The sequence below is a fragment of the Vidua chalybeata genome, chromosome 24, assembly GCF_026979565.1.
Source record: "Vidua chalybeata isolate OUT-0048 chromosome 24, bVidCha1 merged haplotype, whole genome shotgun sequence".
In the NCBI taxonomy this organism is placed as follows: domain Eukaryota; kingdom Metazoa; phylum Chordata; class Aves; order Passeriformes; family Viduidae; genus Vidua; species Vidua chalybeata.
The window spans coordinates 5,295,757-5,564,517 of NC_071553.1; the positions used below are offsets into that span (position 1 = coordinate 5,295,757).

Genomic DNA, 268,761 nt, shown 5'->3' on the forward strand with positions numbered 1-268,761 from the left:
GCCTTGATGTCACTGTACAAACCACAGAGAGCATGGAGCCCGACCTGGCCCCACACGCAGCTGCTCTTCCTGGTCCCCTGCAGTGGTGGGGCTTCCTCTGCTCCAGCTCCTGCACAACTTTTGGGACAGTGGTGACCCCTGAGTAGAGCTAGAGTCCCCCTGAGAGGCCGCATGCTGCACCCCACGTCTGTGCCACAGGGCAGCGATGGGGCAGGATGAATCCCCACTCCCAGGCTGCAGGGAGCGTGCTCTGAGGCTTTTTTGTAGCCCAAGGAAACTGGAAATGGTTGAAGTACCTTTAATGCATTCTCCCCACGCCTTGGAGGGGTCCTGAGAGGGGAGAAGGTCTCTTCAGCAGAGCCCAAAATTACCCAGAGGGTCAGGAAGCACAAGTGCAGGAAGGCACAGGTGTGCACGGAGGGGACGGTGCTTTGGATGGTGCAATGCCCCTGTGCAGATTTACCTGCGAGAGCGTCCAGAGCTCCCGAACTGAGAGCCCAGACCACCGGCATCCCCCCTGACTCCTCCTTATCCCAGCCAGACCTACCCACTTCCCGTGCAGCCCCAGGGCGAGCGGGGCCGCTCCTCTTTATTCTCTTTATTGCCCCCCCGGCTGCCCCATCTCCCAGCTGCTGCCATAATCGCTGTTTACGGGGCCGCGTGTGTGCTCGGGGCAAACAGCCGCGTTATTGCCGCGGCACCCGCCCCACAGAGGAGCCGGGGCTGCCGGCCCTGCCCCGCCACTCGGTCCCCACTCGGAGCCCGCTCCAGCCCCTGGTCGCTGCTCCCACACTCCGTCCCCACTGCATCAGGTGGCTCCCGGTTGTCCCCGTGCCGCTGCGAGGGGACCGTGGTGTCACCTGCATTCCGGGGCAGCCCTGGAGCCTGCAAAGTTGGCTCCATCCGGCAGCACAGGGCTGGGTGTCTGCTCCACGCTGATGGCACCGGGGGTCCAGGAGCCATCCCTTTGCTGAGCACAGAGACCTTGGTGGCCACCTGGCATCTTCCAAAGTTTGCTTTGCACCTGTGGTGGCAGGAGGTGACGTGGTCTATCTCTGGGCTGCCACAGCCCTGCTTCTGTGGCCTGGCCGTGCCCGGGAGGGCAGCTGGGGGAGGCAGATGAAGACACCGGCGTGAGCCCAGCCCCTGGAGCACCGGCTCCCCACCATTCCCACCCCGGCTCCCCCCCCCAGCACCCCCAGGTTCGATGCCACCCCGGGTGACGCAGGGGAACTCGTGGGACACGCAGCCAGGCAGGGAGCAGCGGATCCACCGCCGTGTTTGCTGTTCCCTTCCCAAAGCCCTCCTCTTTTCTTCCTCCGGTGGCATTAAACTCCTGCTTTTGTCTCTTGGGATTAAAAGCCTGGAAATGGTTGCGGGTCGCCTGGCGGTGCCAGGAAGAGAGGGCTCAGAGCAGCGCGGGCACACCCCGCTCGCCGCCGGGTGAGGAAAGGTCACGGCTCCCCCACACCTCCACCGGAGATTTGGGGTGCAGAAGAGGGGAAGGATCCCAGCCTGGGCTCTCCATGCAGCTGCTGCATCAGCGCACGAACCCTAAATCCCATCCAGCACGAGTGAACCCCCCAAAATAACCCACGCAGGCACCGTACTTGTTTGGTCACTGTCACCTGCTCGTGCCACCGGCACGCGGGGCAGCGGGGCAGGGGCTCAGCACCCCCTGCCCGTGCCGGGGCCGCTCGGCAGCAGCAGTTCCCAGGCACACACGGGCAGCCAGGTGAGACGGGCCGGGCCCGGTGCCAGCAGACGGGATGTTGTCTTTTCACACAGCCCCGGTGCGGGGCCGAGCGGCAGCGGAACCCTCCGTGGCTTTGGTTCCCACACTGGGTGCCATTGAGAAATGCAAATTCATTCTTCTGCTGCCGGTTCTCCCCACATGCAAAACGATCCTCGGGCATAACGGCCCCACGGAGCGACGGCCCGGAGAGCGTGGGAGCCGCTGGGCAGGGAAACACCCCGGGTGGGACAGGGTGGCACGGGCAGCTCTGGGGTTAGGGCACCACACGGTGCCCCCGGAGCGAGGAACGCTCTGGTGGTGATTTCCCCTTGGGTTCTGCATTGTCCATCGCAGGAGAACTGCAGAAGGTTCTGCCCCAGAGGACAAACCCCTAAAAGTAACCCCAAGCCCCACAGCATGGCTGGGCTCAGCTCAAAGAGCTGGTGGGGCTGGAGGGACTGCATGGTGAGGGGGGCTCAGCAGGGACCAGACACCCCTCTCCCATCACTCCGGAGCCGGGTTTGCAGGGCCAGGCGAGCAGGGGGAGGAGCGCTCCCCTGTGCACAGAGGGCAGGGACCCCACATCCCCTATGGGGCCGTGGGTCTGGGGTGCAGGACGGGGCCGGGGACACGGAGCTGCCCGCAGAGCCAGCCGTGACTCAGCGGTGACTCACCGAGCCCCGGAGGAAACGCTCCCGTGAGCATCGCCCGGCTCCGGCACCTCGTCCTGGGGGCTCAGCAAGGAGCCAGGACCCCATGACCAGGGGAGTCGTGTAGGGAAAACGGGGTGTGGGAGGTGGGGCAGGACCCCAAACGAGGTCCCGTGTCCTATCTTCCCCCACTGTGCAGTCATTGGGTTGGCCACAGAGCCTGGAGGAATTTTCCCTGGCAAACTCCTGGGGGCAGCTCCTGGGTATCCCCAGCCCTGTCAGCCTTCCTGACACCAACACCGCAGCTCCCGGAGCCAGGTCTGGGGAGGAGGGAGCTGTGACGGGCACCAGGAGCTGGGCAGGGGGGCCCCAGCACCTGTCAAAGCCTTGCTGGACACAGGCAGCATTCCTTGTGGCATCCCTGGTTTCACAGGGCAGGATATGAAAGCAGAAAGTGATTAATGCTCTGTGAGGGAGCAGAGACAGAGCTCTGGCCCTGGTGTGGGACGTGACCCGAAATGGCTCCATGTTCCCCTCAAAGGGCTGTTCTGGCCCCAAGCCCAGCTCTCCCAATCCCAACTTCTCATCCCAGTGCTGGCTCGGGCACCAGCAGAGCAAGGACATCACTTCTCTCCTCAGCAGTGGATTTTGAGCGCAGCAAAATGTTTGTTCTGTCAACACGTGCCTAATCCCCAACCAAAAGCCGATGAAAACGCCATGGGGGGGAAGGATGGGAATGAGCTGCCCTTTGAGACAAAGCCCCGGTGGTGACAGCCACAGCCCCAGTGGGGGAACTGGGATCCTCCCCTGGCTCTCCAGTCCTGGGGTACCCTGTACCAGGCAGGGCAGGGGAAACGCTCTCCATGGGGGCAGGGATGGTCCCAGCTGCAGCTGCAGCTCTGCCACAAACCCGAGCAGGATCCTGAGCTCCACGGAGGAAGTGCAGAAAATATCCTTGCTCTGCAGGCATTGCCCGGCCTCAGTGACCAGTCCTGGCTCCTTTCCCCCTCAAAATGTAGCCAGCAGTGTCCCCACACCAGCCCAGGCTTGTCTCTGTCCCTGCTGACCCAGCACCTGCTGTGACACCATCAACAGGCTCACCAGCGTCACAAATGGGCTCACCTGAGGATTAGCATTTCCAGATGACCCATAAAACCCTTTTCCTTGTGGGATGAAACAACACTTTGTCCTGCAAGGCTCGTTTCCAGCCTGGCTGGGGCTGGGCTGAGCAAGCAGAGCTGCCCCAGTGCCCACCTCGGGTGGTCCCAGCAGGGACTCACTCCCAGCACCCAGAGGCATCAGCCCTGCACCCTTCACCCACAAGAAAAAAAAAAAAAAGGGAAAAAACAGGGTACATTTAGCAGTTTCCATTTGTTTGCTCTTTAAATAATTGTTTCCTTATCACTATTGATTTAGATCCCTTTAAAATTCTGACAAACCTGCTTCTCAGGCACCCTCAGCTGCTTCCTCCCAGCCTGCTCCCCATGGGCAAGGCAGAGCAGCCAGGCTCATCCTAAGGAGAGTTCCCTGCTTGGGGAGGCACCTGCAGGGCAGCGAGCCCCCACTCACCCCTCCTTCCCAAGATGGACAAACCAAAGCTGTAGTTTGGGAATTTCTCCTCTCCCCATCCCACTGCGGAGCAGACACAGGGACTTTGGGGCTGCTGCCAGGCTCGGGGGGCTCAGGGGGGACACCCCCAAGGGCACAGTGGCCATGATTGCCCAACCCCCTGGGTGCAGAATCCAGCTCTGGCCATGAGCAGCCCCAGTCAGGGCAGCACAGTGACTGCTGCAGTGGAGGCAGGACAGGACGGGTTTAAGTGTCCCTCAAGCACAGCCAGGATGTCCCTGAGGCCTCGCTGGGGACAGGGACCCTCTCTGCTGCCCAGTGCAGCAGTGTCAGTCCTCAGGTGCCTCTCACTGTCACCTACCAGAGGGTTCATGGCCCTGCTGGGCTCACAGGGGTTCGAGGGGCTCTTCCCAGGGTCCCCCCAATGCCACCCGGGGGCTGGGGCTGCAGTGCCACAGGCTGGCGTCACAGCCCAGCCTGCAGCTGTCAATGAATTGAGGAAACACGGCCACAGCAAACAGCGAGGAGGGAAAATGCTGCTGATTAGATAAGGAGTGTGAGCTCTTGCAGTGCTTCCCCCTGGATGCCGATGCTGCACGGATCTGCTGAGCCCAGCTGCTGCACACCAGAGGTGCAGAGAGACCCAGGAGAGGCTGAAAGCTCCGTCCTGTGGGATGGCTTTCCTAGAAAAGGGCCTGGAAAAAGGGTCTTACCCCAGCTCCAAGGTTTGGGGGTCCCTCTCTCCCTCCCACAGGGCTGTGCACCACCCTGGGGCCACAGCAGAGCAGCCAGACCCCCTTTTGTCCCCAGCACATGTCACCCTTCAAAATGGGACACCTGGGGCCTCCAGGTGTGCAGACCCTTCCTCATTCCCAACCCAGAGGGGTGTGCCCATGCTGTCCCTGCCCAGCAGCTCCTGCCTGGCTCTGCAGCACTGCCCCAGTCCCACAGTGCTGGTGACAGGCCGAGTGACATGTGCCACCCCACTGCCCAGCCAAGCCCGGCCAAGACAGCAGCAGCTCTGGGAGGGGGACATGGCTCTTTCCCGCCCAGCCACTGTCACCAGCAGGACTCGAAGCCTGGAAAAGCCACATCCAGCAGCTCCAAAGGGTTTTGTGGACGAGGAACAACCTCAGCTCCCTCTGCTGGCACCTGCCCCAGGCTGGGCCTGTGGCCAGCAAACCCTGTTTGAACACCTCGGCTGGGAGCCCCCGGGTCCAGGTCACCCCCAGCCCAGCCCCTGTTCCCAACACCGTCCCCTGGCAGCACACGGAGCTGTAATTCCCATGGTATCCCCACCCCAGAGCACGGCTGACCCACCTCACAGGACTCTGCACCCCTCACCCTCAGTGTCAAGTGGTGAAAAACAAACATTTCTCCCCCTGCTTTAAGTTTCTGTGAAGGCGTCGCTCCTGCAGGGAAGAGATAACCAAAATATGGGAATACAATGAGCGAAGAGGCAGCTCTGGAGCCAGCCCAGCTGCAGCTGCTCTGCAGAGCCGAGCCCACAGCCTTGCATGGGGCAAACAGGGCTGGTCCGTGCCCACGCGTGCCATCTGCCTCCCTGCTGGGCCCTGCTGAGAGCTTTTACTACTTGGCTGTTTTATCAATGGGGTAGGAAATGTTTGAGATTAGATTTCCTTAATTAATTCCTGTGTAACTAGGAATTTTCCAACGAACACACAGGCGGAGAGAGCAGGTTGTGGAGAGTTTCCAGAAAGATCCCAGTGATCCTGCTCCTCCCCCATGGACCCCTGGCAGCATCCCACCACTGGCCTGGCCTCATTTCCCCCTTGGCCCATTAACATTCCCCTGTGCCTCCCAAGGGATCTGCAGAGATGCACGAGCAGAGCACTGCACACCACGAGCTGCTGCTGCTGCAGAATGTAGCAGGTAGAGGAGGAAAAATAAACAAAAATCACAAAAACCCTCTCTGTCACCGTTCCAGGTGCTGCTCCTGGTGCTGCAGGTGCCCATTGGAGCCCTTGAGGTCACGCCTGCAGATATGAGGACGTGTGGTGGTGTTGGGGAGGTTTTGGAGCAGATCTTGCTCTTCCCTCCAGCCTGAGGGGTATGAGTACCCAACAAGGCACAGGGCATGGGCCCGAGCAGTCCTGGGTGCTGAGCACATCCTCATCCCTGTAATCCATCACAAAAATCTGGGAACACCCTCCCTCCCACTGCCATTGCTTTGGGAACCAAAAAAAACTGCATAAAACCAGAATTAATTTTGCAACTTTTAATGGACGACGATCTGGTTCCCCTAAAAAAAAATAAACAAGCAGCAAAAGCAGCACCCAAGGAGCTCCCATGTGCCTGTGGCTGCCTTTTGCCTTGGCCTCCTGCCCGCCCAGCTCCGCTCCCGGGATCGCGGGATGACCTCCACCACGGCAATCCCGCCGGGTATTTGCCTGCTCAGGAGATACCATTAAAGGTGTGATGGGATTATCCTGTGCTGGCAACCTCTGACAGGTTGCAACCCTAAAGACAAACAGATTCTTTCGAGCAAATAAGGAGTAAATGCAAAGCTGGGCAGTGAGCAGGGCGGGCAATGCTCCCCTGCCCAAACACAGCAGCCTTGGGACACCCATGAGCACCCCGAGCTCGAGGGGCGCGTTCCACTTGGGGCACAAAACAAACACCCCCAGGCACAGGTAGCAGGATGTCTGCTCCCAGTCAGGCTTTCAGTCAAGCTTAACCGGCACATGAAAGCTCCAGGCATTTATTCAAATGATAAAAGCAAAGCCAGCACACACACAGTGAGGTTTCTCGTGGGGATTAGTAACAAACTCCCAGGTAAGCAAAGGAACGGCCTCAGCTGAGCTGCTCCGTGGTGCAGTTTATCCAAATAATGCTTGGGCTGGGTGTCCTGAGCAGCAAGGCCTCACCTGGGAACTCAGATCCACCTTGGACAACTGGGCAGGTGAGAAAAGTGAGACCTTCCTGTGCCCCCATCCCGATACACAGAGCCAGCTATTTTCTTAGGGATTGTGAGAAAATAAAACCCAAACCAATCTTCCTCCCTGCAAGCTCCCACTCGTGCCTTCCCGAGCCACTCAGGAGCTGGAAGGTCTGGTCCCTCAGGACTGGGCTGTTTGAAGTGAGAAGCATCACCCCATCCTGCACCAGGCTCCGAGGGAAGGGCTGGGATGTGGATCAGCCACACCAGGAGCACCCGGGGACGCAGCTGTGGCATCGCTGTGTGCCGGTGCCCCTCGTATGGAGATCCCTCAGACCACCCCACTCCTCCTCAGGAGCTGTCCTGGAGAAGTGGCCTGACCTTGACACAAGGGAATCTGGAGTCCCCTCCCTCCCCCTGCCTCACAAGCACCCCCAGAGTGTCTCCCCACCCTCATCCCCACCCAGGGGTTCCACAGGTGGTTTGACAACGTCAGTATGCACTGAATTGGGTCTGGTTTCACAGCAATTTGGACTAAATTAGGGCTGGAGCTGGGTTTAAGGGTGTTGTGCCTGAGTGTCTGGAAACACTCCAGGAATGGAGCAAACCAGGTACATTTAACTACAAAGTGACAGATTCAGAAGTTTTGCAGCTTCAATAAAACTCTCAACAGCTACAGAGCTTTTTTTTTTTTTTCTCTGTTAATTTAATCATACAAATATTCATTTATACATTAAGGAAAAAGCTTCCTTTCTTTTCACCCCCACTGTGCTATCATAGGACTTCTCCCAGACTCAGAGAGGCAACACACCATCCCGTGCTACACATGCACTGCCCCGGCGAGCACAGACAGGCTGGGAACCACCCACGCACTCACACACGGAAAAAATTAAACACAACAGAAACCCAGACGTGGGACAGCGTGCATTTCCACCCACACCACTGCTCTCCGACTGCACGGCTCTGCCCCAGCTCCCAAACCTTGGCGGGGTTCGAATCCAGCACTCCTGAGGTGTGGGCAGAAGATTCCCACTCTCTCACCCCCTCCCATGGCACTGCCACTTCGGGGCCAGTCCCAGGGACATCCTGCTCCAGTTTGCCAAGGCTGGGAGGTGACACTGCTTGGGCTGTGTTAGTGACAGGGTCCAAGTGGCTCTTGCTTACCACAGGGACCCACTTAGAGGCCATCAGAGATGTTCTACATTACCCTTTCCCTTAGGGGAGCTGATACAAACTGCAGTGTCACGAGGTCACCTGGGCAGAACTTTATCAAATTCATCTCAATCTCCCCATTCAAAGTTGGACAGCTGAAGCACGAGCAATCTGAGGGCCAGCTGCAACACGAAACTCCAAGAAATCAGGAGATAAAACCACCTTTGGCCTCAGTGAAACAGCTTTTACTTGAGGAAAAACACAGAGATAGAGCAACCCGTTTGAAACATCCTTCCAGTGCCACAGCAGGGGCCACAACCCTGGCCCCAAAGAGCCAGTGCTCCGTGGATCCCTCAGTGCCTGGGCAGAGCAGGATGTGAGCAGCAAGAGCTGCAGATCTCAGAGCCCTGCCTTTCCTCACACCCTGCAACGTGTGACCCTTGTGACCAGGACACCACGGACTGCAAACGCGTGTGCCTTCGGAGTGGGAAAGCACAGGGCTACTCGGGGCGCATGCAGGTTTTGGTTTTTCAAGACAAGGGAAATAAATTCAGCCTTAGGAGGAGCACAGGAACACGAGTGTGGCAGCCAGGGGACACGGGAGGAGCACACGTGCCTGGGAGCAGAAAGCCAGCGTGGGGGGATCCAAGTGCAAGGCTCTCCCAGGTGCCTCTGCTGACACCAGGCAAAGGTCAGAGCACCAGCTCTAACTCTCAGGCTCAGACCTTGATTTCCCCTCCCTTCCACTATGCAGCTGACACAAGGAGCTAATAAAGATAAGGAATCACCTCGTCACTCGAACCAAGAGCTGTCTCCAGGGGTTCAGTGCCCTCAGAAGGGGAGCAGCGGCGCTGCAGGTGCGATGTTCATTTCCTCAGAGGGGCCTGTGGGCCACCTGTGAGGAAAGGAGGGAGTGAGCAAAGATTCCACATGCCCACACCACACTCTGGGGCTGCAGATCACCCCCCAGATCAATGCTCAGATCTAATACTCAGAACTAATCCAAGGCAAACTGTTGTTACAGCACAAGAACTAAACCTTCCAAGAAGCAGCACCTTCAGCAGGTTCACTCCAATCCCAACACCGGCCCAGATCCAGGGCACAGCCAGGTGCCCACCAGACTGCAAGTGTCAGTTCAAATCCTGTGGTGCCACTTCTATACAGGCAGTTTCTGATCTTATACTTGTTCCTCCCAGCTAACAGATTTCTGAAGGGAGATTTCAGCTAATGGTAATCTGTAACAACTGAACCTCTGAAATATGAACAAAATCCATCGCCCAATCCTTCCTCTGCTGGACACAAGGAACTCCCACTGGCCCCACGAGGTCCATCCATATGCACCCAGGTACCAGTCCTTGGTAGCTGCAATGAAAGATTCCCCCATTCAAAACCAGCCACAAAAACAAAAGCAGCCAAGAGCAGCGAGGGCAAAGCCATGCAGTGTGCAGCTCTGACACGGGGAAAAGCCTTCACTGGAAAGATTGGAAGAAAGGGAGCTTTGCATATTCCTGTATCTTTGGCAGATGGCTGTTCCAGCCTGGTTCATTTGGGCAGGACAGTGCTGCAGGGCTTACTCCTCTGTTTGTGGGGTCAGCACTCCAGAATAAATTCACCACAGTGCCTGAGACCGAGCTGCATCCCCTCACACTGCACTACAAAGTCCAGAACGGGAGGAAAACATGCTGGAGGAACAGCAGAGCAGCCCAAATCTTTTGCAATCCCTCCCCTAACGTGAGCCCACTCGGAGCCTCAATGCAGCCCCGAGCCCAGATGACAAAGGCAGAAGAAGAGGAGGTGACAGTGGGACCCAGCTGGTGGTGTCAACTCCTGCTCTGTGCTCCAGAACACATGGATCAGCCTCTAAGCTACACCTCAGCACAGGAGAAACAAATGCAAACTTATGCTCTGAAAGAGAGAGGGGAGACTCCAAAAGAAAAGGACAGGATGTCTGTGAAGCTTTGCAACTACCAGCAGGTGAATTACAGCTACAGAGATTCCTCTTGGCACACAGCTCCAGGCACAGCTACTACACACGAGAGTGAACAAAAAGAGATTTTAAACTGCTAACCACACAGGACAGCTCAGGAACTTGAATAAATCAGTTTCTTATCAACATGGGTGTGTATCTGTGTACTTCATGTACAAGAGGGAAGGGAGATGAGCCCTCCATGTTATCCCAGAAGTCCCAGTGTCTCCCTCTCCAACTCTGATACTGAGACCTGTCCATAACGTGGCTCCCAACGACACGCAGGACAACTTAAAAACAACACCCAAACCAAAAGGAAAAGAGGAAGTAAAAGGTTAAAAAGTCGGTAACTAAAACCAGCAGATGCTGTTAAAAATGCAGTGCTGGGTGCAAACCCAACCTGGCATTAAAAAAGCCTGACAGAAGCAGTCCCTGCACAAACCCCAGCGGGTGCTGAGCCAGTCCCGTTCGGCAGCAAACCAGGACATTCTGGGAAAATGCACGCTGTCCCTTAGGAAAAAAAAAAACCCAAAAAAATAGAACAAGAAACAAACAGAAATTAAACATTTGCTCAAACTACAACCGCTCTGTAGGCAAAATATTCTTCTTTAAAGATGGCTTTTAAATTTTCATTTTTAAACTTCTTTTTAAGCTACCTAATTACGTGTGAAGATGATTTCTAAAAACCCATAGTGTTGGTGTCTCTTCTTCCTCATAGCATTTACACCACTCTGAAATCCAGCAGTCACACATGCATACTCAGGGTTTGGATTTTCCTCTGGAAACAGCTAGTCTTAAGTTACTGGGCTTTTGTTTTCTTCTTTTCCAGAACACGGAGGCAGAGAAGGGGGGTCCACGCTGTGTCTGTCTGCCACATGAATCCCCCTCCCTTCCCCCAAAAGTCACCTTTTTCTTAAATTCTCCTCTTGTCGATACCCGTTTTGTGTTTTTGTGTTTTAAGACTGTCCGAAGTGATAAGGACCGTGGAAACCCTGAAAGAAAGTTGGAGACATAATCAATTTTCAACAGGCAAGAAACAAAACGCTCAGTGCTCAGCTCCAAAGAGTGCCCAGCCCAGCCCAGGGCTTCCCACCAACCCCACCGTGGCTCCAAGGACACTCTGAACGTTCCAGGGTTGGCTTCCCCAGAGAGGGCAGATGCCACCACTTACCTCTGTCAGATGTTTTTTAGGCCAAGGCCATAAAATAACTTGTGTTTTCTACATCAGAATTCCCTATAGATGCTACAACACCTGCAGGCCCAGCCCCTACAGCTCCCCAGTCTGTCCCATGTGAGTTTGTGGGGCTGTAACTGGGTGAGAGGCTATGCCAGAAAGAAACCCAAGAAAAAAATTCCACATTCCCACAAGTGCCATGTGTGCCTTCTCAAGGTGACAATGCACATTTGCCTCCAGTGAAATCAACCAGAGCATTTACCAAAACCCCCAAAATGCTTCCTAGAGAATCCATTTCCCTCCTTTACATCCTGAAGTGAGTCACCTAAATGTCAGATGTAGTCACAGGTCTCAAATTAACAGGAACTCCTTTTGTAATTTCTATTGTCCAGATCAGTTATCCGGGGTTTCATCAGGAAGCAGAAGAAAGACCAACAACCAGCAAGGGATGCCACAGCTCACAGGAGATGAAGTTTGTCAGTGAAGAAGGTACAACCCCCACACAAACCCAGACACACACTGAGGTCAGGAGGGAGATGAGGGAGAAAAACTTGTATCTCATGGCAGAGTTGGAAGACCATTATGCAAATGCTTCTAAACTAAACACAGTCCAGCTCTTCCTAGCACACTCTGGGTAAGTGAGAGCCCAAACCATTTTTGTTCTGGCTGAACAGGAAGTTCTGACTTTAGTTTTCACCACTCTGCCTTTAACAGGGCAAATTTCCTAGGAAATACCATTTTCTTCGTGTTCTACAACTTCAAAACCCCCTCACTGCAAGAGCCAGGGCCCTGGAGCCATGAGTAGGAACACAGATCGTGTAAAGAATCAACGTCACTGGCAAACCCCAGGCTGCAGAGCTTTGCTGCACATCTGACTAGGAAGGAAGTGCCATGAACAGTCTGTAATCTTGCTACAGCTGGAGAGAAAAAGTTCATTCTTGGGGATATAATCAGGTGGTAAATACAAGCAAATGGCAAAATGAAGAAGCTCTCAGCAGCTCTCAGAATCCAACCAAGAGGAGGATCAGCAGACAATTAACCAGGACATCTCCTGAACTGCGTGGGAAGTATGAAAGACTAGCAATGTGGAAATTGCTGTTTGCAGACAGAAATACACGCAAGTGATGGAAAAACAAACACGCTTCTACCCCAGGAATATGCTGCAGTGCCAGTTTGTAAAGCTTTTCAAAAGAGAATAGCCAGCAGGTTCCAGCATGATAGTTCACCTGAGGAAGGAGATGCTCCCATTAAAATCCAGAAACGGAGAAATCCAACATTTCCAAAAATACACTCACTGAAACAGGGGGAAGGGGAGGAGCACGACAGAAACATTAAGATGGTGTGAGCAGGTGCACAAGAAAAGGACCCAGAGGAAAAGCAACGTATAAAAGGATCCCAAGCAGTCTCACCTCACAGGGATTAAGCTATTGTACTTAGCACTCTGCAGAAGGAAAACAGGATTTGCTGCCGATTACTTGTACTGACACATTTGCCAGAATTTGCTTCATCTTTGAGCTACCTGCACAAGGCTTTGTTTGAGGCACTGCCTGGCGAGCTCAGGAGGGGTTTAACCACACCCTGCCCCTCTGCTGGGACCACCCTGGGAGTCCCTTACCCTGTGTCACCTCACAGGAGATGCCAGAGGCAAAACAAACTTGCTTGCTTTAATTTGGGGGTTCCACAAGCATCCCCCTGTGGTATAAGAACTGCCAGTCACCCTCAGTCTGACATCAGAGCAGCTCATTTGTGCTTTTGGATGCACAGACCCTGTGAAGTCACCACGAGCTGGTTTGCAGGGAAGCCCTCTGGATCTCCACACAGTGGCTTCTGGAGCACCACATTTAAAGCTACACAATTATGCAAACTGTGTCAGTTAAACCCAGAATTTTGCTCAGCACAAGAGATTCCTCAGCATGTACAGCTCTGCACCACCTGCCACCCTGCACTGAACATCTGACACCCTGGAATGAGCTCCCCTGGCAATGCCACGACCATGGTCAGCTCCTCCTGACGCAAGGAATTTCACCATGGAAAAGCCCCAAATCTTTCCTTTTGGAATTGCCACTCTTCACTGCATTTCACCTACCCAAGATTCATTACTGAACATGAGAACTTGGAGAAATTGAACCCCACTTGCATCTTTAAGGCGAGTGAGAGCTGCTTTAATGCAGACCTGTGCAGGTGACTCCACCTCCCCTGTCCCATGACATTTAGTCACCATGCACAGTGTAAGGATTTGATACCAGAAAACTTCAATTACTGCTGCAATGCAAATACCAAACCCTTGTATGACATTTTCAAGCCTAATTATTCCCTCTATGCAACATTTTACATCATAAACATGCAAAAATAATTCTGCAGACAATTGCAGTTTTTCGGAGTTGTTTCAATGGAAGGATTATTCCCAGTATTTTTGGTGCCTTCCCGTCTAGCCTCCAAGTGGGATCACTGTCTTTATGAAAAGCTCAGCTGCAGCTTTGCAGACTCAGTTTCAGTTCTTCTAGAATGTTCCCCAGAAGTAACTGCTCGCTTGCTGGTGGGAGCACTGGCTCTTGACACAGACCAGTGTGTGACAACACAGGACTGTGATTTTCCAAGTAAAGACTCTGCATGACAACTACTGGCATAAATTATCATTTGACTCGTGCCTCTAGAAGGGAAGTGAGATGTGAAGACTGAGCTCTGTAAACCGAGGTACCTGTGCTGAGAACAAAGCGAGGATTAAGTGAATCTTTCATAAACCATCACACACAGGCTTTCAGACAGCTCTTTATTTCACCTCTGTGACTGAGTCACCAGCAATGCAGGTACACTTCCAGGGACAGGAGGTGGATGCACAGCAATACAGGAGTCTCCCCGTGGACACTGACAGTGGCCCCAGCCCACGCTGCCAGCCCCCATCCCCTCGGGCCGCTCCTACCCCACACCTCGCTTATGTAAACTGAGCACAAACAGAGAACAAAGCATCCAGCACTTGTGTTTTATTCCATGCATGCTGTGCAAACATGGCGTGGCTGGGAGACCACCAGGAAGTTCAGGACCTTCTGGGAGCAGGCGCTGGCAGGGCTGGTTCAGGTGCCCGTGGGTGAGGAGGTGGCAGGGCTCAGGTACCTGACTGAGCTCCCATGCACAACTCCCCAATGTGCTGCTGGGCCAGGATAAACAACAGGCAACTCTGCTGGGCTGCAATGGAGCAAAGTTGGGCTAAAACCAGATTATCTGGCACTTCCCACAGTCAGGAAGGAGGTGGATTTCATGGATGAGCTGACATGCAGCACCCAAACCACCAATCTCTCACTAGAGAGGCAAACCAGCTCATGCCAGCCCAGCCCAGGCTGCAGTGCTGTGAGAGCTCCAAGTCCAACCTTCTCCCACAGTGTCTAAATGGATGTAACCACACGGTGACCAGCCCAGTGTGAAGCCCAGACACCAGGATGGGAGGAGCTTCTCCTCCTCCATGGATGCAAACATTCTTGGGGCATCATCCTCATGCATGAAGACAGTTTTATGCCCAGTTTCCAGTAAAAGTATTTCTGTCTATAGTTTACAGAGGTACTCCAAAAATCTGCAAATTGGAGGCCCAGGTTTGGGACAAGCATGGCTTTAGAAGCAGCAACAACATTTAAGCTCCAAGGACAAAGGATTGGTTTCCCCTTATGTACAGAAAGATGCCAAGTAGCTCAACTCCACACAGAACAGAGGGAGATGGGGAGCATAAACACAGCAGGAAAAAAGGAGCTCAGATTTTAAAGCTGTGAACTCCAAATACGTTTTTATTTCACCGGGCTTTGAAGAGCAGCACAAGCAATGACCAGGACAGCCAGGCACCATTTGCTTTGGTGGGGATGATGCTCAGTGTCCTGTCCGGGCAAATCTTGTCAGAATCACAACCTCCAGGTGCAGTTTTCTGCATGACATAGAGAGAAGTGATTCCTCAATTCATCTGGGCAGCAGGTTTAGATACAGATCTGTGGATTTTATACAGATTTAAAATTTTATATATTTTAAGTACAATCTAAGTGTCAGGATATGGCTATTCATTTCTGATCTTCTCAAACATGGAAACGTGTACGTTTCTTTCCTCAGTTAAGCAATTAAACTCTAATTGCCAGGCACTGTAAGACTGGATCTTGGGCTTTTAATGGAAAAGCCAGTCACAAGAGAGCAGCAGTGACCGTGCAGGGCTGCTATGAGACAGGAGTAAATAGGAGAAAGCTGTAGCTACCTCAGATCTCTGGGGAATCCAGAGAAAGCGACTGCCAGAGAATAAAGTATCTGTGCATGGGGATTTCTGGGCATCCTATCCTGCACTCAGGCACATCTTTACATCTAAGAACATGCAAAAACTCCACTGGGAACAGATTTAACAACAACATGCTTCAAGCAAAGCCCTGGCAGGCCCTGGCCTGCAGCCTCCCCACAGTGTGTGTGGAAGGTGGGCAGGGGGCCCCAGGGAGGTGGGTGCCATAGCAGGAATAAAGGGCACACAGCTTGTTCCAACCATGCCACAGCTTTCATCTTACCCACTTGCAGGGAATTCTGTGTCTGGTTTTGTTTGTTTTTCCCTAGGACACCCAAACCACACACTCTGCTGCTGTATAAAAGCATTTTGAATGTTTCCAGGTGTGAAATGCTGCTGTACTTGTCTAACCCAGCAGCAGATGGCACGTCGGTGTTGCCACAACCCTGACTCCAATGGGGAGCTCTAGAGGACAAGTCACACCTGCTCAGTGCACCAGGGGGAGAACTAATTCCGACAAGGTCTGGCAGCTTCGAGGATGTTTTACACCTGCAGATGCCAGAAACTGCTCGTTTTATCTCAAAGATTTCATGGTCTCATGCACTGCATGACTGGGTGTCCCCAGTGTCTGTCAGCAGAGGAAGCCTCCACAGTCAGCTGGGAAATATTTAAGGGCTTATTTTACTTCTAAATACAGGACACAGGCTCTTCTCAACATTTTAACTAAACCTGAACCATCTCCTTTGCTCACCAAACGGCCTGTCAAACATGACTGGGGATTCCCTCCCTCGCCCAGGAACATGAGAGGAGAAAAATATCAGAGATCCTGCTCAAGATAAATAAAATCCAGGAATTCTTGGAGTCTGTGCCACTGCCTAACCAACCCACAGTGCTCTCCTGTCTGCTCTAGAACCTGAAATAAAGCCTTTCACATCAGTATTCAGTCACAAGGCAGCAACTCCCAATGCAGTAGTTTTCCTTCTCGTCTGCAGCAGCAGAGTACAGGTCAGATCCCCTGGGGATGTGGAGAAGATGGGCCAGGTAGAGCTTTTCCCAACAGGAATTGGAGCTCCATCTGTTCCTCAGGTAATTCAATACTCCTGACATCACCTCTAATAACCCCTTTTCTGCTCCAGCAGCATCCCCGCTGGGTACACCATGCACACAAAGGGAAAAAACCAAACAAAACTGCATCTTCTTTTCCCAGAGGCCTGGTCAGGGAATGGGGAGAATGTTCACCTGACCATTTCAAACCAGACCAGGTGTCTGGGATGTCCAACTCCCTCAAACTTGTTTACTACAGAACCAGTATTGTACCGACATGAATACTGGGTCTGTGGTAGAAAACGTCCTGCCCTGGGCAGGATGGGCAAGGCTGGAACAGGACTCAGATCTCCAGACCTACCAGAACAGCCTCCAAAGGATAAAATAATTTGTCTTTGTATGCCACAAACAAAAAGAACTGCAGTAGAGAGAAAAACCACCCAAACATAAAGAAGCTTTTCCATATCCCTCACCCCCAACCAAAAAAAGGACTATAAAGTTGTCCCTTCTGAAGCCAGCAAACAAAATGTCTGCTTTCATCTCAGACAATCCACCTCAAATCCACCCAAGAATATTCTGTAAATACAAAAAGAAACAAACAACCCCAAAACAAAACAACCCAAAACAAGGAAAAAGGGGAGGAAAGGTCACCTGCCCTATGTTTGGGGTTAGATTATAACTGCCCCTGTTTCCTCAGAGCATGGAGCTCTGGGTTACCAGCTAAACCAGCTCACTTCAACCTTGTGACACCTCTCAGGTGGTGCTTCACTCTGCTGCTGGCTTCTCTCCCACAGCACAGCTGCTCCTTGCCAGGGGCTCTGGTTCCTCACACCCACGTTCTCTGAAGCCAGTCCCAGCCCGGCCCCTTGGGGAGCACCACGACCCCAGCACGCAGCCACTACAGCAGCAACTTCCAGCACTGCCACTTCAGGTGGTGTTTCACTGACAGGCCATCACTTCCCAAGCCATCCACTCCACTGTTATGAGCAGGGCCTGGCAGCAGGAGCCAGCCCAGAGATGGTGTCTCTGTTTGGGACCACTAAGGGGGGCAGTCAGGCCACAGAAAATGCACAGCCCTGGGGTAAAGGTCACTAAAACAAGATCCACTGGCACAGGACAGGCAGTTCATCCAGGGAGGAACTAAAGTGCTGTAGGTGAACTAACATTAGGGCTTTATTAAGTCATTCAGCAACCAAGTGTTATTGTCCTACACAGCCTGCTCAAAGTACAGTAAAGCATTTTTAAAGGATTTAAAAAATCAAACTAGTTTGACATACGACAGTACACACCTACACATACTGCTGCATTAACAGGTGGATTCTGAATTGTAAATAATCCTGCAATTTTTCACACACAAGCAAATAAAAACAGTCAAAATATCACTCAGACTCGTATAGCATCCACCAAGCAAGCTTTTGAGAGAGATTTAAAGTAAAGGTAATTTAAAAGTCACCTACAATTATGAACAAGACAAGGACACAGACAGGAACGGTCCTTTGATTGACTGTTCCTGCAGGCAGCTTCTGCAATTGAATGGTGTGCTCTGTAGTCTCCCCACACCAGCTAAAAAGAAGTTATCTGGCTAATCTGAAGTTTGAGGGTGTGGTTACTTGTTCTCTGTTCAAAATTATGTCAAACTCAGGACACATCTAGAGAGATATTTTGACTTATTTGCACACGCAACTGGAGCAGGCTCCAGCCACTTGCGGTTACAGCACCCAAACAAGGTTATATAAATTTTAAGAAGGACTTGAAGCAAAAACAAAAAGGTGGATCTGGTAGAGTCTATCAGAGGCAAAAAATATTTTAATATAACATGAGGACTTGGCAGAGTCAGACAGTCAAATTCAGAACCTTCCTTAGCAGGTCTGGCAGAAGCAGAAGGAAAGGGCTTTGCAGTTTGGAAGGAAGAGCAATTACACACCTGCCAGGCTCCTCCCCTACCCGTTCTCCTGCTCGCCCAGGGCACCTACCTTACTGTACGTCACTACCGACAAGTTGTTCGAATGACTGCTGGGGGAGAGATTTACAGAGTTTTGTGACAGTCCATTCTGATCTTGTTCGATTTGGTCAGGAGCAGGCCCCCATGTGTTTTTGCTGATTGTGCCTAGCTCGGAACCCCCAGGGTCTTTTAGGTTGTTTTCATCTGGTTGCCTGTTCTTCTGTGGAGAGGCGAATGGGTTAAAGTTTCCTTCTACCTTGCGATGCGGCTGCGTGTTGAACTCTGTTTCAAAGGATGACAGCTGCTGTGTGACACCCAGAAGTCCTCCAACTTCCACGCTGAGGATCACCCAGATGACATCTGTGGAAAGATACACATTTGGGTTGTCACTAGATGGGAGTTTATGAAGAAGGGTCAGAAGGAGCAAATGAATTCCATCCTTTACACTAGCAAGAAAAAGACTAATTGCTTAAAGCACACCTTTACAAAGCCTCAGCAGTACTGGTTCCAGTGCCCCCAGTTTAACAGGTCTGGGATCAGCAGTTTGAATTTTAGGAGCCAACTGAGGACAGTGAGATTCTACCTTAGGGGCACATGACTTGCTTAGGGAATTCCACACCCTACTATGGCCAGGACCCCCAGTACACACCACTAATCCTCCCTGTACACAACTCCCCTCACTGAAAACTGTACACACCGCCCCACTGACCCCTGCATACAGACACTACTGACCCCCCTGAACACACAAGTACCACTGACCCCCGTACTCACCCACGCCCACCAGTGATCCCCCCACGCCCCAAACTCGTCCCCGCTCTGGCGCGGCCCCGCAGCGCCCTCTGCCGCTCTCTCACGGCCTTGCAGCCCAGGTGCCACCCGGGGCTGGCGTCACCGGGCCCCCGCCCCAAAACGGGACGAACGTCCGGGCCCCGGGATCGCCGGGTCGGACCTCGGGGCAGCCCCCAGCAAAGCCACCAACTGGGCTGCAGGGCAGGAGTCCTTCGGACTCAGAGCTTGGCGGCCAAAGGGTGTTCTGACAAAGTGACAACTTCTGGCAATGCAGGGACATCTCCCATTGTTCAGAGCTGGGAACCCTCTGGAAACGCCTCGGCTTTGTGAGAATTCAGGACCAACAACACAAACTGGGCAGGCTGTCCCACCTGCATGGAGATATCCCTGTCCATCCCTCAGGGACACACCATGTCCCCTCCAGACAGTGAGGAGCTGTGTGGCAGTGCCAGCGCTGCCAGCAGCCCCCTCCTTCTGGGCACTGGTATTTTTGCCTCCATGTGCCAACACCTCTCACTCAAACCCTGAAACTTGGGATACTCCCAGCTGCCAACAGAGACACAAAGATGTTTTCAGTGTAAACTAAAGCTGGCAGAAAAGGGAGGGAAAGCTGCAGTGAAGGCAGATGTTTGAGGCCCAGGCTGAAGTACCAGGCAAAATAGCCAAATGTGTTCTTTAAACAGAGAAATAGCTCACAGGGGATGGACTAAATCACTGCATTAAACCCTGGGCATTAACTTCTCACATGAGGTTTCCACTACTATTTTATGCTCATATGCAGTTCACAATGTTAAGCAATGGAAAACTGGGAAAGAATCTCAACAAAGACCAACGGGGAAAGAGTCTCCACGAGCGCTCTGCACATCCCTTTGTTTTCCAGAGTTTTATGTAATCTGTAATTTGTTCCAGTGCTTAGAAAACACTGACCAAGACAACAAAGCAGCTCCCTTTTGATGTTTTCCTCCACTCTGTGTTCTGTATGTAAGCCCAGGGCTGGCAGACCTCTGCCCTCTGCTCCATTTTGTGCCCGCGTGTCCCCAGTGGGGCTGTGGGCTGGGAAGGAAGGGGCTGCTCACCTCCGTAGTAGAGTCCCGTGGCAGTGCACATCCGCCACTGTCCCTGATACATTCCGGCGGTGCTGGGGCTGCACATCTGCACGCTGACATCAGCCATCTCCTGCGGCTCCAGGGACCTCACCATCACCATGTTCACGTGGCCAAACTGGTCTCCACCGACATACTTCAGGCAAACCCCTGGGGGCCACGCCTCTGTCCCTGGGATTAGACAGGAGAGGGAATTACTGACAGCACACCAGGAAAAGCTTTGTCTGTTTGTGTAAGACTGGTTGAAACATGCTTGTTAAAACAGTTGTGCAATTGTTGGATGGTCAAAGGAAACCAAGATACACAGGACACAGCAGCAGTGGATACTGAGGAAGCCTGGTTTTCAGAGCAGGCTTATCTGGTGCATTTAGGGACCAGCAGAACAATTCCTATTTGAGTAACCTCTATGTCTTTGTTACACAAAAAAATTGTCAAAGTTACAGTGTAACAGCTTAAAAAAAAAATAAAATAGAACTTAACCTATACACACCTCCCTTTCCCCAGGGCCAGAGGCAGACAAAGGCAGGGCTGTGTTGTGTGCCCCTACTTCTGCCTCCCTCCATGAAGCTCCTGAACCGCGCCACATCAAATACCTGTTATTTATACAAAGTGTTGGTAACATGTCCTTTCAGGGATTCATTTCTTTCTAAGCCTGTTAGGAGTCTCAAGAGGAACTCATATTTTGAGCTATAACTGAAGTGCCAGCACTATTTCCTAAACGGATTCATTTCTCTCCTTGCACCAATCTTTTTCTCGGGCTTGTGCAAGGGTGGCAAGAAGGGTTGTGAACACACAATTTATCTGTGGAGAGCCATGTTTAGACTGCAGACACTGGGACTGACAGCATGACCTGGCAATCAGAGAGACAGAAAACAGCTCCTGCTGCCAAAGATAACAAGCACTGGGGCAGACAGAAAGAAAAAGCGCTTCTGAGACTCATGAAAAATCAGTTTAGCACAATTTTCTTTCGCTGCCTCCCCAGTCACATCACATGACTAAGCCAAGGACTGAGAACACCTCCTGCTCAGCTGAGGCTGACGGAAATGGCTACGGAAAGCCTGAACCACCACGAAGCTTGGAACTGCTCCGTCTGGTCCGAGGCGAGCGCGCTGGAGGCTGCTCTGACCTCACGTTACCTCAAGGAGCATCCTTTGCAACAGCTTGCCTGCTAATTTAATCCCTGTGGGTACTCCAGTGAAGACACGGCAAGGAATGGTTTTCTTGTCGAGTCCTTATTTTGGAATTCACAACCTCTCAGAGACAGCAGGATGTGCACGAGTGCAGCGGGATGTTCAGTGTGGGGGATGTACCAGTACAGCTGGAAAGGTGCTGAGAGAGCAGGGCTCTGAAAGAGGAGCTGGGTGTCTGGCTGACCTCAGCCTGGGGCATGGGGCACTTGAGCATGAAGCCTCATCTGCAGAGGTTGGCAGCCCAGCAACATGGTTTAGTTTAAATTATTTATGTGATTTTTATCAGGTTTAATGGCTTTAGGCTTGCAAGGTGCCTAGAACACTGCAACTGATAAGCCTCATAAAATGAAATTATGATTATGTCATTCTATTTCAGTACACTCATCTCTCAGGAGATGATAAATTGCAGAGAGTGTCCTGCAGAGCCAGCAGCAGCTGGGGGCAGAGTGGGGAGAGGAAGCCAGGCTGTTAAATCCTGCTGCTCTTTCAGCAATGGTTCTACTACACAAACTGCTCTTCTGGCAGACAAGGCAGCACTGTCCTGCAGGTACCAGAGCAGGGCATTGTTTTTTACTGACACATATGAGAACCTGGCTGAACTGAGCTCACAGCTCACACGCCTCAAACTGACAATCTCTGAGCTCTGCCTGTCACAGTCATCAGACCTGCAACGCTCCAGTGACACACGCCTCAGGTATTTTGTGTTCTAGAACTGAAGTCATGTAATCAAGGACTCCTGTAGAGCTGTTAAAAACCTTGGCTCTACTTCAGTTATCTGCCTAACAAGTAGCTATTATCTGGAAACACTACAGCCCTTTGATACTATACCTTAATTAAACCAAAGAATGGTTTTCAAATGCTGCAGTCCTCCTCACACTGCACAGTCATAACCAGCATGTGAAGCTGCACTTCACCAACACTCGGCAGCGTGGTACCAAGCCCTGGCCTCCAGCACCACTTTTAGGGCACAGACACACAGTCTGAAAAGCCAGGTTCAAACCACACAGAAGCCATAACATGTTGGCCTTGCCAGGAAATCCTAAATCAAGATGAGCTCCTGCCCCTCATTTTAGAAGGCCCAGGATTTCAGGTGAAACATTCCAAGAACAATGAAACATTCCCTGAACTAGGATGCTAAATTAAGGCTGAATTTGCATCCAGGAAATGGCACATCAGAGGAACAAGGAAGGGAGGAGTCAGAAGGGCCCAAGATAGAGGTGTAGTCATAACACACACAAATCGAGACACTAAGAGTGAAGAAACAAGATCTATCACACTTACTGGATTTGTAAGAGCTGTATTTGGGACAGTTATAAAAAAATTGCCAGTCAACTTTTCACAGTAGTGGAGTTCAAGCAGGTTCCATGTGTCACCCTTTCATTGTACTTTCAAACAGAAGGAGGCAGAAAAAGTACCCTGAAATATTAAATCCTTCCTCTACAACACATTCTCTACAAATCAGTGTTTTTAAACATGCTAATGAAATACTCTTAGATTTTTAGTGTGGTTTTAGTGTGGATATTCTAAGTAGTGCAGCTACTCACAAGCAGAAATACTGAGAGAGCTGAACCTGACTCGTGATGACTCCCAGCATCACACCTCGGTGTGAGATTGTTCTCCCCCACACAAGTACAAGCAGGTCAATTAAATTCAGACACACAGTTTTAAATGTTCATGCAACATCCCATCACTGCACAGCTTGAGGACAAGGGATTCCTTCACGTCCATGGATCTCATTTTCCTCTCTGACTGCATCCCACTAGGCCAAGCAGTGGGAATGCACTTTGCCCAGCCTCACTTCCTGGATCCCAGTCACTGCTTTGACTTATTTCAAACTGGAATGTGGTCTCTCCAGCCCTGCATCCTCTCAGAACATGAAAAGGCAATTCTGCCCGAAGTGGACCTGCCACATGACCCTCGTGTCACTGCCTCATTTGTCTACAAGTGTCCTAGAGTTTGTGTGGTGGCACAAGGAACAAGACTGGTGACCTGACTGAGCTGCACATTCCACCACAAAATGTTTGTGCCAACCCAAGAAGGGGAACGTGCAGGGGCTGGCAGCACCTCAGGGTGGCTCCAGCCCAGGTGAGTGCACACAAGCTTCCTGCCTCAGGCCAGCATCCCTCCCACTGGATCCCAGCACCTGCTGCGTGGGGTTTGCTGCAGCCCAAAGGCCTCACCTGTATTCTGTATCCTCCACGTTTTTGTAAACTGGGTATCAGGAGGGATGGACTCTCCTTCACCTATGGTGACATCTTCCACAAACGACATGGAGGGGACATTGATATTTGGACTCTCAAAATCATAGTAGGCTCCAATGGCAGCTTGTAGATTCCTGAAAAGGAAAAAAGCACATTACAACCCAAAGTAGAGGTGGGTCAGGCCCTTTGCACAGGTCATATGTTATCCTAAACTGCTCAGCAAAAATATCCAGACTGTAATAACTCTGCTGCTCATGTGTTTTTTTAAAAGCTTTTACCTCTATCGCATATGGATTCTCCAAGATAACAGAGCACAAAATACAGCACTTTTTCTTTTCACTGGTTTAGATCAATTTTCTACTCTGCTTCTATTTTCCCTGGAAATCTTGGAACTTAGAAGTTTTGGAGGCTTCTACTCCAACAGTTCTTTATGAAACTTGCTGAACAGTCCAGGAGACACCAAGAGAAGAGCTATGCCTCAGGAGGCAGACACTGGACAGTTTCTTCACACCAGCCTTGTTACCCCAGCTAATTTCAAAAGGACCAACCAAACCTCTCCATTTTATTTTGGCACACAAGGTCCAAAAGGAGCACAAGAGGAACAAAACACGAAGAATACTCTTCTGATAACTCTCAGGGCCAAAGGGCACCAGTAGCTACAGATAATAACTCCAGCCTTGCTGGAGTTTTTGAAACACACCATCAGGTACAAGCTGTTTATTCATCAAAAAAGTGCCTGTTCAGCTCTGGGTAGTCACAACATGCAGGAACTTAAAAACCACCTGAGTCAAAAGTTCTCACTGAATAAAGATAAATGACAGTGCAAGCCTGTAATATATTGAGGACATTCAGAAAGCCACAATGCTATTGATTCCTGAGCCATGGTGTAGCTACAACTCATGATAATTAATGTGAGAAGAAGAACAGTCAGGCAGGAAGAGGATTCATGAGCCTTAGCTCAGTTCCACGATATACTATTAAGTCATTATGTAAGTGTTTGGCAAGTCATGTAATTCCTCTGTTTATACATGTCTGAGAGGTTATGGCCCTGATTTACATGTTGTGAGTGGGTGCTGTGAGAATGGAGATGAGTAAAATCTCCCCAAACCCGATGGGCATAACAACTGCTTTTTTTATTCATGACTGCAGAAATCTGTGTTGCTTTTTCGAGCAGGATAGAAAAAAAACAAAACCAAGACTTCAGGAACTGGGAACCACCACCTAAAACCAAAGCCCTGCAGAAGCTGCTCTGTGTGGGCACAGTGACATATTGAGGGGTTGGGTAGTTGTGGGGTGTCATGTGTCCGAGTCAGACAGCCAAGGTGAAAGCAAGAGAAACATTTGCAGCGTGACCCTGAGCAAGAGCAAACACAGGGCTTTGCGGGGCTGCTTGCCAGCTGGAAAGAGGCTTGAAACAGTGAGTAAAGAAACTGCCTCCTGTTCAATTCCTACAGTGTTCATGGCAAAAAACATTCAAATCAGACATTCTGGATAAAATCTGAACTGCATGGGAGCAGTGTCATGTTCTCCTCACAGAAAACTCGGGGAACCCAAAGTGCAGCAGCTGACTGGGGGAAAACAGCAGGGGGGTAGAGCTTCACTGGGGCACTGGGAGAGAACTCAAAGAGCCCCATCGGTTTTGCAATCAATCCATCCATCACAGCACCAGCAGCCAGCAGATAATCGCTGTGTGAGTCACAGGAGTTCCTGACATTCTGCTAAGGAGGCACTGGAGGAATGTCCTGCACAACATGGCCACGGGGATCGATCAGCAATTCAGCAAGCCCAGTGTCACAGCCAGACCTCTGCCATCCGTGCCGAGCGGACTTTGGTCCAACACAGGAGCCACCGGTCCCGTGCCGTGGCCAGAACTCTGAATTCCAGAGCAGAAACCATTATTCAGCCTGAGGCGTTTTCTACTTAGGAGTGTCAGGGCTCTATTTAATCCCGCCAGCTCAGTCAAATGCTGCAGGAAAGGGCCATGTCATATTAGCCAGTAAACAGAGACAAATGCTCAGTTTTACGTCACCAACCGCCTGTTGCTTATACACTGCACAAGATTTACATAACTCACACCAGGGCTGTGCCAAGAGACTCCTGCTCGCTCACCCAGCTAACACCATGAGCTGGAGCTTAGTTTGCACTAGGATTTCTTCCTGTAGTACAGCAATCCAAGGCAAAAGGTATTGTAGGAGATACAAAAGACAGCAATGCAGCTCTTTCTCTTCCTAATCCACTACTACATAACTACATTTTCAGATGGACCACAACACCTTGTGAGCAATCGTTCTGGAATCAGTTGTACTGACATTTTATTGACACTGAGAGGAAAAAATGAAAGCTCTGAGGGGGCAGATTTCTACTGCAACTCTTTGCAAGGCAGCCTGGCTGTGTTTGTTTGCTGGGCTGCAAACAGGCCTCAGAAGGTAGTGGGCTATTTGTGCACATAGGCCTGGGGCCAGCACTCCCCATCCCGGGGTCATATTTCAGTGCGCTTTGCCATTGGGAAACAACAACACTCCTCTGCAACATCGAGTTAAAAACTAACTAAAGAACAACACATGCTAGACACAGATTTGCCCCGTTTGTAATCAAATATTCCCAAACCCACCTCCCCACTCCCACCGTATGATCTGTGTGACGGGGGATATTTGGGGTGAGCCCTTCTATGTGTTTCAACTCCTCTCGGACTTCCTAGTAAAGAACTAAAAAGAAGCTTCCAGAAACTGAAGAGAAATTCACAGTGGCAAAAGCCAAAGTCAGGATGACAAAGCAAATCTGCCTTGAGTTCATGTTCTTTGACACAGACAACCCCAGGAGACAGGGAGAGAGTGGCGGTGGCTGCGCTCTGTGCCAGAGGCACCCCCAGCTCACACCTTGCACAACCACTGGCTGTGTCCCACTCCTCCCCCCAGGACACAGTGCTCCCCTCCTCCCGGGCCCAAAACCCCCGAGATCAGTTGCAGAGCAGCACTCTGGGGAAAATGCCACTTGCAGAGGTGAACTCCCTGCAGTCTGGTGATGTGCAGGCAGCTGAACCCAAGCAGCGCACCCTGCACTCGCCCTTCTGCCACAGGCACAGCATGAGCGCAGCCCACAACCAAGTGTGACCCTAATGACAGAGATGCATTAGGGCAAACACACTCAAAGCCTTGAAATTAGTCTATTTAAAAATACATACTTGGGGTTTTTTTTTGGTCTTTGTCCAGCTGTAACTGCATAGCCCCAGCTGCAGACACTGCAGGGACAGACACGAGGGTCAGCCCTCAGAGGGTCCAGTTATTATCTAAAGGCTTCTGCTCACACATCCCTGCCTGCTTGATTTCACTTCTCAGTGTGACTCACACCACACTACTTACTACCCTCTGCTCTCTGTCATATGAGATAAATTACTATTATAAACCAAACAACTCTGCAAATCCAGCCAGTGTAATTGACATGATTGAGCTCTCCTAATTACAGGGGTGGCCATGCAGCTCTTTCTTCACAGGCCCCTGCAGGTCTCAGGCCCTCCTTACCTTCCCAAAATTAAGCAATTTTTCCATTTTTAGAGCAGTCCTGGACCGCAGCAGTTTGTAGCCCTGCCACACTTACAGAGCAGGTCTGACAGGATCCAAGTCCCAGGAAAAGCCTGCAGTCACAAGTCACCCCAGTGATGGGGTGAGCCCAGGACCCAGCACCGTGCTCAATTTTAGCCCTAAGAGCCAGGTTCCAGAATGAGAGAGGGGAGTAGGAAGTAAGTACAGGTTGTAGCTCCACATTATCAACCAAATCCACTCTAACTCTGGGTATCCCTCTCCTTCCTCTCCAAGGGTATCCTATAACTCTTGCGTGTCAAGTGCTTTTCCCACACAACACCAAAGTGTTCCTTTCCAGATCAATCCTTCTGCTCTGCTGCTTCATTTCAAGCCTCAGGAGCTAAATTACAATATTCAAGTTAAAATCTTCTCTGCTAATAGCTCTGATGACATCCCTTAACAACTCTTAAGTGATAGCTAAGAGGTGGTTCCTCTCGAGCCCTTCTTTCCCTTCCCTGTTTTTTCCAGACAGCCTTTTGTTATGTTAAACTAATATACTTAGCCATTAATTAATTAAAGTAATTCAGTGTTCAAAATTAAGAGAAACTCTTCCAAATGAGTTCACAAACTCGAGGCCTCCTTACACAACCTCCCTGTTCTGCAAACAACCAACAGCATACAGGTAAATGGAAATTGTCTTTTAATTAATTGTATCAAGACTTTCTTAGGAGACTGAAGACACTGAAGCACAGAGGCTGCAAAGCAGAGCATGGGCCCAAAACTCTTCTGCTTCTCAGAATATGGAGAATTCTTTCAGCATAGAGAAGTTCAGTATCTTGAAAGAAAAGCAGTACAAGCTGGTGCTTCAAACATAAATGACAAGGGACATTAGGATTTGAACTATGAATGTTACAGGAATCTGCAAGCTTTCATATATTGTCAAATTACTTGATGAGAGAGCCAAAGAAAAAGATGTAATTTTTTTAAAGAACAGATTTTTGGGGGGTAAAAATTCAAATCAAATCACAGCTTCGGCTCAAAATCCAGCCTGCAAGTTTCCCTCTCTCTGGCTCCTGCCCATGGCCACAGCACAGCACCCACCATGGCCCGCTCCTGGGGAGCACTGCAGGGCTCTGCTTGTCCCGAGCTGTTGGAGAACACGACAGACAGAATGCCCCCTGCAATGGCACCTTCCATTTGGAATTCCAGATGGGAGGCAGCCCTCAGGCCATGCAGAGACAGCCAGCAATATTTCTTATGTAACAACGGGCTTGGTCATTGGAAGGAAGCTGCCAAGGTGTGTCCCCGTGGAGGGCGAGAGGAGCCAGGCAGGCGCCCTCAGCACTCACAGGGTGCAGAGTTTTGTCATGAGCTGAGCAACTCAGGTAACACCTCCTGGAAATATGCAATGTACATGCTGGGCAGTGCTAAACAATAAAATCTCCAGCACAGAACATGTGATGTAGGACACCTCGGACTCCTCCTGTAACTCAAGTCTCCACCTTCACAGAGCTCCTCTCGCTCTCCAAATGCAGCCTGTAACCAGGCACCACAGCATCCCAGAAGGTGTCTATTGTTAAAAACCAAAAATAAACAGGGCAGCAGATGGACAGTTTCTCATTCCCAAATAATGGAACTTCTCTACATGATATGGGGGGAGAGACTAAAAATGCATATGGGAGACATCCAAGTGAGGCAATCTCTTTCATCCCTTTGTTTCCACAATCTAGTTGGATGTTCCTCACCCCAGCTCTTGGGGACCGGGATTGTTGATAATCCAGGCTGGGACATCTCCAACAGCTTCTATCGCTCCTGAAGCAGGAGATGCCTCTCTCCAAGCCTTGGAGAAGGCCGAAGGGGGTGGGGGAAGAGGCATGCACATCATGCTGCAGGGAAGCACTTCTACCTGGAGCTTTCAATTCAACTGTTCAATAGGGATGACACATGGCAATTAAGTGCAAAGTCTCAAGATGTTTTAAAGGGCTGGAATTTTAATGAGTGAATATCTCAGCAAACAGAATTTCAGAAAGCAAAATCTCTGTGTCAGTTTTCTTCGTTCTTGACCCCTCTTACACTAAAGTGACACTAAATCCTATGTATGAAGTTGGGAAACTATATTGGAAGATGTTTGATGATGGAAAAGGATCACTGAGGGAAGCTGAAAGCTTTAAGCTGAATTTACACAGCTGGGTGTGGGGGGGGAAGATCTGACTAATTTAAAGCTTATGTATTTTTTTCACATGAAGACACAGAAAAACATTGCATTGTCTTAGTTGACATACATGTGGAGTGTTCTAGGAAGAAGACAGAAACCTGTGGTGACAGAAGCAATCCTGTGTCTGCAGGGCAGCATGAGGAGAGAAACTGAGAGCCCACAGGAGAGGCACAGTGTCCTCAGAGCACCAAACCATCAAAGGAACTCACTTTCCCTGAGCAGCTTTAACGTGCACAGAACCACCAACAGCAGCTGCTGAAACCTTCCCGAGATACCTGCACAGGGCTGAGCACATCACCCGAGCACAGCAAAAGCACCTGAGCACAACCTCTTGCCAACAGCAGCACCACCACAATCATGGTGCTACAAGCAGGAGTGCCCAGAACTATCCCCAGCAGCTGAGCCCTCCCAAAGCAGTTGGTCCCAGCGGCTTTAAGAGGGGGGTAAAATATCCCGAGAATGTCCCAGCAGGAGCTGCCACTGAAAACAGGCAACAGCTCTTCCCAGTGGAAAGTCATTGAGAGCTGCCAGTACACAGGAGATTCTGTAACTGCCAATTCCTCAGTACAAACTATGTTACCAATCTATAATTGTCTGATGAAAAGTGGAAGGGGATTAAGCTACAGAAACTGTCAGAGAACAAGTTGGGGCATGTAAGGCAGAGTCCAGCTGGACCAAAATTATATTGTACCCAATTCCCAATTCTGCTACAGTTACCTGTGTATGCTGTCATGCCACAGGCACCAAATTTTTCAATGCTTTGTACCTTGGAGCAGAATTATAGTATGTTCCACAGTTGTAAATACAATTTCTTCAGAGTCTAAATTTCATTCAAAATAATCAGGTCAAACACTTGAGTTGCTCTGGAGAAGAGGTGTGGGTTTGGGATTTTTTTATGCACTAGATAAAAGCTTCTAAGAAAATATTTTTAAATTGTTTAATTCTGTAATGTTGCTATTTTTAGTAGCATTAGGAGACAGCTGCGGACACAGGCAGCAGTCTGGGATGGTTCACAGGCACTAAGAGACATCCACTGTGTTTCAAGTGAACCACAACAGACCAAACAGTTTAAAACCTCTTTTCCCTCCCCAACCCAAGGGTGTAAATGACCCTGCACCTGCCACAGAGCTCCCCAGACTGTCTTGACATCCTGGTGACAGCACCTCAGCAACCACCAGATCTGCTTCTGGGGTGCCTCTTCTGCCTGTGAGGACAGTCACCAACTGGGTTAGAGTAAGATGGACATCAAGTCCAAAGCCTCGGCTTTCTTCTTCCCTACTAATGCTTATCAACACCCCATCGATGTTTTGAGGCAACCCTTCTCACCAGATCTGGCCCGGCTGGTCACCATAAACAAATATTAACCCAACCAGAGTCACACCAAGACACAGATTGCTCGACAAACGTGTACTGAGTCACAGAGAGAACACGGGACTCTGGTCTCTGTCACCTGATAACGATGACGGGAACTCCCACCCGCTGCTGTCCCTGCCCCATGGATGCTGGGTGAGGAATGAAAACCCACAGGCATCCCCAGGGAAGGATGATTTCTTTGCAGAATCAGGTCTCAGTTTCCTGCCTCGTCCTTGACATGAGGATTCCCCACCAAAGGGAAGGGGTGTCAAAACTCAGCTCAAGGTCTATACAGAGCAGTGAGGAAGTTTTCCTCATGTTTGTCAGAATGTGGATTCAATCTGAAGAGCAGCCCAAACATCTGTTCTCAGAGGACACGTGCATGCTGCAGGTGTCTGCAAACACCTGAAGTTAAAAATCAGGAGCAATGCTGGTGTGAGCCACTTTGGAAACAAATCCCATGTGAGTGAATCCCCTTGACCCAGTCTGTTCTGTTAAATTCTGAGTGTCCTGACTTACACAAATATACCTCAAGTATTCCTCTGAGTAGCACCTACACTTTGTATAAGTCATGAGAAAAGCAATTAAACCCCTATTAGCTAAATCACGGCTTTAGACTCCCAATTAAGTACATCCACTTCGGGGCAATACAGGCATTTCACTGGATATAAAGAATTTGAACAGCCCACCCACAGGGATGGAAATGTGAATCTAAAAGGCAATTGTAGCACAGAGCTGCCTCATACCTGACATGAGAGAGAACAAGGCTTTACTGCAGATTTCTGCAGTATTTTCAGAGATAAATTTATCTTCATGCAAAACATCACCTAGGGAGTACTAGTTAAACCATGAGACAGCTACAAATTTTCCTAAATGGATGAAAAAAACCACAAGGCTCTCTAGAAGACATCTGACAACCTTACAAATAATGACCTTTTTCACCTAAAGCTGGATCCAAAAAGCTTTGTTACAATAATGCCTTTTTTCCCACCCACACAAGGGAAACCATCATTACCTGACACACTTCAATTAAATATCACACCTACTGCTCTGATAAAAATTCAGCTTTCTAAACAAGAGCTAAAAAGAGAATGTAAAGAAATATTACATGTAAATTACTGAAATATACATTAGTTCTTCCAAACTGGGGAATCTCTGAGCCAGCTACACCAAAATATGGATTTTAAATCCACCACCATTAGCTACTTCAAACCAATTCACTTTCTCATGGAATTAAAGCAGGTCCAAGCCTCTCACCCACAAAGCTGGCACACAGTCCAATTAAAAGAAAATAATTCCTTTTTCTTGTCCCAATACAATTTCCACACCAGCTTTAGAGGAATCCAATGAGTTTTATGGAGTTCCAGGAGCTCCCTGTGAAGGCAAGCCAAGGCCAAAAGGGTTCAGACCCGCTCCTGCCCATCTCACAGATCACTGTGGAGCTGCAGGCAACACGTGGGACTTCACAGCACCACAAAAAACCCTCCTGTGAGCCCCCTCCCTCCCACCTGTGGTGGGGCCCGACGTCTGGAGGGGAGGGAGCAGAGCCAAGGTAACCCAGGGGGGATTTGATTTGATCCTGGATGCAACAGTAGCAAAATGCCCTCCTCACTCCACCGCCCAGGGTTTCCTCCCCAGGAAGAAACGTTTTCTGCATCAAAACAGTTCATTTTTCGTTCTGCTTTTTGAACAAAGAAGTTCACTTTTGGTTTTAGGCTGAAAGTGAAAGCTCAGCCTCTCCCTCTGCAGCCTCTCTGAATGGAAAATAAATAAGTAAATAGTAAAGCAGGCTGGTGTGTGCTGCTGCTAGGGAATGTACAGCCAGGATCTCGGGAATCGGATTTATGCAGCAAGAAGGCAAGAAGTCAGCACAGAAAACAGACATAAGTCTAGGAAAGTGTTTTATAAATACCAGGGAAAGACAAAGGGTTTAACCTGTATTTCCTGCAGATCAAGGAACAGCCTCCGAAACTCTGGATGCATATGTTCAACCCAAAGCATTTTTGCAGCAGTTAATAAAGCCAGCTGGCAGTTCCTTAGCACTGCCCAAGCCTGACAGAGGTCTGAAGGGGCACTGAGCATTCCTGGGAACTGGAGAAGTGGACACAGACTTTTAGAAGCTACTTCCAGGTATTCCTCCCCAGTCAGCCACTAATTTTCCCCCCTAGATTGGCCAAACAAGCTATTTAAAAACAATTCCTTTGTTCCAGCAGCACTGCTAATTCACTCTAAGTCCTCTGACCACAATTACTAATGATGCTGTTGGAAATGGTCTTTCAAAGCACATTAAGCTCTGAGTGTTCCCTATAGTACATGAAAGACACAAAGTGGGGAAGGAACTGCAGGTCTGGAGCTGACAATTATTGCCAAAGAGCAGCCTTCACACCTGGGAACAAGTTCTAGTGAAACTATTTATCTCTTTGTTAATTAACTCACACGTGGGACATTGCTACAGAGAACCTGGAATACCCAAAACGTGCCCTTCTGTCACCCCACCATGAGCTCCCTCACCATTTCCTGCAGGTGAACATCAACCCTGATGCAGAAGGAAGGGATCATCCCTGAAAGAACGTTCCACGACTTTAACACCTGGAAAAGTGATCTGATAGTCTCATCAAGACAAATTATTTGCAGGACATGCTGGTGCCAGAAAGACTTTAACACTTGGAAAAGTGATCTGATAGTCTCATCAAGACAAGTTATTTGCAGGTGCCAGAAGGTTCTGACCCTAATCCCAGGCCACACAAGGCAAACCTGGTAGGGCACCTGAATCACCTGGGCAGTGTGGATTGCACAGGGCCCCTCAACGGCACGGGAAAAGCACTTCCAGAACAGGAACACGTGTCCTGATTGTCCCTGCTGAGGGACAGCAGGGTTAGTGCAGGGTCAGCCCAGCAGGGCCAACGACCCCGTGGCCATCTAGGAAGGGGTGGGAGCTGGGCAGTGGGACAGGCACGGGGCACAGCTGGCAACGGGACACACCAGCACAAGGAACAGCACCGAGCTGGGGGACAAGGAGCAGCCCCTGAGAACGGGCACTCACCTGGGCTCTGAGCCCTCAGAGCAGTCCCAGCCCGTGTTTGTTTGCACACACATCTCCCCACCCCAACAGTCACATGCCCATCCAGCCACAAGACTTATCAAACTTCATTAAAAAAAAAAAGTGAAAACTGATGTTTTCAGAACCAAACTACTGGAAAGTTTTCCTCTATGTTAGGAAATTAAGGCTATTTCAAACGCTTCAGATCTTCTTCAATTAAAACTAACATTTGAAAAAGCCCTCGGTTCTGAGGCTGGATTTGAAATGCTGTTATTTCAACCAAGAATTCAATACTCCTGAATGAAAAACAGCTGCTTCAGCACAAACCAGGAACACTCTGGCTACACGGAGCATCTTCAGGAGTAACTTTCAGGGAATTCTGTTCCCTGCTCTGCCCAGGATTACAGTGCAGTGTCAGTTTTAGTCATATCACCAACACATGGATGAGGTGGAGAAGCATCTTCTGCTGGGAACCAACCATTTCTTCCAAGCAAACTCCTGAACTCCTCGAGACCTTCTTTCACATTGTGTCAGCTTACAAAACACAAGCAATTGCTATTCCCCTACTCCTTCTGCAGATGCTTATTTGCCACTAAAATTCGATATGGGGCTGTAGGAGGAAGGAAAACCAAAACCAAAAAGCCGACAAAGTTGTCTTCCCACTGTTTATAAGCTCAACAATTCCACACAAGTTTCCCCCCAACTGTTGATATCCTGACCTCCCCCTGGATTTCAGTTTTCAAAGCTGAGGTTTCTGGGTTTGATGGTCTACCTCAAAGCAGAGCTTAGCTAAGTGATCTCTGTTCACCGTGTCTGAAACACACAGCACTCGTTTGCTGCCCTGTAGAGCTTTTAGGTCAGCACGCTTTGGAGATGGGCTGAGAGGTGCAAGGGCTCAAAACGAGCCAAACCGCACGAGTCACAGAGCAGCTGCTCCACAACATCCTTGTTACAGTTCCTGGGCTCACTGCACCAGAACACTCCTAGCTGCTGTTTTTCACCCTTTTGTACTGAATATCTCCCCTGTTTTTCTCGAGCTACAGCTTCGCTGATAACCCGTGCCTGCTTCTTCCCTGGGCAGTGACACAGAGCCTTTATCAAGACAAACACACGCCCGAGAGTCGGAAGATTTAGAGAGACCCTCAGTCCACAGGCAGACGCCGAGTTTTCCCCAAACACCCCGGTAACTCTCACACGTGCACCGCGGCCGCTTCCAGGGTCCTACAGCGCCTTTCTGCCACAATTTCCCTTTCTCTGAAGCTGCCTCCAAGTCGGGGCGCCACGGCCCGTCCCCGAACGCAGTCCCTGCCCGCGCCTCACTCGCCCCGTGTATCTGTTCGCCGCTCCAACAGCTCCGCGGCCCTTGCGCCGGCAAACCCGCACCCCGGGCTGGGGCCGAGAGTCAGCCCCGTCCGCCCCGGCCCCGTCCCGCTCTCCCACCGCCATGGGAGCCGCCTCCGGCCCGGGCAGGGGACAGAGGGCCCGGCACAAACACCGCCCGTTCCCCGCCACCCCGCCAGGGCCCGGGGCCCTGGGGCGACCGGGCCGGGGCCGCGGCCCCTCGAGCCCCTCGAGCCCCCTCAGGCCGTCCCGCCCGCCGCCCCCCCGCCGGCCCCGGGCCCGCACCAGTTGGTCATGTCGAGGAAGAAGGCGCAGCCGGCGGGGCTGAGCTGGAAGCCGAGCAGGCGCTGGAACTCGCCGATCAGCACGTCCTTGTCGGTGGTGCCGAGGCAGCTGAACTTCTGCATGAGCTCCGCGTCCAGGTCCACGTCCATGCCCTCCATGGCCGGGGGGTCCCGGGGGCTCCGCGGCCGGGCCGGGGCCGCCTCAGCGCCGCGCGCGCGCGGGGGGGGGGGGGGGCGCGCGGGGGCGGGCGGCGGGGGGGGGGGGCGGGGCGGGGCGGGAGCGGGTGCGCGCGCCGCCGCCGCCGCCGGCACCGCGCCTGCGCCGCCCCGCCCCGCGGCGCGCGGCGCGCGACGTCACCCCCGGCCGGCGTCGCCCCACGCGCGGCGCGGGGCGGGGCCGCGTGCCCGCGTGGGGTGGGGAGGAGGGAGGGAGGGAGCGCGGCGAGGGCGAGGGGGGCGTGGCCGCGCATGCAAATGAGCGCCGCGCGTGACTCGGGGGCTCCCGCGCGGCGCTCCGCTGCGTCACCGGGGGGCGTGGCTGCCGCTCGTCCCCGCCCACATTCGCGCGCTGCCATCCATATATGGGGGCGAGAGCGCGTGTTTGTGTATGCAAATGAGTTGCCGAGACGTCACGCGGCGCCATGCAAATGAGAGGCGCAAGGCTCGACGGGAGCACCTTCTGTGTTATTTTTTTTTTTTCCGCCTAAAAATGATGTTTTTCCTGCAGTTCTCGACCGCGCGGGGCTGCTCCGTGCGCGGCTGGCGATCGGAACCACCGGGTGTGTGAACGCGGAGAACAAGGAGAACAGGCTTTGGCAGCGCCGGGGAGGCGCTGCCGCGGCCGTGGGCGGGTGACGGCGGCGTGGGCGGGCGCGGGATGGCTCCACCTGCCGGGCGGCGAGAACCACGCAGCGGCGCCCGCCCGCTGTCACTTCCGGGCGCTACGGCAGCCGGCGGGGGTCAAGCGGCGGGCGGCGGCGCCGTGTGAGCGCGTCACTGCGCGTGTGCGCCACTTCCGGCTGGCGGCGGCGGGAGCGCCATGCCCAAGTGGGTGCGGGAGGGCCGGGCCGGGGCTCCCCGGGGCTCCCGGGCGGGGTCCCCGGGCGGGGGTCGCTGCTTCTGGAGGGTCCTGGTGCTCCCCGCGAGCCCAGGCCCGGGAGGGGCGCGGATGAGCCGGCGGGCCGAGCCCCGGCGCACTGCGGGGTCGTTCCCGGGGCTCCGGTAACGCTCGCAGCGCAGAGGGGGCTCTCGGTAACCAGGCTTTTTTCCCCGGCAGGTTTTACTGTGATTACTGTGACACGTACCTCACCCATGACTCGGTGAGTACCGAAGCTTCGGCTTCAATTCTTTCGCGCGTCAGGAGCGTGAGAATAAAAGCTGCCTCGGCGAAAAGCAGGTCCTGTGAGAGGCAGCGGTGCTCCTTTGTGGTTTCGCCTTCCGTGCAAAAAGGAGGGAGGACGTGCCAGGCCCTGGTGTTCTCCAGCGGGGCCGTGGCAGGGTCAGAGAAGGCAGCTGGGGGGTCCTCAGGGCAGCCTTTGGAGAGCCGACACTTACTGTGCTGATAAAAATGTATATAAAAGTTTTGCTCGTCATGAATGAGCACAGAAACAAACCTGCTTTATGCTAAATGAGCCACGTTTAAAATCATAACAAACACTGGTAAGCTGAGGGTTTCTGTGACCCTTCCCAGCCCTCCGTGAGAAAAACCCACTGCAGTGGGCGGAAGCACAAGGAGAACGTGAAGGACTATTACCAGAAATGGATGGAGGAGCAAGCCCAGAGCCTGATTGACAAAACAAGTAAGGCAAATCTTTCTGTGACCCCGGCTGCCTCCCCCTTCCTTTCCTCCAGCTGCTCTTCCCTGCTTCCACCTTGACTTTTCCTCACTTCCCTGGGGAGTCTTTGCTCAGTGAGTCGTGAATAAAAACTTGGGAGTGTGGATCTTGAGTCCCTCAGGTTTTGGGCTGTCCTGGGGGAGCCTGAGAGCTCTGCCTACCACACAAGAGCTGAGGTTCCCTCGCAGGGCTGGTGGCAGTGGCTCCATGTCACTGTTCATGAGGGCTGTCAGTGCCACTGCCCTCAGTGATGTCCTGCAGGGCCACGTTACAAACTTGTGCTGCTTGGCAGTGGCACATTTTTGCTAAGAGCATGGATAAGGATTCCAAAAGAAATGGAATGGACGTAAAAATGTGTGGATTGTTGCATTTTTCACATGCTGGGGCTGCCTGCCCTCAGTTCCCAAGTGATGTTTTTTTTTTCTGGCACTTAAAGGCTTAACTGAAGTGTGGCATTGTTTTCTCTGTCACTTCAAGAGGTCCTTTTTCTCTTTCCTCCATGAAAGAAGCACGAACACCAGATTGGCTTTATGGCAGCACTCCTTGGCTCGTGGGGTATCTCAGGTTGGACAGGACCCCTCAGGATCACTGATCCCACTCCCAGCTCCGTGCAGGAGTGCCTGAGACCAAACCACGTGGCCAGCAGCATCACCCAGCTGCTCCCTGAGCTCTGACAGACCCAGAGCCGTGCTCACTCCCCTGGGGAGTGTTCAGTGCCCAACCACCTCTGCGTGAAGAGTTTTCCTAAAGCACCCAGTCCAGATTTCCCCTAACTCATCCTCACTCTGTTTCCCTTTGTTTTCCTTGCGATGCTTCCAACTTCCCCATCTCTTGCCTTCCTTCCAGTCAATACCAGTGGAATTCCTCCCCTCCCTTGCCCCCTCCCCAGCCCTGGCCCCGTTGCCATTCCAGCACAGCATGTCCCGGTGGAACGCTGCGGATCCCGCGACGTGGTTGATTTTTTTTTTTTTTTTTTTTTTCCCCCCCCTCCCCACCTCCCTCCCGCCCTGCCCAGGGGTGTGACATCCACGCAGGAGCTCTCTAGTCCCAGCTGTAACAATAATTGTCTCCAGGAGTCTCAGGTGCTCCCCAGGTGCCAGGGATGTGTCCGGCGTGGGGACGGCAGCGCACGCAGCATGACGTGACCGCGGGGCATGACACGGACGAGTGACCCGGCGCTTCCTCGGCCTAGTAACTGGTGTTTTTTTTTTCCCTGGGATTCTTTCTTTCCTTTTTTTTTTTTTCTTTTCCCCCCCAATGTAGCGGCTGCATTCCAGCAAGGGAAAATTCCACCGACGCCGTTCTCGGCACCACCTCCGGCCGGAGCCATGATTCCACCTCCTCCCAGCATCCGTAAGTTTGGGACACTTTGGGACTGGGGTCACGGCCCTCTGGAGCTGTATTTTTTGTGTCCTCAGCTTGGAAAGAAAAGGCCTTTTAGCTTGAAGCCGAGCCACCTTGAGCTTGTGCTCTCAGGGTGTGAGGATATTTTGTGTACGAGCAGTTCAGTCCTTACTGTGCCCGATTTCTGGGATGCTGAGTGCACCAGAAGCAGTGACAACCCCTCATCCCATGGGGGCTCCCGTGGAGGTGGCTCTGGTAGAACTGCACAGTGGGTTGATTTGGGTTGGTTTTTCAAAGTAGAAATCACTTTGGTAACCAACCTTTTGCCCTTGAGCTGGTGAAGGGCGCAGAGCCCTCCCTGCCCCAAGCCCTGCTGTTGGGACTGGCAGCTCCCTGTGCTGGGTGTGCACAGCTGGAGTTGCCAGCCAGCATATTCCTCCTCTGGTCACTTCCTAGCACCTGGAACCAGGGCTGGAACAGAGGCAGATGTAGAGCCACTGAGGCATTAGTTACTGCCATGTGCTGTGAGTAGCTGCAGGGTTTTTTTGGTGAGTGCCAGTGTGTAACTGTTGTGTCTGTCCAGCTGGCCCCCCCCGGCCCGGCATGATGCCAGCCCCACACATGGGGGGGCCCCCGATGATGCCAATGATGGGCCCACCCCCCCCGGGAATGATGCCAGTTGGGCCTGGTAAGTCTGGGATGGGGTAACTCTGCCACGTGGGGGCTGGCTGGGAGGGTCTGGGTGATGTCTCCTGTCCCACCATCTGTTGGGCACGCTCTGCTCACGCCTGTGTCACTGCTACCCCTGCATGGGGACACTACAAAAATTTTACAGCCACTCATTAAACCCCTTTGCTTCTCGTTGAGAGTCACCAGCCCCCTGTGCAGCTGGAATTATGGCTCTGGGAAGTCGTAGCTGTTCTCCCTCTGCTCTGAGCAGTAATTGTTCAGCAGTTTGGTGCCTCCAGGTCTCAGGTCTTGCACAAGAGGTGCATTTTTTGCACTAAATGATTTTTAGTGTTTAAAGCGTCTCAGGGGAGCGTGTTCCAGAGAAACAATGGGCCTGGAAAAGGCTTTATCAGAACTGTAAACTAAAATGTCTTTGATCCATTCCACTCCTGAGCTTCCTGGCATTTGAAGAATTCTCAAGGGATATCTTATTGGAACAGTTCCCAGAACAAATCTATGGGAACACATGCACACGTGCACTGAAAGTAGTGAAGTGTCTTTGTAATTATTGTCTTGCATTTGAAAGTGTTCTTTAAGTGTTTTTAAAGGCTCAAGATTAATGCACAATCTGTGACATTCGGCAGCCTGGCGAAAATAAATGGCAAAGTGGGATGGAAACCATTATTTCAGGGCTGTGCAGTAGAGCCCCTGCTTTTCCCTGGCAGAGGTGCTCGGTGCTTGTTTGTGAGCACATGGGATGGTTTTGCAGCATTTTTCTCCAAATCAACACTTTTCCAGATCAGTAATTAAGGTGGTGTGCCTCTTGGGAATAAGTTGTGAGTGAATATTGTCAGGATGGGTGCATAACCCAGGAGCTCCTCCTCTGCTGCTGGCTGAGCTCCTTCAGGGAACGGAATCCATCTCGGCAGCTGCCAGGTCAGAGCTTACAGACCTGGAACATGGGAGTTCCCTGGAGCAGGGTGGAGAGCCTGCCCACTGCACAGTGTGAAATTTCCCCCCTCTGAGGGTGGTGAAGCAGATGTTGCTGTGAAGAGAAGCTGTGGCTGCCCCATGATCCCTGGAAGTGTCCAAGGCTGGGTTGGATAGGGCTTGGAGCGACTTTGGGATAGTGGAAAGTGTCCCTGCCCCTGGCAGAGGAGTGGAAATAAATCTTTAAGGTCCATCCCAACCCATGTTCTACCATGGCTGGGCAGGGGGTGCTCCCAGGAGCTGTTCTCTAACCTGTCTTTCCCCTGGCAGCTCCTGGGATGAGGCCGCCCATGGGAGGACACATGCCAATGATGCCAGGGCCCCCAATGATGAGGCCCCCCTCCAGACCCATGATGGTGCCAACCAGGCCAGGAATGACCCGTCCAGACAGATAAAGATGGAGATGGAGCTGCCTTTTCATATTAGGATCTTCCCTTTGATAAACACCACAGATCTGTGTCCCTGGGGCTTTGTACTCGGTGTGTGGAGGGATTCTGCCGTAACCTCAGCGTACGAATGGACACACCCTGCACTGACTTGTACGAGGTCTGGCTTTTTGGGTGTCTCTTCAATTGTATTATTATTTTTTCCCCTCCCATTGAATGATAAAAACAAGAATAAAGCATTGATGTTGTTTCTGTATGGACTCAGAGCCTTCTTCTGAACTCTCTCCTGGAGAAGAAGATAAGGGTGGGGGGAGCAGTGCTGGGCTGTGAGGGAAGTTCAGGGCTGATGGGGGAACCCCTGGGAAGGGGATCCTGGAGGATCCTGGGGCAGCTCCAGGGTGGTCTGGGGAGGGAGATCCCGGGTTGGTTCTGGAGTGGGGACCGGAGGGGAGTTCAGGGTGGTCGCTGGAGGATCCCGGGGTGGGTTCCTGGGGCTCCTGGGTTGGTCCTTGAGTGGGCGTCCGGAGGGGTCCCTGCATGTCCGGGGGCTCACTGTGGCCGCCCCCTCCGCGCACACGCCCGGAGCGCGGCTGGGGCGGGCGGTGCGGGCAGGGGCCGGGCAGGGGCCGGCCGGGGGCGGTGCGGGCAGGGGCCGGGCAGGGGCCGGCCGGGGGCGGTGCGGGCAGGGGCCGGCCGGGGGCGGTGCGGGCCGGGGCGGGCGGTGCGGGCAGGGGCCGGGCAGGGGCGGTGCGGGCAGGGGCCGGGCAGGGGCCGGCCGGGGGCGGTGCGGGCCGGGGCGGGCGGTGCGGGCAGGGGCCGGGCAGGGGCGGGCCGGTGCGGGAAGGGGCCGGCCGGGGGCGGGCGGTGCGGGGCGGAGCGGGCGGTGCGCGATGGGGTCCCGCCGCCCGCGGGCCTGACCCGCCGGCCCGGCATGGCGGGCATCATCAAGAAGCAGATCCTGAAGCACCTCTCCCGGTGAGGCGCCCGCTCCTCTTCCTCCTTCTCCTCCTCATCCTGCTCGTTCTCCTCCTCCTCCTCCTCCCGGGGGGCTGCGGGGGGCGAGGGCCCGGGCCTGGCGGTTTGGGGAGCTGCCGGGCCCGCGGGGGCTGAGGGCCCGTTCGGGTGTGGAGCCGCCGGGCCGGAGGGGGTGTCCGAGGCTCTGGGGGTGTCCGAGGGTGTGGGCACTGTGGTGTCCGGGGGCAGCGGGCCCAGCCTGCCCGGAGTGCCGCCCCTCCCCGGGGTCAGAGCCCTCCGAGCCCGGCTTTGTGCCGGTGTCGGTGCCCAGCGCGGCCCGGCGGTGCCGGCCCTGGGCCGCGGCAGTGGAAGTTCGGGAGGCGAGAGGGGAACGCGAGCAGCCCCGGGGTGACACCGGCTCTCGGGGGGGTGTTGGCGTTGTACTCCGTCGTTTTCAGTGAAGTTCATCCGAGGGGCGCTGGGGAAAAGCGGGTGCTCCCGGCGTGAGGCTCTGCCGGGAAATGCAGCTGCGGCCGCGGCTGCTCGGGGCGGGCCCTGGGCACATAGCGGTGCCTCAGTTTCCCTTCACGGCGAGAAAAGAGCTGTGTGTATTATCCCATTGGCTGCGGGCACGACCTCGCTCTGCATCGCTGCGGGATCAGAGGAGCGTGAACAGAAAGGTGCCGTGCCTGTGAGGGTGCAGGTGAGGCCACAGCTCTGCACAGCGCTTGTCCTCTGTGCCTTCTGAGCCGGTCCTGCTGCTGGACACGCTCAGGTGCACAGTGAGGGGCCTGAAGTGACCTGTGTGGGCTGCGTGGGCTCAGTGCTGCTGTGATGCACGAATCCCTCTGAGGTGGATGCTGGGGGTGTCTGGAGCCCCAGACCATCCCCACACCCCCTGAGTGGGCAGTGCAGGGTCTGGCTTGGCGTCACCAATTGCTCCATGCCCCGGCTCTCTCGGCACTGTCCCGAAGGAGTGATGGAGCTGCTGCTGGGGCTGCTCTGGGTGCTGGTTTAAATGGATTTCTGACGTCCCAAGCTTCCGAGCTTTCTGTCTTCTTCACCTCACACAGGTGTGTTGTGGTCAGTGCAGATTCAGCCTCCTGGTGCAGAGGCACTGAAGTATTTTATAGCACGGAGAGGTGGGTGAGAGCAGTTCTTGATAGAAGGTAAAACAGAGCTGGGTGTTATCCTGGGTGCTGTTCTCATGGACAATTCTCTTTCTTTACATAAATAATTTTCTGTAAAGCACCAGTTTTGCTGGTGCTTTTGCTTAATTTTGTATATCGGTCTCTCCTTACCACTGCTACAGCGTATTCTTACCCAAAGTGCCCCTTTTTTTCCCTCTGATTGGGCCAGTTCTTAGTCTTAACCTGTGTATCCTTTGGGCGGTTCCAAGGAGAACAAGGAGTCCCAAAACATTCAGCATCTCTGCCTGATTTCCTGCTAGCTGGACTTTGTTGTTTGGGTGATTGATCTGATTCTGCCCCTCACTTGAACAAGGATTGTGGATCTTTGCAGAAATGCAATTTGAACCCAGTTTAATGGTGTATAAAAAAGATTTTTTTTTTTTTTTTTGGTTTCAGTTTTGTTTCCTCCAAATACCTCATCTTCACCCTCCCTTTGGGTTTTCTTTCAGCCACGCTCGTTTGCCTGGAAGATTTTTGCTACTGAATCATTAATCTGCCTTTATATTCTGCTCACATTTGCATATGAAACAATTCCTTGTTCTTTTTGTTGTGTCTCCACTCGGAGTCCTTTTTGCACGGGGGTGTGTTTTTTGTCACTCTTCTACGTGGAAATTTGCAAGAAAGCGGTCAGGAGAGGCAGCTGGATCAGGGAAATGTGAATGAGGTGTTTCACCTGACTGTTCCTGTGATCCCACATCACGTGAATGATGGTGGTCACGGCAGGGATCGGTACAGCCGGGCTTTACCCAGTTGTGAAGGTATTTGAGAAGGCTCAGCCTTGTGTTGTGCTTCAGCAGCTTAAATTCCTAGAGCAGGAGAACCTAAAAACTTGCGGAGCTTTCGCCATCTGTGCCTTTCACTCCTTTGTCCTATATTTAGCTTGGAGAAAAGCAAACAGATTAGGTGGTTTCAGTTCTTGCTGCTTCCAGGCAGGCACAGGGCTGCAGTACTGGGGAGTGGTTGGAGCCCAACATCAGGGACTCCCCAAGAGCTGCCCGGGCATCAGCTGCTGGCTCTGAGCATGGTTGTGCTCCCCAGCCTGTAATTATCCATGGAAGCACATCTAATGCTTTAAAATAAAATCAGTGAGCTGCCTTTACCTCTTCCTGGCCTTATTGGAAAGGAGCTTCTTCTCGTTGTCATTTTTTGGTTTCAACCAGTGTTGGCGTAGCCGCAGCAGATCCGTGTTCTCAGGGTGTGACAAAGGCCCTGTTTATCCACAAGCCCAACTTCGTGTGCCGCTTTGGGATTTGAGTTCTCAGCACTGCAGTGGGAATCCTTGCCAAAATGGCTTTTATTTCATTTCCTTGGAGAGGTTTATCCCCTGCTGCCTGTAACAGCTGCTTCGTGACGATTTGGGACACGTGTTGAAGCTTGTGAGCTTGTGGAGTAACAGGCACACCAGACATGGCTTCCAGAGGAAATGCAACGTGCAGTCCTGCTGGGAAGAAATAAAAGCTGGTGTCAGCAGAGGAGCAGCTGGACTGGGGTTTGGGAGCAGGTCTGAACACAGGAGGAGGAGACCACAAATGTGTCTTACTGTGACAGGGACCCCAGAGAACTGCAGCTGAGGAGTAACTGTGGGAACCTCTGAGAGTAGGGTGAAAAGGGAGCAAAGGAGAAATGAGAGAGGAGTTAACAACAGCAGAGGTGTTACCAGAGAGGAAAACCTGTGTGGAAAAACAAGACCTGTTTGCAGAGGAGAGTGCCGAGCATGTGTCGCTGGTGCAGGCAGATGTGTAACAGATGTGCAGCACAGAAATGAGTGGATAGCAGATTGTGGATTTGGCAAACTGTCCTCAGCACAGGATGGAGCCACCTTTTCAGGTAAGTGAGATAGGATTTAGAAACAAAATTTAAAATACTGTTAGAGAACAGAGCAGGGGAGCAGCATGTGCAGGGTGCAGCACTGAGGTGCTTATCGGGACAGGTCAGGTACTCAGCCAGGAGAAACAGCACCATGTAGCTCCTCATAAATGGTGCTGCACCTCACTGGAGGAATGGAGGAGTGCCTCTCCATTCCAGGAATTAGACCTTGCATCCCTTTTTCCAGGTGAGGTTGCCTTGACTCCTGCCCTCTGTCATTTGCAGGGTGAGTGAAGAGACCAGGGAGGCTCATGGTGTAGCTGTAGTTTGTTCTAGACCCATTTGGCAGCGGGGACACGTGGGTGTGGCACCGTGTGCTGAGCTGGGAGCGCGTGGGCTCCTGGGGGCTGTTGTTTCCTAGCTTGGATGTGAGCATCTCAGAATCCCTTCCTGGCCCTGAAGATGCCTTTGGCATTACCCCTTCCACGCAGTTGTGCTGTTTCTGTGCCAACACAAGGAGCTGAGAGCTGGCTCCCCGACCCAGCACTGCGCTGTGTGCGAGCCCTGCCTGTTCTGCAGCTGGCCTTGGGGCTGTCTGGGGCTCTTTGCTCAGGTCTGTGACTCCCCCCTGTCCATCCCCACCATCAGACACCTGCACTCAGGCTGAGGCAGGGCAGAGAAAGGCCTTTACAGGTGTGGTCATCCTGCCAGGGGGTGAGAGTCTCCCTGGGGTCAGGATGGCAGGAATTGGATGTGCTATCTCAAGAGGACCCATCCCTCTCCTCAGAAAAGGTGGGCAGATGAGATAGAGCATTTCTCCCCCCAGGAAGATGGGATTTGTTCTGTGCCATTCAGGAATCGTTGGGATGGGCTCTGTGGCTTGCACCAGGCAAGTCAGGCCATGTCACCAGCTCTGCCTTTGCCCAGCACAGGAGTGTGGGGAATTCCCTGAGTCTAAAGAAAGCTTCCCTCCCTCAGCTTAGATGTCTTGCTCAAATGCTGCAGTCTGGGCGCTGCTATAAGAGAACAGACCCTGAATTCCTGCTCTCTTTGCCTCTCCCTTGCCCTGAAGTGTTTTGCAGCATCGCTGCGTGCTCGAGCACTGCGCTGCAGCTGTGCCCTTGCTGCAGTCACAGGGTGGCACATGCAGCTTGTGAGGGCTGTGGGACACCCTTGGAGTCAGGAAAAACTACCACCAATAAGAGAGATTTCCTTACTACCAACCCTCCAGGCTTTTCCCAGTTTCCTGACCTTGATTATAAATTACCTGGAAGCAATTTAGCAAGCATGGTGGGTAAGGAGGAAAGCAAAGAAACCGCATCTGGGACTGGCCTGAAGAAGCTACAGAATCTCAAGTGATTTAGGCAGCAAAACCTCTGACCAGCTTTGCAATTCTGGCTTTAACTGCTTGAATATCTTCCTTTGGCGATCAGGGAAATGTCTGTGATGATCTCTAAGATGATCATTTGCCTAAAATAGCTGTTGCAGCAATGGGAAGTACATGAAACCACAGAGCTGCCAGCTGTTAAATGCTGATAGAAACCATTGCTTTTCCATCTGCACAGCGTCCTGTTCCTGCAGTTCAGCACGTGCTTTTAGTCCAGGTGATGGTTCCTTTGGTGCCCCAGTGCCCAGGCTGGATCCAGAGCATGAAGCAGTTTGTGGCAGGACTTTATGAGGCAGTTTATGAGGAAGGAGCTCTGCCAGGTCCCAGCAGCTGCTGCTGGTGCAGCACCAAACACGTGGTGATGAGCTTGTCTCTTAAGTTCCTAAATGCTGTGCCCAGCAAAGCATGTAAGGCTGGATGTAAACCCTTTACTCAGTGTTTGAATTTGGAAAGATCTTGTTTTCCCAGTACACTTTGATGGCTTCTTTTACTCTTAAAAATTCGAATATAGCAGAATTATTGATGGCAAGGCAGAACCCCAAGCTATTATGGCTAAAGTAACACACATCTGCCTTTTCTTTGTTCAAGACAGGGTGGGAAAAAGGAGTGGGCCCAGACAGGACATGGCATTTTCCCTTCACAGAGTCTGAAGTCTTCCCTTGCAAAGTCATGGTGGCTGTGCTGCACTTTGCTGGGAGAACCAAGCGATCAGTTTTATGGAGCTGCTGGGTGCAAAGTGTTTCCAACCACTTCTCCTTGGCTCCAGACACGTGTGTGCCATTTCTGGAATGCTAAATAGACTCCTGTTGCAGCAGAGGCAAATTACACTTGAGTAGCTCAGGAGGAAAATGTGGCCAGAGCTCCTTCATTTCAGCTCTGGGCTTGCAGAGCCCTGCACTGACCCTGTGGAACCTCTCCAGAGTCCTTCAGCCTCACTGATGGAAAGTTGTTTCTTATTTCTCCTGGACTCCCTGAGCCCTTGCTCCCCTGCAGCTGCTCAGTTGAGTCAGAATTAGGTAATAACTGTTTTGTTTCTGCACACTGAAGACTAAAATGATTTCAGCATGAAGAAGTGGAGTTTTGGACTAGTGCTTGTATTTATTAGGTTTCTTTCTAGTTTTCTTTCCTCTGTTATTTGCTTGAGGATTAGACTTGGGAAATTCCCTGGCGAGTGCCGAGGGTTTGCATTCCGGATTTGTTGAGAGCATGGGGCAGCTGGCATTTAAACTTTACTGAGTGTCCAGGCGAGGAGCTGGAAATAGCAACGGGAAGGTGGAGTTCAGCCCCTGGCAGAGACCCGGCCTCTTCTCCTCTCAGCTGAGTTCCTGGTTTGCTTTCCAGGGCTCCCAGCACCCAGTGAGGTGCTGGTGGGTGTGGAGCAAGGCGTCTCAGCGTTCAGAATGCTTTAGAGAAATATTTGTTGAGACAAGAAAGTGCCCTTGGTGCCAAGGGAGGCTGCAGCCTTCGGGGAGGAGCGAGCTGGAATTCTGCTCTGTGTCATGGTTCTGTCTCATCTGCTTGGAAATGCTGATTTTTCTCCCGACGAGTTTAACTCTGAATTGAATTCTTAAGCCTTCCCTAGGCCTCGTTGTAACACAGAGGTAACACAGAGCCAAGACAACTGATGACTTATCAGGATGTTTTGTGTTTGGCTTCGGGTGGCTGAGAGGCCCAGCCTTTCACTCAGTGCAGTTGAAGCCTGGAAAAACAGAAAGCTGATAATGGAAAGCCACCAGCAGTGGCACGAGTGTACAGGGACACCAGATGTGCCTAAATCCACCCTGATAAGGAGCATGGGATGGGCGGGCACCTCGTTATGTGGAAACTGTTTGCCCTGTAACCCAAGCAGGGTGAATTTCTCAGGTCCACTGTCCACTTGGGAAGGAGTTACTGCCTCCCAGGATATCTGGGGTACACAGGGCTGTGCACAGGTGATGAGATAATTGTAAATGTGCTGCTTTCTGTCTTAACAATTGGGCTGTTTGGTGTTGATGGGATTCCCTTAAACTCTAAATGGCTTTGTGCAAAGAGGGTGTGATACCAACTCCATCTCATGCTGCAATAATTAGTCCCATCCTCTGCTAATTCAGTGAGTTTCTCTTCCTCCTGTGCAAGTCTGCAGAGCAGCTCTGTGCCCACTCTCAGACAGAGTGGTCCCTGCTAAAATGGCTTTTCTTCCTGAAAAAGCTTTTAGTTCTTCCCGTGTGTCTTTGAGGCAGCTATTTTTTCCCTTTCTACAGAAGTTTTGATCACTTGCCCAGTTTTATTTCCTCCAAAATTATTTTTAAGTTCATCCTCAGTCATGTGTGCTGCACTTAAAGTTTCTGCTGCTGCCTTCCTTGAGAGCAGCCCTGATTTGGAAAGTCACTGACCTTTCCTTTTAGCAGTTGTGAACCTTTTGTTCTAGTAAACATTCTATATTGCTTCTGAGATAAGAGGTTTTAATTTGAGGTGAAATGTCATATCACAGAGATTTTTGGATTGCAGAAGATATTCATTCCCAAGGAAGATGGAAATCCCACTAAATGCTTTGTCTGAAACCAGACCAGGCAACACTTGAAAAGACTTTTGGGAAGGAGCAAATCTGTGTTGGTCAGAATACAGTTGTTGGGTTTTTTTCCCCCATGTCCAATTCCTGTCATAATTGATTACATTATATATTTGTATTCCAAATCAAAGCAGAAAATCCTCATCTCTTCCCTTGCTGTGACCCTTGTGGAGGCAGAACCCCCAGTGGTTCCTGGGCTGGTTCCCCACTGATCAGTTCCTCTTTTCTGCCTTACCTGTGTTTGGAGGGACTTTCCAGCTGCTCCCTGCAGCTGTGGCTGGTGTCACAAGCCATGCACTTCTTTCTGCCAAGAGATTTTGCTTGCCATTAAGCAAAATCAAGGTCACTGATGTACAGCTAATTAGTTCTCCCACAAAATAGCCATAGTGACAAAGGTATTAATAGAAATGCTCGTGTGGAGCTGGGGGTGGTGGCTGTGTACAGCAGCCAGTGATGGCTGCAGGACTGCAGGGAGAGGGCTGAGGCAGAAACTGAGTATTTGAGAAGAAGGTTCCTGATCCATGTGGCAGCAGGGTGATGAGACAGGGATCTGAGGAGAAGTTTTATGATTTCAGATGTCTTCTGACATTATCTGCCCATGCATTTGCTCAGTTGGAGACAGTGTGGCGAGACAGCTACAAATGTGAACATAAATTTATTTATGATTCTAGCCTGGCTTTGGGCCAGCGGTCAGATTTACCCAAATTCCTCTTGCAATCAGTGAGTTTGTGGCCTCTGGATATGCAGGCTGAGGAATTGGGCAGTTGTTTTCAGTAGTGACATCATGTTTTGATATATAGTCAAGCTGATGATTGAGCAAATAGATTTTCAGGGTTGACTTTTGTCAGGGTAATCCCAGCAGGCTCAAAAGGAGTGCTGCCCTGTGAGTTTACTGGCTCAGAGCTCTGCTTGACTTCTGATGGAGCTGCAAAAAAAAAAAAAAAAAAAGTGCAAATATGCTCTGGTGTCATTTTCCCAATAGCCACCATTTTCATTCAGTTTTCCCTAAGCCAGCAGCCTGTGCTGCCAAGGAGGTTGCTGTGGGTGAGTGTGAATGGAGGGAGCCTGCCAGCAAACATCTGACACGTTCTGCTCTCACTGCTTTTCCTCCCCTGGCACTGACCAAAGCAGAGACCTGGCACCTGTGAGCTCTGTGTTCTCAGGAGCTCTCACCTGAGGCCTCCTGTAAGCCCTGTGTGACATGTGGGTGGTGAAGTGCCTCAAGTGTGGAGATTATTCCAGTGGAAAGTCTGGGATTCCTGTACAGGGCAGCAGCTGAAAGCAAGGTTTGACAATGGGCAACATACCCTGAGAAATGTGGGCCCTGGTTTAAAAGAAAGAATCTGTTTCCATTTGAGATTTATTTTTTTCCCCAGAATCTCCAGCTTCTGTTGTCCCATCATGGGTGAGGTCTGTAAGCTCTGCTTTGGGGGTGGAATGGCACATTTTGGTGCATGGAATGCCTCATGAAAAGATTCTTTATTGGAGCCTGGTAGCACTGGAGGTGGGCTTGGTACCTGCTCAGCAGGATCTCTGCAGCCTTTCCCTGGAGATGGTGATAAAGAGTTGCTTGGTTTGGCTGGATCAAGTTTCATACCTTACTCTAGACTGTGTCCTGTTTCACAGCTTTAGTTCTTCCACAGTGTGCTGGTATTTTTGATACACCTACACACTAAAGGAAAGTGATGCCCTGGTTCAGACATGTGCTTGTGTTGCCTATAATCAAAAGAAAAAAAAAAAAACTTGTATTAGAATAGTAAAGTAAAAAACAGACCTTTATTTGGAAGCTTCCAGGTATTCTGGTGGTGCTGGGAACACCCAGAATTGAATTTCTGCAATTTCATAATGCTAATTAATTAGGATATCTAACAGGTACATCCTGTAGGAGATTCTGTTGCCCCAGTAACCTACCCCTGGGTCAGCCCTTTGGAGTTGGTCCAAGGGGTTCTCTACCCCACTTCTTATTATGCTTTATTGTAGGTCCCCTCCTTGGAATAAGACTAAATAATATTTCAGGAATGTGTTTAGAAGGTCAGCTTATTGTTCTAAAATCTAGGGGGAAAGGATAGGAAAACTACTGGAGCTACAGCCATGCATTAGCAATCCACAAAGCTACAAATACATGAAAAATATATAAAAAGTTTAAGCATCATCCCCCCCCTTCCTTTTAGAAACTTGACAATATAGAATTATAGGCAACACTTGTACTTTTCCTCTGCATTAGCAGCTGAAAGCAGCTTCCCCTCTGAGCTCTCTTATCCTGGGATGAGGCTCCCAGCCCAAGGATGATCCTTCAGTGCAGGTGTGAGAAAGCTCAGCCAGTGGGGGCTGATCACTGCCCACACCAGCTTTTGAGCTTAAGTGCTGGGTATTACCTACCTGTCCGTGTTGTGTTTGGTTTATTCTTAGCATCCAATCCCAGGCAGACACGGTGACATCAGCTTTCAGCAGAGCTGGATCTCTGACACAACACAAGGGCGCTCCTGGGTTGCCTCTGCAGGTGTTTGCTCTAATTTTCAGCCGTGTCTGGGTTTGTGGGTGCTCACAGCAGGACTCCAGGCCCAAATCAAATGGATTCTCAGTGCTCCCTGCCAGTGGAGCAGCTGCTGGAACACAGTCTGCAATTTTCAGTTTCTTGGTGCTGATGCCGAGAAGCCGGGTTAACCTCAGCCACCTCCCTGGGCGTGTTCAAACAAGAAGCCTTTGGTTAAAGGGAGTGACGAGTTTGAAGGGAATGTGCAGCCTGGCAGGTGGTGTAAACTTGGTGTGAGCTGTCAGCGTGTCCCTTGGGCTCAGGGCAGGGTGGGGACAGCAGGGCACAGGAGCTGTCTGCAGGGGAAGAGCAGCAGTGGGCAAAGTCACAGCTGAGTGCTGCCCTCCCCTTCCAGCACTGCTACATCAAAAGCACAGGGTTGACACCAACATCTCAACACATCTGTCAGACTTTCTCTTCCAACAAATGTTTGCTTTGGAAAGGCCCTTTTGCCCCTGGAAGCCCTGGGCTGATGGCTCAGCTGCTGCTCCAGTGCCTCAGCCAGGTTTGTGCTACACCCCGAGCTCCTACCGCGGCTGCAGCAGCTGCATCCTGGCAGTGTGGCTCTGGTTCCTCCTCTCCTGCTGGAGCTGTGGCTGTTGCAGAAGCCCCTCGTGCCTCTCCCAGAGCAGTGCCCACACTGTGGGTGCAGGGGCAGAGAGGGAATGGGAGCCTGCTCCTGCTTAGGCTGACAATAGGGGCTTTCTTTCCATCCCGCCTTCTGCAGCACTGTACAGAATGACAATTAGCATTGGCATGGAGGAATGTGTGAAATAAGCCCTGGATTCAGTGGTGGGAAAGTTGTCTGGCAGGAACTCTTCAAGTTTGAATCCAGTGATGTCAGAGTGCGGCCCCCTGCTCCCGTGGGGGCAGCTCCTGCACAGGAGAGAGGTTTGATGGAGGCAGGAGGGGATCTGCTGCCACAGAGGGGTTCTCTGACGTGGAGAAGTGTGGCTAACACTTGTACAGCCTCTGTGATCTGCTGCCCTCTGAACTGGCTCCGCTGGTTCCTTAGGGGCCACTCTGGTTTTGATGAAGTCAGAGGCTTTTTCACAGCAGGATCCTCTGCTCTTGAGCAGTCCTGCTGCTAGTGTTTCATCCGTGACACTGGAATCTCGGGCACGGGAGGGATGTGAAGGGCTGCACACAGGGGAGGTGAAACACTGGCAGCCCTGGGGAGGAGGAATTTCAAGCAGAGAAAAGAGAAGAGGGAGCTGGGGCAGTCTCTGGGAGGGGAGCTGCTGTTTGGCCCTGCAATGGTGGTGTTAAAAAGAGACAGCTACAAAAGTCGTTCATCAATGACCTTTTGCTTTCCTGGGTGAAAAGAATCTAGAGAATTAAACCTTCCCCTGCTGACATGGCAATTCTGGGGGGAGTAAAACTGCTGAGCTGTTGAAGTTTGGCTTTGGTTTTCTTTGGTTTTGTCCTAGGGCAGTTTTGCTGGTTTCCATGATCCAGAGCTTTAGAAGGAAATTTTCAGTTTCTCAAACCTGAATTTAGTTTAAAACAAAAAAATATCCTCCAAATGTCAAAGTGTAGAAATGTTTTGTTTTTTTCTGGAGCAACCAACTTGTCTTGGGTTTAAAAATGTCAGAAAGGGTTTAACAAAACACCAAACAAACTCTGGTATTAAAATAGCTCTGAAATGCTTCTACAGTCTCAGCAGCTTTGCTGGGGGCTGTTTGTGAGTTTCCTCTTTCTTCCCTTGTAGGTTTACCAAGAATCTCTCTCCAGACAAAATCAACCTGAGCACGCTGAAAGGTCAGGGGCAGCTGACCAACCTGGAGCTGGATGAGGAGGTGCTGCAGAATGTGCTGGAACTGCCCACCTGGCTCGCCATCACCCGGGTCTACTGCAACAAGGCCTCCATCAGGGTGAGCAGAGGCAACTTCAGATGGATGAAGTTATCCATTTACAGGCAGAATTGCTGAGGCTGTGCATGGTCTTGCACTTTACACACTGAACTCTTACAAATTCTTCCTCCTTGTGCTTTTTTAGAGAAAAAAAAAAAGTGGTTTTTTAGTTGTTATAAGCTGCCAGGTTGTTTAATTGCACGTGGTACCAACCACTGTTGCATTACATGAACTCAGAAGTTTTAAGGACATCAAAGAGACTTTCTATAAAAGAAATATGATTCTACTCTGCTAAGTGACAGTAAAAATGAGCTTGTCTTACTCATCTGATGTGCTCTGTTTTTAGAGTCAGATCTGCTCAGTTTAGTAACAAACATTTGTTCTCCCTCCTACAAGAACTGCAGAGTGAACGTTGCTGTATGAAAATAAAATGGAGCTTTTTGGTTTGTGCACAGTCTTCAAAAGAGTTGTGTGACTTCCAATAGCAGCAGCAGTTAGTTGTAAACTCTTAAAGGCCAGGAATGTTCCCCACAGCAGAATTTGACCTGCAGAATATCTGTTACTCCTGATGATATATGAGACCCAAAAGCTCAGCTGGGTTTGTAGATCTCATGTCTGGAATGTCTTTTCCCTTGTCTGTGTCTCTGTTTGACCTCGATACAGTGAGACATTGAAGATATTTCTCAGAGAAATGGGGCTCAAAGTTTGGGCTGAGAAGGTTTCCTGCAATTTCTGAAACTTTCCAATGCAAAGATCACTCTGATAACCTCAACTTTATTATTTCAGATCCAGTGGACAAAGCTGAAAACACACCCAATCTGCCTGGTAATGTTGCCTCTCTTGTCTTCTTTCCCTCCTTTCTCCATTTTCCTTCCTTCTTCTTTTCTTTCTTTTCTTCCTCACTCTTTTTAATCTCTTCTGCTTGAGAAAAATTCTGGAGAGGGAAGCCATCAAGTGCTCAAATTTTCCTCCAGGCCCTTAGCACATAGTGCCAGGAGTACCCTCCTGTGAGTCCCTCATTTCACTGCAGGATGGAGCCAGGTGGGCTCTCAGGGAAGTCCAGGGCAGCCCTGTGCCTGTTTTTTGTTGGTTGTTCTCCCACTCCTGGGGTTTCAGGTTACCCACTGACACTGATGGTGTGAGGGCTTTAACACATGAGACTCTTGGAGCGTTGAGATTCCAGAGTTGGTTGTCCCTGCCCTGGAATCCCACCCCGGGGCTGGTGGGCTGGGCTTGAGGCTTGGTGTGGTGTTCATGGCTCCCACGTTGTGTCTCTGCAGTACCTGGACAAGGTGGAGGTGGAGATGAGGACGTGTGAGGAGCCTCGGCCGCCCAATGGACAGTCCCCCATCGCCCTTGCTGCCGGACAGAGGTCAGACCCTGAGCCCTGCAGCTTCTCCCTGCCCTCCTGCTGGGGTGTGGGGGCTGCTGTTCTCCTTGATTCACCACTGGCCTCCCTGCTCTCGGGTTTAAGTGCCTTTGGTGTTGCTTATAAACCTCTCTGCGTGAGCCTTGCCTCTGCCAGGCCTCTCGTCGTGACATGGGGGGATCTTCTCTTTGCAGTGAATATGGCTTTGCTGAGAAGGTCGTGGAGGGGATGTTTATTGTTGTTAATTCCATCACCATCAAGATTCACTCCAAGGCCTTTCACGCTTCTTTTGAGCTGTGGCAGCTCCAGGGCTACAGTGTCAACCCCAACTGGCAGCAGAGTGACCTGCGCCTCACCCGCATCACGGACCCGCAGAGGGGAGAGGTGAGGCCTTGGTTTTCTACTGGGATCACAGAAGAAAAGTGTGATGAATTATTTTTCCTTGTTCCATTTCATGTCTGCTGAGTGTTTTTGGTTTTTTTTTTTTTTTTTTAAATCCTCGAAGTTGTGAAAATCTCAGCATTTTTTTCCTGGTTTTCTCCTTCTGGGCAGGTTCTGACGTTCAAGGAGCTCACCTGGCAGACCCTGCGGATAGAGGCAGATGCCACGGAAAATGGTGATCAGGATCCTATCACCACTCCTCTGAGACTCATCACCAACCAGGGCAGGATCCAGATCTCTCTCAAGAGAAGGGTGAGAGTTTCCTCCATGCTTTGCAGGATGTGGTCTCACTGCCTGGTGCAGAGATGATGAATATTTCTTCCCACAGTCCTCAACAGCCCTTCTCTCCCTTCAGAAATGTTGAGCCCAAATTGATGTATCTCTCCATGTTTTCTGTCAGAGACAGCTGTGTTCTTACCAAATGTCAAAGCAGTTTTTTTCCCAGGGGGGGACCTCATGGATGGAGTGAATTTTTCAATCTGTTCAAACACCCTAAGGAGAGCTGTCATCTCCTTACTGGGAGCTGAAAGCCTGGCAGCCTGATTTTTAGCTGTCAGTGGAAATGTGATGATTAAAAAAAAAAAAAAAAAGAATTAAACAGTGAGCAATTTGCCTCCTAAAGAGGAGGTGGCTTTGACTGCTATCCATCTGAGAGGAGGTGCTGTGGATATGCACCAGATAACATCTCTCAGAGGAGTTTCACAGCAGCCTCCCTTCTTTCTGCCTTTGTGTTTTAGAAAGGCTCTATGTCTGTGGAGGCAGTTTTTGAAGTCCCTAACTCCTTCCTTGGTGTTTCAGACCAAAGATTGCAACGTGGTGGCCTCCAAGCTGATGTTTCTGCTGGATGACCTGCTCTGGGTGCTGACAGACTCTCAGCTGAAGGCAATGATGAAATATGCTGAGTCTCTGAGTGAAGCCATGGAGAAATCTGCTCAGCAGAGGAAAAGCCTGGCACCAGAGTCTGTGCAGGTGAGCGAGTTTGGATGTTGGTCTGCCAGGGAAAAGGGCAGTTTCTGTTTGTGTGGCATCTGGGCCATATTCACAGCATTTTCCTTGATGGGAACTCGGGTCAGTGTCATGTGGACTATGGGCTGCTGTGGGGTAATGAGGTGACCAAATGAGTGGGATTCATTGCCAATAAAATATTGAATAATAAATGATAATAATGAATAATGAATTTCCAAGTCAAGGATGAGGGAAGAGGAATATTTCTGCTGGAGTTAGAAGCTCCAGGGAAGCAGGGATGCACATACAGTGCAGTGAGGTTGCACAGGAGGGATGGGGAATACTTGGCTCTTTTTGCCCAGGAATCTTAAAACATCTTCCAAGAGAAGTGCATGCAGCTGGCAGAGCCACAGGCAAAGGGTTTTGTTCATGAGAGCACAGCAGAGGATCCAGATCCTGGGAGCCCCAGTTCAATCCTATAAACTGATGCCTTAGAGGCTGGAAGATTTCCATGAGTTGGTTGCTTGCATTATAACCTCTGTGTTTTCCCTCTCTCCGAGTTCTCACTGAGCTTGCCCCTCTCCCACAGATCACTCCCCCTGCTCCCAGTGCCCAGCAGTCCTGGGCTCAGCCCTTTGGAGCCGGCCCCAACGCCAGCAGCATCGGGCAGTACTTCGACAAGCACGACATGAAGGAATCCTCCTACCACCTGCTCATCTCCCGCCTGGACCTGCACATCTGCGACGACAGCCACGCCCGGGAGTCAGGTCAGGAGGAAGGAAAACAGCAGCAGGGGGAGAAACAGCAGCTGAGGCAGTGATTTTTTGGCTGGAAGAGGGTTGGGAAGGCACTGGGGTTTTGCAGTTTGGGATTTGAGTTTCCAGGCCTGGTTCTTACCATATAAACCGTTGATTCGGGTGTTCTTCTCCTTGCCTAGGACAAGATTTTGGTGCAGATTCCTAAAGATGGTACCCTAATCCTGGCTGTGGTGTCAGTTAATCAGCGGGGGCAATCAGAGCAATGTGGTTCTGAATTCTCCTGGATCAGGGCTCAGATTGCAGAGCTGACCATGGGTTCCTCTGCTCTGTTCCTCACAGGTGCTCTGAAGCACGGGATGCTGGGTGGAGCCATCCAGCTGACCTTCAGGAGGATGGCTTTTGATTATTATCCTTTCCACAGGGCAGGTAGGGAGCCTGTGGGCTCACAGCCTGAGGAGGGGGGGTAAAAAAGGAGTTTAAAGAACTCTTCTATGATTGTAGGCTGGACTAGAAGAAAGAAGCCACATTTTTACAGCCAGGCTGTTTGCTTTTCTGCAGGAGATGCCTGCAAGCACTGGGTGAGGTACAGTGAAGCAATGGAGACTCGGGGACAGTGGGCAAAGAAGTTGGTCAGTGAATTTCAAAGCAAGATGGAGAAGCTTTATGAAGAAACAGACCCTGTGTTTGCCAGGACTCCACTTTCTCCTTTCAAAAGGAAACCAGGTAAAGGTATTTGATAAAACCAGTGAAGCAGGAGGTGGTACCAATTTTGCCTCATCCAGCAAAATCTTCAGTTGCCTGTCCTCAGCTGAGCAGGCTGATTTGTTGGTGTGGGAATGTGTAGCACTCTAAAAATCATGAATGTAATGGCAAAGGAAAGTGGCTGGGAGAGCACTGCAGCAAGGATGGACAGGCTGCAGTGGATTATTGTTGGGTTTCTCTGTAAGATACAAGGATGAAATTACATACTTAAGACTTGACTTAGGAATGTGTTCTCTTGCCACAGAACAGACTCACCTTTCACAGTGTTCTTCCTTCAAAAGTCCTGAATGTTTCTCCTGCCCAGCTGTGTTCATCCATTTCTAATTCTGGAGCTGTTAGTTCTGCACAGTAAGCACAGAGGTGTTGGTACTGATGGTGCAAAGAAGGTGACTAAAACCCTGTCTGTCCCCACAGACCCTCCCCAGAGTCCCCAGAAGAGCCCCCCAGAGAAGGGCCGGGCTCCCCCCACGAGTCTCCCGCGGCTGCGGCACCCGCCCTGGCACCGGCTGCGCTCCAGCTGCGTGGTGGTGCGGGTGGATGACCTGGATGTGCACCAGGTAGGGACCTCAGCACTGTCTGCAGATGGCAGTGGCACTTCTAAAAAGGAAATTATGTGATTTGATATGTGATTCAATATACGATTAAAAGAATCATGCAAATCCTACGACATCCGAAACGCTGCCCGGAGAACCTAAATGCTGTTATGATGTTGTCTGTAAAACTTTAAAGCCAAGAGTGAACTGCTGATAGTTCTCATGCTCAGAGGGAACTGCATAACCATGGGTTTCTGCCCTCTGTTCCTATCTAAGCTTACACCAAGCATTAGGCAGGCCCAGTGTAAAACGTTTCATGCCTTTGAGAAGTCAGTGAGGACATGGATTTTTGACAGAGGAGGCGTAAGTCACACCTTAGGTTTTCTGCCCTGGATCAGGCCCTGTATCCATGTGCCCTGTATCCATCCAAGAGCTGGTTTTGCTCTTTGCAGCACCAGATACTATGATGGACTTGCCAACGTGCTGCTGATCTTGCAGACAGCTGTAACAGATTTCTGTTCTGTTTGCTCATGTCACCTAATTCTGCTTGTCACAGCTCTTACTGGCAGTGACAGGAGGCACAAAGAACTAAATTCCCTCAAAGGAGGGGAGTTGGCAATATCAGCAGGTAGAAGAAAATTATGTTTTTGCTTAAAAGCAGTGTATGTTTGATGTGTAAATGAGGCAGATTGAATACAGGCAACTGTGAGGTCACCGGGGCACTTGGGTTTGCCAAGTCTGAGTTCTGCACCACTGCATTTCGTTCTGTTTTCAGGTCTCTACAGCTGGGCAGCAAAGTAAGAAACCCTCCACCTTGCTTTCCTGTAGCAGAAAAATCTTCAAACTCCCTGACCAGGTCTCTGCAATCCATATTGAATTCACAGAATATTACTTCCCAGACAATCAGGACTTTCCAGGTAATACATCAAGGTTAGCACCTTCTTTCACAAGTTTCTTAAAGAGTCATCAATGGTCTGGATGTGTTAACCCTGTTAGATATCCTCTGTCCATTGTTGTTTAGTTTCCTGATGTTTGCCATCCTAATATTTTTTTTTTTTTTGCCTGTGGGGAGGTGGGATGGAGTTTGTGCACCCTGTGGAAGCAGAGCTGTGCTTGCAGGAAGGAATTGCAGCAGCTGCTGTTTGCCCGGTTCCTGGGGTTCAGCCTTACTGAGAACCCTGGAGCAGGGCCATGGGGTGCTCTGGGTGCTGTCCCAATGGGTCACCTCATTCCTCTGGGTGCACCACAGCTGCTCCCCATCCCAGATGTGTCTCCCAGGGGTGGTGAAACCCCTGCACTGGTGCTGTCAGTGCAGCTTCTGCACTGAGCTGCAGAGCACCCCAGGGGCCTTTCCTGCTATCGTTAATCTGTTTCCTCCTAGTTCCATGCCCAAACCTGTACATGCAGCTGAACGGCCTGATGCTCACCCTGGACACACCAAGTGTGCTCTGGATAAACCTCTTCTGCCTGGATCTGTGTCGCAGCCTGGAGCAGTTCAAAGCCATCTACAAGCTGGAGGACTCAGGCAAGCGGGATGAGCACGTGGATGTCCGGCTGGATGGCTTCAGGCTGAAGGTACCAATCTTCTCCTTCCTTTCCCAGTGGTCAGTGTTCTCTCTGTGAAAGGAACATGAGACCAGGACATGGCTGGAGTGCATAACGAGGAGACAAACCCGCTGTCTTCTTCTGATTTCGCTCTGTCTGCTACTTGTGTTGGTTTGGTTTGGTCTGTGGGCAGTAAAGCTGGTGCTGGAGTTCTCATCCAGAATAAACCTCTGCTATTCCTTTCTCACCTTTCCTCCCCCTGCAGCTCAGCATCCCCGTGGATAAGAAAGTCACGGACCACCGGGACCGGCCGCGGGCCCTGTGTGTTTGCATGTCAGAGGTGACAGCCACCAACACCCGCCACACTCCCTCCTGCAGCTGCCAGGACCTCCAGAGCCTCTTCCGTAAATTCGCGGGGTCGGAGTTCTTCCACTCCAGCTACGCCGAGTTCCCCCGGGCGCAGGGCAGATTCGGCCTCCTGCACACCCTGTTCCTGCGCCACGCCTACCAGGTGGATGACAGGCCACAGAAGCACCCAGGCTTTCCCCAGCTGCCTCACAAAACCTCTGCCTCTGAGGATCTGTGGTCTGTGAATTTCAATGAGCTCTCCCTGGGCTTTGAGGGGGCCGAAAGCTCCAAGGGCAGAGCCCTTAGCTTTATTGACCCTTTTCCCCTTTCCATATGGGCCTGCCTGCCCAAGAGGTGGGGGCAAGCTCAGATAGCTAAACGACAGGAACTGGCCACCTCTGAGGTGAAAATCAAGCCTTCTGCCAGCTTTAGCAACCACTCCAAGAACGAGAACCTCTCCAGAGAACACGGTGTTTGTCAAAGATCAAAGACTGACCAGGATCTGAAGAATATCTATAGGGCTCCAGACACGATGGATGTCTTGGGAGAATCTGACTGTGAAGTTGATGATGGAGTAGACAGTAAAGAGCTGGAAGCCTCTGCTGATATCCACGTGCTCATGTCCTCCTCTGTCCATGTCAAAGTTCGGCTCAACCACTACCAGTACTTGGTGCTGCTCAGGATGAAGGAAGTTCTGCAAACACTACAGGAGCAGCTGGCTCAAGATACCCAGGAAATGACTGGGTCTCCTTTAGATCCCATGTCTGCTTGTGTGGGAGTTATGTTCCACAGTGCTGAGGTGGCCCTGCTCATGACCCCTGCTCCAGGGTCTGTGGTGGAACCCAGGTCCCTGGACTCGGACACAACCAGCCTGATCGAGTCCGAGCTCTCACCCTCAGACAGCAAGGAGGGGCTGGCAGCTGAAGAGAAGGAGCTGAAATCAGAGAGCAGTTCGGAGAAGGGCTTAGGCAGCACCTCAGAGCTCCCAGAGGACAGTGGGATCCAGGACACTGGTGCCAGTGTCCAGCTGGAGAGGCTCCCGAGGTCCGCGAGCGACGGAGCCCTGACTGCAGCTCCCCGCGGTAAGGGCGCAGAGGAGAAAGGCTTGATAGAGGAAGCACACGAAGCTGTGGAAGCCCTGGTTGCAGAAAGACCAGCAGAGACCAGCAGCCACCCTCAGAGCCCCCCTGCTCTCCCTTCCAGCCCAGCCTCGGACACGCAGCCCTCGGGCAGAGGCGGCGCCGCCCTCAATGGCCAGGCAGAGCTCATCCCGCTGCGGAACATCGAGGTGGAGCTCTCCAGTGCACTGCACATCACCAAGGACGCCACGAAGGAAGCTCTGCACGCCACCATGGACCTCACCAAGGAGGCCATGTCCCTCACCAAGGACGCCCTGAGCCTGAGCAGGGACAAGATGACCTCCACCATGCAGAGGATGCTGTCCCTGCCCCCGGCCAGGTGAGCAGCCCAGGCTCCTGAACTGCAGGAGGGGGAGACAGAGCTACTCCCTTTCTGTCCATTGTGTCTGGACTGGAGATGGGTTAAGTGTTCATCTCTTGGGGCTGTTCTGAGGATGCTGAAGTCTGACTTGCAAATGGTCAGAGACCAGCCCAACACTCAGATTCTATCTGCAGGCTCAGCTGCCTGCCTTTATCACTGGTTTCTGTTGGGTTTTTCTGTAGGGATTCTGTGCCCAAAGCAGAGGAGGGAGCAGTGACCCCAGGCGGGGCGGGCAGCGGCCGGATGCGTTTCTTCTCCATGAAGAGGACCTCATCCCAGCATTCCTTTGACACCACATCCGTGGATGGGAGTGGCCCCGAGGACGGGCTGTCCGTGGACAGTGATGGCAGCGATGGCTTCGTGATGCTCACAGACTCTGGTAAAGCCCTTGGCTTTTGCTCTCCCCACCCTCATCTCACAGGGGTGATGCTTTGTGCCACAGGCAGCTCATCCTGTGTTCCTATGGAATCACTTTTGCTGCTCCTTGTTTTTGAAGGTCTTAAGGAGTTGCCTCACAGTGGCCCTGCCTTTTCTTTGAGATGAGGAGGGTAGATCAGTGTGGGGTGACCCTGCACGTCCCAGTGGTGTCCTGAGGGCTGTAGGGGCTGTGACGTGCTGGTGGTGGGTGGTACAGAGCATTTAGGAAGGGCTGGTTGGATACTGGGTACTCTGGACATCTTTCATTTCAACCCTGTGTTGCTCAAGCTCATGTGAGAAGCTGGAGAGAGATGGATCTCCAGAGGATGGTACCTCCAGAGAGGCCAGAGATTCAGGCAGATGCTGATGTCAGGACTTGCAGAAAAAGAAATGGAATTGAGTTGTTGTTACTTCCATTTCAGAACCCAGCCTGGACCCTCTTCCTTCAGGGCAGCTTCCCCAGGCCCACAATGACACGGGCAGCAGAAGCAGCCTGGTGGCAGAGGATGAGGGTGCAGTGTCCCCCGAGGTGAACAGCTCCTCGTCCCAGAGTGAAGACCCCAGTCTGCAGCTGGTCAGTGCCTGGCACCGGGATTCTGTCCCTGAGGGGCTCTGGAAGTGTTTGCTGTAACCAATGAGCTCTTGGTGGTCGTTTCAGGTGTCTGTCCTCGTGCTGAAGATGAATGATGTGAACTGTGCAATAGAAGTACAAGGAGATGATTTGTCTGTGGCTTTACAAGTGATGAACGTGGTTCCAGAGCAGCTGAACAACGTTGGCATGTGGCAGTTCCTGCGTGGCTACGTGGGTAAGATGCTGCTCTGGGACCCAGCTGCATTGTTAGAACTGGCTTTCATACCAGACTCCCTCAGGGAATATTCCATTAACTGGGGCCTCAGTGTTTGGGGCGGTTAGGATTGAACACAGCTCATGTGTGAGGGTTCAGATCTGGCATCTGAAAGATGTTTCCCAAGTGCCTACACAGTCAGGCTCTGTGGTGCCTAGTAATCATTGATTGGGATTCTTTAAATTGCTGAGGATGCATGAAATGAATTAAAAGAGTGAATAAAGCTGTCTAGGGAAACCATGAAGTTATTCCTGATCTGAGAAAAATGCTTTTGGGTCTACAGTACTTCCCCTAAATTTGAATTAAAAAAAAAACAAAAACAAACCAAACCTTAAAACAATCAACTATATCCCCCCAACACCCCAAAAAATGTAACCCTAACAAAACCAAAAGCAGCTCCAAACCTGAAATGGAAGTGTGAGCAGTTCCCAGGCTGTTGATCCTGCCTTTCCCTGTCTTGCCAGTGGCCACGGTGGAGCCAAGGGATGAGGAAAAGCTGGTCAGCTCTGGAAAGTGAACCAGGGCAGTGGGTCAGCTGTGGAGGCAGAGTTGGGACTCTGTGGAGGGCAGCTGGGACAGTTCTGGGGGGGCAGAGTTGGGGCAGCTCTGGAGAGTGAGTGGGGCACTGGGCCAGGTCCTGCACATGCAAAACAGGGGCCAGTTTTAAATTGTGGTGAGAGAGGGATGTGCCTGGCACCTCCAATGGTCCAGCTCCAGTGCCAGTTCAGTGATGTGGGCTTAGTCCTTTGAAACTGGGATTTCTCATGTGAGGGGTGATATCAGACCGAGGTCACTTGGCTGCTTTTGGACTGAAATGGGCTTTCCACGGTGCCCTTTCTGAGCTGATATCCGATCACTGGCCCCGTTGTGCAGCGAGATCTCTCTGCCCCAGCTCTAGGAGAGCCAGGTGTGGAGAAGGCTGCGAGCCCCGAGCCCAGGCAGCCCCATCCCGAGGTGTGCCTGCGCCTGGAGTCGGGGCCGAGCGCGGCCGCCCGCTCGCCGCTGGCCGAGCGCAACGGCTTCCTGCAGGTGCTGCTCCACAGCCACTCCAGCGAGCTCTGCACGTCCTGCCTCACCAGCCTGGGACCCTTCCTCGAGGATGAAATCATCCCAGAGGTCATCCCCATGGAGATAGAGGTGGTGGATGCCAAAATCACGTTGAAGGTGAGAGGTTCCCCCCAGGGCAGAGCTCACTTGCAGGATTGCACTAGGGAAGGGACGCTGTGGGAATGCTGGGGGCCTCTGTAGAGCTTCTCTTCTCCTGAGACTGTTTGGTTTTGCTTCTAAAAGCTGCCCTAGGGATGAACAAAGAACATAAGGGAAGTGTGTGCCTGTATACCCTGTACATAAAGCCAGGCCTTTCCCTAGGGTGGAGGCACTCCCGTGAGTCTGGCGGTGCTGCTGGTCAGGAACGCTGCTCCTGAGGAGGCTGCAGGCAAGGGAAGTCCTTTCAGGAGCTGTCCCAGCTGCTCATCCCTTCTCTGCTTCATGTTCCTCCAGGATGACAGCCCCCCAGTGTACCCCACCTCCCCTGGCCCTGTCCCCATCACCTTGGCAATGGATCACATCGTGGTGAGGCGCAGGGATGACGGTGTCTTCTATCTCTCAGGTGAGTTACAAACTGGTTTTATTGTCCCTCTGCACCCCCAGGCTGTGCTGGGGGAGACTGGGATGTGATGGTTGCTGCTGGGAAGGATGGGCTCTGAGGTGGGAGCAGTCCCTGTGTGTGTTCCCTGCTGTGGGAGCAGTCCCTGCCTCTGTTCCCTGCTGTGAGAATTTGTGTCTGGTGTTTCCTTAAGCACGCACAGACAGGCTCCATTATCACCTTTTAGTTTCTCCATTTTAAAAGGGGAAAGAGAATTTTATTTCCCTGTGTAACAAGAGGGTGGAGAAAAAAAAAAAAAAAAGAAGGAAAGAAATTAGTTAAAGTTATTTTTTTCTTCTGAGAGCCCTGTTGTGTGAATGTCCATACCTGAGTGGGCTCTGTTGCTTTCCAGCTTCCCAGGGAAAGGACTCAGTGAAGCAGGAAAAACCTGTGTCAGTCCCTGAGGAGCAGAAGGCCCCAGCAGAGTCTGTCTCACCAGCCCCAGCAGCAGGAGCACGTGGGCTGCAGGTGAGTCACTGCTGCCTGGGCAACAGAGAGCTGGAAATTCTCTTTTGCCTTCCTGTGTTTGCAGTCCTGGGCAGGTGTGGTGAGCTGCAGGAAGAGAGTGCCCCGAAGAGCAGCGTGTGCCTCCTCCCATGAGTGTTTTGAGGAGTGAGGGCACCTTGCCCAGCATGAACTCACTTGTTCCCTTTCAGAATCTGCTTGTGGATTGTTTTCTGATTGGCTCCATCTTCCCCCTGTGTCCAGTTCCTTGTTAGAAAAGCAGGAATCGAGAGGTTCCCAAAAAGAGAAGTTGTGTCAGTGTGGTTGTGTCTCACTGTGTAATTCACCCCAAAAGCTCCTGCTTTGGTTTTCCTTGGAGCAGCTCACTGTGTACCTTGAAGACTCCTGCCTTGTTCTCTGCTTGTCTCTTGTAGCTCAAGCAAGTGCCAGAGTTGCAGAGGGAGCTCCAGACCATGAAACTGGCCCTGGCAGAAGCCAACATGGACAAGGCTCGCCTTCTGCAGGAGATCAGGAAGTACAACCCCCTGTTCCAGCTCTGACCCTGCCAGGGACAGGGGACCAGCACCAGCAGGGCAGGTTTGGTCATTTCACTGCCAAACGGGTCCAACTCCAGCACTGAAACCAGCTGTGACTGCAGAGACTGGGCAGAGGGAGGGAGGGAGGGGCCTGGCTGGGACAAATGGGAGGAATGAGGAGGAGTTTGCTCTGTTCTGGCCTGGGAGTGCTGCACTGAGCCAGGGCATGGTCAGCCCATGAACACCAGGTCAGATGCAGGGCGGACACCCCATGTCTCCTCATCTGTGGGTGGCTTTCAGCCTCCAGCTTTTGTGGTGACACCTGGAGATGGTCCATGCTGGGGTTTCTGCTGCTTTCACCTTTCCTTGTTGTGTTCTTGCCCAGCTGTGCTCGCCAGGGGCCACGGCAGGAGCAGGGCAGTCACTCCAGCACCTGGGCAGTGACAGGACAGGGGTGGCAGAAAGGTCAGGGCTCTGCTGGGAGAGCAGGGCTGCTGTCACTGGAAACAGGGATGGGATTCCCACTGTGGAGCAAGGGCACACAGCTCACTATTCCCACAAGAACAGGGTCAAGATAGTACAGAAATTCCTTCAGATTCCCTTTCCCACCAGTAATTCCTTGTGTAGAGATGGATGCAGTGTATGAGACTTAGTCCAGTTCATTCCCACTTGATCCCACAATGTTTGGCTTTATTGGTGCAGGAATTAATTCCTTACAAGGCACTGTTTAAACTTTACTATCAAAGAATGGGGTGAGGGAAGTTGGTTCAGTCTCAGCAGGGGATGAGGGGATGACCTGGGTGTTTTTTGGGATGCACCTTTTCCTCAGAGCTTTGTGTGCCCGAGTTCCCCAGTGGGGAGGAGGAGGAGCAGCCGTGGCTGCTGAGGAAGGAGCTGTGGGGTTTTCAGCACTGGCTGGAATCTTTCAGCAGGGCTGAGGGGCTGCCTGGGATGGGACCCCAGAACCACGTGCCAGCCCTGATCCCAAAAGGAAGACACTGGAACACACCCGTGTGGAGCAGCTCCCTGTGAGCACTGCTGGGATCTGCCCAGAGCAGAAGCTGGATTTTGTTTCACCAAACCTTTGTGCTGCTCCCTCTGCCTGTGGGGAGCAAGAGCTCTGAGAACTGCTTGCCTGAGGTGGAATGCCACAGCATTCCTGCTTTTTCTTCATTAATTGCTTGGAAATGGGAGGTTTCTCTCTTCTGCTTTTTCAAATTTTCATGACATTTTGTGTGAGTATGGGAAGGGAATGCCAAGGGTTTGCCCAGCCTGTGGGGTCCCACAGCTCCTCCCACGTGTGCAGGCTGAGCACAGCTGGGGCCAGGTTGTTTACAGCAAATTCCTTGCTCCAGCCACTTCAGTCAGTGGGTTTTGTTGAAGGATTCAAGCATTTCCTTTGCTTTGAAGACCCAGTAAAAAGGAGTGTAACCCAAAACCAACACGTGTGGGAGGACAAAACCTCCTGGGTCCCCACAGATTGTAAATATCAAAGTTTACTTTGTGGAGCCTCTTATTTAAGGATTCTTCCTCTGTCCCAGGGAGTCCTGCCTGGCACAGGTGCCATGGGAGAGCACGTGGCCTCAGCACCTCTCACAGGGTCAGGAGCAGCTCCCAGGGCCCCTGGAAGGGGACAGGGGGAATGTGCAAGTCTGAACTTGAATTGGAATTTTAGGCAGTATTGCAACTTTGCTGCAGTTTGTTTCCACTGATGCATTTATTGGTTCTATGAACCACGAGCAGAATTAAACTCATTAACCTCCTTCCAGGCTCTGGCCTCTTTTCCTGCTTTTCCCTCCCCTCCCCTTCCCAACGCTGCTGTTTTTTGGGCAGCTCCTGGATTTGGAAGCACAGCTGAACCCTGATTTCAGGTGTTCCAGCTCCCAGCACATGTTCCCAGGGAACCAGCCCTGCCCCAGGCTGGGAGCAGCTCTGGGAGCACCTTGGGTCACACAAAGAGCAGATCCCAGTCAGGTTATGAACACGAGAATAAGTTTAATGCACTAAAAAAAGCCACACATCTGGGCACAGATGGCACATCTGGGCCAGCAGGAAATGCTCTGCAGCCCCTGGATGTTCCTCTCCCTGCTGAGACCCCAAAGTCCAGGCCAAGGGGGCACCCAGGCTCTGCCCAGGAACATCCTTGAGGTCCCACAGGCCACCCCAAAGGGGCCTTATGGAAGAGTCCACGTGGGAAGGTCCTACAGGAAGCTCATCTCAGCCTCTCTCAGTGGAAAATGATCTTTTTGTACTTGGAGTTGGGGATTTGCCCCCGTGCCTTGAGCCTCCGGACGGCCTCCCTCATGTGCTTGGGCTGCAGGGGGGGCAGCTCCCCCCACTTGTCACACACGTCCAGAGCTGGACAGACAGACACAGAGGTCAGGGCAGGGGCCAGCTGAGCTCTGCCCAGCCCCTGCAGTGCAGTTTGAAAGGAACAGGAACTGTTTGTGTTCGGGGTTTGCAGCTCAGAGCCAGGAGTGCACCTGCTCCTCCTCCCTGACAGGAGGCCCAGGGCAGCAACCAGGACAAAAAAAGCTTCTGAACCACTCGGGCACTGTGGAGATGCTGGGTCCAGGGGATGGGTGAGCTCAGAGCCTCTGCTCTGTGAGTCCCCAGCAGCTGAGCAGGAACAGCTGCCTCAGCTCCCTGTCCAAAGTGATCCGAGCTCATCCCAAGGAGGAAGAGTGGGGCAGGTTTAGAGGCTGAAGGAGCCCCTCTGTCCCTGCAGCACTAATGGCATCCCCGTCCTGCCTTGCTCTGGGCTGAGGGACAGAGCTGCCAGCCCAGCCCCTCTGCCCGAGGAGAAGCAGCAGCACTGGGGGGGATCAGAGGGGCTGTGGCAGCTTCACCAGGCCCTGCTGTGAGCCAGAGCTGCTGCTGGAAGGGAGAACCATGGAAAACCTGTTCCACGCCCTGCTCCAAGCAGGGAATTGAGCCCGGCTTGTTTCACTTGTCGCTCAGCAGGTGCCACTCACCTTCCTCCACCACCTCCCCTACAAACACCTTGGAGATGCCCGACATGGCGATGACGACGTTCTGGGACACCGAGGTGCCGGTGATGGACTGGATGAGCTGGGACAGGAGGGGACAGTGAGAGCCCCAGCCAGCCCCGCGGGGCGCTGCAGCACCAGCTCCGCCTGCGGCGATGGGAGCCGGAGCCCCGCGGGACCGGCCCTGCCGGAGCCCCCCCGGGACCGGCCCTGCCGGAGCCCCCCCGGGACCGGCCCTGCCGGAGCCCCCCCGGGACCGGCCCTGCCGGAGCCCCGCGGGCAGCGCGGCCCCGCCGGGGCTCTCGCCGCTCTCGTACCCGTTTGATGGCGGCCTTGGGGAAGGCGGAGCGCCGGTACATCTCGTAGCGGTTCAGCTGCTCCTCGGAGAAGGAGGACACCAGGATCCTGCGGGGCGCACAGCGATCGTGCCCAGCCCTGCGGAGGCGCTCCCGCGGTACCGGCCCAGGAGCGGGGGAGGGGGATCTGGAGGGGGCTGCGGCACCGCGGCCACGATTCCCGGACTCGCAGGCACTCACTGCATCTTCTGGATCTCGTCCTCGTCCACTTTCTGCTTCTTCTCCTTCCGCTCCTTCAGCTCCAGCTTCACCTTCCTGGCCGCACACGCCTGCAGCCCCGAGTCCTCCGCGTCCGCCGCCTCCCCCTCCGCGCCCCTCACCTGGGCGAGAGGGCAGCGCTCGCTCTGCGGCCCCGCGGCCCGGCCCGGCCCCGCTCCCGCTCCCGCTCCCGCCTCACCTCCCCGTCCGCCACCTCCGCCTTGAGCTCGCCGCCGCCGCCAGCCTCCCCCACCTCGCCTTCTCCCGCTCCCTCTGCGGCTGCCGCTTCCCCCGCGGCCGCCGCCCCATCGCCGGCGGCGGGCGGGGAGGAGCCCGCGGGTGGCGGCTCCGGCGCGGCGGCACCGAGCGCGTCCCGGGCCGGGTCCGCCATGGCCGCGCCCGCGGCGCCTCCTGATGACGAAACACTACGGGCGCCGCGAGGGGCGGAGCCTGTCGCCACGGGAACGGTGACTCGTGGCGTTTCGTGATGACGCACATTTACCAGCGACGCTGGGATCGGTGGCGTCTGTAGCCATGGCAACGCAGATGCGACGGCGCGTCCTGATGACGATATTTGTGAGCGCCGCGCCGGAGGGCGGTGCCTGTTACCATGGCAACAGCGACTCGGCAGCGCAGCCTAATGACGTGATCCACGGGCGCCGCGATGGAGGCGGGGCATGTCGCCATGCCAACGGCGCGCCGCGGCGCCTCCTGATAACGCAGGCTACGGGTGCCGCTAGGGGATGCGCGGGGCCGGGCTTGTCGCCATGGCAGCGGGGCTGCGGACGGGGCCGGTGCGGGCCTCGCCCCCGGGCCCTGCGCGCTCGGACCGACCGGCCCCGCTCTGAGCCGCCCTCCCCACGGCCGGAGCCTGCCGGGACACGGCGTTAGAGCGGCCCCGCTGCCCGGGCCCCGCAGGGAAAACCTCCCGAGACCCGCCCAAAACGAGCGCGGCTGAGGGACCACGGGCAGCGCGCGGGGGCGTGGCCTTTACAACGCCCCGCCCCGTGCACCGCCCTCCCGCTCAGACCCCGCCCATGCACCGCCCGCCAGACCCCGCCCTCTCAGGCCCCGCCCCCCGGGCCCCGCCGCGGCCCCGCCCCGGAAGTCGCGCGGGCGCCCGGGCCGCGCCGGCCATGGGGAAGGAGCAGGAGCTGCTGGAGGCCGCTCGCACCGGGAACCTCCCGGCCGTGGAGAAGCTGCTCTCGGGGAAGCGCCTCAGCTCCGGCTTCGGCGGCTCCGGTGGTGGCGGCGGCGGCAGCGGCGGCTCCGCGGGGGGAGGCGGTGGCGGGAGCGGCGGGAGCGTCGGTGTGGGGCACCCGCTGTCCAGCCTGCTCAGGTGAGCGCGGCCCCGGGCGCGGGCGGGACGGCTCTGAGGCGAGGCGGGGGCTCCGGCCATCCGGCAGCTGGCTGCGGGCCGGCAGAGCGGCGGGAGCTGCGGGACGCGTGTGTGGGGCTGGGGGGCAGCTGCCGGCTTTGGATGCGCTCGTGGGGTGCAGCCGCGGGACAAAGGGATGCCGGGCGATCCTGGGAGGCCGGGGCTCCGTCCCGCGGCGGGGGGGGGGCCGGAGCTGGAGGCTCCCCGGGTGGGACGGGACATTGCAGCGGGCTGTGAGGGCCGTGTCACCCTGAGCGCTCGGTGGGACCGGAGATGCGAGGGGGCCGTGCTGCGGCGGAGCGGGGCTGTGTGCTGCTGTGCCCTCGGCGGGCTGGCAGCGGAGAGGGGAGCGACTTTCTGCCTGTCTGGAGCGGGCAGTGCCAGCGCTGGGCGCTGCCCGCGGGCAGCCTGTCCCCCTGGCATCGCCTGCTGCGGACTGGCGGCCCTGGGGAGCTCTGGTGTGTCCGGAGGGCTCCATGGCCGGGGCGGGTTCCCTGCGGGATGGCTTTCCCGGCGCAGCCCGGTGTCGGGCGAGGTGTCCGGGCCCTGCGCTGGCGTTGTCGCGGCTGGCGGTGACACTCTGCCGGGTCTGGGGTCGGCTCGTCCTCAGCCCCGTGCTGTGGAATTTGCTGCTTGAAGCTCTTGGACCTTTGTTAGGTTTTTTTTTCCTCTTCCTCGTGTTTTGGCATCGCCTCTCACTGCTGCAGCTGCAGCTTTGGGCTACTTTGGGAATGCTCCTGGTCCCTGAGCAATTGGTTTGTACTGGGAGGTGTGGAGGAGGTTTGTGTCCGGTGCCAAGTGATACTGTTGCTATGCAACCTGGCTGTTCAGAGGGATGTGACTTTCCCCTTTTTGGCCAAATTTGATCTGGTTTTCCTTTCACATGACCCAGCTGGATACCTGCAGGTTGTGCTGGTGGCAGAAGCCTGCAGACATGCGAGAGCTCACCCTGCCCTGGGGCACACGTTTGCCTTTCTGAAACGTAAATCTACCCTTGGGTCGAGCTTTGCTCTTCTCCTTTGATACATTAAACAGTCTGAGCCCTTGTTTGAGTGGGATGAATGTGCCCACAGGGGGCTCAGATCAGTGCAGTTGAACACCCTGTAAGCTGAACCAGATCCGACACTGCCTGGCAGCACCTGGGCACGCTGGGGCCTTTTCCCTGCCTTTCCCTGGGACAGTGCCCGTGGTGCCACGGTCCTGGAGCAGTCCCATGGTGCCAGAGTGAGCCGGGGCATCCCTTTGGCTCTGACCTGTTACTGTTTCTCACATGTGAACGCTGCTTGGTGCACAGACTGAAGGAGGGTGCCTGCCACAGCTGTCACTTGTATTCCACGTTCCCTGCCATGGCTGTTGGCTGTCCCTGCTGGTGACACTGGACCTACCCCTCTCCCCTGCCTGAGTCCCAGCCCCTTTCTCCCTGCACAGCTGGGATTTGTGCCTGTGACACCAGTTCCTGGTCTGGCTGCACGCTGTGGGGCTTGGCAAGGTGTCCCGTGTGCCACCTGCTGCCATTTGGGAGCTTTGTGACTGCTTCCCACCTCCTGACCACTTGTCGGGCTCGGGCTCTGTGTTGCTGACTCCTCCAGGTGAAGTTTTGATGAGAGGCAGCTGCTGAGTGTCCCTGCAAGGAGAGTGCAGGAGACAGGCTGGGACAGGCTGCAGGGACCAGACAGATGAATTTTAGGGTGGGGAAAACCTCACCTTTTCCAATGCTAGAACATGGGAACTGTTCTGATGTAGGATTTTGCCCTCCTTGGTTGTGGGGAGAAGCCTGCCCTCAGTCAGGCCTGCGTGCTCTGTATTTTCCCTTCCTCGGGCAGCCTCTGACCCTGCTCAGGCTGATCCCTGCTCCTGCCAAGGCTCCTCGTGTCTGTCAGGATCTCTCCTGACACAGGAACTCCTGAGCTGCTCTCCACCCCCAGAGCCCATTCCCAGAACAGGATCATAAACACTCTGCTGGGCTGGCACCTTTGTTCTTTTCTCCACCCGATTTCAGGACCCTATTTTAGTTTCTATTTAATTCCCATTGTTTGGATAACCTGTTCCCAAAGCTCTTCTCTCCTGAGGTGCCTGTCGCAGCTCTTTATGTCAGTTCTGCATTTCAGGTGTCTCAAAGATACAGTTTTGGATGGGGTACAAACCAGGCATTCCCTGGAATTCCCACATTACACCTGGTATGTGCTGAGATGGCACCTGCTCTGAGCTGGCACTCACTGCTTTGGGCCATTTCTCTTCCAAAGAGAGCAAGTGCTGCTCCATGAAGTGGTAGAAGATGGCCCTGGCAGTAAATTCCTTGGAATGTGGTGTTTTATTAGGTAACCTGAACTGCCATTGGTCTGTTATCAGTTAAATGTGAACTTTGTCACAGTCTGGGCTGTGCTGCTCCTTCCCAGGCCGAGCAGGGCCTGCTGGGTGTGGAGGCAGCACGGATTCCAATCACCTATAGCTGCAGGTGAGCAGGAAACAGAATGGGATGGAGTGGGATAAGCCACAGGAGGAGGAACTTCAAAGACTTTTTAAGTCTCTCGAGGGGTGAATGTGCCAGGGTGTAACAGTCAGGGCACTGGGCAGGAGAGTAAATCCCAGTGTGAAGCTGATGGGAATGGGGAATGCTGACAGCGAGCTGGGGAAATGAGGAGGATGCAGGAGGGGGAAATGGGAGTGTGGATTTGCCAGAGCAGATGGTGGGCTCACAAAGAGGTGATGGCTGCCAGGGTTTGGGAGGCTCGGCTCCCTGCCGGCGTCCACGCGGCCCCTGGGATCTGCCAGGGCCTGGGGAGCTGCTGCAGGCCTGGCCCAGCAGTCAGGAGCAGATCCTGGCTCCTTGGCCAGGCTCGGCTTCTCCACTTCCAGCCATGGACCACGGCACAGGCAGGAGCAGCACGTGAGGAGCCAGAGAGAAAACCCACTCTGTGCATGCACAGCTTGAGGCTTATGAGCAACAGCAAGTCCAGAAATCAGAGATGGTCTGTGAATCCTTGAGGTTCCTTGGGGTTATGAGCCACTTCTGCATCGAGGTTGCAGAATTTGATGTATTGTATTTTTTTTTTTTTTTTTAGTGGTTCACTGTGAAGTTAGGGGCGGGAAACAACAGAACAGTCTGTGGCTGAGCTATCAGGCTGCATTCAGGAGGTTTTGCCAGGAGCAATGAGGGATGGGTTGTGTTAAAGCCAAAGCTGCAGAAGCGGCTTTTTATTTCCATCTATTGCTGTGAAAAGTCTGGATCTGTGTTGCCAGAGGGGGAAGCTGGGGCTGCTGCTGAGCCCCAGATGGGATATGCAGTCCCCAGGGAGTGTATCAGGGAGACGCTTCTGCTGGGAATGAGGAGTTTGGGTGCACATCTGTTGTGGGAAGGGTCGAGTGCTGCTCCACAGAAGCCACAGCCCTTGCTCCAGCCCATTTTCAGCCGTTGCTGCTGGTGAGGGGGTCTGGTTGGTTTAAAGAGTGATGTGGTGGGATGGCAGAGCACTTGAGGTGGCTTCCAACAGTCCAAGTGTGGTTAGGAGTCAGAAAAATGCGTTATTTTTTTTAAAAAAGTGGGGTTTGGTATTTGTTCTGGTGTGGCTGATGGGTCAGAGCAGGGATCTGATGGTGCCCTGTGTACTCCTGGGGAAGGCTCTGACTGTGCCTCTGCTGCCATTCCCTGGGGAAGGGACACGGTGCCGTCGGCAGGGAAGGGGGGGACTGCCTGTCCGAGGTCAGGCTCAGGCTGTCTGTCCCTCCAGGTGTCCCCAGGCCTTGTGGGTAAGCACCGAGTCCTGCAGTGGCAGGAGACAGCGGCAGGAGCAGCAGGGGGGCTCCAAGGTCCAGCTAACCCAGGCTTGTGCAAGCAAAGTGCTCCCCTCTCTTGCCCTTCCCCATCACAACGGAGCTGCTCCTGCTGCATTCCCACAGAACAGGGCAATGCTGGGTCCTCTCCTCATCCTGCTGCTGTGATTAATCATCTCACCCACTTTAAACCTTCTCCTCTCCACACCCTCCCGTGCACAGGGCGCCGTGGGACTGATCCCTCTTTAATTACACACCTGAGCACAGGGATTGCTGAAGGTGCTTGTGCCACAGGCACAGGTGTGCACGGCACTCGGCTGGGAATTGTTTCCTAAGTACTTCTTTAAGATTTCAAAGGCTGCAGTTACTGGCTGTGACTCTGCAGTGTTTTGTCTCTGTGTGATCTTGTGATGCAGTTTTGGAAAGTTTTTGTTTGCTTGCTCTGGTCGGTGCAGGGCTGGGTCAGGAGCACTGGGCTCTCCTTGCTCAGTGGCACTTGCCCAAGCCAGTGGGCAAAGCAGGACTTGTGGTTTCACAGCACCTGGGGCTTTCTTGGACACATGGGAGTTGATGGGTGGGTGGGTTCCTTCCTGTGAAACCCCCTTGAGATGGCCCTGTCTCGCTCCCTTCCCAGTGGGCAGCTCCAGGTTTCCAGGGTTTAGTTGGCAGAGAGGGGGGTTGGAAGTGGAGAGCTCTGCACAGGTGGGTGTTGGGGGAATTGCTGCAGCTGGCAGGTCTAACAAACTCCTGTCTCCTGAGGCTGCACAGTTCCTGGATACAGCAGGAGGGAAAGGCAGGCAGAGCAGTGTCTCCCCTTCCCTTCTGCTCCCTGTGTTGTGCCCCAGCAGTGGGTGTTGGTGAAGAGGAGCTGCTCCACTCAGTGCCACAGGTCCCCTCCAGCTGTGGAAGGCCCTTTGGCAGGGAGCAGAACTTTCTGGAGATGAATGGCTGGAACAGTATTTGGTGTATTGGGAGCAGCTGAGCCAAGAAACAGGGTTCATCCAGCTGGATTTTTGTGAGATAACGCATCATTTCAGTGAGACTGGAGGACAACAAACAGGATAGAAAAGACATGGGTGAAAGGTGTGACACAGAGTACAGGTAATGCAGTGGAAAACGCACCCATATCATGCCAGACCAGAAGGAAAGCCCCTCTCAGCCACCCTGGGACAAAGGACAGGCAGTTCCTGGAGGCTGAGCCCCTCCTGTGGCAGTGCCCGAGGGCCTGCCAGGCTGACTCTCAGCAGAGAACATGTGCTGACACCTCCACTCCGTGTGAGCTCATCGCCTTTCCCGGCTGTGCCATCCACTCCTGCTCTGTTCACTCCTCAGATGCAGCTGTGGAGTGCTGTAGTGCTCTGGCTGTGGAATCCTTTCAAGGTGAAGCATCCTCAGGATGAGAAGGTGCCTCTGAACAAGGGTGATGGCTCTTTCCTCTTGTCACTGCAGCACAAGCTCTGCCCGATGCTGAGCTGGCACTGTCACTGTCCCAAAGAGCTCACTCCAGAGTAGAGCTTAGTCATGGAAATGAGATAAATCCTATTTCACAGAAACTGGTAAAAATAAAACTATTGAGGATTGATTTGTTTCTATAGCAACCGACTGGCGAAGTGAACACAGCTGCTGTCTGCAGGAGGGAGGAAAACAGAGCTGGAAATGTCGGTGCACCTGGGCTGGCTGTCGGCAGCAGAGAGCCTGGGGGCTGGGGAGGGGGCAAAGGCTCCAATAAAGACAGGGCAGGAAGGTGTCAGCTGCCTTTGGAATGAAATTTGAGCTGGAGTGTGTGAAATGTGCCCTCTTCTACACAAAACCTGGAGAGCCTCGGAGCTCTTTATGTCCTGCTTCCAGAAAGTTGCACTCCTGCACCCTCATGGGTGGGGGAATGCCCTGCCCTGGCTCAGGCAGGGCATTCGTGGTACCTGGGTGTCCATCACACCACAGCCTGAATCCAAAATTACTTTGTCCTGGTGCTGTAACTCAATGAGAAATACTGACCTTTGAGAAGTTTGGATGAATCAGATTGGAGTTAAACTTTTTCCATTGCCCTTTAACTGAATTTGGAGCTGGATGCTCAGCAGGGATTCCTGCAGGTGTTTGTATCCTGGAAGAAAATCCAGTTGGGCCTCCAAGACTGCTGGATAAGGGGCTTAAGTTTCAAACTATTTCTGTCTCAGCAGTGTGTAGATTTGTGTGGTTTTTACTTTTTCCTAAGCCAAGGATTTTAGCTGGCTCTGGCACACGCAGGATGTTGAGATGGCTGCTCCCCCAGGGTTAGAGAGGGTGAGCTGTTTAAATGTCTGGGAGGCTGCAGGATGCAAAGTGCTGGGACTCTGTGTTTAGGGACATGCTTGGCTTGCTGTCATGTGGCTGTTGAGGGTTCCAGGTGAAAATCAGGGTGTACCTCTGGCATAGCAGGATGCTGAGGGAATTACAGGAGGAGGAGTGTGTGTGCATGGCTTTACTGGACACTCTGCAGGAGCCCGAGTTATTCAGCTGGAGGAAAGTTGAGCTGGACTTGGTGTTTAGGTTTGGTAAGCCCAGGTACATTCACACTCCTCCCTTGTTATTTTAATACATGGTTTCTTTTAAAGGGAAATTAGAGTTAAAAATAAACCTCAAGCTTTTTCCCGTTCAAAGGAAGTGTCTGTAGTGCCATGTACTGAGGATAGTCCTCAGTACACGAGAACAAAACCCTGAGTGCCATAAATATGATGTAAATACATTATCTCATTAGATTTTTATCTAATCCCATTGCCTGCTGTTGTGCAGACTTCTGAGGTGAGCAAGGCTGAAGATGTCATAGGTGGTCTTTCAAATCTAATATTGAAGTGGGCTGGAAATTAGGTGAATCAACTTTTGCCTCATCCTAATTAAGACACTGAGAAATCCGCTCAAGTTTGGCATTACAAAGTGCCTGATTTTAGAACAGAATCCGATTCCAGAGGCTGGGTGCCTGCTGAGGTTTGAAGCACCCCCATGTACAGACCCAGGTGGGCTCCACAGGCTCTTCCTCACTGCTCTCAGTTTCAGGAATCAGCACAATTCTTTTAGGAATCAGGAACAGGATTAGGATAAAGCCTTAAGCTCTGAAGACTTCAAAGCTTTGCATCGTCATCTTGGTTCTGTTACAAGGACAGTGAAATCCATCAGATGACTTAAATAGGAGACTGTGTCCTCTGGACTTGTGTTGGTTTTTTCCTAGTGCTTCTTTCCAGTGATTTCTTAAGCCATGGTTTCTCACTGCACGGTGGGGACTCTGTCAAGAGTTCACTGCCCTGTAAGAGAAGTTTGACCTCAGTTCATCCTGTGATCCCCATGGATGACTTGTGGCTATCCTGGAGTGTTGTTAGTAACCACCTTTGCATGATTTTCAGTCACTGCATTGCCCCCGTACTCCTTTCACAGCTCCTTTCAGCCTGGTGCAGGCTGTGAAGCTGTGTCTGAGCTCCTGTGGCTCATCTACTCTGGGTCAGAACAGCTGAAAATGGAACTTGGAGGATGCGTGGAATTCGTGCTGGATTTGGCATTTTGGAAATATTTCCTCTAATCTCAACAGAAATTATTTCACAGAAGGAGTGAAACAGGATGTGACCTTGACATTCCTTTTCACTGGAAATAAAGACTAAAGAGAATTGGTTTAAAAGCTCTGAGGATCCTGGTTGTTATATGGGTGTGAGTTGTTACAGCTGAGATATAATTATTTGCTGGGACAGTCACAGTAACCCTGAAATTGTTTGAAGTCCTGGAGAATTTTATCCTGCATATATTTAGGAGTCTGACTGGCATATGTACATTCCTTCTGTACATTAAAAATGTCAGGCTGGGAAAGGCTCTGCTGCTGAAAGCAGCTTCTGGCTGGGAGAGCTGTACTGAACAGAGAAAAGGCTCAGAGCTGGGTCTGTTATTCTTGAAGAGAAGTGTGCAGAAATATTTCAAGGGGCTTGGAACATCTTATGTTGTATATGTTCCCCCAAGAACGAAGGGGTTTTTTTTTCTGGTGAGGAAAAGCTGTTTGAGGCTGTCATTGTAGGCAGAGTCAGAGCTGGCATTTGGGTGAAACCAGAACTGGAAGCTGCAGATCCACCATGAAATATGTGGGAACATCTTTCTTTGCTGCCTGTTCCATTACTGGTTCAGTTTTCCAGCATTAGGGGTGGGTGCAGCTGCCCCTGGTGGCTCTTGGGGTGGGGTCCCTGCCCTTCCCCAGGGCTCTCAGAGCAGGGCAGGACTCTCAGCTCCATCCCTCTGTTTGACTGCCTGGCTCATGCCCTCAGCTCTCAGCACTCGTGTTTTTCAGCTCTAACCTTATCTCTGTACAGATAATGCAGACAAGTAATGACAACTCCTAGCAGCTATCTTGGGATTTGGGAATAATTTCCTGCTTTGGCCATTCACTCCTGATCCTGCTCTCTAACAGACTGGATTTCAAGGATGCTTCTGGAGTAAAAGGATGTCCTTTCTGATTTCCATCCTTCTTTTGCTGAGCTTTTCCTTAGGCACTGTTGTCCAAGTCAGTGCTTTCTCTGCTTGTGTAGCATTGACACGACAAGCAGAGCTGACGGCAGAGCTCTGTGGCTGCTCAGGTGTGTCCCCCGTGTTCCCATCTGAGCCACCATGGGGTCACTTCTCTGTTTGCCCTCCTGCTCTTGCTGCCTTTGCTCTCTCCTTTCCCTGTCACTTGCTCTTTGGGCACCCAGTTAAAAAGCTCATCAAGACGGAATGTCTCTGGAGCCCGTGGTGTGTCGGTGCCTTGTTTGTGTCCTGCACTGTTGCCAGTTAATCTCTCCTCCCCGTGTCTTTCTTTAGCCCTCAGGGTCTCCTAGTTAAGCTGGAGCTGGGATTGATACAGGCTTAAATGGAGCCATGTGGGTGAGTGGCTGGGCTGCTGCTGTGGGCTGTGTCCAAGGGTAAAGCGTGCTCCAAACGCTCCAGTGGAAGCTTTGTTGTGGCTCTGAATTCTCCAGTCCGATCTCCCCTTCCTCGAGGGCCTTGCCTCTCATCCTGTCATTCTGCTGTTTGCTATCACAGCAACTCATTTCCTTTTCACTCCAGCACCGTGTTTCTCCTGCCTGTCCTGATGTCCTGGGCTGCAGCCCAGGGATCCCTCCCAGCATCCTGGGGTTCTCCCTGTGTGCACAGAATTGAGCACTGCTGTGCCAGCACCGATTCAGAATCCTGTCACTGATCTGGGCAATGTCACAGGGGAGGGGGGATGTGGTGCCAATCTCTGTCTCACTGCTTTCAGTCTCCCTAAGGCAAAAGTGCACTCTGCGTGCAGTTGTTGGTACAAAATAATTGCATTTGCTTTTTTAATTGCTGTAGGGAAGGGGTAATTCGGTCCCTGAATCTCTGTCTCTGCTTGACTTGGCCTATTTACCTGCTTTTCATCTGCCCCAGGTCAGACACGTCATGGTTCAGTGTTCAGGCATCAGGGCTGGGCAGCAGCCAGGCTGAGAGGGGTGTGAGCAGGATTTGGGAAGGGGTGAGCAGCAGCCAGGCTGAGGGGGGTGTGAGCAGGATTTGGGAAGGGGTGAGCAGCAGCCAGGCTGAGGGGGGTGTGAGCAGGATTTGGGAAGGGGTGAGCAGCAGCCAGGCTGAGGGGGGTGTGAGCAGGATTTGGGAAGGGGTGGGCAGCAGCCAAGCTGAGGGGGATGTGGGTGACATGGCACAAAGTGAAGGGCCAGAGCCCAGGAAGAAGCCATGGTGGCCCAGAGGAACATTGGAGCATGGCTGGCTGGGCAGAGCACGCAGACCTTGGGAAGTCTTTTAGTGCTGAGATGGGGAGAGCATGGGGTGGTTTATTGTCTCTCTGTAGAGAGGTCTGACTTCACTAGGAGGAGGGTGTCCATGTTTAAATAAAGTATCCACATCCCCTTCTAAGTGCAAGGTGCTAGAAATCCCAAATTCCCGCTGAGATGTGTATTGGATCAGATCTCTGTGGGTGCTGGAAACAAACATTAACTTTGAGGTGTGTTGACGTTGTCTGACAGTGAGCAGAGGGTGACACGTTTTCTGCCATCCCAAAACCTTTAATTGACACATCCATCCCATACAAGGGCGCAGGCAGGCAGGGGAGGGCGTGTGCTCTGCCACAATTTTTTCTGCACAAGTTCCTTTTGATGACATTTTTACTCCAAGCTCAGGGCTGTGTGCCTGTCAGAAGGGAACAGTGCAGATGGACATGTTGGGCTCCAGACACGATGCTCCATTGCTGTTGGCTGACTGACATGTCCTGTGGGATTCTGCAGCTTGTTAAATCATCTCACAAAGGAGAAGGGGGAGGGAAAGCCTGGTGCGAGGTTGCCAGCTGTAGCCAGCTCAGTGCTGCAGCATCAGCTGCTTGGTGGTTTTGATCAGGAATTTGTGGCTGCCCAGGGTTTCCTTCTATTTCTCTGGAGCTGCTCAATGAAGGGAAGGCCAAGGAAAGTCTGGCACCTTTCTAAGGAATTGTGTTTCAGTGGAACCCAGCAACCTGCACCGTCTACATGTGTCTTGCTAATTTTCCCTGCATTTTATTTATTTTTTAATATTGTATTTTCTTCCATGTAGTGCATTTTCTCCAGTGCTGTGGGAGCAGAGCTGAGCTGCAAATGGAGAGTGAGGAATGTTTACCTGAGCAGTGCTCTGGTTCCTGTTTGCAGTTCCGGGATATTGGTTTATGGCTTTGATAATGCTGCTCAGTTCACTGAATTTCTGCAGGAATGTTTTGGTTCCTTTTGCTCCTATTCCTCAAAGCCCCATCTAGTCAGATGCAAAAGAAGAGAACGGGCCACAAAATCAGCACTCAGTAAACCTCAGTGAGAGGTTTGTCAGCATTTGGCAAATGTTGTCAAATCTCTGTCCTCTTTTAGGGGTTGCTTTCCTGCCTTGAACCCAGGCTTCATGTCAAACCCTCCCATCTCCATGCTGGGTGCTTTCCTTCCCATTTTCCCTGCTCTTCCCCTGCCATCATGCTGCCTTTGGCCAGGGTGTGGACAGGGGGGATGCTCCTGCTGCCACACACATCAGACCCCAGAGCTCCTGGACCCCTCCCAAAGACCCTGCTTGGCTTTCTCTGACCCAATGGCTGACCCTTTTTGCACTTCTCCCAGCCAAGCTTGTTTGGCCCTGGCCCTGAGGTCAGAGCCAGTGTTGGAGCCTGTGTTGTGGGGCTGCTCCTGCTCTGTGGCCTGTCATCAGCTGGGAATGCTCCTTAATGGGAGTAGGTTGCAGAGTGCCTGTAATGCTTTTAACAATAAAGAGCAGCATATGCACTCAAACCAGACCTATATTTTTCCTGTCCTGCAGCTCTTTATTTGCCTCTGCTCAGAGGGATTGTCTGATGTAGCACACGCTCCATGCCTGACCCGGCCTTTCTGTCCCCACTGCCACCCCCACCATACATTAAGTTGAAATAAATGCATTTTCACTGCCAGGAGCCATCCATAAGGCTAGGGCTTGCCTCTTCCTAATGGGGGGTTTTAGCTTGGATGGACACATTTCTATGAGTGATGAACCCTGTCTGGTTCCTTTCTAGTGTGAGCTGCAAGCCCAGGAGTTAAATGTGTGGTTGTCATGGGTCTGTGCCAACCCAAAACAGCCTCCCCTGGAAATGAGGAGTGGGAGATGGTAGACTGGTTCTGAGGGAAGCAGATGAGCTCACCTTCTGCCTCTCAGTTCCTGAACTGATCCTTCACAGGCTGCTGTCACTTCACAAACCCATGCAGGTTTCCTGCTCCTGGCCACCTGCTGTACCTGAGGAACAAAAGGCTTTGCTCCTTTCCAGGGGAGAAGGGATCATTTGGCCATCAGAGGATTGGTTGCTGCACAGTGTTGCTCCACTGGTGGAAGTGCTGGTTTCTCACAGCACTCTGTTGACCTTACACTGGCTGAACTGTCTGCAGGTGTTGGGCAATGAGGCTGGAGGTGTTGGCAGTTGTTGAGAGCTGTTGCTTCACTCAGAATGAGCCGAAGTGGGAACCTTGAGGTCTGGCTCTGTGCAGAGGTCCAGGCTCTGACTGCTGCAGTGTGTCAGTCAAAGTGGGCTGAACCTGAGGATTTTCACTGGAATCCCCTGGTCAGTGGCTCTGCTGGAAGTGGGTCTGCCAGGCTCAGCAGCTCTCCTTCTGGCTGTTGTGTTGTGCCATGTCAGCTGGATCACTTCTATGTGTCCTGCCTTTATGATGTTCTCTGCTTTTCCCTGTCCGTTCTGGCATCTTGTACTTGAGCTCACGACCCTTCGACTTTGAGGAAAATCTACTCACTTTTCTTATAGCAAATTAAAATCTGGGCCAAGAAGTTGAGGAGTGCAGGAGCAGAAGCTCATGGTTTGGCTTCCTCTGCAGCCCCTCCAGTAGCTGGAGTCTGACCAGCTGTTCTCCTTGGGCTTTCTCAAAACCTGCCAGGAGGGGCTGAGAGTCCCTTGCCCCAGCAATACACTACTTTAATCTCCTCCAGCCTTGCATCAGCCATTTGTTTATAAAAGTTGTAGTATTTGGTGGTTGGGGTGCATGAGAAAAGGGGTCCCACTCTGTTGGAGTCCCACCATGCCAAACCCTGCCCGCTGGCGAGGTGGCTGCAGCAGTGCCTTCCTCACCTTCAGAAAAACATAAGCAGCTTCCTAATCCTGAGGCCTTGCCCAAAGCCCTTGGGTTGTTTGTGTTCCCTCTGTAAGCAGGAAATACCAAGCGAGGGTCGCAGGAATGCAGTGGTTGTGTGGATGTGGAGAGCTGGGATGTGTGACTGACCTGCTGTGGTGGCCTCTGGGCAATGGACTCGAGGGAATCGGCCTCCAGCCCTCATTGCCCTCCTGACACTTTGTCTCTAAGGCTTTGAGTGAAGTACACAAACATCTGGGGCCAGTGCTTTTAAACTTCCTGGTGCCTTTGGGCCAAGCCACTTGTGTTTGCTCGTGTTCCATGTTGCTTTTTGGTTTTGGTGTTGGGTGTGTAAATACAGGGGGTCCTACAACCTCTGCTCTGCACAAGCACCCTGAGCTCTCCTGGTGCTTCCTTGACCCATGTTAGTGAGACCAGAAACCAGCCCCAAAGGTTCATCATTTGAGCTGAAAACACCACGTTGTTCTCTAGGCTTGGCCCTGCTTTAGCTCCTTGCCTGAGGTGGTTTTGTGAGAAAAGTTACTACTGCAGTTGGGAAGAAAGAAGTGGAAAAGCAAGAGGACAAATGTGGTCCTGTTTAAAGGTACTTTGGGATTTTACTGTGACCTAAAGCATGTGCTTTATTCAGCAGTTTTCACAAGCAGGAAGTTTTATTTAAGGCCTTGCTGAATCATAGAGCAAGGGAAAACTGAGCACAAGAAATAGTTTAAATGGAGCAGATTTTGCTGTTTTCAGAGCTTTCCTGATGTCCTCAATGTTCAGTCTTGGTTGTCTTAAGCAGATGTCATCAGGAGCATCTTCAGATGCTGCCCTGGTGCAGCAAAGGGCAGGTGAGACCTGGGTAATCCTTTGAGAACAGAGGCCACAGGGTAAAAGTAACCCCCCTCTTTGATGTGAAGGGGTTTTGTGGAATTGAGGGAGAAAAGCAATCAAAAAGCAGCAGTGGTCAAATTGGTTACAGACCTTTACTGGGGACTGTATTTACAGCATTCTCCTGCCTGTGCTGCGACTGGGGGTTCTGTTAAGAAATCAAAAACAGCCCAAAGTCACAGAGAGTTCTGGGCTCTGTGTTCTGCTTTTCCCAGAACCCTGTTCCATACCTCAGGAGAATTGTATGGCCTTTCTGGCAGAGCTGAAGAGGAAGAGGAGGGAAGGGAGTGATGTGCTTCGCTGCAGTCCCCACATCTAAATATAAATAGTTCTCCTCTTGCATCCTTCCAGTCTGATCTTATGGGTGATTTGACCTTTCTTTGATAAAAGCTTTCTTTATTTGCAGGAATAAAAAGGCAAAGGGGAGGAGAGGACATAGCAGATGTGGGTTTTTTAAATATCTTTAGATCCTGGCAGTTGGTTTCTGCAGCACCCAGCTCTCACTGCTGGGCCAGCTCCCTCCTGGGCTCCAGCTTTTCTCCTCCTCTGAGCTCCTTGAAAAAACTTTGCATTTTACTCTAAAGCATTGACCTGGAGATTTCTGAGGAAGTGTTTCATCATGGGGACACCACGCTCCAATGGGGACAGATGCCCCAGGCTCTGGTCCCCAGCCCTGCCCACTGCACCACTGACCCTGGTTTTCCTCATTTCATAACTTCAGCTGAAAGAAACATTTGTGTTAATTGCTGCTGGCTTTTCATGTGTTCACCCTCAAGCAGTTTGAGCTCAGCTTCCAAACAGGGCTCAGTTTAATGTGTAAAACCACAGGACGCTGGCACTGCCCAGGTTACAGCCCAAGCAAAGGCAGCACAGGTGCAATGTTAGAACTGCTCTAGACTGCACACAAGGCTTTCTGGCATTAGTTCTAACCATTAATTGCCATGTTAAATCCAACAATAAATCATTTGGGCAACCACACTGCAGGAGCCCACTGCCAGGAACAAACCAGGGCTGAGTGCTGCTCAGTCCCCTTCATGCTACAGGACTGCAGGCTGGATCAGGCAGGGCACTCCCACACTCTCTGAGTGGGGGTTTTTGGTGTCTCACTCACCTTCTGGGTGTAGTTTAAGCCAACCTGTGAACAATGTTGTCAGTGCTGGAGGTGCACTGCATGTGTGTATTGATCTGCATGTGTGTATCCTCCTGGAACACGGGATGGTGTGTGGCATGCAGGATGCCTCAGGATAAGCCTCTGATCCTTTGCAAATTGGATTTTGTGGCTCACTTGCCTGTCCTCTTGGATAAAGTTTCCCCTTAGCTGCCTCTCCTCTAGCAGAGCTTGTGTCCTTCTCCAGACTGCAAAGCCTTTTATAATGCTCTGCAGATCAGGAGTCACTTGGAAGGGACAGGGACAGACTTTCCATTTCCCACTGGAACGTGCTCCAGAGTGAGCCTGCTGCTTCGTTCCCTTCTGGAGTTCACTCGGTCTGCAGGAGATTCCCGTTGGTTTGGTGCCTTTCCTGCTGGGTGGCACTGAGGTGCTCCTGGCTAGCAACCCCCCAGTGATGGCTGCTGTTTTAGAAAGCCTCTGGGCCACGTGTGTCGTTGTGATTCCATGCTGGGGAGGAAATGGATTGCTCAGAGAAGGCCAGCTTCAAACAGAGCCACAGCTGGCTGATTTTAAACCATTTCAGCTGGGAATCAGAGGGTGCTGTTGTGTTTTACCCCCAAAGAAAACAAAGCAGGAAAATGCACCACGTTAGCATAAGTGGGATTTTCAGGGCTTGTAACACGCCCCTTGTAATTCCTAAAAGGATAGTGTGTAAAACAGGCCAGCAGACACAGATGATGGGTTGTACTGGAGAGGACCATCATCAGGAACGTTGAACAGGTCCAGTTTGCTTATAAGAATGAACTGGTTTGAGTTTCATGCCCGTTTCATGCCCTGGTGAGGGACAGCAGTCACCACACTCCTTCCACAGCGAGCTCAGGAGCAGCATTGGCCCCTTCCTTGTGCCATTCTGTGCTGATGTGAGCAGGATGCCCTGCAGGGGCTGGGGAAGAGTAATCCTTGCCAGGGTTAATACTTAAATCTGTGCTACTTTTGAGCAGGAGAGGGACGTTAATGCTCTCAGAAGTGCTGGGAGACCACCTACTCTTTGGTACAGACTGCCAACAGCTGACAGATGGAAGTGATTTTGGGACAGTGAGAAGTCAGTGTGGAATCACAGTGGTGTCCAAGAGCAGACTCTGTATCCCACAGTCTTTGACTTCCACCCACCCCTTGTGACTCTTGCTGTGGAGAAGGACAATTTCCCAGAGCCATCAGAATTCTTCTGTGGGGTGTGAATTAGCAGTGGGTCAATGGTTTGCTGTCTCTTGTGGTTCAGTCTAATAGACACACGTTCCTCTGAAGATGCTTTTTGGCAAGCCTGTGTATGGCTGAAAGATGTGAGGTAGCTCTGATTGGAGAGCAGGAGGGTGAGGTGAAGCAGAGCAGTGATTCCATGTGCTGACCCCTGTGCTCTGTGTGACTGCCCCTGCACACAGCTGTCCAGTACCCACCTTGGTTTGAGAGCTGTGCTGGCCCTGCCCTTGCCCTGTCCCTGTTTGCTGTTTGCCTAAGTGTTCCCTGTTTTCTGTCTTGCAGCATCTGGAGGGGGCCAAACGTGAACTGCGTTGACAGTACTGGATACACCCCGCTGCACCACGCTGCTTTGAATGGCCATAAGTGAGTCCTGTTCCCATGCCTGGGGTCGCAGGGGGGGATGCTTTGTGCTTCCCTGGCCACCCTTGTGTGGTTCATTGACCAGCTGAGGCACTGGTGCAGCACTACTCCATCTTCAGGGGAAGTGGAGAATGTCAGTGCTTTGGCTCATGTGTGATGTCACATCTCCAGACGCTGAGGTTTTCAACCACCCTTTTATTTCTAAGCAATTTGGATAAGGTGTAACGCCGTGTGAAAGGGGCTCCCATGGTGACAGTCCCTGCAGTCTGCCTGGTGTGCAGGGTGGTCTGAGCCTGCACCACTTTACAGTTGCCTCGTGTGCATATCACATTTTTAAGTAATTTTAATGTGGTAGATCTGGTGTTTCTCATTGCTGCCTGAGATATTGAGAAATCAAATAGAGTTAAAATCTCTATTCACCCTTATTGTGCTAGTGCAATTCACTTTGCAGCAGAGGCTTGTGGCTGACTTCAGCCCCTGTCAGCTCCATTAGTATGGAGTTAATGTGGATCTTCCCTGAGCTCATCTCGGCATTATTTATTTCTTTTTCTTTTCATTTGGCAGCATTTAATAGGAGCACTTAAAAATCACATTTCAAGAGACTCTCTGAAACACTCCTGTTCAGATTAACTTCTTGTTCAGTACTTGCTGCAGAATGTGAGCTGTGAAACAAGGACTGAATGTCTCACAGAAGTTCCTGTCTCCTGCAGGGATGTTGTGGAAGTTCTGCTGAGGAACGACGCGCTCACCAACGTGGCAGATTGTAAGGGCTGTTACCCCCTGCACTTGGCAGCCTGGAAGGGAGATGCTGACATAGTGAAGCTCCTCATCCACCAGGGCCCTTCGCACACCAAAGTGAATGAGCAGGTCTGCCTGATTTTCTCTAATGTATCATTGAATCACTTCCCTGGCATGGAGAGAGACTCCTTCAGCTGACTCCTGACCCTTCCCAAACCAGTAGCAATGTTGCAAGGTCCTACTTGCTGGTGGGATAAGAGGGGCACTGCCTAAAGCAATACATTCAGTTCTGAGTTAGTGGGAGGATGAAAAGGTATTTAAGTTTCATAGACAGACACATAAATGTGAGAACTGCTCAACACTTAGGAAGTGGTCTCCTGCTTCTGGGCTTTTAAAACTAACCCACAGTTTTCCTTTCAGCTGCTGGATAGCTGAGCAGGTTTCTAGTTCTGCAGAGGATCCATTGGCTCCCTCTTTTAGGAACTAATCCAAGCAGCTTTGTTCAGTCTCTTTGGCCGTGCTCTCTTAGCTGCTCTCCTGGCTTGTCTCTGGCACTTGCTCCAGTTCACTAATTTGTAAGTTCTAAGATAATTTTAACACTACTTGCCCCCAGATAAATCCCTAGCTTAATCTTAAAGAATTATTTTGGTCTGGGGTGCAGAGGGAGTGAGGGGTACGAGACAGCTGTGTCCAGTGCAGAGGGCTGGCTCCTGTGGAACTGCCCCTGGACATCAGAGGTATCTTAAATTCCAGGGAACTTCTGAAATGCTGCTGCTGGAAGGCCCAAATATTCCTGTTGTTGCAGAGTTTTGTTTAAAGGAACTCATGAATGAGGCCAGCCGAGTGCTGTGATTGAGCTGCCCTCCCTGAGTGAGTCTAGCACAGAGTGACAGGCCCAAACCAGGCTAAAGCTGCAATGGGCTGTGCTTGTCCTGTCCCTAAGGCAGAAACATCTGATGACCCTGTGAATCAACTCCTAAACCACTCAGGTGTTCTTTCAGGAGGAAAGGAATAAACTAAACTAGGTTTGCCTGCAGGTTAAACCTGGACATTCATTCCAGAGGTAATTCCCAGGTGGGTCAGACACCCCTGGCCTGCGTTCAGCTCACAGTCAAGGTGAGCAGCTGCAGAGTCCCTTCTGTTGATTTGCTCCATGGTAGTTTTTCAGAAGCTGGGGAGCAAACTCCTTCCAGAGGCAGGTTTAGGAGTCCCAGTCCTTCTTTGTGGGGACCCAAGTGCCACACTGAAGTTTCCTAGGTAAATTGATGCACCAGGCTGCCCCAGGGATAACTGCTGCTAAAACATCATGGAATGAAAAACCTGGTTGTAGTGCAACTCTCTATCATTCCTCCACTGAGCAGGAACAACGAGGAACGTGTGTTCTGATGACTCTGGTGACAGTTCTCCAGTTTGGGGCTGTGGTTAAGCATGTCTCCAGGCACAGCTGCAGGCACTCAGTCTGATTACATGGGCTTGAGTGCAGGTTCAATCAATCTGACAAGAATTGAGTGAGAGCCCGTAGTGTAAATGTTCTGCTCTGCGTAGGGCATCTAGAGGGGTGATCTTTGCAAAAGATCCAGAGCTTAGTATGATCCTTGCAGGTAATGTTTCATTAATGTCTGTTTAGTAGGAACCCTGTTAAATGAGAGAAGTCAGCTGAGGAACCTGTGCTTGGAGCCTGGCCCAGGTTACAGCAATCCCAGCTGGAATGGCTTCTGCTGGCCATGGCTCTGACTGGAACAAGAATCTGTGTCCTGGCATTCCACCCCTCGGAGTCACCCATTGCTTTGTTGCTGTATCTCACCCATTTCATTATCACATTTTTTTCTTTTTCCTCTTCCTTTTTGTAGAATGCTCTTGAGATCAAAGAACTCAAAAAGTACGGCCCCTTTGACCCATATATCAATGCCAAGGTGTGTACTTTGCTGTCAGCATTTCACTGCATCATCACTCCAAGCTGCACTCGCGTGCTTCCAGGTGCAATAATACCTGTTCACTTCGCAGCTGCTTGGGGGAAAGGAAAATGGGACCATTGATTTACTGTGGGTTTCTCTCTTCAAAGCAGTTATAGAAACATAATTAAAGGAAAGCTTTTCCTTACTTTCCTGGGGGCTCCTTCCTTGCTTAGCCTTGTAGGACTCGCAGTGATGGTCAGTTTGCTTGATTGGGCTGGATGACTTCCCAAAGGTAATGTTACTTCAATTAAATGTTCTAGGTTTTGTTTCATGTGCTGATGTTGCTGATAAATGCAAAGAGAAAGAATTTTTTTTCCCTGCTTAACCATGGTTGCATTTTCTCTGTGGGCTGTTTCGAGTGAATTTTGATGCCTTTTCTCCTACCAAATGCATAATGCTCTGTGTGTTGTTTGAATGGACAGTTAATTCCTGTGGTGGTGGTGGTGGGGAGAAGGGAGGGCAGTGATGTTCCTGCCTCCCTTCCCAAGTCCTCCATGTCCTGCTTATTACATCAGTCTCTCTTTTGGTGTTCAGTCTGTGGTGTCATTTGACCCTTCAGCCCTGGTCTCCTGTTCCTGTTTTCTGGCCTGTTTTGCTCCTCTCTACTTTTTAGTTGTTTTGAGCTACAAAAGGCACAACATCAGCTTGTGCAATGTGCTGAGACTGAGCTGCTGAAGAAGCTTCCTATCCAGTATTAGGAAGTTGAAGATCAAATTCCTGGTGGTGTTTTCTCAGACACCATTTTTCAGTTTTATTTCTAGTGAATCTACAAGCCAGGGGTGGCAAACAACCTGTTGCTCTATCCTGAGACACCTCTGCCATGAGCCACCATGCCACAGCTGCTTCCAGCCAGTGATTTTGGATCCAGCCATCCATGGCAGGTTTCTGTCTGTCAGGGTTTCCCTCTGCTTGGTCTGCAGGACTTTAGAAACACGCAGCCAGAGCTCCGTGCTTGCTGGGAGTTAGGTGTGGTTTTGCAGAGCCCTGTTTCAGGGTCACTGGTGCCCACCCTCTGAGCACAAATGCCTTTCCATGAAGCTCATCCAAATCAGGGATTTTTGCAAAAACCCAGATAGGAATGTTATGCCTTTATGTATTCTGTGGAAACATCATAGTTGAGCAGTTCAGTTGCCTGAAATGAGCTTCCTAAAACATTGTCAATAACCAAGTAAGATCTTACACACTCCAGTATTGGGATGTTGAATGAAGGAGTGTTAATTTGGGTTTTATACTGTGGAGAAGTGCGTTATTTAAAACCTCAGTTCAGTGTTCACAATGGCTGAGGTGCTCTCTAGAGCAAGACCGATTTTGGGAATCTTTGCTTTGGTTTTAAAGAGAGAGGGATGATCTACACACAGTTGTTGGGCTCATCACAAGTTCTGAGCAGCTTTGCACCAGTTCCTGGCCAGGTGTGATGAAGAGCATGTGGAGTTGTAGCTGTCACACAGACTGGGTTTTCTCAGGAGCAGCCAAAGAGCAGATTGTGAGTAGGGCAGGGCTCTGTGGGACACTCAGACACTGACAAAAATCCTACCAAGGAATCTTAGAAATAGGGTGGGTGGGACTGAAGCGCTGTGTAGCCACTTTCCCCAACCCTGGGGTAGGATCAAGTCTCCTTACACCATTCCTGACCAGGGTTTGCCCACCAGTTTCTCAAAACCTCAGAGAGGGACAGCCCTGTGGCCTTTCTTTGGCAGTTTATTCAACCCTTCAGATGTTTGCAGGTCAGAAAACTTTCCCTTATTCAAACCAAGTCTCCCTGTGCTCAGTCAGAGCTGCCTCACACTGTGTTGGGAGCAGGGGGTGCAGAACAGACACAGCACTTGAAGGGGCTGTGGATTCTCCACTTGAGCATGGGATGAGGAGCAACAGGGCTGTGTGTGGAGAGTGCTATCACATTACCAGGGCTTGAAACCTGTGCTGGAGCCTATGAGAAAGCAGAGCCATCCCTGCTCGTGTCCTGTCTGTGCTGTGCAGGCAGGCATTGCCCCCAGCTCCTCTCTTCCAGCTGAGAGCTGGGGGGATGCAAGGATTCCTGCAGGAATGCAGCCCCTCAGCCCTCCTGAGTGCTCTATTTTTCTTAGTTCTGAAATTTGAAGCCATGTGCCTTCTGGCGGCTGGAATGGAATTTTCCTTTTCCATCTCTGATACATCTGTAGGTCTGAGCACTCCTGCTTGCTGCTCTGGTTTGTGCCTGGAGAGGTGATGCAGGAAGGGAGCAAACTCCCTTGCCTGGAAGAGCTGTAGTAGTTTTGGCTGCTCAAAACTCTCCCAAAATGGAGGCAGTAAAGACTCAGGCAATAGTGGGAGTTTCCACTGCACAGTCTGGAATTGGGAGAGACTTGCTGTGATGATTCAGGGGAGTTTTATTGCCTGTGATCTCTGCTGCAGGAGGAAAGTCTGGGGATTTTGCCTCGAGCATTGGAGCCCCAATCTGCTTGGGGAAAACTGGACTGAATTGCAGGGAAGATGAGGGAAGTCTCCAACAATTATGTTTTTTAACGATGTTGTGTTCCCATTTCTGAGCCCTAAGGCAGGTGCTTGGAGCTGCTGCATGCTTTCAAGCCCCCTGAGGCATACGTACCCTGTGCTAGGGAGAGGGGGACAGTCCTGGCCAAGGAAATCCCCAGCAGCCAGGGCTGGCATGGCACGAGCAGCGTGTGCCCCCACAGCTCTGGGGCAGGGACCCACTGCCCAGAGGGGCTGGGGTCATCCAGTCTTTCCACAAAGCCTGGCAGTGAGGATCCCTTGTGCCACAGGGCAGGCTGAGAGCCTGGGCCCGGCTGTCGTGGGCTCCCTGATCCCTGCACTCCCAACCCTGTCAAGCAGGAATAAAGGGATTTGCCAACCCTGAAAATGCCCGAGAGCAGCAGTGTGAGCTGACGGGCAGGTGTGAGCTCTGATGTTCTCTACTCTGTCCCCTCTCACTCCATTTGTATATTTTTTGTGCAGACTTCTGTATCCTGCAGTACCCTCTGTCCACGTGTATGTGCCTCCCCCCAGGATGGAGCCTGTTTGACTTGGACCTTCTGTGCTGGCAGTGATGCTTTGCCCCCTCCTCCTGCATGTGCCTGATTCTGCTCCTTCCCTTCGCTGCCATACAAACTGCAGCTGCTGGAGCCTCTCCCAGCTCCTGCTCCCTTTCCTGCTTTGCCTGTGGCTGAGAAGTGATGCAAAAGCCAGATACAAACAACTGGGGGATTGACAGGACTCCTGTGAGCCTGAGAGTGACTGAACACCTCAACAGGATCCGAGTGCTCGTGCAGCCTCACGAGTTTGTGACACGGTGCAAAATACTGAGCAGTGTCCCGAGGCGTGCGTGTGCTCTCACAGCAGGCAGGGATCAAATTCCCTTCTGCAGTGGTGCTGCTGCCTCCAGCAGGACAAGAACATTCTGTTTATTTTATTGGAAATGTTGTGAAAATGACAAATTCAACCACAGTTCTTTCAGTTGAAGTGTGTAACTCTTTGTATTAAACTTTTTTGGGGGTTATATTGTCAGATTGTTGTTTCTAAAGTGCTTAAACCAGAATCCCTTTGTGGATGACACACAGTAGTAAAACTAGAAACTTGAGAGGAACTTAATTTGAGAAAAGGCTCTGTTAGATCTGGCCATGTTCCTATTTTGCACCTACACGTGAGGTGTTGGATTGCTCATCTTTGGGCTTTGCATTGCTGGTTCTTGGCCTGGCTGCTGCTGCACGCTCTGGTTTGGGTCTGGCTTCCAGCTGGAGGTGCTCCCTTGTCACTGAGGCATTGCTTCCCTCAGCTGACCCGAGCCCTGGCTTGTTCCTGCAGTGGTGGAATTGCACGGCTCTCTGGTTCACAAACTGCATGGGGCTGGGTGCACCCTGTCTCTAAACAGCCAGAATTGCAGAGGTGGAATGACTGTTATAACCAGGATAAGTAGGATTTGAAACAATTGAAGTTTAAATCTAAGATGATGATGATGAAGCTCCAGCAAATGGAATTCACACAACAGGTTGCCTGCCTTATATCCAACCTTTTATTTTTGTGGCACCCTGAAGTGTGGGATGCTGCCAAGATACCAGACTAACTTTCCCAGGTGCCAGCAGCATTGATGGGAACGTGCATACAGCTGAACATCCCTTAAACTTTAGCATGGCCCTGGATTGTGCCCCTGGTGCTTGGAAAGCAGGCTGGTCCATCTCTACTCCCTCTTTCCCACAGCTGAAGTGCATTGTTCTGGACATCCCTGAAGCTGTGGCTGGGCTGGCCGATCAATGAGCTTGTGAGGGGATACTAAACAGCCAGGGAGATGGTGAAACATTGCTCAGACTGGGCTCTCTGCTTCCCCACTGCTTTTTTTTTTTTTTTTTCTTTTTTTTGTCTTTGTTTTGGATTTAAGCGTTGGAGCGAGGCGCGGGGCGGGCGCTGCCCCGGCCCTGACGCGCTGCCACTTGTGCCCCGCAGAACAACGACAACGAGACGGCGCTGCACTGCGCGGCCCAGCACGGCCACACCGAGGTGGTGAAGGTGCTGCTGGAGGAGCTCACCGACCCCACCATGCGCAACAACAAGTTCGAGACCCCCCTGGACCTGGCGGCGCTCTATGGGAGGCTGGAAGTGGTCAAGATGCTCTTGAACGCCCACCCCAACCTGCTGAGCTGCAACACTAAGAAACACACTCCGCTGCACCTGGCAGCCAGGAACGGTCACAAAGCGGTGGTCCACGTCCTCCTGGATGCTGGCATGGACAGCAACTACCAGGTATCTGGTGTGTCTGAGTGGGGCTGGGCTGGTGGCTGGGGATTGGAGAGCTCCACCAATCCTCCTCGCAGAGGGAGCACTCGCAGCAGCTGAGGAGAGCTTTGTGTTCTGCTGGGCTGTCTGTGCAGCTCTGGGTTGCTCAGGGAGGCTGCCCGGAGGGACTCGGCTGCTGTGCATGCCTCACGCCTGCACGGGGGCCAGGCAAAGCCCCAGACACGGAGTGAGGGAGAGAAACACCCTGTGGCCAAAGCTGTTCTGCCCTGCAGTGCTGTGAGCTCTTGATAGGCAAATGCGTCTCTTCCTATCAAGCCACTTGTGAATGTGCTGTTTTCACAGCAATGGCTTGTATGTGGGTCTTGTTTTTCCTTGTCAGGACATGACCTCTTGCCAAGCTGTAGAAGGCCCTTGCTTGGTCTCTCTGATGGAGCCATCCCCATTTTTCCATCCCACATCCTCAGCATTGTAATAACGTTGATAGTCCGTCCTCAGCCGTAGGTAGTGCTGCCCACACCTCGTGTACAACGCCGTGTATTTATTGCTTCTGTAACCCTCTAAGCCATGCCTCCCTCACCATTCCCTGCTGTCTGGCTTCATGCTATGTTTCCATTTAATTTGCAGACTGAGAAAGGCAGTGCTTTGCACGAAGCTGCTTTGTTTGGCAAGACAGATGTGGTACAAATATTGCTGGCTGCAGGTGAGAGAATGTTCCCCCTTTGAAGCACTAATGTGGTGATCCCTTCACCCAGAGCTTGAGGAAATCCCTTTCTAGTGTAGAAGGTTTCTCCATTCAGCTGTCAGAGCTCCTTGGAGCAGGATATAGGAGAGATTGGCTCTTGGAGTTTGGCTTTAGATTTGTCTCTAGAGTGCCTTTTAGCTCCCCCCAGTGCTGATCACAAATGTGACTTGATGAAATACACGAACCTGCACACAGTTAGACAATATTCTTGCTTTTGCCCTCTGTACCCCTGTGGCCACAGGTATTGATGTGAACATAAAGGATAACAGAGGCCTGACTGCTCTGGACATTGTGAGGGAGCTTCCTTCCCAGAAAAGCCAGCACATAGCAGCTCTCATTGAAGGTGGGTAATGCAGCTCTGCCTCTGGGGAGGAGGGGAAAGTCTGGGGTGCTGATTCTGCCAGGGCAGGTACAGGGTGTGCTTTTCTAGACCTGGAGAGTGCTGAAATCAAAGCAGTTTCAGGCTGTGTTGGAAGAATCGGTGCTGAAATGCTGGGGTGAGCTTCTCCAGACTAAATGTTTGGAGGAGGACTTGGGGGGATTTAGGGAGGATTAGCCCTTTGCTGAGAGAGTGTGGCGTAACTTTTATAGTTTAAATGGGCTTAATTTGGCTTTGTTTAGCTCACTTTAGAAGTTAATTAAAATTAAGGATAGCCTAAATCTGCTTGCAGAATGCAAAGTAACAGCTTTAGAAATGGTTGTGGTGTAACTCCCCTTTACGTGTCTGTGTGGGCAAATCGCTGTCCACAGATCTCGCATCCTCTCCTCGCCTCATTGTGAGGCTTGGGCGTGGAATTTGCAGATGAGATTTACAGAAAAGGCCTTGATTACTTGTGTTTTATAAAGGAGCTTGGTCCATTGTGTCTGTCCAAATTCGGGAATGAAATGTGACATCTTGGCTAAATTCATACCTTGTAATTACACTGTCTGCATTTCCTCTCAGCTGTGGGGAGGATCAGAAGCATTTGGAGCTGGGGTGTGTTATTCATGCTGAGCATTTGGGAGCTTTGCAGGTTCAAAGCACTTCTCAGACTTTTAACTAAGCTGTGTTTGTGAGGCTGGAATGTTTGAGCTTTATTCTGAAACTGAAGACAAAGATGGGCTTTAAAACTTAAGGTGTTGCAGATAAAGGCTGTTAGTTTTCCCCAGGAGGGAGCTGCTGTTGGATGTTACATCAGCTGAATGTTTCTGGCTTTGCCTGTGGTTGGGGGCTGCAGCTGGAATTGGTTTCTCTTGTTATGACTCTGTTCAGTGATGGAGTTTGTGTCTACAACACGAATTTGCTCTGTGGCTCTGTGTCCGTGCATCAGCTTTGCAGCTTTTTGATTAAAGACTCTGAAAGTTCAAAGGACCATCCCTACCCTTGTGCCTGTGATTAAAGAGGCTGCCTGCTCCTATTTTGGGATCTGAGCTGCAAGTTTTAATAATGTTATTTTTTTTTTTTGGACACTTAATAAGCTGACAGTTGGCCTTCCACCCACGAGGGAGGAAGCGCCATGTGCTGAGGGGGACAGAAAGCCAGATTGACGTGAGCTGACCCTGTCCCCCAACCCCCTTGCAGATTACACCGTTGGGAAGAAAAGTGCCAAAGCTGTGGAGAAATCTGCTCCAGCCCCGCTCGCTCCAGCCACCGATCCCTCGGGCCGGACATCTCAGGGTGGGCATCACCAGCATTCCTCTCCCTGCCAGCACCGAGGTCAGGAGATCCAGGGACAATCCCCTCTCTCCCTTCCCCCTGCAGGTGATGTGGACAAAGCTGTCACAGAGCTGATCATCGACTTCGATGTGAACCCCGAAGAGGAGAGCCCCTATGAAGCTTTGTACAACGCCACGTCCTGCCACTCCCTGGACAGCCTGGCCAGCGGGAGGTCGTCCGACCGCGAATCTGTGAATAAAGAAGCTGAACCGAGTGGCCTCAAAGCAGCTGGAGTCAGGCCTGTACGTAGCTCACCCCTGCTTGCCCTAGAGGCACAGGGGGCTGACCTGCAGGGTCATGTTTTGCAGCAGGCTGCCCAAGCTTGAGGAAATCTTTAAATCCTCTCCTGACATTGATGAGAGCAGGCAGGTGTCTCTCCTTCCCTACCTTGTTCACAGGGGTTGCCTAAAAGCAGCTGCTTCTTCATTTCACCTTGTGTTGCATCCTTCTGTTTTCTGGCAGTGAATCTTGGTCTGTCAGGAGATTACATTTTGCAGAAGGGCTGACTTCTTGTCCTGAAAAAAGTTCTGGAAACTCATGTGGAGCATCTTCTCATGCCTCACTGCTTTACCACAGCTATGGCTCACAGGAAATTATCTGTAATAACCTGTTGCAAACTAGTTGGCAGCAGAAGGGGTTTTTTTTTGTGTATTACTTGCAGAGCTCTGTAGAGGGTACTCCAGGCTTTACAAAGCTGCACAGAGCTCCTGGAACTGTCCCCAGAGAAGTCTTCCTCACCTTCTGTCAGCTGCATCTGCTGCACTGGTAGCAGTCAGCAGGAAGGCTGCTGTGGGGCAGATGGGACACAGGCCCTGCAGTGCTGGGTCAGCTTCAGGCTCTGTGTTCTGGTTGGTTTTCCAAAGCCTGCTCTGTAGAGGTGTTTTTGGACAAAAGGCAGAGCAGCAGTGAACAATTAAACTGCTGGGGGCACAGTAACCAACCATGGTTCCCCTCTGTGCAAAGAGATGCAGCCTTTGGCTTGTGCTGAGAGCAAGCAGAACAGAAATGACACATAAGCTTTGGATGATGGACATTTTGGCCAGATCTCTCTGGTGTGCAGTACCAGGCAGTCCTGTTACTGATCAGATCTTGTCGTTGTCCTGTGCTGATGGTGTCTGGTGTGAAATGAGCTCAGTTCTGTCACAAGTAAGGAAAGACAAGAGCTGAACTGCAGTGAAAAGAAAGCAGGAAGAGGGACTTGCTCCTGTAGCTGGCTGGAGTTTGAGCAGTGCAGCTCTGCTGCTCCCTTTGCCATTAGATGGAGCTGTGGCTGGGCAGGAGGTGGCCCCAGGACCGGGCAGCAGCTCCAGCTGCCCTGTTGCAATCCCAGGATACTGGAGGAGAGCAGTGCAGCGTAGTTTCTTGATCCCTAGAGTTTTCCACTATAAAAGGTGCCTCTGGCATCAGTTTCACTAAGCCACAAGCCCTTTCTTCTGATCAGCTCATTGCTCACTGTCCTGTGTAATGCTGTGGAGATGCTGGTTTGGGTCTGAGTGAGACCAGTGGGACCAGATCGGTGTCCTGAGAAAGAGGAGGAGGAAAGGCAGCAGCCATTGCCCAGCTCTGTGCTGTCAGGGCTGAACTTCTCCTTCACCCAGATTAATTTGAAGAGGTTCTTGCTTCATCCACAGGAGTGGGGACATAGAACCTGGTGGGGGCAGAAGGGATGAGCTGACAGTGTCTGTCTCACCTGCAGAGAGAACGTCCTCCCCCGCCAGCCAAGCCCCCGCCTGATGAAGAGGAGGAGCAGAATGTGGAGAAAAAGACAGGCCACAGTGCTCCCTGTGAGGTACATGGGGCTTGCTCTGGGGTGTTTCATGGGAGAGTGGTTTGAACGTCAGTTTTAATAGTTTGGGAGGAGCCAAGGGTGCTGTTACCTCCTGTGCTTGTTGGGCTGTGAATGTGAAGTATTCCCTCACTCAGCATTGCTGCTGTCCCTTACCATGGGAACTTCCTTTGTCCGGTTCTTCCAGGGCACCTCAGAGTTGACCTTCAGCCTTACTTTCCTATTCTTGGCTGAGAATTCCCTTAGGAAGAGATTTTTCTGACCCACGTTGCGATGTGGACCATTGCCCACTAGCAATGATCCCACCACAGGCATCTTCAGTTGGACTGAAACACAGAGGGGCTGTGAGTTCCTGCTTCCTCTGAGCTCCCAGCTGTGGAGGAGCTGCATGGGCTTGTGGGTCCCACTGACATGAGCAGGGATCAGGGGCTTGAATTCAGCTGAGGATCTGGCCCAGCGTGTGTTAAAGCTGCCTTCTGCAGGGGTCAGTGCATGTGAGCTGCTTTCTGATGGAACTCAAGCTCTCCCATTTAGTATTTGCTGCTGGGGCTTCCTGTTGCTCATCTTATTCACCTGCCTGTGAACCTCAGATGTAAGGAATCTCCTTATATCAGGGAGACACGGCTGTGGGAAACCACAAGTGTGCCTTGGCAGCTTCTGCTGACACCCAAGAAAACCTTCAAAGCAAATCCAAATCCTGTGGATTTCTGTGCTCTCCCAAAGGCAGTGGGTTGTGTGTGAAGCTTGTGGAGCGTGTGCCACCTCTGCTGTCAGAGCAGGCTCTGGTTCTGCAGGTGCTTTCTTTGAGGGTGCTGATCTGCTGGAGCTCTGCGAGGCATAAATGAGCTGTGTTTTCTGGAGAGTGCCAAATCCACGTGAGACACGGGTGAACGGGACCTGCTGTAGTAGAACTGACTGCAGAGAGCTGTGTGTGAACAGGGAAACTGGGATGTGACACTGTGGACTGATCAAATGCAGGGGGTGGTAGCCAGTCCTGTGCCTGGCTCTGGCAGAGGAGAGCTGGGCAGCAGGTCATGGAATAATTGGGAAGCAGAACTTGTTTATGACAATAAACACGTGGGAGGGAAATGTGCCCTGACCATTCCTGCTGAGCTTTCTTGCCATGTTTAATTACCAGACACCTGCTGTGTTGTCCTGCCTTTAATGGCTTTGGAAGCACAGTCCATTAAAGGGAATCTTGCTGGCAAATGGCACAGTGACTCACTGGGGAGACCTTGTTTTGTGACCAACTTCAGTGACAAAACTTAGAGGCAGCATGTGGCTGCCTGGAAATGACCTTTTGGACATACTGATGAGGAGTTTGGGGCTGATCCTTTTACTTTGCTTGTTCCTCCTGGCCTGCTCTGCTTTTCTGACTCTTGCCCATCTTTTATCACCTCAGAGCATGCTCTCCCTGGGCCAGGCAGGTGTGCACATGCTCCAGGAATGCAGTAAATGTTCTGCTGCAGCATCCCAATCTGCCACCCTCTAGCCCTACTCTCCCACTGGAGCCAGGACACTTAGTCATTGAGTATTCTGGGGTTGGGCCAAACTCTAGTTTTCCAAAGTAGTCTTTTTATTCCTTGCCAGGCTGGGGTTATCAGTCAAAACAGATGAGCATAAACAAGAAATTTCACTTTCATCACGGAAAAGCATTGGTACAAACAGGCAAAGGGGCTGATTGTTTGGAGGTGCTTGAGTGGTGCCTTTCACTATCTGCAGAAACCTTCTGGATTTGGAGCTGAGTAAGAGTCTGCACTGTCAAATTAAACTTCAGTTCCAGCTGTTTACTGCTTGTCTCCGGAAGGGAAGTGCAGATCAAGGACAAGGCGCCACGTTGGCTCCAGGAGTTTGGTCTGCAGCTCTGGGGAGGCAGAAGAGAGGAAGAGATGAGTTACCCTTTAAAAAGTCTTTCAAAGTCTTCTGCTGTGGATTAAGTACACCTTAAAGAACATCCTCATTATTCACAGCATCTTATTTTTGGGCTTTGCTAGCAATGAACATTTATACATTCAAACAACACGGCTGAAGAACTAAAAGCTGAATTGGGAGAAAGCTTTACTTGCTGGTGTTGCTCCTGGTCACAAAGCCCACAGAGCAAGCAGGGTTCTCTAGCAATGGTCTTCATTTTGAGTGAATTTGAACCTGGAACACTGTTTAGAGCTTGGAAGGATGAGAGATGGAGAAAGTCAAGTGTCACCAGGCCTGTGAAAGTTTGCAGAGTAGAAGCTGGGAACTGTGTGCTGCTGGAGAGCTTCTGCCTTTGGTGCATTTAAAGAGGACAGCACAGGAATTATCATCCACAGGAATGTCAGGAGAGCACCAGAGCCTGGCTGAAGGTCCAGGCTGCTGCTGTGCTAACAGGCTGCTGCTGGGTAGGATTTTTACAAGATCACTGGCAAGAACCTCTTACCTGCTGTTCTGGTCTGACGGTTTTGTGCCACCATCTGGTCAGAATTTTTCCCTAATTTGCTCATTATGAGCTCCTTCACCTGGAAAGGAGCAGGTCTGCCTGGCAGCTCCTGCTCAAAGCAGGTAGAATAAATAAATATTTCCCATGCTGGACATGGCCTGTTTCTTCCCATTGGGAAAGTCACATTAAAAGCCAGGTGGGTTCATACAGAACAGCACATGGATGTCAGAATCCTCTGTGCTGCTGACTCTTGGGTGCCTCTCCAAGACTCCTTTAAGCTTCCAGAGCTCCTGGCTGGGTTGCAGTCAGGTAGGCACCACTTTGTCCTTGGAGCAGCTCTGGTGCTTCCACTTTGGGGAGAAGCAGGAGGTGGGCTGTGCTCTGCTGGTGAGGCAGTAGCAGGTCCAGGGGTCTGAGCAGTAGGAGCCCTCACTGGGGGCACATTTTGTTCAGACCCGTTGTTCCTTGTCCTGGCAGCAGGTAGGGATTGTTTGCTTTCTGCCTTGGGTTTGTCCCGCTGTGGTTGGGGATAGTCACACATTGGGTCACAGAATGGTTTGGGCTGGAAGGGACCTTAAAAATCATCCAGTCCCAAACCCTTGCCATGGGCTGGGACACCTTCCACTTGACCAGGTTGCTCCAAGCCCTGTGCATCCTCGCCTTGAACACTTCCAGGGCATTCACAATTTTCTCTCACTCCATGCCCCTCTACAACTCTCTTGGAGCACCTTAGGGTGCATTCCTGGGTCTTGTTGAGCTCCTGGGACAGGGTTGCATCAACTTGCCAGGATCTGGCCAGGAGATGGTGCTGAAAGGCAGCTGACTGTGCTGGCAGGGTGCCCTGGTGGCCAGTTTAGCCCCTTCAGCACCAGGATGGCACAGGAGGGTATCCAGTGCCCGTCATCCTTGGCATTGATGCAGACCGACACGTGTGAGAGTGGAGCATGACTTGTCTGGATCCTGCACCAAAACCTCACCCCTGCACATGGCTGGTGGCTTTCCAGAACAGCTCAGGGAGAGTCTGCCAGAGTTACAAACCAGCTCTAAGTAGAGGCTTTGGGGATTTAAATGAGCACAATCACTGCTGCACATCCTGAAGTTAAACTGAGTTCATACAGTTGCTGCCTGAGGACTCTTTAGTTCTGAATATGCCATAGGTCAGAAATGCAGATGGGAGATGCCTGAGAGGGTGGCAGGGATTTGGGCTTTTGTTCTTTTCAGCCCTGTCCTAATAGGGCCAGCAGCTAAAAAGTGAATGACTGTGCAAATTCCAATAGCAACAGCGAGTCTGAGATGGGATGAACAGGAATAACGGTCTCAGCTCTTTTCCCCCTCCAGGCTGTCTGCAGCCCTTGCACAGTTGGTCAGTGCTGGAAAGCTGTCAGCAGCCTGAAATACTAAAAATTAAAGGGGTTTGGGTGGGGTTTGTTTGAGGGGGTTAAAAAAACCTAAAGTGGAGTATTACATTTTGGCTCACACTCTGCAACCGTGAAGGTGTTGCCTCTGCCAATTCTTTGCTTAACCCATGGCATAGAGGCTGTGGGGTTTATGGGGACAAAGCATTGCTTTGCAGAGCACCACATTGTGCTGTTCTTCATTAGGCCTCTGCTGCCCGGGGGAAAAGCAGGGGAAGTGGAGCTGAGGAAGAGGAACACCCCTACGAGCTGTTGCTTACAGCAGAAACTAAAAAGCCGGTTGCAGTGGACAGGAAGACAAAAGGTGAGTGACCATCCAAAAAGCAGAGCTGTTTGCTTGCATGTGCTTCAGGAAGATATGGGGGCAGAGGGCAAGTGGAACAATGAAAGTCTCTGCTGGGTGGGGGCTGCAGGGTGATTGTTGTGTTTCCTGGTAATTTCTCTGTAAAGGAGAGCTCTGAGCGTTCCTGTACACAGTGTACACAGAGGAAGGGCAGCTCCACTGTAGGACAGTTCAGAGATTGCAAGGATCTGCTCTGAGACCTCAGAAATGCCCAAATCTCATGCCTAGCCAAGCAAAGGCAGAGGGTGAGAGGCTGGAGGCTGTGCCTCTGCCAGGGAAGATGAGCAACACGAGTGTTCCAGTGAGCCGTGTTCTCCATCCAGCTGGCGCTGCAGGTTTCTGCTATCCTGCTGTAAAATCAACATCCTGCTCTGTGTTAGAGCTAATTTGAGAACTAAGAGAGAGGAAAACAAAAATGTGTAGATCAAGAACTAGAACAGTCTGAGAGCATGGGGTACACAGGTTGATATTGAGGCAGTTTCTCCTTCCCGTGAAGGACCTTTGAGCTTTACAGAGCATCTGGGAACACCTTGTCTCTTGTGTTTGGCTGTTGTTGGCTTTTTGGCTTTCCTTCAACAATAACAACAAAAGATTTGTTTAGAGGGAAAAGATTTCCGCTTTATTCAGAAGTCCCGAGCAGGAATTCGGGTGGATTTAGTTTGGATTCTCACACTGGGACCCCTCTCCCTCTGAGGATGGACAGGGCTAACAAGGACTTGAGGTGATGCCTCATTGACTGCTTTGTCAGACCTGCAGCTTTTTTCCCCTCCTTGCAGCACGATAAGCTATCATTGCTCGGGTCCTGCTGCTCTCCTGGCTGCTCCAGGGTGGCACAAGAGGTCATTGTGTTCCCACCAGCACTTTCCAAAGCCCCTCACTGCCAGAGGCAAGTTTTGAGAGCTTTTCAGGTTGGTGCTTTGCAGTCTGGGCCAGGAACAGTCCTTGGGCAACAGCCACTGAGCGAGGCCTCTCAGGCTTTCATCAGTGGGCAGCTATTGCTGGTTATTCAGGCATGAGCTATTCCAATGCTCCACTCCTTCCCCTGGCTGCTGTGTCCAGGCTTGATTGGTAAGAGTGGAGGTATGTCCTAATTATGTGTCAGCTTAAAACCACAGAGTAATGCAGGTGCCTGTTCTTGATGCAGATCTCTTCCCCTGAACACCTGAAGACAGGAGAGGTTGCAGGAAGATCTTTATGGATGTTTTTATGGATCCAGAGCAGAGTCCCATCTTTTGATGTACAGTTGGAAAGATCAAAGCTGTGACTTCATGGTTTGCACTCCATGGAAAGTGTTGGTAACAAGCCTGGAGCTCTTCCCACTGTTACAGTGGGAGAAATCCAAGGATGCAGTTGAGATTTTCCTCATCTTCCCTGACTTTCCCATTCTTTAAATGCAGTCAGCACTGTGGCTGATGGTGGGGGGGAAGATAAATTTAAGGAGTGGCAGAATTAAACAAGAGTTGAGGAAGAGACTGAAGCCTTGCTTGGGGTGTTGGAGAATTTTCCCACCTCTAGGTCAGAAGAGTCCTGGAGCATCAAAGGCAGCAGCTCAATCCCAAGACATGGAACAGGCTGAAGCATGGCTTTGAACTGCTCCTTGGCTCTCAGTCTGAGGGTCTGGCCTTCTGGATGAGTTCTGGAGCAGCCTTTGGTCAGGAGAAGGAGGGCTTGAGCTCTTGTGGCTGTTGAAAGGGCGTTTCAGGGCAGCAGAAAGGCTGAATTTCAGGCACGTGGGTTTAATGGTGCCTTTCATCTGTGATAGCTGCCTTTGTTCCTCTGGCTGCCAGTTGTCCTGTGTCCAGCCAGCAGATGAATGTGGCATTATCCACTGGCTTTGGTGGCCTTTGTGTGTGTTAGAGCAGCTCACTGTCACATGCTGGAGCACTGGGAGAAGTTGGCCTCATGTTTTGGGCAGAGTATCAGAAGTGGTTTAAGCCAAATGCTCTCCCATCCACTTTGGTGTGCAGTCACATGCGTGAAGTCGGGGCACTCGGGCCCTGTAACGGAGTGTGGAAATAAGGCAAAAGAGGAGGAATGTGTGTGGAGTGACCAGGAGGAGGCTTCTCAGCTCCTGCCTCCAGAGAGACCTAATGGAGAGTGAAAAAACTTGAATTTTGACCCGTTTGGCTTCTCAGGAGTCACACCCAGGTGTTGTCAGCAGTGACCAGCTGCAGGTAGGACTGACTTGGTGCCTTCTGGTAGTTATTACAAACTGATATTTGTTGAGGTTGTTCTGTGCTGCTTCCATAGGAGGTCCAGCTTGAAGTCCCCACTTTGCCCTTCCTCTTGTTAGAGATTTTCTTTGTGGTTATACTGGTTCATCCAGCACAGTGCTGCTAACCAGAGAGCTGGAATGAGCCAGCAATAAAGTCAGAACACGCTGCAGAGAGATTGAAAGAAACTCTCTTCTGAGATCCAGAATATGGCTGCTGAAGCAGCAGGGTGGACAGTGCTGTAGGGGTTCTGTGGGGACACTTGGTTATTGCAGGCAAAGGTTTGGGGACAGCTCTTGGTTTGCTGTGAGAGGAAGGACAATAGAAACCCACAGCCTACGTGTCCTCGTGGACAGAGGACAGACCTCTGTCCCATATCCCGGGCCCAAGCCTGTGTTTCTGCTGTCACAGTGTTGTGCAGAATCACATTAATGATCTCTCTAAGCAGGGCAGTATCTCATTGCCCTTTCTGAAGAGGGGGGTACAAAAGAGCACAAATTCAGGTGGATAAACTCTGCCTGGAATGACTGAGCTTGGTGAGGTTACACAGGAGCGTGCCATCCTCAGCTGGGCTCCACTGGCTGGTAGCTGGCTGTGGAATGGGCCTGTGTTTCAGTTCTGTCATAGGTCAAGGATATTTTTGCACCCCTCAAGGGCAGCTTCTTCCTCTGGCCTTCTGTTTTACAGGAGGGAGATTCGCCTGCTCCTCACTTGACAAATTCTGGCATGGTGTAACACAGGCAGCCTTTTCCATGTGCAGATCAGAGGCTGCTCTGTGCCCTCAGTAATTTTAAGGTTGGGGAGCTTGAGCAGGCAGCAGCTGCAGGAACAGCTTCATTCTCCTAATCCAGAGTTGAGACAAATCCTGCTGTGGATACAGAGGGAAAGAAATCCAGTGGAGAGAGGGTGGTTACAGCTTAGCATGGAGTGTTTAGGAAGGTGCTTCATATCTGGAGTCCTCAGGCTGCTGGCAGGGAAGCTCTTACTGGAATTCTCCCTGGGATGCAGACAGTCTGCACCCAGGAAGGGCTCCTGATCCCAGGAAGGGTTTGGGAGCAGCCTCTCCTGTGGGTGAGACCTGCATCAGGCCCTGGTTGAAAAAGGCAGGATCTGTCAAATGATCTGTGCTGGAGGGTAAAATCAGTGAAGGGAGTGAAATCCATGAAGGGAGCTGGGCAGAAGTCTCTGTGCTAGGGACCCTTTCTGAGTGTAACTCACATGAAACTGGAGGAGGATGATTCTTTCAGATCCCCTAAAAGCAGAGGCCTGGAGAGCCCTGCATGTTCCTGCTCCATGCACCTCAGTGACAAAAAGACTGAGATGACTTTCTACATTTGTTCTTCTGTCCGCAGCTTTCGGGGCAGGCTCTGAAATGTCTCCTTCAAGATGTTTCTCACAACTTCTGAGCAAGTGCTGTTGCCCTTGCTCCATTCCTTCCTTGCCTGGCAGCTGCCCCGTGTTTCAGAGTCCCTCTTCAGCTTGCAGATGAGTGGGTGGCTGGGATTCCTGTCCAACAGGAGCCCTTTTGTGAGGTGCTGGAGCTGGATTTGGAGCACTTTGTTCTGGCTGGACTCAAGTGTTACAGCACGTGGCACAAACCTTGGCCAGCCACCTCTCTGCCTTCAGCAGAAATGTCAGTAAAGGTTCAGCTGGGGCATGGAGGAGATGGTTTCCAAGGAAGGGAAGAGGTTGGAAAGAAAAACTGCAAAAGTTTTTCTTTCCCCACAGGTTTATGTGACTGTCCCATCACTCCTGTCTTGCTCACCTCTCTGTGGCTTTGCATTAGTACCAGTCTGTCCTGTGAATGCAGCACATCTGATCTCCTCTGAGGTTTGTCCTCTGAGGTTTCTCTCCAGCACTGGAGCTTCAGAGCTTTATGCAAAGTAACTGGCTTTAGTCTGGCCTTGTAATCTGGGGTGCTGCTGCTGATCCCTCTTAGCCAGCATTGGGACCTGCCTTCCCCTTGGCAGCTCCAGTCACAGAACTGGTGGTTTATGTGCCTGTGCAAGAGAGTCAACAACTACTTCACTGTCCTGGAATCTCTAACTCATAGGATCCAGGATGAGATAATCCCTCGCATCACTTGATCCCACTGAGGGCTGTGGCTGCTCCTGGCCTTCCTGTGCCTGCGAGAGGGACTCACCATGCTCATCAGGCATGGGGTACCTGGGACCCCCCCACAAAGGCAAATGACTAATTCAGCCCTTTCCTGCCCAGTTCTGGTGAGGACAGACCACAAAGCCCAATGGGTATTGGTGTTTGAAAATCCCCTGGTCAGGCATGGTGCTGGAAAGGTGCTGGGAGCTGAGCTGGGCTCTCTGCTGCTGCTAACAGGCTACTTTTAGTTAGAGTAGAACTCAATGTTTTGCTCACAGAAAGGAGGGTTCCTTTGCCTTGGCTTCCCAGAGCTGCTGTCTGCAAAGCAAGTGATTTCCTCTTCAGATCCAAACATCCTCCCTGCACTTCAGAGCCTCGTTATCGGAGCGTTTCGCTGTATTGTTCCCTTGCAGCATCAATTTTTAGTCCTCAGACTGAAGAGTTTCTTCAGCACTAAATGGAAGCAGTTAAAATTCACAAGCAGTGCTGAGAGGGTGAAGGAATCCTAGGAAACCAAAGTTAGACTTGTTGGCTTGACCAAAGTTTTGCTTCTGCAGCTGAAATGCTCGTTCAGCTGTGACAAAGGTGAGTGCGTGTGTGTGTGTGTGTGTGTGCACGCTCAGCACTTGGGATCAGTCAATTCTTCATGGTTTATGCAGGACCCTGGTACCTGATATTAAGGTTGCTGGGGCAGGAGTAGCTGGGAACCAGTGTCACGTTTCTGGGGCAGCTGGTGCTCCACCAGCTCTGACCACTCTGTGCTCAGTTCATTGCAAAAGAGACTTTTTCCTCAAGCTTTTTTTCTTGCATAAACTGTTTATTTCTCTCCCCTGAGCAGGGAGGAGAGGTTAAACTCGGAAGCCACTAGGGAGGGAAGCAGTGGGTTTTTTTGGGAGCGGATTTTGGAACTCACAGGTCGATTACAGTCCAGGCGTTTTCCCACCCTGCAGCCCGTGCCAAGAGCCGGGCGCGCGGCTCTAAATAACGCTTTGGCCTTTATGGAAACAGATCAGATGTTCCAGGAGCCTCCGTCTCTGCTGCTCCCACCTCGCTTGCTCTCTCTGCAGGATATAGTTAGCACTTCTCCTGGCCTTATATAGCAAGGCCTGATAGTTAGTGTTAACAGGAATAAAAAACACGGAGAGCTGCCAGATTGCGTAAATCGGGCCAGTGTTTGGAATTTCATAAATGCCACGACTTTGGGTACAAGTTGAGCACGCGGAACAATACGGAACTGTTCTCTCTTTAGATCTCTCCCTCCCTTTCTGAGGGAGAGCAGGGAGAGAGCTGGAATTTTGCTGCTGCTTCTTCCATGTTTTTAATTTCCCCCCTCCTCTCTGCTTTCATCTCCTTGAAGACCACAGGAGGAGCAGCGGCGGCCGCAGCCAGGACTCTGCTGAGAGCCAGGACATCCAGGTGCCAGAGCAGTTTTCAGGGTTGCTCCACGGCTCTTCTCCAATCTGTGAAATAAGCGAGGACCCTTTCAGGCTCACTTCCTCCGCGGAGAAGGGGGACACGGAAGGCACGAGCCAGCCCGCTGCTATGCAGCTGGAGGATGCCGAGCTAGCCTCATCAGGACCAGCACGGAGCAGCTCCCCGGACCCCACGCAGACGGCGGTGTACGCCACGGTGCAGCACGTCAGCCGGGCGGATCCCGCAGCCGTGGTCACGCCCCACGTGCCGCAGCACCCCGGGAGTGCTGAGCCAGAGGGGGACAGAGCTGTGGGCAGAGCCCACCCGGGCAGCAAGCCCAAAGCCGAGCTCAAACTCAGCCGCAGCTTGTCCAAGTCGGACTCTGACCTGCTGACCTGCTCCCCGACGGAGGACGATGCCATGGGGAGCCGGAGCGAATCGCTCTCCAACTGCAGCACCGGGAAGAAGCGGCTGGAGAAGTCCCCATCCTTCGCTTCGGAGTGGGATGAGGTAAGGCTGAGCTTGCTAAAGAGCCTCTGTGCCAGGAATGACTGTGCAGCAGGAGCTCCCCTCTGCCATGCTGCCCTCAGGGGTCCTGGGTGGGTTCCATTGCTTCCGCTAACTCTCACAAGGCATTAACAGGCGTATGCTCACTTGGGAGTCTGCAAGGTGTTAAATGCCAAAAGATAAAGTTCATTGGAGTGGGGGAGTAGCAGAATTGCAAGCAGTTTCAAAGTTTTTTGCTCAAATACAGGGCTTGGTTTCTTGTAGGCAAGCCAGATATGTTTTCACATCCCCAAAATGAGAAAGACTTGATAACAATGCCCTTCACCAACTTTTCTCCTGATTTCCTCCTTCCAGTTCTTCCCTGTTGACTATCCCAATGTCTTGGAAGTGTTGTGTTGCTGGGTCCCTGCTGCTGGGGAGTGTGAGCAGTGCCCAGGGGTTCATGGGGATGGGAGGAAGACAGTAATTAGGCTGGTTTGTGTATTTAATAGCTCCTGCTCTCCTCCTCACACGCTTATTTCAGCGGCTGGTTAGCAGTTACTTTATTATCATATCGGACGCCCACGGACAGTTAAATATTTCATGCTCAGAAAGTTGGCCCTGGAGAGCCACTGGGGCAAGATTAAGTGTCCCTCTGAAATTCAGCACCGCAGCATTACTGAAACATTCTTTGGGGATGATTCTGTGCTGGGAGAACTGGGGCTGCAGAAGAGATAAGCTCGGATGAACCACTCTTTGTACTCTGAAAAGGAACTAAAAGCCCTGGCGTGGTGCTGGGGGTGTGGAGCCGCGTGTGCCGGGCGTGGAAGCCCGGGGGAGGGTTGTGCCCCTGCACTGGCTGATGCTCAGCTGCCTCTCCAACCCTGACTCGGAGAGAAAATTATCATCTGGGGAAGAGGGAGGTATTTAGAGATGCTAAACGCAACGTGAGAATCCATCCCTCAGTCCGTTCTCTCCCTCCCCCTCACTCCCTGCCGGGTCTCAGGGTTGCCAAATAGATATTTTCCTCTGCAGCTGCTTGGGCTGGAGAGGCTTTGCTGTTAATTGCCCAGGTCAGCTGTACCATGGCTTAGGGAAAGGCTCTGCAGCAGAAGGTTCTTTGGAAGGGCTGGATAATTCCCTGTGCTTTTATCTGAGCTCTTTGCAGCAGACACTGAAAGGGCAGAAGCCTTTGGCACGACTGCATTGGTAGCAGAGGTCAAGTGCTGGGCTGCCTGCACTGCCTCTGCTTCCTCTGCTCAGATGAACCCTCAGAGCTGCTTCCTCCTGCCTGTAAACAAATCCCTCATTTCCCCTGAGGTAGCCGGACAAGCCCCAGGAGAGGAATCTGCTTTTCCTTCCTCTCATGTTTTAGGTGAGGAAATCGCAAAAAGAATGTGAAAAATTCACATCTGTCTGCAACGGGGCAGGTCTCACTTTTTTAAAAGTCTGGCTGGTCGTAATGGCAACAGTGAGATTTAAACATAAATGTAATTCTATGGTTGTGTGTTGAATTTGTTCCCTGGATGGGATAATGAATTGGATGCAACTTGCAGCCTCTGCATTTATCAGGGCAATATAAACCTTGTTGAGCCACCCCTGTTAGCAATGGTTTGGCTTTCCCTCTGTGCTGAGGGGAAACAATGGAAGATTTATATTATTCTATTAATTTTAATGGCCTTTATGCAGGTGACTGAGGAGGGAAGTGATCCATGAGCAGCTCTCTGTGGCTCCCAGCTGTACCCAGCAAGCTGAGGACTCTGCCTGCTGGCCTGGCCAGCAGTAGGTGTGTTTGTGCAGGGCACAGGGCCTTGGGGAGGGATCTGTGGTGTCCTGGACAGATGAGATCTGCAGCAGAGCCTGAGCTGACCCTGCTCTGGGCTGTGGTGGCTGCCTGGGGACAGCAGAAAATCTGCTGCTTGTGAGCAAAGGGTCACGTCCTTGCCCTGGCCGAGCGCTGCCAATGCCCTTTGTTGGAAGTGGAAGGTGGTGCTGGCTTTGCCAAAAGGGTGGGATGGGGAAGGAGTGATTCACTTGGCAAAGCTCGTCCCTGTTCCAGTTGCAGCTCCCCTGCTCCAAGGAGCTGGCCCAGAGTGCTGCTTTGTGCTCTGTGCTGTCCAGGAGCCTGCTCAGCCCATGTCCCATCTGCTCCTGACCCCTGCTCCCTGCTGGGAGTGGGAATGCACACGTGCTGCCCCTGCAGCTGCTGTCAGGTGGGACTTCTGTGTGAGCAAGGCAGAGAAACTCTTACACCCAACATCCACGTATTGCCCGGGGAGGTGAGGAGGGAAAATGCTCAGTCCTGCTCTGGTGGGAAGCAGGGTGGGGGCAAGGAGGCATGTGAGGGGATAGAGCTCTGTCAGCATAAGTATTTGAATCCTTCCAAACCTGTCTGTGGGCTGAAGTGATGGATTTGGTTCTCATGAATATTGAGCAGGCAGGGATGAGTGGGGCAGGAGCAGCTCACAGGGGGTTTGGTACAGAACAACCTGTGTTTGCAGCTCTGAGGGAGGGGGGCTCTGGCCCCCAGCCCCTCTGCCAGCCCCCCTTTCAGGGCAGATTAACCTGCTTCTGCTCTGCCTTCCTGCTCTGTAGAGCAGCTCCAGACCTGCCCTTCAGCCTGGTTCATGCTCCAGGCTCTGAACAGGGATGTCTGCAGTCAAGGCCTGGGGCTGCTCTTCTGCCTGGTAGGTGCTGGTAAGAAAAACAATATTTTAAATGATCAGGGGCAAAGAACAAGGAATGCTGCTGGGAATTACCCTCACACCTGGCTCCTGACATCCCTTAAAATCCCGTGACATCCTCCACTTCCAGCTGCCTGCTGTCAAGTCATCTGTTCCAATGCTGAATTTGAATTTTGGAGGTTCCGGTACCCATCTCACAAAATGAGGTTGTAGTTCTGTATTCTGACCTAAGTCCTCCTAGGAAGAGATTAAACATCCTTCAAAAAAAAATTTAGGGAACTGAATAAAGCATGCACATTGCTTTAGGATTTTTTAGAAATAAGGAGGTGCACAGTCCACCACTTTTTTTTTTCTCCCAAGTGAATTAGTTGAAGAACTAATGAATATTCTGTAGCTAATTATGGCACTGGACATTTCATCTCTGATGACTAACTGCAGTGGTGCTCCTTGTCTCCTGTGAAAGGAATGCTTTGCATCTGCAGTAACCATGGATGTGGTGTTTCACCCGTTCCTGACCCATTTTGGGGCTGTTGATGTCCCCTAAGGATGGATGCCAGGAGCAGATGGCACATCTGTGGTGCCTTCCACCTCAGGCTTGGAGCTGGGAAGCAACTTGATGGAGGTTGTGGGTGCTGTGGGTGGGTGCCTTTAAACCTGGTCTGGACTGTTGGGTGCTGCAGTACCCTGTGGAATCTGTGTCTTAATTACAGACTCACTGTGGAGGATTAACAACATTTACATTGAAATGTGAAACTTTCTGGAAAGCTTTTGATGCAAAACCTGCCACTGCCTTAAAACACCCAGGAGTTGAAATTCAGAGCTGCTAGCCAGCACAGTTGAAAGAAAATGCAAATACTCCCCTTGTTACTCAGGAAGAGCTGCTGGTTTTGTGCCTGGTGAAATTGCATGGTGTAAAAAAGCTCAGGCATCAGCCTCTGCCTCCCAAAATGTTTCATTTATCCTCTTGGTTCAGGTGTTCAAATCTCAGCTTGCCCTGGGTTTGGCTGGTGGGACCAGGCAGGGTGGCTGGAATTGTCCCGGGTGTCCCTTACCCTCAGCTCCAGTTTCCCCTTTGCCTGAAATAATTGTAATTCACTTTTGGCTAGGGCAGAAGCAGTAGTGGGGTCAGTATTTTTGGTCTTGATTCTGCTAAACAAGCATGGCCAGCAGGGCCTTAATCAGCTTAATTATTGGGCTGATTATTCTATTGTTTCCAGATCCCAATGTTTCCTCCTGTTTTTCCTGTGCTAAGGTCAGGAATTCTTACATCATCCCTCATGTCCAGTCTCTTCTCTTTGCCCCCAGTGGTGAGATTTCCTCCAGCCTGATGAACTTTTTGAAGTGAAAGCTTTTGTGTTTCCACCATTTTTAAATCTGCTGCAAAGGCCCAGCCTGTTGGAATTGTGAGCCAATGTGGAACTGAGCCAATCCAAGCCAGTGTAAGACAATTTACTGGTTTTACAGGAAAACCTGTGTGCTCAAAGGCCAACGTAAAGACCAGGCGTGCTTTGTTCCAGCAGCAAGTGTTGGACACAACAGGGGTGATATTTGCCAGTGCAGCAGCCCCATCCACCTGTGTGTGTTTCTGGGAGCTTCTCAAGTGTGTGAACTCAATATTTGTGAATCAGAAGCTTTTGATTCTTGTGTGAATGATCCGTGCTCTGACGGATGTTTTGGTTATGTAACAGCCTTGTGATCACTGGCGTTTTGGGGACATTTTTGTTTTCAGGAACAGAAATGTCCAGCCGCAGTGTCCTTACTAAATCCAGTCCTTCATTATGTTCTCTTCCGCTTTATGTCGCATCTTCCAGCACTTCTGAAGCTTTTATTTTAAAAAAAAAAAGTCTTTAAATCTCTCCAGGCTGGAGCAGCTTCACTGCTCTGTCCCACAGGCCAGAGCCAGCCTTGCTTGAGAGCCTTGTGTTGCTTTGGGGTCTGTGTTAGGATGCAGGAATATGGAAAGACAGTGAATTGATTCAAGGCTTTCTGGGGGGTTTGCCTTTTTTATTGTGACTCAGAGTAGCCTTTGTCCAGTTGTTTCCCTGCTGTGGGCAGATGTGTTGCTACATTTGGCCATTTTCTTTATCATGTCAGTGTTGGATTTTACTGTTTGTCAAAACAACATTGATATTTGAAGGGCTGTGATACTGCAGAACTATCACACACTGTTGTGAAATTCAGGTTTATACCATAAGTACCTTTTGGTACGTGTTTGGATTTGTAACTTTGGGATTTGTACAAAAACACAGGCTGGAGAGTGGCATGAAGCAACAGGCTCTGGTCCCCATCCAAATGAATTTCTCAGAGACCATATTAAGCCAGAAAATGTGTTTGCCTTTATCACTGGTGAACAGTTGCAGAATGATTTGAAATAAATTCAGCAAGTCTCTATGCTCTGTGGAAGGCTGCTGGGGGAGGATGGAGCACAGCAACTCAGGGTTCAAGTGCTCAAATGTGCCGTGAACAACTGGCTGGTGCAGTTTAGCTTTGAATTAATAAATGGAGCATTATGTTTTCCAGGCCTCTGGTGTTTGTTATGCTGAGTTCATACAGGCTGGTGTCTTTTGGAAACATGGAATATATTGAGCAGTGAAATATAAGCCATGTGCTCCATGGGATAGCAATGGGAGAAGCTGAAGCATCATAAACTGAACCAGAAGTGGTTTATGCGCTGTCACCAACCTAAAAATGAGATTCATGGCCCTTCCAGCCCAAAATGTTTGAGGATTCTGTGATTTTAGTTCTCTCAGGGTGACCTTGCTGTGTCCTTGGCAGTCTCAGCATCAGTGCTGCGTGCAGAGACTGAGAACAAACTTCTGTGTTTGCACTGATGGTGACTGTAAGGTGAGGTTTTATGAAGCCCCTTTCAGAAAGCTCCAGGAGCATCAAGGTGCCTCCAAGACTGGGTGAGTGTCACCCTGACAGAGTGATGGTCAGTCTGGTGCTGTCCAAATGAGGCTCCTGCCCCGTGTGTGGGCAGAGAGCCTGTGTTGTGTGAAGCTCTTTATTCTGGGGACAAAAGCACGGGGGGTGGTTTAATGGCCCTCAGTCTCTTTCAATGGATTCCTTGGCTTCAAACTTCAGCAGTGGCTGGGGAAGAAAAGCTGGAGAGATCAGTATGGACACCATGGCTTGGCATTGGTCAGGGCAGGGTGTGGAATGGGGCTGGCTGTGGAGCAGAGCCTCTGCAGGGCACTGTGTGCCCTTGGGGACATGGGGGTCACTGCCCTCTACACAATCCACCTCTGGGTCCCTGCTGCTCCTGCAGGCTGGGATCAGAGGAGACATCCTGCACCCTGCCCCTGTAAGAAGCCATTGGCTGCTCCTGCCACGAGCACTGCAAGGTGGGGCTCCGGTGTGGAAATGCCTCCTGTCCTGCAGCAGGACAGACCTCGGCATGCCACGAGGCTGGCTTGGCCTCGCTGGCCTTCTGCAAACAAATCCCTCTTCCTCTGTTAGCAGACCTCTGCTCGGGATGGTTTGTTTTGAGTCAGGTTCTGTTTTGGAGTTACTGGCCAGTTGCTACGTTCCCATGGCCGCCTGCCTGCCTGGAAGAGCTCGCCCCAGCCCTGGCCGGACTCCCGGCCGCACCCAGCTCCTTTTTTTGGGGCGTTTGTATCTTTCACCAAATGTAGGCAAATGTGAAAATAAATCCAAGAGCTCCAATCCTGGTAACTGCTCCACAGCTCCTTCCAGACACATTCCTGCTATGGGGTTAATAAGGGACACTCTCCTGTCCTTGCAGACTTTCCTTTTCCCAGAGTACTTCAGCTGTGCAGGAGTTTCTCCTTCCTTGGTGGGGTTTGAGGGCTCACTGGCTCACCCTCACTGTCCCACATGGAGCCAGCTGCCCCTCTCCATCAGGGATAACAGATCTGGTTGTATTAATTTAAAAGGCGGAAGCATTTTATGGTTTTGTTTCTGTGGCTGTAAAACAAATAAATCATAAAATCCCCACCCCAAACCGACCCCACAGCACAACCAGAGATGGGCACTTGGTGCTTCAGTGGAAAAATACAGGTTAAGCCAAAACAAATCAGAACTGTGTGTTCAGGCTACAACTAAGTCTGAGCTGCAGCGCTATATTTAAACATGGTATTTTTGTATTTTAATAATTAACCAGTGGGAAAGAACAGCCTAAAAAACTGTAGTGTAGGTTATTTTCAAGGTATCTTCTCTTCAGCCCCACGTCCATGCTGGAGTGCAGCTGAGGAAAGGCTGCACAGGATAGGGATGCTCTAAAGCAGTGGTTCCCTCTCCAGGTTTGTCCTTCCCCTCATACTTCTCTTTGCAGCCTCCTAACAGTTAAATCAAGCTGGTCAGCCATAAACCCGCGTTTGAAGTGGTGTGTGAGTCTGTTTGAGGTGTTTGCTTCTCGTGGAGAGCCGAGGGCAGGGCAGGATTTCCCTCTGCATTAATGGAAATAGCTGGGACTGTGCCTGACTGTGAGCAGCACTTGGCAAAGGAGGGCTGGGAAAGGTAATCCTCTGCCACGTGATTGTTTCATTTCCATTCAGTTTTATATAGCACAAAAGCAATTCCCTGCTTTTGAGGAAAAGGTCACGGGTGTTTCAGTACTTCAGAGACACCTGCAAGTCCTCAAGGCAGTGCTGGGACTGCAGAGCTGGCAGTGCTGGGGGCTGAGCCTGGACAGCATCAAGTCTCTCTCAGATTAGGAGAGGGCAGCACGATGGAAACAAAGGAACTTGGCCTCAGAGTTAATTTGCAATTTGAATCCAGCTAGAGATTCCCAGACAAGGTACAAGAGCAGCTCCAGCTCAGAGATGTACCTTGTCCTGAAACTGATGGACACCAATCTGCAAAGTTTAATGTCCTTAAACTTCTGGAGCTTGAACTGAATTGGCCTCAAGACCCAAACTTGCAATTGCTCAGGGTTACAGCAGTGCCTGTCCATGGAAGGGAGTAGAAGTGCCAGGGCCCTTGGTGTTCCTGGGAATGGGGCTGGTTCTGCACCATCCCTGTATTTCCCTCCAGTCCTGCATGGCCATAATGTCCTGATGGTACTTGAGGGCACTGTGAAATTCGAAGGTTTTGCTGGAGAGCATTTGCTGCTTTGGGGGTCAAAACCATCTGCTTTGGTGGTTCTTGTTGGAATGAATCCAGCAGGCCTCAGGTGTCTCCCAGCACTTCCAGCAAAGGTCACATTCAAATCCTGGCTCCATCCAGGGGCCAAGGAGCAAAGAATGCTTTTGCCTTAGGACAGGATCCATGTGTCCACTGACTCCAAACCCCTCCTAACTGGAGTTTCTTTTTAGATCCTATTTCCCTTTTCTGCTATATGTGTTGGGATTCTGATTGTTTCCAAATCTCCCAGTAAATGGGTGTTAATTGTATTTCAAGCCCAGTGGAGGTGCTCATCCTCTAGTTCAGAGATACCTTAACACCCTTTCCTGGATTTCTTCAGCTGTCACGTGGGAGGTGAAATCCTGAGCTGCTTTTACCTTTTTCTGAAGCTTTATTAATAATGCAACACATGCTTTTTTTTTTTTTTTTTATTTCCAGATTGAAAAGATCATGAGTTCCATCGGTGAAGGCATTGACTTTTCCCAGGAGCAGCACAGGATCTCAGGTAGTGTACCCAGCATGTGTCTGTCTGTCCTGGCTATGCTCTGCACACAAACAAGGTGCTGGCTCCTGTGTGTGGGTGTCTTTAACCTGCTTTGGCTCTGGGAGGGAGAGGAATGTTCTGGCCCAAGAGGACCAGACTTGGTTTTCCACATGATGCTCAATGCTGCTGCCTGCAATTTTAATTCTACACTCCTTGGGAAGGTTCCTTTAATTTTACAGAATGCAGCTGCAGGATTTTCCTCTCAGCTCTTTCCGTGAGGGCAGCAGCTGTGCTGGGCAGGGCTGGATGGTGCCAGTGGTGGGTCAGTGTGGGTGCCATGGTGGCAGTGCCCTTTGCATGTGGCTGATCTGCCAGGTGCCTCGGGGAGGGTGATCCTGGGCATTTCTAAGTGCACCTGCAGGTACCCACTGAACAAGGCTCTTGGACAACCCTTAAAATGTGAATTCCCTTGTCTGCCTTTGAGTCGTGAGCAAAAGCAAAACTCAAGCTTGCTGGAGAGCTGCCACCACGGGGGATTCTGTCCTTTTAAATCCTTCACCTTTGTTCTGCTGCAGCAGAACAGCTCTGACTCTGGATGGGCAGCAGCTCCTCCTGATGAGATGCTAATACAGATCCGCACACGCAGCTCACACGGGCTGTCACAGAGCTCACCTCGTATCCATTTGTCACTCAGGTTTTTGCTTAGGTGAGGAGGAACCCACTGTTCCCAGTGGGAGTTTAGCCTGATTCAGCTCTGCATTCCAGGATCAGATGGCTTTGCAGAGGAGTTGAAGCTCTGTGTGGGTTTGCTCCCTGCTCTGACAGCCCTCCCCGCAGCGGTTCAGGCTGTGATGGATCGATAGCACCAGGGAAGGGTCTGACATGGAGGGGAGAGGCAGAGCCAGGGCTCCTGCAGAGCTGTGCAGGGAGCACTCAGCAAGGTGGACACCCTGGAGCAGCCCTGCTGCACAGGAGCTGCCCTGTCCCAGAGCCAGGGGTTTTCCCATGGGCTGTGCTCTGTCACACTCCGTTTGGGATCCCTCCTGTGCAGCCTCATCCTCGCTGTGCTGTGGGACTTGAGAAGAGCCTTGCAGCTTTGGGAATGCACTCATCATTCCAGCTCTGCCCACTGGTTCCCCCTCTGCCAGCTGCAGGATTCCCAGAATGTGGAGCATAACGGGAAGGATGGAGCTGAGAAATAGGAGTTTGTTTCAGCCAGAAGTTGTGATCAGGATCTTGCCAGGGGGCACAAGTACTGTGATTCTTCTGTTCTTGTATCATCCTTGTAACACACAAATATCAGGTGTATTTGGGGCATCTTAGTTTTCAGCCTGGGATGTTTTAGGTGTCTGTTCTCTTTTTAAAGGAAACGCCTCCATTCCCTCCCTCCAAATGCTTCCCTCTCTTCATTTTGTCATGACTTGAAAGGGTTTTGTAAACAGAAAACCTGCACTTGGTATCACTGTAGGTTTCCCTTTTGAAAGCAGAAATGTATTTACAAGTGCATGCAAGGCTGATTAGAGTAAATAATTTTAAAAATTAAATTCAGGAGCTCAGGAGAAGGAGTGCTGTGGTTTCATTCCCCCTGACAGCTCCCAGGAATGCTGTGGTAGGCAGCGGGCACTTCCTCACCTCTCTCTTGATAAATTAATTCTGAGCCAGCCACAAATCACTGGGATCTGTCGAAGCAGACCTGTGACATCATTCTTTAAAACCTCCAAGCCGTGTTGTCCATCATCGAGTAAATATTGAGGAGTCAGTGGTTTCCACTGGAGAGTTACAGAGGCGCTGCCTCCCTCCCGGCGGGTGGGAGCACTGGGAGGGGGGAGAGGATGAGGAGAAGGGAGGGACGGCGTGGGGCTCGCGGCTCAGACAAAGCCGCCGCCGCAGCCGCCGGCGGAGCGCAGGGACCGGCGGGGGAAAGGATGGAGGGGAGGATGGAGACCTGGCGAGCAGGAGCTCCTGGCACACAGTCCGGGCTTAGCTGCTGCCCCGGGGCATGGGCTGGCTCAGGGGAGGGAGGCAGAAGCCTTTTGTGATCTCGGCGTTGCCGCGTGCGCTGGAAGGACCGGCCAGCGCTCCCAAATACCGGCACAGGAGCAACCTCCGGGAGCAGACAGCAGGAATTACCCCAGGAATCTGCAGATGACACCGTGAGCTCTGTGTGTGCAGCCATTGCAGCGCAGTGGGCAGGGATGGCTGGAAGGTACCAAACTGCTTCAGCTGACCTGAAGGTTCAGAAGAAGCAAACGGGGCTCTCCTGATCATCCTTTTCTTTGCATCCGTGCTGGAAACAGATGTGCCAGGGAGCCTGGAAATCTGCCTGTCTTGCATAGCAAATTCCCTGATGAAAAGGAGATCTCTGAACTTTTTTTTTGGTCATACTTAAGGTCTTGAGCTTTACTAGAGGAGAGTAACAAGTCACTGGACTGATCCCAGGGATGAGGGAAGGGAGAGCTCATCTGCCAGGGCTTCCATAGGTGTTGGGAGGAATCTCCTTTATCAGAGGCTGAGGGGGAGGTGCCAGGGCATGGCTCGGACTTGAGCTGCAGCAGGAAGAGGAGAGAGTGTGCTTGCATTTGCTTTTTTCCTTTTGCCGTGGCTCGGAAGCAGGGAACCGAAATGCCTCCTTCCTGCAGAGCTGCTCCCTGTGTGAGCGAGGGGCTCGATGCGGCGGCTGCGCTCGGCTGAAGAAAATGAAGGAAGGGCAAATCCAGGTGCGTGCCCAACACCTGGCAGGACCAGCAGTGTTGGGGGAGACCGTCCTGGCTGTGCTGTCACACGGTGCAGAGGTGGGGCTGGGCTCTCTGGGGCCAGCGTGCTGGAATGCCAAGAGGTCCGGGCAGTGTGCTGGAATGCCAAGCAGTCGGATCGCTGGTAGAATGACAGAGCCAGGGCTGCCAGACGTGAGCCTGAGGTCCCAATAACACAGTAACAGCGAGACGAAGCCCCTGCCATGGTTTGCCTCTCTCAGGACTGCTGGGGAGGAAGAGCACAAGCCCTTCCTCTCCGCTGCTGCAGTCTGTGCTTCCTTTGTCTTGCGTGTCTTCCCGCGGACAGCCGCTCTGCCGGGGCTCCTGCTGCTTTCCCGAGCATCCACCGTGTCCGAGCTGGCTCGGCTGCGTGAAGCTCTTTTCTTTCAGGCTGCTCTGTGCTCCCCGCTGAGCCGGGGCTGTGTCCAGAGGTGTTCAGATGAGAGGACTGGCACAGCTCCGCTCCCTTCCCTCACACCTGCGACTGCCTGGGAATGCCTCGGGTGGAAGTTTGCTGCTCTCCTCCCGCCCCCTTCCGCTGAGCCAAGGAGTGGATCCGCATCCCTATGGGGTTGGGCTTCATGTGCTTGCCTGGCCAGGAACTCTCGAGCCCTGACAGCAGTGCCTGTGATCTCAGCACCCCAGCAGCACCTCTGAATCTTTGCCTGGGCGAGGAGTTTCTTTTCTGAGTGTGAACTGCAGTACAGATTTGCACCCGGAGCCCACGGAGGCAGTGCGAGCTTGTTGTCCATGCTCTGTGCATACAAGAGGAATTGTCTGCCCGCTGATTTGTTGTACTCTGAGCATAATTTTTTGAGTTTCTTTATGGTAATGACTATGATGTGGCAATGCCATCTGTCCTCCTCAGAGTGCCGCTGCTACCGCCTGAACGGTTTCTCCCTGTTCAAGCGGCTGCCGATTCCTCTCTCGTCAGGTTCGCGGATGCTGGAGCAGAGCGTCGGGGAGTGGCTGGAGTCCATCGGCCTGCAGCAGTACGAGAGCAAGCTGCTCCTGAACGGCTTCGACGATGTCCGCTTCCTGGTGAGTGCCCGGCAGGGACCCCGGGCTCCGGGGAATGGCTTGGCCAAAGCTCCCCGCGGCGCCGATGCCCCGTGCGGGCGCCGGGTTCTGCCGCCTGGCACGATGGTGTTGGGGGGTGTAGAAGGTTGGGCAGAAGGAGTAGATGAGGGTTGTGTTGGGTTTTCGCATTTAATTCAGGTGTTGTTGGTTTTCTCGCTAAAATTTTGATAGGAAATTTTATTTTATCTGCCCCCTAAAAATTCGAAATTACTCCAGAAATGGGAACTGAAATTCGCTGGTGTTTTGATGGAAGCCCTGAGCAGTCTGTGCTCTGGGCTGTGAAGGAGGCAGCAGACCTCTTGTTGGAACTGTACTTGCTCAGAGCATGCAGGCAGTATGTTAATGAGCTGTACCTAATTGCACTGACACTGCTGGCTCTGAGACCTAATGATGACGACATGGTAATGCTCAGGGTTGAGGTTGAGCCAGTGTCTAGAAACTTGAAGCAGCACGGTGTAAAAATCCGAGAATTTGTGTGGAATGATGGATGAACTGCAAGGAGGGAAAATCTTGGTGCTGCAGGAGGGGTTTTCCCTGCATGGCTTAAAGAAATACTTTTAAATGTGGACTCTAAGTTTGGCAAGTAACAAAAAATGGATGCAAACCTTGGAAAAGTAATTTTGGCTAATGCAGCATCCTGCCTTGGAGCAGTGACATCTCTGGTGCTGGGGACAGTGCAGAGAGGTGACACCAGGAGGATGTGGCTGGGTGAGGGGGTTTGGGAGCACACAGTGGCCACCACTGGTGGGGAGGGTATGAGGGACAGGAAACCTGGAAAGGGTGTGGATGGAGGCTCAAGGAAGCACACACCTGAGCAGCATCTGTTGGGCTACTTAAAGGCAGGGTGTAATTATACTTTAAAAAATGATCTGGCCAGGAGGATAAATGTTCTGGTGTCTATCCAGCTTTGCCTCCTGGTCTCCACAGCAAGCAGCCAGGCCATTTGCTTTCCCTTCCCCTGGCAGGGCCAACACTCCCCTCCAGAGCTGGGGTTTGCTGTGTTTTTCACCCCGTGTCCCACCCAGCCAGTCCCAAACCCCAGTGGACTCTTGGCCAGGGATGTATGAGGGTTCAGCATCCCTGTGTGCTGTTTGGAGATGATACAACAAATTTAAATGAAATAACCTTGTAGATCCTCTTGGGTTCCCCTGCTGATGGATCTGTGATCGTTGTGGGGTCGGTGGCTGCTCTCACCCAGCAGTTGCAGATGAACACCTTTCCCAGGTGTGATGGACCCCACTCAGCTCAAAACTCCAGTAACAAAGGTTCCTCTGTGTGTCTCTCTGTGTGGTGGTGTTGGGTACGTGGTAGGATTTGCTCTCTTCATGGCTGGATGTTTTTCTCCCCTGTCCAGTGCTGGGTGGCTGCTCCGAGTACAGCAGTTGGCTGCTGCTGGATTCAGGGGATGGGACACTCGTTTCCTCATTCCCCTCAAATTTAAAAGGTCAAATAATTTCACAAAGATTTTGTGCAAACCCCAGCTGATTTACATTTTGCTGCTTATCTCCTTTCCTAGGGAGTTGACCCTGGCACCCATGCCAACCCTGGCTTTAAATCCATTCATCCCAGCCCTGAGAACTCCAAGCTAATACATTAGCACAGCAGGAAAGTTGAATTATTTAGAATCTTTCCTTCTGTGTTGTTCCTTGCCTTCAGCTTCTGGCGTTGAGGGAGCAAAACCTTCAGATAGAGCACAAGTGAGGAACAGGTAGTTCATTTGGTTCTAGTGGTGTTTTTGATGTTCTTGGATGAATTATTAAAACTGCTGTGAACACTGAAGCTGGGCAGAGCAGGGGCTCAGGACACCAAGCTCTGAGTGTTGGGCTGCCCAGTCCTCTTCTTTGCACAGCCATTGCTTTATTGGCTGCCCTTTACAGTCTCTAACAGAGAATATTCCAAACTAAGAGTGTTATTTTCCTAAAATTAAACTGTTTCTATGAAAGGATTAGCCCTTCTTAGGGTCTCACTGTGTTCAGTATTTCAAGGTCCAAAGAATGCTGGGTAATGGCTTGCAAATCACCAGGTGGATTATGAGGTTAATTAAGTTTTAGTAGCCCAAACTAGGAAACTGAAGCCCTTTGATATGAAAACACGTGTTTTCTGAGCAGGATTTTGCATTGCATTGCTCCCTGCTCAGAGAGCTGCAGGGTGTTCTGGTGTGCCAGGGTGCTCCCTTTGCTCTGAGATCTCCAGGTGCTTTTTGGGGGGCAAACCAAGAGCTTTGCAGGAGAAGCATGTTCAGTGTGCAGAGATCGTGCAGCTACAGAGCAGGACAGTGTCCTAGAAGAGCCCTTTAATTACTGAGGAAGATACTCAGCCTGTAGTAGAAAGCAACTCAGAGGAGGGTTAAAAACAGTCTAACGAGGCACTGGGGTGCCTGGTGCTGTTCTTCACTGGAGAACCAGGGTTTAAAGTGCTCTGTTTGCCCCTGGTGTGGGACAGGGTTGTAAGAGACTCAGACTGGGGGTGCTGGGCTTGCTGGTGCTCTGGTGGCCTGTACTGCAGCCGGGTCTGCTTTCAGGAATTTCTGATTCCCTGGGTACTTTCAGCTGGCTCCTGTGTTAAGCTATGCCCCGTGTCACAAGAGCCTTTACCCCCAGGTAGGGAAATTATTCATGAGCACACTGTGTGTAAAGGGAGTTTTAAAAGTGCTCTGTAAATATACTTGGCTTCTTAATAAGATGTTAATATAGGAAGGCAAAAGCATGTGTTGTTTCCAAGAATAATAATTCCGTTATTTTCAGAACTCCAGGAACTGGGGATTAGGGGATTAGCCGTGCTCCGGCCACGTGCCGGCCGCTTCACTGGACAGGCTGCAGCTGGAGTGGGCAGCAGGGAGGGCATGAGGGTCCTGCTCCTCTCAGGGTCTGTGACCAGCAGCTGAGAGGGGATGGGGGACCCACAGCTCCTGCAGGTGACAGTGGGAGCCACGAGTGTCTCACAGGCTGTGCTGTGGAAAGGTGCTCTGGAGCCTCCTCTCTGCTCTTGGGAACTCCAGCTCTGCATCTGGGACAAAGTTGATCTTGATCAAGCACTGGCTTCCCTCGGGGCTGGGAATTGCTGGCACAAGTCAGCAGATTTTTGGGACGTGGAAGTGACGTGATGCTGGAGCGCCCTCGTCCATCTACGTGTTCCTGGGAAGGGACCAAGGTCTACACAGATCTTGGATTGTGTAATCTTTTGGCTTGGTTGAGGGAAGAAAGGGGTGATAAAAGATGGATTTAGGTAGCTTAGTTTTCCAAAACATTGGAGTTCTCTTCCCACATCTGCATATGGGGCCACATCTCAGTGTCTGCAGAAATTCTTATATTCCCTTCAAGTTTCCTACAGTAGCCACACTGTGTTTATGGACAAGGCAGGGAAGAGGCTTTCCCTGTTACTCTGCCACTCCCAAGCACAAACCCCACTGTCCAAGGGGGGGGCAGCTTCTTTCCTCACCCTCTGCATTACTGAGTGACCTTCATGGCCAGCAGCACTGGGCAGTCGGACTGGGACACTCAGCTGCTGCTTTTCATATGGAGCTGGGATTGGGCAGCAGCCTGTGCAGGCAGCTGGGATTGGGAACAGCTCAAGTGGAGATAGTGCTTCCAATCCTCCTCCTCTGCTCTGCAGCCCGCTGGGATTCCTTCATCAGAGGGGAAAGTTTATTTGTGCGGTGGGTGAACACAACCGAGGCGAAGCTGCTGGCAGTGGCTCTGTTGTCCTTGACTTAGCAAAAATACAGCTCTGCAAGTAGGATAAAACCCTCAGCAGCATTGCCTGCCAAATGTGAACAGCTCCAGTGAACCAGGAATGCCCACCCCACCACCCAGGAGGAGCAGCACTGCTGCCTCCCACGTGGAGGAACGCGGCCCCGTAGCATGTGCCGAGTTCCAGGAGCCTCATTGCCTCATCCCTCACCAGAGGAGGGGAGTGAAAGGTCAGATCACAAAACTGCAGCAGTGAGTGAGAAGTGTCACCCAGAAAAGTGCACAATAAATGGATTTAATTGTCCTTGGCGGGCCATGAGCTGGGAGAGCAGGAAAAATGTCACAGGAATATGGACCAAGAGGGAGTGTGCTGCTCCTGGAGCTTGGCCCCATCATGTCTGCTGTGCTCACCATTGCATCTGCCACAGATGCCCCTTTTGGGAAGTCCAAAATCCACAGGAAATTGATTTTGGGATGCCCAGTGCATTCCTGGTCCCTGCAGCAAACAGAGATTAACCTAGGGAAACAGCAGGCTGGACTTTGCCCGTCTGGAGAGGGCAAGGACATGGCCACTGTAATGAGAAGAAATTGCAGTAATTGATGGTGGAATTCCTCCACAGAAGTGGGAAGGAAATGCCATTACCTGTTCCCTCACACGGTGTTTTGTGATCCCACGGATCCCATAAATGTATCTGTGATGCTTGCAAAAGCTTTCCCCTTCCCCTGGAGGGCAGGATCTTGCTGCTGCCCCGACAGCTTCCCCTGGGCTGACATCTGAGAAGGGCAAACCCCGCGTGCTCTGGCAGTTGTACCAGTGTTTTGGAGTTGAACTTTTTATTCAGTTCAAAGATATTTTGATTCACAAATGAGCAGGTAAAAGAGAACATAAACCATTTTTTATGGCTTTTTTTTATTGTTCAAGCCTGGATTCCCATGGAGTGTGTGGAAAGCAGCTAATGCTGATTCAATGAGACAGCGTCAGAAAGGGAAATCTGTTCTCTGCATGTAGTGCCCTGGGCTCCTCTGGGGGATTTTATTTATTTTTTTATAATTGGGGAGAAGTGGTAGAAAAATGATGGTGGTGGAAGAATGGGGTGTCTGCAAATAATTTAGAGTACTGACATTAATGTGATTAAATGCAATTCAGGGCCGTGTTAGATTAGCCTGCGGTGTTGTTCACTAACAGAACAGACTTTCCTTCCCCTTCTCCTCTCTGTGTGTGCAGGCAAAACCAGGATAAATGTGGAGTTGAGGCCTTGGCTCAGGTTGGCTCACCTTGGCTGGGGGTGTGAGCCAAGCTCGGCAGCTCTCGTGCCTTCCCAGGCCGAGGACAGCCCCAGTCCACATCTGACAAAGCCAGGTCTCCTTTGCTCTTCAGATCCTGGGATTTGGGTGTGGGCTGACATCTGCACGATCCTCGTTCTCACCTGGTGCCTGCCCTGCTGCAGCACTGGCATCTCCTGTGTCCTCAGTTGCTCAGCTCTGCCTGATCCAGTTCCGAATGGCCCAGCTTGGCACGCAGCTGCTGGTCCCCTGGGCAGCAGCCAGGCTTTGGACATGCTCTGGGAATGTGTCTGCCCCAGAGCTTTTTTCTATTTTCATATAGAACTTGTCATTTTATAGTAGCCATTCGGGGGAAACTGCACTGACACATTCCAGTAGCGGTTTGCACCCAGGAATGATCTGTGAGGAGCCACCAGAGACCCCTGATAGGGTTTTACTGCATCTGCTCTTGTTGAAACACAGCAAGAACATGGCCTGACCACAGCTGGTGCAGGGATTTTCGTGCAGACTCAGGTGAGATCTGTGTAGCTCATGCCTGGGCTGTGTCAGGTTGGAGCAAGCTCTCCTCAGCTGGGCAGAAGCTTTGGGTGGCTGTTTCTGGATTTGGTCACTGCTGTCAGCCCCCAGGAACACGTGCCAGTGTCCCCAGACTGACTGTGCAGCACTAAATGAGCCCCTAAGAGTGGAGCTGGACCCTGGGGTAAGGGTCTCTGCCAAGCCCCTGAGTGGGAATCGCTTCATTCAATTAAATGAATTTTGTTTGACATCTCCCCAGTGGCTTCTGGCTGGTCCTTGAGAGGTTCCCAAGGACTGTGCTTTATCCACCATGGTTTGGGTTGTCTCTGCAAGAGAATGGTGAGAGCAGAGGCATGCAGAGATCTGGGGTTGAAGGAAGTTTGAGGATCTTGGGAAATGTGGCAGAGCTTTGCCAAAACTCCCCAGATAATAGGAATGGACTCCACGGGGAGCAGAGAGGTTGGAGTGGATTTTGAGGAGCAAAGTGGGTGGACCAGAACTGGCAATTTAGAGGATACTTAAGTTTGATTCATTAGTAGCTCCAGGCCCCATAAACATTAAAAAAAACATTAAAGTTGCAGTTAATTTTTTTTTTCCTCTCAATAAAATTGCCTGAACTTGACAACCATGACCGATTCCCTCCATTGCCATTGTCACGCTGCCAGTCTGCATGGGGAAGAAAATTAAAAATGAAGTGGCTCTGTGCTAATCTCAGATTTATTGTAGGGTTTTGTGTGTGAGCCCCTTTCCCCGTCGATGCTCTGTGAAGAGCTGGGGCTTCATCATCAGCCTGTGGCCAAACAGATCCTTTCCCCTGCTTTCCTCTCAAGTACTCCAGACTGCAGACTTTAAGGGAAGGCCCCAAACTCCACAAATGACAAGGCCAATTACAAACACAGATTTGTATGACCAAATGGGGTCCCCCTGCTCTGAGATCTGGGCGTGCCCAGCTGTGAGCTGGACACGTCTTTGTCTCCCACCTCCAGACTGCCAAAAGCAGAGCAATAGCAGTGACAGCAGAATCTTCAACAAGATGCAAATTGCCTCGACTGCACTGGGGGGAAAAAGAAAAAGAGCTTTGTGTGCACTTTGTATGCACAGAGAGCCTTCAGCTGTCTCTCTGCTTGGGATGTCTGCAGGAGCCTTTGGAGTCTGGGAACGCTGTGTTTGGGTTTTGCATCTGTTGCTTTCGACAGCAGACCCGTGCTGGCCCCGTCCTGCCCGTGGCTGCCCGTGCAGGGTGTGCTCGCAGCAGCGCTGGCGTCGGGGTCCATCCGCTGCCGGCCCAGCCACGCGTCCTGCACGGAACACTCGCTGCCTCGGGCCCTTCCTTAGCTGGAACGGGAGCGTGGACGGACGCCAGGCTCTGGGGAAGAAGCAGCATCTGAAAATTGGGTAGTTAAGTGCCTGCAGAGTGTCCTGCTGGAGGAAGAATCTGGCGGATTTCGGCAGCGCTGCCTCTGGCTCAGTCACTTTGGGGTCACCTCGGTAGCAGGAGAGGACGCTGCCTTCTGCCAGGTAACCTCTGACTGTTTTTTCTTCCTTTAATGAGCAACCTGGAGCCTCACGGGCTGTTTAACTACAGTGCAGGCACTGAGGCGTGACCAAAGCCAAACCTTTTTCCAAGAACTCGTGTCTCTGCAGGTATGTCGGCTGCAGCGGCGCCCTGCAGGGCTCCCAGTGGGGACACGGGTCACTGGCAGCTCCCTGCCCTCCCTCGGGGCGGCGTGGAGGGCAGGGACAGGGGTCAGGAGTGTCCCTTGTGGTGGTGTGTATTTGTGCCTCTCCGTGGAGGGGGCTCAGTTTGGCTCGGAGGAAGCTGAAGGCCAGGTTGGGGGATGAAGGTCCCTCTGCCTGCCTGGCAGCCAGTCTGTGCCAGCTGGGACCCAGGGTGGCACTCAGCCTGCCCGGTTCCAGGGGTCTGACTGGGCTGATGCTTCAGCTCTTTGGCAGAGCCAAAGTTGCTCTGCCCCAGGCTGAGCCCAGGCAGGGGCTGGTTCCTGACAGAGCACATGGTGAGATGTTGGGATGAAGGAGCTGTTGGGTGTCCCTCACTGCCCCAAAATGTGGGTGACAGTGAGGCCCTGGGCCTCCCTTGCAGAGCTGGGGCACCCAGGAGGAATGTGCAAGGTAAAAACACTTGTCACGAGGAATAAAATTGGAAATACGTCTTGGGAAAGTCTTTTTGATTCTAATTGGCATCTCTGAGGCTGCTGCTGGAGGTGCCTAGAGGACTGGGCTGATGGCAGAGCACATCCCAGAGCCCTGCTCTCCCCACTGAGCCCGTCCTCAGAGGACCTGGGGAGGGATTGGTGGGAGCTGGGGCTGTCCTGTGCCCTCAGAGGGCACTGGGAGGTGGCATCTGCCTGTGGCCAGCACCAAAGGGAACCTTTGGGTAAAACCAAAAAGCAGCAGTGGCCCGTGCAGAGCAGCTCTGCTCCTTGGCTCTTGCCTGAGGGCGTGTTGAGTGCAGACAGGTTTAAAGTCTGGCTCCTCTATGTGGCTGGCAAAGGTTAAAAGATCTCCAGTGTCTTTGTATTTAATTCTCTTTTAGTGGCAGATTATTGTTTTCCATGGGAGCTGAAATCCAGATGGGTTTGAAGGACATTTCTCCTGCACCAGGGGCTGGAATGATTTGTTCAGAGCTGCTATGCTTTGTCTATCCTTGTTAAGGACCCAGAGAATACAGACTGCCACCGAGGGAATTGAATGTGACACATAAAAATAAGGAGTGCAGGAGAAAGCTGTAGGCTTCACAGTGTTTAACTACCTTGTGTCCTTGCTACAGAGCAAACAATTTTCTTCTAATTTGAGATGCCAAAGGTGGGAGAACACCTTCTGCCCTGCCTTGGTGCCCTGTGGGAGAGCGAGAGCCACCAGCTCTGTGCTGCTTGTGTGGGATCACAGCCGTGCCAAAGGGGATTAGCACCAAAAAGGGCTCAACACTGGAAAGTGAGCATGAGTGAAAGTGTAAATAGGATCAGCAAGCTTGTTTAGTTTTTATACATGAAAATTACACATCACCATTGTCACAGCTCATTTGGCTGCTGAGTGTTCCCGCTGTCCCGGTGGCACGAAGGGAAGGGCTGGCTGTGAGCTCTGCCCTTGCCAGCATCTTTCCTGCACTACCCCAGCCTCAGCCCTGGCTCTCTGCAGGGGGATGGAGCCACAGAGTACCACGGTGGGCAGGTCAGGGGAGCAGAGCAGGCCCAGGCATTGGGAACTGCAGGTTTCAGGTACCTGAGGTATGCCATGCTGTGGGCACTTCAGTCCCTCCCTGTTCCTCCCCTTCTCAGGGCAGTAATACTTTGCTTTCCAAACATGTGAGAGAAATCCCATCATTTGCTCTGGCCCTCTTTGTCCATTTCAAAAAGCCCTTTCCAAGCCATCTCTCTCTGGGAGATGAATTCTGCGTTCCTGCCAGGTGAGGTGTCTGTCAGGGGAGTTAATCCCCATTAATCCCTTCCCTCCTCCCCGGAGCTGAGCACACAATCCCCTGCTGTTACAGGAATGCACATTAAATGTGGCTCTTTGGCTTAAAATTCATGAACAAGAAAAGGGAGGGGATGTTTCCATCTTTCTGGTGGGATGCTGCTGCCCACCAGCCGGAGGTCACTGCCCTGGCAGCAGCAGCTCCTTGTGTTAATCGCTGGGAGTTTGTTCCCAGTCCAAGAGAGTTGCAGCTTGTGCACCAAATGGGCAGCCTGGAGCGTTCAGCAACAACCTGCCTCTTGTTACTCACTGATTGTGTGCTCTTGAAGGGTGCAGAACAGTTCATGTGATGTGGTTCCATCCTCTCACAGCTCCTGGTGTGCAGTGTCACCTCTCAGGTGAGCCCCTGGTGTCCCTTGGCCTCGCTCACAGGCTGTGGGGTGCAGGGCAGATGGGTCTGGCCATGGTCTGGTGTGCACAGGGACTCTGGGGCAGTGGCAGTAGCTCTTCCCCCCACAATGGCCCCAACTGTCTGTGAACTGGCCTTTGGGAAAACACAGAATGAACCCCCCCACCCCCACCATGGGCTGCAGAACCATTTAGTCCCGACTTCTCTGTTGTTTAAACAACTCTTAGACAAATAAATGCCTTTGTGCCGTGGCTGTCAGCTCAGGCTCTGCTCTCCTGTCCCCTCCCAGCTCTCCAGGAATGAAGTGTGTGGGATCTGACCCGCCAAGGGAGGGGGAGGCAGAGGAGCCCTGTCAGGGGGTGTTGAGGTCTCTGCCTCCTGCCACCCACTGCTCATTTGCTGTTTGCTAAATGAGCAGTCTGGGCTGCAGGGCAGCTCTCCCTCGTGGCAGAGAGATCTCTGGGCATCTCTTACCTCTGCTGTTAATTCCCCGTTTCCCTGAACACTCCTCTGTGGTGGAGGGAAGAGCAGCTCCTGGGTGGAGAGCCATGTGCCATCCTGCTCTGCTTCACCACACCTGCCATGGAAGTGGCAGTGATGCTGCCTGGCAGGAGCAGAGCAGCTGCTGGCATGGCCGGGAGCAAGGACAGCTCTGGGGCAGCTCGCTGCACTTAAAGCAGGTAGCACTCAGCAAAGCACACGTGCTGAAATCCCACGAAAGCGTGGATGGGAAGGGGCAGGAAACCCTTGCTGCCCTTTATGGAGGGTGCCTGGCAATCTCACCTGCCCTCACCTTCCCTGCAGCCGGCCTTAATTGGGTTTCTCTTATAAAACCAGAATGTGGAACAGTGAAGCGCTGTCGGCGCACACCTGCTGGGGCTCTCTGGGGAGCAGAGGGAGGCAGGGCCAGGGAGGGGGGTCCAGGCTCGAGCTGGAGCCTTCAGTCTCACAGCAGCGTGGCTCTGCCAGGCGTGGGGAGACGTGTCCTGCTGAGCTCTGCCCAGGTAGGAGGGCGGGGAAGCAGGTTGTGACAGGGGCTTTTAAAGGGGGATGGAATCTGTGTGCTTCTGCTCTGCAGGGGGAAGGGGGCAGAAAATGGGTTTTAACAGCACAGAGTGGGGTGACTGGAGCATCTCTGGCCCTGCCTGGGGCCAGAGGAGACACCTGACCTTCCCCTGCTGCCAGGGAAAGCAGTGCGGGTTTCCCTGTGGCCGTGGAGGGAGGTTGAGCAGAACCCAGAGCCCTTGCTCGGGCATGGAGGGGGCTGGGGTTTGCCTGGGCACTGTTACAGGACGTTTAAAGCCTCTGTGTGTCGAATCCCACGGGAGGTGGCTGTAAGCCATGGCCATGCCCCGGGGCTAAAGGCTGGAAGCAGCTCCGGAGCAGGGAGGGGAGGGCAGTGCTCGTGTGCTGCAGCTCTGCTCGTGCCAGCCCTCTCTGTGCCCAAGGTCGGTACATGGGGCAGAGCTCCCAGCCTTGGAAGCCTTCTTTATCCTTCTCCTCTTCCTCCTCCTCCTCCTGCTGCCAGGATGTGCTGGAGGTCAAGTCAGGAAGGTGCTGTAGGTGTGTGACGTCCATTCACACACCTGTGTGGCCCCTGCTCCCATGTCTCTCCCTGCTGTCCCCACAGGGCTGTAATGTCATGGAGGACCAGGACCTTCGGGATATCGGGATCGGTGACCCGCAGCACCGCCGGAAGCTGCTCCAGGCCGCTCGCTCCCTCCCCAAGGTCAGCACCAGCCGAGGATGGATGGGCATTGCCAAGCATGGCTGTGAACACAGGGGAAACAAAAGCCAGACCCTGCATCTCCGGGGCTGTGGGAAGGGTTTGGGGAATAGCAGGGAGGAGGAGGAGGAGGAGGAGTATACTGCACTTCCAGGCTATGTGGATGGTGGTAGCTCCATGCTGGGACTGTTCCTCCTGCCAGTCTTGATCCCAGCATGTTTTTGTTTGTACAGTGCTTTTGTTACTGGCTAGTGAAGATGGTGATGGCCTGTAAACTGATTTTCATTGATCCCATATCCCTTGGGAGCTGAGCTCCTGCAGCTTTTAACACCTTTCTTGTGCTTTCACAGTTGAAACCCCTGGGCTGTGATGGGAATAGCCAGCCATCAGTTCCTGCATGGCTCGACTCCCTGGGGCTGCAGGATTACATCCAGTCCTTCCTCTCGAGTGGCTACAGCTCTATTGACACTGTGAAAAACCTCTGGGAGCTTGAGATAGTAAACGTGAGTGTCACCCCTCTCCTGCCAGGGCAGCAAGGTCCTGCCCTGTTCCCTGGGGCTGGGACTTGCTACAAATCTCTCAGAGTAGCTCTGTGCCCGTGGTGACCGTGATCTCTCCCTGCAGGTGCTGAAAGTGAACCTGCTGGGCCATCGGAAGAGGATCATCGCCTCGCTGGCAGACAGACCCTACGAGGAGCCACCAGCCAAGCCACCACGGTTCTCGCAGCTGAGAGTGAGTCCCTGCTCCTGGCTCCCTGCCTGCCTCGTGTGTCAGTGCTGGGAGAAATCTGGCCATGGCCAGTGGTGGCCATACAGCTGCTCGCCTCATCCTCTCCAGCTACCCAGGCAGCAAATATTTGTGCAGGGGCAGCCTTGCAGTGAGTGGGGCAAGATAATTCCAGCCCTTGCAGGTCAGCCTCTGGATGCTGACCTCATAGGAAAGGTCAGGCTGCCCTTTGGGATCAGGTGCCTGCACTGAAGGGGTGCAGGGTGCCACTCCCACCTCTGCCCTGCACAGAAGGGAGCTCTGAGCCGACTTTCTTACCCTTGTTTCCTGGTCAGAGATGTGGGAGCTTTCAGCAGGCAGGAGTGACCCAGCCCAGCTGGAGAGGGGCTGCAGCTGGGACTTGGTGTTTGATTGCACCCTTGGGATCCAGAGCCCTCTCCCTGGCCCGGCTGGGCTGCTGAGAGCTCCCGCTCTCGCTGCCAAATAACACTCGACAAGATGTGTGGATGTTGATTTTTGCTGCAGGAGTGGCAGCATTTGGATGTCAGGCCCTTATTACGGGGCTTGGCTGGGAGGGAAGCATCACATTCCCCGTTCTTCCTGAAAACTGGCGTTTGAGAGCTGAGTTTGGCAAAAGCTGCTGGGCTCAGAGCAACCCTGAGCTCAGGAATGGGGTAGCATGTCGTGCTGCCTCCTCCCAGAGATTGCTAATCAGCTTCCTGGAGCAGGAATTGGAGTGATTAGAGTTTACCCAACCTGAACATCTGGTCCTTGCCCTGCTGCAGAGCTCTGCCCTCTTGGATTCCCAAGGCTTTCCAACCCAAACAGCCTCAGCTGAGGCGAGTTGGGCTGCTGTGCCCTGCTTGCTGACACGGGATTTTTTAGGAACCGGGTTCAAGTGTGAGAACAGAGAGAGTTCACACTGCTGCTGCACTGGGAGGGTGCCCAGTACAGACCCACTGCTCAGTGCCCTGTGCCAGGCAGAGGAGCATGGGGGGACCAGCAGCCAGGAAAGGATCTGCACCGTGAGCCGGGCGAGACTGAAGTCACAGCGGGGGCTGAGGCAGGGAGAGGCTGCTCCGTGGGGCTCAGCTGATTGAGATGCTGCCCGGGGAGGCTGGCTGGGAGAATGGGCCATTTGCAGCATTTCCTGGCGCTGCAGCTGGTGAGCTCCAGCGCTGGCTGCGGCGCGGGAGGCGGGCGGACGTCAATGGCAAATCAAGCGAGTGGGTTGAATGGGACTAATGCGGCCACAGCTGTGCCGAGGCTCTGGCCGTGCCTGTGCGCCCAGGGCGCGCTCTGGCGGCGGCTCCCGGGGCTCCTCTGCTGGGGTGGCTGATCATCATCGCCCTCGGGTGCTTAGCTTAGTGTTTTAGGGAGCCCACCCCTCTGGAATCACCTTGCCCCCAGCCCAGCGTGTCCCCTGCTCTCCTGGGGTGAGCTCTCAGAGGCATGCTGGGCACAAAGGGCTGAGTACATGGCTGAAACCATCCTGGAGTAAATCAGGTGTCTCATGCAGAAGGTAAAGGGTGGGATTGGCACTGAGGCAGGAGCTGACCCCGTTAGTCCACTCAATGCACCCTGTGTTGGGCAATGTAGAGGGAGTGATGGGGGGCACAGCACAGCCCAAGCTGACTGGGTCCCTTTGCGGTGTCTGCTCCTTCCAGTGCCAGGATTTGATGTCGCAGACGTCGTCTCCCCTGAGCCAGAACGACTCCTGCACAGGCAGATCTGCTGATCTCCTGCTGCCCTCCGGGGACACTGCCAAGAGGCAACACGATCGTGGCACCGATCCTTACTCCAGAGCTGAGCGCTACAAAGCACAGGTTAGTGGGTGTTCTTGTGTGTCCTGGGGGCCCTCTGCACAGGCTCCCCCATCTCTGGAGCCAGGGAGAAGGGAGGATGATGCAGGGAGGGAGCTAGTCACACTCAGCTTCCCTCAGACATTAGAGTCAGCAGCTCCTTTATGCCTCAGTTTCACCTCAAAAATGGATGGCTCACACTTCCATCAGCACTGGCACCTTAACCCCATGTGCTACCTCCACTAAGCTCCTGGGGGGTTTGGCCATTGCCAATCTCAATCCCCTCAGCTCAAAGAGCCCCACTGAGAGCTGCTCCAACCCATCGTGGCTTCACATCCATGCTTCTTCCCATGCAGGAGGACCGTCGGGAGTCCAGGCTCACCCTGCGCCCCCCCAGCCTGGCAGCCCCATATGCCCCTGTTCAAAACTGGCAGCACCAGCCCGAGAAGCTCATCTTCGAGTCCTGCGGGTACGAGGCCAACGTAAGTGGCTTTGCTTTGTGGGGGTGGCGAGGATGAGGAGGCTCTGGGGCTCAGGCTGTTGAGCATGGGGTCTCAGGGCAGTGTCGTTGCCTTGGGATTGGCAGGATTTAACATCTCTCCCTCCTTCACGCAGTACTTGGGCTCCATGTTGATCAAAGACCTCCGAGGGACAGAGTCCACCCAGGACGCCTGTGCCAAGATGAGGGTACGGAGACCCTGGGGCCGGGGGCTTCACTTGCAGCCTGTGGGAGATGATGTGGGTTGGGGAGGGGGGACCTCAGTGGTTCCCCAAACCCTGTCCACCAACAGGCTGTGCCACTGTCTCTGGTGAACTGCCCCTTCTCAGCATTGTTCCCAGTTTTCACTGGGGAAGTGGTGGCAGGGTTCTCTTCTCTTCAGGTCCTTGTCTCTTCCCCTCTGCTTCCTCCAGGAGTTAACTTTCCTCCTCCTGGTCTCAGATCCCCAAAACTTCCTGTACAGGCTTGGGGGTCTCTGGAGGGGTGTGGGCTGGGGTGGGGGTGAAGAGGGAGCATCCATTCATAGTTGGTCACTTGAATGTTCTCATTTCTAAAGAAATCTACGGAGCACATGAAGAAGATCCCAACCATAATCCTGTCCATCACATACAAAGGGGTGAAGTTCATAGATGCCTCCAACAAGGTGAGCTGAAAATGCCTCAAAGTGGGTGTCTGGAGGGACACAGCCTGCAATCCCACTTGCCTGGGGGTTGCAGGTCACTTTTTGTGGCTCCAGAAGCCACAGCTGGTCCTGGGGAGCTTCTGGGGCTGGGGGAGAATACCAAGGTGGTGATGATCACCTGAGTGCCAAAGGCTTGGCAGACTGGCTTCTTGTGGACCATGCTGCCATTTATTCCTGCCATGGGAGGGAGCTGGGACTGGTCTGGCTGGGAGATTGCCCTTCCCTGTCCCCAGACACCCTCCACAGCCACTGTTTGCCGGGTGTATTTGCCATCCCCAGAAGGGTGACGGGTGCTTGTGGTTGACCCCGGCAGAATGTCATTGCTGAGCACGAGATCCGGAACATCTCCTGTGCTGCTCAGGACCCTGAGGATCTCTGCACATTTGCCTACATCACCAAGGACCTGCAGACCAGCCATCACTACTGCCATGTCTTCAGCACTGTGGATGTGGTGAGTGCATTGTCATGTCACATCTCCTGGTCCTTCACTGCCCATTTGTTTCATCCCTCAGCTTTATTGGCTAATCACAGACTGCTCCTTTCTGGGGTTCTTTCACCCATTTTTACCATAAAGTAGTCTTGGTTCCATGCCTGTCCTGTGGCATGGAATCTCTGTGGACAAAGAAACTATTTGTCTGGTTTCATTACTGCCCTTTCCAGCGCTGAATAAAGCAGGGCAGGAGCTTTCTCTCCTGGGGAATGTGCCGTGCACAAACCCCTAACATGCTCTCAATTATGTTGAGCATAATGGGCTGATTTAACAACTCAGAGAAGGTAGAAGTGTGATTTGCTTTTATACTTGGGCAGAATCAAAATTGCACAAGACTTTTGGGTTATTTTTCTTTATGCTGCTGAACTGCAGTGCTGGTGGGGCTTTACAGGTGGGCAGGGGGCCCTGGGGCAGGCAGCGTGGCCCCAGCTCCCCCACATCTGGAGCTCAGTGGCTTTGCCAGGGATACAGCAGGATGTGACCTGATGGGAAGGTCTGTGACCCCAGAGCAGCTTCTGAGCACAAGGGGGACTGTGTACAGGGTGATCTGACATCTTTGTGTTCTCTGTGTTCTCTCAAAGAACCTGACGTACGAGATCATCCTCACGTTGGGGCAGGCATTCGAGGTTGCCTACCAGCTCGCCCTACAAGCCCAGAGAGCAAAGCCTCTGGGTGCTGGAGCAGGAGAAATGATTGAAACAAAATCTTCCAAACCGGTGCCTAAACCACGAGCAGGCATGAGGAAATCCGCGGTACGTGGGTGTGGGCAGGGCTGGGCTGAGCTGGGGCTTCTTGTGGGCACCTGGGTGGTGGGGGGAGCCCAGATGTGGTCCAGGTGCTTGTCCTACTGCTGGCCCTGCAGGTCTGTGTCTGTGTCAGTTCTGCTTCTCCTGGTAGCAGAAGGGCAGGCAGAGGTGGAAATAGCTCAGGCGGGATGGGGATTTGGTGCCCTGCTGGGTCCAGCACAAGCTTCCACGTGCAAACCCTGCAGAGCTGCAGTGAAATACATAAGTGAGCTGCAGTATGGGATTCCCCATAACCAAAACCAGCCAAGACTGGAGCTGCTGAGGAGCAGGGACTGCTGCACAAGCCACTGTCTTCCTTTAATGTCTCCTTTTGTCTGTGTTCTGCTTGCTCCCCCCGCTCAGGTGCCGCTCCCTCCCGACACCCGCTGTTGTTACTGTCACACCTGTACAACACACCGCCCCTCCTACCTGCCGCTGCAGTCTGTTAGTCCTGGAGCGAAGGTCTTTACCCTTCTTCCTGCCATCTCCATTCCAAACCGACCCGGGCTGCCTCCCCACTTTCTATATTTCCTGCTGATTCCCTGTGTCCTGCCTCGCTGTTGTTCATCCCCATGCTCATTCTGGCCCACACCAGGGGTTCAGATGAACCCCGGGATCTGCTGCTCCCACCGGTCCCTGCTGATGCAGTGTGGCAGCTCTCAGCTAACCCCGCTGCTCCTGCTGGCGTGGTAACTTCCCCATGGCACCCTGATTTAGCAGGACAAGAGGAAAGAGCCGTGCTTGGTCAGGAGGGTGAATCACGTGGGAGCTCACCTGCCAGGAGCTGTCTCCCTCTGTGCCATTTCTGTAGCACTCCGCTTTTCATGCTTGTTTGAGATGAGAGAAGCTGTCGCTGATGGTGACAGGGACTCGCAGCCCAATGCAGGGAGTCATCTTGGGGTGCTGGGTTGAGACTGACGTGGCCAGACAAGTTTTAGCTGTGAAGGACTCAAATGCCTCTCCAGCAAGAGCTGCTTCCTTGCACACATGCACATTTTTGGGACGGGCAGTAGGCAGGCAGGCGCTCTGTGCTTTGAGTTCCCGCTCGTTCTGTCCCAGAAGCACGGGTGTCCTAAGATGCCCTTTCTCTCCTTATTTTCTAGCTGGATCCCCCTGAAGTGGACCAAGACTCCCAGTCTCATGCCAGTGTCTCCTGGGTCGTGGACCCCAAGCAGGACTCCAAGCGGACCCTCAGCACTAAGTATGAGACCACTATCTTCTAAAGCAAACGCCCGCGTCCGCCCCGTCTAACCGTGCCTTTGCGATCTGATCTGTCTGCTCTTCTAAACTCCCTCTTCCTCCAGCTGCTCGCCCTGAGCCCGCGTAGGCACCGCGTCCAAGGCAGCAGCACTTAGGAGACTGTAGACTTAAACGGCTTTTGTACCTGATCGCTGCTGAACACTGTGAATCTCCTTTCTCGGAAACAAGGGTAACGCGCTGTAGCTGCCCGCGAGGCGGGAGGAGCAGAGAGGGCAGGCTGGCAGTCGGAGATGTGGATCCAGGAAAGCCGCCCACCGTTTTCACGTCTTCCCCCCTCGCTCTGGCACTGTGAATCCCTGGGGCAATGTGATACTCTCCAGGCCTTTTTTTTCTATCTTACCTTGTCCTTGGACTGATGGAGACCTCTTGTCTCTATGGTGCACACACTCCCTCCTCCTAGATCCTCCTCTTCCCGACTGAGCCACGGCTGTGTACTGTTCAGTGAACTCACCTCTCCTTCCCTGCCAGTCGAACCGACACTAACCACTGTGATGCTCTCTGCAAATAACACACGGGCATTTCCATTTCCTCACGGCCTCCCTTGCCCGCAGTCTCCTTCCTCAAAGCCCACCCAGTGCAGAACTTGCTCTGGGTGGTGGAGGAGTGTTGGTTTGGCTGGGTGTGATCCTTCCCACTGTGAGCTCTGTCCCCTCAGACATGACAGGAGGTTTGGTTGCATGCATTTCAGTCCCTTGTAGGTTTTTCTTTCCCTCGTAGTCTTTGTGTTTACACTCACCAGACTTCTCACAGGAGCTAGGTGTAGTTCTCACGTGGCAGCCTGTGGCTAAGCTTCCAAAGGCACATGTTGTTGGCCCTGGGCTGAGGACGGGAGGTGGCAGCTGGGCACCACAAGCAGCATCAGCAGGGAGAGGTCAGGGAGCAGCCCTGGTTATTTGCCCCTAGTGTTAGGGCCCAGTAGCAGCTTGTCTGAGTTTTGCTGTGGCTTAGGAGCTGCTGCCTCAGATCTTCCATTTCCCCTCACCTGCAGTGAAATCTGATGTTTCAAAGCCCTTATTTAGCTCTTTCTCAGGAATGAGTTTGATCTCCCAAGTCATTTGCAACTTAATGGCAAACTGACCTCAGACTGAGGGCTCAGCCAGTGGGAAGCCAATGAGAGGACTAAAAGTGTTGTCTTAAAGCAAAAAAAAAAAAAACTAAGGAAAGCTCCATCTAGTGCATACATTTCATATGCCACAGAGTCCCCTGACACAGAGTCAGCACTGCCCAGGGCCTGCAGTGCCACCCTGCCAGCCCAGGCCTTGTGGACAGCAGAACATTGCTGTGCCTGAGGTGCTCTGGGAAGTTTGGTTTGCATTCCATCCGCACTTTTCCAAGCTCTAAGAGTGCCCTGAAGGTTTCTGTGTCCCTCTAAGAGAAACTCAGTCCCTGGTGTGGATGGCAGAGCAGTTTCTACGTGTAGGTGTTCTCCATGCAGCTGCCACACAGTTGCCCAGTGTCAGAGGCTCTGAGCTCTTCACCTCCCCCTGCTCTCAGCTGGGAAGGGCAGGTCCCTCCACACCCCCTAAATCCGGGTCAGGAGAGCATGTGCCTTTCTGAGGGTGACCAAACCCAGCAGGGATCACAGGCAGCCCTTGCCAAACCGCGCCGCTGCCGCTCTGTGTCCGTAGCCCTGACGGTTTTTGTGTCCCATCTCCGGGCCGTTCGCCTCGCCTTTCCCAGCACGTGTTTTTGTATGACTCGGAAATTCATTCCATTATCTTCCTTTCTGTTTGCCTCTGCGAAGCTGAGCTCCGGGCAGCCGTCTCCTACCACGGGATGTAGTAGCGGGGCAGAGACCTGGGACGCAGTGGCCTCCTGACATGAAGATCATCTCCCTCTGGCACAGGTGGCTGCCTCAGAGTGGGTGCGTGGCTGCTCGGTGAGGGCTCCAGAGCAGAGGGGGGAAGGGACCCAGCCTCCGCCAAGGAAAGCTGCTCATCTCCATTCCTAGCAAAGGAAAACTCCAGACTCAGAGGCCAAGAACGATGTCGCCTTTCCTAGTTTGAGACAAAACATCGTTCGACCCGTTTCTTTTTTAATGAAGTGACACAGAGCAAATCCAGTTCACGGTTTCAATGTAGTGCTGCAGCTTTTTGGTGAGGGGAAAAAAAAAACAGCCAACAGATTTTTATTTACTGAGAATCCCGCTGTCCGGCGAGGAGCACGATAGAAAGTCTTAGCAGGGGCGTGGTGTGCACATTTCTGATGGTACTTACTCTGCTTCAGCTCTGGGTGAACAGGAGAGAGCGCCGAATTCTTGGAGATCACTTCCTCCTGTGTGAGAACCTGGTAGGGTAAGTCTGCAGCCTGTTCTCCAAGCCACTCCACGCTTTTGTAGCAAATGGAAGTAACCTGAGGAAAAGAATCTGCAAAGGATCTTTCACCCCAGAGCAGCTGTGGCCAATATCCCCGATGGTACAAAGCTTCCTTATCCCCCGAACTGTCGTGTTGCAATACTTGACATTTCTGTGGCAAGGACCCTGTTTCTTCCCATTTCCGCACTGAATTCCTGGGGACGACTCCCTGCTCCAGCCTCTGTGCACCTGTCTTGTTTTTAAATGCAGTTATGCCCTGAAGGGTTTTTTTAAGTATATTCAATTGTGATTTAGCACTTTTTTGATACTAGCTCATTATTTAATTAGTGCAACCGTTTCAGAAGATGAACAAATAAGGAGTTAAATTTTGGGCATTACACTGAAACAGTCCATCCCCAAGGACAAACCACATCAGCCTGAGGGTGACTTGGCCCCATCCGAGCCCAGTGTCCCCAAAGACACCGCCTCAAAGGTGCTGTGTGCTCGCTTTTCTTCTGAATTACAGAGTGTTTCACAGTGGTTTGGGCTGTGACTGACGTGTTTTCAGACTGTTCCCCTCTGGGGAGAATGTTAAAATGGTTGTGATTGGAATTCTTCAGATGCAAAACGCAGCGCAGTGCGTCTGTCGTGATCTCGTCAGGCCCTGCCGGGCTGTGGGACCTGCTGCCGCACGGGAACGCTGTGCCCGAGTAATTCCTGTTTAACTCCAGTTGCTGCTGTATGCCAGGGTTTCCTTTAGTCTCTCTCACCAGTGAGGCTGGGAGGGAAGTGAACCATAATCCCAAGGGCACAGACCTGTAAAGGATTGGGAAGGGGGAGTGGAGATTTTGGGTTAAGTCAATGAATTTAGGAAACCTAACATTCCTTGTTATGCACATGTTGCAATTCATACTGGTGTAAGTGTAAATATTTGGTGTGTTGGCAACAAGTCTTTGGTGAGATTGCAAATTGAACCTCTGCTTGGGAGGAGGGATACCTTTCCTTTCTGACACGTGAGCTTTTTTGGAGGTTGGCTTGGAGGTAACGTGGTGATGAAGACTCCAATCTTCAGGCACTGGGCTCGGTGACCCTGGTGGTCCATTCCAGCCCCACGTGTAAACCTGTGGTTGTCTTTAGTGATCCATTCTTTAGCCAGATACTCCCTTTCTCACCTCACAGACAGAGCAGTTGTTTTGGCAGTTCAGTGTGGTGGGGTCTCTCGAGGGACTCGGTGCTGGAGACTGACCCTGGGCTGTGCCAGTCGTTGGCTCCTGGCCACCTTCACCCACCCACTGTGCAGTATTCAGGCTCTTCCTCCCTGCAGGGTTTTGTGCTATCTGGAGGAAACTGCCCCAAATTTCTGGTGCTGAACATGACATTGCATCCAACTGCATCTGCTGTATTACCTGCCCAGGAGGAGTTGAGGCTCCTCTGTTCCTCTCTTTAAAGACAGATTGTGTTTCACAGACTTTGGTTTGCGGGCTGAGCCCTCATTCACAGCTGGCAAACAGAGTTGCCAAGTTTTGTCTTTCTTTTTATAGGAGGGGATGATTTTTTTTTTCAAATTGAAGATGCTTTATCCTTTTTTTATTTTCTGTTTACAAAGGAAAAAAAAAAAAAAAACCAGCACTAACCTTAGCTGTTCAACTAACTTTAAACTTGCTTTGGGATTGTTCTTTTTAGAAGAAATTATGCAACTTTTCTGGGGTACATGCCTGTCCCCCCTCCCAGGGAGAAGACGCAGCACCTTCCAGGCTGTACCTGTAGTGAAGTCTGTACCTTCAGGAGGCTGCTGAGACACAGAGCAGATGCCAAAAAACCCCGAACAAGTCCCGTTCTGTGTGCAGCTGAGGTGGAGCCAATGCTTTAATGCTCCTTCCACCCACCTCAGAAGTTTCCAGCAGCAGCAGCAGCATTTCCCTGGCTCTGCTCAGATCCATGTTTCGGAGCCGGCACAGCGCTCACAACGCTGTCGTGTTGCAAAGGTCTCCCTTTTATATCTCCCATTGGTATTACCTTAATTTTTTTTTTTCCCAAAAGAAAAGTACCTGTGCTGTTCTCGCTAAGTCAACCCAGCTCAGACATTTTTCTTACCCACAGAAGAATAACCTGGGATTCCCTGACAGGGCAGAGACAAACGAGTTCAGTTTGCAATGTGGACATTTTTGCTCATTGTGATGTATGGCAGTGGGGCTGATTTGTAATACAAATGTTATTTAATCTGTCTGTATTTTGATACTTGAATTTCCTTTTATTTCCTGTATATACAATTGTTAATCTGTTCAAATTTGTCTGAATTTTAAACATCTTGTGGTACCAAACATAACCAATCTGTGCAAGAACATAGACTGACCTCACTACAACAAGGCGAGATTGTAAATATTCCTGGGCTTCCAGCAGTCGTTTTGTTGTTTTCATAATTGTACAACTTAGAACAGACCGAATTAATAAACAACCTTAGACACACGTGTGTGCTCTTGTGTGTGGCCCCAGTGTTGTGCCCAAGTCCTCCTGGGGGTCTGTGTCAAAGCAGGGCAGTTCTCATCCTGCAGGCACTGGCTGCGGGGGTTTGGGAGCTTTGGTTGAAGCTGCTTTTTCTGCAGTCAGTCATGATGACCCAAACATTGAATATTATTATTTCGAGTCTAATTTATGCGTAAAATCACATTCAAATGTTCTGTTAAAGACAGCACGAGGGTCTGCAGCCATTGTGGGTGTGTTCTACATGTGATGGTTAGAAAAGCTCGTTTTTACCCCCACTAAAGTACATCTGCAAGGACTGTGTCCCTGGGGGCTGTCATGTACTGGGGATAGCCACTGAAATCCCTTTTTGCAGCACGGCAGCGAGTGGTTCCTATGACACCAGTACCCATTTGGGCAGCCAGAGTTCAGAACATTTACCCAGCAAAGACCTGGGGCTTGCCAGGAACTAGGACATTTGAGTATGTAAAATTAGAGCAAGAAATGCAGACATTTAAATACAGGTTAAAGTTCAGATTTTCGTGTCAAGTAAAATCTGACTGATGTGAAATGCTAAATACACTGGGGATTGCTAAATTTATACCGTATGTTCCATTTCTAATAACAAGGCAAGTCAGGTTTTCAGGCTGACATCAAATACACTGAGCTGGTTTAATGGTTTGAAGCACCATGAGGTTTTATCCCTCACAGCCACAGCCCTGGCTGGGACTGACACCTCAGCAGAGGTTACAGGCCCCAGGCAGGATCTGTGAGTTTTTAACTGTGAGTTAAAAAGCCTGATCTGCACTGCAGTTCAGTGAGCTCCACAGCCCCTTGCCTTCCCCACCAAATAGTGACGGGGTTTTGAGGAAAAAAGACCGCTACTTTTTCTAGTTGAGAGGTTTAAACAGATCCTGATGTGCCAAGGGTCATCTCCTGCTGGCCTTGGTGGAGTTATTGGATGAATTTTTACAAGCTGGGGCAAGATCTGAGAAACTGGAGGAGAACGGATTCCACCCCTGCCTGGTACGTGGAGAATGGGATCAGAAATAATCCAGCTTGCAGTTGGGAGAAGTACCTTCCTGAGAATTCCCAAACTCTTGCCTGTTGTTGATCACACTTCCAAACCCGCACCCAAATTCCAGCAGCTCCTCCTGAATGGAACCAAGGCCCTTTGGGAAATCCTTTTGAGAATATTGTCCATCGAGGAAAATTAAAAGGCTGAGGAGGGAAATTAATCCACTGCTCTGTAGGGAGGAAAAGTATGAAAACAAAAAAATAATTGGTCAATCAACAGAAATCCCCTGTGAGAGAAGCTTCCTCAGGCAGCCAGGAGCAGATTAGGGGCAGCCCTATTACAGGAGGTTGCTGTAGGAAGCAGGAACACTCTGCAGGGATGCAGATAAACCAGCATCCAGCACAGGAACCCAGGTGACACTGTGTGGCACCTGAGGGCACTTCAGGATCAGGTGTACTCACCTTGCTTTCTCTTTGTCAAACATCCAATTTCTTTCATGCAGGAAAAAGCCACATCAGTGACTTGTGGTGTGGAAGGGACAAAGTCCAGCCAGATCCTTCTGCAGTAGGTGCAGGGACCATCACTTAAACAGTTCTTCAGCTGAGACGCCAACAGCTCAGAGAGCTCCTCTGCAGAGTCTGCTTTGTTCATGTCACAATCACAGCTTACACACCTGCAGCCTCTAAATCTTCCCATATTACTGACTCATACCTGACACTCATCAGATTTAAGAACTTAGTAAATAATGAAGCAATGATTAAATAAAACAGGCTCCAACTTTTTTTTTTTGCTTATTCCAGAAGCTATCTTATTTTCTTATTTTCTTCAGGCAGACCCAAACCCACCTCCATCCCCATTCTCATACATTTTTTGCTATGAGACAGAAAAAAGCCAAGCCTGAATATATGGATACATATTTATATTTATATTTATATTTATAGTTATATTTATATTTATATTTATATTTATATTTATATTTATATTTATATTTATATTTATATTTATATTTATATACACGCAGACCTGTGTGGGAGAAGCCGACCCCTGGCAGTCCAAAGTCGCTCTAAGGACAATTTCATGCACAGTGGTCACTGTGGAAATGTCACCAGTGACTGCCCATAGCTGGCTCCAGGAGAGAACTGGTGCAGGCCTGGCTGCAGAAAAGCAGGATAAAAGTAAGGGAAGGAACGCGAACCACAGCCTCGAGAGGAAAAGGCGGTTAAAAAAGCATTTACTGAGCAGCTTTTGAGTGAAAGCGTGCAGGTTTGTGTACGGACAAATCACTTCGCCAGCTGTGAGGGGACCGGCCTCCCTCTCGTGCCTGCGATCCCCGGCGCGGGGCTGACCCCTAGTGCCGGCCGGGAGCGGCGCCTCACTGAATTAACAGCGGGAACTGAGGGAATGAACACCGGGCACTGAGGGAACTGACACCGGGCACTGAGGGAATTGACACCGGGCACGGCCCTCGGCCGCTGTCCCGCCCCGGGGTCCCGCACCCACCACCCCAAAGCCGCCTTCGGGCCCGGCGGCCGGGACTCCCCACGACCGCGGGGCGCGGCGCCCCCCTGCTCCGCCAATGGGCCGCGCCAGGCGCCGTGTCGAGGCGGGGTGGCGGGGCGCTCCCATTACGGGCGGAGGGGGGCAGCGAAGGCCCCGGTGTGAGGCGTGTCCCGGCGCCGCGCTGAGGGGCGGCCGCGGCGGCGAGACCCGGCCCTGCCCTCGCATCCCGGGTCTGCCATCCCATCCCGGCCCTGCCCTCGCGTCCCGGCCCTGCCATCGCATCCCGGCCCTGCCCTCGCATCCCGGCCCTGCCATCCCGGGAGCTGCCGCGGGGCCCGGCTGCGGGAGCGGCCCGGAGCTGCCGGGGAGCGGCAGAGAGCGCTGCTGGCCGTGCAGCCGCCGCAGCATCCTTCCTCCTCCCTCATTCCTCTGAGTTTGTCCCTTTTCCTTTCCGGTGGGCCCAGAAAGGAGGGCTTGACTCCGGTCACCTGCTGTAACCTCTCCTGCACTTCTCTGGGATTGCGGCTAAACCTTCCGAAGGGCAAGCCCACAAACGCTGGGATGAGGCTCCTTGTGCGCCAATAAACAATTTGCCTTTTTTTCTCCCTCCCAGCATTTTTCCCCCCCTCTTAATTTATCTCCTCAGCATCCATGACAGCTGCCGGCGGGCAGCTGCAGCACTGAGGGATTACAGAGCCCTCAGGGCAGGGACAGGGGATGGGGATGGGGATGGGGATGGGGATGGGGATGGGGATGGGGATGGGGATGGGGATGGGGATGGGGCGGCTGCTCAGAGCCAGGGGGACAGCTTGTGAGTGGGAAAGCAACTGGGCATGAGAAAAAAAAACAGTAAAGCTCATCATGAGACCTGCCTGGCCCAAATCCTGCCCAGGAGTTTCCCTCAGTGCTCCTTGTGCATTTTTGTGCAGTGCCAGACCCAGCTCCTGCCCTTTTCTGATCCTTAGCTTCACACGAGGAAGCTGAGGATGGGGAAATAGCATTTATAGAGAGTAGAACAGCACAGCTCCTGAGGGGACTGCACTTTGCTCATTTCTGTTTCAGAGCAGGGCCCGTGGCTTCCAGCCTATAAATCCTGATCCCAGAGGAGGCAATTGTAAGTATTTAAATATATATGCATTTCCCCTGCATTAATTTACTTTCCCATGTGACTGGTGACATGAAGGATTGTAATAGAAGAATGCATTTTTAATGCATTTCCTGCAGATTTCTGCAAGGCAATCTAATTCCTGAGTGGGTTTAACTTGCCACAGAGGCAAAGGACCTCAGGAACACTAGTAATTGGGCTGGGTGGATTCTTTTCATCTACTGTTTTAATGTGCTCCATCCATCTCTCTGATTAGATTAATCTCATTTATTTTAGCCAAGCCAACTAGCTGAAATCCCAACAGAGGAAATTGGGATTTTGAGTCTTTCAGGGTGAGTGCTTGGAGTGTTAGGCAGCAAACTCCATAGGGATATTTCCAATTTGGCCTTTTAGCACGTCAGAAATTTGTAACCCTGGTGACCACATTGGAAAAGGACCATTTGGGCTGTGAATCTGCCTCATCCATGAGGGGCTGTGGAGAGCCCACGCAGGTCTCCTCTGCCCTGCTTGAAGCAAGTTCCCTAAAAAATTAAACCCAGCCTGCTGCAGAGGGCTCAGCCTTCCAAGAAGGCTCCCATTTTTTCTGGCAGGAGCAGAGAGAACTCCATGGCTGGACCTTCCTCACCTGTGGAATGGCCACGCTTTTGCAGCCCCACCGTCATGACCGTGCTGGGCGCGGCGAGGGGGAGAGCCTGCCAGTGCAAACAGAAATACCTTCCTCGTGGAAGGGGAAATGGATTTTTTGTTTAAAAGATGGCCATGTTTTTCCAAGCCTGATGAATATGAAAGTCCCCATTTAAAGGAGTCGAACCGGCAGAGAAACTGGTCACTGTTTGCACGCCCACGCACCGACAGAGGAGGTGAAAGCAAACTTCCTGGTGTATCCCGATCCAAATCACCTGGGAGTGAGGCACAGTGCCCCGAGCTGTGAGCTGCTGCGCTGAGCAGCCGCAGAAAGCTCTCTGTGAAACAGCAAACCCCATCCCAACAGGAGAGGCAGAGCCCCGGTGGTGTCACAGCCCTCATTTCCAAAACGGGAGGCAATTTGGAGCCTAGCATCTGTATCTGTGGCTGTTGGAAATTGGCCTCACAGGGGGAAGGCAATGAGAGTGGAGGGCAGAAAGTGTTAGCAGGTGTTTTGGGAGGGTGTGGAGGGGAGAGCAGGGGAAGACTGGAGTTTTCCTCTGCCCAGTCCGCCAGGAAAGCTATTTTTGCAGGAGCTCCTGGGCGCCAGACAAGGTTTGGATTGTTCCCGTGCTGGATGCTGGTGCAAATACGTGGGCAGACAGCTGGATCCTGAGGAGCTCCCAGTGTCCCTGCAAGCGTGTGAAGGGGTATTTTACACCTCATCCAGGTGAGAGGATGTCTTGGCGTTGGGTTTGCCGTAGTGCCTGATTTTGGTTGGAAGTGAGTGCCTGCTGGCATGGACGTGCAAGGTGTGTATGTGCCCATAACACACCACATGCTTCACCAGCAGCTGTGGTATCTGTCAGTTCCTACTCCTCAATTGGTGCATGACCTCTCCTGTGAGACATCCCATCTGCTTGAGCTGGCTGTTGCCACCTCAGTCACAGTGGACGTGTGTGAGCTATGGGGAGCAGCCACTTGGAGCAAACCACCCCTTGTCCTGTCCAGGCTCCTGTGGGCAGTGCCCGGTCTCGGGGTGTTCCAGACCAATCTGTCATCTGTGTGTTTAGGGGATGGGTTGGTGCTGGGTAAACTGAGGCTTGGAGGGGTTTGGTTCATGGTCACATGGGCAGCCTGGCCACAGCCCAAGCATTGTGACTGGGAGTTGTGCATGGAGCTGGGGAGATGCTTCTCGTGCCATCTCACCCCATTGGACACCCCCACACCCAAAATTGGGTTTGGGCTCTCTGTGCAAAGCACTGTGTTGCTGCTGGTGCCGCTGGCTCTGGATAATCTTTGTATTTGCTGACTTGACTAAATTGTGGCTTGGTGGAGAGCTCGGCCCTGGGGAAGCTGAAGGTACAGGGAGGCCCAAACCACACACAGCGCTTGGGGAGGAATTGTGATTAAAAAAAAAAAAAGTTCAAAGGTGTTTTTGGCTTAATGCGGTTTATCTAGATTGCTTTATGTTCGTTAATCTGTATTAACACAAATTCTCTTGGAATGGCTGGCTGGGGAAGGGTTTGCTCAGCTATTCTGACAAGGACAGACTTTTCCAAAAGTAAAAAGTTTGAGCTGGGAAAAAAAAAAAGCCAGCTCCTGTCTGGCATGAGTACACGGAAGCCTTGTGAGCAGAGCAAGGCTGTTTCACCCCTTCTGCCCACATCCAAGTGTCCCTGGCACCCGCAGACACTAATGACTGATCAACTTCCCCCCCTACCATGGAGGATTAAATCCCCCTGTTCTTCCTGGGGTAATGTGAACCCCTTTTCCAGCTGGCGTGCCAGAGTGGATGGCACAATTAGTTAGTGAACTTCAAGGTAAATTGGAGGTCAAGCCCAGATTTGAAGGTGGTGGTGGGTGTGAGCGTGACCCAGGGAGCCATGTGATGTGGGCGACGTCCTGGAGAGGCAGGTGATCTCCCTGTCCTCTCCTTTCCCCAGGGCTGGGATTAGGAGAGATTTTACAGCTGAGTGACCAGCCTCATGGTGAGGTTTGGTTCACAATGGCTCAGCCCCCAGCCCCTTATCAAGGAAACTTCTAGGTCTTTTATGGCCAAGCTGCACATCAGCAGGACAGTTTGTGCCTGAGAGGGACCACCCCTTTGCATCCATAGGGACTTCCCACCTTGAGAACAGCCAGAGAAACAGCCAGAGAAACCTGGAACTTGTGGAGATGGATGGCAAAGCCCAGTGCTTTGGAGAGGGTTATCTAATGCTTGAACCTGCCATCTGAGTGTACTTCTTGCTCTTCAGAAGTCTTCTCGTGCAGCCTTGGGCAGGTCCTTGCACCAGATGCCACCTCTTTCCACCAGCTGCCTGTGATCAGGATTGCTTGGGTGCCACAGGGCTGGAGACCTCTTGAGGATCAATGGATCAGCTCCACGAAGGGCCCAGCTCCAGCTCCCAGCAGCCAGGAGCAGCAGCAGGCAAGCAAAGCATTCCTGCAGAGCTGGGATGGGAGTTGTAAGCAGGACCTGGGGCCTGCCCCAAACCCAGGGGACTCCCTCCTCCCCCTGCCCGTGCAAACACCAGATTAACAATTTATTTGACATGTTGCGGCTGGTTAGTTCTTCACCCGCTCCCCTGATCAGAGGGAATAAGTGTTGCAGTGTGCAATAATGTTCATTTCAGGTGAGGGTAAATATAGAAAGGAAAACCTGCTGAGAGCAAGCCATTTATTCCTGCGTTTGGAAGCCTCTGCTCATAAACAGTCAGTCATGCCCATTTGGAAAATCCCAGTGTGGTTTTCTTGGCCATCCTAGAAGAACATTTACTTTCCTGTAGGTTAAGAAGTCCGTTTTAAATAAAAAAAAATAATGTCATCTCACTTCCAGCTGCCCTCGGGCGTTTAGGGCTTGTTGACACACTAAGGCCGCTCTGTTCTCATGTAAAAGTGGTCTGATGCAGGAATTAGGAAGGAGATCCTGCAGGGCTTCCCCAGCTGGTTGGGCTTGTCAGCCCCTTGTTCTTTGGGATCTCCTTGTTCTCCTTGGGATTTTATCAGATTTTATCAGATGTGTAGGGTTAAAACCCCCCAGCCTTTGGGGGTGTGGATTCAGGGAGGTGCTGGGGGTGCCCTGAGAGCCCCATGAGCAGGGGGGGAGGGCTGGGGCAGAGGGATGAGCTCATGCTGGACCAAAAATCCTCTGAGGATTTTTGGGAGAGCGTGCCAAAGGCAACAAGACAGTGAGGGCTGCAGGAGCATCCCTCAAACAAGCCAGCAGCCATGGTCAGCCTATGGTGACCTGCTGCAGCACAGGAAAGACACCCCAAAGCAGTGCTGTAGGAGGAGGCTGAGGAAAGTGGGGAGCCCCTGGCACAGCCAAGCTCTGCCTCTCTCCTCTGTCCCAAAAGTGGCACCGAGGAGCCGTGAGGGAGAGCAAAGGCCGGTTTGAGTTGGACGCCTGCCCCCGTTGGCTCCGCAGCTGGCACCAGCCAGCTCCCTCCTCTGGAGCGTTCTGCAGTCAATAAGGGTCTCTCCATGTTTTCTGACAGGCTCTGGATTTGGCTTGGCTTTTGCCTTGGTTTCCAAAGGCAAGAGGCAGTTAAGTCTCTTGGAAGAATGAATTAATTAGCAAATGCCTTTGGTCAGGTCAGTGCCCTGAGCGGTGTGCCCATGCCTCTGCATCAGGTACAGGCTCGGAGAGGCTGCCCCTCCCCTCCCATATTTCCAGAACTGTACATGCATCATCTAACAAAAAAAGAAAGGGAAAAATCCTCCCCTGGAACGCAGTATTGACTTTAATGGTGGCATTTGTGTAAGCAACAAAATATTGACGCAGTTGGCTGGGGTCTGGCCGGGGCTTCTGGAAATAAACTGCTGCCTTGTTAAATTGTAGATGGAAATGCAAGTGGGAAAATGACTGACATCTTACACAAGGCGGGCAAATAAAACCGCTGCTTTACTACGGCGTGAAAAAACTCAGGAATTAATAGGTCTCCTTCTGCTCCAGGGTGTTGGATTTATCCCCAAGTAAGATCCATAAACTATTTTAAGGAGAGAAGTGCTACTTTTAAACATGTGTGTCTGGGTCCTGGAGTTCCCGTGGTGTCACAGTTAACCCCTGCTTTGTCATGGCTGTGGGCAGCAGAGCAGCCCCCCACAGCCCCCCTCAGCCCACCACAACCCTGGTCCTGGAGGCACCATTCTTGCCAATGCACAAACACATCAACACCTGATAAATGATGAGGTTACTTTCAAAGGATGTTTTCCTACGATGTATCCCACAGCTTTTGTCAGAAATGTGTTCAGGCCTCGACCTGGACTCCGATCTTGATTTTACCAGTGTGCGACATAAAATGTATTTTAAAAACCCCACCTGCTCCAAAGCTGTGTCTGACTCCAAGCAGATAGACTGAGCATTGCTGAGTCTGTCTAGGGTGTGACCCAACACACCCCAAAGGACTCCTTTTGACTTCAGTAGCTGAAGACCTTTTATCATCTTCTATGGGAAATGTGATTAACAGAGCTGTAGAGAGTGATACATCACTTTCTACCCAAAGCCCTTTCCTTCTCCACCCACATCCTGATGATCTCCCAGCTGACGTACATGTGCTCGTGGAAAAGTAGGATGAGATAAAAGCTGTCTTCCAGTGGCACAGGGTCCGACTCACCGGCAGCAGCGACACCAGTGTAATTATACACACTCCAGTCCGATCTCCCAGTAATTATTCTGGAATAAAAGCCTGCCTATTTCTGTAAGACCTTATGTCACTTGGAAAGCTGTTATAAATTCAGCTGGAAAAAGGGACCCTTATTCTGGGATAAGTGTGGTTAGTGGTTAACTGGGAATGGGGCTATTCCTGGCGTTGCCATCGACCTTCCCGGTGACGCCGGGGTAAGTCACTTCACCTCAGCGTGTGTCACCTTCTCCTGCTGCAAACTGGGAATTACAAACAAGGGCTTTCGCAGGCAGCGTTTTGGGAAGCCCCATGACTCTGGAAAAAAGGTGTCACAGGGTGCCAGGCAGTCATTTAGTGGGACCTGGTGCTTTTTTACCCACCTTGGAGGCATCTGGATCAAACTGTAGGCTGGGGAAATGAGGGATGAGTGTTGGGGACCGGCTGAGCCGCGTGAGCCTGGGCTGTTGGCATGTTACTGGGAATATTGTGTTTTCCTCTCGGTTTTTAAAAATAGTCTATTCTGTTCCAAGTTGTAGACCACAGCCCTCACTGGGGCATTGAAATGTCTGGGCTGCTGTTTTCTTGAGCCAGCACCTTCAACTGTTCAGGGTTGAGATGCGATGCCAGCATCCATCCCCTCAACTGCTGGGTCCAGCAAAGACGGGGGGATCCTGCCCTGGACTGGCAGCATTGACTCTCTGATTCTCATGGACAGGAGGGAAAGGGAAATCTGGTTCACTCTTCTGCCTGCAGTATTCCTGCCTGGTTCAATAGCTGCTTCTGCAAGCCCTAAGGGCCTTGGGGACTTTTGCTTCTCAGCAGCTTCTTGTGCAGCCTCAGAAACTGCTTTTGGCTCAGCATCACACAAGCACACACAGCTGAAGATGCAGCTCGTTCCTAGCACATGGCATTAAATCCATGCTAGAGGTGGGGAGAATCATCTCGGAGGCTTTTATCATTTGCACAGACAGTGCAGGCTGGCTCACAGCCAGAATCCATCTGCTTGCCAAAGCGGGTGCTGCCCACGGAGCAGCAGGACCAAGGTGCCGATGCCAAGAGGTGCAGGCAGAGCCTGCCCTGGCGCGTTCCCACGGCCTCCGTCCCTGCACAAGCACCGGAGTGGGGCTCACTGCCGCTCGGAATTGGGCTGGAGCCAAGGAGGCAGAGGGGAAAAAGCCTTTTACAGTCCATTAGTGCTCCCCAGAGCCGTTCAGCCCCTCTCGTCGTAAAAGTGGTGGAAGCCACAGAAACATTACGGCTGGTCTGCAGAAGATGCTGGTCTGCAGAAGATGCCAGCCCACCTCCCGGCTCCATGTCCCTTCCCAGGGACTTTGCCAAAGCCGCTGGCCCTCACGGCACTTCAGCTGCTGGAATTCCCTCTGGGAACAAGCTGGCAAAAGGCTGGTTCCCTGTCCATCTCGAGCTCCCCCCAGGCAAAATGTACATGGGAGGGTTCCAAGTGCAAATGTGTGTGTGCTAATGGGAACTGAATTGCCTCTTGCCCCGCAGCCTTGCAGCTTGAGGAAAACAAGGCAGGGGCTAGGAATGACCTCATATCGCCTCCCAGGGAATGTTTTGCCAGATGAAGGGGGGAGAGGCAGCATCAAGACAGCACAATGTATGTATCTCTCTCCCTGTGTAAACATCTCTGTAGCTGCAGAAACCTCTTAAAACCCCGAATGAGAGGAGAACAGCTGCTTTGATCTGTGGATGTGGTTGTTGTTTTCTGAGTGCAGATCCGTTCTTTTTTTAATTTTGCTTCAAATTAAAAAAATGCCTGTTGTGATCTTTTGCTTTTATTTCTTGGCGAGGGACCGGAGAGTGGTGCAGTAAATTTTCATGACTCCCCATGTAACCGTTTCAGCATGGCTGACAATTCCTCGCCGTCTCTTCAGCGCCACAGCACAATGGGCCGAATCTTCTGGCCCTACATGAAGCCAAAGCAAATGGATTTTGCCCAGAAGTGCACAACGGGGAGTGGAGGCAGCGGGGAGGAGAGTCCTGCCACCTCCTTCCCCGCCACACACACACACACACACACACACAAGGCTCAGGCTGGCAGGGTTGTCCCGGTGCCTGTGAAGGGTTTTGGAGTCAGCTCCCGGGCACGGATCCATGCCAGCCCTATGCGGCAGCAGCAGGAGCTGGTGAGGAGCCATGGGCCGAAGCGCTGGGCTGTCCTGCAGGTGATGTCAGTGTGATTCGTGGCACTCCCTCCAGACTCCCTGTGTGATGTCAGGAATCCCCATCTGCCCGACTTTCCCCTTGGGGGACAGCCCTGTGCTTGGAGGGGCACCAAAGCATGCACAGCCCTGGCATCACCACTGGCCCTTTGGCCACTCGACCGGGCAGCGTGCTTTGGGAAGATTACGTAGCTTTTTTGGGAATTCCTGGACATCAGCAGTTCGCTCCAACCCCACTGCTTCACTGTGGTACTTCATAACTCCATTGGAGAAGCGAGACATGGGGGTCAGCCCCTTGGCTCCTGTGGCATGACCCACCCCCAGCATGGTACTGGTTTAACTGGGAGTACTTGGCTGGAGAGCTGTCCCCACTGAGGCGGTCTGGGCACGAGTGAGGAGCTTGTTCATTCCCCCCGTGCTGTCACGTGGCTGCTCGGTGTTTTGGCGTTTTAATTACACACGGTCCTGTGTATTTAAGGCTGGTTTATGGGTGTTTATACTAATGCGTAAACCTGCAATTTAGAAGCTCAGTTATAAATCAACATTGCTGAAGGTCTTGTCCCTCGTGCCGTGAGATCGGTCTCCAGATTTAGAAGATAGGTTAGAGGGAAAAAAAGGAGGACTGTTTAGTTTTCCTCTGGTTATGATGATAAAGGATCACAGGATGGGGTGCGAGGTGCGGTGGCTGGGCACAGAGATCCACCAGCGTAACCCAGAGCAGAGTTTCTATTTTGACTCTGCTCTTATGAGTCTCTGCCATAAGAGAATTGCGTTTCTGCAGCAAATTCCAGTCCAGAAAGAAAAGCAGTGCCACAGCTGCTGATCTGATACTCACAGGAGGGTGGTGGCACCCCACTGGTGATGTCTTCAGATCAGGATGTGGGCTGCCCACTCGACACTTCAGAGCCCTGTCCCACTCGACACTTCAGAGGAGGAGCTTTTGTACCCTGGAGCTCCTGGCACAGACTGGAGCTGGCTTCCTCCAGCAGCAGCACCCAGTGGGATGGCACATGTCCACTGGTGGGTCATGGTCTCATGTCTCTTAGCACATCCTAAGGACAACACTTCCACATTCATATTTTTATGTACAACATTTTTTTACAGCTTTAAGAATCATTTGTGCACCTTTGCACCTTACCAGCTGCCGTGGAGCCTGGCTGTGCCAGGGATGGGTTTGGGTTACTGGTGTGCTCCTGCAAACCCCTTCCCAAAGGGAAGGTCCCTGTCCCACAAGGGCAGCTCGGGGAGGGGGTGCTTTTGTAGGGAAAGACCCAGGGACTCCTCAGCATCCTCCTGTCCAGCTGCAGTCTCTCCTCTCTGCCGTGGGTGCTTTGGCTTAGCTGGACGTTTTCCACTGCCCCTTTGTCATATCTTTAGGGGTTATTAGGACAAAAGGGGGTTCAGGGGGGTGTAGGGGCAGTATGGTGGGCTGGGAGGGAACCCAAGGGCAGAAGGACCACTGGGGCTGTCAGATCCCTGTCCCTGGACAGGTGGAATCACTGCCCACCTTCCTCCCTGTCCCGCTCCTGGCTCCAGCCTTAATCTCCCGCTGCAGATTAAGCCTCTCCTGGCTCAGGGAGCAGGAACACCCCAGAGGAGAGACAGTGCCAGCAGCTCCCAGCACAAGGATGGTCACGGGGTAGGGCAGGGGTCCCCCTGCCTCCCTGGGATACCCCCAGCACCAGGGGGCTGGGATGTGAGAAGGTCCCGCAAGCAAACAAAAAAACACTGAATATTTCAGAAAGGTCTTTTTCTTGCCCCTCCACCCCTATTTCCAGTCCTCCTTCCACCTCTCAGGGCAGCCAGCAGAGCTGCTCTCCGGCCCTGTTTCCCCCTGCCCAGCACCCCGAGACTTTCCAAAAACCACCAAGCCCAGCCAGGTCGTGCCATCTGCAAACTCTCAGGTTTTTTAATTAAATATATTTTTTTCCTTGTCCTTTTCTTTCCCACCCCTTGCCTTTTCCCATGCCATACGCCTCCCCCTGGCCCCCCTCCCCTTGCCACCACCCCAAGCCCTCGGCTGGCCGAGGGGCTGCGAGGTGCGGGGTGGGTCTGGGGGTTGCGGGGGGCTTTGCATTGATGCATTGATCGCCCATGGTCTCTGCCTGACCTCCCTGCTCCCAGGGAAGCAGTCTCCATGGCTACTGGCCCTTCTCCTTCAGCGCAGACTGTAAATTCCTGCAGGCAAAGCCCAGCCTTGGGGGTGCGAGGGGGGGAGCCGTGAAGGAGTAACCAAAGCCAAATAGAAAGAAAGAAAGAAAGGCTGGGAGAGAGAAAAAGGGCGTTGCTTGGATGGGGCTCTCCTTTCCACTCCCCTTTCCCAGGTCCCCAGCACCAGGGCAAGGCGCCTGCTTCCCCCCTCCAGCACTGCTGCTCCTGCTCCTGCTCCTGCTGCTGCTGCTCTTGCAAAACTGGAATTGGCTGGGATTATTTAAGGGAAAAAAAAAGGAGGAGAAGGGATCAGAGCAGCCGCCAGAGAGAGGGCGATAGAGTCCACTTTCCTCCAACTGCCCTGGGTCTCCCTCCCTCGCTCTCTCCTCTTCAGCAACACCAAGAGCCCCAAACTGAACCCAGAGCAGCTTTTTCCATCAGTTCAGTTCCCTTCCCTCCCTCTGTCTCACACACGGCAAGGAGAGAGCCCCTTCCTCCCTTTGATTTTCCTTCGCATGCTCAGCCCCTTGTTTCCTTTAAAGCACTAGAAATCCCCCTTCTTGCCCCTGCTCCTCCCTGCAGACTGGGATTGCAATGGGAGCTTTGCAGATTGCTGGATTTTCCATCCTTTTCTTTCTCCTCCACACTGGAAACACGCTGGCAAATAAAGCCAGTCAAGGTAAGAGAAAATCTTCCCTGCTCGAAGGTTTGCTGTTTGATGTGTGGATTGGGCAGCCGGATCTCCTCGTTAGAGCTGGGGTTTAAGTGCAGGCTGGAGAAGGCAGCAGCAGTAACAACAAACAGTGGAGGGGATTTTAAATGTCGCTTGCAGATATTCTCGCCTACTGCCTTGGAACTGGGGTTGGGTTTGTAAACTCTTTAATGAGTTGCGTTTCTTAGACTTTAGGTTTTTTTTGTTTGGACTCTTTATCTCAAGGCAGGGGGTGCAGGGGCAGAAAATTAGGGTGGGCAAACAAGTCTGCATCCATCACAGGCAAAATGTGGCTGTTTGGAGAGGCTTGGGGGGCTCTGCTGATTTTGTGTCTGTGAGATGGGGCTACCACGGCAGCAGTGTGGGCGAGGAGGCTGCTCCGGGCTGGGCTGGAGGGCAGGGATGGCGGAGCAGGCGTTGATAACGCCGGGAGGCTGCATCTGTGCTCGGGGACTTCACATCGGCACGGGGGGATCTCAGATGTTGGCTGCAGGGGTGTGGGCAGCAGGAAACTTCAGGTAGCTGAGCACAGCTAAGCCTGAAAATTAAGGGAGCTCTTTCCCCTATCTCGTGGAAAGAGAGGCATGTCCCATCCTTATCAACTTTGGGCTTTTCTGTTTCACAACTCCCGCATTGAGCCAGAGCCTCCCCTTCCCAGACGTACACACGGAGCTTTATGTATGGTCTATCTATACCTTCACTTTTCTATAGCACCTCTATATTTAGCTCAGATTTTTTCTATACACGCGCGCGGGAGTGCGCGCGCCCACACGAGCACACACAGCCCTATACATGATCCTGTTGGCTGTCTCAAAGGGGGTTTTCTCCTTAATTCACCACTATCTGTACAATCTGTCGGGTTTTCTCTTTTTCTTTCCATGGCATGTAAGGTTTCTCCAGCCCGGCTCTGGCTGTGCCGCTGTGGCAGCTGCATGTTTGTGCGTACGGCGAGATTAAATAGCGTGTGAATGAAATCTCGGAGCGCAGGGTATAATGAAAGATCTCTTGCAGGAGGATTCCAGCCACGCGCATGGTCTCCCGAGCCCTGTCACTGACAAAGTTAGAAGGAATTTCAAGGCTATTGTCTTATCTGGCTCAAAGTGTTTCTAAAACAATAGGCGACTTCTCCGGAGGGCAGCCTGGGCAAGCAGGAGAGATTTTCCAGGGCAAAGGTTTGGTGAGAAGGCATCCAGCTTCACATAAAGCTTTATGATTTAGGCACAGAAAGGAATGCTTAGGTTTTTATCCCCCCTCAAATTATCTTGAGTGTATGCATTGCTTTCATTTCTTATCATAATATTTATTTATTAAGGCCTTTTGGTTTCCAGTTCCATTTAAGCCTGAGCCAGAATTGCATTAAAATAGCAAAGTGAAATTCCATCGTGCAGAGACTTGACAGATCCCTTCAGGGAAGGAGAGGGGTGGAGTGGGGGTGGAGAGAGGTGAGCTCAATCCTGCGCCGGGGTTCATCGCCCGCCGTGCGCCTGGGACAGCGCTGGCTCCTCCCGGGTGTCCGGGTGCTCGCCAGCCGGGGGGGCTGTGCTGGAGAATTGATCCCTGAGGCTGCAGTGGAGGGTTCTGTGGGCTGGGGAGGGGAACGTGACTGCAGAGAGGCAGAGGTTGGTGTCTATGGGGCTCTGGGCAGGGATGGGCCTGGTGCTGGTGGTCCTTTTTGGATGAGGCCGAGCTCACAGGCATCGTTAGGGCATCACTGATGGCAGGTACAACATGTGCCTTTCCTCAGAACCTGCTGTCTCCTGGGTTTTCTGACTGTCACTGAGCTCTTTGAACCCGCTCTGTGTGTCTGGGACGTGTGTTAGCAGGATATTTCTCAAAAGCATCAGGTGTGTCTGCCAGGTGACACCCCAAGTATGGGGCACACATCACCCTGAAACCTTTGCCTTTTTGAGGGACAGCCACCCTTGCCAGATGACTGTCATGGGCTGGAAAGGGCTCCTCTCCCATCTGTCTTTTCTTGATGGGATAACATTGTGTCGTGGGTTGGGCTTGCTGGCTCATTTCTTGTACTGAATTACCCCAGAAAGTTTAGTCTGTGGGGAAGGAAGGATTTAGAGAGCTGGCTGCTGGGCCAGGAGGGTGTCTGCCAGTGGACCTGGCTGGCTGTGGAGTCAGCTTAGGCCTAGGGAAGCTTTCAAGAGGAGAACTGGCAATTTAAATCTAAATAACCATAGGGAGGCTCCTGACACGCATTCACATCTGCAGCCCACAGGTCAAGCTGCCCACATGTTGCTGTGCCCACCACTCCTCTGGGTTTTGGATAGGTAATGTCACCCCCAGTCCCAACCTCTTGTCTATCAGTCCATGTCACAGCCTTCCAGACAGAAGAGTTTGTCCTGCTCTCAGTGGAGCAGTGCCCTTACCTGCTGTCTGCTGGCCTCAGTCCCTCCCTGCATGCTGGGGGCACAGAGCCCAGGGACTGGCAGCTCTGCACCCTCCTCGGGCAGTGCCAGCCCCTCTGGCAGCACCCTCATCACTTGGAACACATCCCAGGATTTGCCACTTTTCCCTGCAACTAATTCCACATCCCCTCAGATGATGCTGTGGTGTGGGACCAGGAGGGAGAGGCAGCATCTCCCTGGGAGATCCCAGCACCCCAGCTTGCAGCCCCTGGTGTTCCCACGACCCCAGTTCATGGTCCTGGGTGGGATGACAGCCTCAGCCCAGCCCACTGGGCACTCGAGGTTGATGGCTGACACCAGCCCTCCTGGCTGGTGCTGTGTGGCTGCCCTGGGCCACAGCCACTGTCCCACGTGAGGGGCCGGTGTGCTGGGATGCACCTGCAAAGCCTACACCGCCAGGGATTTATTTTTCTGTATTTTTTTAAGGAGTCTAAAATTTTCCAATTGCAGCGTGGAGATGCTGTTTGATTCCCCTCCCATTGCCGCCAAACCTCCTCCCCCTTGGCCTCTGCCTTCCTACCTCTCCAGCATTCACAGTGTGTGACTGTTGTGCCTGTCCCCTCCACCCCGCTGAAATATGAAATGTAAAACTGTAAACATTTCACATACACAGTTCAAAGGAGATCTTTGACTGAGGACGTCTAACATGCCTGTACCGAGATTAAAAAAGGGGAGGGGGTGGGTAGGAAGGAGGGAAGAAGAGTTTTTTTGTAACTGCCAACTGGAGTATAAATATTCAGACACCTTGAGTCTTCCAGTGCCGATGTATTGCTCTCGCTAAACTGCTCAGGAGTTTGGGGGTTCTTGTCTTTTATTTTTATATAGATTTTTTTCCTTCGCAGACAGCCACACCAGAGTACTCAGTTTAGGAAAATAGTATGCATGATTGACCTTAGCCTTCACTTTCAAAATTCTAAGTCCCCTGAGAGGCTTTAGGAGAAGCCTGGGATGGCAAATAAGGTTTGCTCTGTCTGGCAGCACTGGAGGATGCCTGGCTGTGTTTTGGAGAGGCTGTGTCCCCGCTGGAGATCTTGAGATTGTTGCTCCCGGAGCAAAAAACAAACACATTTTTTAAGGCAAGGCCGGGTCAGTCCGATAAGCCAAAGGAGCAACAACAGCAGTGACAATTCCATGGGGAGATGAACAGGCTGCTGCTGTGGAGCATCAAACTCTCTGTGGGGAAGTGGTGATGGAATTGGGTTGAAGTGACCAGGGTTGGCACAAGGAGGTGGGATGGAGGTGGAGGGAACATTTCCTACCGAGGGAATGGTGGTAGAACTGGGATCCATCAGGATGACCTGGGCTGCTGCAGAGGATGGACAGCTCAACCTACCTCTGCCCTCAGGGGAGTGGGAAGCATAAGTGAGTGGGATAAAAAAGCTCTTTTCTGGGTCGTTAACAGCTTTGGGGAAGCAAAACCCAGAATGAGGGTTATAGAGCAGGGTCTGGGCATTGGACAGTAGGGTCACCAGGCTGGGAATGGCCCCAGGTGCTCACTGTGCTTGCAGTTCATCCATACTCCATCATTGCACAGGGCCAAGCGCTGGGGCTGCACCTCCTGTGTCCCACCTGCTTTTGGATGTGCAGGGCACGGGGCTGGTTCGGGGGTCTCCTCTGCATGGTGAGATGCAGATGTCCCCTCTGAGCCATCCTGAGCACAGGTACCTGCCCAGGGACCACTGGCACCCCCATCCTGGCAGCAAGACATCACCCAGCACCTGAGTCAGGATCTCTGAGTGCAGGTGACACTTCTTTAGCCACTTTACAGAAGGCTGCCCTGCAGAGCATCCTCCTCCCCTCTCCTGGCCCATATCCCCTCCCAGGGGCTGCCACTGCCCGCGGCCATGCCCTGAGCCACTCCTGCTGTGGTGCAGCACGAGTCACCCTTGCAAGCTCCCTGGACGAACAAATGATTAATAAACTGCACCACAGTGTCTGAGGTGGTTATTAATACCCTGGTAAAAGGAGCTACTGAAGTTATAAAGCTTTAATTTGGCATTAAGGCCGAGTGGAAACTCCGCATGTCTGCCAACAGCTACACACACATCCCCATACAGACAGGCTGTTAATATATATGCCTATATAAAAACAAAGAATAAAATTAATTTGTAGAAAAAGCTGAAGCACTTGTAGGAGAGGGGAAAAAGGATGGTGGGTTTGTTTGTTTAGGATTTTTCAGGCCAGTTTTTGCTGTCCTGTCTCACCCCCCTCCTCAAATTTATCGGGACTTTTGGCCTAGGGCTAAAACCATCTTTTATTATTTTTTTTTAAACAAAATAAGGAAGTGAGGAAAGAGCCTCAATCCAGGCTCTAAAAATATACGAGCTGTTGCTTTATCCCCCTCCTCGCAGTCGGGTGTGGGCACGGAGGTGCTGCCCGGGGGCTCTGCCACCTCCCCCTCGGTCAAAGCCCTTCGGCTCCCGGTGGGTGCGCGCCGGTCCCGGGGAGGTGGCGGTCCCCCCGCTTTTGGCACGCTCGAAATGGCAGTGGCGTTGAAACCGTCTGCCTCCGCTGCCTTTGAAATGGAGAATAAAGCTGCAGCTGGAGCGGAACGGGGCCCAACAGCCAGCGCTGGAAAATCCCACCCACAACGGAATAAAAAACATGGCCCGAGGCGCGGGGCGAGCGCCGCAACCTCCTGCCCTTCACCGCAGCCCCCGGCGATGGCCGTGCCAGGGATGCTCCTGCCCTCTGAGGAGCCCTGCTCGGCCCCAGGGAGATGGGGCTGGGCAGGGAGCGGGGCCACCGCGGGCGAGACCTGCGGTCCCCAGCGAGACTCAGCATCTTCATCAAAACCAAATTCCCGGCCGGGTGCAGAATTCCACAGTGCTGGGGATTTGAGGCACGATGCACCCATCTGTGCTGCCCGGGTTGGGCTCATTTCAGGCAGCTTAGGGTGAAAAACAGAGTTTTTTTGATTATTTGTGGAAGGAAGAAATGGAGGGGCTATAGGGGTGCAGGTCTGCAGGAGGACTAGCAAACCCTCCAAAAAACCCACCTGGATTTGGGACCTCGAATGGAGCAGGTCCTCTGGAGTAGGAGGTCAAGCAGGGCACACCCCAGAGAGGAACTACTGGGAGCAAAGAGGGACAGGAACATCAGTAAGGATTTTTTATTTTAAAATATTTTTTTAATCTTCACTTGTCTTGGAGATGAACCCTCTCACATGGTGGCAGCAACTCAGAGCACCTGCAGTGAGGCCACAGGCAGCTTTTTGGATGGAGGAAATTCTCCTGCAGGAAAAATGGGCTGGCCTGAGAGAAAATCTTCCCTTTCATGGGAAAATGCTGCTTGCGTTGACAAAAATGCTAAAAACTGCATTTTTCAGAGGGTTTTACTTTAATTCACTACGTCATTTCTGAACGATACTGAGGAGCCAAAATTTCAGCATTCTAAAATTGGGATCTTTGCCAATCCCAGGATGGCTCCTGGAGTGCCCAGGAGGGTATTTATTCACTCTTCCCACAAACACACTTTTTTGTTTTTTCTTTTGGCTTTTTTTTTTTTTTTTTTTTTTTTTTTTTTTTTTTTTTAGAATCCTGTAACCTTTCAGAATGACTCTAGCTTTGGAAAAATTAGAGTGGAAAATTGATAATGTTTTCTTTTGTACTTTTGCTGCTGTGTAATCTTTCCAAAGTTAGGCAACTTTTGAAGTTACAGAATGGGAAAAAAGATAGAAAAAAAAGATGCTATACATGCATGAGTGGGAAAGGGCCAGAGGTGCATTCAGTACCTCATGCGTGTTGTTCTGTAGTCTTGAGTTTGAGAGTATAGAAGGAAAAAGAAATAGGAAATAAAATTCCCCCAAAAGTGAGATTCCTGGCAGAAGGCTGGGAAAGTTTCAGTGATGTGATTTATGCCTGGTGGATGCTTCATGTTCTGAGCATTTGTAGGGGAAGGAGATGGGGTTTGATGGGTGGTTGTACTGTTTGGGTGCTGGTTCTCACCTGTGTGCCAGGTGGGTGCCTGGGGTGCCAGACCTGACAACTGCCACCCTGGCACCATGACTCGAAGCATCACAACGTGATTTATGACTCTGGGGGGACACCTGAAGGGGAACTCCCAAGCATGCAGGGCCAGGACCAGGATCTGCAGATTCAGTAGGCTTTTGGGTCAGCAGCAGCTTTGCACATTGTGCACATTGTGGCCAATGCTTGGCATCCCCCCATATCCCCCTGCTCCAGTGCCACAACCTCCCAACACCCCTCTGGCAGCCCAGTGAGGGGTGCAGGAGCCTGAGGCGAAGTCACTGGGATGCTGAACAGCCACACTCAGCTCCCCAGAGGCACAAGTGCCCCATGGGACCCCTGGCACAGGCAGGGATCGATGCTGGGTGCTGGGGTGGCCACAGCACTGTGGCACCATGGCCAGTGCCATGGCTGCTCTAGGTGCCAGCCAGGAGCAGGGCCCTGGTCCCCGTGCAATCCCTCCATCGTCCCCACCGTGGTGGGTCAGCCTCCAGCCGGTGATTAATGGCCCAAGGGAGGCCGTGGTGGCCGCGGGCCATGGCTAATGTCAAATAACAAATATGAATGCGGGCTGTAAATATTTATACAATGCGCAGGCACGTGCCGCCTCCCCGATGCAGAGACAAAGCTCTCCTCCTCCCGGCCGGGTGACTCACATCTCCCGGCAAAGAGCCGCCGGGGTGGCCGGGACAGGGCTCGGGCTGGCGTTCACGCGGCCGTGGCCCCCGTCCCGCGGGGCTGCAGGGCTGCCTGCCCGCCCGCCGCTTGCAGGGATGTTTTGGGTCTCTGGGGAGCTCCTGGAGCACTTCTTTTCTTGGGAGTGCTGATAAGCAGTCTTTTAAAGGCAGCTGAGAGCTTTGAAGCCTCAAGCCCCTCCTGAGGGGGTACAGGGAAGCTGGAGGGACTCTCAGGTCCCCCTTCCCCAGCGAGCAGCTTCCTATCCCCGTGAGAGGAGGTGGAGGCAAATCCCTCCAGGAGCAGTGCTGATGCTCCCCACGTGGAGCTGGAGCCTGGGCTGCTCTGGGAGCCCTGCCCATACCTGCAGGGCTGCGGGTGATGCTCAGCCCCGCCTGCCCCTCAGCAGCCTGATCTCCAGGCACTGGCAGTCATGGAGGGGATGTGCCCGCTTCAGGGCACCACATCTCCCTGACTGCCAGAGCAGGGAAGGCAGTGAGAGCCAGCTGAACAGCCTTTTGCTCACAAACCGCCACTCCATGTGCTTGAGGCTTCTCCATTTCCCAAATACCATTAAAACCTCCACTCCCACGGCCTCCTGTTACAGCAAACCCTTGGGCATTGCTGCTTGAGGCCATTGGCAGCACATGGAGCTCTGGATGTGATGTCCTGGGTACCATGGCACTACATCCCAGAGAAGGGGGTTGAGGGGCAACGGGGGATGGGGACGATGCAAATTTTGTCCGTGTCCCCAAGGAAGCCTTGATGTTTTTCTCAGTTCTCCTTCCTGCTTCTCACTCCTGGCTCCCAGGTTTATTTAGTGTGGTCCCTGCTAATTCGTGCACATTCCTTGGCACCTAAGAATAGAAAGTGATGACGATTATTTGGGTGCCTGGTCGGCTCAGGAAACAGCTAATTGGAGACAGAGACTTTTACCTCTGCCTGGGCTGGCTCCAGCCTGGACTAGGAGTGCTGGAACAGCGTTTCCTATCATCAGACACATGAAAGGGCCAGGGAGTCTCAGGGTGACGTGTCCAAGAGGGGACACAGGTCGTGCTGTTTGGGAGTAGACCCAGTGATTCACCATGTCCAGAGCCCATCATTAGGGCTGATTGAGGAGCCAGAGGCTGCTGGGATCCGTCACCTGGGGTGGGGGCTCCTGTGGGGGCATGGGTAGAGGTCCTGGGCTCTCCCCTTTACTCCCTCACCTGTCCTCTTGCAGATGTTGACGAGTGTGTGGAGGGCACCGACAACTGCCACATCGATGCCATCTGCCAGAACACCCCCAAGTCCTACAAGTGCATCTGCAAGTCCGGCTACACCGGGGATGGGAAGCACTGCAAAGGTAGGGACACGCCGCTGGCAGAGCCGGGGTCCTGCTGACGAGTGACAGCCCCAGCAGGTCGGAGGCCAGCAGTGGCTTATCAGCATTGGCCTATGCAAAAAAGCCACTTGTTCACCCTGGCCTATTGTAAACCTTTTATTCCCCTTTTCTGCCCCAAACTCCTGGCCTGTTGACAGTGCGTGGGGACAGAGAGGACTCTGACTGACCTTGCTGGTGATGCTGGCAGCCATTGTCCTGACATGGTTGGGGCTGCCCATGAAGGGTCACATGAGGCTTATTTTAAACAAAACTGGGCTGATTTTCCTGCAAGATTTCTGACCCTTACAGTGCAGAACTGTGTTAGCAGCTAAAACACAAAAATAAGACATAGAAACAGAGATATAGATGGTGTAGATATCAATTTAAATGTAGATCTAGGTGTAAATCTAGATATTGGTATAGGTATATATCTGTCTATAGATACAACTGAGTGGGGAATGGAAAGAAAATGGGCTCCTTGGGGCAGCAGCAGCAGGAAAGCAGGATTGGGGCAGGGGAAAAATTCCCAGCTGGAAGCAGGTTCAGGGTCAGGATGGGCCGAGTACAAATAGCAGAGGGATTAAAGCGCTCCAGGCACTGCAGGGCTTTGCCATGGAGACAGGCTGCTCTGCCAGCACCCTGGGAAATCCCAGGAGGTTCCCAGCACTCTGCACCAAGCTAAAGCTGTAAGACACTGGGTTAGCTGGGGCTCCAGCATCCAGACTGGGGAGAATGGGGATGATATTGTAGAGTCTGGAGGGATGCTGCAGGTGATAACAGAGCTGAGGATCTGCTGCTGGAATAGGCAGAGAGAGCAGAAGACCCCAGGGCACATTACCAGCCGGGTGGAGATGGGGAGCAGCACCCATGGCGGGCAGCAGCCGGGGCAGCCCTGCAGCTCTCCCGCCCTTCTCCTCCGCAGACGTTGATGAGTGCGAGCGGGAGGACAACGCAGGCTGCGTGCACGAGTGCGTCAACATCCCCGGCAACTACCGCTGCACCTGCTACGACGGCTTCCGCCTGGCACACGACGGCCACAACTGCTTAGGTGAGGAATGTCGGCGCCCTGCAGCTCCTCAGCTGCTCCAGCACCTTAGGACCGACCTGCTGGCTTTCTTTGCTGGGCACTTCCCAGGACCCAACATCCCCAGATCTGCTGTAGAGCCGTGGAACCGTGGTGGCACTCCCAGGGCACTGAGCCAGCTGCAGGCATGTCCTGTGCTGCAATGGTTTGCTGGGGACAGCATTGCTCCCCGTTACATCGGGGTGATGCCAAGGGAGGACGCTCCATGCTGGGAGGAAAACTCGCTCTGTGGTTCCATCTCTAGACTGGGAGGGTTGGGGAGAGGCAAAACTGGGAGAGTTGGGTTTGGAGTTGCTGGGGTGAGGAACAGGCTCCCCACAGCCGCATCCTGCTGCGGCAAGCAGCCGGGCCAGCAGCTCTGTGCCGCTGCCGAGGGCAGCACCAGCTCACCCGGGCCCTGCCGCTCGCTCCGCTCGTGCTTGAGGTCAGCCCTGCACCTGCCAAAATAGATGAGTTAATAGCAAATATGGTGGGGATGGGAACCAGCGAAGGGACTGGATAAATAATCCCCGGGCCAAGACAAACCCGGCATCTGCCTACGGAGCGGCCGTGCATCCTCCCTGCTACTTCCCACCGCCCCAAACTCCATCCGGCCGCGGCGGAGCCAAAGCTCCCGTCAGAGCCCCGGGGCCCATCGAGCTGCCCGCGCCCGTCACCCGCTTCCTCCCGCGGCATCCGCGGTGGGAGCTCCGGGGCACGGGGCCGCCCGCCTCCCCTCTGCCTGGAGCTCATGCTATTTTCCAATTAGCGTCTGCAGAGGGGTCATTAATGAGCTCATCACTGGGAGGAGGAGGAGGGGAAGGGATTATGGACACATACGCTTTGCATTAACCACCATCACCGGGATCTTTTTAGCCTCCTCGGGGAGGGGGGAGATTTACACAGCTGGGAGGAGGCGCGGGCGGGCGGCGGCTGGCTCTGCCTTCCTCTCCCGGGGGAGGATGAGCCCGAGGAGAAGAAAGGAAAGCTGGACGTCATGTGTTTACAGAGTTGGGTGGGAGGGGATGGAGATAGCTGGGGAGCAGCCGGCCAAGCAGGGATCTGGGGAGAGCACGCTGGCTCCCACCTTGAGCCCTTCCTTAACTCATCCCAGCATCTCATTCTGATCCTGATGAGCTTTGCCCAACCCCTGCATCCCCTTTTAGTCAAAAGAAAGAGAAACAGAGCAAAGCAGCATATTGTGCCAGGCTTTGCCAGTACCATGAGCAGGAGCTGAGCTGGGGAGGGGTCAGGGTATGTGCCCACCAGAGTCCACTGGCCCCTCCATTGCCCATCCTGGGTGACCTTTTGAACCAGGACAGGAATTCAAGCCCCTGTCCTGACACAGGCCCTGCTGGCTTTTGCCCATCTCTGTTGCCTTTAATAAAACAGGTATTAGAGAAGTGGAGTCTCATTTCAGCCATCGGGTTTGAATGGCTGCCTCCTCATTTTTGAGCAGAGCTGGAAGGAGAAGTTGTAAGACATTAAGCCCTTGTTCTAAGCAGGGGGATTTGAGGAGGGTTATTGGCATCTGCAGGACATAGCTTGGCTGGGATGAGCATTGGAGGAAGCCATGAGCTTCCTGCCATCGCAGAGGATGTCCCTTTATGCCTGGCTGCAGCCCAGGTGTCAGCCCTCACTGCCCTGTGGGTGAGGGGGTGTTTTCAACACCTCCTTTCCAAGACAGCAAGTTTGTGGGGTGCTCCTGGGCTCCGCTGCCTGGCTACTTCCAGCTAAAGCTGCAGCCCTGCTTTGATAATTCTGAGCAAGCCCTCAGGGCTTGCCAGGGACTGGGGCACAGTGCAAGGCACCCCCACTGCTCGGGCATCCATCTGTCCATCCATTTTGCCCAAAAGCAAGGGGTTTGGGTGTGTGCTGTGCTGTTTGGGGAGGGGGCCGGTGCTGGGAGCCCCTGGCGCGTGCCGTCGCTGAGCCGCTCTTGCGGCGTTTCCGGTGGGCGATGCTGTCGGGGCTCAGTTTTCCCCTCAGCTGTGGCTCTGCAATGCTCGAGTTCACAGGACGTTTTCTTTGGCATGGGGCCCCTCGCTTCCCAGCCCGACACCATCACCCAGCCCTGGCACCGTGGGCAGAGGGGGCAAGGGGTGGCCACGGCACTGATTTGTCTCTGCCCAAGCTGGCATCCTGGTTGCTCTGGCACCTCAGGGCACTGGTGAGTTCAGCTTGGACCATTGTCCCCAAAAAGCTCTAGAGTGGTGCTCTCTAGAGAGAGCAAGGAGCAGTTACTCTTCATTAAATGCAGGTTTTGCAGGGCTGGAGGAGCAGCAGCCTGGGGCAAGGGCATTGCTGCTGCCACGGGGCCACATTTCAGGCCCTTGCTGCCTTGGCTTGTTAAACCAAAACAGGTGTGAGGGCAGCCAAGCAGCAGAGCAGGGGATGTGAGTCTCCTTACAAGTAATTATCCCTGCTCTGGGCTAAGGTTTCCCAGCTCCTCCTAATGAAGTGCAGGCATCCCCAGCTGGCGACAGGCTCTGAGGGGCTGGGAGCAGGGGCTGGCTGCAGCCAGCATCCTGGATAAGCATCCTGGATGTTTTGGGTTTTCTGGGACAAGGAAAACCCCTTTCTTCTGTGGTCTGGTGTTCCCTTCTGTAAAATGAGGCCATCAGGCAGGGAAGCTGTATGATCCCTGCACCCACTCCTGCTGTGCTTTGCCTTCATCCCCCACACTGTAAAGCATTCTGCTTTCTTCCAGCTGGGGGGAAGCAGGTCACTGCCCAGCAGATCTGTCCCACCCAGTCCCCATGCCCTTGGTGTGCCAAGGAGCTGTGCTCACCCCCTGCCACCTTCTCTCTGCAGACCTGGACGAGTGCTCAGAGGGCAACGGCGGCTGCCAGCAGACCTGTGTCAACATGATGGGCAGCTACGAGTGCTTCTGCCGGGAGGGCTTCTTCCTCAGTGACAACCAGCACACCTGCATCCAGCGCCCTGAAGGTCAGTGCTCAGCACTCCCACGCCCTGGGGCACCCTCCATCCCTTCGTTTATCAGGCAGGTCTGTCCTCTGTCATTTCTGGCCACTCCTGCCTGGGTTTAGGTGCTGCTGCTGGGTTCTTGGTGTGGCAGATTTGAAAGTGAATCTATGGCAGGCATGTTGGGAGAGGTGATAAATGTCCTGCAGCAAGACCCTCACGTGTCTCTTGTCCAGGCACAGCAATACTGAGCTTGGGGACTTTAATCCTATGCCCAGAGCAATTTATTGATAAATGGAAGGACCTGGAGGGCCTCCCACCACCTTAGGAGACACATATTTCCCTGCCCAGTCTTGCACAGCACCGAGCCCTTCGTCTCAGTATCAACTCTAAATTGTTGCCGTCTGGAGCAATCTCTTAGCCAAAATAGGAGGAAATGAGAGATTTTTGCGTCTCTGCTGATTTTTATCTCTGCTGCTTGGCAAAGCCAGCTGAGTGTTTTTGCTTTCCTCCTTCCCAGCTGTGTTGGTCACTCCAGCTCCCCAGGAATCTCACCCTGCCCAGGACAGCTGAGCAGCTGCAGTGGCATCTCGTGTGTCCCCATCCCTCGCGTGTCCAAGAGGGATGAGCTGGCTGCCCCTTCCTGCTGGTGCCGCAGTGGGTGGTCCCTGCTTGGGACAGGGATGCAGGTGCTGGGTCTTGAGCTCAGTGGGGTTTAAAGCCACTGAGAGATGTGGGAGCAGGGTCTATCACCCAAGGCAGGAGGGAATCAAAGGTTGAAGGCTCCCAGGTGGTTTTGTCCACCTTCCCAAGCAGCTCTGTGCCAGGATCTGGCCAGGGTTCTCCTGTCCCCACAAGGTTCTCATTGACAAGGTTTCACCCTGTTGCCATCAACTCCCCATCCCATCCCACCTCAGACGTCCCTCTGCCACTGCTGACCAGCGCCAGCAGCTTTTGGAGCATTTCTTTGCCTCCTTTTCTCTTTTAGAAGGCATGAACTGCATGAACAAGAACCATGGCTGTGCCCACATCTGCCGAGAGACCCCCAAAGGGGGCATCGCCTGCGAGTGCCGCCCCGGCTTCGAGCTCACCAAGAACCAGCGTGACTGCAAATGTAAGGAGCACTTCAGGGCTGGGGATACAACCTCCCAGGGACCCCCTAACCCTGTTCCCATGGCACAGATACCTCCTGTCCCTGCAGCAAAGCCCTGACCCCCTGGTAGCAGCTGGTTCATTGAGCCTGAAGCTCAGCATGCTCAGCTCTGCCTCTGTTGCCTTTACAGACAGTGCTTCTGGCAGCCCCTTTTACTGTGGGATGTTGTGTCCTTACATGACCAGGATGAAATGGCAGTTCAAGGGGGTCCCAGAGGCTCAGCATCCCCTGTTCTTGTCCCAGTGTTTCACTTTCCAAAGGAGAGGTGAACAAGGAGAGTGCAATTGGCGTGTGAGGAGCACAGGAATCCTCTCCCTGAGGGTTGTGGTGCTCTCAGCCTGTCTGATCTCCTGCCAGCATCCCACTGGCAGTGCCAGGGTTATTAAATAGATATGTGTGTGTTTATGCAATTATTTTTATTTTGTTTCTCATTTGCTGTATGCAGCAAATGTGTAAAATCACTGATGAAATGAAGGTTTAATCCTAAACTAAATGAATAGCACACCTTGCCCTCTGGGGAGGGCTGGCAGGGATTCCCAAAAGCTCCTGTGTCATTCCAGAGCTCAGGAAAGTTTCACCCTTCCCCTGTAGCACTGGATTCGGGGTCAGGGTCAACCAGACCACCAGTCCTCTTGGCTTGGACTCCACTGGTGGCATTTAGCAGATATGCAGAGGGAAGACATGAGAAACCACATAACAGCCTGCATCTGCTAAGATCCCACAGGGAAAGTGAAGGGCTTTAGGAATTATCTGTGAGGGAGGGAAGGAAGGGAAGGAAAGGAAGGGAAGGAAGGGAAGGAAGGGAAGGAGGGAGGGAAGTCTCTGAGGGTACAGATGAGGTGTTTCCAAGCCAGCTTTATGTGCTACATGTGGATGCTAGGCAGGGAAGAGGAGCTGGGGCCACGGTGACACTGGTGCTTTGCTCCCACAGTGACCTGCAACTACGGGAACGGGGGCTGCCAGCACACCTGCGACGACACCGACCAGGGGCCCAAGTGCGGCTGCCACGTCAAATTCCTGCTGCACTCGGACGGGGTGACGTGCATAGGTAGGTCAGGCCATCACCCACACGTGGGTTGGGGTGTGGGATGGTTCCTCTTCCTCCCTGGGTGATTTGTCCTTGGCCTGGTGAAGGGTTTTTCCCAAGCCTTGAGCATGCGGCGATTTCCTTTTGCTGAGACCAGGGAAGCTCAGCACGTGTGTGAGGGATGCTGCAGTACCTGGGGGTGCAGGGATGTGTCTGCACAGCCACAGGGAGCAGAAGTGATCTTGGTGCTGCTTGAGGGGACACCTGGGGACAGGTTGCTGTGCTGGGGTGCAGGCAGGCTTCTGTGCTGCTGAAGAGAGAGCTGTGAGGATGTCCTCATGCTGGGAATTGTTACTGTCGCTGTCACTGGCAGCTTTTGAGGAGGGATGTGGAGGGGGCAGGTTTGCCCACAGCAATGTGTTATAACTTGGTATTGTGGGACCTTGGCTCAGGAACAATTGTCTTGCAAAAAAAAAAAAAAATACAAAACCAAAACCCCAACAACCTGACAACTCAACCAGCCCCAGAATTGTCCTTTTCCTGTGTGTGTTTTCAAATTGTAAAACATCAAGCAGAGATAGAAGTTTTACTGGTTTCATATGCTTGTGCTGTTTAACAGCTGCTTTGGTTTAAAAAATGTTATATTTGGGGAGTGATTAAGTCCACAATTGCTTGAGACATTTGAGTTCTTACTGCAAAATTAAAAAGAAAAAGGAACTGGAAGCAAGAACTTGGCTCCCGGTGTCCCTGCTGAGCCTGAACAGAAAACTCTTCATGATTTCCACAGACGGCTCCGTCCTCAGGGCAGAGGATCCCCCCTGAGCCCCTGGCTGCTCCCTACCAACTTGAGGGATGTTTGGGGCTGAGCCCCCAGCAAAGCCCTCCTCCCCATCAGCTCACTGCTGCTTTAATGTCACTGCTGTCCCCCAGCCTGCTCCCAGGGTGGATCCCAATCCCTCCTGGCTGCTGGCAGGCGCTCACAGCCCTGGTCCCCGCCGTTCTCGTGTTTCTTCCCACAGCCATTGCGTCCTGTCCCACCTCTGAGGACCCTCCCGGGGGTTGTTGCTGTGCCTGGGTGGGGAGCTCCCCTCCAAAAGGGAGCTCAGGACCCCGGGTGTGGCAGCTGGTGGGTTCCTCCTGGATGAGGGGCCCTGCGTGCGGCGTCTGACTTGGGCAGCTTTGGGACCAAGGATGCCCCTGACGTGTTGGGTGTGGGGGTGAGAGAGCAGCTCTCCAAAGCATCTTGTGATCTGGGGGATGCTTCAGAGCAGTCTGTTTGCTGGTGGGGTGGTCTCTGCACTCAGACCTTGGGTACCACAGGTGTGAGGGTGGGATTTGGGAGTTTCCAAAATCACTCATCCTCTTGTCCTTGGCCAAAGACTCCCTCTTTGTCCCCATGCCCTGCATTGTACCTGCTGGGGAGGCATCTCCCACCAGAGCCAGCACATCCCTGTGAGCTCTCCCCTTGTCCACCTTTCCAGGGGAAGTCAAACACTGCACTAGAGGATTTTAGGAGCAGCATCAGCCCAAATCCCACCACCACACCACGCCTGTCTCGTGCCTTTGGGCTCTGCAATCCCCTCTCACAGGAAGGGGCCTGCCCAGCTCCTGCACTCCCTGGGGGATTCCTGATCCCCAGCCCCACCGTGGGAACACCAAGGGGTTGTGCTCCAGCCACTGGGAGCCAGCAGCCACCCTGCGGGGATGCCCGGCCAGCAGATTTACAGCCGAGGTACCTGCTCGGATATTTATAACCACCCGTTCTTGTTTTATGGCTCGGGCACAGCAAACAGCCCTCCCCCATCCACACTGCCCCCTTCACCGCCCCTTCCCCATTTCCTCCAAAATATTTCATCATTTCAAGGGGAATAAAGTTTCCAGTGAGGGGAAACGCAAAGTCGTTCCCCGGGCCATGGGCTTTGAAATTGAACGCGGTGCGTTTGATGGGCTGCCGGGACAGGCCCCTGGTCCAGGTTCCCTTCAGATCACACCACGCGGCAGGAAGCACGATCAGCCCCTCTGAGTGACAGTTTCATTAGGCCACGGCCGGTGTTTTTCATTTTTCTGCTTTTTATTGCTGCTTTTAAAAATGCAGATAATGAGGAACATGCCTCTAAGCACAGGGGCCATCACTAATGGCTCCCAACATGTCTGCAGGCACGAGGGGGAGGGGGAGCCGGGAGGGGAAGCCAATGACCTTATATATTTATATTTATGCTCCAAAAGCAGCCTTTAAAAAAAAAAAAAAAGAATTAAAAAAAAGCACATAAAACAGCCCTCCAGCAGCCAAGGGTGCAGTGCCCGCGGGGAGATGCAAGAACAGCTGTCACAGTTGATGCAGATTTTGGCTTTCCAGGAAGATTTACTGGCTAGGGTATCATTGCACCTATATTTGGGGTGCAGCAGGGCTATTGCTGGCCCCCTACTTGTGGCGAGCACTGGTGGAGCGGGTGGACGGGGAAGAAATATGGTTAAATGGAGAAGGAAACTAAACCCAGCTCAAGTTTTATGGCTGATTTCCTGACCCACGCCTAGGCGGTTTGTGGCGGCACCGCTTTGTGGGGCTGGCGGTGCTGGGAGCGGTGCCGGGAGCTCTGGACCCACAGCCAGGGTGCACTGACCCACGGGTGAGGCTGAGCAGCCCAAACACACCCAGGATTTGGGCTCACTGCTGGCTTGGCTGCTAAATCCAAGGGGTGCAAGTGCCACAGGCGGGATGTGGTTGCCTTCCCAAAGCCCATGGCTGCGCAGCGTCCGCGTGGCTCCGCTCAGGGATCACCACCTGCCCTGGCACGTGCTGGTTTTGTTCACAGCCAGGGCGAGGACCTGGTTCCCCAGACTAACAGGCTGCACTAACGCTCCTCATAACGCGCTTCTCCCGCTCACATGGGGCTCCAACCAGCCCAGCACAGCTGGAGGGGGTTTGGAGAGGCTGAGGGACATGGAATGCTTGGGAGGTGGGAGAGAAACAGCCCAAAGGGACAGTTTCCACCAGGCTGGAAATGCAGCAGAGTTGAACCCATTGATGTGTGACACCAACCAAGTTCCCTGCTGGACACTGTTTCTAAATCACTTTTTTATAATGTTAAACAGGGGAGAGACACTTCCAGCAACACGTTATCCTTGAGACGTTTTCTAATGGTAAATATTTTTGTTCTCTCTATCTCTACGAAGGGGTCTAACCGTAGATGGTCTCTCCTCTGGAGATCATAGCGGGGCTCGGGGGCTGAGCTGCTGCGCTAACCGCATGTCTCACTAACCCTGCCCCGCTGCTGCTTCCAAACCCTGCCAGGCCAGCCTGGGGCTGGGCTGGGGGACAGAGGGAACGCTCCCCCTGCTGTGCTTGCATGAGACGGGGCTCTCACGCTGCTTTGGTGGATCCAGCCCGGCGCCAGGGGTGGCAATCTGCTTTCCAGTGGCTGTGGCAGCAGTTACCCCCACACCCAGGAGGAGCTCACAGTGGGCTGCCAGCAGCTGCGTGGTGGGGAGGGGGATGCTTGTGCCCATCTCTGTGCTGTGCGCTCCCAGTTACCCCTCCCTGGAGCCCACCCACTCGAGGATGGTCCCCTCTGGGACCTTCAGGGTGTCCCAGGGTTTGGCTTTGCCACGCACAGTGGCTCTCAGCCCAGAGCTGCAGCAATGGCAGAGCTGCAATGGCCCTTTACAGGGCTGGGCACCTCCCCAGGGACTTCTTTGCATCCCCATGGGGGTCTCCAAGCCCTTCACACAGGTAAGGTGATGCCTCTGCTCTGCCACCGAGGAAACTGAGGCAGAAGGTGCAGCAGCTTGTTTGTGGTGGGGAATCTTGTTCCTGGATGTGCTGGGCGCAGGCAAACTCCTGGCACATCCAGGAGCTGTGGGAGCTCAGCTCACCAGCACAGGGAGCACAGACTGCAGCTTTTGGGGGGCTCTGAAGAGCCTTTCACACAGGGGTGGGAGAAGGGGAGGACCCCACATCCGAGTCATCACCACACTCCAGCCAGCCCAGCTGTCATCCCCTCTGACTCTTGGGCTCACATCCTGCTGAGATTGTCACTTCTCAGAAGGTGGAGGTGAGGCCAGAGTGTCACCAGCACTGAGGGTGCTGAGCAGGCTGAGGAGTGCCATGGCACAGCATTTGGGCAGTGAGACCAGAGCTGGGATGGAGGAGGGTGGAAAAGAATCTGAGTGTGTGTGTGTGTGTGTGAAGCTTTGTCCTCTCCCTGCCTGAGCGATGGAGGCCTCACCAAAGCCCTGTGTGGCTGGTGAGTCACGCCAGGCTGGGAGCAGCCCTGGGCTGCCAGCTCCGCCGAACAATTGCTGCTCCCCGGGGCAATCCAGAGCTCAGCCCCATGCTGCCAACCTTCACTGCCTCACAGGTACCCCATCAGCCCCCTCCAAGCTTTCTGCAAACCCAGAACAGGGTCCCCCCCTTCACAGAGGGGTTTGCAGTGGTGCTCTGGCCGTGCTAATTGAGCTTATACCCAATGCCCACCCTGGGCAGCTGCCCTGGGATGGTGAGTGGGACTGGCTTTAATCTCAGGTGAAATTCCCAGAGGTGCAAAGCGGCCAGGAGGGGTGCCACAGTGCTGGAGGAGGCTGTGAGCATGATGACAGTATGCCCAGGGCACCACATTCTCTGGAGGACTCCATCCTCCCTGCTGCAGCTGCTTCTCCAGCTCCATCCCGCTGGCAGCAGCACCTGAGCCAAACCAATCGTCTCATCTCAGTGGTGACCCTGTTAAATCAATCCTCCCCAGGCTGCTTCTGCATCAGCTGCTGGAACAAAGGCTGGCGTTAAACAAATGATTCACTGGGCTTTCACAAAGTTTCCCTTCCCTTGGGCGCGGTGTCACCCGCCCCGTGTCCCTGGCCCCGCAGGGAGGGGGATGGCCCTGGCACGGCTGGGCCGCGTGAAGCGCGAGGACCTGGCTGGAGGAATAATATCTGCAGAAATCCTTCCCCTGCCGTTAGGTTTTGTAATTGTGCTGGCGATTAATTTCATAAAATGGTCCCTTTTGTTCTCTTATTATGGGACATCATAAAAATAGCAGTGGCAAGACGAGCACAGAGCGATCCCAGCTCCCGGGCCCCGCGGCAAATGGTTGGATGGTTCAGTCATTCCTACCCCATGCGGCGCTTGCAAAGAGCAGGAGAACCTGGGATTTGCTCTTTCCAAGGAATTTCTTCAAGGCATTTTCATCTTGGGTTCCTTGAAGCCCAAATGCCTCATTTATCCATGCAACCAGCCTTCTGAAAGGAATATTTTATTATCCTTTGTGAACAACTTAATGCACTTCAAACCATTGTTCTGGTGGTTAGGGTTGAAATTGAGGATTGATCTCACAGGGAAGCTGTCAAGCTGAAAATGCTTCATTTAAATTAGTGTCCCTTCTAGTCCTACCAGCAACAGCTGACTTTGATAATACTGAAATAATTAGCTTTTTTTTTTTTTCAATTGGATTTTTTTTTCCACTGATGCTGCTTGCCTCTGAGTGTGTGTTTTAATTATATGATGTGTCTCCCAAATTAGCCTGAGACACTGGACCAGCCACCATGCCTGAGCAGTGGGTGACGGTGAGGGACTGACAGCACAGGGTCACCCGTGGCTTTGTGGCTCGGTAGCTTGGTGGCAGCGAGGGGGACAGGTCCCCCCTGCCACCCCACAGGGGGACTGGGACTGTGCGCCCACATCCCTGGGAGCTGCAGCCTGGGAACTCCTGGCAGGACCTGTGTCTGGCTGCTTTTGCACAAGTGCTATGCCTTTGTCCCTGGGAAATTGAATTCCTCCTCTTCGGAGCTGCCGAAGGTGGCCTCCACGAGGCCCTGTTTGTGGGGCACACCAGCCCCCATGTGTTCATTATTTCACAGCTCTGTGGCCTCGTTGCTCTTGTGTGAGAGCCAGGGGTGGTGTCTATGGGCTCTGCAGGGAGGTTTGTACCCGCTGCCACTCCCAGGCTGTGGCACGGGGGACATCTGGGTGTCATGACTCCCCCAGCCTTTTGAACACCGGTCCCTCACCGCAGCCCTTCTCTCCCCTTCCCATGCAGAGACGTGTGCTGTGAACAATGGGGGCTGTGACAGCAAGTGCCACGACGCGGCCACCGGCGTCCACTGCAGCTGCCCCATGGGCTTCATGCTCCAGCCCGACAGGAAGACGTGCAAAGGTAGGGGGGTGTGAGTGGGGCTGGGGCACTCACTGCTCACCCCTGGGTGCCTCAGGCCCCCGCTGTGTCCTCAGTGCCCTCAGAAAAGGCTCAGATTTAGCTCAGCTCGACATTGGCCCCCAGTGCTCACTGCCTTGGTGTTTGCAGCCATGGCCTGGGGACAGGAATCACCGCCCTGCACGAGGACTGGGATGCCTTGCTGCAGGCACCATGCTTGGCCCCATGCCCCTGGGAAGCCTATGGGGAGGAGGAAAAGGGGGTCAGGTCAAGTTTGAAGCAGTGGCATAGCCCTTGTGGGGCTGTCCCATCTCACTCCACCCCACTGCCTCAGCTGCCCCAGGGGAAGGGTTGGATGTGCAGGGAATCCACACCTGCTCTGGGAGTGTGAGATGCACAGGTCCCTCTTGGGACACTGCCCAGCCAGGTCTGAGCACCACGTCCCACCTGGGGGAGAACACCCCGAGATGCTGCACGTCCCACCAACATCCCCACCCACCTGTCTCTGCCAGGCAGGGCAGTCCAGGCTGCTTTCCCTGCACCCCAAACTTGCCCCCCTAGGGCTGGCCGGTGCCTGTGTTGTGTCTTTTGGCAGCTCTCAGAACTTGACCCCAGCTGAAAGGAAAGCCTGTCCCACTGCTGGCTGCCTGTCTACCTGTTGACTGCTTCCAGAACCCCTTGTCTCTGGTATTTTATCAGAGCATCCACCCCTCTCCAATTCTGCAGTTTCCAGCGACATGCAATAACCCAGAGCCACGTCCCCTGTGTCTGGGGTTTTATTATGGCTGCAGGCAGGTTTACAGCTTGCCCTCTCACAGTCATAAAAAGAAGGCCTCAGCCCCAGCGAGGCAGAGCTGCTGCCCCAGCACTGGGGGATGGAGGGACAGGGCAGCCTGCTGCCTCCTCCTGGTCTCCTTCCATTTCAGAAGTTGTTTCCTGGCACTAAATTTTGTGATTAGTGGAAAAACAAGCCACGTCAGCCGTGTTCCTCTGCTGACCATCGGAGCCCAAAGGGTTTCCTCCATTTGCCAGCTCATGGTGGGGACAGCATGCAGAGGGGAGCACTGGGCTCTCCTGGCCAAGCATCCCAGCCAGGGTGTGACCCTTGGGTGTCCCTTGTCCCCACCAGACATTGACGAGTGCCGGCTCAACAACGGCGGCTGTGACCACATCTGCAGGAACACGGTGGGCAGCTTCGAGTGCAGCTGCAAGAAGGGCTACAAGCTGCTCATAAACGAGAGGAACTGCCAAGGTAAGGGGCAGTGAGTGCCCAGGCCCCCTGCCCTGCCCCTCCCATGGCTGCTGCTACAGAAGTGCTGCCCCAGCTGCTCATTCCTCTGGCCCTTCCTGTGGACTGCATACATCCCTCAGGGGATTAGTGTTGGATTCAGGCTCTGGTTTGGGGCTTAGCCCTTCAGCCTCAGAGCAGGGGACTTGTGGGCTCTTGCAGAGTCAAAGCCAGGAATTAGGCAGATGCCAGGGTTCCCAGTTCTTGGAGGGCAGGAATGAGGAGAAGATGCCTCCTGCTCACTCCAGAGGGAGCTGGCTGCTCCATGCTGCTTCTTCCACCTTTTTCTCCCCGTCCCAACATCTTTCTACACGTCTCCCATAAGCCCAGCAGGTCACTGTGCTGCCCCCGCAGCCCATGGCCAAGGTCAGCACGGCAGGTGTGCATGAGCCTGAGTGTTGCCTCCTGAAAACACACGGCTGGGGAAGGAGGGGGCTGGCAGGCTCCGTGGCTGCCACTGCTTTCATCTCCGTCCAGGTTCTGTGCTCTGGGAGTTTGACGTGAGAGTGCAGCAATTAACTTAATGAAGCCAATGAAATGATGCTCCAGCCCACCAGGTTGGGTTCACCTCCCAACCGGGCCCTCCCTGCCCCAGCGAGGTGCCCGCGGGGCCGAGCAGACATTGCTGGCACTGTCCCCGAGGCAGGACCTGCCCGCACAGCATTCCCGATCCCTTCCTGGCACCCTCCTGGTCCCTCCCTGCCCTGGATGGGCAGCAGCCGGGGGCTCTTGCAGCCTTCCCATGCCAGGGACAGGATGGTGGCCTTGTTTGGCCCGTTTGAGGTGCAGAGGGGTTGCAGGAGCTTGTGGCAGGGGGGTGCTGGGGCAGTGGGTGAGGAGGAGCTTGGGGGGAGGGAGGAGGCAGCACAGGGCCCTGGAGCATACTGGTGTTGGATCTCCGGAGCATCCTGAATGCCCAGAATTGTATTGAATGGTACTGAATGCCCAGAGCAGTCTGGTTCTGGACCCTTGGAGGATACCAGTGCAGGGTTCCACAGCATCCCAGCGCAGCCCTCAGCTTGCTGGAGCAGCTGGAGCAGGAAGGGGACAGTCCTACGCCCGGGACGGCCCCTCTGCCGTGCCAGCTCTCACCTCCTCCCCTTGCCTTCCCTCCAGACATCGACGAGTGCTCCTTTGACCGGACCTGCGACCACCTCTGCATCAACACCCCCGGCAGCTTCCAGTGCCTCTGCCACAAGGGCTACACGCTCTACGGGCTCACCCACTGCGGAGGTAGGGCCAGCTGGGTGCTGGCAGCCTGTCACCCCGCCGGGCTCGGGTCCCAGGGAGGCGCACGGGGTAGGGCAGCCCCGCGGTGCGGCTGCTGTGGGACCCCTGGGGACACTGCCCACCCCAAGGGCCCGTGGGGAAGGTCGGTTCCACGCATACCCCGGGCTGAGGCCAGGCAGGGACGGGGCTCACAGCCAGACTCGCTGGTGTCTGCAACTTCAAACAGAGCGACAGGAACAAATTGTGACTTGTCTGCAGCGGGAGAGAGGGAGAAATCCCCGGCGTTTTTGGCAGGGAGCTGTGACGGGGTGGGAAGGGGAACATCAAAAGGGTTTGATTTAAATTTCACAAGGCAGATAGCTCCCAAGGGCGGGGGCGTGGTGCGCCCGGGAAGCGGGGAGGTGGATGAAACATGCTTTGCAGGGGCTGCCGGAGCGTGTTGTGGCAGCGGTGCCGGCGGCCCGGGATGACGAGCCCGGCTGCTCCAGTGCTGCCCGGCTGGCGAGGGTCAGCGACCCTCCTCATATTTCTGAACTACGCGGTCAGCGTGAGCCAGCGCAGCCCCTGGGACCGTTTCGGGGTGGGCCTGCGGCAAAGGGATTGATGGATCCCACCAATGGCCCGAGTGAGGGAGAGCTGGGCAGGGAGGGCTGTGCCGGGGCAGCTCCATCCCTGACCTGAAGGATCGTTTCAGGCCGGGGGCTCCCTGATGAAGAGAGGGACCAGGGCTGAGCCTTTTGGGTTCAGTGTCTAAGTGCTTCCATGTCGGTTCCATCTGCTGCCTCCTCAGCCCACAAGGGGCTGGGGCTGGGCTCAGCCTGGCTGGGCTGCACCCATCCCTGCCTAGCCCTTGGGGACACCTGGAGTCGGGCTGTCCCTTATCCCCATGGAGCTGGCACAGCTGCGGGGAGGTGGCACTGCTGGAAATGCCCTGAGGTGCAGACCCCCCTGTCCCAGCTGGGCTTGGATTTATCCATCCAGAATACCAGCCCTGAGAAAATGCAGTGATTCAGTGTCAGAGCTGAGGGGTCCCACTGCCCCTCACCCACTGCCCATCACCCACTGCCCCTTCCTTTGTCCCCACAGACATCGATGAGTGCAGCATCAACCGGGGTGGCTGCAAATTCGGCTGCATCAACACTCCTGGCAGCTACCAGTGTACCTGTCCTGCTGGCTGCAAGCTGCACTGGAACAAGAAGGACTGTGTGGGTACGTCAGGCCAGGAGCCAGCACGGCTGCTGGAGGAGCTGGGGGCTTTGGGATGCCAGGCTGGGGTCCCTATGCTACACTCTGGCACCCTCTCCTCCCTGGTGACTCTCCCATGAGCTGGAGGATGCAGGGGTCCCTCGTGGGTCTCTGAGCTGTGCCAGCCATGGGCATCTCTGATTGTCATCACCAGCTGGTGCTTGTCCCTTGGAGCTGGTGAAGTGCCTGCCAGGTTCGGTGCCACCACGGGCCACCCTCACCTGCAACAAGATGGGCAAGAAGGACAGCTGTGCCCTTTCCTGCACCTCCAAGGCCCGATTTCTGCCAGGTACCAGTGCTAGTGCCACCACCAGCATGAGCAGGGGGGTCCCCATTTCCCTGCATGGCCCAAACTGAGGGGAGAAGAGTGGCTACACAGCCAGAGTGCAGTGGCTGAGGGAGGGAGGGAGGTTGTTGCTTAGGAGGGCTCATTGTTGGGTGTAGATCCATGGGACAGGTCGCTGGTGTAGGATCTCTGTGGCAGGGTGCTGGGCATCATCCCCCCACAGCACAGCCGTGTCTGCCTGCATCACCCTGGCAGAGCCAACTCCCCTTGCTCCCTCACAGAGTCCGACAGCAGCTACACCGTGAGCTGTGGGACCCCCGTCCTGCGGCAGGGTGGCCAGCACAGACCCACCAACAGCAGCCAGCAGTGCCTCGGTAAGGGGGCTCCTGGGGTGCCCAGGGCTGCCACCAGCCTGGCTGGGCCATGCCAGGTTGCTGAGCACCCGCCTGTTCTTTCAGAGACTGTGGCTGCGCCGGTCAAGCAGAAAGCCTCCTTCAAGATCAAGGATGCCAAGTGCCACCTGCACCCCCGGACCAAGGGCAAGCAGGAGGAGGCTGGGAAGGCCGGGGCGCAAGGTGAGGTGTGATGGTGGGGAGGTGGAAGGTGCCTGTGCCCCAGCAGGGATGGGGTGCTGACCTGTCCCCCACGTGCAGGTGGCTCGGCACCGTGCTCTGACTGCCAGGTCACCTTCGTCAACCTCAAGTGCGACTCTTCCAAGAAGGGGAAGGGGCGCCGGGCTCGCAACTCCCCCAACAAAGAGGTGACACGCATCACGCTGGAGTTCGAGGCGGAGATCAAGCCTGAGGAGATCACAGGTGGGAACAGCACTGGCCTGACCCCTCCTGGGTGCAGGCACAGGTGGTGGGACCAGGGACACGACACCATCCCCATGCAGCAAGGAGAGATAAACCAGTTCTCATCTTGCACCGCATTGGCACGTGCTGGGTAGCACTTGCAGCTGAGCATTTGAGGGATGGTTTTAATGCTTCTGGGCTTCCTTCTCCCCCCCTCCCTTCTTACTGCATCTCTGTTTCCTCCTGTACCCCCCTCTGCACCACCCAGCCAGCTGCAACTTGCACTGCCTGCGACAGAGAGTGGAGAAAAAGCTGAAGTCGGCCATCAAAGCCCTGAAGAAATCCATCAACCAGGAGCGGTTCCTGCTGCGCTTCTCAGGGATGGAGTACGAGGTGGCCCGGAAGCTGAGCGTGGCCCCGGAGCGGCAGGAGAGCTGTGGGCCGGGCCAGCAGCGCCTGGCCAGCAAGTGTGGTAAGGAGCGTGGTGGGGTGACGAGGGGACCCGGCGGGGACAGCCCCCACAGCATCACCGACGTCCCCCCCGGCTCTCAGTCAGCTGCTCGCAGGGAACCTATTACCACGGGCAGACGGAGCAGTGCGTGCCCTGCCCCCCCGGCACCTACCAGGAGAAGGAGGGGCAGCTCTCCTGTGACCTGTGTCCCCGCGGCGACACCTTCGGGCCCATAGGAGCCACCAACATCACCGGCTGCACCGGTAAGGAGGGCGCAGGTGAGGCTCGAGGCACACTCAGGGGATCTTCATGGCTGCAAACTCAGCCATTAGCCAGCAGACAGGAAAGCCTTGAGCATCCCCAGGGCTCACAGGAGTTCCTGGTTTGGCTGTTTATTATTTAGACGGGACCCCAGGAAGGGCAGCACTTGCTCTGGGTGTACTGGTGCTGCCGAGGCTGAGAGGGAAGAAGATCTGGGTATGGGGCAAAAAAGCCCCAGGCATGTGGGGTACCAGGACTGAACAATTCCTGTTCCTGCAGGTCAGTGTCCCCCTGGCCAGCACTCTGCTGATGGCTTCAAGCCCTGCCAGCCGTGTCCCCGTGGGTCCTACCAGCCCGAGGTGGGACGGGCGCTCTGCTTCCCCTGCGGCGGGGGGCTGACCACCCGCCACGAGGGAGCCCTCTCCTTCCAGGACTGCGACACCAAAGGTAGGTCAGAGCTGGTCCCCAGGAAGGGGCCACCCCGCAGGGCTGTGCCAGCAGCTGACACAGCCCCCTGTGCTCCCTGACCCCCCAGTGCAGTGCTCCCCTGGGCACTACTACAACACGAGCGTCCACCGCTGCATCCGCTGCGCCGTGGGCACCTACCAGCCCGATTTCCGGCAGAATTACTGCATCTCCTGCCCTGGCAACACCACCACCGACTTCGACGGCTCCACCTCGGTGTCCCAGTGCAAAAGTAGGCAGGCTGGGGTGCAACAGAACGGGGGGACAGGTGTGGGGTCCTCCTTCAAAAGTATTTAAAAGTCCTGCAGAGTTTGGGGTCATTTCAGTGCTTTGTGCATGCAGGCAGACATGGGGGGTTGGCTAATGGGACGCTGCCCCTCTTGCCCAGCAAACCACCCCCAGTGGAACACTCCCCACCAGTGCCCCCATGCCGCTGGTTCCCAGTTGAACTGGTCTGCCTGCCTTGCAGACCGGCAGTGTGGAGGGGAGCTGGGTGAGTACACGGGCTACATCGAGTCCCCCAACTACCCGGGGAATTACCCCGCCAACATCGAGTGCACCTGGAACATCAACCCCCCGCCCAAGCGCAAGATCCTCATCGTGGTGCCGGAGATCTTCCTCCCCTCCGAGGACGAGTGCGGCGACGTCTTGGTCATGCGGAAAAACTGTAGGTAACCGAGCGGGCCGCGGTGCTCAGGGGAGGAGAAAAAGGTTGGGGTTTGGCAGAGCTGCCTTGTGCAAAGGGAGAAAGGCACATCCCCCAGCAGCAGGAGGGGAATTTTGGGGATAGGGTGAGTGGGGAGATGAGCATCACGCTGCCATCCGGTGTCTTGCTGGATCTCCAGGGGATGTGCATGGGCTGGGCTGTGCACCTGAGCCTCAGCCTTCATTTTGGGGGTTAGAGGCCCCAAATCTGGTTCTTTCCAGAGCAAGGAAGGAATAGCAGTCCCTGGTATGTAACATGAGGGTTAGGGGGGACTCAGCCTTGCCCAGCACGGATAATTCCCATCCCTGATGCCACCCTTGACTCAGTAAGGCTGGAGGTAGCTCCGCTGATGGGCAACCAGCATCCTGTGTCCCCTTGCTGTTCCCTGCAGCCTCCCCATCCTCCATCACCACCTATGAGACCTGCCAGACCTACGAGAGGCCCATCGCCTTCACCGCCCGCTCCCGGAAGCTCTGGATCAACTTCAAAACCAGCGAAGCCAACAGCGCTCGCGGCTTCCAGATCCCCTATGTCACCTACGACGGTGAGCACAGGGCACGGGGAGATGCCATCCCAGCACGCTGATGCTTTTCCCCACCACAGTTTGGGACCCAGGTTGCCCCCAGTTCACACTTCCCATGTGTTTGGGGGGAGTGGACTGAAGGATGGAGGCCAGAGGTTTGAGGACAAGTGGCAGCTCATGCCGTGTGTATTTTGGCAGAGGACTACGAGCAGCTGGTGGAGGACATCGTGCGGGATGGAAGGCTCTACGCCTCCGAGAACCACCAGGAGATCCTCAAGGTGAGCGTGTGCCCCCAGGTCTGTGTTACCCAGGAATGTGGGGGATGCAGGAGCATCCTTCCTTTCGAGGATGCCTCCTGCTCTCCTTGCACTTGGGGCTTCAGGGGAGCACAGGGGGGATGCTGAACCTCCCTCTGGCTCGGCTTCCCTGCAGGACAAGAAGCTCATCAAAGCTTTCTTCGACGTGCTGGCACACCCCCAGAACTACTTCAAGTACACAGAGAAGCACAAGGAGATGTTGCCCCGCTCCTTCATCAAACTCCTGCGCTCCAAAGTCTCCAGCTTCCTCCGGCCTTACAAATAGCCCCCCGCCGCCCCGGGCCGCCCCGCAGCCAAGGAAACCCTCTTCTCCCTTCCTTCTCCTTTCTGATTTTTCCTTCCTCCGCCTGGCTCCGGCAGGATCGCCACTGCTCGCCCCGCAGACGTCCCCCCACGATTTCCCTGCCGCTCCCTGCAGAGCTGCGCTCCCAGCCGGGGGCACGCTCCGGTCTCATCCAGCGGCGGTGAAGCCGCTCCTCTCTTCCGAAGCAGCTTCTTCGAAGGTTTTAGGAAACTGAAGTAGTGGTCCTTTCGCTGTCCCGTGTCCTCCCTTTGGTTTCCTTTACGCCAGGTCCGTCCCCGTTCCCTGGTGCCAGCAGCAGCCCAGGACAGTGTGGGGGGTCCTTGTCTCTGCAGCCCCGCGGAGCCCTCGCGGAGGAGCGCAGGAGGTGACGCCGTGTCCACCGCAGCGCCGGGCCCCGGCTACCGGCGCCGCTTTGCAGAGGTCGGGGGGGGGAAAAGAACTGACAAAGCCGACTTGATGAGAAAGGAAATGCGAAGGAGTGATGGCAAAGCCCACCAGCGCAGCACCGTGGTGGCTCTGGCCCGCTGGAGAGCCGTGCTGGTGCTGGGAGGGAAGCACAGCCAAGCCACGTTCCCGGAGAACAATGTCTGGCTGCACGGGAGAAAACAGGGAGCAAAGGAGATGGACTTTCAGCCGGGTTCGATTTTTTTTTTCTTCCCCCCCTGCCCCCCCCACACCCCAGACACTTGTGCCAAGAAACCAGACTTTGTTACAAGCTCTGCCAAAGAGTAACTCGGAAAAGCAAGCTTTGAGAAGAGCAGGAGTTAATGTTTGTGCACTAGGATATCCTCCTTTCTACCTTTTTCATATGTATTAAGTGCAATCATTTGAGTCTTCCTTATATTATTTAGAGGGAAGTTTGTTTTGTTTTTTGTTTTTTGTTTTTTTTTCTACTAGAAACGACAATATTTATAACTGCCTGAGAAATGAGAATGTGTGTTTGCAAGAAAACAAAAACCACCCACCCAGAGCGAGCCGGGCCCTGGGCTGCGCTGACCAGCGCGATGGCATCTTCAGGCCTTTTCTGCCACATTTGTCCCCGATAAAAGCCCCTCTCTGGGGGGAGATGGTGCCTCTTCTGCTCGGTGCAATGGGGTGAGTTTTCGCAGGGAGTTGGAGGTGTCTTGGTTCATCCATGGGGGGTGGAGTTGGTCCTGTCAGACTGATCCACCACAGTTTGGGTGTTGTTCCAGCCCCGTTGAGGGGGCATCAAAACTCAGCCCTGGCACCTGCTTGTTGCAAACTGATTTGCTTCCCTGCAGGGGCTCAGGGGTGAGCCAACACCTGCTGAGGACAGGTCTGGGGGGCACGCTGGGTGGAGAGAGGAGCTGCCCTCCACTCAGCCCCGAAATCTCCCCCCCAGATACAGCAATCCCCCTGTGCAGAGCCACCCTCACAGACCTGGGGAGGTTTTGTGAGTCCCACCAGCCATTTTTGGCCCCATCCCTGTGTGTTCTCACCCTGCAGGGATGCTGTGGGAGTCCCTCCCAAGGGAGTGGGGTGCAAATCCCAGGGAAGACCCATCCTGCCACCCCTTGTTTCACTGCATCTGCCTCCCCCAGACAGGCTCAGCTGGGGACAATGGCCAGGTGGACACCACTGGTGGCTTTGTCCCCCCAGCATCTTCATGTGGACAGACAGGACTCCCAGGGACAGGCAACCGCTACCACCACTCAGCCCTCCTCCTCCTCCCCATGCCTCCCTACTTTTCCAGCCCTGCTGCCAGCTCTCAGCTGTCATCCTCTCCCCACCTTCATCCTCATCTTCATCCTCTCAAAGACCTGAAGCTGCCAGGACTAAACATGATCGACCTGCCGGTAGCTCTGCCAGTGGCAGGTCCCTTCCCATCACTGTCCCCACTTGCTCTTCACTGTCCCTTTGCCCACACCTGAGCCCAGCCCTGCTTTTAACAAACCAATTATTTATTGCTCTGTGTGTCCCACTGGGTCCATCTTTCCTGCATCTGGGGGAAGCAGCTGCTCATCCCTGCTTTCCCTCCTTGGACCCCACACTGCTCCAGCACCCCAAGAGCCTCTCCCAGGCTCTGTGAGGGGCTGCAGGCGGGCTGAGCACTGCCACAGGGGCTGAGGTTTGTCCCCAAGATGCGTCGGTTGGAAAAGTCTCTCCTGATTCATCCCAGCTGTGGATTTTCCCCTCCTGCCGCCGGCTCCCAGCCTGTTTGGAAGCTCCACATCTGTGGGCTGAGCTGTTTGTCACTTGGTCGCTGTCTGAAAGCAGCTGCTTTAATGCACAAAAGCTGCTGTAGGGATCTGGAAAGGTCTTGTGGCTCTGGGACGCTGGCGCAGGCCAGTGACCTTTGAAAGGGTCCTTGGCATTTAGAAGGAAAAAAAAACCACCAGCAGCAAAAATAAAATCAGCCCAGGAATGACCAGTGTGGTGCCCTGGAGTGCCACAGCCCCTCCTGCCCACCGAGGTTCATTAACTTTGATTAACTCTGGCTCATCTGATGTCAGGTTACTGCCCAGCTGCCTTTGTGGGGTGTCCTGGCTGTCACCCGTGTCACCACACCAGCCACCTCTGCTTCCCTGTTGTGGAAGGATGAGGTGGGCAGCACATCCTCCTGGAACGGCCAAAGGCACCTGCAAATGGTGCTTCCCCCTTCTCCTTTCACCAAATAGCTCAAAAAAAGCCCCCAGAATTCCACAGGAGCCCAGCCCCACTCCTCACCCACCCCCCTCAGAATGGGTTTGAAAGGCTGAAACCCACATCAGCCACCTCGGGGATTAAGGTTTTGAAGCAGTCAAAAAAAAAATTAAGGGTTGTTGGGTTTTTTTTTTTTTTTTCATGGAGTATTTATATCTGCCTTTTGCAGCGGGCCAGGATTGCCATCTCCAGCAGAAACTATTAAAGTGATGAGCAAGATGTAGTTCATGAAGTTATTTGCACTTGATTAAAAGAAAAAAAAATTGTTATTTGAACTTTGTAAAAAGAAATGTTTGCATTTTGTATTGTCTTTTTTTAATTATTAAATGGAATTTCTTGGTGTTGTGTTGATCTTTCAAAAACTGGCTCTGATGCTTATTTTAAAGGTTTCTAACAGCAGGATCCAGAGCTATTTTCATTGTTTTGTTCCCTCAGATGCTGACAAGCTTTTCCAGGGCCCAAAGTATTTTTTCTCCCCCCAGAAGCTTGAACACTGCCCTTCCCTAAGCTCTCCAGTCCCTGCACAATGTCTTTATTTACGCACATTATTTAAATGCAACAAATTTCATTTTTAGCTGAGAACACGGAGTTAGACAGACTGGCTCAGAGGGAAGAGGGGATGGGAAACACCCTCTACCTCAGCCCCAGCCCCTTTGCTGGGCTGCAGCTCTGTCCTTCAGCACCCCTGGACTTACAGACAATGGTGCAGGAGCTGCACCTGGGCAGGTGTGGGCTGTGAGGGGCATTTAAACCCTTCTGCTGCCCCTCACCAGCCCTTCCAGACGGGGCTGGGCTTTGCACAGGACTCAGGTGAGCTCTGCACCAGGCAAAGGGGACACAGGGGGATCTGGGGGCCACAGCCCCACTGCTGAACCTGCACCTGCTGGGACACCTCTGCTCTGGGGGAGAGTGGAGTCCTTCCCTCTCCCTCTGAATGCAGGGAGGATGAGGCTCCTTCCCTCAAAAGCTCCAACATCCCACTTGGAATTCAGCTCTCTCCCAACTCAACACAGCATCTGAGCTTTCCTCAGGAGGAAGGGAGCAGTTCTTTGGCAAACCCTCCCCAAGGAGCTCTGGAGGAACAGAACCACACTCAGCCGTGGGTGTCTGCAGAGTTTATTGCTGCCCCCCTTAGTAGAGGCGCTGGGGTTTCCCCATGGTGCTCTTGATGTACAGAGCTCGCACGTTCTGCCAGTTCTTCTTCAGCAGCGACACCAGGAAGTTGATGGCCAGGTGGATGTTGTAGACGAGCTCGTCCTCTGTCATCTTCACGTGACCCACAGCCACAGCCAGACAGAGCACCTGGGGACAGACACAGGTACAGCTTTCACAGGCAAAGCAAAGGTGACGAGAGCTGACCCACTCATCGGGGCATTGGGCTGTCCCGTGGTCTGGATGTGCTCACACCAGCTTCACTTTCTGCCTCTGGGGCCAGCCCCCAGCCCTCCCTGCACTGTGGCAGAGGCCAGGCCTCCTCTCAGAGCAGCCTGGAAGTCAATGCTCCCACAGGCTGGAGGCAAAAGGATTTATGAGTGAGCCAACAGGCCAAGTGTCAGGACATCATTAGCTCAGCTATTCTAAATGCTCAAGCATTTGCAAAGTCTCACATCTGCTGTGGCCTCTCAGATGTGCCCCCAGGATCCCCAGAGAGCTGCTCCCAAGTTCACTTGGACAGAGTCAAGTCCCAAATTCACCCTCAGCAAAGCCCCACTCATGCTCAGCCCCCCAGGGACACGCCTGGCCAGGTCCCACCCCATGAGCAGCACCCACGTGCTGGGAGCAGCATTAATTGCACGGGATTGTGCTCGGCACTGAAGCATCCAATCCTCCCCTCATCATCTGCTCCGAGATCCATCAACCACAGTTAAATTACTCCTCCTTTCTGGCTGGCCACGGAACACTCCAGGTACCATCTCCCCTTGCTGGAGAGAACCAGCCACAGCCTCAGAACACTCGAGGGACACCTACAGCCCAACCCAGAGATGGCAGAGACACAGAACAACCCCCAGGCACACAACTGAAGCCGTGCTTTACCTTCTTCATCTGAAACTTGATGGTCGACTTGACCTCATCCACCTTGGCCACCAGGTTCTCGTTGTGGGTGAGCAGAGAAGGGAATTTCCCAGCTTTGTTGAGGCCCGGGCCCAGGATTCGAGGAATTTGCTTGATCAAGGACTCAGAGGCCAGGAAGGCATCGTACTTCTTAGCTGCAAGGAGACAAGCAGAGGGCTAAGGATGGGCTCTGCTCCCAGGAGGGACTCAGCTGAGAACATGCAACTCCCAGGGTCCCACCAGAACTGGAGCTGGTTTTGCCAACAATCTCTGAGGAACGACTGTCACAGCAGCCAGGCCCCAGCCCCACTCAACACACTGACTCCAAATCCTGTTCCCTGAAGGAACTGTCCTTTGCTGAGCCCCAGGTGACACTGAACTCCAAGCTCTGCAACAGCCTGTGCACACCAGGACGAATGAGGCAGAGGATCCATCTAGGAGAGGCTTAGCCAACAATCACCTAACAGCAGTAGTGCCACGGCCCGTTAGGGACTGAGGGGCGAGCTCCTGTCTGCCTGAGGAATGCACAAGAGGGACTCCGGAGTTCTCAGGAAGGGAAGGATTTTCTCTCCAGCCAAAAGGAAATGAGTGCATTTCATTCTGTTCACACAAGAACTGCAGGTCTAAAGCACCTCTAGCACTTCTCAGCTTTTGCTGCCCTCCAGCTCCCCGACCAGGAGATTGAGGGACACAGCAAAGGGTGAAACTGTTGACAGGGACATTTTCTGTCTCTCTGCTTTCCTTGGACAACCAGCCCCGTTCCTGCAGTATTGACCTGTCAAACCTGCACTGCAAACAGCCTGGCAGCTTTTCTGAACAGCTTTTGGGCAGATTTTGGTACCGGGGCTGACTCTGCTCAGCTTTTCAGCTCTGCAACTAACCATGGCATGGAAATCTGAGCACAGGGAAAAGCCTTATGGACACTCACCCAGCTTCTTCACCAGCTTCTTATTTTTGTTGAGCTTCTTCAGAGCTTCTATGTCCATGTGAGGAATGTCGACTGCTTTGGCCTCATCGCAGTGCTGCTGGTCCCCCAGCAGACAGACCGAGAATTTGGGCCGTGGCGTCGACTTCAACCTGGGGAGGGAAGGTCCGAGTCAGCGACCGGCCAGCAGCACCCGCGTGTCCACGGAGCCAGCACGGAGACACCTTACCGCAGCACGGGGCATCCTGCACAGCCGCTCACCTGCCGTCCCCAGCAGGCCGGTGGGGACAGCCCGGGGGCTGCCGCACCTCCCCTCATGTTTTAAGACCCAGGGTGAGGGTCCGTCCGGCCGCCCCCACTGGGCCGGGGCGCGCCGGACTCCCCAAGCGGTTCGGCTCCGCAGCGGCCCCGAGCGGGACCGGGCAGGGCCGAAGGCTGGGTAGGAGCGAGAGGATGGCGAACCTGACGGTACCGGAGAACCGCTTGTCCTTCTGCGGGTCATAGTTCTTGAGGCTGATCTGCAGCTCCACCGTCTCCACGAACCTGCGGGAGGCAGCGGGTGAGGCCTGGCCGGGCACGGAGGGGGGAAGGCCGAGGCCGGGGGTGACACGAACGGTCCCGCCGCGTCCGCGGCTCTTACTTGCGCTTCTTGGCACGGCTGCCGTGCAGCACCTCCTTCACCGCCTCGTACAGGGTGTCCCGGGACACTTTGCTGCTGCGGGGGGAAACGGCAGCGCGGGCTCAGGGCCGGCCCTGCCCGGGACGCGGCCTCGAGCCCGCCCCGGTACCCGCGCGTTCCCCCCGCCATCGACTCCGAGGATCGAGCCTCGCCGGCCGCCCGGACGGCCCCGCGACCCCCGCCGGGCGCGGATGGCGGCGGATGGGGCGGATGGCGGCGGATGGGGCGGATGGCGCGGAGCAGATGCTGAGCCGTACCCACCTCATGGCTGCGGCTGCTCGGACCGAAGGGGCGGAAGTGCCTCCGGCGAGGTATAAATAGCGGCGAGATCTCGCGAGACTCGAGCGCGCCGCGCGGCGCCATATTGCGAGCGGCGGCGAGCAGCACCGGGCCCCTCCCCGGCCGCCCGGTCGCGTCTCCTTCCTTGTTAAATAAACACCGGGGACCACTTTGCCCTCTCTCTCTCGGACCACCAGGACAGGAGTTCCTGCCTCGCTTCACAGCGTATCCCAGGAGCTGCCGGTTCAGGCCGGGCGCGGGCGGCGGGAAGCGGCGCCTCGTGCCTTCAGTGTTGGCACCGCGCACGCGCCGCCGGCTGCGCCCCCGCGCACCGGCCGCTGGGCGGCGCGCGCGGCCCGGCGCGGGCCGCCCCGGAACCTGTATGGCGGGCGGGAGGGAGCGCCGCCGCTGGGCGGGGTGGGCGGGGCCGGGCGCGGTGCACGCCGGGCCGGCGGCGGACCCGGGCCCGGCGGGTAGCTCAGGTCGGTGTGGAGGATGGGGGGGGGCGGCCATGGCGGCCGGGCCCGGAGCCGCCTCAGCCCCCGGGTACCGCGCTGGGGGGAGCCCCCCGTGTCCCCCGCCGCCCCCGGGCCCTGCCCTCCCCGCTGCCCCCCGTGCCACGGTTCTCTCGGGGGGACGGCGGTGCGAGGGCCGCCGCAGCAGCCCCGGGGCAGCGCCCAGGAGCCTCCGCCGGGTGCGGGGAGCGCGGGGCGAGGCGGCGGCGGGCGCGGACGGGGCGGTTTGCCTCGTTCCTGGACGTGAAGCGATCGGAGATTTGGCTGTCTCAGAGGTGGCTCAGGAAGGACGCGCTGTGGCGCCTTTGAAAGATAACCCATCAGCAGGGAGTCCCTTCAGCGAAACGTTCTTGCGGGGGTGTGCAGGCTTCAGCATCATTTGCTTAGAGCCTGAAATTCTGTCCCTCGGAAGGCTGGGAATTAGTCAGGAAAGGGAGGAGAGAAGGAGGAATAAAGCTCATCACCCTACCCCTGTCTCCTGCGGCACAGGACGTGCTCAGCCTGTAGGACCAGGATTTAAAGTACCTGGAAACCCTGCAGATCATTTGGAGGACGGGAAGGGCTCGAATGTGACCATTTGTACCGTCTCTAAGAAGAGTCTGAGAGTTCACTGGCGTGATAAGCTTTATTTCATATTTGGCTGTGGAATAGATTCTTATCCCTGCCTGCCTTTAGTGTGGGAAGGATGCAGCATTGTCCATTTTAATCCTTTATAACCTCAAAAGTCTTCTGAGGCCATTCAAGCCTTTCCTAGTGCGGAGAGATTAAAGGAGAAGGAGAAGCTAAGGGCAGAAATTGAAATGGAATTGTTCTTTTTACTTAAGGCTCGCAGCAAAGACGACGACCCCGTGTCCCACAGGCCCCTGGCTCTGGGCCCCAGTGCTCCCAGGCAGGATCCATGTGCGGGGAGTCGGGGCAGGATGGAGAGCCTGGGGCTGCCAGCAGCGACCCTTGGGGATGGCACCACGACCTACCTGCAGCAGGCTGCCAGAGGTAACAGAGCCTCGGGCTCTCAGGGCTGAGAGGCTCCTGCAGGCTCTGAAATTGGAGTCAGACTCACCAGAAGTGCCCCTCACGGCCTGGGAGCTGCCACTTCGCAGGGGCAGCTGGTGACTGTTGGATTTGCACTGAAGTCTGATGTGAAATAAAATACGAATCAAACCCGCCTCTGGTTTGGAAATGAAGCTGTGGAGATGGGAGAGCTGTTGCTGTAGAAAATAAAGGTGCTGTTCAGACCAGGGTTGCTGTGGACAGGGAGCTGGTGCTGTGGCCTGCAGGGCTCTGCTCCACCAAAACTTCCCCTGGGCTGAGCAGGTGGTTTTGCATCACTGGCGTGCACAGGGTTTGGTTCACAGCAGTGCTTTTCCTGCTCAAAGAGGTGCCAAATTCCACACCTGCCCTTCCTCTGGTGTTGCTGAGGTGCCCCTTTCTCCACCACCCACTGCTCCCAGGAAGAGGAGCACGCTGTTTGCCAGCCTGCAGAACAGGATGGAGGAGTTGTGCAGCTCCATGTCCTGGGGGTTGCTCTCCTGCTTTATTTTCTGTGCAAACTCACTGCAAAGTTTGTTACACGTGTGCAGCTGGACTGCCTTGGAACCACCAGGTTGTGTGACCCCCCTCTCAAACCTTATGCTCCAGGTGAAACCAGCCTGGATTCTCCACGTTCAGTGGGATGGAGCAATCTCCTCTCTGCACCAAATCTTTGGGTAACTAAGCCATGCTTCCAGGTTTGCACAGAGCCAGGCTTTGGCAGAGTTGAGCCTCTACAGCCCAACACTGGCAGCACTTTAGGCCCCTTTAGGTGCTGTAATTGTTTCCTAACAGTTGATCCTCTGCCAAAATAGTAGATAAATCTCCCAGCACTTGCTGATGCTGCTCAGCACACCCAGTTGATCTTTTCTTCCAACACAAGTGTAATTGCTTTCTCTGTATGCTTTGTCCTTCTGCTCCTTGGCACGAGGAGCTGTGAGGGGCAGCTCCTCAACAAGTGATGCCTGAGGGTCTTTGTCACGTGCCCTGTCCAGACAAGGGCAATGCCAGCATTTTTGGGAAGTCAAGTGTCTCTGTGGGGGAAAGCTGATCCCTAACAGCCTAGAAGTGACAATTTCTCCCTTTTGTGGCACTGTGGGACAGAGGGACTGGGCTCAACAGCTGATGGTATGCTTTAACTGTTCCAGGTGAAAAGCTGATTGAAGGGCAAGTCATTGAACTTGAAGATGGGACCACAGCTTATGTGCATCAGGTGACAGCTCAGAAAGGTGAGGAACACACATTGCCCTCTTTCTGTTTGGAAGGACACTGTCGGTGTGGCTGCAGCTCTCAGTGCTCCAACATTTGGGCTCCTCTGTCAGTTCCAGCTCTCAGAAGTCCATGTGAGCATAAGGTTTCTGTTGGGGTTTTCTTTCTTGTGGTTTTGAGGCTGAGTAAACAAGGACATTGCCTGCAAAGTCTTTAGCAATCTGATGAGAAGGTGAATTTGGTGGAGGTGGAGACAAATGTTTAAGTGTCATTTCACCTGTGGGCTCTCCACAAGCATTCCCCATGCTGAGTCCTCCAGGAAGGTGTGTGGATGTTTCTCTTTTCTTTTAGAGGCTGTGGCTTTTGAAGATGGGCAGCCAGTGGTGCTGGAGGATGGTAGCATGGCCTTCATACACAGCACAGCTAAAGGTAAAGCACTCCCTGCTCTTTCCCTGGCAGCTGGGGAGAAGCTGCTGAAATGTCTCAGATTTCCAAGGCTGGGGAGATGAAGCTCTCTTTTTCTGCCTCACAATGAGCTTTTTTTCAGCTGAGTTTTTTTCAGCTCTTTACCTGAATGTTTCCTCTTGCAGAGAGTTATGAGCCTGGCACATTCCAGGCTGTCCAGCTAGAGGATGGCTCCACTGCCTACATCCACCGTCCTGTCATCGTGGCACCTGGCAGCACCATCCTGGAAGTGCAGACAGAAACTGGGCTCCAGGAGTTGGCTGGGGAGGAGGAGGACGATGGCTTTGATGTGGACACCATGGATGCATTGCAGCAGTGTGGCAGGAAGGTGAGCATCTCTTGGCCTGAGTTTGTGCCCTCCCTTCAGCAGCGCTCGTGTGCATCTGTCTGTCAGCAGTGCCAGCTTTGGGAAAGAAACTGGACAGGGCTCCAGTGGGAGTGCCACTGCTGAGGGGTGCCTGGCAGCTGGGGACACAGGACGGGGCTGTTTGGTCCCGTGGGGTGCTGGGCCTGCCACCCTTAACCTGCTGCAGGCTCAGGTTTGGGAAGGGAAGAGAGCTGCTGTGATACAGCCTTTGGTGTGCCAGCAGTGGCTAAGCCATGGCCACTGCCCCCATGGTGACGAAGGCCTCAAAACCAAAGCAGCTTCAGACCCTGATGTGCTGTCACTGCAGTGCCCCTCCTCCACATCCCAGTACTGCCTTTGTCTCCCACCTCCATAGGGCTGTGGAGCAGGGGCTGTGTGCTGGCAGTGCTGAGCTGGGCACAGACCTTCCTGCTGTGGCAGGCCCAGCCCCTGCTCTCTGGGGAAGGGTGGGGTGGCACTGTGGCTGTCACTGCCTTCCTGCTCCACGCTGTGCAGGGACACACAAACAGTGCCTGTGCTTCTTCACTCACAGGGGTCTGATGAGGAAGGGGAGGGAGTGACAGACACCTGCCATGTGAAGAGTAAAGACTCCAGCAACATCTCTTCCCAGGTCTGAATTTTTCAGTGACTGGAACTAGGCCGAGCTCCTCTTTGCCAGTAATTATAAAAAAGTTGTGGCTTCTCTGCCGAGTTAGCAAATACTAACTGCATGTATCTCAAATGAGCTGACAAAGGGAGTTTTGTGTCTGAGAACCCCCAGTGACCTGGGGGGTGGGAGGGGGAAATGCAGGTTCCTAGAGCCCTGTCACCTGGGCTTCACCGTGTGGGTACAAGCTGTTTTGTAGGAACATGTTTTTGGAAGATAACTGCAGGACTGCATATGTATGGCAAGGAGGGAAGTATTTGTGTGGGCTTGGTGAAGCTGTGCTGGCTTGCTGGATTGATTCCAGTCCTTGTCCCAGCAGGATTTGCAGGAGGAGGAGGTGCAAAGCCACAGGAAGGGGCAGCAGGTCGGCAGCAGAGCTTTCCGCTGTGGGTACAAAGGCTGTGGCCGCCTCTACACCACTGCCCACCACCTCAAGGTAAAGCAGGTGACGTGGCATGTGCAGGCCAGACCAGTCCCAGGTAACACTGCCAGAGCAGAATGCCCCATTGTGTGCAGCTGAGTTATGTGCTGAGCTCCCCAAGTGACCCAGATGTGTCAATGGGCCAAGGTGAAATCCCACAGGGAACTTCAAATTCTCTCCACCAGCATTTTTCCACAGTTTTCCTTCTTCCTTCCCATGGATCTCATTTTAGGGACCTGTTCTTTCTTCCCAGGTACATGAACGTGCTCACACAGGTGACCGCCCATACACGTGTGACTTCCCAAGCTGTGGGAAAGCATTTGCTACAGGTAACAAATTTCTGCTTGGTGCAGATTTCATTTTCTGTCTAACTCAGTAGAGCACAATATCTAGAGCATCTAAAGGAAGGGAATCACAGCACGGGAGCCTGCTGTGACTTCACTGATTGTGGGCAGATAATGGTGGAAGCAAGGTTGGAAGTGGTTTTGGGGTTGGTTATTTCTTCCCTTCCAAGCTTTGCGGACACAACACAGACACTCAAGTACATGGACTGAGGGGTGGTACTCAGCTTGTCATGGTGTTTCCTTCTTAGTTGTGGTCTCTGTCCTGGACAGGATACGGTCTGAAGAGCCACGTGAGAACACACACAGGTGAGAAACCCTACAAGTGTCCAGAAGACATGTGTAGCAAAGCCTTCAAAACCTCCGGGGACCTGCAGAAACACATCCGCACGCACACAGGTGAGCAGCAGATGCGGGGGAAAAACTGCGCAGGGGACAGCCCAGAAAAGATCTCCAGGCACTCCAGGTGGCTGCATGGTGGCAGGTCTCACCCACAGCGCTCTGTCCATGCAGGTGAACGTCCCTTCAAGTGCCCCTTTGTGGGCTGTGGGCGCTCCTTTACCACGTCCAACATCCGCAAGGTTCACATCCGGACGCACACGGGCGAGCGGCCCTACATGTGTGCAGAGCCTGGCTGCGGCAGGGGCTTCACCAGCGCCACCAACTACAAGAACCACATGAGAATCCACACAGGTAGAAGGGAGCCAGCAGCAGGGAGATTGGTGGGGCTGGAATGGGCATTTCCAGGCTGAAAGTCGCAGGGGTGGATCTGGGAGTGGCCAGGGAGTTGGAGGAAATAGTGGGAATTGCTTCATTGGACTGATTATTGTTCCAGCAGTCTGTCTCCAGCTATTTGCTCTGGTGGGGAATCCCTCCCCAGAGCATGAGGAGGGTGAAGCTCAGCTCTGTGGCCTCTGCCCTAGGAGAGAAGCCATACCTGTGCACCGTGCCGGGCTGTGGGAAGCGCTTCACAGAGTACTCCAGCCTGTACAAGCACCACGTGGTGCACACGCACTGCAAGCCCTACACGTGCAGCAGCTGTGGCAAGACCTACCGCCAGACCTCCACGCTGGCCATGCACAAGCGCAGCAGCCACGGCGAGCTGGAGGCCACCGAGGAGAGCGAGCAGGCCCTCTACGAGCAGCAGCAGCTGGAGGGTGAGTAGCCACTCCCCCATCAAGGTGTGGCAAAGGGGAGGGAGGTGACAGCGAGAGCAGACACGGCCCTCTCAGACCCAAGTACGTGCCTCCCCATCGAAGCCAGATCCGTTGGAAGGTCCTTGCTGTAAGTCACAGGTTGGGAACAGGCCCCTGCCCGTTCTGTGGTACAGGGAGAGGTAAAGGTCCTTCTTGCCAGGCCAGCACTGGGCTGGTGTCATCATGGTCTTGTGCTCTTCTGTGCTAGCCCTTGAGACCACAGGCAGGTCCAGATCCAGGCACGTGCATTCACACCCTGATAATGCTGCTCTTCCCCTTCTCTGATCCAGCTGCTGCAGCTGCTGACAGAGGCTCTCCACTGACGAGTCAGCATATTGCTTTCCTGTCAGAGATGGAGGAAGATGAAGAAGAAGATTCTGTGCCTACACAAATCTCACTTATCTCTCAGGATGGGACAGAGCAGGTATGGATACAGACAAGCCTCCAGCATGTCAGTTGTTATCTGGAGTGAGATTCAGCCTCTACTCAGCCACGGTGTTCTTTGCAGGGTCTTTTTCCAGCATTTTTTTCAGGCCTTGGAGCTTCCTGGTCTCTTCCTGCCCTGAGGGCTCCCTCCTACAGCCTCATCCACTGCTGCAGTGTTGGTTTGGGGGGTCTCTGGCCCCGCTGCCCCCCCTTGCTGATGGGGTTTCTGGGTGTTTGTGTGGTGACTGGCAGCCCTTGCCTCCCTGCAGCTCCCCAGCTCTGCTGACCCAGGCTGGATTTGGAGATGTTTTGTCATCACTTGTATACAGCAGTACTTTTCTTGTACTTCCCTCCACCAGCTGCCCCTGTGCTGACTGGAAAAAACTTCCTCCTGTGGCACGGGGCAAGGGAAACAGCTGCCACCAGTGACCTGTTTCCTCTTAGCCTCAGATGCTCCTGCTGCTGCAATGCACAAAGCTGTCCCCATCGAGGCTTGAGACAAAAGGCTGAATGGGAAGGGGAGATGTGGTGGAAGGGGGACGGCTGAAGACCCAAGCTCTGAGTTCTCTGTTGTCAATTTTATCCATGGCACTGGGCAAAGTCCTTGGAGTTCTCTGCCTTGAGTCTTGCAGAGAGTGTTTCCTCCTTACCCAGACCCATGCATTGCTAAAGTCAGGAGGTGCCTAAGACTCCCTGAGCCTCTGCTGTCATCCCCAGGTCAGTCTGTCTCAGGAGGAGCTGCAGGCCCTGGGCAGTGCCATCGGCGTGGTGACGCACAGCGGGGTCCTCGCCGTGCCCGAGGGAGGGCTGGCAGGTGGTGACACTGGGGCCGTGACCGTGGCCAGCACTGATGGCACCGAGGCACAGGAGGTACAGACAAAGCTGGGAGCGTCCCTGCTTCCTCTGCTAGAAGAGAGCTGCACTTCTTTTTAAAACATGATTAACTGCACTTTTCCCAGGTGACCATAGTCGCTTCTGGGGCAGTGGTGTCAGGGGAGTCGGACGTCGCCCCGCTCTGTCATCAGCAGGTGGCATTGCTGGCCACCTCCCACGGCACCCACATTGCTGTGCAGGTACCACATGGCTCTTGCCACTGTCCCCTTCACTCCTGACCACTCACTGCCTGCCCTCTGGCCCTGCTGCATCGCTGCTTGCCCAGGGGGCTTGCTCCTTAATTCCCAGATGCCCTGTGTGCAGAGGACAACAGGGACATCCTGCTGGGATTGCAGAATGCTCCCTTGTAAACAGCCCTTCTGCATCTTGGCCCTGTCTGCCCTTCTGCTTCACACCTGTGTCACCCACCTGTGTCACCCCTCTGTCCTGCTGGGAGCCACCCTGAGCTGCCTTTTGGGGGTTCAGCACTCTCTCTCTCTCTCTCCCCATTCCCTCCCCCAGCTGGAAGAGCAGCAGAGCCTGGAGGAAGCTCTCAGCATGGCCACAGCAGTGATCCACTACGAGCCAGTGCCACCTGACACAGCCCTGCCTGAGAAGGGGAGCTGAGGCCAGCGGAGCAGCCGGGGCAGGGGAGTGGCAGCCCAGCCTGCCATGTGCAGGGTGGCAGGGCAGGGACAGTGTCTGAGCCAGTGCCAGCGTGTGCCCTGGGGCAGCACAGGCTGCTGGGGTGGCCTGTCTGAAGGGGAGGGAGGGCAGATACACTGGGCTGCTGCCTTCTCCTGGGCTCTGAGCAGCAGCCCTCTCTTCAGGGGCACTTCCTGCCTTCTCCCTTAAGGAATGGTCCAACAATTTTCCTTTCTTGACCACCCCTCCAGCTCAGGGGCAAGTGGGCAGCACATGCACAGAAGCAATAAAGGCCCATCAGAGCAAGCCCAGGCTGTCCTGAGCTCGGTATGGAGGGTGAGCAGTTCCTGCCACTGGAGCCAGCACTGGGATGGTTCCAACAGCAGTTCTCCCATCTCTTTGTCACACTTCCTTTTCAAGCAGGGCTTCCATGGCAGATTCCTTGGCTGTGGAGCAGAGCAGCCAGCACTTGCCAGGAGCTGAGCTAGATCTGGATGTAAATGCTGAGTTGAAATAAAAACAAATTTAAAATTTGTTTTTTAAAAGGACCCCTCTTCTCTTTGGTGGGAGAGAGGGTGGATGGTGGTGTTCAGCAGCTGTAAGAATTAAGGACATTGAGGAGATTTGTGGAATTGACCAAACATGTCCTGCCAAAGCAGCAGCTGTCCCAGAGGAGGGCTGGGAGCAGGGTGAGCTGTACCCTCTGAGCCCTCAGCATGTGGCTTGGAGGGGTAAGACGTGTCCCTGAAATCTCACATCAGGCCTTGGCCCTTCCAGGGACCCCTGCAAGCCTAGATTTAGGGAACTGTGTCTGTGAACACATCCTATATCCTCCCCTGAGCTGGGGAGAGAGACCTGGGCTGGTGTCCTGCCCCTACAGGTGCCTTCAGTCCCTTCACTGCCCTGGGTGCTGGGTGGGCAGAGCTGGAGAAGACTTTCGAGACCCTCGAGTCCAGCTGTAAACCTGAGCCTGGCACAGGCTCCCGGCAGTCGTGTTTTGGACATCCCAGAGGAGTTTGTAGAGAAAGATGTTTCCGCGGGCACGGAACGGGCGCAGCCCGAGAGGATGCCACAGGCTGAGTCTGTGCTCTCCTGGTGAGACCGATCCCTTCCGAAGGCAGCGCTCTCGCTGCGAGGGAAAGCTGCTTGAGCCAGGGCGGGGATTTCTCTCCCCAAAACGCAAATTACGATGGACCTTTTGATGCTCTGGGCCGAGCTCAGCAGAGGGTCGGTGAGCCCCGGCCGTGCGGGGAGCGGCGATGGGGCCCGGGGGTTCCCGGGGCGCCCCGAGCAGGCGGCGCTCCCGCCCCACGTCCCGCCCGCCCGGGCGGCTCCAGGAACCGGATCCGCGGGCTCGGCAGAGCCGCCGCCGCCGCCGCCAGCCATGGACCTGCGAGCCGAGCTGCTCAAGTCCATCTGGTACGCCTTCACCGCCCTGGACGTGGAGAAGAGCGGCAAGGTCTCCAAATCCCAGCTCAAAGTGAGTCCCCCGGAGCTCCGGCGGCCCCGGCGCACGGAGGGAGGGTGGGCAGCGAGCGGCGGAGCGAGCCCGGGGCTGCTTTGCATCCCCGCGGGTTTCCACGGAGAAATTGTCAAATATTGAGATCTATAAGATCTTGTTGTTGCCTCCACGCTGGTTCTGGTGAAGTTCTCAGGCTCTGTGGCATCTCCCTTTGAAAAGAATGGGTGGGGGGGAATTCATGCTCAGATGTGTTTTCTAGGTGAAAATGATAAGAAATCTAAATTTTAGTTATCTGTTTCTTGTGCTTTTTATGGCCAACTAAGAGCCCAAACTCTGTTTACGTTTTCTTGCTTGCCGGAGCACCTGTGTTTCTCCTTGCTGAGCCAGTGGGTCGCGAGGTAGGGACAGGTTGTTTTTTAACAAAAACTCCTCAGTGGTGTGGCTAGAAGTAACACAGCACTTTAAAAAACTCTCCGCTCTCCCCTCTCCCCACTCGTAGCGGCTTTCAGAGGGCTCATGCTCTCAGCCCTTCATCAAACCAGCTTTAAAAACCTTTTTGTCTGCCCCCAGGCCAGGGTTGATAGAACTCACCAGGGAGCCCCTTGGCTCTGAGAATAATTTATTTTTTAACCTTTGCATACGGTGGGAATGTGTTCTTTTCATCCGTTTTGGTTCTTAGGCTGGCACTGGGGTTGGAAATGCTGGTTGGTACCAGGGTCTGGATGAGAGAAGAGACCTGAGCAGGAACATGCTGAGCACAGGGAGGTATTGCATCAGGACATGGCAGCTGCTGCCACTCTGCGAGACCATTTTGAACCACTGCAAAAAAGACCCCCTTTTCCTCCATTCTCTTTATTTTATAGGGCTTCCCCAGGACAGACTGCAGGGAAGGTGCTGGTCTTTGGGAGGGGAGTGTGTTTTGCCCCAGAAGCAGGAGTTTTGTTTGCAGGGATCTGGGGGAGAAGCAGCGGGAGGCAGATTCTTCCTGCTCAGCCTTTGTGGCTGAGAGCCTTCGGCTGCCCCCCAGAACTCGTGGCATGTGCCCTGCGAGCCACGCTCACCTGCTAAAACTCTAGAAATAGCTGAAGGAATTAAGGAAAATCCTAAAGTAGGCCAGAGCTTAATTCACTTTGCTAATCCCTGAGAGGGGCTGCTGTGTTCCCTACTCTGGGTCCAGAGCCTGGCCCAGGCATGGGGTGGACCCAAAAGCACCAGCCGTGCTTGTGTTGGGAGATCTTTATCACCAGTGGCAATGCTGAGGCCACAGAAACTCTGATTTTAATGGGCAGTTTCATGGACAGTTCATGCAGGGTCTGCAAACCGTGGTGTAGGGGCTGTGGTGAGGCTGGGGATGGCACCTCCGAAGTGACTTTACCCAGGGGGGACACTTGAGAGGGGAAGGGATGTTCTCCCACGCGCCTTCAGTGACGGAATGGGTTGGCGGCAGGTCATTGAACAGCACAGCTCGGCTCTGGATGACTTTCCCACTGTCTCCAGGCCAAGGAGAGCTTGTTTCCACCCACAAAAACACTCGAGTTTGCCCCAGCCTACACAGGCCAGCCGCGGTTCAGGGAGAAGGAATCCAGGGTCGGTGTTAAAGCCACCGAGCCCTCTCCAAACCCCTCCAGGGCTGCTGAGCCCTGAGCTGGGCTGTGCTCTGCTCCCTCACCCAGGCGTGTTGCTGTACGAAGGGTCTTGAACAGGGGTGGGAGAGACACGGGGCTTGCACCTAGAGGACGGAGCCAGCCCCAGAGCTGGCTGGGAGCGTCCTGGCAGAGCGGGGGCTCCGGGCGGTTCTGTGAACGTCTCGGGGTTTCCAGCGGGAAGACGCAGCTGTGGGAAGCCGTTGGGCTCCTCGCAGGGGCACTTCTGCGCAGGCAGGCGCGTGCAGATGCCGCTGGGAGTGTAGGTGTGTGTGTGCACAGGAAGGAAGGACAGCTTGCGGTCGGGTGCTGCGCGCACAGAGAGGTCGGGTAGTTTTGCTCCCAGCACAGGCACGCCACCAGCCCTGCTCTTGGGAAGCGTTTGTGCTCTCAGTGCCGTTGCATCCCCCTCCCTGGCCGGGCTGGAAGGGCTGTGGATGCGGGATGGGGTGTGGTCCCTCAGGGTGGCCATGCGTGGCTGGAAATACCGAGCACTGCCCTGGTGCTTTTGGGCACCTCTGCTCATGGGTGATGGGTGTGACAGCGGTGGGAGAGGGTGGAGAACAGAAACAAGGCTGCTGCTCAGAGGAATCCAGGGCACTAGGAGGAGTCAGGCAGACCCCTGCCCTCCGGCCATCCCCTGCATGCCACAGGGGAAAGGTTGTACCAGGAAACTGCTTTCCTAGCATCCCTTTCCCCTGCTGTTATTCTCCTCCTCCTGTCGCCGTTTCAGAGCCTGCAAGGGTTTCTCACCTCTCCTATCTCCAGCCATGCCGCCATTGACCAGGCCAGGGCTTTCCTCCCCATTTGTCAGTGACAGCCCTGCGACAGGAGGGGCTTTGGGTCACAAGGTGCCAGGATGGGTGGAGGGGCTCAGGGCATCCCCCACGGCCGGGGTCACAAGTGAGACCTCACAGGGCTTTTTAGGGGTGCTCTGGGAGGAGGGGTGAAGGATGGAGATGAGGGCCCATGTTGGAAACACAGAATGGGATACGATTCTCAAACTTTGAATTCGTCCTGATGGACTTGTTGCCATCCTGGAGGATGTCTGTGATATTCCCAGGCCTTTCCACCACTGTGTGGACCCTGGGGCTGCACTGAGCCCCAAAAGGCACAGTGTAGCAGCAGTGCTCGGGGCTACAGCCCTGTTGTGTGAGCACTGGGTGGAGTCCTGCTGATCCCATTGGTCCAGAAGCTGGAAAAGAGAATGAAAATCTGGTTGAGCAAGAACTGTCTCCAGCTGCAGCAGCCATCATGGCCTCAGGCAGCTCCTCTGCTGCTGGGAGGAAATTTCCAGCCCTGCACAGAGGAGTAGGGATGCTGTTCCATCTCCTCCAGCCCCTCTCTTGAGCCCTTGGCAAGCTGCATCGACAGGTCCTGGTGCAGTGGCGAGGTGTCAGTCTAGGACATCTCTTGCTTCTGGGATGTAAAGGCAAGGAGAGCACCACCTGCCCAGCATCACAAGCTAGAGATGCTGGTGGTGCTCATGGGCAGCCTTGCTCCAGGCTTTCCAGCACATGGGAAATCCATGAGCTTGTAAATATGCTTTATTTGGGGGGATTTGAACAAAGCAGGCTGTTGGCAAGCCTTGCTGAGTGTTGCTGGGGATGGTGTGTCTCCAGATCTCCATTGTCTACTTCCACTCCAGACAAAACCTTTGCTTAGTTTCTCAGCAGTCTTTCCTATTTTCATGTTTCCATCTTTGTGTGTCCCCAGCAGACAGTGGGTGCTGCCAGGCTGGGCTGTGGTTGTGCCAAATGCATAGCTTGGGGTGGCTTATCAGCTTTTCTAGATCAGAGCGAGTCCTGTTTGCTCTGGGAGGTTTGAAACAGCCCTTTCAAGAAAGAAGTTCCTCATGTGCCAAGAAAAGAAACTAATGTGGGAAAATCCTCGATTTGTGCCTGTTTCTAAATGATTCTCTAAAGTTTACATTTGGAAATTATGCCAAACCCAAACCTTGACTGGATGCTGCGGCTGCCGGGAGGTGATGCCATGCAGGGCACAGATCCCAGGGGGGTGAGTGAGGGGGTGGCACCTTGGGGTTGTGCTGGGGCAGGGCTGGAGGTTGTTCACCTTCTCACCACCCCTTGTGCTTGGCCAGGTGCTGTCTCACAACCTGTACACGGTGCTGTGCATTCCCCACGACCCCGTGGCACTGGAAGAGCATTTCCGCGATGACGATGACGGGCCAGTGTCCAGCCAGGGCTACATGCCCTACCTCAACAAGTACATCCTGGACAAGGTGAGCTCCGTGGTCACCCCCCAGACCTGCTGTTCCTCACATGAGAACACTGAGGATCCTGGGAGCTCCCCTTAGCTCTTGGAAATCACATTCCTTGGTGGGTGGAAGGAGGGTGCAGAGAGATGGGGACTGCTCAGGCGAATGCCGAAATGAGAGAAATGTTTAATACTCAGTGTCTCCCTGGCAAGGATGAAGTCATCCCTTTACGTCACGGCTCTGGACGGAGCAGCATCTCTGCCCACATTTCCTGAAGGGCTCAGAGAGACAAATCGGCCCCTTTTATCCTCACCTTTGAGGTGTGACCTCATTTGGTAAAGAGGAGAGGCAGGAGGGCGAGCTGCAAGCAGGAGCAGAGTTGGGGTGGGCAGGGGCTTTCTCCCTTTTCTTCTGTGGTTCAAAGACACCTTTGTCTGGCACAGCCAGAGGTTGGTCTGTGGGTGCTGTTTCTTCCAGGCATGTGAGGAGAGGAAGAATGACTGACAGCTTTCTTCCACTGTGTGCTCACAGAAAGGGGCCGGAGCTGGGTGCAGTAACCCTTCACTCCCCTGCCTCTCCTGATGTTCTTGTCCCTGTGCCTGTCCCCATCCCTGTGCCCATCTTTGCCTTGCCCAGAGCTGGTCAGCAGCTGCCCAGCCTGGTCCAGCAATGCTGATCTTGGCTGCAGGGATCTGGTCTGCAGCAAGCAAGGGCAAAGCCTTCCCCACCCCAGAGCAGGAGCTGCCCAAGGCCAGCCCAGCCCAATCTCTCCATCAGAGTGGCCAAAATCCTTCCAGTTACCCACATGGTTCTTTGGGAGGTGATTTTTAACCCCCCCACTTCTGGTTTCACCATGGCTACTAGAATCCCAGAGGCAGCCTGGAAAGGGGGAAGTGGTTTTTCCTAGTAAGAGAAGCTTTTAGCTTTTGCCACCTGAAGTTTTTCCTCCAGCTTTGCTGCTACAGGCCACAGTTTGCTCCTGTGCTCACACCGCTGGGATAGAGAACCCAGGGACAGCCAGAGCTCCTCTGATCCCCATCACAGTTGACCCATCTGCACCAAACGTGCTGCCTGGGCAGCTCACGGTACCAGGACACAAAGAACAGCAGCAGGGATGAGGCTGGTGGAGTCACCATTCCTGCTGGCTGCCCTTGGGCCAGCACTTCCCTTCACTCCTCAGTTCCTCTTTGAGGTTGAATGGGATAACAAGAAACCCCAAATCATGGAGGCACTGGGGATGAGAGCTCCACATCATCCTGCCTGTGCTGCACCCCAGGGTTCCTGCTGGTGCTGCCAATCACCCCATGCTTCTCATTGGACAGATTTTAGGAGTGAGGGATTCTTCTCTCCAGCACTTCCTCCCCCAGAACTCCCCTCCGTAGCTCTTCAGCTCCCCACTCACCCCTGACTCCTGCCTGCAGGTGGAGGAAGGCGCTTTTGTCAAAGAAAACTTCGATGAGCTCTGCTGGACCCTGACGGCGAAGAAGAACTACAAACCCGACCGGAATGGGAATAGTGTTGTATCCCACCAGGATGCTTTCAAGCTCTGGTGTCTCTTCAACTTTCTGTCTGAAGACAAATACCCTCTCGTCATGGTGCCAGATGAGGTAGGACCTGCCTCTCTCCCCAGTCCTGTCCTCCCAGGGCTCCATGTGCTGGCAGAGCCCCATTTGTGGGTGACACTATCGCTTCCTGGCACGTCCCACTGCAAGATGTGGTGTTCCAGGGGATGAGAGAGGGGAGGCTGGGGGTGGGACAAGGGACCTGTCTGCCCTGGACACCCCCGCTGTGCCCACAGCCACCTCCACTGCCCAGGGAGAAGAGGGGGACTTTAGAGGGGAGACCCCTCCAAAGTGCTCCAGCCTCTCCTGCCTAGAGGGCAGTGGCAGAGCAGACCTGGCTGTCCCCCTCCGTGGCCACTGCCACACAGTGCTCAGCCCCTGCCCAGCGTGAAGAGTGTTTAAGGGTGAGGTGCCAGCCAAAGAAAAGCCTCGCAGTAATCTCCAAATTCCACAGCATTTAGAGGGGAAGGTTCTTCCTTTCTCTGGGGTCAGATTAAACCCCCATGAGGAGGGGGGCAGACCTGGGGAGAATGCACATGTGCAGAAGCCAGGAGTGGCCTCAGCAGAAGGAACATGGCTGCTGTTGCCTTCTACCCCATCAACCTCCTGAGATCAGCAGAAAAGTCAACATTAAAAAAAAAAAAAAAGAAAAGAAAAAAAGAGGAGAAAAAAGGCAAGAAGCACCGTGCTGCGCAGATGTAGGAGGGCGACCGCACTTCCTGTGCCCTGGGAGAGGTGTTTCCTGTTCCCCAGACCATGAAAGACTGAATCATCCTGAGCACCGGCATTCAGTTCTTGTCTTTTGCACAATTAAATGACATAAAAAATCCAGCTGGGTGTTCTGCTGTGTGTCACCTTCCTGTGTGGCCTCCTGCAGTCACCCACTGGTCTCCGTCCCCAGATTGTGGGCAGAGGAGAGCTGGTAGCAAAACTTGAGCTGGAGTAAGTCTTCCCCACACCATGTCAACCCTTGACTCTTTTTATTTGCAGTTTTAAAATGACGCCCCTCTCCATGGGGACCTGTCCCCCTGCTCCTCCCCAGTGATTTTTGGGAAGCAGTGGTGCCGAGCTCACTGTGGCTTTGAGACATCAGTCCTGAATGGTGTTCAGCAGTGCTGGCCTGTACTCCTTCAGGCTCTTGACTGCTACAGAGTCTTTTTTACTCTGCAGACAAACTAGCCAAAACATCCCAGCCTTGGGGTTAAAAGGAAAAACCTCTTGGTAGAGCTCAAACTCTAACCCAGTTCCAGTCTCCTGAGCCAGCCTGCTGCCTGGGATGCCTCAACCATCACAAAGGGTCATCCCTCTGGGATCTCCAGGCTGGAGAGAGATGTGGCCTTGGGCTCTCCAAAATGGGTTGATAGGGTGGGGACAGCCCTGCCCCCAGACAGACACTGTCACTGAGTGTCCTCCTCCCCACAGGTGGAGTATCTGCTGAAGAAGATCTGCACAGCCATGAACGTGGAGCTGAACTCCTGCGAGCTGGATGATTACCTGTCCCAGGAGCCGCAGGGGCAGGGCGGGCTCACGGTCTGGCAGTTCCTGGACATGGTGAACTCGGGGCGGTTCCTGAGAGGCATCGAGCAGGAGGCCATCAGCATGGCTGTGGAGGAGGTGTACCAGGAGGTCATCGAGGACGTGCTCAAACAGGCAAGGAGCCCACATATTCTGGGGCACAAGCCCTGTCCTGCTCCCACCCCGTTTTGATCTCCGTGTCTCTCGGGTGCAGGGCTACCTCTGGAAGAAGGGCCAGCTGAGGAGGAACTGGTCGGAGCGGTGGTTCATGCTGAAGCCCAGTGTCCTGTCCTACTACATGAGCGAGGAACGGAAGGAGAAGAAGGGCAGCATCGCGTTGGACAAGCACTGCTGCGTGGAGGTACAGCCCGGGCCACGCTCAGCTTGGGGACAGCAGACTGTTCAGACCCCTGGAACACACAATTTCACATCCATGAGCATGGGAGAACCAGTCCTGTGGCTGAAGATGGGGGGATGAGGTGGGGTACGGGGGGTAACGCTGTGCTGTCTCCTCTCCCTGCAGGTGCTGCCAGACAGGGATGGGAAGAGGTGCATGTTCTGTGTGAAGACCTTGTCCCGCACCTACGAGATGAGCGCCTCGGACACCCGGCAGCGCCAGGAGTGGACGCTCGGTCCGTGCCCACCCCACGCCCCTTCCCCAGCTTCCCCCACGCCCCCTGCATGTCCCCACTGACCGTGCCCTCCCTCTCCAGCCATCCAGACCGCCATCCGGCTGCAGGCAGAGGGAAAGAAGTCCCTGCACAAGGACCTGAAGCAGAAGCGCCGAGAGCAGAGGGAGCAGCGGGAGCAGCGCAAGGCGGCCAAGGAGGAGGAGACACAACGGCTCAAACAGCTGCAGGAGGAAAAGGAGAGGAAGCTGCAGGAGCTGGAGCTGCTCAAGGAGGCCCAGAGGCAGGCAGAGATCCTGCTGCAGGAGGAGGAGCAGCGGCGGAGGCAGCAGCACGAGGAGATGCAGAGGACCCTGGAGATCCAGCTGCGGGAGGCTGAGCAGGTGGGTGCATCCCACATGGGCTGTGGTGCTCATGGGGTGAGTGCTTCCTTCTTCTTCCCTTGGCCGGGGCAGCCCAGGGGTTCGGATGTACAGTGCTGCTGCCACCCATCACCTCTGGGCTCTGAGATCCCTTTGAGCAGGAGATGAGGACAACCTGCCTCAAAGGGCTTTAGCTGGGGGACAGTGAGAGGCAAATGCTGGTGCCAGGCTGGACAGGGAGCCCATTTCTGACCTCAGAGCCAGCACTAGCTCCAAATGACACAGCCTGTCTCCTGAGCAGGGAAACAGCTTTGCTTTGGACCTGTCACCATGGGCTGCCCCTGCTCTGGCCCGCTCCACCTGGTGGGCCTAAGTGGGTTCTGGGGACGCTGGTGGTGGCCTGGCCCACTGACGGCTCCCGTCCCCGCCGCAGGCTCGTGCCTCCATGCAGGCAGAGATGGTCCTGAAGGAGGCAGAGGCAGAGCGGCAGCGCAAGCGCATCCTGGAGCTGGAGGACATGCAGGAGAGGCTCCAGGAGGCCCTGCAGCAGGAGGTGAAAGCACGGCAGGACGAGGAGGCTGTGAGATATGCTCAGGCCAGGTAGGACTAGGGTATCCCTCCCCCTCGTTGGGCAGTCCTGCTCCCAGGGCAGCAGCTGGGCATGGGACTGTGCTCCCCAGGGCAGCTCAGTGCTCCTGGGTACTGGGGTGTGCTGGTGAGTTCCCAGTGTGCAGGCTGGGACGGGGAAAGCTGGTGGAAGAAGTGGCAGGGGGACATCCTCACCTCTTGCTCTTCATTGACAGGTTACTGGCTGAGGAAGAGGAGAAGCTGAAAAAGCTGATGAAGCTGAAGGAGGAGCAAGAAGAATATATCATCAAAACTCAGAGGGAGAAGCAAGTCCTCAAGCAGGAGATGGAGAACAAGAACAAGTGTCTGGAAGAGGCGCAGAAGCAGCTGGAAGAAGTGAGAGTGAACAGGCAGCGGGTGGACCAAGATGTCATGGTGAGCATCACATCCGTGCCACATCTCCTCACATGGTGAACCCAGGGGACTTTCCATCCCTCCCAGAGTCACCTCCATACCGGGGAGGACCAGGCTGGAACTGCCATGGGGGTTTCTGAGCTGTGCCATGTGCAGGCACGGCGTGATGCAGTGGCTGAGACAGGACAAGCGTGTCCTGCCCTGGGGACAAAGCACTGCTGTCCAAAGTGATGTTGACTCCAGGAGTGTGTGAAGAGGGAAGGGTTGGAGGGGGAGCAAAAGGTCTAGAGGAGGGTGAACTGGGTCTCCATCCCAGAGGGAACCTCCAATCCAGGCTTACTCAGGGAAGGGAAACCCGTGCCCATGGTCCCAGTGGGGCAGCAGCTCACCCCTTTCCTCCGTCCCCTGCCAGGCGGCCCAGCGGAAGCTGCGACAGGCCAGCACCAACGTCAAGCACTGGAACGTCCAGATGAACCGACTGATGCACCCCATCGGGCCAGGAGGTAGGAGACCAGCTGACCCAGCTGACTACCCTTCCCTGGACCTCCCCCATGCTGGGGCATGAGCCCAGACCCCCTCCCATCTTGCCCTTTTTGGGGGCATCCGGTGGCTGGAAGGACTCTCAGAGAAGATACCACAATGCCTCCTGCAAGGAGGGACTCCACAAACCTTTTCCTCGGCTGAGCAGTCAGTTTGGGCCCCAGGTAAACAATTCTCTTTTTCTGTCCACCCCCAGACAAGCGAACAAACGTGAGTGGAGGAGTCTTCGCTGGCTACCAGCCCCTTCTGTCACAGAGAGATTCTTCCCTCAAACTCAAGCAGAGGGTGGAGGATAAAGGCAATGACCCCATGAGGGAAAACAGCAAGGAAAACGTGAGCAACGGTGGGAACAGCAGCGTGTTGCCATCTCCAGATGCGGACACCATGGCCACAGAGCCCACCAATTAGCCCAGCAGGATGGCAGAGCCCAGCTGGGAATGGCAGGGCTCAGCTTGTCCCTCCAAGTGGACGGTCAGTGTGGCCATCTCTGGATGGGGACCAGCACAGAGCCTACAGGGGACTGCATCATGCAGAGGTGCTCCCATTTCCATCAGTGAAGGGCTGCAGGCACCACGTGCCAGGAGGATCAGGCAGCCCAGTGCTGGGGTGAGGGCAGTGGGACCTTTTCCTCTGGACTGCAGGATTCAATCCCTGTACTAAACAAGAGCCGCTGAAGGGTCGGGACCCTGTGGCCTAGGGCTGCAGTTCCCTCTTGGTTTCTACAACAACCCTTCTGCATCACTCACTGTGCTCCAGGGTGTGGGGCTTCGTCACCAGCCAAGGACACCTGGACTGAGCAAGCAGGGCCTTCTTGTCACCCCCACACCACGCCAGGTGTCCCTAACTACAGCTACCACTGTGTTCCCTGGCAGTGGTTGGTAGTACTGGCGTCACTTAGTTAGCAGAAACTAATGACCAATAAAGCTTTTGGAGCCACTGGCCACAAAACCTCCAGCCCCACACATTAGCGGCCCTGCAGGCACCAGCCCTCTTTCCTTGGCAGGGCAGGGTTTGGATTTCCCCTCTTGTGTGTGAAAGAGCCCTTTGGAAGGAATCAGCCACAACCTGTGAAAAGTGGCCCCACCAGCAGATTCTTGGTTGGTGTGTGGAGGGCCAAGAGGGACACAGAAGAAAACAAGCCCCAATAACCATTATTTGGGTTAGTTTTTCAAGCGCCTCTGTATAAATATAGTCCCAGTCAGCTGTGCCTTTGGGGTGTTTATAGCCTGGGGAATAGAGCCAGGGTCGCCTCTGCAACAGGCCCCGGCGAGCAAGCTCTGCACCAACTCCATCTCTGCACTCAGAGATGTTAGCAAGATTACGATCTGTTTCCTCCCGGGCCTCGAACGGTCCTGCCCGCGGTCTCACAGTGTTTCTCTCCCTCAGTTTTTTTCCACCGTAGCCGAAGGGACAAAGCGCTCAGTGTGCCCGGGTGCAGGGCGGCCCTGGCCCAGGCGGCCGCGCTGACGCACAGCAGGGGCACGGGCAGGGCAGGGGCCGCAGGTCAAATGCATCGCCTCTGCCCCCTTCCCCCTGCGCTGGGACACAGCGGCGTGGCCCTGAGCCCTGTCCCCTTGTGGGGTCCCTGCCTGCTCCGCACCATCCTGGCCACGCCACTTGGACACACGATCCCGCCACTCTGCACGGGTTTTGTGGGCAGAGTGAGCTCTTCCCAGCTCATGTCTTCCATCGAGGCGCGAGGGTGCCGCGGTGCTAACTGCTGAGGGCGAAAGGGGTCACTGGCACCGCCTGGGCCCCTCGGGCGCGGAGCAAACTGCCCTGGCCCGGCGCCGCCGCCATATTGGGCGGCCCTCAGGCCGCTCCGCCCCGGGAGTCCGCCACAGGCAGCGCCTACACTTCCCATGAGGCCCCGCTCCCGCCGAGGGGCGCAGTGCGGGCGGCTCCCGGCAGAGGGCGGTACGGCGCGGGGTGGGCGGGGCCGTTGCCGTGGTGACGCGGGCGCGAGGCTCCCCGGCGGCGGCGGCGATTGGCCGCGCGCGCGCGCGGGGTGCGGTGGCGTCAGGGCGTGCGCGGTGACGCGCGGGGCCGGGGGTGACGGTCGGGGGTGGCGGGGAGGGGGGGGGCGGCTGCGCGAGCGGGGCCGCGCGCGAGGTGAGTGGGGCCGGGGGGAGTGTGAGGGACCGGGGGTGTGAGGGGCCGGGGGTGTGAGGGGCCGGGGGTGTGAGGGACAGGGGTCGTGAGGGATAGGGGGTGTGAGGGACAGGGGGTCGTAAGGGACAGGGGGTGTGAGGGACCGGGGGTGTGAGGGACAGGGGGTCGTAAGGGACAGGGGGTGTGAGGGACCGGGGGTGTGAGGGACAGGGGTCGTGAGGGACCGGGAGTGTGAGGAACCGGGGGTGCGAGGGGCCGGGGGTGTGAGGGACCGGGGGTCGTAAGGGACAGGGGTGTGAGGGACAGGGGTGTGAGGGACAGGGGGTGTGAGGGACAGGGGTGTGAGGGACAGGGGGTCGTAAGGGACAGGGGGTGTGAGGGACAGGGGGTGTGAGGGACAGGGGGTCGTAAGGGACAGGGGGTGTGAGGGACAGGGGGTGTGAGGGCGGGGGTGTGAGGGACAGGGGTGTGAGGGACAGGGGGTGTAAGGGGCCGGGGGTGTGAGGGACAGGGGGTGTGAGGGACAGGGGGTGTGAGGAACAGGGGTCGTGAGGGATCGGGGTCGTGAGGGGCTGGGAGTGTGAAGGACCAGGGGTGTGAGGGGCTGGGGGTGTGAGAGACAGGGCTTGGTGCAAAGGGGACACGGGTGTGAAGAGCTGCGGCGTGAGTGGCATCAGTGACTTCAGGCTGTAGTTCTTGGGAAGTCAGGGGAGACTGAGGACGGTAGATGGCCCACACGGGAGGAGGCTTAGGGGGACGGTGTGCCTGTCTTCTGTGCCAGGCTGGGGTGGTGGAGGGTACCAGGCACTGCAGGAGTGTGTGGCTGGAAGGAGGAGAAGCAAGAAGGTCAGGATGGACCCTGAGCAGAGCATCTGGTGAGGGGCTGCTCCAGGAGGAAGGATCTGAGAGTCCTTTCTCATCCCTCATATCTGCCCATTCCACTCCCCCCTGCCCTGAGATCCCAGCTGAAGGACACGCATGTTGGAAGGAATCAGATGTGCTGTAGGGTCTGGATAATGCCCGTCATGGTGCTGCAGAGGGGTCTGAGCCGTGGCTGCCCCATGAATCAGAGTCCCAGGGCTGATTTCAGTGTTGGTCTCTAAAACAGCGACCTGTGGGCTGAGGCAGCCCATGTCCCGTTTCTTGTTTCTGCTCGACTCTCCTCTCCTCCTGCCCTCTCCATGCAAATCCCTCGTTGCCTTCAGCAGAGTATCCTCTGTACAAACATGCTCCAGGCTGAGGTGGGAGTTTTCCTGATGACTTGCCATGTGTCAGCCAGGGATGGCAGAGGAAGCATCCAGGTGGGATGTGCTTGCACGTTCCCTCCATGCCCTGCTGAGCTGGTGCAAGTGTTGCCTTGTGTGTGGTGTGATGGGCATGTCCTGGCATTTAGCTGTGAGTGGGACAAGGTGAGCTAGGCATTTAGTTTTAATTCTCAGATCTCTGGCAGCAGCAGAGCACTCTGGTCTGCAATGAGAGAGAGCTTAGGGTGTGATTTGTGCACTCCCTGCATGTGATTCAGCCCTCCTTGACAGTGTCAAGGCTAATGCTGTGTTACTGAATTGGGATGAGCTTTATTGCTCGTGGAGGTGGAGAAAGCCACCTCCTGATGTGCCAGTGGGGCTGGAATGACTTTAGTGTTGTTCTTTGTCAGGGAGATTAAAGAGAAACTTTGTCAGGATTGTTTAGAAAAACTGTCTTCCATATTGGGGGAGAAGGGATGAGAAACCCGCTCTGCTGTGAAAGTGAAGCTCCTGAGGGCAGTTCTGTGGCCCCAGTGAGGCAGAGGCTGGTGCTGGATCCACGCTTGGCAGAGCTCTGTGCTGTCCTCAGCCCCCACCTCTAAACAAGGGCAATCACTGCCTTCAGAGGATGTGGCTTTGACATCACTGATTGGGAAATCCTGATGTGATTGATGCTCCAGTGCAAGGGACTCAGGTTGTATTTTTGCATCTCACACTTGTGACCTCCTCTGGATGTACCTTGATCCTGTAGGGAACACCCTCCACACTCAGGCCACACTCAGCTTTGAGGCAGGGAGTTCATGTTCTTTTTTCATCTCTCCTGGGCAGCTGCAGCTGTCGTGTCAGACCTGGAAGGATGTGCTGCACTGGGGGTTCACTCTCAGCACAGCACTCACAGGTTACTGCCGAGCTGCCTGGCCTGGTGGGGGCTGGTGGTGCTGATTTGTTGCTGGTCCCCAGCTGCCTCACAAGTTGTCCCATGTCAAGGGCAGCAATACAGAACAGGGCTTTTCATTGGAGTGGGAGGAGCAGCTACGCCTGGGTAATGTCAACGAGGGTATGTGGGTGCAAATAGCATCATGTTCACAGCATCTTTGTTTAATGTTTTAGGCCAGTTAGTCTGCATAACTATCTAAAAATAGATATCCTCTAGTTCAAAGCCTCATAAGCCATTTTTTTCCAGCATTAGTCTCTTCCTTCTCTTTTGAGTCTGAAATTCATACAAGGCAAAGTTATCAGGAAAACCAAGAAGAGTGAATGAACTCTGTTGGATCCTTAAGTTTCAGCCACCCAAGAGGAAGTTCATTAAAGTTGCAGGAACTTTCTGGCAGCCTCTTGAAGGTGGATTAAGCAAGCTGAGTAAACAAGCAGCCTTGTGGCCACCATAGTCCTTTTTCTAGCATCAACTTTGTGCATTGTCATAAGAGCTCAGGGTCATCATCCTCTGGCTGCAGCTGGCTTAAAGCAAAGGTGACATCCACGGTGAGGGGATGGGGCTGTCTCTGCTGGGACACCCCAGGGTTTGCTCTACCTCCTGGTCCTGGGACAGATGCTGCCTGTGGCAGCAGCCCCCTGGAGTCACCCTGGCCCAGGGTTTCAGCGTGCAAAAGAGGGAGTGTGCGTTTAAATTTCAGAGCTGCTGCTGGACCCAGCCCAGTGCTCCCAGCGGCATAAATATCTGGCCTTCAGCACAGCCGTGGAAACTTGCTGTCTGTCCTCCTGCAGATTGCTCCAGGTCTTGGCTGTCCGTGCTGACATGGTGACCGAGCGGTGGCTTTCGGCGGCAGGCAGACAGGGACAGCTGCTCCGCAGAGGTAACCCTTCCCCTTCCTTTGCACGCGGGCCACCGACCCAGGCACTTAGCAGTGTTTCTAAAAACTTGGGGTAGGGAAGAGCAGTTTACTTCCAGCAAGTTTGCCTTTGTCCATGAGCTTAAACTTTCTTAAATTTAATTTTAAAGTTAAACTCCATGCCTTATTTCTGTTCGGTTTCTGAATGTGATCTTATGGATTACTTTAGGAATACACTGTGAAGACCATTGTCTAATCCTGTTCCCCTCAGCTGGCTCTTGCTGTCAAAGCTTTGTGACATAACGTTTCATTATTTCACTGATGTTTATGACTGAAATTGGCTCTTGTAGATGAGGGAGGGCACATGAGATCCGGGGCTGCACGTGGGTCACCAATCACCCAACAACCCCACACACGACCCGGCAGTGGTGCCGGTGCTGTGGGTGTCAGACAAAGCCGAGCAGGTCATGGCAGAGGCAGGACAGGGGTTTGGAGGAGGTGGTCAGCAGGGCCATGGGTGGGCACTGTCCTGCCTGCAGACCTCTGAAGTGATTCCTGGAATCAGCTGTCTGCATGTGGCTGTGGGTGTGTGTTTGCCTCAACACAGGTCTGAGGTGTTGAGCTGTCGTGGGTTCTGTGTCAGATTGGTGCAATGGTTACGCCATCTCTGTTCTGGTATTCAAGACACAGACTTCCAAGGATCTTCACAGCGTGTGGAGAGGATTTTATAATGAGCCCCGTGAGGCTTTGCTGATCAGAAGAGCATTGTTGTACAGAATTGTTTTCTGGTGTTGATGGGCTCTGTCTTTCTTGCGTGAAGCCTTTTGAAAAATATGTATTTTTGTACAGTACATCTTGTTGCCCTTTGGGACTATTTCGTCTGTGGTTATTGAATTATGGACTGGAAATCTGCAAATGTTCTTGGAGACTGAAGGATTGGCACAAGAAGAGACTTTTGGGCTCCTCTGAACAGCAGAACCTGACATACAAATGATGTTTTAATTGGGTGAGATGATGTTACAGTGTTTATGCCTGAAAGGTTATTTGCTGTCAGAGCCCAGCCTGGCTTGCCCTGACAATGACATTTTAGATGTCAGGGGTTTTGTGGTTTGTACTGACTCTTTTGCTTAGAGCAGGAACAATGTGATAACCACAGATTTGTCAGGCTGCGTTGCTGCTTCTCATCAGGTGCTGCAGAGTAATCTCTGCTTTTTCCAGAAGTCTCTCTGTTCAGAGATGCGCTGCTGCAGTCATTTTGGAGACTCTGGGAAAGTCTGGACAAGCAGAAGTGATTTCCGTAGTGAGGACAAGTAAGATTTTTCTGTAGAACTAGTTTTATTTTTTTGTTAATTACTCTGAAATGTGCTTGCCTTGGCAGAATGCCAGGGAAATTACCAAAGCAGGATTTAGAGTGGAACAATTGATGCCAGTATGAATCCTTTTGGCCAAGGAGATTGTGAAGTGCATCTTCCCCAAAATATACATTTTGAGATGACGTTCATGGGAGACCTGCTTGACTGCAGGAAGGGTTCAGAGCTGAACTGACTCAAGATGTATCTTAGTTTCATTATGACTTCTTGAAATGCTTTAATATTCACTGTTTCAGTCGTAGTGTCTGGAAAATGTGTTCTCCAAGGCTTAGCCAAGAGCTTGTGAACATCTGGGATCGTTTTGGTCAGGTCTATTTGGCTTTGCAAAGGGCTATGAAATGCATGTGTATGTTGGGGTGCTTTCCTAGGGACCTCACAGACAGGCTCTGCTCCAAGTTTTGAGTTTTGGGGAGTCTGTGGTTTGCAGGGGAATCCTGACCATGGAGGAGGAAGCGGCAGGATGAAAGCACAAGCCAGAAACACAAGTGTTCGTTCTGGTGCTGGGTCAAGCCAGAACCCACCTCTGGGATAGCCAGAGCCTGGTAACCCCCATGTTATCCAAAGCTGTTGCCATCAGGCTGCATTTCCTGATTTTCCCTGGTCTGGGAACTGGAACTTGAAATAGCAAAAACCAGAACATGCATGCTCAACCCTTAACAGATATGTGGGTTGGAGACAGGGAATGGTTTTGGTGATTTGAAAGGGCAGATGAGCTGATAGGGAAGCATTTCTTTGATGGGCTGTTAAGACAGACTTTACTGTGAAACACATGCCTATCTCATTAGGACAGGCTTTGTCAGGCCTTTTCTGGCAGAGGTTGTGTGAGATGGCTTCAAAATAAGCAATGCTTTGTGCAGTCATCTTGTTGACAGGAACCTAAGCTCAAATCCTTGTCCTGCCTGACTTGTTACAAGTGTTTTTCAGTGGAACTCTTGATTTCATCGTAATGCAATCTGGAATATTTCTGAAAATGTCCAAACCAGCTTTTCACCTTAAAGTTGTTTATATGGGTTCTGCTAGATATGTTGGCTCTTGAAAGCTGTTAACCCCATGAGGGCTGATGGTCAGAGACCCACATCTCTGAAAATATCTGTGGGTTGGTTCTCATGTCCATGGGGTAGAACTTGTGTTGTGAAACTTAGGGACACGGAGATCTCTAGAAAAGGGTTGTTGGTGAGCATGAACTTGAGGAGCCTGCTGAGTGCCAGCAGCTGGCTGTGTCAGGAAGCAGTAGCTGTTGGCTGGCTGTGAGCTCTGTGGCTCACCCTGTACCCCCAAGACGGTGCCAAAGGCACGAGGATGTTATGAAAGGTGCGAATGCTTTGCTCAAGCGTTTTGTTTTCTGGGGGCCGAGGCAGAAATCCAAATGGTCAGAGCACACTGTGAGTCTTGGCAGGGTCACACTGACATGGTGGCTGCTCCTTTCCCTGCTGAAAAGGCAGGGGAATCTCTGTTGTCCAGGCAGCTATTGCTATGTGAATGTGGCCAAAAATAGTAAGGAAACAGCATTCCCATCTAGTTCCTGAGAGGGTGTTGTACTAGTTTGTGTGGAAAAGCAATTCCAGTATTCTCTGGGGGTTTTCTTCTGGGGATGTGTGCAGTCAGACTGGGACCCTTCTGTTTTCCTGCTCCGTGGCTGAAGCGGAGCTGCAGCAGGCACAGCTCGATCTGTCTCGCTGCGCATGTCCTGGCCCTGCTGAATCATCAGAACTTGTGCCTGGGCACAATCGCTCTCTGTCAGCTGTGTCCTGGGATCAGAGCGGCGTGGCTGGTGCCCAGGATATTTTGCTAAAGTCTACAAAACCAAGTAGCACTTTTCTGGGAGTCCAAGTGAAAACACAACAAAACTTACAGGCTGATGGTTTTTTTTTTTTTGTTTTCCTGGTTAGTCCATGGGATCTAAAATCTGTTGCTGCAAAGAGGAGGAGGCTCGCTATTGGTTTTGTGGGCATTTTTCTGCATCTGGGAGCACTGGCAACGTAGCAATAAAACCTAGGGGCCTTCTGGATGTTTGGCTCCAGACAGAAGGCTGCATGCATGTGCGTGATCCTAAGGGACTCATCGGCCCACTGCTGCTTTTCTGCCCCCATTGCTTTTCTGAGGAGCTGAATGCACCTTCCAAAGCACGGGTGACACTTGCTGGTGTCCCAGTGACCCTGAGACTTTGGGGAAATCTAAGCTGGGTGCTGGTGTGTGCGGCACTGCCAAACTTGGCCTCACTGACCGCCAGCAGTGCTCCCGTTCACAGCCACAGCTTGTTCCACTCGCCACTTTCCTGGAGTTCCATTTCAGTGCTGCTCTGAGTCTCTGCCCACTGTTTGCCTTGGGAAGTGGTGTTGCTGTTTCTGTGAGTTCCTCCCTTACCAGCCCTGTTCTATAATTACTGATGTTCCTGAAACTAGATCCTTCCACGTGTCCTGCTCAGGTTCAGGAGGACAAGGGGTCCCTAAGCAAACTGACTGCCTTGGAGTACAGCCAAGAGGACTTCAGCAGTTTGGGAAAGCGTCATCTTACAGTGGTTCATTGAGTTCTAAGCCCCCCTTTAGCCTCCTCACCTTTGGGATGCTAAAGGAAAGGGGAATTATACCAGACAGCTTCTCTGGTGTGCAAGTGCCAGGTTTGCCGTGTGATCCCAAAGCATTGCCACAGTTTCACAGCCTCTGCAGTGCCTTGGGCTGTGGGGGGATGATATTCTCTCCTTGCCAGACTTAATGATCTTCTCAAATAGCAGCACTTCTGTGCCATTTCAAGCACTGAGAAGCCCCAATGGTGTCACCTTTCCAGTACCTGCTTGTTTCCTGGCTGCTGTCCTTGTTCCAATGGGTCAGACTGACGTGCCCTCCTGGCCATGGATACTTTGGGCTGTCCTGAGTTGACCGCTAAACACAAATACCAGTCAGCAGTTGGCAGAATGAGATGTGCCAGTTTACTTCCTGAAAGTCATCCTGGAAATGTCTTCCCATATCTGCCATCTCAAGATTTTGGAGCACATCTCGTGCATGCTTTCTGCTGGAGCCAGGGATGGATGCAACTCTTGGGGAAGAGCAGCCTGGCAGACCCTGCTTTGTGCATGGCTGAGAGTTCAGTGCCCAAAGTCTGCTGTTTCTCTTTGTCTGCAATACCTCTTACACTCTGAACAAAGCCAGCAGCAAGTTCCTTTTGGAGCAAAATGTCATGACCTGATTTTGGGGACAGCATCAATCATGGTACAAAAAGAGAAGAATCCAGCAAGTTTTCTAACCTTTTTAATGAGCTGGGTATTTTTTCCTTCCCTCAGTGCCCAGGAAGTGGGTGAGTTAAAACATGCAATAGATGTGTGATTCATTTTGGCAAGCCAGGCTGCTCAAGGCAGCTGAGGGAATCTCCTGCACCCTGTGTCACAAGTCCCACAGTAATTAGCAGCAGCTAATGGTCATGGCAGCTCTGGCAGCACCCCTCTGCTTAATGAGCCCAGCTCACTCTTGGGGAAGCACAAGTGGTGGTCCACACCGAACAACTTTGGAGAGAGAATCACAGGACTGGGCTCTGGGGCATGGTACAGCATCTAAACAGATGCTTCAAGGGGAAAAATCTGGCCCAGAACATCCACCCTGGTCAGTGCTGTGTGGGAGGGCTCTTCCTCACTAGCTGTAGTAGTTTATTTTTGTGTGTAGCCTGCCTTGAGGCCAAGACTTTGAGTAAGGAAGGAAACATTCAGCTATTAAGTGCTGCTGAGATCTCATTGGCTAATAGGGGAGTATGCTGATCTTCCAGGAGCAAACATAAACATGTTTTCAGTGTTTGTCTCCCCTGTTTTATACTCTCAGTTACCTTTCCTGTATTGCAGCATCTGCTTAGCTCTTATTTGGCTTTTATTAGTAGTAGCTGACGTGTAGGAGGAGGAACAGAAACTGGTACTTGATCAGCAGATCTTGGAAGCAGTGACACAACCTGAGGAAGTCTGCAAAAGGTGGTGAACCAGCAGCAGTCACATCTCCTTTATGGATTCAGGTCAGTTTTCAGCTGTGGATTCAAAATGTGCTGCACATCACAGTGCTGAGTTCTCATCTCACCCTTTCTGTTTCTTTTGGCTGTGAATTTGGTGAACTTTCTTGTCCAGAGGAATAAACACAAGTGAGGAGTGCTCCCATTATATATTTGTTTTCCTTTGTGACCTCTTTTATAGTACAGTTGTATTGAACAACTGCTTTGAGCAGATCAACTCTGTGACTTGACTCTTGGGAGGTTTGGACCTTTCTTTGGTGCTTTGCTTTGCCTGGAAACTCTGAGCTTGGCTCCAGGGTCTACGTGCTAATCAGCAGGATTGGCTGCCAGGGGAACTGCCAGACTAGAGGGACACAAGCTGTTGGTTGTGATGATCTGGAAGCTTGGATCTTGGTCAGCTCTGGAGAAGTACTACCTTCTTGCAGGGAATCCACACTGAAGATTTATCTCCTTTTAACTTTTATTCCTGTTTTTTTCCTCTCCTGGTTGTGCCACGTCTCTCTCCCTGTACCCACTCATGGTTTAGCTTGGCGTAGATGCCAGCTTCTAGGAAAGACAAACCTGTTGCCCAAGCTGTTTGCAGCCAGCAGGCATCAGCCCAAGCCCAGAGCCAGCAAACAAACCCTCCCTGCACCGGCTGCACAGGAAGCTGCTGGCTCAGCCAGGGTTACCAAAGCTCCTTGGAACAGGCATTGAGGCAAGGGCACAGCAAGTCATGAGATGCTTGTGCTCTTGCTCATTCCCATCCTGTGGGAAGAGGAAGGGAAACAGCTTTGCTAGATTCTCTGGATATGCTTAGGAAGAAATTCACAGTCTCCATCCTTGTTTCCATCACTGTCCTGTGAGAGATGCTGAATGGAAAAAGGGGTGGGTGTCTAGGGCAGGCAGGAATCTCTACCCATCTTCCTGCAGCTTGAAGCTTGTGTGCTGTGCTCTGGCACAGGACTCAGCCAAGAGGAGGAGACCAAGTTATCCCTTCTCCTGCTCTGGCAACTTGGCCACTGGATGTGGAGGCAGCAAATGGCTGGAGAGGTCCTGGGGTGGAGATGGGTCTTTTGGCTGTCCTTTGTCATCCCAGTGCTGTCCCACAAAGATTCTGGGCTGTGGTGCTGGCAGGGCAGTCCCTCCTTGTGCTCACAGAGAGAGAGTTTGGACAAACCTCTGGAGAGCTCGAGCTTCCCAGGCCCCCCTGTTCCCACTGAAGGGCTTGCAGGGGAACAGAGGGGAGCATGTGAATCCTTGGTGAATCTCCACAGTCTCTGCCTGCTGCCTCAGTGCTATACCTGGCATGGGGACAAGGCTGAGGTCCCTCTCCTGCCGGGGGCTCTGCTCCTCAAAGGGGTGCACAGGCCTGGTTGTGCCCAGCCCTTTACCCAGGGCTGCCTTGGCCTTTCATCTGCCACAGGCAGGGGCTGCAGCCTCCTGTGTCAGATCAATCGGTTTTTCCAGTCCTCTCCCTCTATCCCAGTTGTTTAGAAAATGGGAAGGGCTAAGGGAGAGGCAGGTGTGCAAAGAGCTCCCACAGCTCCCCTCTGCCCAGGCCCCTGAACTCTTGGCCTGCAAGGAGATGTACAAACAATACATTCAGAGCCTTTCTCAAATACATTCAAAGCTTTTCTCTCTCTGGCTCTCCAGCCACTCTCAAAGGGTGGGATTCACATCCATATCCTTTCTGTAACACCTTTCTGCACCTGAGGCCCATGGAGCTGTCTGTCTTTGTCTCATCCTCTGCTTTCCCCCTCCTCACACCCATCCAAGGCTGACTCCAAGCACAGTTTTGGAGTTGCTTTTTTGGGTTTTGAGGAGCAAACTGCATTCCAAAAACTCGCTGCTGCCCTGGGAGCACATGGCCCTGAGTAGAGCCAGCAGATGGAGGACAGCACGTCAGGGATGTGCCCACATTATTCCAACATGTCCCATGAGACATCTGGGGCAAAGCAGAGAGCTCTGTCTGCAGTGGGTTTAAAGCAAGGGGCTTGTGCTGGATGCCAGGGACAAGAGAATCTAACTAGCTGCTCATTAAGCTGCTGCAGGATGGATTTTCCACTGTAGACAAGCTTCTCCTGCCACAAGCTTCCCCCACTAAGTGCTCTCCCAGGCAAAAGTGTTTCCCTGATGTTTGTGTGATCATTTATATATAACCCTGAAAACAGTGAAGTTCATTACCCTCCATCTCCAATGAATAAGTTTTCCTGCCTGTCTGCCATGTCCCACCGCGTGGGATGTGTGAGCAGAGGCCAAGGATAACACAGCCCTTCAATGGTCCCTCAGTGCTCATGTGGAGGCACGGGAAGGGAGCACCCCCCTGCCTGCTCCTGCTGCCAAGGAGCACAGGGCAGTGAGCTGACTGTTGCCACTAATATACCTCACCTGGAAGCAAAGCCACCTGTCCTGCAGTCTGAATTCCCAGTGTGGAGGGGAAAAATAAAGCCCCCTCAGCCACAGGAGACCCAGGCTCTGGTACAGCACCAGGTCCAGGGGTGACTTGTGCCCTGGCTTTGTGACGTGTTTGTGTTCACCCTCCCACCTGCAGGTTTTGTTCTCTCTCTGAGCTGCTTCCTTGCTCTTTCAGGGAGCTCTGACCTTGATGTCTTTCCAGCAATCCAAGGAGCTGGCTGCAGCTCAAATCCAAAGTGCCAGGTGTGAGGGTCTGCTCTGGGAGGGCAAACAAATCCAGGGAGTCCTGGGTCACTGCTGCCCTCCCCCAGCAAGCCCTGAGTTGTGCTGTGGGCTTGGGCATGAGGCACAGACCATCCCAGAGCTTGGGGTTGCCCTTATACAAGGCCCCTGCAATATCCTGCATTAGTTTAATTTGGGTCTGTAAATTGAGGCTCTCTTGGTTGAACCTGGATTTCAGTGGCTTTCCTGATGGGTATTTCTCCACTTAAAAATAACTCTCTTAAGGAAGTGGATGGAACTTTACATAAGATGGGCTTGAGATATTAATTATTCAAGGAAGAGTCAGTTTAGGAATCAAGATCCAGCATGGCTGGGAGGGAGGTGGGATTGTGGGCTCTTTGGGATGGAGTAAGGCAAACAAGGAGCGGAAGTGTGTGGGGGAGGATGGGGCCGTTCCTCCCACAGGAAACCCGGGATTAAGACACTGGTTGGATTGTGTGGCTGTTGGGATTGCACTGCTGGACCCCGTGGCTGAGCACGGCCGGCAGCTGCGCACAGCAACAGCAACACGTTCAACCCTGCTCTTGGCAGAGGAGCCAAGTGAAAACAAACACAGAGGCTGTAACTGGCAGCACTCTGACGGGAAGGAGTGCGAGTGCAGGGCCGACAGGAAGCCATCAGTCTTGCAGATGGCTTGCACGGGCCAGGGGCTTTTAGCCACTGCCTGCTGCTGCACTGAGCCCTGCTCCCCCAGTATCTTCCACCCACAGGCACAGCATGCCCTGATCAGCTGCTGCTCCCAGTCCAGGCTCTGCCATGGCTGGGCAGGGACAGAGGGTGAAGCCAGCCCTACTTTGATCCTTCTGGAGGTGTTGCCTCTATCAGACCCTGGCCCTGGCTGCATCACATAGGTCACTGTCAGCTCTGGGGGACGTTATCTGGGGCACCATTTCTGCTATGGGACTTGTAAGCTAGGGACCCTGATCCCTGGGTGGCATCTGGGCTGATTTGTGATCTGCTAGGCTTTAAAAACAATTCTGTGAGCTTTTGCTTCCTTGAGTCCTACAGAATGTTTATTCCACAGTGCAAAGGGATCTTTAAATGGGCCCGGCTCTGCATGTCTCACTGGCCGAGGAGCAAGCACAGAGCAGGGCTGGTGTGGTTGGTGACACTGCCCTGCTGCTGAGCTGCTCCGTGCAGGCACTCAGTGGCCTCTCTCCATGTCCTGCAGGCTAGCAGGAACAGCCTGGTGGGGTCCATCTTGGATAGACGCGGATGATGCCAGAGCTATGACAGGGATTGCAGTCTTGGCACTGAGGGGTGATCAATTATGGAACAACTACAGGAGGAAGTACCTGAGGTCAAGGAAGAGGAAGAGGAAGAGGCAGTGATGGTGGCAAGTGGAGCCTCAGACCCAACTGGAGGACCAGACAGCTCGCTGCCTTCAAGCAGCTACACAGGTGAGTGGAGCCACAGGAGCTCATCCTGTGGAGCATCCAGGTGCCCACAGCCCCCAGGCAGCATGCTCAGCTGCAAGGGCAGAGAATCTGTCCCTGAATGGAGTTCAGCTGAACTGAACATTTCACATTTAATTGTGAAATAATGCTCCAAGTTATGGAGAGGCTTATTTCTTCCTCTGAGGTCACTGCACATCCATTGGCAGTGGGTTTTGGAGTGGAAATTAAAAGGACAGGCAGGAAACATTGTGCTTCAGAGCAAGGGGCCTCTCAGGTTGCTTGGGAGTGCTTCCTTGGACACTTCTTCAGGTCCTCAGGGCAAAGTAATTGTAGGAGGTGGGAGAGAAGGTTTGTGGATGCAGAAGAACCTCCTCCAGAGCCCTTGATGTTCCAGCTGGGATCTCCTGTGCCAGCAGCCAGCCAACAAGGGATTATAAAATCTGCTGGTTGGAGTTTCATTGCCAGGACATGAATGCCAGAGGGAAGAAAGGAGCATTGATGTGGAGTCTGATCTGCTGGGGCATTCTTGACTCTGTTCATGGCATTTGCCTGCAGCCAGTGCCAGATTCCAGATGTAATACCAGGGGCAGGCAGGACAGGGCTGGAAATCCCTCCTCAGCCCCACGGCTGGAGGAGCTGGGCCTGTGGCTGTGACATGGAAGGACGTGTCCCTGTGTGCGTTCGCAGACCTGTCACAGAGCTCCTCTCCCTCGCTGTCGGACCAGCTGCAGATGGGCTGCGAGGAGGCGGCGCTGGGAGCGCTGAACATGGAGTGCAGGGTCTGCGGAGACAAAGCCTCGGGCTTCCACTACGGCGTGCACGCCTGCGAGGGCTGCAAGGTGAGTCCCCGGGACAGCTGGGTTCTGCAGCACCAAGCAGGGCTTAGATCCCAGCGACTGGGATCACACAAGCCTCCTCACACAAGCAGATTTGCAGCAAAACAGGGATTTGGGTTTGATTGTAAAAAACACAACCTGTCTAGAATGGGACAAGCATAGGCAGGCAGCCTATGCCTTGCCTTGGGAAGGGGGCTGAGACCTGTATGGTCCAAACCTTGCATTGTTGTGCTTTGCTGTGTAAGGCAAATCCATCTGTCCCCACAGGGACCCTGAGTTTGCTTTTAAAAATAGTTTCTATGCTGCAGATAGCAGTGAGCTGTGTATTTATCTCCGTGGGATCACTGGCTGCAGCTTGGATGTTTCTCTGGAATTCTTTCCCCTGCAGCAGATCCAGCAGGGTTGCGTTAGCAGCACAGGTCCTGCCAGACATTCCTGCAGGCTGGGGTTGGCTCATGGCTTGTTCCTCCATCCCTCTCTGTGGGCTGCTGGCACAGTCACAGCACCAGGCATGGGGTGCCCCCACACCTCTTCCTCTGCAGCCCCTTTCTACCACCACATGAACTTCCCTTGGGATAGAGACTGCATCACAGAGACCCAGAGCTCCCCCTCCTGAACCTCCCTGAAGCCCCTGGGGATAACAAACCAGTCTGGTCCCAAACCATAGGCCCTGTTGCTCCATGTCCCCCTGTTCCCTGCCTGCAGGGTTTCTTCCGCCGGACGATCCGCATGAAGCTGGAGTATGAGAAGTGTGAGAGGAGCTGCAAGATTCAGAAGAAGAACAGAAACAAGTGCCAGTACTGCCGCTTCCAGAAATGCCTCTCGCTGGGCATGTCACACAATGGTGAGTGTCACTGCTGCCCACAGGCCTGGCCAGCTAGGTGACACAGGGCCAGCTGCCCTCCTGTGAAGGGTGCTTTAGCCCATGGCTCTTCTTGCTAGGGGATCATTCAAATCCAGTGCTTCAAGCATTTGACTCCTCTTCCCCTTTTTCTGAGAAGGGGCTGTTCATTCCCACCATGCAGTGCAGCTGCTGGCATGTGGTTGTCCCTTATGGACTGGCCCCGAGGGAACTGGACACACAAATTGTTCTTCTGTGCTGGGACTTTTAGACTTCAGGTGTAAGAATCTCAGACCCAGACAAGCAAAGGTGTTTATGTGGGAAGCAGAGTTTGAGCAAGAGCCCAGAGGAATGGGATGGGAGTCTGGTGTGAGGAAGCAGCAGTGGCTGTTTCATGAAGGTGTTAGTGCTGGAGGAACTGCAGCCTGGAGAAGCATTATGTTGTGTAGCTGCAGGTGTTCAGCAGGCCTGTCTGTCTGCAGTGGCAGAACAAACTGCTGCCTCTCTGGATGCATCTCCTGGGGTTCCCCTGCTCTTCTGACCCCCAGTTTTGCCCCCCAGCAATCCGCTTTGGGCGCATGCCAGAGGCAGAGAAGAGGAAGCTGGTGGCAGGGCTGACAGCGAGCGAGATCAGCTGCCAGAACCCACAGGTGGCTGACCTGAAAGCTTTCTCCAAGCACATCTACAACGCCTACCTGAAGAATTTCAACATGACCAAAAAGAAGGCAAGAGGTATCCTGACCGGCAAAGCCAGCAGCACCCCAGTAAGTTCCCTCCCAGGACAGGTGGGGTTGGCCATGGCCAGCATGGGGGACTGTTCTCTGGGAGATGCTGCACATCTCCCTGCTGCACAGGCACCATTCTCACCTGCAGCCAGGTGGGCTCTGCATGTCCTTCCCCTTGCTGGGAAAAATCCCATTGCTCTGCACACTTGTGCTGTGGTGGGTGGGTGCAGATTAGCTGGGCACTGTCAGCCCCAGAGGCAGGGCACAGCACAGGCACAGGCAGACAAACATGACTGTCCTGAGCAGAGCTGGCACCTCGAGTCCCCGCAGCAGACTCCTAACTTGCTTCTTGTTCAAGCAGCCTTTTGTGATCCATGACATGGACACCTTGTGGCAGGCAGAGAAGGGGCTGGTGTGGAAGCAGCTGGTGAACGGCATCCCCCCCTACAAGGAGATCGGGGTGCACGTCTTCTACCGCTGCCAGTGCACCACGGTGGAGACCGTGCGGGAGCTCACCGAGTTCGCCAAGAGCATCCCCAGCTTCATAGGCCTCTACCTGAACGACCAAGTGACTCTGCTCAAGTACGGGGTGCACGAGGCCATCTTCGCCATGCTGGCCTCCATCATGAACAAGGATGGGCTGCTGGTGGCCAACGGGAACGGCTTTGTGACCCGCGAGTTCCTGCGCAGCCTGCGCAAGCCCTTCAATGAGATCATGGAGCCCAAATTTGAGTTCGCTGTGAAGTTCAACGCGCTGGAGCTGGATGACAGTGACCTGTCCCTGTTTGTGGCTGCCATCATCCTGTGTGGAGGTGAGCGGGTGCCCTCGGCCGTGCCAGGGTCAGGAAGAGTCCTCCTTACATAGAGGTGGTTCAGAGGGGGCTAGGGGAGCTGAGCTGCAGCTGGGCTTGAGGTCAGCCAGGGATGTCTCAGGGGCATGAGAGAAGAACTGAACACTTCCAAACCCAAGCTTCTCTGGGGCAGTGCTGCCTGGCAAGCAACAGCAAGGAATGTAGAAGTGGCATCTCCTTTCTCATGTGCTGCTGTGGGATACGTTATCCAAGGTCACACTTCTCCCCTTTCTAGCTGATGAGGTTGAAGTCACAGTGGGTGGGTTACAGTCCCCGGCTCCCTTTCCCCAGGAGCAGCGTGTACTTTGGAGGGCTGCACCATGACCCTGCAGCTACCATGCTTCCTCTCCACAGACCGCCCTGGCCTGATGAACGTGAAGCAGGTGGAGGAGATCCAAGACAACATCCTGCGAGCGCTGGAGTTCCACCTGCAGTCCAACCACCCGGATGCCCAGTACCTCTTCCCCAAGCTGCTGCAGAAGATGGCTGACCTGCGACAGCTGGTGACAGAGCACGCCCAGCTGGTGCAGAAGATCAAGAAGACAGAGACCGAGACATCTCTGCACCCACTTCTACAGGAGATATACAAGGACATGTACTAAGGACCTGTTATTTATGAGAATGAAGCCATGGATTCCCATCAAGACTCTTTGTACAGAAACAAAGAAAACCCTTCCCAGTGTCTTCCATTTCTCCTACTGGAAACTCTTTTCTATGTGACCCTGACATACGGTACGTAGGGCAAGATGCCGTCAGGATTTGCAGGTGCCTCCTGCTCAGCCAGGGCTTCCGTTAACACACACTAACAAATCTGCAAAGCTGCTGTTCCCGTTCCTGTGGCCCAGCTCCAGCTGCTCCCGGAGTGGAGCGGCCACCCAGTTTACATGGCTCAGGCAGCGAGGTCACTGTGGCACCTTGGGTCCCCAGGGTGGGGAGCCCTGGTCCTTAGGAGGGCCAAGGGGGTGCAGGGGCCAGCAGGGCTGACAGCAGCACTTAGAGGTGTCTGTATTCTTTTGTTCATTTGCACTCCAAGGAGGTGGTCCTGAGCCATGAAGCCTGGGACAGTGTGATGAAAGGATGTTTCTCTCTTTCCCAAAGAAAAGCTCTGGAGTATTTGAACATGGATAGGGCTGTCCCAGGGGAGACCCTCAGCTGCAGCCCCCACCGTGCTCTGCAGAGTGTTCCTGTCTCCCAGTGGAACTGTGTGAACTCTGCCTTCCTGGGTGCTGTGTGGGAGCCTTTGCTCCTGGCACCCTCCTTCCATAGGGAGCATGTCCCTTGGCACCTCAGTAGGAAAGAGGCTGGGATGGGGAAGTGGGAGTGAAAGGATTTGACTCCTTAAAATTCACCTTCACCCTCTGCCAGAGCAGAGGCACGGAATCCGTGGCTTCCACAGGCTGCTCTGCACAGACATGAGTTACAAAAAGGTGTGTGGAGGGTCAGAGGCCTTGAGCTGGTCAGGGTTTGGTGTCCTGCCTCAGTTTCCCCTCTGTGAAAGGGACCTGGATTGTCACATGCTGTCTGCTCGGAGCAGGAGCACGAGGATCTGTTAGTGCATTGGTTGCAGAGAGCTTTGCAGCTATAAATGCCAAGGATTTATAAACAGGGAGGGGGGTGGTTGGGATGCTCACAATGAGCAGGAGCTTCCCAGTGAGCGTGGCTGTGTCAGGGAAGCTGCCAGTCCACCTCTGCCACTGTTCCCAAGAGTGGGAACAGCTCCAGGCTTAGAGGTCTGCCTGATCCCAGCACCATTCTGGGACTTTACCTCACAACTTCTCACAGCTGTAGTGAAACACCACGGTGCTGCCTGGGCCAGGCCAGGCCCCTGGTGTGGGGGCTGTGTCCCTCGGGCTTTGGGCAGGGGGAGGATGGACCTGGGAAGGGCTCAGTTTCCCTTTCTGGGTAATGGTGTCTCACCTAAGAACAACACTTCCCTGTCTGCAGCTCCTAGTCCCCTGTGTCCTGAGCAGCCTTATTAAAATACTGATATATTCCCGAGGAGGGGTTGTGGGAGCAAATTATTTGGTTTTACTTTACTTTCCTCTTCTTCAGGGTAGCAGATTTCCCTGGTGCAATAATTCCTTTAAAACCCAAAGGGGAAGAGCACTGGGCTTTCCCTCCCCATCACAGGGCTGGTCGGTCCCAAAACTCCCCCTGCTGCCACACTCCTCAGTTTGCCGTGCCTCAGTTTCCCTGCCCAGCCCTCCCCTCCCTACCTCGCAGGGGTGTTGGGAATTACCGTTTCTGAAGCACTTTGAAGCCCTCTGGGGGAAGGCACTGGAGACATGCATGTGCTGGTCGGAGCCCAGGGATTTGTCCTTCCCAAAATCCCGGTGGTGTCCCCACCTCGGTCGCAATGCAGGACTCGTGCCCATCACCTGGGAAACTTTTTGCTCTTCCTTCCTCGACAGTATAACAACCCTCAAACTGAAATGTATATTTTTGCTAGAAGTACAAACCTCCAAGTGTTTTTAATAATATAAATAGTGTCCACAAACTGACTTGACTTTAAATAAATCTGAACTAAATATTTAAGAACCTTTTAGGGTCCAGCCTGTCTTTGTGGGCTTTCTCTCAGCACCTGGGGGCAGCTGTCCATGGGAGGATTTCCAGCAGAGGCGATGGGATTTGCTGTGATTTCCAGGGAGTTGCCATGATTCCCGGGTTTCTGTAATTCCCAGATCTCGTACCTGCTGTGGTTTTCTTGCCTGCAAACCTAAAGCAGCCGAAAGAGCCAGCCAGGAGCACGATCCCAGCCTCAGCCGGATGTTTCCTGCCCCAAATGCTGCGGGTGGAGCTGGAAATGAGCTGAAAACACCGCGAGAAGGGGAACAATGAGGGCAGTCATGTGCTGGCACCTGGGCTGTCCTTGGCTGTGGTGAAACACCTGAGAATTTGCAAGGAGGAGCTGAAGATCACCCAGGCTCCCCTGTGCCCGGCTTGAGTGCTCTGGGGGAAGCTGTTCCACGGCTCCCTGCCTCTCCCATGCTTCTGGGGCACGTGGAGCCGCGCTGCTGCTGGGCAGGGGTCCCGGGGGACCTGGCTGGGGACCCAGTGTGGTTACAACAGGCAGCATTACATTATCCAGCCGTTCCCAGTGTGATGGGGGAGAGAGCTGAGAGAGAAGTGAAATCCACAGGCTGAGTTAAAGACAGTTTTAGTAGGACTGAGAAGGAAGGGGAAATAGTAATGGTAAAAGAATTAGAATATACAGAATTTAGCGATGCACGCTGGAGGGGTGCCCCCGGGCAGGCTCCTCCTGCAAAGTCCTTGACTCAGTGTAAACAGCGCTCAGCAGCCGGCTGCTATCAGCCAGCCCGGGCTTGTCCTCCGCCCCAAACACGTGCCCCCGGCTACTAGGGGAGAATTATCCCAGCCAGACCTGGGACTCACTGAGGCCATAAATAGCCCTGGGAGGTGGCCCAGCCCTCTTCGCTGCTGGGGAAGAGATGGAGGTAGGCTCGATGATGGCATCTGGGCCGTTAAGGGCCGAGGCAAGCTCTCTGAGACCGCCGTGCAGGTAAAGGCTCGAGGATGGGGTGGCTGGGAGCAGCTTTTGCGGGAGATAGGCTGGAGATGGGGCCCCTCGCTGTGGGGGTGGGGAGCGGTTCGGGATGGCCTTGATCCACCCTCCCCATTTCCCCATCCCCCCTCCGGAGCTGGGGGTCGGCGGCAGCACTCCCCCCCTTCCTGCCAGCCCCAAGCCAAGGCTCCTGCCTCCTCCCTGCCCCAGCCCTCGGTACCGCTGCTCCCCCAGGCCCCAGGAGAGCCCCCAGACAATCCCTGTCCTGGGATTTGCTTGGCAATTAGCAGGAGGTTAGGCTGGATGGGGCTGGGAGGACCCTGGATCCCCCTGGCTCTGCCCTTGCCAAGGGCACCCGAGCCCAGACACTAGCCGGGGGGGCTTCCAAAATACATCCCCATCCAAACAAAGCTGGTACCGGGGGGACACTAGGGCAGGGCTGGAGCAGGGTCTGACCCCATCCACATGGCTCCCCTGGCTAACAGGAATTTTGCCCGTGGATCCTGTCGGTGGGGCCAGAGCTGCCGCTTCTCACATGACAGGGAATCAGCCCGGGTCTGCAGGTACTTCCAGCGTGGGTTTTGCCGTTATGGAGAGCAGTGCAGGTAAGGAAGGGCTGTGATGCCGTGAGGATGGGCTGGCAGCCCAGAGGAGTCATGCTGAACTGATGGGATCCCTCTGTCTCTCCCTGGGCTCCTCCAGCTACCAGCACATCCAGGAGGAGCCAGCACCAGTAGGGACCCAATATGGTCTGATGCCTCGCTGCCACTGGGACCAGGAACCTGGCACTGAGCCCACAGCCATGGACCGGGACCAGGGGGGAGCCCAGTGCACCACGGCCCGCAGCATGACGTGTGCGGCCTTCAAGTTCCCCAAAGTGGAGGTAGAAGTGGAAGAGAAAGACAAGAAGAACATCCCAGCACTTGGTAACGTCCCCCGTGAGGCCATCAGTGGAGAGTTTGTCCCCACAAAAGCTCGGAGTGCCTCAGGTAGGTGCCCAGGGGACCAGTGGGGTGACACTGGGGTGGTTATGGTGAAGTTGCCTGTGCACGTTTCTGCCTATGACCAAGCCTGGGCCAAGCTGGGCTGTGGAGAGCTCTCCAGTGTGGGGACTGTCACTGAATGCAGCTGAAGCTGCATGCTCTGAGCAGCCCACCCAGCTCACTGAGCTTTTCCCCTCTAAGAACTCTCCTCCTGCAGGCTTCCAGCCACAAGGGCCAGCACTGGATCCAGACTCCTCTGACCCCAAAGAGGCAGTTTTGGAGACGGCAACATGGACTGACCCTGCAAAGGTGGGTTTGAGGTCTCCTGTGGCCGGGTATTCCCTGTCACCCTGTGGTGTTCCCCGAGGCCAGGGCAGTGACAGAACCAGGGGGTTGCCATGCTGTGCTGCTCTGCTTGCAGGTCCCTGCAGAGCCAGGTGCTGTGGCAGCCCTGGTCACCACCGCAGCGCTGAGAGCCCAGAGTGAGGCTGTAGTGTGTGGCATCTGCATGGACAGGGTGTATGAGAAGCCACTGCCAGAGGAGCGGCTCTTCGGGATCCTCCCGAACTGCAGCCACGCGTACTGCGTGGGGTGCATCCGCAAGTGGCGGCGCAGCCGGAACTTCCAGAGCACCGTCATAAAGTGAGTGGGATGGGGACGTGGCAGGGTGGTCACCGTTCCCCTTTCTGTGCCCTGAAATTCTTCCTTTGGTACGCTGATGTGGCTTTGGGTTTGGTGTGACCTTCCTTTGGGAACAGGCGGTTCGGAGCGGTGCTGGGTATGGGGGTGCTGGGTGAGGCCAGGGCAGCAGAACCACCCGGTGTGGGTGCTGAGCCCATGCTCCCTGCTCCCTTCTTGGGACACCCAACTGCACCCGTCACCCTCATCCCAGGGCCTGCCCAGAGTGCCGGATCACCTCCAATTACTACATCCCCCACAAATACTGGATCTCAGATGTGGGTGAGAAGGAGAAGCTCATCAGAGCCTTCAAGGCACGGACAGGGTGAGTGCGTGGCACTGCTGCAGGTGGCAGGGCTGTGGGCTCTGTGCTGCTTTGGGAGCTACACTCACAACTATGCTTGGAATCCCACAGGAAAATCAGGTGCAAATTCTTCCTCCGTGGCCACTGCCCTTTCAGATCAGAGTGCATCTACCTGCATGAGCTGCCTGCCAACTGGCTGCGGCGGCACAGGCAGCGGCAGCTGAGGATGCCCGCTGTAAGTGGGGTGGCACATCCCGGGGCTGGGCTGGGCACCGGGAGTTGTGGCTCATCCTCCCTCCTCTGCTGCAGGTGTTCATCCCTTCTTCCTCGGAGAGCTCTGACGAGGAGGATGAGGAGCTCTGCACGCTCGAGTGGGCTCTTACCCTGGCCATGCTGGAGACAGAATTTCCCCACTCAAGTTATGGCCGTGAGATGCTTCTCATTGACTTCAGCGATTCCGACTGAGCCGTGGGGGCCACGCTGGGCCTGGGTGCTGGTGGTGGCCTGGACACCTCCCTGGGAGGCAGAAGCGTCTGCTTAGACGCCTGCCGTTGTTTTGGGATGGCTCCTGCCGTGGAGGTGTTGCAGGGATGGGGTGGGATGGGGAAGCAGTCTGTCTGGCATTTATGGGTGCACCGGGGGAGACTCAGGGCACAGCCCCACTGCTCTTGCCGTGGTGCCCACTCTGCACCCGTGGGAGACCCACGGGTGGGGTGGGCTGGGTGCTGGGAGCCAGCGGGGGGGGGGGGGGGGGGGGGGTCTGACATCCACGGGCCGGGCCGGGCAGCAGGGGGGCACTGTTTTAAACTCTTTTTAGCCAAATCCGGGAATAACGAAATAAAACGGGTTGTGTAACGCTACGCTTCCGGGTGCCTATGATCTGTGCGCTGGGGAAAGGGGGGGGCTGGCGGTGTTTGGGTTGGAATTTAAGGGATATTTGCATAATGAGCTCGTTTGCCGCGCGGTCGATTTGCGTTTCCCGGGGGTGGGGCCGGAAGCGGAGCCTTGGGGCAGCGGGCGGGGACGCGGTGACAGCCGGTGACAGCCGTGAGTGTGCCCCGGCGGCGGCACTGCACGGAACTGACCGGGGCAGTGCTTGGGGGGCCCCAGCGGGGCGGGGGGAGCCCCAGCAGCAGCGCCCCCCGGGAGAACAGCGGCGCTGAGCTGGGGATGCGGGCGCTGCCGGCGAAGGGGTGTTGGAAGGCACGGAGGGACTCCCGGTGCTCCCGCCCGGCTGCGGCCGCGGTGATGCTCCCGCATCCTCGGGTGGGGAGGGCGGGTAAAGGCAGGCGCCCAGCTTGATGCCGGGGTCGGCGCGGAGCACGGCCAGGCAGGTCGTGATCGTCCCGTGCCTCCCGAGTGGGACCCGTGTCCGGTTCTCGCCGGTGTGACCGCGTCCGGATGTGACCCGTGTGCGGCTCTTCCCTTTGTGTGTCATCCGTGTCCAGCTGTCCCCCGTGTGTGTGACCGTGTCCAGCTGTCCCCCGTGTGTGTGACCGTGTCCAGCTGTCCCCTGTGTGTGTGACCGTATCTGGCTGTCCCCTGTGTCCAGCTGTCCCCTGTGTCCGACTGTCCCCCGTGTGTGTGACCGTGTCCAGCTGTCCCCTGTGTCCGGCTGTCCCCCATGTGTGTGACCGTGTCCGGCTGTCCCCTGTGTCCGGCTGTCCCCCGTGTGTGTGACTGTGTCCATCTGTTCCCTGTGTCCAGCTGTCCCCTGTGTGTGTGACCATGTCCATCTGTCCCCTGTGTCCGGCTGTCCCGTGTGTGTGACCATGTCCGGTGTCCCCCGTGTGTGTGACCGTGTCCGGTGTCCCCCGTGTGTGTGACCGTGTCCGGTGTCCCCCGTGTGTGTGACCATGTCCAGCTGTCCCCTGTGTCCGGTGTCCCCGTGTGTGTGACCGTGTCCAGCTGTCCCCTGTGTCCGGTGTCCCCCGTGTGTGTGACCGTGTCCGGTGTCCCCGTGTCTCGCAGGCGGCTGTGCAGCCCCCGCCGCAGCGATGGAGCCCCGGTGCCTGTCCTGGCTGCAGCTCTGCCCCCGGCCGTGCCGCCTCCTGCTGCACGCTCTGTCCTCCGGCCCCGCCGGGGCGATGGCCGCGCTGCGGGTGCTGCAGCGGGGCCAGCCCCACGAGGGGCCGGGGCAGGCGTTCCCCTGGCAGGCTCTCACCGCAGCCCTGTGCGCCGAGGAGCCCTGGCTGGAGGGGCCAAAGGACAGCCTGGCTGTGTGAGTTGGATAAGTTTCTAAAACTGGGTGTTTTGTGGGAGTTTTGGGTGTCAGGCACACAATTTGGGAGAGCACTTCCCCTGGTGCACTGGCCCATACATGAAGCTGAGATCATAGCAGTGACCCACTGGTGTCCCAGCTTGTGTCTGCTGTGGGACTCTTCTCCACGGGACAGATTGGGTTCAGGACAGAGGAATTTGCTCTGACCAGTCACCTCTCCTTTTCCAGCAAGCCACGGCTGCTGCTGCTGCCCGTTTTGTGCCAGAGAAACCTCTTCTCCCTGCTCCTCGTGGTGCAGGATGCAGTGCCACGGGACTGCCTTGACCGGCTGCTCCAGGCCTTGGAGCAAGATTCCCATGTGGATCCCTGGGTGCAGACACTGGGGGATCTGCTCCGGCGGGGACTGAGGGCAGAGGAGGGCTCCTCCCCATGTCCCACTGCCCTGTCTTCTGCGTGCCAGCAGCAGCTTAGGGGCCTGTGCCAGAAAATTGCCCAGAAGAAACCAGAGGGGCAAAGAAAACTGAACTGGTGCTTCAGCAAGCAGCCTGGTGCCCCTGACTCTGTGCCTCAAGGTGGGAAGCGTAAGAAAGTGCCGGAGGAGAGCCTGGAGTTGGACAATGAGAGAGAGGGGAAGAGGTTGTTGCTGGAGGAGGTGGCATTTGAGCCCCTGGGGCCCCAGGAATGTGGAGATGTGGCAGGGGTGGAAGAGGAGGTGCCTGAGGAGCCTTCAGAGGACACATCTGCTCAGAGCACAGAGAAAGCTGCTCAGGACAGCTCCCAGCAGGATGCAGCTGGGGAGCTCAGGAAGATTTCCCAGACAGAGCTGGCAGCAGAGGTCCAATCCTTTGTCCAGGTACTGTGTAGGATTTGCTGTCCCCTTCCAGCCAGTGAGCCTTTACAGCCTGATTCCCATTCCTTCATCTCATTTCCCTCAGATGCACGGACAGGGGCTGAAAATGCTGCTGCTGCAGGAGTCCAGTGTAAGTGGTTGCTTCTGTCTCAGTCCTGGAGCTGATGCTCTAAACAGGCTCGTGCCAGGGCCTCGGGAGGGGTGGAAAAGGAGGTGGATTTGACAGAGACAGCTGGATGGGGATAAAAAGCCCTGTTGGTACCTCCTCTGGGCTTGGGATACTGACACCTGCCTGCACCTTGCAGGTGTGAGGGGCTGCCTGTGGGCTCGGTGCTGACAGACATGGGGGAAGGGAGAAGCCCTGGAGCTGCTCTTTGTGGGTTGGTTTATTTGGTGCTGCACTTTGTGGGTTGGTTTATTTGGTGCTTTACTCAGGACAGTGTTTCTCTCCAGCACTCCGAGCTGCGCACCCCCCCCAAGCTGAGCATCCTGAACAACTGCTCCCCCAGCCAGGTGAGCCCCAGCATCCCTGCTGCAGCTGCTGCAGGGGGCCTGCTGCTGTCCCTAATGTCCCATCCCCTCTGCCACCCCCAGCTCGAGGGGCTGTGCTCCTTCCTCCAGCTCTCCACGTGCCCGGAGCCCTTCCTGGTGCGTTTCTGCAGCTGGCTGCTGGCTCTGAGCCCTGACCTCAGCTACACCAGCGCAGCCATCCTGGCAGAGCAGCTCTTCCTCAGGCGAGTACGTGCCAGGGCAGCGGAGCTTTCCTGCTCCCCGTTCCCCTCTCCACTGTCCCCACCTCCTGCCTTTTCTGTCCCCAGGTCCTGTCCCTCACCCAGCCGCCTTCCCGACACCTCATGGCTGCCCTGACTTCGTTTTGCTCCAAGTATTCCCATCCCTTCTGCCGTGTGCTGGTGGCTGCGGTGCTGCAGGGGCCGGGGGAAGGTGTGCTGGGCTGGTGGGAGCTGTGGCTGCTTCTGGGAGCTGGAGAGGGGCCCCAGCTGCAGAGTGCTGTTCCCTGGGTGGCATTTGTCATGTGTTAGGAACCATGGAGGCCTGGGGCTGGTTTTTTTCAGGGCAGGTGAACACCTGGGGGTTGGGATGGGACATGGGTTTACAGATGCCCGAGATGGAGTGGGAGGGCTGGCTAGGCTGGCTTCTGGCTTACTTTTTCCCAAAGGACAGTTCCCATACCTCCACGATTGGGGAGCTCCTGGCAGCTCCTAATGCTGAGGCCAGTGCTGCTGTGAGGAGAGGGTGAACCCCTGCCACAGTGGCATCCCCTTTCCCCAGAGACTGCTGCTGTTTAAACCTTTGCTGCAGCTGGGCAAAGGAAGCAGAATTTTCCTGAGCAATAGAAGGGGGCACTCCATAGTTTCTGCCTGTCCTGACTAGGACATACTCCTGTGAAGAGGTGCCAGGGGGAGCCAGGCACATCCCCATGGATTTGGCAGCCTCTGCAGGCTCTCTCCTGCTGTTTTGCCCTTGCAGGTGCTGAGCAGACCAAGCTGATGTGTGAGCTGGTGGAGGAGTGCCTGGAGCCACACTCTGTGCAGCTGGTGCTGAGGTGAGGGCTTACAGGGCCGACAGCTCTGCTTTGGCCTCACGCCTACCTGGATGGGTCCAGCTGGCTCCAGCCATCTGGGAGCACCAGCAAGGCCACAGAGCAGCACCTTTCCTCTTCACTGTCCTTCCAGCCAAGTCCTGGAGGTGCCTTTGTCAGAGAAGCTCCTGCCAGTACTGCAGGCTGTGCTGGGGCGGCAGGTGAGGGGCCCACCTTGTCCCACGGGTTTCCTTGACGACCCCAGCAGTGCTGGAGCAAGGACCCACTCTCCTGCCTGCTCCTGGGTCTTTTCCAGGAGGTGCTGCCCCCTGAGCTCTTGGATCTCCTGGTCCTGACCCTGTGCCAGCAGGCCCCAGCCTTCTCCACGTCGCTCGACTTCGCCAAGCTGGTGACGGCTGTGCTCACGGTGTATCAGAGCCAGGTGAGCCCGGCCAGCCTCGGGTCCTGCAGCTCCTGGGGCCCGGCCCAGAGGTCCCAGGTGGGCTCCTGGCAGGGCAGGGCCCTGAGCTGGTGCTGCCTCCACCCCAGGTGAGCCCAGCTCAGCGGAGCAGCCTGGCTGCTGTCCTGGAGCGGAGCACTGCAGCGCTGAAGAAATCGCTGCAGGCTGTGCTGGAAGGGGCCAGGTGAGGTGGGGACAGGGGTCCCTGCTTGGGGGATGGCAGGTTCTGCACCCTGGGCTGCCCCAGGGTGGGGAACCAGAAGGTGCCACGCCTGCTGTGCCAGAGCTGTGCAGTGGTGGGTATGGCAGTTGCTTTCCTCTTCTTGATTTTTGTCTTTCCTCAGGTGAGCGCCAACAGGAATCGTGAGGGGGCAGCTCCCCTGCGTGGAGGACACTCATTGCACAGCAGCAGCCACGGCCACCCCTCACTGGGTTCTCCCTGGTCAGGTGGGACCCTGTGAGGGGGGTCTGTTCCCCACAGAGTGCCCAGGGCCTCCTGGCTGCACCTGGTCTGAGCGGGCTCTTGCTGGGCAGTGCCATCCCAGCAAGATGGGATGAATTGTTCAACCAGCCCCCCAACACTCCCTGGGGCTCGGAGGGGTCTTGGTTGAACAATTCATGTGTTTCCAGGTGTTTCTCTGTGTGTTCTCCCTCACACTCTACAAGGTGACCTGGCCCTCCTGTGCTGGGGGCAGGGCTGTGGGGGCCAGGCAGGACACAGCCCATGGAGAACTTCCAGGCCCTGAGTTCTTACTGCCCAAAACCCATCACTGGAGCAGGACAGACATTGATTTGAGGCTGCATGAAGTTGATAATTCTGGATTTAGTTCACTATCTTGATTTTACCTCAGCTCACTCCAAGGCACGAGTTCTGTGCACGTCCACATTCCTCCTCAACAGCCAAGCCTGTTTCAGAGTGGTGCAGGCTGGGCTGCTGTTTGTGTATCTGATCTGCTGGGATTTACAGATCTCTGGGTGCAGGAGAGTGGGATTTAACTGAATTCCAGCTGAATTTAGCTGGGAAATTTGAGTGTTCTGCTTTAAATCCACCTTTCTTTCCTGTTTGCCTGGCCCGTGAGGGGCCCTGCTGTGTGTGACACATTTCTGGTGATGATGACCCTACTCATTGCCCTAATGGAAAGTACTTGTGTGGCATGACTCTGCTCAAAGTTCTATCCTGTATTCTTGAAAGTACCCATCCTGGAAACCTCATCTAGGCACCTCCTGGTCTGAGAACTGGGAAGAAAAGTTTGGGACAGAATGGAGACTCAGGCAGGTACAGCTAGGGTTTCAGTGGAGGTTTTGAAGCATTGCACTCTTCAGGAGCTATTTAAAAATCCATAAACATCTACAAAGGGAGAAGGAGAATTATAACATGCAGGTGTGACGTCTGACTGCTCCAGGTTTGCTCAATAATGTTTAGATCCCAGCCACAGGAAGGAAACTCTGAAGCATTAGGTGACACTCTTAAGGCTGAGAGCCAGATTTCTTTATATAAGAATCCCTTAAGCTATTTTAGGTGACAGTGGACTGATGAGGCTTCAAAGTCCGCATTAGCTGGAGGATAGAAACCTCCAGGGAGCCAGATTGTTGATGTGTTTGCATTCCACTGAGTTAGTGGCTGAGTAAAGTGAAGCTATTGTAGAGCTGCCCAAAATACGACATAAATAGAAATTGTGCCATGATCATCAAGGTCTAAGCCTGCTCTTCTGGCTTTATTAGGTAGCAGGCTCTGATCTTTGCAGTTCCCCTGCAGAGCTTCTACCAAGTGACCTCGGTGTCATTGTCCCCAGTGCTCTGTCTGGCTGTGGCTGTTGGTCACATGGAGATGACCACTGGCTTGTGGCAAGAGCCTTCTTGGCCCTGGTTTTGCTCTTGGCTGCAGCTCACGGTGTGCTGTGGGTTCCTCTGAGGTGTGCATGCAGATAACAATCCTGTAAGGAGAGCTGGGAGCACACCCTGGGGACGCTGCACATGCTGGTGGAACACTGCTTGTTTACATGGAGGTTGGCAGCACTGAAAACTTCACTTTTGACTCCTCTTGACCCTTTCAAGAGCTTAAAAATCCAACCTGAAGAGCGCAGAGAGGTGGATGCAGCATAAGACATCAGTCACATTTTATAGTTCTGCAGAACCTTGGCCAAGGGTGGCGGGAGTGCTGGGACTGGCCCTGTCCTTGTCCTGATTTAAGAGCAGTGATGGTGAAGGGAATGGTCTGAAGCTTTCTCTGAGACCTTTCCTAGGCTGGAGGTAGCAGGCAGGGTGTGATTTTCATCCAGTTTACTTGTGATAATTGGCAGTGGTTCCTTACCTGCTTCCTCTTCTGTTTGTAAAGTTTTACTTCACATTACAGAGGGGAATTCCCTTTTTGGCCTAGTAGTTCTTGGTTTTTTTTTGGAGGAAATTCATCACATGCAGTTGTATGGGTTGTCTGTCCACTCTGCTGCCTCCACACCCTCCTCAGGGATTTTTGAACCAGTTTAATGACAAGATGATTCCTCCACTGCCCAGGTGCCTTTGTGGGGCTGTGGTCAGGCAGCAGTGAACCTCTTTGGGGTGAGCAGGTTTGTGGGGTCCGTGGATGTTAAACACCAGAAAGGGCTGAAGCTCAGTGGCTTTCCTGAAAATGGCCTGTATCCATCCCCCAAGGGGCTGCCCTTCTCCAAACAGGAGCTCCAGGTTGTTGCTGTTTCCCCTCCTGCAGCAGTGCCAGGGGTCACCCCACTTCTCCCTGGAGGTAACTGCGTGGCCAGTGACAGCCTGCTAATCTCATGTGTAATCCCCAACATGCTGATGCAATTCTACCTGGAAACCTGGGGGCTGTGACACCCAATTGTGAGGCTGAACTGCTCTGGGGGAGGCTCAGCAATATTTATTTTTTTCACTTGGGATTTAAAACTGAATAAAAAGGAAGAGCAATTTTCCTTCTTTTCTGTTTGGTGCTTTTTGGGTTTTTTTTTGCCAACAACATTTTAATCATAAGACAAGAATTGTGTTCTCTCTTGGGTAGCCTGGTGACTGCCAGGTTCCTGTTAGCTAGGGAAGCCAGGGCCACAGAAAGGTGAATTTGAGGGAGGGCTGGGGTGCTGCTTTGTGGTTGGGCCCCTGCACAGACCTGTAAATCACGCTTGCTGCATCAGTGGCAGCAGTCAGTGTCAGTCTGAGCAGCTTTCTTCCAAGAAGTGAATAATCCAGATGACCACATTCTGTGATCTGAGCTGCGAGTTTAGCTCAGCTTCAGGCGCCCTGGGAGGTGCTGCTGCTGTGAGGGACCTCGCTGGAAGGAGGACAGGGGACAAAGGCAGAGCCCACGGCCACATGCTGCCACCCGCCCCCCTGGGCTGGAGATCTCCCAGCAGGGTCTCCTTCCTCCCCGCTGAACAGGTCTGTGTGAGGGGAACCGGGCTGCTTTTACCTAGATTGCAGTCACGATTTAGCTGCTCCCAGCTTCAAAATAAGAATGCCTAAAAATCCCTGCTTGCTTTTAGTAGATGCTTTTAGAGGCTCTTTGAACGGGACGCTTTGTGAACAGGGGCATTGCCTCTTGTGAGCCCTCCCCTGAGCGAGGGAGGGAACAGGGACACCAGTGTCAGGTATCCTGGGGTCTGTGTGCCCCACGGGGCAGCCCAGGGCCTGCCAGGACACCGGAGCCTGATGTGCTGCCTGGTGCCAGCTGCTGCTCCTCTCTGCAAGGGTGTCCCACCTCCACTCCCCCTGCTTTGTAACACCTGGGGCTGCATTCTGGGCTCTCACTCTGGCAGGTGGGTCAGAGCCTGGGCAAAGCCTGCCCGGGGCACTGGGAGATGCTGTTTGCCCTCTCAGGGCTGGAGAGGTCTGCAGACCCCAAGGGGTCCCTGGGCATGGGGGGGCAACAGCAGCTGCCTCCAGGTAGTGCTGGAGGTGGAGCCCGACTCGCTGTAAGCTCCTTAGGGGAAGAAAGCGGCTTTAGAGGATGTGATGGATTTGAGCAAAGGGGTTGGGCCGGGGATGGGGCAGTGGGGGGATGGCCAGGGGGGGAAGGTGGGGCTGCTGAGAGGGGCAGGAGGGATGGGGGTCCTGGGCAGAGTGGCTTCCCTGCATCACCGAACAAGATGCTACAGGGGCTCCTCATCAGCCACTCCGCTTTAGCCTGGTGCGGGGCCCCCCATGAAAGCACGGGGGGTCCCCCGTCTCGTCCTGAGCCTCCTGCCAGGGAGATGCTGAGGCTCAGCTCCGCTCTGCTCCGCAGACACCGGGCACGGAGGGAGCAGTCCTGGTCTGTCCCGGCTCCGTCACCTCCCCAGAGCGGGTGCAGGACCTGGCCCCGCACCAAAAGCAGAGGTTTCCTGGCCACCTGCAGACCACTCTGCCCGCCCTGGCCGGCGCGGGGAGCTCCCAGCCGCTCTCATGCATCTCCTTTAAAGGCCTTCTCTCCTCGGGCTCGGCCCCGGCAGCTCCGTCTGCCGCAGATGCGGTTGCTCTGCCCCTCGGGGAGGCTCCGCCAGCAGCCCCGAGCCGCGGACTGCCGGCCACGCCGTGTCCCCCGAGCCCCCTCCCGGGCTGATGGGGGCCCAACAGAGCTGAGTGCCCGGTCCGAGCTGGGTGGCCCCAGCATCTGCCTTCGGCTGCTTGAGAGGAGTTCAGGCAGGTAATGATGTCCCGGGGAGCGTTTGGTCGTCGCCGAGTTGAGGGAAAGCCCGGTCTGGCATCTCAGGGGGTTCCTTATGCTAAACCAGCTGCGTGTCTCGTATCTTTTCCATCTGTAACACAAAGATAAGGAGCGAGTGTCTGCGAGGCTGTCAGAGCTGCGGGAAAGCAGCAGCCGGCGGGGTCTGCCGCAGCTGTGATGGATTGAGCACTTTGCAGCCGGGAGCAGCCCTCCAGAGCGCTCTGATGCTCGCTGGTGGGATGAGTTTGGCTGATCCCTGCTGGCTGGAGGCGCCTGAGCCCCAGGGTGGAGGTGTCAGCGACAATTCCACTGTATAGGTGTGAAATGGGCTGGCTTTGGCAGGTGCCAAGTGCTGCTTTTTACACCTTCACCCAGAGCCGAGCAGGCGCTGGGAGCTGGGTGATGGCCCTGCTTGGAGCTAGGCTGAGCTCAAGGCTTTGCACAGGCACGTGGGGCTTCAAGCAGTCCCTGCTCTCTGTCCCCCTAGATCTCTCCTGCATTTCCTGTCCTGGACAAAAAAATTCTCCTTCCGTCCTAAATCTGCATGTCCATGGGCACAGCCTGAGGGGAGTCACTGTGGGACAGTCCCTTGTGCACAGCGACTTCACCCTGGGCTGGGAGAGGGACTTTGTGGGCTTCCTGCATCCTTCTCTGATTCTTTAAACGTTGTAAAACAGCTTAAATGGGTTGTCCAAGCTCCCTTATATTTGGAAATGTTTTCTATTTGTCTCTCTGGGAGCTCAGGGACTGTCACGTCTGCAGCCTGGAGAGCAGGGGCTGCTCTCACTCAGCACTTGGTGGCTGCAAATCTACCTCCCCCCATGAAGCTGACCCACATCACAAGCCCAAAACGAGGATTGCCCTGGGGGAAGGAAATGGGGGTGGCAAGCAGGAAAGTCCACCCTCTCGCATTGAATTTCTCATTTGCCTCGCTCCATGCCCGCCCAAATCCCACCAGATTCCTCCTGAATCACAGCGGGCCTCCCCACCTCTTTTCCCACAGATGCCTCCACGCTAAGCAGAGGAGCTCGAAGCTCCTGCTGGGTGAGAAAACACTTTAAAAATATAACATTTAGAGGCGTTCTCCATCTGCGCGCAGCTAATGTGGGTCTCTCCCTATAGGTGTGCTGGTCCTGGAGCCTCTGCACTTCCCAAATGAAGCCACTCGAAGGGACCTCGCTGGGACAGGGGGAGGAGGAGGCGCAGGGACCGGCCCAGGGGCGCCGGCGGCGGCAGCGGCAGAGGACGAGCTGCCGACCCACCCCCTCACCTCGGAGGTATGTGCACAAAAAGCTCCCCCTGCGGCTCTTGGGGTGCTAGCAAGGATGGGACAGTGATGGCAGTGCCAGGCAAGGGGCACTGAGCATCGTTCTGGCATGTTGGCCCCTTCTCCTGCAGCCGCCGCTCTCAGGCTCGCCAGGAGGAGAGGGAAAAGCTCTGCTGCAGCCCTTTCCAGAGCCAGGGGGAAAAGTTTGGGGGTTCAAACCCTCTCCCAGTTGGATGCTGGGCTCCAGCGTGGGGCTGCAGAGGGCTCTTTGCACAGCAGCCCCTGTGTCTCCACGCACTGGTGAGCTGCCATCCCTGGTGGCCTCCAGCATCAGTGAGCAGGGATGCTACAGAGCTGCCAGACCTGCTGGCACCCAGGACAGGGTTTTGGGATGATAAACCTGTCCCAGTGCACTTTTAGGGGCACCTGCCATCCCCATGGGCTGCTGTGAGATGGTGCCTGCCTGGGCTCTGGGTGTGTTGTGGTGCTGGAAGAGGCCGGCTCGCAGCGAGGTCCGCTTGGCAGCCGGAGCAAAATTAAAAAAAAAAAAAAAAAAAAAAGAGCAGGCTGAGGCGAAGTACGGCAGTGGCTGGTGACTCATTGCTGGCTGGAAACGGCTTTGGCGGGTCCTCTGTGGGGCTCTGCGGCGGCGGCAGGAGCGGAGGGGGCGGCTCGCAGAGCGGGACGGGGACGGAGCAGGCTGTGGAGGATGCTCGGGAAGGACCCAGGTCCGGAGCAGCCCCATCGAGGGAGCTGGGGGAGCCTGAGGGGTGGGATGCTGCCGGTGCTTCCTGAGTTTCTTTAGGGTTTACCCGGGATTCCCTCCACAGGGAGCAGCAGGCAGAGCTGTCCAGGCTCACCACATCTCTGGATGAAGGTAAGGGCAGCCCAGGTGGGGATGGGGTCACAAGGGTGGGTTTTTCCACCTTCCCTCCCTGAGCAGCAGGAGGGTTTCCCCCGGCCTGGCAGCACCTGCCTGCAACCCCTGGGATCCCAGCCCCATCCCCTGGATTTGCCTCACCAGCTGTAGCCCACCCTCTGCACTGGATCCATTGCCCTCCTCCCCCTGAGCTGGCCCAGTTTAGCTCCAGCTCCCTCAATCCCATAGGGATATTCTGGGGGGTACCTGCCAGCTGATGTCCCTTGGGAGCCTGCAGGCTGCAGAAGTGCCAGTGGCAGTTTTGGGGGTCTCTCCTGAAGTGGTGTCAGGCTGGGGAGGGGTCCCTGCTGCCCAGCTCCCAGCACCCTTTCTGTCCCCAGGCAGGATGAGCAGTCCCCAGGGACACCCAGGCGGGGCTTTGGCCAGCAGCGAGGAGAGCGTGGAGCAAGTCAGCGAGGTGAGAGGGAGGGGAGGGTGAGGGGGGCCTTCCCTGCCTGGTTCCTTGGGCTCAGCCAGGCCCCCAGCCCCTCTGTGCTGGTCTTGTCGGGGTGCTGTGCAGCACCAGGGAGAGCTTTGCCCCAGCTGCACCTTTGTGCCTCTCAGGAGCCAGGCAGGGCCGTGCAGGAGCAGGCTGTGCACCCTGGGGACAGTGACAGGACTAAAGAAGGTGGGTGAGCCCCCACCCCACAGCCCAGCTGGGTCCCTTTAGGGGAAGGTTTGAAGTATCTGGGGATATGAGCATGGGAACATGTTCTGGTGAGGGTTGTCTCCCCTGGTGGGGACATGGGGAAGGGGAGACTGGCCTGGGAGGAGTTAAAGCCCCCTGATGCTGGGGGAAGGATTGGGATGGTTCCAAAACATGGGCACCTACTCCCTGCTAAGACAGAAGAGCAGAGGGAGGAGGGAAGGCCAAGGGAAAGGCCTCACATGTGGTCTCTTGTGGCCCCACTGCCTTCCTGCAGATGCAGAAACCCTGGAGGAGCCGCTGCTGAGTCTCCCCAGTGAGCTCTCAGTGCTGGACAGACTTGGCTTGCACAGGTAAGACCAGTGAGCACCTGCATCCCTCTGGGGGCTACAGGACAGGGGGCTTCCAGGGCACAGCAGGGCTCAGAGATTGGACTTTCCTCCTTTTCCATTGCACAAGTTTTGCTGTCCACACAATGGGCACTTGGCTTCCCACTTCTCGTGGTGGCTGGCACCCCTGGGAGCAGAACAAGGGCATTTTCAGCATGCAGCCCCCATGATGCCTCCATCCCTGACAGCACTTCTTTTTCTGCAGGGTGGCTTTGACCGAGCAGGATCTGGAGGTGAGGGCTGCTGGGGGCCGTGGGTGGGCTGGGGAAAGGGGGCACAAGGACAGACACTGCTGGCTCACAGTCCCATGGCTGTGCCCTGCTCCTTCAGGCACTGCAGGCCCCTGGCAGCCACCTTATAAACCCTTTCCCAGAGATGCTTTTGGCATTTGGAGGCAGCTGCATTTCCACGAGCCTGTCCTCTGCGTGCCCGGCAATCCCACAAAGTGCTCTGCAGCTGCTGAAGAGCGCCCTTAGCCGGGGAGGCGGCGGGAGCCACGCTAATAAAAAGAATTTCCCTGCGAGTGCCAGGGCTGAGTCAGGCTCAGCCGTCAGCCGGGACCCGCAGCGAGGGCTGGCGTCTGCCCGGCGTGTGCTTTTGCCAGGAGGGCTCAAGATTTCCATGCGTTATCGGCTGCCTGGGGGCCGTGTCTCCCTGGGCTGGCGTCGCAGGGGACTGTCCCCAGCATGCAGCAGCCTAACGGGTGCTGGGGCAAGGCAAGTGCTAATTATCTTTAGCACTGCCCTGTTTGGTGGCACGCTGGGAGGTCTGTCTGTGCCCTGGGGACAGCAGCACATGGCCCTGGTGGCTTCCCTTCTGCCCCCGTGTCCCACCTCTCACCTCCCCACCCTGCAGGCAGCCTTTGCCCACCTCGCCCTGGCTTTTCGCTGCGACGTGTTCACCCTGCAGCAACGGGTGCAGGTGGAGAAACGGGCACGGGATGCAGCAGAGGAAAACATCCAGGAGGAGCTGGGGCAGTGCCGGGCTGCCCTGGAGGTAGGTGGGTGCAAGGGCAGGGGGCTGGCACGTGCTGGGGTCATCCAGCCCCAGAGGGGTTTGGACAACTCAAAGTGCCAGCTCCAGCAGCTCCATCCTTCCCCCCAACAGAGGCTGGGCCGATCCTGTGCCAATGCAGGCTGCAAGGAGACGCTGGAGCAGCTGCAGCACAGCCTGGCCGTGCTGTCAGCGGCCGTTGAGTGGGCAACCAGTGCTGCAGAGAAGCTGGGGGCTGTACACCAGGTGTGTACACAGCCCAGGGCTGGGAGTGATGGAGGTGCTACAGACGGGCTTGGGGACTCATCCCTGGGTTTGCTGGGGTTCATCCCTCCTCCTCACGGTGCTGGCCTTGACCTCATGTTGGTGCTTACCAGGGTGCAAGGGATCCGTCCGCCTGCCCCTGGGAGCAGGGAGGGGATGCACCTGCACTGCCTGGGTGGAGGCACCACGGGAGGCACAGGGAGGGGCTGGCAGAGAGCTGGCTCCTGAGGAGACAGGGGCCCTGACCCCCCCATCCCGCCTGGCTGCAGGAGGCCCGGATGAGCCGGGCAGCAGAGGTGATGGTCCAGCACGTGGAGAACCTGAAGCGGCACCACATGCGGGAGCACGCGGAGCTGGAGGAGATGAAGCGCCTGATCCAGCAGAACTCCCGCAACCGGCAGCTGGCGGAGACCCAGGGTGAGGTGGGCTCTGCCACCAGGGCCTGGGCAGGGATTGCACGGAGCAGCCCTGCAGGATTTGGTCCCGAGCCCCTCTGGGGGGTCAGTGTGACCCTGCACCACAGAGCCAGTGGGTGGTGTGAGTTGAGGACTGGTAGTGGGGAACAGCTGATGGCGTGGGGAAGGGAACAGCTGATGACAGTTGTGAGGGGACAGTGGAACAGAAGATCAGTGTGGGAGCAGGTGCTGGTGGCCAGAGAGCCACAACCCAGCTGGGAATGCAGGGCAGGGGGGCCCCATGCACAAAAAGGACTCTGTTCCTGAACACCAAGCCCCACATGTGCCACTGTGTGCACGGGACCAGGTCCCCCTGCCTGGGGCACCCCCTGTGCCAAGCACGGAGCACATGGCCAGGACAGCTTTCAGGAGCTTTGTCTGTGCATCAGCCCCATCTTAGTGATGGGGGATGATGTAAGGCAGCCTCTCTTTGCTCCCAGATGATGTGGAGCCACGGCTGAGACCTCACCCCCTGAAGAGAACTTTCCAGCAGGTAACTGGTCCCAGTTCAGGAGTCTTGGAGCCACTGCATCCCCATGGCCTGCCACCCTCCCTCAACTGGCTGTCCCCACACACCCACTTGTCCCCAAAAAATGTCACTGCAGCCAGCTGCTTGCTGCAGGGAAGATCTGCTGGAAATGCCGGGGATGAGGCAAAATGTAGGGGCAGCCTCGGAGGGCTGTTGGTAGAAGGACAGGATGCCCAGCAAGCTGAGGGCTGCCTGTGCAAGAGATCTTAGGCAGATCCTTCTTCCATTGCAGGGTCACAGTGCAAGAGCCACAGGCTTGGCTGCTCTTTAGCACCAGCTTGAATCTGATCCCCCTATAGCTCCAGAGGCAGGGGAGGGGGTCAGGCAGCCCCACCAGGACAGCTTGCAGCAGTAATGGCAGGCACAAACCTCTTGGCTTTGACCTTCCCTGACTTTCTGGGTTCCCCTCTTAGCTCCAGTGGGAGCTGGCAGTGTCCCGTGGTGTCCCTTGCCCGTGCTGGGGGGGTGATGGGGAAGGAGGAGGTGAGAAGCAGCTGCACAGTGCTCACCCCCAGCCCCTCTGTTGCAGGGGTCTGCCCGCCGCAGAGTCAGCATCGCCGTCATCCCCAAGCAGCTCTTGGTAAGGACGTGTTTGCTGGGGACAGCCAGGAGCTGTGTCCCCAGCCTCGGTGCCACTGGGGCGCCGCGTCCCCACTGATGCTCCCACCTTCGGTGCCCAGCCAGGTGCCAGCCCTGAGAGCCGAGCAGCCCCAGCAGGTGGCCTGGAGCCAGAGGGGGCCCAGCGCTGGCCCAGCATCCAGAGGTAACTGCGCTGGGTGGCCGGGCAGCCGTGGCACCAGCTGCCACTGGCCCACATGGGACAGCACCGACCCCATCCTCTCCCTCCCCAGGAGTGAACTGGAGCCGCAGGGCCAGGACAGCGCCGTGACCGGGAAGCTGGTGGCAGAGGCAGATGGCAGAGGCTCAAGCACAGGCAACGAAGAGCCAGAGCAGCTTGGGCTGACGTGAGCAGCACCCCGCGTGTGCCCAGCATCCCTCCATGGCTGCTGGCCTCTCTGTGGTCCCCAGGTGGCCAGCACTTGGGCCAGGGGCTGGGGGATGTAGTGGTGGAAGGCTGGGATGTTGTTTGGCTGCCTCAGCTCGACCCCGCTGGGTCTCAGTTTTGCCCACGCATTGTGGGTTGCCCGTGCCCTCCTCAGGCTTGCTCACTTGGGTTTGTAAAAGGGCCAGTGAGGTTTGGGGCTGAGTTAAACACCCTCCTTGTCCCCAGGGGGGTGGAGGTGGGATTTGCTCTCCCCCACAGATGACAAGTGTCCCTGGTCACCTTCTCCCCAGGTCCAAGGGGTCTGCAGCGGAGCTGTGGCGTCCATGGCTCTTCTTCCCACAGCACTACTGGGTTTTCTTCTGGCTGCTTCTCCTGAGCATCGCCTTCCTCCTCCTCGTCCGTGTCCTGGAGCTGCAGCGGCTGCAGTCTGCAGCATCATCCAAGGCCTAGCTGGACCAGGGAGGGGGAGCTGAGAGGCATCTCTGCTCCTTCCCCACGTCCTAAAACACCAAAACACTAGAATAATAAAATGGGTGGAAAAATGGGGGAATTGTAATGATGGAGCAGGGGCTAGGATCTCAGGTAGCATCTGTGGTAGGATTCAGGGTACGGTTGGCACCTGCACATAACCATGAAGGGTTCAGGGAGCTGCAGCAGCTCTCACAGATGCTGTGAGTTGCCTGTTCTCAGCACATCAAGGGGTGCAGGTGTGCTCCCACACATCCCCTGCGCTGGGGACAGCTCAGGCTGCCCACGGCCGTGGGTTTGCTTTAGAGCCGCGTCCCTCAGTGCCACCACGTGCCCTCAGTCCCTGCTGTAATTCACATCTAATGCTCCTTTGCTGCTGCCCGGGGGACAGTGCTGGGGCTGGAAGGCGCAGGTCGGTGATCAGCCTTTCCCACGGCACCACGAAGGGCTCACAAACAGAGGGAGCTGTTTCCGACCGCCTGGGAAAAGCGCTTGGTTTGACACAGACGCCTCGTTTCCGTGTCCGCCCCAACCTCCCGCGGCCCCGAAACACGGGTGGGTTCCACTGCACCCGGACCCAGCAGCTTTGCAGGGACCAGCACAGCCCGGCCGAGCTGCCATGGTGGGGGTTCTGCACCAGGATCCCCAGGAAGGGGCTGGAGGGGCTGCGGAGGGGAGGGATGGAGGTGTGGGGCTGGTCACCCTGCTGGCTATAGCCGCCGGCAGTGCCACGGGTGACTCAGGGTGACCGAAGTAACCAACGCCCGTTTGCCAGCTCGCCCCGTGTCCCTGAGTCACCGTCCACAGTCTCGTGGCGAGTTGTCCCCGTGCGTCACAGCCCCCTTGCCGTGACACCCGTCCCGGCACACCGCAAATGTCCAGCAGCACGCCGAGGACACCGCCACCAGAAACCCCAAAAAAGCACCCGGCCAGCAGCGATCTTCCGTGACCCCGGGGGCTCCCCGGCCCGCCCCAAGGTACCTTCACCCCACTGGGACCATCCCCACACGGGCGAAATGGAAACATAATGCCAGAGGTTTCCACGCGAGCTGTGGTGGTCGGGGTCCGGAGCTGGCACTGGGTGGGTCCCCCCCGCCCCGGATCCTCCGGTGTCCCCAGCACCCTCCTGGCCGGTTTCTGGCTGCGGGGGGAGCAGCACAGCGGCACAGTGGGAAGGGGGTGAAGCGCTTTGGCTTCATCACCCGATTCTTTTTGCTTGCTTGGCGAAAAGTCTGGTTTCTCACCCTAAAACACAGAAAGCCCAGCTGGGGTTGCGCTGTGCCGCTCGTCCTGCTGTTCCAAACCTCGCGGCGCAACATCTGCCGCGGCACAAAGAGGGGTGGCCCCGGGGCCGCCCCTCTCCCGGCTCCGCCCGGCCTGGGTCCCCCCGGCCGCGGGGGAGGGTCGGGCAGGCGAGGGGAGGGGAAGGCCGAAGAGGGGAGGGCAAAGGAGAGGAGGGCCGGGCCGGCCGGCAGCTGCTGCTTGCAGAGCCGGAGCTCGTTTCCTGCTTGCTATCTCTCCCGGCTGCGCCCAGCTCCGGTCCCTCCCCACGCCCCGGCCCGTGCCTCAGTTTCCCCCTCCGAGGGGCTGTGGAGGTGAGTGGAGGGTGAGGATGGGCAGAGCATCCCTGGGCGTGGGGAGGTCAGGGCTCTGCCCCGTGTCCCCCCAGCTCGGTGCCAGCATCCCGAGCGCCGGTCCCCTCCGCCCGCCCCGCCGCGAGCATCGCTGCGCAGGGTGGGGACGGGGGGTGGCAAAACCGAGCGGTGATTCTGCGCTGCTGGGGAGGGCTCAGCCCCCCGAACCCGTGTCCTGCTTGTCCCTGGGACGCTCCGTGGCAGGGTAGCGCTTTTTCTCCGGCTGACCCCTCCCCACAGCCTCTCCCCTGCTCCATCCCCGCTGCTTTTCCCCTCCAGCCGCTGGCCTCTGCTGCCCTCGGGACGAAGGGGAAAGAGAGCAGTCCCTGCTCCTCCTCCTCCTCCAGTGCTCCCAGTGATGAGTAGGATGGGGAAGAGCTTTGCTAAGATCCATGAGGGATGCTCTGTGCATCATCACGGTGATGTCTTTGCCGCAGATGTGCTTTGGGGTAAAGGAGAAGTAGGAAGAGGAAAATGATGTGGGGTGTGAAACCTGGCCGTGACCAGACTTCCTCTTTTTACCAAAATTCAGCTGCAAGAGGCAGGTCCTTCTGTAGGCTGGTGTTGGGCAGGGGTACAGGCTGAGCAGCAAAAATAGGGGGGCACGTTTGATCCTCCCCAAGCGTTGTCTGTGCCCAGGGCAGCCCGGGATGTGGCCAGGCTGTGGTGTGTGGATCCCCAGCAAAGCGTGACGCAGGTTTGTCCCCTCTCCCCAGCCCTTCCCCCCACAGCTCCATGCTGGGGCCCTGCAAAGCTGGGGTGGGCTCATGCACCCACATCCCTGCCTCAGACCAGAGGAGCTGACAGGGATTTTTCCCTCCCTCCAAGGATTCAAACCCACCCAAATCAAGGCAAGTTTCCATGGCTTTGGTTAGGGTGGTCTCCCTGCCTAGTCCCATACCTGGGATGTTTCTCCTGGGCACAATAACGTTTGCAAGAGCTTCCAGTGCCTTCACCCCTTCCTGACACCCTCACAGCTCAGCTGTGGTTGAAAGCAAGGGCTTTGGCCAAGCTGTTGGGTGGTCACAGGAAACCCTCCATCCTGCCTTTCACTGTGGGGGCTCTCCTGGGGTCCAGCCCAGCTCAGTAGCCTGGCCTGTGGTGTCCAGGCTGGATCCCAAACCCGGGATAGCCTGTCCATGCTGGGAGCCTGGATCCCAAACCCAGGACAGCCTGTCCATGCTGGGAGCCTGGATCCCAAACCCAGGACAGCCTGTCCATGCTGGGAGCCTGGATCCCAAACCCAGGACAGCCCCATCCATGCTGGGAGCCTGGATCCCAAACCCAGGACAGCCCCATCCATGCTGGGAGCCTGGATCCCAAACCCAGGACAGCCCCATCCATGCTGGGAGCCAGCGCAGCAGCAGCGAGGCGATCTGCTGAAAATCCTCCCAGCTTTCATCAGCTCTGGAGCCGTGTCCTTTCCCACCCCATTTCCATGTGCCTGGGAGCCACGTGAGCTCCCAAGCAGCTTCCCCCACCTTCTCCCAAGAGGCTGCTTGTCCTGCAAGGGCAAGAGGGAGACCCTGACCTGCACCCCCGGGGTGTCCCTGCTCCAGGGGTGCTCCCCATGTCTCAGACCCGGGTGATGTCCCCATAGACATTTCTGCAGCCAACCAAAGCTGACATGAGATGAGTCAGGGCTGGCTGCACCCCCCCTCCTCCTCCCTGCTTGCAGGAACAGCGTTAAGGGAAGAAATGCAAAAGGCTTTGATGGAAGGAGCAAAGCCAGAGTATGCCTGGCACAGGCTGTGCCACTGCTGCTGGCCTTTGTGGGCTGAAAGTTGGGGTTTTGTATCAAGCCTGCAGGAACTGAGACTTCCTAGGAGTTTCTGACCTTGCTTGCTGTTGTCAAGGGGGTTTGAGCGCTGGCAGGATAATCCTTTCTGCAGGAAACTGTGTAACACAAGGCTTGTTGTTCTGCCTCCTCTGAGCTTCCCTGCCAAAGTGTAGGGGCTGGAAAGCTTTCCCAGGCAGCACGCTGCCCCTGGCAGCATGTCCAGTGGGAATCAAGGCCGAGAGATGGGCTTTTTTCAGAGCCAGGGGCTGCTGAGGCTGGAGTAGATGCTCCCAGCCTGAGCAGCTGCCTTTGCCCCATCTGTGTGGTGACCTTGGCAGGCAGCAGTGCAGTGAGTTGAGCTCCTGGAGGACAACCCGTCTGCACGGGGCACTGGTGCCTGGCAGCCAGCGCTGCCTGGGCAGCCTCTGTGGTACAAGGACGGGTGGGAGCGCTGCAAACTCTCTGGGGAGGTTCTCAGGGCTGCCTCAGTTTTCCCAGGCTCATCCTGTCTCACTGGCAGCGCTCAGGGGAAGAGCAGGAATCTGTCCTCAGGCCTGTCATGAATGCATAGGACATGTCCTCTGTCCCCACGCTGCCACTCTGGTGTGTGCCAGCCCCTGCTGTGCCCCACTGGGTGGCTTATCCTATGTCTGCCCAGGAAGGAAGGGGTTAAAATGGCCGGATTTCCTGAGTGTGATGCTGGAAGGGAAGGTGACCTGCAGAAGTGATTGGAGGGAAGGTGACCGGGCAGAACTGCTTTGCAACGCACGTTCTGGTGTCGGGAAAGTCCTGAGTGAGACCGAACTAGAAACCCAGCTAGAATTCGGTCTTTCCAGGCAAAATTTAAGCGCTTAAGTAACTCCTTTCTCCGCACACCCCCAGCGCCCTCCTCCTCGGGGCTGCCTAATTTATTCATGGCATCCTTGTCCCACTGCAGGGGTGGCCGCCACCCTCCGGGTGCTGCCACGTGCCCACGATAACACCCAGGGGCAAGAGGGCAAAGAGCGGCGGCTCAAAGGTGGAAGCTCTTCCCGAGCTTTCCCAGCGGTTCCTCCTCGGCAGCACCGTGTCCCTGCCGTGCCTCTGCTGGGCTGGGGGAGCCTTTCACAGCCCCGGGGCCTGGCGACAGTGGCCGGAAAAGGCAAAACTTTGTTCTTCGTGCTCGGGCTGGCAAGACAGAGGGCACAGGCTGGTGCTCAGGGCAGTGCTGGGGGTGAGACAGCCGCGAGGAGAACTGGTCCCCTGGGAGATGCCAGGGGTAGGGGGTTTTGGGATGCCATGGGGGAATGTGCTGCACCCCTCCTGCCACGGCTTCTGTGGCATGATGGGGCTGCTTGTAGGGTGATTTGACTTTTATTTGATTTCCTCACCGGTGCTTTCTCTGCGCTAATCTGCTTCCACCCACTCCAGGAGTGGTAGAAGGGGAGCTGGGGGAAAAGATCACCCCATTCCAGCTGCAGAAGCCAGGTCGGCGGGATGGATCTGGCCCCAGGGCTGGTCTTGCTGCTTTCTGCAGCAGCTGTGTGGCTGATTCCTAAAGCCAGGAGCTCCCTCCCATCCCCCTCAAGTGAGGCCGAGGCTGCGGAGGAAGGAAGTGGTATCTTCGCTCCAAAACAACTCGCTCTGCTCTTGGCTGTTGCAGGTACCCGCTGCATGGAGGAAGCCACTTACTGCTGCCACAGCCCTCCCCATCCCCTGCCCTGACGCCACCGTGGCAGGGTGACACCGTGGCTCTCTGGGTGCAGCATCCAGGGACGGTTCCACCACTGCTGCCACAAAGTGTGCCAATTTTGACAGTGCCATCGCCACCCAACAGCACCCGCAGCTGGCGAACCTGGCACTGAGACACCAGGTCTGGCATGGGACGCCTTTGTGGGTGGGGATCCAGGAGGGTCCCCTCCCTGCTGACCTCTGCTGTCCCTCTGCCAGGCTTCTGGGTGACTCGGGATGAGTGTGCCGGCCGACGAGCCGGGCAACCCGGCCCATGCCATCTTTGAGAGGTTCCTGCGTGCCGGGGAGTGCCGGGAGGTGCTGGGCTGCTTCGTGGAGCTGTGCCAGCAGCTGGGGCTGCAGGGCAGTGGGCTACAGCTCTACCATGGTCTCAAGGCTGCCCTCAACTACTGGAATGCCAAGGCCCTGTGGAGCAAGCTCGATAAGAAAGCTGGGCACAAGGACTACGACCAGGGCACAGCCTGTGCTGGCACCAAGGTACTCGGGATGTGGGGTGAGGGATCTGGGTCTCTCCCTGCCCTGTGTCCTTGTCTTGGGTGAGAACATCCCTTGGGAAACTCTGGCTCTCATCCCAGGAGGAGGCAGGATGTGCCAGGCGGGAGGTTGATGGAGTTTAATGGGACAGGACGTTAATTAGCACTGCTCAGCTCCCCATGGCATGATGCCAACTCAGTGCCACCCAGCCAGCAGCGTCCTTCCTCCTCCCAGCTGCCTCTCACTGCCTCCCATGGCAGGGCTGAGGGAACTGTCAAATCCTTGCTGGGAGATAGGAGCTTCCCAAGTAGGATGTCCCCTTGGGGACATCTGCTCCCTGTCCCACAGATGATGGCTTTTGTCCTGACTGCTGTGCTCTGTTGTCCCAGCCCTGTGCAAAAGCTGTCAGGAGACCAAAGCCAGGGCTGCAGCAGACCTGCACCTTATCTCACCCAATGCTTTAATTGCTGCCATCGCCCCGGGGGAAGGCAAGGTTCAGGGGGTGGGGGGCGCCCCGGTTTGCAGGGAGAATCAGGCAGAAAAGGGGAACGCTGAGGAGGGCCAGATCCTGACCCAGCAGGCAGGGAGGTGCTGCCTTTGGGAGTGCTGGGGGGGGGTTCACCCAAACCCTGCTTTGGGGCTGCCCACCCGCTTCACTGCCCGTCCCGTGCCGTGGCAGTGCCTGGTGGTGGGCGCCGGCCCCTGCGGGCTGCGGGCGGCCATCGAGCTGGCGCTGCTGGGTGCCCGCGTGGTGCTGCTGGAGAAGCGCGACTCCTTCTCCCGCAACAACGTCCTGCACCTCTGGCCCTTCACCATCCACGACCTGCGGGCGCTGGGCGCCAAGAAGTTCTACGGGCGCTTCTGCACTGGCACGCTGGACCACATCAGTGAGTTTTAGGGGGACCCGGCTGACTGTGGGGAGTCCAGGGACCCAGGGGTGCAGCCCTGAGGACCTCTCTCCCCTCCCAGGTATCCGGCAGCTCCAGCTGATCCTGCTGAAGGTGGCTTTGCTCCTGGGGGTGGAGGTGCACATCAATGTGCGGTTCGAGGGCCTTGTTCCCCCCACGGGCAAGGCAGGTACGGTATCTCTGCAGGGTGGGTGGCGTTCCTGGGGACAAGGACAGGGCTGTGGGTGGCCGCTCTGAGCCCCCCAGTCCCTCTGCTAGCCCAGGGCATGCCTTTTTGGGGGAAATGAGGTGCAGCCCTTTCCCTGCTCCCTGGGGACTAGCACATTCATGCCCACCCCTCTCCCTGCAGGTGGTTGGCAGGCTGTGCTGCAGCCCAGTTCCTCTCCCCTCACCCACTACGAGTTCGACGTCCTCATCTCAGCTGGCGGCGGCAAATTTGTCCCTGAAGGTGACAGCAGGTGTCCCTGCAGCCCCGGGACCGCTATGGGGGGCTGGGTGGGGGCTCACGCCTCTCCCCTCCTGCAGGGTTCAAGCGGAAGGAGACGCGTGGGAAGTTGGCCATTGGCATCACCACCAACTTCATCAACCGCCACAGCCGGGCCGAGGTGGAGGTGGCTGAGATCAGCGGCGTGGCCCGAATCTACAACCAGAAGTTCTTCCAGAACCTCTACAACAAAACGGGTCAGTGGTCCCGTGGTCCCAACCCCCACATGTGGGGCGTTGGGGGCTCCTGCCCCCTCCTGAGGGAGCTGGAGGCTCAGCCCCAGGATGTCCCCAGTAATGGGGTGCATGTCCCCACATGGTGCCCCATTGCAGGGGACATTTGGTGTCTGAGCCCAGTGCTGGGCCACCCCATGGCCCTGGCTCAGCCCCTTCCCTGTCACCAGGCATTGACCTGGAAAACATCGTGTACTACAAGGATGACACTCACTATTTCGTCATGACGGCCAAGAAGCAGAGCCTGCTCAAGAAGGGGGTCATCCTCCAGGTGAGAAGGGCAGGATCTGGCCCTGGGATCTCACAGCGATCCCAAGCTGAAAGCCTTGAAAGTGGGATGCAAATTGTGGATGCTGGATTAACTGCACACCCCTGGGGTGGTAGGGGCTGCAGCAGCTGTTGCCTGTGCCACAGGAAAAATCCTTCCAGGATACCGAGAGTGCAGTGGCACAGCTGCACCCTAGAGCTGGGTGCTCCCAGGCTGAGGGACAAACATCACCTCCCACATCCCAGTCAGCTTCACCCCATCCCCACAGGACAAAGCGGACATCGAGAGCCTCCTGGCCCCAGAGAATGTGAACCGGGATGCCCTCCTCAGCTATGCCAAAGAAGCTGCCAACTTCTCCACCAACTACTGCCTGCCCGAACTGGAGTTTGCCCTCAACCACCGGGACCTGCCGGATGTTGACATGTTCGACTTCACCTGCATGACGCGCTCGGAGAACGCGGCGCTGGTGCGGGAGCACAACGGGAGCCGTGTGCTCCTGGGGCTGGTGGGCGACTGCTTGGTGGAGGTGAGAGTTTCCCCTGCAGCACCACCTCATGCCCCCATTTCCCTCTCCTTGCAAGATGCATTGGTTGCAATATATTTCCCCTCCCTAAGCGCTTCTCATCCCAATTGCCCAGTGCACTCCATCCTTGGGCAGGCTCCCAGCAGTGGCATGTTTTGGGGAGGTTATCCCCTTCTCCAGCCCCACTGGAGATTTGGGGTTGGTTCAGGATGGAGGAGCAGCCCAGCCCCTCCCCAAACGCAGCCGTGCTGGCTGGGGAGGAGATGGCCACCCGTCCTCTCCGTGCGCGTCCTGCCGCCGCTCCCTCTTTCATCCCCGGCCAAGCCTGGCAGCTCCCAGCCTCCTCCCAGCTGCCCCGACCAGCCATGCAACTCCAGTTCCAGCTCTGCCTTTCCCTTTGCAGCCCTTCTGGCCGCTGGGCACCGGCGTGGCCAGGGGCTTCCTCGCCGCCTTCGACGCAGCGTGGATGGTGCGGCGGTGGGCAGCTGGGACACCCCCGCTGGAGGTGCTGGCCGAGAGGTGAGTGTCCCCATCCCGCTGGGCTGGGTCTGGAGCACGTGAGGATGGGAGCAGTGATGCCAGCCCTGTCCCTTGCACCCAGGGAGAGCATCTACCAGCGCCTTTCGCAGACATCCCCAGACAACACCAACAAGAACATCAGTCAGTACAGCATCGACCCGGCCACGCGCTACCCCAACATCAACCTGCAGGCCATCAAAGCCAGCCAGGTACCTGGCCAGCTCCTGCCATGGGACAGCCAGCCAGCCCAGCCTCCCTGGCTGCCAGGGTGACACGAATTTACCCAGTCCCCTGTCCCCAAAAGGTGTGAGACTGAAGCTATTAGTAGCCAGGACATTGAATGTGTTGCCCATTGTGGATGGTGGAGGGTTCTGGAGAGGTGTGGGGGGGGGTGTCCAGGTGTCCCCCTTGCCAGGGCCACCTCCCTGCGTGGTGTCATTGGCACTGTACAGGTGGTGACCCACCACTGGCATGTCCCCATTGGCAGGTCAGGGACCTCTACCTCGTGGGCATGGTGGAGGTGGACCACAAGAGGAAGAGCGACAACCGGCTCAGCACCGGTAGGAGCAACCACTCCTGCCCCATTCCTTCCAGCAGCCCCAGTGGCTGCTGCCCTGGTTTTCCTCCCCATGCTTGTTTCTTGCGCCCTGGCCTGTGTCCAGCAGGCTGTCCTGGTGACACCAATGGTTTCTCTCCCCTCTGCTTGTGGCCCACGTGGGGACACAGGCCCCTGCTGCCTTCTGGGGAGGAGGCTGTGCCCCTCCAGGCTGCACTGATGCTGAGCCATGAAATATTGACAGATGCTTCCTCAGCATAGTTATTGAGACTTGCGGGGAGGGTTGTGGGGGACAGGGGGTGTCTCAGCTTGCTCCCATGGGATCCCTTCCCTGTTAAAGCATGGAGTCCGAGGCAGGAGGTGGACTGGGTGGGGTGTCCCCTGTCTTTTCCTCCCCAGTGGCCCCTGGAGCTGTCTGTGAAGAGCTGCTGAGCTGGTGCCAGGCCAGCACGGCTGGATACCCTGGCGTGGCCGTGACCAACTTCAGCACCTCCTGGACCAGTGGCTTGGCCCTCTGCGCCCTCATCCACCGCTTCCGCCCCGACCTGGTGTGAGTGCCTGGGAGCCCCCAAACCCTCCACCCTGCAGAGCCCACCCTGATGGCAGCCACGTCTCCCCACAGGGACTTTGATTCTGTGGAGCCCCAGGATGCCATTCGGACCCACCAGATGTTGCTGGACATAGCAGAGCAGGAGCTGGGCATCCAGCCTGTCCTCTCCAGTGTTGAGATGGCCACCATGACAGAGCCTGACCGCCTGGACCTCATCACCTACCTCAGCCACTTCTATCAAATTTTTGGGACCTCTCCAGGTGTGAGATTTTGGGGGGGGTTTGTCCCATCCTGAGCCGCACTGGGGCTGGCTGGGTGTTCTCCTCTTTGTTGGGTGGGTCCCACCAAAATGGCCATGTCCTGTGCAGAGGTGGAGGTCAGCAAGAAGCCACTGTCTCCCCGTGGCACACGAGGGGCCATCCTCTTCCTCAGCAAGCTGCAGAAGAGCCGGAACCTGGCACACAAACGTACCCAGGTGAGGGACCCCCACCCACACCCTCACGGCACACCAAAACCCCGTCACACTCCCCACCCTTACCCACCCCCTTTGGATTTGCAGGACGGTGCCCAGGACAGTGAGACCAAGAGGAGCCGCAGGGACACTGAGGTGGGCCTGCCCCAGGTGCCCCAAGGGGGGCTCTGCTGGGGTGCAGCTGTCCTGGGGGGAGAGTGGGGGGCTGACCCTCCCCTTGGGTCACTTGTAGCTGGACACGGGGCTGGATGGAGACACTCAGGACAGTGCCCACGAGCCGCCGCAGCCCATCGTGATGGACCCAGGGCAGGTTGGTCCTTGTGTCACCTTGGGATGGAGGGTCCAGCTCAGGGCAGGGGGGCACCAGTGGCTGGCAGGGCCAAGCCAAGGGCTGGCAGGGTGCAGGGACCAGGGCTGCACAAGCGAACGCCCACATGTTCCCAGCTCCTCCCTGCCTGTTTCCTGACCCAACTGGTTTTCCGGAGCCAAGACTTGCCGCTCCCTCACCCGTCCCAGGCACCCAGACCCAGCGCTGCGAGAGGGGCAAAGCCCTGCCCCGCGCCCCCATGGCTGCCGGCACGGCCACAGGGCAGGGCGGGTGCCAGGCCCCCGGTGCCACCCCTGCCTGTCCTCTCCCCCCGCAGCCACCGAGGGAGAGGACAGGGGAGAACAGCGACGCCTGCTACTTCTGCGGGCGCCGTGTCTACATCGTGGAGCGAGCCAGCGCCGAGGGGCGCTTCTTCCACCGCGGCTGCTTCCAGTGCCGGCGCTGCGGGGCCACCCTGCGCCTGGGCGACTACGCCTTCGACGAGGAGGATGGTGAGGGGGCTTCTGGGGAGAGGGAATGCTTGGGGCACGACTTTTCCACCTTGCAGGTTGTCACATGAGTTCACCCTCTCCCCCCACCCCGCCCAGGTCATTTTTACTGCTCGCTGCACTACCCCAATCCAGCCAGCATGGACCTGCCCCGGGATGAGGCTTCGGCACTGCCTGATGGGGTAAATCACCCTAAATCCCTGTAGGTGATGGAGGAAAGGCAAAATGTTTAGGGGGGTGGGTTGGGTGTGGCCCTGTGGTGCATCACCCCTCTGCTCTGGCTCTGCCGTAGGATGCTGATGCTGCTGCCCACCCACCCTCAGATGCTGGAAGGTCATGTGTGTCCCCCAGGGAGGGGGCACCCAGTCCACTTCAGCCCGCTCCAGCAGCCCCACAGGCAGGGGAAGAGCCTGGGGACGTTGAGGACACTGCAGATACTGGTGACATGGAGGAGCAGGAGCTGCTGGCACAGCCTGGGGGGGATGTGAGGGAGGAGGAGGTTCCCAGAGCAGAGCCCCAAGGGACAGCAGAGGAGGGTGAGGAGAGTGGGGGCAGGAGGAAGATCGTCCTTACACCACTGGAGAAGCTCAGTCTGTCCACACTGAACCTCACCAGTGAAGCAGAGCCCGAGCCTCCACTGAAGCCAGCTCGTCTGCGGCTCCAAGCAGCACCCGAGGCCCTCCCTGCCCTGCGGCAGGGACAAGGCGCCTGGAAGGAGGAGGAGGAGAAAACTGACACGGAGAAAGGTAGGTGGTACAAACTGGAGTCTCCCGATGAGCAGAGCTTTCAGTCCCTCCAGGACCCTGCTGTATCCCACATTTTGCTCACGAGGAACCAGCCTGAAACAGCTCTTTTCTTGGGCAGATTTGGAGGAGAGTGACAGCGAGGAGGGGGAGGGAGAGGAGGAGGAGGAGGAGGAGGACACAGGCTTTGGCATCATGAAAGAGTTGGTGAGGATTTTCCCCAATGATGGAGGCACCACCAGCACAGGTGGTAGCTGGGGCTCTTGCTGCTCTCACAGAGGCATCAGGTCTGGCTCAGCTGTGGCTGCCAAGGCAGGAGGTGCCTGGTGCAGGGACTGACCCCCCTGCCCGTGCCACCGTCCTTTCACAGTACCCAGACCCCAGGGAAGAGGAGAAATTCCCCACCTGGAAGCGCACATTGGCCCGCCGGGCCAGGGAATCCCAGATGAAGAGGTTCTGCAGAGCCCAGGTAACCCCGCAGGGGAGAGGCAGCTCCCCAGCGTGGCACTGCACCCTGTCCCCTCCGTCCTGCTGCTGGTGGCCACATGCTGGCAGGTGCTGGCCTGCAGGTGAGTGCTGCCCTTCTCTTACAGGCCATCCAGAGGCGGCTGGAGGAGATCGAGGTGACATTCCGGGAACTGGAGCAGCAGGGCATCAAGCTGGAGAAGTTACTCCGGGATGAGAATGGTAAGGCCAGGGTGGACAGAGCACCGTGACCCTGCAGTGGGGGTGTGCACCCTGCTGACCATCCCCCTGTCCTGCAGAGAGCCCGGCTGACCAGCAGACACAGTGGACAAACCAGCTGCTCTACCTGGTCCAGAAGAAGAACAATCTGATGACCGAGGAGTCGGACCTCATGATCGCGTGAGGCTTGGGGGATGCTCCCTGGTCGGTGTGGGGGCTCAGCTCACCCCAGTCCCCTGCGAAGCCAGTACCCAGCACACCCTTTTTCCTCCCCACAGGGTGCAGGAACTGAAGCTGGAGGAGCAGCAGTGTCAGCTTGACGAGAAGCTCCGGAGCTACATGAACAAGGAGGGTGAGTGCCAGCACGTGCCAGGGAGAGGATCCCCTTTGCACGGTGCAGGGAGCAGGTCAGGGCTTGTGGCCTTCCCAGCTCTACTGTGGCCCCCTGCACCCACAGATGCCCTGAAGACACCTGAGGATGAGAAGGCCGAGCAGGAGATCCTGAAGCAGCTGGTGGAGGTGGTGAATAAGCGGAACGTCCTCATCCAGTTGCAGGAGGAGAAGCGGCTCAGTGAGCTGCGGGCTTGACCCGCACAGCCCCGGAGCCACCGGGCCCTCCCCGGGGGACAAGCAGAGCGTGTGTGAGTGAGTCCTGGGCTGAGCATCACTCTGAGCCACCTCTGGAGGTGGCGATGCCCCAGGTGCCAGCAGCTGCCACAGCAAATCCAGCTCCCCGCTTGCCAAAGTCTGTCACGGAGGGGCCAGACCCGCGGGTGGGTGCCCACATGAGGAGGCACCGAGAAGCACTCAGCCTTGGGGTGCTGAGAGGGCATTCCTGTGCGTGGCTGGATTGCCTTTGCCTTCTGCTTGCTGGAAAACAAGACTCGCAGGGGACTGCAAAAGGGGGCTGTGGTGGCTCCCAGCAGCAAGGAGGTGACTGGCCACCAGAGGCAGGCCACAGGGCAGATGCCAGATGTGCAGGGGCACCTTCAGGAATGGTCCCTCGAAGTCACCCTGGGACATCCTTCCCAGATGAGGGCATCCATCCCAGTCTGGACTGTCCGTCTCAAGGGACATCTGGCTGTACAAGTTGGGGCCAGTGACAGACAGACTGGGCTGGTCCAGCTGCTCTGCACCACTGCTTTTGGATGCCACGTCCACGCTGTCCCCAGCTGCTGCAGGAAACCAGGGTCAGAACTCTACCATGAGCCCCTTGGGCCAGGGAAGGGCTTTTTGTCCAGGAGCTCCTACGGGAATTGTGCTCAGGGCCAATTCTTAACACCGAGGACAAGGGACACCAGTGGCTATGCCCTCCTTGCCCCTTTGGGATTTCTTCTGCTTGGCCTTTGCATAGACCACAGATGCCCCTGGAGTCCCTGGCTGTTGCCTCTGTGGCCAAATGATGCTCATGAGTTGGGGTGGGGGTCCCAGGCATAGGTTCCTCTCTTAGCAACTGTGTTCAGCCCCCATCCTGCCATTCCCCTCAGCACCTCCTCCAGCCCTCCCTGTGTTTGTACCAGCCCTACAGTCCTGCTGCAAACCCCCTCCCTTCAAATAAAGCCCCTCTGACCCGGTGCCAAAGGTTAAAATATCGCCTTTATTTTCCATTAGTCAGGACTGGTTGCCAGAACAGCCACCAGTGTAAAATTTGAGGCCACCCCAGGTGAGGGGAGCCTCAGGGTCTCAAGCCTTCCAGCCAGGCCAGTGGGTCCCTCCATGTACAAAAGAATGTATTTAAAAAGACAGCAATAAAAATCTGCCTCCATTGTGGTTCTCACAGGGGTCAATGCAGTAAATCTACCCCAAAAACCTTAATTTCACCCAGAGGCAGCTGTCAAACCTGCACTACTGCATTGGCTGCAGTGCTGCTTGCCTAAGAACTGAAGCTGGATGAAATAGAGGACATGGTGTGGCCAAGGGGACTTTGTGGGACACCCAGAGCCTCAGCTCAGCCTTCGCTGGGACGCTCCTGCAGGGCCCGCAGTACCATCCACATCTGGTCCTCGGTGCCGTGCAGCATCTTCACCTCCATGGTGTGAAACAGGTGGAGACCGGTGGCGAGGACGAGGACGCCGAGGGCGAGGAAGGCCAGCAGGCAGAAGGAGAGCTTGGGGAAGGGCTGCTCTGCGCCCAGTCCAGCCAGTGTGCCCAGAGCAGCCGCGGCCTGGAGCAGCAGCAGCAGCAGGGCCAGCACGGCCATCCTGCCCGAGGAGTAGCGCTGCCGCCGCGCCGCCTGCAGCCCCGCGCCCACCTCTGTCCGTGCCTCTGTCACCACATCTGCCAGCGCAGGGTCTGTGGGGACACGGGCCCTCAGCAGGGTGGGACCCCCATATACCATCCCTATAACCCCCCCCCATACCACCCCAATAGCCTTCTCCCCATCCCCACTGCTCTGCAGCCCTCCACAAGCAGCACCGCAAGGGGAAACATCCCCAAAGAACTCCATCCAACTCCCACCAGTCCATCCACCAGCCCCCCAGCACATGGTGGGTGCTGGCAGCAGCCCCCCCACTTACCAGCTGTGCCAAGGGTGGCACCTGCAGGCTGTCCCTGCCTCTGGATGTGCAGTGTTGCCATCACGGCTTCATGGTCTGAGAAGGGGATGTCCATGCCTGGGGCTCGCCCCGTGGTGGTCTTCAGCTCTTCACACCTCACCGTGAAGCTGGAGATGGCCTGGGTGAGGGGACAAGGGGGTCACACCAGTGCCTCAGCCCCAGCACTCACAGCTGGCAGGCAGACGCTCCCCGTTACCTTGTAGAGGATGTAGTCAATGCGGATGCCCAGCGGGAAGGGCAGCAGCTCTGACTTGTCAGTGAAGCAGTTGTCAGGGACAAGGGTGCAGCCGTTCTTACAGCCCTGAGACAAGAGCCTTGGGTGAGCTGGGGGCTCTTGGTGTGCCCTGGGACCCCACTCATCCCCTCAGCTCACCTCAAAGTGCGTGGCCTCAGCAAAGGCATCCCGCAGCCCCGTCCAGCCACGCAGCAGCCGGATGCCCACATCTTCAGGGTGCATGTTCAGGTCCCCTCCCAGCAGCACCACATCTGCTGCCTTCGAGGTGTGTCTGTGGGGACAGGGGTGGCTGTCCTTCCCTGCCCTGCCTGGCATGGACTGGAGTGACTGGGACCTGCCCAGTGCTCCTCCACCTCATTCCTGACTGGGACTGGTGCAAATGGGAGCTCTCTGCAGTGCAAGCCCCAGGGGCAGGGGTGACCACACACATCCTGGGGACCTGCAGGGGGACACCCCGCAGCTGCTCACCGGATGAACTGTGCCAGCTCCCAGGCCTGCACCAGGCGGTGGGGCAGGTAGGCGTCCTTGTCCCGGCAGTACTCGGCGTGCAGCTGGAGAGACAGGGAAAGACTCCTGCCCTGCTCCCAGGAACCCTGCAAACCCACCCAACCCCTCCAAACAGTCCCAGCCAACAACTCTGTCTTTACGTCACCCCCACGGGGGAGAGCCTGGGATGCTCACCCCATACCCATACCCCGGTTATTTTTTTTTATTAAATCGGTGCATAGTCCAGGGCAGAGGGTGGAGAGCAGTGGTTAAAGCAAGGGGACAGTAAAGGAGGAGTACGGCCACTCATTGCCCTCCTCCCCACTGTTCCCCCCATGCTGGCTGGGTTCTTCCCCGGGTTGCTCACGTGGGTGACGTAGACGTTGAAGATGATCCCCGAGATCTTCATAATGACGAGACCGACGGACTTGCCGCAGAACCAGTCCCCGTGCTGGAGCTGCCCAAGGGGAGGGAGGGCAGGTCAGGGCTACTGAGGCTCTGTGGGGATGGACACCATGGTGCCACGTGCCCCCCACCCCACTTACCATGTAGGGGTACCCATTCAGTGAGTACTGGTAGAGGAGTGTGTCCAGAATGGGGAACCTGGAGAAGACGCAGAGGCCGCTGCCGATCACCCCACTGTGGGAGGGAAGAAGCACAGTGAGGAGATGAGGTTCCCAAAACCTCTGCCTCGCCCTAGCCCTGGGCCAGGAGGACTCCCCGGGTGCCTGGGTCCCAGTGTGCTCCTGTGAGCATCCTGCTGCCCAGGCATGGGGCCTCCCACAGGATCAGAGGTGGCGCTGGCACTGCCCCACAGACAGCCCCGGGGGGCTGACCTTGCCCTTCTCACCTGCGGAAGTAATGGGAGAAGGGATAACAGCCTGCTAGTTTCACCTTCAGGTCACTGTAGTCCTGCTCGCTCCACACCTGGAGGACAGAGGGATAGGCTGAGAACAGTCACGCCCATCTCCCAGGCTGGGAATGGGCGCACTTGGCTCACAAACTGCCCTCACCTCCTGGAGCAGCACCAGGTCAAAGCCCTCCTGGCGCAGCGTGTCCCCGATGAGCCGGACCCGCTCCTGCCGCCGCTTGCTCAGGTAGCGGATGGCCCTGCCAGAGAGGGGTGACAGTCAAAGCCTGCTGGGGACAGGGTCGTGGGGGCTGTTGGGGCCCATTGTGGCCCGAAACGAGGGAGAGAAAGAGGGCTCCAGTACCAGCAGAAGCAGGATGTAGATGGGAAAGATGGGAAGGGGAAAGGGCCATGCAAGGACATGGGGACAAGATGCAGGGAGGCTGTTTGGGGACAGCTTCTCCTGCCTGCAGAATTGAGGCAGCTCATCCTTGCTTAGGGTGCAAATGGGGTTATTTTCTGCAGCTAACAAGCACGGAAGGGACAGCAGGCGCTACCCAGCCAAGCAGCTCATGACCCTCTGGGGCAGGGAGAGTGGTGTAACCCCAAAATGAAGGGGCCACAAAGGTAACCCCAAGGTGGGACCCCTCCCCCAGTGTGGTGCCTCCATCTCCAGCCACACAGCCGGGCACAGACCTGGCAAAGTCTGGACTCACCAGCAGTTGAGGTCGAAGATCCGGAGGCGCAGGGTGGGCTCTCCCTCCATCGCTTGTCGGGGTTCTGGGGGGGTCAGCGGGCAGCGCCAGGCAGAGGGGGGACCTGCAGGGAGCGGGTTGGAGTGGCAGCCCCCAGGAGCCCGTGCAGGCTGCAGGACAGAGCCAAAGAGCCAGGCCAGGAAGGCGGAAGGGCTGAGCCAAGGCCAAGGCCAGGAAGGAAGGAAAAGTGCTCGGGGTGCTCCAGGCCCTTCGCCTCCTTTTCTGCATGCAAGGACCACCCCGAACCCTAAACTGCCCCCGTACAGGGATCCATGTACCCAAACCACCCATGTGGCCCTACATGGAGTGAGTGGCTGGGGACACCGGTGGGCCAGGAATGGGCTACAGGGCTCGACCCCTCTGCCTGTCAGTAAGTTGTGTTCCAGGATGGGCTTTCATCCTGGTTTCAAAGTGGAGCTGCGAGGCACGGGCATGGGACATGGTCACGCACCTCCCCTCTCGGGAAGCCCACGGATCCTTTTCGGGACCCCAAACCCCGGCGGAGCCAGCAGCTCCGGAGCAGCCCCAGCGCTCCGCCGGCTCCGCTTCCCCCCTGCCTGACCCCGTGAGATTGTCCAATTTCCGGTTTAGAAGCTAAAAAGAGCAGCCCCGGAGCTCCGGGATGCCGGCTGCGGGCAGCCGGGCTCTGCCTGCCCCGGCGGGATTATCCCGTTCCTGAGCCGCGCTAATTAACGCCGGCCGCTTCTACCAAACCTGAGCCCCCAGGGGCGCTCCCCGCGGGATGCGGCGGGGACAGGAGCGGGACAGCGGCAACAGGTGGAGCGGGGCAAGCGGGGAATCAGCAGAGCGGGGACAGGAGCGGGGAAACAGCAGAGCGCGGACAGGAGCGGGGAATCAGCAGAGCGGGGACAGGAGCGGGGAATCAGCAGAGCGGGGACAGGAGCGGGGAATCAGCAGAGCGGGGACAGGAGCGGGACAAGCGGGGAAACAGCAGAGCGGGGACACGAACGGGGCAAGCCGGGGAACGGGGCAGCAGGAGCAGCGGAGCTGAGGAGGAGCGGAGCCGCAGGACGAGCGGGGGGCGGCAGCGGGGTGACCGGAGGGGCGCGGCAGTGGGAGGATCGGAGCAACAGGCGGAGCGGGGCCGGCAGCGATCGGCGGGGCCGAGAGCGGACCTGCAGCGGGCCGGGAGCGGCGCGGGGCCGCGGGACTACGCGTCCCGGCAGGCAGCGGAGCGGGGCGGAAGGGGCAGGACCGGGGCCGGGGTGGGGTGGATGGGGCCGGGAAGGGTGGAGGAGGCGCGGGAGGGTGTGATGGGTGTAACGGGGCGCGGCGGGGGTGCGGGAGGGACGGCGGGGTGCG

At 54.6% G+C, this 268,761-nt stretch overlaps 15 protein-coding genes across 39 annotated transcripts; 11 read left to right on the forward strand and 4 right to left on the reverse strand.

The window, feature by feature from the left end:
- Positions 1–7,353: 7,353 nt before the first annotated feature.
- Positions 7,354–35,624, reverse strand: ILRUN (inflammation and lipid regulator with UBA-like and NBR1-like domains). 3 transcript variants are annotated; one of them, XM_053963768.1, is made up of 5 exons: positions 35,407–35,624; positions 23,634–23,788; positions 20,237–20,434; positions 18,403–18,731; positions 7,354–10,963 (listed from the first exon to the last, which is right to left on the reverse strand). In XM_053963768.1, the coding sequence occupies exons 1-5, from the start codon at positions 35,562–35,564 to the stop codon at positions 10,928–10,930; spliced, it is 876 nt and encodes a 291-aa protein (XP_053819743.1). In that variant the 5' UTR covers positions 35,565–35,624; the 3' UTR covers positions 7,354–10,927. The 3 variants fall into 3 exon arrangements, with proteins under 3 accessions (XP_053819743.1, XP_053819744.1, XP_053819742.1); XM_053963769.1 differs by lacking the exon at positions 7,354–10,963 and adding an exon at positions 14,901–15,052 and having other exon boundaries at positions 18,628–18,731; XM_053963767.1 differs by lacking the exon at positions 7,354–10,963 and adding an exon at positions 14,901–15,052.
- A 732-nt stretch (positions 35,625–36,356) lies between these two features.
- Positions 36,357–40,889, forward strand: SNRPC (small nuclear ribonucleoprotein polypeptide C). The gene is made up of 6 exons (XM_053964123.1): positions 36,357–36,452; positions 36,682–36,724; positions 37,096–37,204; positions 38,504–38,593; positions 39,168–39,272; positions 40,514–40,889. Exons 1-6 carry the CDS (start codon positions 36,445–36,447, stop codon positions 40,636–40,638), a joined length of 480 nt encoding a protein of 159 aa, XP_053820098.1. The 5' UTR covers positions 36,357–36,444; the 3' UTR covers positions 40,639–40,889.
- A 597-nt stretch (positions 40,890–41,486) lies between these two features.
- BLTP3A (bridge-like lipid transfer protein family member 3A) lies at positions 41,487–66,751 on the forward strand. Its single transcript, XM_053964065.1, has 21 exons — positions 41,487–41,604; positions 52,759–52,921; positions 53,687–53,725; positions 54,181–54,272; positions 54,464–54,653; positions 54,822–54,962; positions 55,509–55,679; positions 56,245–56,422; positions 56,753–56,839; positions 56,972–57,136; positions 57,590–57,732; positions 58,484–58,625; positions 59,090–59,283; positions 59,519–61,059; positions 61,284–61,480; positions 61,941–62,092; positions 62,177–62,324; positions 63,256–63,527; positions 63,864–63,972; positions 64,361–64,476; positions 64,887–66,751. The coding sequence occupies exons 1-21, from the start codon at positions 41,561–41,563 to the stop codon at positions 65,010–65,012; spliced, it is 4,410 nt and encodes a 1,469-aa protein (XP_053820040.1). The 5' UTR covers positions 41,487–41,560; the 3' UTR covers positions 65,013–66,751.
- A 212-nt stretch (positions 66,752–66,963) lies between these two features.
- TAF11 (TATA-box binding protein associated factor 11) lies at positions 66,964–68,938 on the reverse strand. 2 transcript variants are annotated; one of them, XM_053964072.1, is made up of 5 exons: positions 68,786–68,938; positions 68,515–68,654; positions 68,296–68,383; positions 67,964–68,060; positions 66,964–67,346 (listed from the first exon to the last, which is right to left on the reverse strand). In XM_053964072.1, exons 1-5 carry the CDS (start codon positions 68,921–68,923, stop codon positions 67,216–67,218), a joined length of 594 nt encoding a protein of 197 aa, XP_053820047.1. In that variant the 5' UTR covers positions 68,924–68,938; the 3' UTR covers positions 66,964–67,215. The 2 variants fall into 2 exon arrangements, with proteins under 2 accessions (XP_053820047.1, XP_053820046.1); XM_053964071.1 differs by having other exon boundaries at positions 68,732–68,938.
- Positions 68,939–69,029: 91 nt separating this feature from the next.
- ANKS1A (ankyrin repeat and sterile alpha motif domain containing 1A) lies at positions 69,030–142,044 on the forward strand. 5 transcript variants are annotated; one of them, XM_053964067.1, is made up of 25 exons: positions 69,030–69,871; positions 85,799–85,879; positions 86,587–86,743; positions 88,465–88,527; positions 93,004–93,300; positions 93,919–93,994; positions 94,278–94,379; positions 95,598–95,693; positions 95,778–95,974; positions 97,429–97,521; positions 101,533–101,650; positions 107,357–107,922; positions 116,106–116,172; positions 119,839–119,945; positions 130,945–131,043; positions 131,391–131,543; positions 131,665–131,772; positions 133,434–133,592; positions 133,925–134,050; positions 134,184–134,255; positions 134,624–134,710; positions 135,063–135,200; positions 135,821–135,991; positions 137,128–137,225; positions 137,329–142,044. In XM_053964067.1, exons 1-25 carry the CDS (start codon positions 69,570–69,572, stop codon positions 137,339–137,341), a joined length of 3,546 nt encoding a protein of 1,181 aa, XP_053820042.1. In that variant the 5' UTR covers positions 69,030–69,569; the 3' UTR covers positions 137,342–142,044. The 5 variants fall into 5 exon arrangements, with proteins under 5 accessions (XP_053820042.1, XP_053820043.1, XP_053820041.1 ...); XM_053964068.1 differs by having other exon boundaries at positions 139,029–142,044; XM_053964066.1 differs by having other exon boundaries at positions 137,128–142,044.
- A 13,785-nt stretch (positions 142,045–155,829) lies between these two features.
- Positions 155,830–187,563, forward strand: SCUBE3 (signal peptide, CUB domain and EGF like domain containing 3). 2 transcript variants are annotated; one of them, XR_008434782.1, is made up of 24 exons: positions 155,842–155,926; positions 164,245–164,367; positions 165,308–165,433; positions 168,263–168,397; positions 169,362–169,487; positions 170,458–170,574; positions 173,647–173,694; positions 176,583–176,699; positions 177,826–177,948; positions 179,101–179,217; positions 180,301–180,423; positions 180,614–180,748; positions 181,027–181,119; positions 181,204–181,320; positions 181,399–181,560; positions 181,808–182,011; positions 182,092–182,253; positions 182,531–182,698; positions 182,787–182,948; positions 183,186–183,383; positions 183,814–183,966; positions 184,144–184,223; positions 184,378–185,661; positions 187,400–187,563. XR_008434782.1 is itself a non-coding variant. In XM_053964175.1 (23 exons), exons 1-23 carry the CDS (start codon positions 155,842–155,844, stop codon positions 184,525–184,527), a joined length of 3,024 nt encoding a protein of 1,007 aa, XP_053820150.1. In that variant the 5' UTR covers positions 155,830–155,841; the 3' UTR covers positions 184,528–187,563. The 2 variants fall into 2 exon arrangements, 1 of the variants encoding a protein (XP_053820150.1); XM_053964175.1 differs by having other exon boundaries at positions 155,830–155,926; positions 184,378–187,563.
- A 767-nt stretch (positions 187,564–188,330) lies between these two features.
- Positions 188,331–191,242, reverse strand: RPL10A (ribosomal protein L10a). 2 transcript variants are annotated; one of them, XM_053964185.1, is made up of 6 exons: positions 191,148–191,242; positions 190,848–190,922; positions 190,670–190,750; positions 190,211–190,359; positions 189,265–189,437; positions 188,331–188,532 (listed from the first exon to the last, which is right to left on the reverse strand). In XM_053964185.1, the coding sequence occupies exons 1-6, from the start codon at positions 191,150–191,152 to the stop codon at positions 188,362–188,364; spliced, it is 654 nt and encodes a 217-aa protein (XP_053820160.1). In that variant the 5' UTR covers positions 191,153–191,242; the 3' UTR covers positions 188,331–188,361. The 2 variants fall into 2 exon arrangements, with proteins under 2 accessions (XP_053820160.1, XP_053820161.1); XM_053964186.1 differs by lacking the exons at positions 190,670–190,750; positions 190,848–190,922; positions 191,148–191,242 and adding an exon at positions 190,437–190,642.
- Positions 191,243–191,593: 351 nt separating this feature from the next.
- Positions 191,594–199,843, forward strand: ZNF76 (zinc finger protein 76). 7 transcript variants are annotated; one of them, XM_053964180.1, is made up of 15 exons: positions 191,594–191,647; positions 192,505–192,673; positions 193,858–193,938; positions 194,270–194,347; positions 194,509–194,711; positions 195,283–195,360; positions 195,716–195,832; positions 196,071–196,146; positions 196,432–196,557; positions 196,672–196,851; positions 197,082–197,315; positions 197,645–197,778; positions 198,498–198,650; positions 198,740–198,853; positions 199,176–199,843. In XM_053964180.1, the coding sequence occupies exons 2-15, from the start codon at positions 192,601–192,603 to the stop codon at positions 199,278–199,280; spliced, it is 1,752 nt and encodes a 583-aa protein (XP_053820155.1). In that variant the 5' UTR covers positions 191,594–191,647; positions 192,505–192,600; the 3' UTR covers positions 199,281–199,843. The 7 variants fall into 7 exon arrangements, with proteins under 7 accessions (XP_053820155.1, XP_053820158.1, XP_053820159.1 ...); XM_053964183.1 differs by lacking the exon at positions 191,594–191,647 and adding an exon at positions 191,671–191,711; XM_053964184.1 differs by lacking the exon at positions 191,594–191,647 and adding an exon at positions 191,720–191,859.
- Positions 199,844–199,914: 71 nt separating this feature from the next.
- DEF6 (DEF6 guanine nucleotide exchange factor) lies at positions 199,915–212,077 on the forward strand. The gene is made up of 11 exons (XM_053964176.1): positions 199,915–200,778; positions 204,505–204,645; positions 206,043–206,228; positions 207,606–207,833; positions 207,913–208,059; positions 208,222–208,330; positions 208,412–208,710; positions 209,123–209,289; positions 209,493–209,691; positions 210,083–210,173; positions 210,407–212,077. Exons 1-11 carry the CDS (start codon positions 200,488–200,490, stop codon positions 210,616–210,618), a joined length of 2,070 nt encoding a protein of 689 aa, XP_053820151.1. The 5' UTR covers positions 199,915–200,487; the 3' UTR covers positions 210,619–212,077.
- A 166-nt stretch (positions 212,078–212,243) lies between these two features.
- PPARD (peroxisome proliferator activated receptor delta) lies at positions 212,244–230,577 on the forward strand. 7 transcript variants are annotated; one of them, XM_053963938.1, is made up of 9 exons: positions 212,989–213,197; positions 215,292–215,380; positions 220,585–220,716; positions 224,561–224,789; positions 225,474–225,625; positions 226,328–226,466; positions 227,025–227,227; positions 227,547–228,000; positions 228,394–230,577. In XM_053963938.1, the coding sequence occupies exons 4-9, from the start codon at positions 224,660–224,662 to the stop codon at positions 228,639–228,641; spliced, it is 1,326 nt and encodes a 441-aa protein (XP_053819913.1). In that variant the 5' UTR covers positions 212,989–213,197; positions 215,292–215,380; positions 220,585–220,716; positions 224,561–224,659; the 3' UTR covers positions 228,642–230,577. The 7 variants fall into 7 exon arrangements, with proteins under 7 accessions (XP_053819914.1, XP_053819913.1, XP_053819912.1 ...); XM_053963937.1 differs by having other exon boundaries at positions 220,588–220,716; XM_053963942.1 differs by having other exon boundaries at positions 220,588–220,716; positions 224,675–224,789.
- Positions 230,578–230,728: 151 nt separating this feature from the next.
- On the forward strand, positions 230,729–234,211 carry LOC128799503 (probable E3 ubiquitin-protein ligase makorin-1). The gene is made up of 8 exons (XM_053963973.1): positions 230,729–231,559; positions 232,048–232,167; positions 232,265–232,551; positions 232,763–232,854; positions 232,967–233,187; positions 233,438–233,548; positions 233,639–233,762; positions 233,837–234,211. Exons 1-8 carry the CDS (start codon positions 231,489–231,491, stop codon positions 233,990–233,992), a joined length of 1,182 nt encoding a protein of 393 aa, XP_053819948.1. The 5' UTR covers positions 230,729–231,488; the 3' UTR covers positions 233,993–234,211.
- Positions 234,212–234,531: 320 nt separating this feature from the next.
- FANCE (FA complementation group E) lies at positions 234,532–241,522 on the forward strand. Of its 2 annotated transcripts, none has more exons than XM_053964063.1 (12): positions 234,532–234,574; positions 235,499–235,748; positions 235,977–236,601; positions 236,684–236,728; positions 237,052–237,111; positions 237,193–237,336; positions 237,417–237,540; positions 238,087–238,162; positions 238,293–238,359; positions 238,455–238,580; positions 238,688–238,782; positions 238,943–241,522. In XM_053964063.1, exons 2-12 carry the CDS (start codon positions 235,525–235,527, stop codon positions 238,944–238,946), a joined length of 1,590 nt encoding a protein of 529 aa, XP_053820038.1. In that variant the 5' UTR covers positions 234,532–234,574; positions 235,499–235,524; the 3' UTR covers positions 238,947–241,522. The 2 variants fall into 2 exon arrangements, with proteins under 2 accessions (XP_053820038.1, XP_053820037.1); XM_053964062.1 differs by lacking the exon at positions 234,532–234,574 and adding an exon at positions 234,654–234,939.
- Positions 241,523–244,252: 2,730 nt separating this feature from the next.
- Positions 244,253–250,242, forward strand: LOC128799567 (inositol 1,4,5-triphosphate receptor associated 1-like). Its single transcript, XM_053964064.1, has 15 exons — positions 244,253–244,290; positions 244,369–244,523; positions 245,344–245,390; positions 245,774–245,850; positions 245,997–246,060; positions 246,356–246,431; positions 246,673–246,700; positions 247,323–247,463; positions 247,575–247,706; positions 247,994–248,141; positions 248,620–248,672; positions 249,238–249,288; positions 249,389–249,471; positions 249,560–249,673; positions 250,005–250,242. Exons 2-15 carry the CDS (start codon positions 244,402–244,404, stop codon positions 250,162–250,164), a joined length of 1,296 nt encoding a protein of 431 aa, XP_053820039.1. The 5' UTR covers positions 244,253–244,290; positions 244,369–244,401; the 3' UTR covers positions 250,165–250,242.
- A 1,384-nt stretch (positions 250,243–251,626) lies between these two features.
- On the forward strand, positions 251,627–264,330 carry MICAL1 (microtubule associated monooxygenase, calponin and LIM domain containing 1). Of its 2 annotated transcripts, XM_053963988.1 has the most exons (26): positions 251,627–251,777; positions 255,239–255,448; positions 255,526–255,804; positions 256,481–256,688; positions 256,771–256,878; positions 257,059–257,157; positions 257,235–257,390; positions 257,597–257,697; positions 257,963–258,220; positions 258,621–258,736; positions 258,819–258,945; positions 259,224–259,296; positions 259,692–259,842; positions 259,915–260,102; positions 260,211–260,317; positions 260,402–260,449; positions 260,547–260,624; positions 260,959–261,133; positions 261,230–261,312; positions 261,423–261,876; positions 261,995–262,080; positions 262,244–262,342; positions 262,467–262,560; positions 262,638–262,737; positions 262,836–262,909; positions 263,015–264,330. In XM_053963988.1, exons 3-26 carry the CDS (start codon positions 255,544–255,546, stop codon positions 263,143–263,145), a joined length of 3,375 nt encoding a protein of 1,124 aa, XP_053819963.1. In that variant the 5' UTR covers positions 251,627–251,777; positions 255,239–255,448; positions 255,526–255,543; the 3' UTR covers positions 263,146–264,330. The 2 variants fall into 2 exon arrangements, with proteins under 2 accessions (XP_053819963.1, XP_053819964.1); XM_053963989.1 differs by lacking the exon at positions 260,547–260,624.
- Positions 264,135–268,630, reverse strand: SMPD2 (sphingomyelin phosphodiesterase 2). Of its 2 annotated transcripts, none has more exons than XM_053963995.1 (11): positions 268,575–268,630; positions 267,400–267,502; positions 266,847–266,943; positions 266,684–266,760; positions 266,379–266,472; positions 266,201–266,290; positions 265,816–265,898; positions 265,486–265,618; positions 265,309–265,413; positions 265,074–265,230; positions 264,135–264,849 (listed from the first exon to the last, which is right to left on the reverse strand). In XM_053963995.1, exons 2-11 carry the CDS (start codon positions 267,447–267,449, stop codon positions 264,506–264,508), a joined length of 1,230 nt encoding a protein of 409 aa, XP_053819970.1. In that variant the 5' UTR covers positions 267,450–267,502; positions 268,575–268,630; the 3' UTR covers positions 264,135–264,505. The 2 variants fall into 2 exon arrangements, with proteins under 2 accessions (XP_053819970.1, XP_053819971.1); XM_053963996.1 differs by lacking the exon at positions 268,575–268,630 and adding an exon at positions 268,153–268,493.
- Between the last annotated feature and the right edge of the window lie 131 nt (positions 268,631–268,761).

Bases quoted from the DNA above. Each gene is read 5' to 3' on its own strand.
- ILRUN (XM_053963767.1), bottom strand. From the start codon at position 35,564: ATGGAGGGCATGGACGTGGACCTGGACGCGGAGCTCATGCAGAAGTTC. The intron at 23,789-35,406 runs GTGCGGGCCCGG...TTTCCTTTTCAG, and splicing joins TTCCTCGACATGACCAACTG to GAATCTACAAGCTGCCATTG. The intron at 15,053-18,402 runs GTAGGTGCCCTG...TATGTCATGCAG, and splicing joins CGGTAGTGACGTACAGTAAG to AAAACTGCACCTGGAGGTTG.
- SNRPC (XM_053964123.1), top strand. The intron at 38,594-39,167 runs GTAAGTTTGGGA...GTGTCTGTCCAG, and splicing joins TCCACCTCCTCCCAGCATCC to CTGGCCCCCCCCGGCCCGGC. The intron at 39,273-40,513 runs GTAAGTCTGGGA...TTCCCCTGGCAG, and splicing joins AATGATGCCAGTTGGGCCTG to CTCCTGGGATGAGGCCGCCC.
- BLTP3A (XM_053964065.1), top strand. From the start codon at position 41,561: ATGGCGGGCATCATCAAGAAGCAGATCCTGAAGCACCTCTCCCG. The intron at 56,840-56,971 runs GTAGGGAGCCTG...GCTTTTCTGCAG, and splicing joins TTATCCTTTCCACAGGGCAG to GAGATGCCTGCAAGCACTGG. The intron at 64,477-64,886 runs GTGAGTCACTGC...TGTCTCTTGTAG, and splicing joins CAGGAGCACGTGGGCTGCAG to CTCAAGCAAGTGCCAGAGTT.
- TAF11 (XM_053964071.1), bottom strand. From the start codon at position 68,923: ATGGCGGACCCGGCCCGGGACGCGCTCGGTGCCGCCGCGCCGGAGCCG. The intron at 68,655-68,731 runs GTGAGGCGGGAG...CCTCTCGCCCAG, and splicing joins CGGAGGTGGCGGACGGGGAG to GTGAGGGGCGCGGAGGGGGA. The intron at 68,384-68,514 runs GTGAGTGCCTGC...TGCGCCCCGCAG, and splicing joins GACGAGATCCAGAAGATGCA to GATCCTGGTGTCCTCCTTCT.
- ANKS1A (XM_053964066.1), top strand. From the start codon at position 69,570: ATGCACCGCCCGCCAGACCCCGCCCTCTCAGGCCCCGCCCCCCGGGCC. The intron at 95,694-95,777 runs GTGGGCATCACC...TTCCCCCTGCAG, and splicing joins CTCGGGCCGGACATCTCAGG to GTGATGTGGACAAAGCTGTC. The intron at 116,173-119,838 runs GTAGTGTACCCA...CTCTCTCGTCAG, and splicing joins GGAGCAGCACAGGATCTCAG to GTTCGCGGATGCTGGAGCAG.
- SCUBE3 (XM_053964175.1), top strand. From the start codon at position 155,842: ATGGGAGCTTTGCAGATTGCTGGATTTTCCATCCTTTTCTTTCTCCTC. The intron at 173,695-176,582 runs GTAAATATTTTT...CTTCCCATGCAG, and splicing joins CCTTGAGACGTTTTCTAATG to AGACGTGTGCTGTGAACAAT. The intron at 182,699-182,786 runs GTAGGTCAGAGC...CTGACCCCCCAG, and splicing joins CCAGGACTGCGACACCAAAG to TGCAGTGCTCCCCTGGGCAC.
- RPL10A (XM_053964185.1), bottom strand. The intron at 190,360-190,669 runs GTTCGCCATCCT...TTCCCTCCCCAG, and splicing joins CGGTTCTCCGGTACCGTCAG to GTTGAAGTCGACGCCACGGC. The intron at 189,438-190,210 runs GTGAGTGTCCAT...GTCTCCTTGCAG, and splicing joins GAAGCTGGTGAAGAAGCTGG to CTAAGAAGTACGATGCCTTC.
- ZNF76 (XM_053964177.1), top strand. From the start codon at position 192,481: ATGGAATTGTTCTTTTTACTTAAGGCTCGCAGCAAAGACGACGACCCC. The intron at 195,361-195,715 runs GTCTGAATTTTT...TTGTCCCAGCAG, and splicing joins CCAGCAACATCTCTTCCCAG to GATTTGCAGGAGGAGGAGGT. The intron at 198,854-199,175 runs GTACCACATGGC...TCCCTCCCCCAG, and splicing joins GCACCCACATTGCTGTGCAG to CTGGAAGAGCAGCAGAGCCT.
- DEF6 (XM_053964176.1), top strand. From the start codon at position 200,488: ATGGACCTTTTGATGCTCTGGGCCGAGCTCAGCAGAGGGTCGGTGAGC. The intron at 206,229-207,605 runs GTAGGACCTGCC...TCCTCCCCACAG, and splicing joins TCGTCATGGTGCCAGATGAG to GTGGAGTATCTGCTGAAGAA. The intron at 208,331-208,411 runs GTCCGTGCCCAC...CTCCCTCTCCAG, and splicing joins GCGCCAGGAGTGGACGCTCG to CCATCCAGACCGCCATCCGG.
- PPARD (XM_053963939.1), top strand. From the start codon at position 224,660: ATGGAACAACTACAGGAGGAAGTACCTGAGGTCAAGGAAGAGGAAGAG. The intron at 226,467-227,024 runs GTGAGTGTCACT...TTTGCCCCCCAG, and splicing joins GCTGGGCATGTCACACAATG to CAATCCGCTTTGGGCGCATG. The intron at 227,228-227,546 runs GTAAGTTCCCTC...TTCTTGTTCAAG, and splicing joins GCAAAGCCAGCAGCACCCCA to CAGCCTTTTGTGATCCATGA.
- LOC128799503 (XM_053963973.1), top strand. From the start codon at position 231,489: ATGGAGGTAGGCTCGATGATGGCATCTGGGCCGTTAAGGGCCGAGGCA. The intron at 232,168-232,264 runs GTAAGGAAGGGC...GGGCTCCTCCAG, and splicing joins CGTTATGGAGAGCAGTGCAG to CTACCAGCACATCCAGGAGG. The intron at 233,763-233,836 runs GTAAGTGGGGTG...CCTCTGCTGCAG, and splicing joins GGCAGCTGAGGATGCCCGCT to GTGTTCATCCCTTCTTCCTC.
- FANCE (XM_053964063.1), top strand. From the start codon at position 235,525: ATGGAGCCCCGGTGCCTGTCCTGGCTGCAGCTCTGCCCCCGGCCGTGC. The intron at 237,112-237,192 runs GTGAGCCCCAGC...TGCCACCCCCAG, and splicing joins ACAACTGCTCCCCCAGCCAG to CTCGAGGGGCTGTGCTCCTT. The intron at 237,541-238,086 runs GTGTGCTGGGCT...TTGCCCTTGCAG, and splicing joins GCTGCAGGGGCCGGGGGAAG to GTGCTGAGCAGACCAAGCTG.
- LOC128799567 (XM_053964064.1), top strand. From the start codon at position 244,402: ATGAAGCCACTCGAAGGGACCTCGCTGGGACAGGGGGAGGAGGAGGCG. The intron at 245,391-245,773 runs GTAAGGGCAGCC...TTCTGTCCCCAG, and splicing joins CACCACATCTCTGGATGAAG to GCAGGATGAGCAGTCCCCAG. The intron at 249,472-249,559 runs GTAACTGCGCTG...CTCCCTCCCCAG, and splicing joins CGCTGGCCCAGCATCCAGAG to GAGTGAACTGGAGCCGCAGG.
- MICAL1 (XM_053963988.1), top strand. From the start codon at position 255,544: ATGAGTGTGCCGGCCGACGAGCCGGGCAACCCGGCCCATGCCATCTTT. The intron at 257,698-257,962 runs GTGAGAAGGGCA...CCATCCCCACAG, and splicing joins AGAAGGGGGTCATCCTCCAG to GACAAAGCGGACATCGAGAG. The intron at 261,877-261,994 runs GTAGGTGGTACA...TTTCTTGGGCAG, and splicing joins GAAAACTGACACGGAGAAAG to ATTTGGAGGAGAGTGACAGC.
- SMPD2 (XM_053963995.1), bottom strand. From the start codon at position 267,449: ATGGAGGGAGAGCCCACCCTGCGCCTCCGGATCTTCGACCTCAACTGC. The intron at 266,473-266,683 runs GTGAGAAGGGCA...TCCCTCCCACAG, and splicing joins TTCTCCCATTACTTCCGCAG to TGGGGTGATCGGCAGCGGCC. The intron at 265,231-265,308 runs GTAACGGGGAGC...CCCCTCACCCAG, and splicing joins TTGACTACATCCTCTACAAG to GCCATCTCCAGCTTCACGGT.